The following is a 203,161-nucleotide window of genomic DNA, read 5'->3' as shown; positions in this document are numbered from 1 at the left end:
GGGAGTACGTGTACAAGGGTGGGTCTGGGGCCAAGAGGCAAAGAGCAGGTTTAGCTTTGTAGAGTCTAGACAAGCGTTACGTTACCTCAGGATGTTTTATAGGTGAGTCAAGCGTTGATGTGATGCAATCTGTAACAAAAAAGACAAGGACGTCTGGCAAAGTCTGGGGCTGCTTAATGTTTGTCTGTGAGCGTAGCTTCTCTCCTTTAAAGGCTCCCTGAAGCAGACGGGGCGCTTCACTGCGATTCAATCCGCGTGTTCCAAGGCGCGGTGGGACACCGCTGCGCTTTGCGGGGACGGTCTCTTCCCTAAATCACCTCCCAACCCCAGTAGGAGCCGCAGCACGGGGAGGGAAAAAGAAGCCGGGGGGGGGGGGGGACAAAATCCGCGGCCGTTCCCAGCTCTGGCAGGTCACCCCTCAGCGGCCAGGGCCGGGACCCGCTGGAGGGCGCCAGCTCCGCGGGCTGCCGAGCTCTGCGGCCCCGGCCCGGGGTCCGGCCCCGTCCGGGCCCGCCGCTAACGGGGGGGCGCTGGGAGCCGCAGCCCCGGGGCGGGCGGGCGGCCGGGAGGGGCGGGGGGAACACCGAGGGGGGCGGGGGGGGGGGACAGCTCTCCCGCAGGGGGCCGGGCAGGGCGGCGGGGGTGGGCTCTGCTGGGCGTGATCCCCCCCCTCCCCTTCCCGGGGGGGGCCGCTCCCGGAGCATCCCCCCTTCCCCGGCTCCCCCCCCCCCCCCCGCTTCCTCCGTTTAAAGACCGGCTCCCGGCGGGGCGAGCGGAGGAGCAGCGGCCGCTCCGCAGCCCCAGTGCCGCGGCGGGGCGCGCAGCGCACGGGGCGGGCGCTGGATGCGGCGCCGGGGGCGGGCGGGCGGCAGCCGAGCGGGTCCGGTCCGGTCCCCGGTCCCCCCCCCCCCCCGAGCGGGTCCCCCCGGAGCGGGTCCTCCCCGCGCAGCGGCGCGGAGCCGGGCGCGATGAGCGCGGCCGGAGGAGCCGGCACCGCGGCGGGCACCGCCACCTCCGCCCTCTGCCTGCTCCTCTCGCTCACCGCCGTGGCCGTCTGCCTGCTGCTGGGCGCCAAGACGGCGGAGCTGCAGGGCCGCCTGGCCGCCCTGGAGGAGCGCGGAGCCGCCGGCCCCGGGCCGCTGCTGGACGCGCTGCAGCCCCGCCTGGAGCAGCTCCTCCGAGAGGTGAGTGAGGGGCGGCCGGGACACCAACCCCCCCCCCCCCAGGGCTCCGCGTGTCGGTGCCGGCTTCGTCGTTCCCTTTGGAAAAGTTTTCTTCTTCTTTTTCCCCTTCCCTCCTGCCGAACGTTGCCCCCTGTTATGTCCCGGCCCGTTAGTCGGAGCGCGGGGGGAGGCGTGACGTGGGGTGGCCCCTCTGGTTGCCCAGAGAAAACGCCCTAGGGGCCGTGTTTGAGACCGTCCCGCTTTCCCCCTCGTTCCACTCAATGGCAAAGGTAATCCGAGTGCTTACATGCTATTTATCCCCGGGCGCAATGGACTATAATTTCCTCGTTAGCAATGCATGCAGATGATCCCTGTTGTCTGTCGCAGAGGATCGAGTGGTCCAGCAGCGCTGAGCTGATTTCTGGTGGGTAGAGAAGAGCAGCGACGGGTCCCTTCACTTTCAGCCCCAAAGTTTTCTGAAATTACTCACTAAAGATTTCTGTGCTGAAAGACCTCTACTTAGCAAACAGTTGTCTACACCGATGTCCTTCTCTGTTACTAAGCCAAGCCCCCAGGAGAAGTCACACTTGATCCCAGCACTATATTTTTCCACAGACTGGGGTGTTTTGGCGCTTAGGTTTGGGGCTTTGCACAGGCGGGGGTGATGGGGAGGGCTCCCACCACTTGTGGGAACTGCTTGGAGATCCCACGGTCACTCTGCTGGGTCCATGTAAACAGGAGCTCGCAACGTGCGGTGAGATCCAGCACGGTTTGCTGCGGCAGGATGCTCCCGAGTGACCGGCTCTGACATCTGGGGAGGGTTTACGCTGGTATTTTTATTGCCGGCCTGACCAGGGTGCAAGGCACGGTGCCGCATTAGCATCATTGCAGCCACGAAGCCTCAGTCGTGCGAAAATGTATTCTCATGCAGCTCCCTCCGGCTGTGAGCAGCTCCGGGGAGCGAAAGTTGCACCGCGTGTGTGCGGGGGCTGCGTGGGGGGGCAGAGGCAGCGCTGGGGCGAGCAGGAGAAATTCTGCTGCTGCTGTGCCTTACGCTTGGAGCTGGGTACCGCCGGCACCGCTGGGCCATGCCCGAGCTCCTGGAAACTTGGTCGCATCGATGTGTCTTGATAAAGGGAAAGGCTAAAAACTATTTTCGTGAAAACCCTGAATACCAGAACAGAGGGGCGCTTGTGAGGCGTAATCAGAAAATCTAGTTAGCGTCTTTTCTGCAGGCAGGAATTAGCCTGCCAGTCGTGGCAGTGGTTCTGTTCCAATTACTCCAATAAATGTGCTTAGCAATGGGAATGGTTTCTGTGGCACTGCCTAAGATCATGTGCAACCTCTTGCTGAGATTTAGTTAAGTGTGGAAAGCTTGTTTTGTACTGGGAATGCTCAGATGGAGATTGTACAGGGGAAAATAAAGCAAAACCGCATAATTGGGTTTCTAATGCAAGAGTGAGCTTGTTGAAACGTTTTGTATGACCAAACTTTTGTCAATACGGAAAGCAAATTTTGGGAAGGGTAACAGAATTAAGGAATGCATGGTAGCCGTCGCGCTATCTATTAATCATCATTTTAAATGGGCTTATTCACTGACGTTAAGGTTTCAGAACGTGCCTGTTTCTTGAGCAAATTCCTCTTCGTTACATAAGACCTCTCGCTCGTCAGGCAACTTCTGTCCTTTCTGTGCTTGGGAGTTTCTGGGGAGCGAGAGAATATTTCCATCAACATGAACATCAACTGATGCCTGGGGTCAGTTTTTTTGTTAAACTCTGTTTTGGTCCTTCTTTGAAGTTTACCACAGTATTTCAGAAGTGAAACCAAAGCTCCATATGCTCTCTGTGCATGACCCCTGATACTTTGTTCTCTGTCACTACACAAAAAGCATGACTACATATACCAGTCTTGGGGTTTGTGAGCGTAATTTATGGAAGAGCTGCACATGAAGAGCTGCAAATGCAACACAAACATGCTGGTTTCCATTCCTCTTAGTGTTGTTTAAATGTTTGGCAAGTTAAAGAGGATAGGAAATAATAAAGGAAGGGTAAATGTGTAGTAAAGGCAATGAAAGCTGATTTGGACAACTGAAGTTTAGCTTTTGGCTCCATGACAGACGACCATCTAACTGTGGAGAAACTGCTGATTTAAGGATGCAGGAACTTAGTTTTCCCTCGGGTACTTCTTTAACTGAACTAGCTGCAGAGTCCTGGTTTGATGCCGTCTGAAACATTTCTAACACTGTGGTCCAAATGTGGTGGCATCTACCTCCACTTGCTCTGCGGCAAAAGCCCGAATTCGAAGCACATCATTTCCATACTGGAGTGAAAAAGTTAACATGAGGATTATAGGAGTATCCAGTTGTTGTAAACAAAGCTGGACCGTTTTGTTCACAAAGGATTTATTGTCCGCAGTAGGCAGAGAGTGTCCAGATTAATCAGCTTCATGACAAGAACAATTCAATGGGAGAACAGAAGACTCGTTCCAGGATTCAGGACGGGAAAAGATCTCCTCTGACTACAAAACTAAAAGGATGGAAGAGCTTCTTTCTTTTCTTCGAGCGCCTTCATCGTCCAAATAATTTAAAACAAACACAAAATTTGAGTGATGCTCTGTAAGATTCTGACTGTAAGTGGATGGCAGAAAAGTCTCTTCAGATAGCTTTTCCACTTTTTCTGAAGGAAAGTGTACGTGCTGCAGTAGGCAGCTGGGTCATTCTGCTGTTCGTGCTTCCCTTAGGACAATTTTTCTGTCAGTTTCTTTGTAACCGAGTTGATACTTTCAGGACCTCTTTGCATCAAGCAGCTAGAAAGGAATGCATAGGATTTCAACAACAGATAAAACTATTTAATCCCTGAAATAAAAGGACCAGAACCTAACTCACATGTAGCCTAATTCCTGAATAGTCCACAGCGGTCAAATATTTGAACACAGACTTGGTCATCAGCTGTATAAAATTCAAGCCTGAGCACCCTGAATCCAATAAGTACACTGAATTTTCTCTCTCTTAAATGTCTGGATGTGGACTCCAGTTGTCAGATAGCTGGTTTCTCTTGTGGTAAATACCTTGGGTGAGACGGGATTCCCGAAGGACTTAGTAACAATTATGAGCAAAGAGGAGTTGCTCCCACCCTTGCAGGGCTGTCCCAGCCACGAGGTGCTGTGCCTGAGCTAAGACAACTTCCGTGTCATCGGGGTTTACTAACTTGAGCTCGGCACTGTCCTAAATGCAGGCACGAACGTTTTGGTAGGCTTAGAGAGCAGGCAGAATGCGCTCACATCTGTCTACAATATGCCACATAGACATTGCTTTAGTTTGGGGAATTTTTACATTTTTAGTAGTCCCACCAATCAGCTTTTCACCTTAAAGATGGTAACACGTTGGGCTTCGGGTGGGCCTGGGGTGGGACAGCACCGCGGACTTGCTGGCACTGCCCCCCCCCACTGTCCTTCATCCCCTCACCCCTCTCCTAAAGAAAACTTTCATACTCCACGTAGCATGAATTTTAAGTTGAAAATCAGCAAAATCAGGTCACATCTGTTCTGTAAGTATCATCTTGCCACGTAACCCCCAGAGTTTGGAAGCAGCTTCGCATTTGATTACAGCGGGGCTTTTCCCCGGCATTTGCCTCCCGTTGTGTTCAGCCCATGGAGCAGCAGCACAAGGGGCTCTGCAGCACTGCTTCTGCCACCAAATACGCTGAGATGGTGCCAAAATCTGCACATGGGACTTAACGATATCTAACACAGGACCAGTATCTGCTCCATGAATGGGCATGAATCCAGTCCATGGGACTTGGCACAAGGGACTTCTGGGCTTTGCAGCAGGAGTCTCTACCTGCTCAGTATGAGGGCATAGACTAGCTGCTTGCTAAGAAACTTTTAATATTTTGTGTGCTGCTGTAGGTGTTACCAACAGAGGCTGAACACGGCAGGGTGAAACTGTTGCCTCACTCGAAGGAAGTGTGATGGATGCTTTGGCTGCTGGAATGCACGCGCAGCATGCATTTAGATATAATGTATTCTCTAAACGGCTACTTTTATTCCTCCTCCAAACAGAAACTGGGTGAAGGACTAGCTAAGCTGCGGACAGCGAGAGAGGCTCCGTCAGACTGCATGTGCCCCCCAGGTAGGTGCAAACTAATCGGCACAGCCAACGCCAGACTGCCCGGGAGCCGACGGCTTGCTGGACCGATGCTGCTGAACTCCTCTTCTGTTTTATGTATTCCCCCGTTTCAAGTAAAATGTGCTAAGAAGTGTTTTTCCAAGCTGAAGCACTCTCTTGTGTTTGAGACTATTAACTTCTTCCACTGCCTTGCTTTGGCCTGTTTACAGATAAAGGAGTTTGAGGTTTGGACAAAAGCGACATTTGGCTATAAGAATAAAAGAGTGAACAGCTTTACTCGGTTGTGAGCCCTGGGTGTTGGGCCAAAACAATTTAGAAGTAGTAACAAAATCACTGTGTCTTAATGCAAGTGTGATAATTAAAAGCTGCAGCCTCTCTCTCTGCCTTTTAGGAGGGTAGCAACTTCTCCAGTGCCTTGCTGTATGAAAGCTGTCACTGATTGTTTAAATTTCCTCCCAGAGTTTAATGAACTTCTTAAACTGTCAAAACTTCCTGTTCTGCTGTGGAAGTGCATGCTCCTTGGAAACAATAAACAGCTTAGATTAGTTTGTAAAGGAATCTCATTCTAGAAATACTCAGTAAGTGCTCTGCTGTCATACTGAACAGCATGAATGACTTCGGTCTGATGCACTTCAAACCTTTTGTGTTTTTTTTTTCAACAGAAGTAGCTAAAGATGGGAGAAAGATGTGCACTGCTTTGATGGTGGAAAATGCATGGGCCTGTTACAAAGCTTTGCAAGCAGCAGATAGTTCAATTCTAGTTTTAAAGAAAAAAATTTGAATGTTACATGTAGAAGCATTATAGGCAAATGAGCAGTCTCAGATTTTCCTGACATCCTGGATATGAATCATACCAGAATACACAGCATTAGTGCATGCTCACAGGACTAAACAAAAAAAGATGTTTGTTTGTTTGTTTTTGATTTAGTTTTTGTTCCCCCACCCCTGTAAAATTATGTGTGATAGCCTCAGAAATATTTCGGTAATGATTCTGTGCTGCTGCAGTTGCCCTAACTGGTTTTCAAGTGGAAGGCTGCTGCGGGCGTCCTGCATACCTCACTGCCTCGGAAACAAACCACGTCAGCCGAGACACGAATGATGCTTATTTCCATCTCTTTGGAGACCAGTGGTCATATTGGCTTTCTGCCCTCTGAAGCACAGACTGAACCAAGTCCCTTGGCCCTGTGGGCTGTATCTTGCTCCTGTCCATGCAACGGGGACGCTGCTGGCACGATTAAGTGGTCAAAGGGCTTTTCCTTTGCTCTGCAGAAAGCAATTGGGATTTAAGAGCTCCTTTGTTGCCAGGCACATCCCAATTCTGTTCTGGGTCACTGGGTTTGCTGGTTTCTGTGTTTAAAAGATGGGGGAAAGAGAGGAGGGGAAGGTTTTCCCACGTGCTGCTGAAATGCTCGTTACAGTCATTAGCAACAAATGTCTAGGTAATTTGTGAGCCAAAGGCACAAGTGCTTGTCCAGCGGACAGAAAGCGCTGCAGCAGCGGTGGCTGCTCCTGGCCACCTCTGCTCTGGAGCTGAGCGCTGCGCTGAGGCGAGGACACGCTGTGGAACTGTCGTGAAGCCTCCCAGCTCCTTTTTGGGTGAATCAAAGGACTCTTTACACACAATTCTATTTCTCACGCCAAGTAACCGACTAACAGTGAAGCCTCCATTCACGTGCCCCAAAATAGTGTCCAGAAACCCCATGAGTTGAAGCCGACTCCTCACAGCGGGCTCTAAGGCCAGGCTCTGTGAAGCCCATGGCGGCAGGGCCGTGCCCTCACGCCACAGCCAGGCCCCGCAGCTGGGCCTCTTCAGGGAGCAGCAGCACTCACAAAGTCCCTGCAGTAAGCTGTGTGCTTGGAGCTCGCCCTGCACTCTGGGTTTGTTTTGGAGAAGACACGTTTTGCCTCAAAGTGAGTCAGTTTGGGGTTTTGTTGCTTTCCGGGGGGGCGGCGGAGGGGCAGTGAGGAGGGCCGGGGGCTGGACAGGCGCTGAGGTGCCTGGGGCGGGTGGCCAGCAGAGGGGGCCCGGCCGTTTTGTCAGCACCGCGAAGAAATCTCGATCGTAAAATAAAATAACGATAATAAAGATTTTTTTAAAATGCTACTGTGCCTCTTACACTCGGGATGCTCCAAAAGGTGTCTTTGTGTTTGCCATCAACACCTGTGTTTGTTGGATATCATGGAAATGTGAACAGATTTGTTTTATTTTATTTATTCAACAAACGTGGTGTGGGTGGTGGTGTGTGGGGGGGAAGTTTTGTGTCATTTTTCACTTCTTTGCAGTTTGGGCATTTCTGTGGTACGGAATGGGAGGAAAACACTTGTGGGAGATGTCCAGAGGTGGCGGCGGTGGCCCCGCTGTGGTGAGGATTGGGGCAGTGTTGGCCCCACTGTGGTGAGGAGCAGGATGGTGGTGACCCCGCTGTGGTGAGGATTGGGGCAGTGGTGGTCCTGCTGTGGTGAGAAGCAGGACAGTGGTGACCCCACTGTGGTGAGGAGCGGGGCCTTTTGGCTTCAATGCCTCCAGCTATTTTGGGGTCTACAGCCATCGCGTGCTGCCGGTGCTGGCCAGACCGAGGACAGGCTGTCCCCGTATGTTGGCTCGCTGTGAAACAGCAGCTCAGTATTTTTATTATTGTTATCCTGAGCCGTGCGTGTGATACTTTGCAGAGAGCCTCTCTGTTGCCGTACATTCAGCCTCTTTCTCTGGATGGGATCCGCATACAGCCTTCCTCATAAGATACAGCTTAGCAGGTGCCGAACACTTGTTTACATGGCATTTAGGACAGCCTTCAACTGAGGAGCAAGTGGAAGTGGGTTAAAAACAAGACTAAAACTTTGTGCTTGCAGAAACTTTGTTCACAGTTGTGTGGCCTCTGACTGCTTTTATCTTTTTTTTTTTTTTTTGAAGAAGTCTTTCCCCTCCACCCCTTCTATTTTTTTAGCAGTCTTTTGAAACATGAGGTGTGAAAGGCTCTTGTTAAATAAAACTCTATGTGGTCTGTGAGGAAGTCTCTCAGGCTTGAGGTGCTGGATGTACCATACTGGAGCCTGAGAGCAAACTTCTCTTAAATCCAGTAGAAATAGATTTAAAAACAACAACAACAAACAAAAAACAGGACGAAGTCCTCAGAAAATGCCCTGCCCATCAGCTCATTCTTTCTATATTGCAGACTGAGGGTGTGAAAGTCTCCAGCTCCTTGCGTGGCTCTAGCACTGCGTCTTTCAGCATATGCCTGGTGTCTCCGCATGCTGTATCTCCACAGGCTTTGCACTCAGAGTTACTGAGAAGCCTTAACTCCGAATTTCCTGGCTGCTGGGTGATGCATATCCCTGTCTTCATCTCGAATTCATGCTGAGACAGTATCATATGCTTTTGAACGTGTGTATATATTACAAAGCAGCGTTAAATGTTCAGTGTAGTAATCTGATGTTCCAGTTAATATGTGACAAATATTTCCCAATAATGACTTGGCAACACAAAGAGGTGAGTGGTACTTCAGCCTGCAGGACGGCGCATCGCTCCATTTCTTGCCAATTCAAACCATGTGTGCTCAGGGAAGTCTATCACTTACAATCCTCTGTACCTCTTGCAAACTCTGGAGGCTCTCTTGGTGCATTTTATTTATTTTTATTTATATTTATATTCCTTTTTAAGTACATGGATGGACTTTTCCCATCTTGCTGGGAAAGTTTGGCACGAAATGTTCTGTGGTTCCCAGTGACTTGAAATGTCTGCCTAATTTTTTTTGGTGTAAATGTTGTCTTCAAGTGTCACTCGCTATCTGCCTTCTCCCCTCTTTGTCTCCCCAGGTAATTAGCACAACAGAATTTCCCTAATTGTTGGAGATCAAGGAGGAGAGGGTTCTGTTTGCTTTGTAGTCCTGACAAATGGCAGATGTTTTCCAGCAGGCCAAATGTGATACACTGAGCTCTGCTAACGCAGGCTCTTTGTTTCCCACTCATGCGTGATAGAAGCTCTCTGTTATTTCTCTGTTTCTGTGTCTTCGGTATATGGGTCTGTAATTCTGCATTTTCAAGTCATGATTCCTTCAGAATGCTTAAACAGATATAGAAAAATATCAAATGAAAGCAAGTATTTCTTTTTGAAATTACCAGTGATCTCTGCCTCTGTGAGTTGCTTTGCATCTACTGATCTTAAATGTCTGAAGTACTCCTTACTGTCACCTCAGGAGATGTTTTTCTACCCAATGACGTCATTAAGATTCAGTATTTTTTTTGTAATTTCTGTATTTTAGAATGAGACAAAGAGCTTTACAACATCTTCAAGATTTAAAATGTTTTCTAAACCCTGCTTACCTCAGCTTCTATGAGAAGCCCATCCCTTCCCGTACCCTGCCAGTCACTTTCTTTCATCAGGGTTTACTTCCTTGGTCTGGCTTTGCCCACAGGAGGCTAGGACACTATAATTACAGGATTTGCTTGCACTAAACAACAATCAGAATTCTTTCCTGTGTAGGAAAACCTGTGCCAGGATTTTTAAAGATTAGCCAGAAGCCAAGTGTTAAAGCACCCAAATGATGAAGAACAACGGTCTGGGAAGGACTTTTAACAAATTGTGCCATTTAAAGGCAGGAACTCACTTTCTTTTGCATGTGTTTGCAAATCTTACCCCTTCAAAACACGATCCAATTGCAGATCGTAGCAGCTTTTGGAAAAATGCCGCTCCGCGTCCCTTTGAGCATAAAAATTGCTGCCAGCTACATTCCGTCAGCTCCTTCCTGGCGACCATTCCCCGTCCCTTTTGGATATTCGTGGAAGGTCCCAAGGACATCTGGAGCTGTGTCTGCACGCCACATGTGCAGGGGCCGCCAGCTGGCTTCTCCCCGCAGCTACCTGGGATGGGCACTGATACCCTACGGCTTCTTGCAAGGAGCTCCTGGAAAGGAGCCGCTGCAGAGCGCCGGGGCTGCTGTTTCTCCCAAATCAACCAAAGCCACCCAACGGAGCGTGTGTCACCTGTGGCAGTGTGGTGGGGACAGTGCTTGAAGCCCGCCAGCGCGAGCCAGACTTGCTGAAATGTGTTGACTAAACTTAATAGCAGACTGATCTCATGTTGGAGCAGAGCTGAGCTGCGGTGTTTGGCTGGGCTCGGTCTCATCCCTGGGAGCCTTAAAGCTGCGCTTAAAGAGATGTTTTGCATCTTCAGGACTCTGCTGATAGAAATCTGTGAGTCAGGAGCTTGGTTTCTAGGAGCGGTTGCAATAAATGGAAACAAACAGAGGGGAAGGAGTCCTGCTTGGTCTGGCGTCTCCTTCCAGGCGTACAACTAGCGCGTGTGCTGTGTTCTGCGGGGAGCCAGCTTGCAAGGGGGAAGAGGCCCAAAGTCCCTCTTGAAAGTAGATTTGTGAGTGATTTACTCGCTGCTGTGTGTCTGGAGGGGTCTGCTGGTACTGCAGCAGCCGCCTGGTATGGCATGGCAGCGTCAGGCATACTTCTGCTGATGCTGGCTTGCTTTTCTCCCCTGCAAACACCGCTTCTGCCACCGCTCCGCACCCTTCCTGAGGGTGTTGTGCTGCCGGAGGGAGATGCAGGTGTCAGCCAGCCGTGCAGGGGAGGGCGGGATGAATGTGGGAGCTCGAGGGCTGCTCTCAAACCTGAGGTCCCCACCTCACCGGTGTGCAGGGGAAAAGTTGTCCTCCACTCTCAGAACCCATCGGAACAATACCCTCCCAGATCAGGCGCCGTGTCAGCCAGCAGAGACATGCAGTGCCCTCCTGAGGTGACATTAAATGCTGGATGAGGCCGGGACTTTCCGAGGCAGGAAATAGCGTGGTACCAGCGTTATTCCCAGAGCTGGCAGCGCCTCTGTCACGGAGTCACAGACACCAGTTAAAAGGCAGTCTGGCCTCCTCGCTGGCTCTCACAGAAGCCCTGGCACAGGCTGATGGGCCGGAGCCATCTCCCAGCGCGACCGCGGCGGTGTTTAATCTGGTGCTGTTTGGTGCGACCGCGGCGTTTGAGCGCTGGGGCCCGGAGCGGTACACCAGGAATTGGCCCTCTCACAGCAGCATTTGTTTTCAGACCACTTCAGCAAAAATTAATTAAAAATGGTGACATCAATGGGAGAAGGCTTTGAAAATTTATTTTTTCTAAGTCTGCCAAAGTTATTTTGAGTGTAATGAAAGCTACAAAAATAAACCTGATGACCATATCCTCTGCGAGAGGCTCTGTGTAACTTTATCTTTGTCTCGACATATGAAGTCATTTATCTAGGCACAGATATTTTTTGCTGCCAGCCCCTCCAGCGCTGCCTGTCCGGAGAGGAGGCGCTGAAGCAGGTTGGTTCGACGCTCGTGGACTGCCTCACCTGGGAGTTCTCCATCTGCTGCCACTTGGTTTCCTTCTCCTTCTTGATCGAATGATGGAAGAATGACACCCGTGTGGGCACCGATTTGGCTTTGCAGAAGTGATTACGGAAAGTAGCCTGCGCTTGGCGCGGTACCTGCTCTGTCCTGGTGCTGCCTCATCGAGCCGGCAGCGCTGCTGTTTTCCATCCATCCTGTTTGTATGGGGATGGGAGCGTGTTTCAAACCCAGCTGATCTTATCTTTCATGCACTGTTGATAGAAGCGAATTTTGGCACAGAAATCATTTTTGGACAGTCAGCTACCTTTGTTGTACTCCTGCAGTGAGAGGTGCCGTATTTTACTGGCACCGAGGAGCTCCAGGCTGATGGTTCATGACTTACATTGCATAAATGCACGCTGCACTGTAAGCACAGTCACCTGCACGGGTGGCTGGGGGCATGCAGATAACAGCCACCGAAGATCAAAGCAGAGCAGAGGAGCTGTACGACTGCTGCATCTCCTCTCCCTCCAGTGGGTGGGCTTTGTTTCAGCCCCATCTGCCCCGCCAGCCTCTGCCCTTCCCACCCGAGAAGCCCTGCACAACCCACAAACGTGGCGTGTTTCCTGTTCTGCCATTTTAGGACCAGAAATGTTGCCCTTACCACGGCGCAGCTTGCTTGGTTCTGTTTTACTGCTCTAAGATGCTGGCGTTTGTTTTTCTTTTTAGGGCTGCGGGGACAATAGGTGCAGTGCAGTTTAAAAACTCCAGATGTATCTTCAGCTCTCCTGTCGCTCTGATAAAGGCCTGTTGGGTCCTGGGGAATTAACCCCAAGGAAATAAATCTATCAGTAGCTTTTGGACTGTTTTACAGATTTCTGGGCAAGTGAGTCCATTTCAGTCCTTGTTAGAGTTTTCTAAAAGGAAAGTATTCCTCTGAACTCCAGCGCCTAAGTAGCAAGCCTTCGTGTCGCCAAATCTGCTCATGCTTTGACCATCCTGTGGGGAGGGAGGATTGTGACGTGGTGAGAGGGACCCAAAGCTGGCTACAGCTGAGAGTCCGTGGAGGATTTTAACCAAGTAATTATGTGGCAACAGTTGCTCGCTAAGGAGGGCTGCTTGCCTGGTTTACGTGGACATGGGTGTGAATCCAAACACCAGCCCCATGCCTGGGTCATTGCGCTTCTCTCTGCTACCAGCCCAAAACACAAGCCCAGCATTGATCATGCCGGCCGGGACCACACCGAAACTCCAGGTGTTATTTCAGATGCAGAACACAGAGTTCGGGGAACTTCTGTCTTATTTTCGCTTGGAAGATGCAAAGAGGTTAAAGGGGAAAACTGGTAAATATGATGAATAAATTCTAGTAACTCTTTGTAGTCACTGGAGGCAAAGAATCAGGGTGGATCACACCTCCAAAAAGTTTGCAAAAAACTATGGTTAGATCATGAAACATTTTTATAACCGAGATAGAAACACGGCTCAATTTCTGTTCAGCTTCTGCTCTGCCATGCTTGGTTTGACGGTTGTGCTCCCTCCTAATTGCATTTCTGATTCCGCAGAGCAGCCTCCTTTCGTCCCTAAATCAGCGGCGGCAGGTCTCCATCTGAATGCTCCCACCCCAGCTCCTCCTGGTGTGAGAAACAGACCCTGGGGTACTGGGGCTGCTCGTCTGTGCTGCATCCGGTGACACCCATCGGAGAACTCGCCTGGTTTACGACCGTCCCGTCCTTTTGCTTTCATTGACGAGACTCTTGGGAAGTCGGCTCGAGTGGTGCCAGCAGTGTGGAGCAATGAGGCAGGATTTTCTTTTGCCAAAGGGTTTCGTAACAGAAGCCGCATTAATCAAAGCGCATGGGAATTTTACAGCATGAAAATCATATTTTTGTCAGAGTCTTGAGTAGCTGCTGAGCTCGGTGCGTCCTCCTTAATCCTTGGCACCGAGCAGGGTTTACCTTTATTGCAGGTATTTCAGATCAGCAGTGAAGTTAGCAACTATCTGCTCATGGACCTCCTGCAGCCTGGGACGGGGGCTCCCGCTCCTCCGTTTCACACGAAGCCGCTCTGCCTGCAGGGAGTCACTGAGGAGCTGCTTTAGATGTGGCCAGTGCGGAGGATTTGGCTGCAGGTTTGACCACCCGTGGTTGTGAGGAGGTTGGAGGCAGTGCTGCTGCAGTCGTGTCCCTCTGGTCCCCTGGCCCTGGGGTGCCAGGACGGGTGGCTGGAGGCGGCTCGGGTTGGTGCTGGGCCGTGCAGGAGCCTACCACTGGAACGATCTCGCCACACGTGTGCACGGGGCACGCTGGTCTGAGTGACAGGTCCTCGTGGTGGCACGCTGCGCGGAGAAGCAGCACGAGGCAGATTCAGTTGCTGATCTTTTTTTATTTGCACCTGTCTTGCCGTGATAGCCTAGACAGTGAAAAGGATGGATTTCTTTCTGCTTTTCTAAATCGGACCCAAGAGGCAACAATTCTCATCATTTCCCAGCTGTGACCCCGTAGCAATCCCACGACTCGTACGCAGCATCCAGCCCCGGGGGAGGCGATTGTCTCCTCGGGCTGTGCTTTCCACCCCAAGGCCAAGCGTGGTGGGCGCGAGCATTTGCGTTAATGCAGCTTTGCAGGTTGCAATCACATGGCTTAGTGACCTAATTAAACCTCCACCTGCTCTGTGTTTGTCCCCGTCAGTCTTTGTTTTATCCTGCGGCAGGAGAGCTGCCGGTGCTGGGATACTCCCGGACACCAGGGCTCGGCAGCCTGCGCAAGCACAGTGCTTCTTCGGTTTCAGCCCCGCAGCAGATGGATTGAGCTCCCAGCCTCTGGTACGAGTGAGAGCTGCTGAAAACCAAGGGGGCGGCACCGTGGGGTCTGGCGTCTCCCCCCAGCCCACTCAGCATGCGCTCGTTCGCTTTTTTTATAGTGACATAGTGGGGCAAGGAGAAGGAACTGCACGTGTGGGATGGATTGGAGTGCAGCTACAGGACCCATGGAGGGGGCTTAGATCCTGTCACCGTTTTCAATGTTAATTTGATGCCAGAAGCCCACCTTGCTCTACAAATTGGAATGGGGGAGGTACTGGTGAAAGACCTCATATTCATCTTTTAGGACTTTCTGTGGCCATACGGAATCTCAGTTGGGGTAGGGATGTAGGGCCGCATTGGTTGTATTTACTTCATGTTTCTGGCACACTTTAAATCTGGACTATTTATTTATTTAAGATGTTAAGAGAGCTTGGCTTCTGCTGAACTACATCTGTCTTCACGGTTTAGTTTCAGAAAATGCCTGCAATCGTGACAGGACGTGGATGCCAAGAGGAACCAATCCGTACCTAGGGAAGGCCGTGTAACACAAGATACTTGTTACCCCCTGAGTTGCCCCCGGTGAGATCCCCCAAGCCAGAAGGTGGGCACGGGGCACAAAGCGGCAGAGGCCCATCGTGTGCGTGAGGGGGTGCTGGGGACACCACGGGCCCTCTCTGCCTCGTGGGAGGACCGTCGCAGCGATGACACCGGCGGTGCTGGCGGCTGCCCAGCCCCTGACCCCGACGGTACGGAGAGGCTCAGGCTGGCAGCTCTCAGCCTTTAACTGCTGCTGCTGAGTGGCACCTCCCCAAATCCCGCTTAGCTCCCCAGAAGGCTCCCGCTGGTGTGCGTTGTCTGCCTGGGACCATTTATGCCAAGACAACTCCTGGGGTGGGCTTGGCTCCAGACCCACGTGCAATATTTCTTGTGCACTTGCAAGAAATCCCACGTTTCTCCCTTTGCTTCTGGCCTTCCCATGGCACGGCCGTGCTCCTCAGCCCTGCGGGCTGCTCCTGGAGCCTCGTGGCCCCGGGTGGACCTCCTAAGGCCGTGCTGCCACCTACGTTTGTACCCCGGGTGCCCCAGGCTCTTGGGCGTTTTCCCAGCGAGTACGACATGGAGAGGGAATTGAATAGGTTCAGTGGAGTTCCCAGCCATCTGTACGCTTGTGGTCAGGCTTCTAAAAAAAAAAAGAGCAGACGAGGTCTATCAGTACCGTACATCTGGAAGTGTTTCTTTCTGGCTTGACTTTGTCTGGGTTTTCTCCCTGTTTGGTGCTGTCTCTGAGCAGCCCCTGTTCGTGCTACTCCGGCGCGAGGCACGCGGCGTGGAAGGAGCAGGCGGGTTTGTGCTGCTTCGCTGCTAAGAGAGATTGAAGAGCTTGGGCGAGATGTTGAACAGATTTTTCTTTTTCTTTCTTTTTTTTTTTTTTTTTTTTTTCCCCAGCAGATCTGTCTGGAAGATGAGAACAGTTGGTATTGATATGGTCTGCCTCGTGTTTTGGGAAGCTTTGGCAATAACTCCAAGCAAATAATGGTGCTGCCGGGTCCCTGTCGTGCAAACATGCAAATACGCTCAACTGTGTTGTGCAGAGTCCCTGTCAAGAGACTAAAGCACAATACCAATGGGACTCGAGGGCATGGCTGGTTGCAATAATGGGTCTTGATAGAGAGCTGTAAGGAATTCTTGTGCCATTTTTCGAGAGAGAGCCTGATTTTTGCCTACTGGCAGCTGGTGTTAGCTTGTCTGAGAACAACTGTTGCGGTTTGGTTTGCGTTGGTTTGTTTTTGGAAGGTCATCAGGTGTGAGACGTGCTGGTGGAAGTGGGCAACGCGCTGGCGGTGCGGGCAGTGCTGCTGCGATCCACGGCAGTTCTGTGCCACGGATGCCTTGTGTTCATTTGGTTCTTTAACGTTTTCTTCCTAAACTCTGCATCCTAAAACACGGCTTTTCCAGCTCAGTCCTGCAGGCTTGACTCAGGAATGGGGTGACTGCTGCTTGTGGGTCTGCCCCTGCCCTCCTCCCAGGCACGTGTCGATCCTGTGCTGGAACGTGGTGTGGAGGCAGAGGAGCCCTGGCCCTGGCCAGCAGCTGCATGTGCTTGTCTTTTCTCCTGCAGTTTCTTTATTTCTTTGTGGCTTTTTTGTTGTTGTGTTGTTTTGTTTGATTGATTTTTGTTTAGTTTGCTTTTGGTTTTGAGCTCTCCATTTTGTAGACCAGGGCTGTATACAAGTCTTATTTTAATTCCAAAGATATGGTTAGGTTCCCCAAGAAGAAATGTTCAGGTCCGGCTTGGGAGTTCACGCAGCCCACTTTGACATTAAGGATAAAAGCATTGCATTTTAGCTGCTGGGGAGTTGCTTTAATGTGAATTAAGCCAGACCTTAAGGAACTCTTTCATTTTCCAAGTGAAAAGATTCACAGTCTTTAAACAGTTTCTTCACACAGACGTGAGGTCAGGGTGCATCGATGCTCGCAGCGTCCCCAGGCGCTGCCGTGCCCTGGTGCTGGCAGCAGACGGCTGTGCTGGAGACAATCAGACACGCGAGGTTTGTAGTATCTGGAGGAGCAGCAGCACAATCACCCCCCTGGTTTGGCTCCCCTCGGTTGCAGTGACACAAAGACACATTCAGGCCTTTGATAAAAGCCAGGCTTCTCCGCTTGTATGCAAGGAAAAAAAAAAAAGAGGAGGGGAGACTGCGTTTTGTTAAAGTAGGCACTTGGGGGTTAGCAAGGGAAAAAAAAAACAGAACCCACTTTTTTGAGTTAATGAGGGGATCTGAAGTTGGAAGGACCCCGTCTCCATCCCGTCCATGGATGGTGTTCATACGGAAGAAGGCTTTTTTTTTTTTATAACTATACCTATATATGTGTGTATATAAATATATATCCACCATTACATATATAATTCTGTGTGCGTATATATATACTCATTAGTGCTTGTTAATGTTAAGCGGGCAAAACAAAATGCAATGAAAACAGAAGAGCAGGGAAAGATAAACACATTCCTTCTCCTTGGTGAATAAATGCCATCTTCCTTTACCGGGTTTTGTTCTGTTTTTTGCAGATTTTATCTCCTCTTTGCTCCAGATAGGCCCCACTAGGTGATTTTGTGCCAAGAGCTCATCCCAGGGGAATATCGTTGTGGGGAACGGGTGACTCTGGTTGGCTCCATCCTGATTTGGTTTGAGCTGGTAATTACGTGTGGTTTGAACACAACAGCTTTGTTGATCTGTGTTGCTTTAAAAATGATTTGATACCTAATTTTGGAAGCCTTGACTGCTGTCGTTGGGGATTCGCTATGGCTGTATCACGGCCGCATGTCTACGTGCCCTTGTTACCCTGAATTTCAGCCTCTTTACACAGTGAGCTCAGTGCCTCTGGCAGAAATCCCATGCAGAGTAACTGAATTGAGCCAGCAACGTCAAACCTGGCACTGGTTCCCCAAGGAGTTTGGCCTTTGCCACCAAATGTTGAAAATGTTTGCTTTTCCCTGGGTGTAAAACTGCATGCGCTCGGGGAGGGAAACACACGCATTGAAGCTGTGTCATTTGGGATCCAAAATCCCCTTTCAAAGCATCGTCACGTGAAGGAGCGTTTTATTCTTTAGCTGCTGCCCTGCAGCCTGATGTGCTGGCAGCCCCAGTGGGGAGTGCTGGACCTCTGAATGCCTCCCAGCATCCTTGTCAGGGCAAAATAATCAGAACCACGTGCTAAACTTTCAAACTTATTCATGCTGAAGCTCTTAATGCAATTTTTAAAAGTCCAAATGCACACTTTAAAAGGAATTTCTTGTCTCAGCTGTATAGCTCCGGATCCTTTCCACAGCGAAGAGGAGAGCAGTGCCGACCCCAGCCTGGGAGGCAGCGGGGCTGTGACACGGGAGGGACTGGTGAAGACACCCCTGCCCCACTCACGCATCACAATGCTGGTCCTGTATGGCCAGGTCCCTCCCTCACACACCCCTTCACACCCCCTCTGTCCCCAGGAGTGACCCCACTGCTGCTGCCTCCCTTCCCAGGAGGGATGCGAGGAGCGTCTGCTTCCTCTGAGTGTCTCAGGGAAGGGGGTGGAAAAGCAACAGAGCTGCTCCCCCCCTCCTGCAGAGGGGAGCACTGCTGCCCCGTTTGGGGCATTAACAAGCAGGGCTTCACCTGCTTCTACCACTAACTGTGTACAGCTGCTGCTCCCCGTGAACCACCTTCAGCCCAGGTGTATTTGAGGGCCTCTCCCTCCCCTTCTTGCAAAGCCCGAGCTCGCTGTGGTGCTGAGAGGTCTCACGTTCACCCGCTGAGCTCTCCTGGGGCTTTTCATCGATGGCTCGGATGGGGCTTGAGTCCGGAGGTCTCCAGGAGGTCAGGACGTGACTCTGTGGTGAGTCTTGTGGTGTTTACTATTTTTTGTTTCTTGGCAAGGTGGGCATCTGTAAGCGTGTTAATGTTTGCCGGGGATGTCTTTCAGCCTGGGAATGGGAGTTAAATACTTGAAAGTAGCTGGATTCCCTCTGCCCCTTTTAAAAGATGAGGTGGGGGACTGAGATGCACTGGAGTGGAACTCGTTGCAGCAGGAAGGAAAGCAGACGTGTGTATGTGTCTACCTGGAGTGGTTGGGCTCACGGAAGGTCTGGCCCGTGGGTAGCTGTGGCAGCAGCCTGCCTGGGTGCTGGCTTGGGAGGTCCTTTGTGTTCCTGCTGCTGGAGGAAGGTGCTGCGAGCCCTGTTTTTGCTGCAGGGGGTGGTGTGCTGCCCCAGGGGGCCTGTTGGTTGGACTGACTGCCCGAGTGTGCTGTTTTGAAGGCTGTTTCCATTCTTCCTCTGTGGAGCTCCCGATTTGCTTGCCGCAGGCCGTGCTGTACCAGCGGGTGTGAGAAGCACCTAACAAAAACGTGCACCTTAAGGAGAAATCCCTTGGGGCAGGGTCAAGAGGCCCAACTCCAAGATGTTAAGCCCCAAGACGCTTCTGAGGGGTCTCTACCTTCCCAGCTGTTAACCTTGCTAATGCTCTGCTCGTGTGAAGCACCGCTGTTACTCCAGTAAACTGGCGTGTGCTCCCCAGGCTCCTGAGCGAGCGGGTTCAGGGGGGCCGCAAGCCACGGCGGGTGGCCTGGCTGGTCCGTCTGTGAGGACGTGGTTGGGGAGTTTGGGAAACCTCGCTGAGATGGCTCCTGGAGAAACACAGCAAGAGGGGACTTGCACAAAACCGGCAGGCGGAGTGGTCCTTATTGCAGGAAGGTGGCTCCTGGAGGTGAAAAGGCTTCCTCTGCAAGGGGAAAAGTCAGCAACCAAGCTCGGCAGCTTTTCCCACTCAGCGCTGTGACTGCACTCCCGCCTGTATTTTCTTTTTTTTAATGCACGGAGCGTCGGTGCTGAGGCAGGACAAGCCTTTACGATGAAGGAAGCGTCGCCTGCAGAACGCGAAGGGGCAGGGGGGCAGACCCCGAGCTGGGAAGGGGCCGTGCTCTGTGCCGGGCGGTGACTGCTCGGGGTGCAGTCTGCAGCTCGCCGGCGCTGACAAAACACGAGCTGGGGCCGTGCCAGGCGGGCGGGGAGGCGGCCGCTGAGCGGTGCCAGCCGGCTGGTGCTCCGTGCCAAAGTGCTCTGGGACCCGACCCCGGTGCTGGGTAGAAATCCGCAATAGCCTGTCTTGGTGTAATTGGGGCCCTGGGTTGAAGCCGTTAATCTCTTCTGTTTGGGGTTGTACCCTTGCCAAGGAGTAGGGAATAGCCTAACGAGTGGGGCCAGCTGAAGCACAGCTCTCAGCAGATCGAGGCCGTTTGTTGAAGCTGTTTCCACTCAAATCAGGACAGAGTGAAAGGGCCTGTGGATGGTGCAGATCATCAGCACCTGAGACTCTGGCTAATATCGCATGCTGAAGGCAATTTGTCTTTACCTGATGGCTTTAAGTGCAAAAGCTGGAATGAGCAAGGTGAGGGGACCAAGTGGCTGAGATCAGCCTGGGGACGGAGGGTTTGATTTCCTTCTCCTGGCTGCCAGCGTTTTGAAGGGGAGCCAGGAATGCTGTGGGCTGTGAAATGTGTTCGTTTTGCTTCATTGGGTTTGTGCAGCCAAGTCCTCATCGGGGCTGTCACTCCCAGGGAGGGAAGATGCGAGGGTCGCGTTTTGAACCCCTCTGTGGGACTATTGCAAGGAAGGGGTCCTTTCCAAGTGTTTTAAGAGATGGATTTTTTTTATTAAAGTCAGGGAGGATTTTTTTTTTTTGAGCAGCACAAATGGATTTGCTGGTTGGAGCCATAAATGGTACAAATTGGGGCTGAACTGAAGCTTTCTGGTGCCAAGCATCTCACGCAGCTCCAATCAGCTGGGGAGCTGCAGCTGAAATCTGCATTTTTTTTCCAGCTCCTCTAGGTAAAAATACATCAAAGCTGCCTGGATCCTTATTTAGGGATTGGGCTAGATGTATAAACATCACTAATGTGTTATCATTTAAGTCTCTATTTTCTGTTCACATGCGACTCTTCTGCTCTCATCTATAAATAATGCATCTCAAGTTGTGCCTAGCGCGCTGAAGTTGTTTGTTTGCAGATATTTTTGGTTGGAGGAGCCCTCTTGGTTTGCTTGTCTTCCTTACCAGTTTATGTATCTTGACATGTCATTTCCTTCGTGGTCTTTCCACCCTTCCCACCCTCCCAAAATGGAGCTGCAAATGAATAATTAAAAACAAAAGGACACAAATCCCTATCGTGAATGTCTTTCACATTGGGTAAGACGTGGCTCTGGGGGGGGGGAGGGATGCTGGTGTAATCTATAGCTCAGACGCTGCAGACAAACCAACTCGTCACGGGAGCGAACCCGCTTTACAGCGTGAGCCTCTCGTCTTCTCCTGGTAGATGCTGTGCTGCGCTGCCTGCCCTTTCTTGAGCAAGTAGCTCGAGGACTGTGACTTGGTCAGCAAGCCCTCCTCTCCCGAAGCCTGCCGAGGGGCCCGCGCTCTCGCCGTAGCTGCGTGCCGTCGGGTTCATCCTGGGGCTCCCGTGTATGCAACGAGCCGGTTGTGGCTGAAAGTCAGCTCCCAGCTGAACGTAACTTCAAGTCCGCGGGTTGTGCCGAGTCCTGGTTCTAGCTGTTGTTGATAATTGGTCCTGGTTATCGTTACCAGGTCTGTTTAGTCTTTATTAGGATTGAAAGGTTTTTATTAGGACTTGAAGACTTTTATTAGGGTTGTGTGCGCGTTGATTTGTCCAATTGCTCGGTGTCTCTCTGGGAACAGCTCACCCAGACGAGTCTCCTACTTCCCCAGGCGGTCTAACTGTATGGTCCCTGACGTCGTGGTACCACCCTTCAAATAGCTCGACCTTCCAGTTCCAGTTCCGCGCTCTTCTGCCAAAATGATTTCCTACTTTTCTCTGGTTCCCGTTATCGAATCGTGAAGCCGTTAGTTCTCGTAAGGGCGCTGCTGCCCGGGGCTGGGCTCCGCTCAGACCTGCTCGTGGTTACTTGTGCAGCCCGGGGCAAAGTACAGGGAAACGGGGTACGGGGTTGAATAGCCCCGTCAAGGAGAAGTGATTTTTGTGTGTCGGATCGTGGCGATGTGCTGGGGAATTAGGGTGCTGTGCCTTCAATGAGGGCGATGGGGCAGGTTGGGGCCTCCTTAGGAAGAAGAGAGGTGCCGGCTGCTCCCCTGGGGGGCCTGGAGAGCGCCACTGGATATCTGCCCTGCGGGGATGCAGGCAGCACGGCCTTCTGACCCCTCCGGCTTTACAGGAGGGACTTCTGCCAAAGCACAATACATTTACTTCCTCAGAGAAACCTAATGCGAGGGGGCGGTGTCATCTATTTCTCAGAATTACTGTGTAAAACTTCTGTTGGGAAATCTGGGGTTATTTCAAGCGCTGACCAAAGGACAATTGTATTAAGCGTGAATTCATCAGTCCCCTAAACCCCTCTGAATATGAACAGACAGCAAAAACGAGCAAGCTGCCCTGTAGGAGCCCAGCTGGCCCTTGCCTTAGGGATCCTTCGGGGCTCTCAGGTCCCCAGGTTGCGTGAGCGAAGCCGGAGGCAGCGCTGGTCCTGGCACCCCAACCCTGCTCCTCTTCTGCAGCTCACGCCACAGCAGAAGAGCTGGTGGAAGAAACTGGGAACCTGCTGGGAACCCGACAGTTTGCGAATTTGTTCTCTTTGCTTGAGCGCATGATTTTGGTGCTGTTAGTCTGCTGTGAGCATCCTGCTTGAACGGGAAGCTGCCGTGCTGGGCAACCTTACCTCCTTTTGCACAGCCGCAGCTTGGCTCGAAAATAGTTGCTGCGACTTCCAGCGACAGCCTCAGCGACCGAAGCAGGCCTGCCTAACGCTGCTGCGTTCTGCCACCTCTGTCAGACCCTCACAACCCAGGCAGTTTGCACATAATCACCTTCTGAGCCTTAATTGGTAATGCAGGAGACCAAATGGTCTGTGTAGCGGAGTTGGTGATGGTGCTCGAGGCATTGCTGTGAGCGGGGTGGCTGGGGAAGGAGGGAGGAGTTTGGGGTGGGAAGGGGGCAAAGCACCAAGGAGTTTGAAGCTGGCTGGGTCCTGGCAATAGTACGTGAAATACTGGCTCACGCTGAATGAGGAGGTGGTCTTGGCATAATTCAGTGACGAATCTGACTCTTAAAAATGTGTGGCTTTTCTTTAGATTCCCTCTTAATACCCTAAATACTCTCTGGCTTTGACGTTTTAATTGTACAGCCCAGATGTAAAAACTTTCCACCAGATCCTGGCAGAAATCCCAGCAAACTGTTTCAAATAGAGAAGTTTTAAAGGGGGGGAAGTGTTTCTTGCACTTGTAAATCCTATTGTTTCAGAGTTTATCAGCTCATACCGAGCTCTCCAGGCTTTATAAGAAGCAGGATAAGTGTTGCAAGTCTCTGCAATAGAGTGGAGATGTGGTGGTGGCACTCTTTCCTGGAAGTAAATGGTGTATTTGGTGGGTAAGGAGAGGGAAGCTTTGGATGTTTGTTCGGCTTTTCGTGGCCAGAGGCGGGCACCTGGTCCCTGGTGTTCGGGACTGGATGTTACGGTTTTAGTGCTGCTGCCCGGAGTCTAATCCCCGGGTACCTTCTTGCAGGGGACAGGCTTCTCCATCTGCTTGGTGATCGTACTGGGCTTAATTCCTTCTGTATCCACCCTGGTGCCAGGAAAGATGGGAAGTATGCATAACATCTAGAGAATGCACGTCAAATCATTATGTAATTCTTAATTCTTTTGAGCCCCTTTGCTCTAACAAGCGAGCTCCTCGAGGGGAGGCATCCCAGCCCCGAGCTCCCACGTGTCGGGAGCGTGCCTGGGGAGGTGGGGAGCCCCTGCGGCTGTTCCCTCCCCCAGAGCAGCGTGCTGGCTGTGTGCGTGTCCTGGGCTCTCCCTTGTAGATCCCGCTGCTCTGGGGGATGAAAATGGAGTCTGAATACAACTCACGGATCGTCCTGTCCAGCTGCTGTGCTTTTGGTGTCACAGACTTTATGGGGCAGGGGCAGAGGAGGAGCCTCCGCCTGCATTGTGCTTGGCCGCACGTTTTCTTGTTTTTCACAGCTTTAAGACCGGCTGTCAGTAACGTGGTGAGGGCCGTAGGAACGGAGGGGAGCTGCTCTGTCCTTCTGTCCCTTCCTTTCTCTACTGGCACGGTGTTGGCTCGGCCCTGCTGCTCTGCAACTCCCGCGCGCAGCCACAGCGCCTGGGTGGCAGGATGGAAAGAATTGCCTTCTCCGGAGCCTGCCGCAATTCCCAGACTGGGTGTTAATAGAACGTCAGTTATGATTAAAGAAGCGTGGCGATGGTCATCCCTCTTGCTCGGTGGGATGCTAATATCGGGCTAACCAAAGCAAGGCTTTTGCACCCAGATTGCCTGGAGCACAGTGTCTCGAGTGTGGTGTCAGATCAGTTCAATAGCTTTGGGGGAATTGCGGGCTGTATCGGACAGAGCCTTTGTTGTCTGAATATCTCCCTTGTTCCAATGGAGACTGGAAAACCATCAAGGGAAGACAGGACACAGCAAGCCCTTGTAATTGGGCTGGTAAATCCGGAACACCCAAATGGGATTTAAACCCCAATCGTGCATCTTCCCAGTATCCTGCAGAATGTGAACCGATGAAGGCATTGAATCCAGGGAAGATGGATGGGTGGCAACAGAGGGGCTGTAAATGAAATTCCCACGTGGAACGTGGGGCTGGAATAAAGCAGGAAGAACTGGTCTGCAGGCACAGCCACGGCTGTCGGTGAGGGCATCTGGAGCTCGTGAGGGCTTGAGGGCTGGAGCAGAGAAGCGTTGCTGGGAGTTCAGTGCTGCTGTAGCGGTGGAGAGAGCAAGGGGATTAGAAAATGGGTTGCAAACCCCCAGTGGTATGGCCGAGCTGCCCGTGGTGGTTGGCGCTGTGGTTCTGGCACGTGGGAGTTCATCGTGTCCGCGCTGTGGGCACATGGAGCGAGGGAGACGGCAGCTCCAGCAGCGCTGCTCGGCTTGTCTGCTGCAGGCCACGCAGCTCTCCTCCGGTGCCATTAAATATTGACCAGGAGGAGTGGTGGTGGTGGGTTTTCTGTTCGTACGGCTGGGCATCAGTTCTGCAGGGGCTCTCCCAGAGAGCTCTGGTGTCTGACATCGCAGCGAGCCGTCCCTGGCGCTGTGCTGACATCTCAGGTTCCCATTAGCTTGGAATCGCTGTTAGCCTACTAATTGTTTCCCCCGCACCCTTTTGCCTGCAGGAAAACGTGTGTGTTTTTGCAAACCCTGTTTGCTATTTAGCTCTGGCTTCACAGGATGCCTGTGAAGATTGCTCTCCATGAGAATCGCTTGCAGACCGTTTTCATTGCGAACAGAATCCTGCAGTACATCCATGTGCAGCCGGGTCGGCTTCTCCTCGGAGCATGTGTAATGGTTTCTAGATGGAAAGGAAAGTCAGAGATGAAATAGATCATGACATGATATTTTCAAAGTTTATGAAACAATAAAACACAGTAATCATGGTTAAAATTTGATAAATATGTGGTGGTGTTTTTCTAGCACAGAATACAGTTCCGCAATAAACCCTAATTAATACAGTCTGTGTTAAACAGATTAATTCCTTTTAAATTCAGAAACTTTCCATGCCCTGAACTCAGACAAACTTGCGTTTTAGCAGCCAGCGTCTAACCCAAGGAGCGCAAATCTTTTTTGCTCTTTTGTTGTTTTTTAATGTATGCCCTGAGCAAGGACCAAAAAAGGCTCGGGCAGCGCTGGGTGGCATCGGGCTCTGGCTGCGTGCACGCAGCCTCCTTCCTTGCTGTGAAGCACGTACAGCCTAATATCTGTCCGCGTGGGGTGTGTGGATTTGTTTTTTGCATGTAGGCAATGTTTTCCCCGCCAGCCCTGATGCTTTTCCACCCATGGGCACAATTCCTTGCCCCCTTTCCCCCAGGCTGGAGCGTGTGGCTGTAGGGAGACACGACCATCCCTGGGAAGCGGTCCCAGTGAGGCGAGCTGCTGGAAGGGGTTAGAACTGAACTCGGGGCTGCCTGCAGCTGGGAAGGTGCATGCTATTTTCTTCCTGCTCAGAAATGTGGTTAGGAGCCATTTGGCTACTCAGCCTTCGGTAAACCAGAGTTCCGGAATATGGAAGCCATGGGACACCAGCATGTGGTGGAGACTGCGTTAGGGGACCTGTGTGTTGGCAGCGGGGAGACAGTCGTGTCCAGGGCTGAACTTCCAAGGCCGTTTGTGCATCAACACAAAACTCTTCCTGGGTGACATCTAAAATTTGTTGTATTGAGCCTTTAGTTTCTTGAAAGCTGGAAGGGTGCCTGGGTTTTTGTGTTGCTGAAATGGACTTCGTACTTGCTACGTACACCAAATGGATCTGCTCTGAAAACGCACCTTTTCACCTCTCTCCAGCTGTGGTTTTCCTAATGCGTGTGTTTGAAACAGACCGAACTGCCAAGGAAAACATGAACTCTTCCACGTGCTGGGAAGGGAGGATTAAGTTCTGCGTCCTGATGCGATGGTGGCTGGATTTCACGCAGGTAGTTCAGACCCAGTAAAATTCCATTCTGGGGGTTGGGGAGAGAAAAGTCTGCGTTGGCACTGATGTGGGGCTCGAGGGCTGTGTACGCTGGCTCTGGTCACGCAGATTTGGTTTCCCTGGAGCAGGGATGCCTGGCCTCATACCACCGGTGGAAGGAGCTCCTCGCACAGCTGCTGCTCTGCTGTAAAACTCCTCAGGTGCATGACTTACAGAAACGGTCCACTGAGGTGCATGAGAACTCGACAGAATTAGGTGGAGGCTACACTTATCAAAGCTCTGTGCTGGTGCAGCTTGCGCTGTGGCTGCTGGAAGAAGCAGTAGCGGTTGTATTGCCTCCGCCATCTGGCAGCGGTGCCCGGGGAGGCAGCGCAGTGGTGCAGCTGGGCTTGGTGGGGTCTCTCCTGGCGCAGCGAGGCTGGGGGGGGTCCAGAGAGCACTGGGCGAAACCAGGGCTGTGCGTGGCAGCAAAACCCTGCCCGTTGTCAGAAGGCCTCGCAGGCTGACAGGTGGCTGCTTGCTATGGGAAGCCAAAGGCAAGCTTCTCACCGGAGCAGGGCCTGGAAATAACAATTTAAGCAAATGTTTCTGTAAAATTCAGCTTACTGGTATTGCAGCCTGTGCTCAGGGCTGGCTCTGGGCTGCCTCCGCTCTGCGGATGTGATTAAGACCAACTGTCCCAAGAACGTCGGGTTTGCTGTAGGGAGTTCCAGGTAGCTGTATAAATCTTCACGTGCACAACTGTGAATTTGGGATGTATGACTCAAAACCTGATAACGTGCCACTGGACGTTTCCTGAGGGAATATATCAATGCCTTGTTTGTTTACTGAACTGATTGACTTTATCATGTCCACAGTGTTCACGGCTGTCGCTGGAATCCTTCAGGCAGGCACATTAATGTGTTTTCACATACCTAAAGTTTTAAAACCTAATTGTTTATTGAGTGTTTAGCCATAAAGAATTGTGCCAGACTGAGTTTTCACACTGATGTCTGTTTACACCATAAGCATTTCTGCCATGAGCGCCTTGTGTTAGGGCATTGCACGGCCTGGGCTGATCTCACTGCCTTCTCACCGCCCCTTACGCAGGAGAGGTCCGTGTGTAATGCTGGCGTGCCTCGCTGGGCAGGATTCAATCAGGTGGAGTATGAAATACCTACAGACCTGCTTCTTCTAAACTTTTCAAACTTGGGTGGATCGGATGTCCTCGAATACCTCCTAACAGTCAGCAGGCTGTCTCTGTGCTGGGCTCTGCGAGGGCGCAGCAGCCCTGGCTGCCAGGAGTGTGCTGTGCCATGTCCCGAACCCCCGAGGCAGCAGGCTGGCTGGTTACAAGGACTGCTGCAGAAATGCACTGAGGCTTTTAAGTCTAAATTAATTTAAAGAAGTTATCCCAAGAAGCAATAGGTAGTGAGAAACCCAGCGAGTGAATAATTTTCTCTGCTTAGGATGGTTTCCATTCTCTTTTTCCTCTGAGCACTAAAAGGCCTTCTACTAATTCTGACCTCTGAGTCGAGTGAATGCTCTAATTAATGTGTGTGTCTATTGCTTAACCACGAGGAAAATCACTTGGAAAAAAAGTTGGGGTTGTTTAGAAAACTAAATGGCTTGGATGGTTTCAGCCTGAAAACAGCCCTGTTGGCATCAACGCTCCCCTCCTTGCCCCAGCGCCCTGCTTCTGTAGGAAGTGCGGCAGTAAGAGAGGGAATCCAGTGACCTGTGAGATGGCTGACAGCATCCTTTACCCCTCGGGACAAAATATAATCCTGAATTTCTGCGCTCCTTGTGGGAAGGAGTGGTGGTGGTATTGAGAGACTTGAGTCTGTCCCAGTATACCCCTGCAAATGGGGGCAATGCCTGATGTTGCTTAGGATTTGCAGATAAGGTTGAAAACTGACATAACACAGCCAGAACTACTGTCAGGAAATTAACACCTCACTCCTGAGACCATGTTGGTGATCTCACATCTCCACCTGCTTTGCAGCTGAATTCATTTTTAGATGCATGAAGGTGCCTGTGATTGCTGGGAAGGCCTCACTGCAGCAAACATTCCTTCCTTTTTCCTTCCCCCAAAGGTCAGTAGCTGCAAATCTGCCGGGTGACTTACCCGGCCTTAACCAGGCTCCCTGTTAGTGGCGATACACCCCTGAAGGTATCTCGCGTGAGGTCGCGTTTTTTCCCTTGCTTATCTTTTGCTTCCTCTGGGAAAACAACTGTTATCATCCCGTGCTGTGGGAGAATCGAGAGCTGCCGGTTTTCCTCCTCTTCCCTTCGCATCGCTCTGGCTTTCACCTGATTTACCTCCTGCCTCTGAGTTTCTTCCTCATGGCGCACGGCCCCAGAGCCCCTGGGGTCTGTGGTGCCGGTCCCCTCGCTCCAAGGGGCCGGAGCTCAGCACCATGGCCCTGCCGAGTTACGTTTACACCAGGTTGCTTAACCAGCAGGCTTTTGGCTGTGAGCCTCTGAGCTCTGCCTGGCCCCTTGGGAGGGAGGCGCTGGGGCTGCTGTCAGTGCTGTGGGTCGGCGCTAGGTGGGCACGGGTTATTTAGGGAGCATGAATGTGTGTGAAGCCTGACCTCTGCCAGGCCCCTGACCTGCAAACGAGCACGCCTGGCACCTGTGAGCCCGGCTTCAGCCCCAAAGGGAACTTGGGAGAAAGGCAAAGAGCTGCGTTCTGCTATGAGGGGTGGAAAAACAGAGCTTGAAAAAGTAGAGAGGAAAAACCTGTCAGCATTGCACTCATCTATGCCGTGAGCTTTTGCCTTCTGAGCTGGAAGTTCGCAAGAGCCAGGCGATGGTCTCACCTGCGGGACGTCCTCGTGACTGAGGGCGGCGATCTGACTCTCCAGGTGGAGTCCTCTTTCTGCCTCTACACCTGCAATCAAGAGATGAATAACGAGGGTTTTATGCATGAGAAGGAACTACTCCTTTTGAGTAATCTTTCCTAGAGAGAAGATTAAGTAACCGTTTGTAGTGATTAGTTCTGAGTTTTTTGGATTGAATCAACAGCAGATGTTTCTTTTGCATGACCTGTATGAGAAGGGTATGTGTTTTCATGCTAGGCTGACTCTTCAGGGTACCCCGGAGGTAAATCAGATGTCTTTAAAAGCCCTAACCTGCCATGTGCCAGAATGCCGTGTGCCTGTGAAGTGAGTGACAGACAGCTCTGCTGGTCAAGGCAGCCTGGGATTTCCGTAAGTGATTTTATGCTCTTGCAGCCAGCAAACATCAGGATGTGGTTTTCATACGGGTTTTCATGCTAATTGAGTTATACGTGGAAAAAACCTAACGTGATACAAAATCACCTTCATTTTCAAAGACTGGTCAATTTTTTTTCCTCCAGTCAGAGGTTATCTTTGTGGTTCATTTCAGGAACTGTAGGCTAGAAAATAGGAAGACTTGTTTCTAACGCGTTACTTCATGTAGCTGGTTGTCTGCTGACTAAGTTTTATAGGTCGTCTTGGGCAGCTCAATTAGCAGGCGTCCCTGTGAGTGGAAAGATGAAATCTGTTTAGGTTAAAATGTAAAAATCTGTTCTTTGTCACAAGTATTTGACTCTGATTTGTGTGGTTATTCTTTACTTCTTTTTGTTCCTGACAAATGATGCCAATTTGGCTGTTCTGGAATCGGCGATCGTGATTATCTACAGCAGAAATACAGGACTGCAATGCTCAAGTTGGGTCAAACTGCCTTGCAAGAGCATGTTTGAACGTGGCTGATCAGAGAACAGGCATCTCAAACTGCTCCCACCTGGTGCACGAATACCTCGTGTCCTAGGGACTGGGGCGGGACAGAGCTCTGTGGGAGCCTGGGTTGCTGGCAGCAGGTACCGTGCTGGGGTCCTTGCTCCAGTGAGGTCTCCAATACGCCGCGCTTGTGCAGCAGAGCTGCTGGCAGCGACTTTCCTGTCACCCACAGAGCTCTGCCTCATGCTGAAGAAATGGAAGCTTCAGATTTCATCATGGTTTTTCTGAATTGGTTGCTAGACTTTGTTCTGACTTGCTTGCAAAACTTACCGCAGTTTCTCAGTAAGCTCTCTTGAATAATATAAAGATTCGGCTTAAATCCTTGCTTGTTTAACCTTTTTCTTCCATCTCTACCTCTCCTGGTGTACAAAAAGCTTTCAGGAACTGTAGCAGGGGAGATGTTTCCCGATCGGTATATTTTTTCTCTCGGGAAAATACCTGGATCACCTGTAAAACGTGTATGAAATCCCCAGAGGACCGTTTCCTCTGGAGTGACCCACTTTCTTGGTGAACGCTGAGCACGCTCCCGATAAGATACCAACTGGTTCCAATTTGCTGAGAGAATCCGTGCCTGTGCATGATGTATTTTCAGGGAGAAACTTGCCAGATGCGCTTTTCCTCAGCTGTTCAGTGTGGTGATGTGGGAGCGGTGTGCGGGGCTGGGAGGCACGGGGACGGCCCCGCCGTGCGTGGGGGGCACTCGCATGGCAATGCTCACCTGGGAGAGGGGAGGACCAAAAGAAGTGCCGTGAAGTCCTTTGCAAGTGTCCTGGTCTTAGCTTGGCAGACTGGGCTGCCGTGTACCGACACGCAGTGGTGTGCTCAGAGCCCAGCTGCACAAAGGGTGTCTCTGAATTAACTGAAAAACACAGACACTTGGTCATGCTGAAGGCTTTAGGAACAGTAGTTAAAGCGAATCATCTTCAAGCCTTGGAATCTACGCGGAGTGTGGGTGTGTTTTGGGGAGAGACAAGGTGTGCATTGTTTCTTCCCGCTTTTGTGTCAGTCTTGCACTCATGGTGCTGGTACGTGTAGCACCCAGAGAGCTCAGTTACGGAGCATGTGGTACGCATGCTGCAGACAGGCACCCGAGGGTTGTAATCCCTCTGTTACTGCAGCAGGGTTAAAAAAAAAAAAAAAGTAATCAAGGTAACTCTTTCTGACTTCGTTGTATCACACCAACAAGTTAAGAAAACGAAGTTGTTGCTGTGAACTTGTTTTCAACATCAGCTGCAGGAGGTAGTAATGAAACCGCCTGGATGCACGCAGGGATGTCTCGCTTCTGGCTGCCCAACTCTGTGTGGTTCAGCTCAGTGTAACCGTCTGAGCAACGAGCTCAAGTACGCTCTGAGAGGAATCTGGCCCTTCCTCTGGCGCTGGGTCAGTAGCACCGAGGGAACCGAACCCATCTGGCTCTCGGCTGGAAGCTGCGCGCTGCAGCACTCGGTGCCCCTCCGCTGCCGGCTGCATGGCACCGCCTGCTGCTGGCGTGCCTTTTCCCTCAGCACACGTTGTGCTTGTGATACCCAAATCCTTTTCTAAAAGCTCGGTTTTAGCCTGATGTCTGGAAGGAAATGTCACACGTGGGACAAGTGGAAAATGCGGTGAGTTCTGGTGTTTCAGTTGTGGTCCCTCTGTGTCCCTGCTGCTGGAAGCTGTGAGCCGTGAATAAAGTTTTCCTGTTCTGAATGTGAAATGTAGAAGTCGGCGGGAGATGCACAAAATACTTCATTGCTTACAAATATTTGCAGCTTGTAGAAAGGTTTTTCTCAAATCGCATTTTTCTTTGAGTGATCACAGCAGTGTGACCTCCATGTCTAATTGGGGTGACTTAATAAACTCCTGCCTCGTGACATAAGATCCACTTCACATGGTTTAAAATGGATGCAGGCGTTTTCCAGCAGCTTGGATTTCTTAAAGCAGAGCTTTCTTAGAAATGGATGAAATAAACAGGCATCCCTTTTTAAAGGCTCAAAGGTGAAAATTGCATCATTATGAAACGGCCACCGGGAGCTAGGCCGGAGCCCTCGGCTTCAGTGGTGTGGGGAAATGCGTCGGCTGTGCTTCACTGGGGACGTTTCTCAGGAACTGAGGTTGAACTTTGCAGACCTGTGTACTTTCTGGTGCTGGGTGCTTGATCCCACAAGACGAGCACTTGAAGCCTGCTTTCTCTTTCGCTGCAGCTGTAGCCAGCTCGCTGACAAGGCTCTGCGCCACGTTCAGTTATTAAGCACCCTGCTATGACATGTTTTATGTCTTGACCCGAAGACTTATGCCTGTAAAGTCTTTATTAATGATCCTCTGGTGTAGGGAAACCCGCTGTGTCTGTCTCTCCATCAGCGCATAGATTTTCTAAGCGATCTAAAACGATAATTGAAAAAGGTCCCACAGTTGTCATCGCCCTTGCGCCAGTCAGAGACGAAGGCAGACGATGCAGTCGCGTTGGGACTGTTCTCTGCCAGTTGTTGCCTTGTCCATGGGGGTTTATCTTTTCTCCTTGCCATTAAAGTGGGTTTCCCGCTGTCTGTGAGCGGCCTGGGTCCTGCAGGTCTGTGGTTTAATTGCACGTAAATCTAAAAGTGATTTAATGAAGGTCCAAGGCGTTGGTGTCTTCTCGTGCCTCTTACTCTTGCCTATGGCTTGCTTTGGCTCTGGGGCATCCCTGGCTCCGGGGTGCAGCTGCCTATTGCCCACGGGCAGCTCGGGAGAAGCTGGCTGCAGGGGGCAGCTTCCTCCCCGGGGAGGTGCCGCTGGGGTAAAAGCGTTGTGCTGTGCCTTGTCTGGTGCTTGGCGCTTCCTATGTGACTTTTAATCGTAGCATTTCCCTTCTGCATTCCGCTGTCCAAACATCTAATGTTACCCCAGTGCTTGTTTAGCGAGTTCTAAGGGCTGCAAACATTTCATAAATATTAAAACTCAGGACTGGTTAAGTTTCAGTACGAGAACGGCGCTTTAATTTTTGCAAACTATGTATTCCAGATCCTCTGGGGAGGATTTTATTTCTCCTAATGCTATGGTGTCAGCTTGGCAAAGAGGGGCATAAATGGATTTTTATTCTTTTTCTGGTTCATGTATCGTTAGCTGGGCTTTCCCTTCCTGTGGGGAGGACCTCACTTGGCTTCCAGACTTCGGAGAGACCCTGGGGGGCTGGAAGCTGGATAGTTTTTTTCCTTTATATGTGGCTGAAACTGAGTCAGGGCCCGCAGGTGTGACTTTACATAGCTGCTCTTCATCTGCGCTTCTGAAGTGGAGTGGTGACGGAGTTGTTTGTGAAACACTGATGCGAACAACTCATTTGGTCCAGCTCTAAGCAAGATGTACGGGCACAGAAATCCTCATGTTCTGTCTCGGTAAGGCCAGCACACAGGATAAGGTCTCCAAAATGAGCAAGACTAGATGATCCAGAGTGGGATTACAGCAGCATAAACTGGCGTGGTAGCAGTGGTACCATCTGCAGCCTCCTGTTCGGGCAGCGATGGACATCTCACGGTGCTCCGGGGGCGCTGTTTTACTGAGCCTCGCTGTGGAAGGTTGTGACGTTTAACTGGCTGCATTGTAAAACCTCTCATCTGCCTTTGGACATCCCCACATGCCAGCAGGAGAAAACGAGGTCTCTTGTTAGGTGCACACATCTGGCTGCCCCCATCCTAGGGGGCTTTTTCCCCCCTCCTGCATATGACGAGCTGCTGCAGCTCTCCAGGCCCTCGGAGCTACTGTTCCTTATGTTGTGATAAGCCACAGCGCTTTAATTCTCTTGTGAAAAGCATTGTTTGAGTGTGTTTAGGCTGGAGGAGCATTTATGACTTTTTGATGTGGTCTGATTATGAATATCATGTGTTGAAAACATAGATAACTTTTTTAAACACGCAGCACATGGGGTGGAAGGTGGAAAGCTTTTTTTTCTCCGGTCCCGCAGGGGAGGCACTCTGCCTGACACCAGCCGTGACTCTGGCGGTTCACTTTAGGTAACTGCTCGGAGGTTTCCTTCCCGCTGGCTTATGTTTGAAAGAGCCTTTAGGAAAAAACTGATCATGGCTTCATGGAACTGCACGCATAAACCATAAAAACAAAGCAAACGGGAGCTAAGTACCAGTTGTTTTCCTAAACTTGGGCTTTGAAGTGGGTCCCAAGTGCTGTATACAAGTCTGTGTTCTCCACGTTTTTTGCTGTATCTGCCCGTTTTTCTGTGTCGGTCTCTGCTTGCTTGCCCCCAGAAGTCATGCCTTGAGTACCTCGTGTGGGGCAGTGTGACGGTAACCACTCCTGTGTATTGTAAAATTCGGTATCTGGAAGTGCATTTGCAAAAGATCAGGTGAGACACCTTTGCCTGTTCCCTCAAGGTATTCAGCTCGTGAGGAGCCAGTGGCTGCCGTGGGTTGTCTTCAGCACGGCATTGCGAATAGAGAAGGGTAAATCCAGTGTGACCCCTCCAAGACGTGCGCGTTTGTGTGCCTATAACTGCTAGCAGAGCTGGATCTGCTCTGCTGAATCTAATACCTGCCTGAAGAACAGAAAAATTGCTCCTGTAAAGTTTTGCTACTGCCACGCTCGTTCTCTGTTTCTGTATGAACCTAAGTTGCTTTATCATGTACAGGAAAATCAGGCTAGGATTTCAGAATGTGAGATTTCCGTGAAGCCAAGACATCAGTAAATGCCACGGAAAAGTCAGGTAACTCAGTGCTGGCAATGCTTGTGGTTGCTGAAGCAACTTTAGATGTATAAAAACACTTTGATTAACGCAAGATAGCTGGAAAACAAAGCAGGACTTACACTGAGTAGGCACAGAATAGTATTCAGCGTAGAATAAGTCCCGCTTGACTTTCCAGCTCTTGTTTCAGAGCTCTCCAGTCTGGTAGAAATCTTTTCCATGCACAGCTGCTCGCGCACCGTGTTTGAGCTGTGGCTTCACTTTGAGCTCGCCAATGGCCCAGCTGAAGGTGCGTGCGATGGGGTGGGTCGGGCTGGGTACCAGGGAGGGGTTTTTTGGGACGGCTCTGCGGGGAAGTGGCTGTGACCCAGAGCCTCTCGCAGTTCAAGGAGCGTTTGGGCGATGCTCTCAGGCGTAGGGTTTGATTTTTTGGGTGGTCCTGTGCAGAGCCAGGAGCTGGACTCGATGATCCTCGTGGGTCCCTTCCGACTCGGGGCGTGCTGCGATAGCTTCGAAGGGGAGCGGGCTCCTGCGGGGAGCGGGCTCTGCCGTGCTGCCTGGGCGGGACAAGGGACGGGAGAAACGGCGATTCCCTGGAAAGCCTCTGTAAACTGGTGTGCTTGGGGTTTATTCTCGCTGAAACCCGAAGTGGTAACACCTGGTTTTAGTTGTTAAAGGAGCTTGTTGCCTCCACTACTCTATCAGGAGACCATGACATTTTCCATTACTTTAGGAAAGAGTTTGAGAAGTTTGTTTAACAGATGTACTACTGTGGACTTCTTCCAGTTTCTAAAAATACAAGCCCTGTTTTCTAGTCCGAAAGGATGTGTTTCCAGGCACTAACTGATTACACTACATTTTGCCTATAGTTCAGTAGTGTGTGTATACATTATTTTTTCCAAGGAAAACCCAGAACTTAAAAGTAGTTGGGAAGGAGTCACGGGTGTAAATTACTGCCACGCCACCGAATGTCACCACCCTGCGTGCACACGGTTATGTCCGCTTCTGTAATTGAGATCTGGTCCCAAAAATCTGGCTTACCCTATACATTACAGTTAATTGTACCTTTTTTTGCCTGTGAACATCTGATAGACTCCGCACATGATTTGGGAGAACTTGCTGAATGCCGAGACTTGATGCTGACAGCCGGAATCAATTATGAAACCTAATATGAGATTAAAAGGTTCCTGAGTATATTTGTAATTGAATTGTACAAAATGCCTGATTTGTGCACTGGACAGTGCACAGAGACCACAAGCACAAATGAAGCAAATTATAATTCAATTATATAAATGCTTCCAGAGCACTTCAAATCACATCTTTAAGGCCGCTTAAAGCGGAGAAAATGCTCTTGCTATTTTCTCTCAAGGTACAAAAATAAGCTCTTATCTGACGGATGTCCTCTGTACTGCTTCTGGAAGCAAAAGAGAAAGGAGAGAAAATAATCATTCATGGTGATGAAAGGCAGCCCACTTTGGAGCTAGCTTGCAAGCCCTGCTCCAGTTGTACTGGTTTCATGAGGTATCCGAGTTCAGTGCCCTGCAGAAGTTGTCACCAGCTAAGTCAAGGCTGACTTAAATTTAATTCAATCCAACTTGTTCCTAGCTTGGGATTTTTATTCCTCCTTTTGTTTGTAATTTGTTCATGTTGAACTTTTTTTTTTAAAAAAAAAAATATCAATGCATGCTTGGAAGTTTATCACAACATTGTAATATTTAATTACCCACCAGCTGTTTGGTTTAGCTTCATGAGAAATTTAGTCCTTATTAGAAACAAGTGCCTAAGCCCTAGGAGGGGGAGGAAATAATTCTGAACCCGAAACGAGAAACCGAAACATCAGAAGCATTTGCAATGTGAAGGCTGGAAATCGCTTTTCTCTTCCCAGAAGGTGATTTGTAGCCCAACGTCACCACCCACAGCAAACAAGCGAGGGTGTAGCTGTGTCCGTGGATCCGCGGAGCTGCAGAGAAGTGGGGGAGGAGATGTGGAGCCAGTTGGCCTGGAGACTTGCAGGAGCCCGGGCAGCCTAGCTGGGAGCGGGATGCTTGGCAAGTCACAGGAGGAATAAGAGGTCTTGCTTGACTTAGGTCTGAGGCTGATTCGTATTGTTTTTTAGCAGGCTACTGTAAAAGTCAATAAATTCTTCTGAAATAATTTATTTTCCTGGTGGGAGAGGTGAACGTAACGTGGCGTTATACTACCATGGAGCCAACAGCAGAAGACTGACAGTTGTGCTGGGCTTTCTTGGCCAGGCTTCCCAGCTCGCTGGGCACTGGTGGTCCCCTGTGTACCCAGTTAAAAAAAAAAAAAAAATATATAATGTGTGTGTGTGTGTGTGTGTATATATATATATATACATACATACATACATACATATGTATGTCCTGAAAAACGTGAGGGTTGGGAGGGGTACGACTGGGCAGGCTGTAGCCACTCAGTAGATACCACAGGAAATTGCTTAATGAGAGCAGATACAGGCGTATATCTGCCTCTAAAAAATGCTTGGCGTGCGTGCTCCCAGATAACGTGGGTTAGGCTGTGCTTCGGGAGGCCCACAGGGCAGAATTGGCACCGCTGCGCGGCGTGCCTTGGGAAATAACTGCTGCGCAGATAAGGGAGGGCAAGGTTGCCTATTAATTTTAGTTGTAAGTGGTGAACAGGCTTGCTGCTTGCTTCAGGGTATCCTAAGGAAAAGCCCCGTTCCTGCACTGCTGGTAACTCTCAGGCGGATCTGAGGGATGGTTTGTGCCTCGTCCCACCCCAGGAGCCTGCCTGGGGATGCTCCCGGCGCGGGGCCCCTCGCCCAGGAGGGCCAGCGTTGATCTGGGCGAAGGCCTCTGATGTGAGAGGTTTATTTCTAAGCATCGGATTGCTGCGTAAACAAATCAGGTTGAGAAACAAGCTGTCTGTTTAGATATTTAGCCCAAACCTTCAGTGTTATCCAGCAGAGTAATGATGAACGTCAGTGCTCGTGTTAACTCTTGTGCAAGTCCTGCATAGATGTGACTTACCCTGCAGCTTTAAACGACTGTCACCTGCACTCCATGAATATTTTAATTAAATCACCTTTTCCATGCCATTATGCACAGTTTTTAGATGTGATGATATAAATAGTATTTCACAGCTGTGCTTGGGACAGCGAGCCAGCCGTGCTCCCCCCGCGAGTCTCCGAGTCGGCGGAGCTGCAGCAGGAGGGGCTGAACGTGGTGCATTCGAGGCAAGCATCATGCGGCTGATAGCTCTGCTGGTTGTGGGAGGCATTCCCCAATGTTAAACATCTTGCTCCTTTCAGTTTCCTCTTTTGAAAGTCCTGAAGTTCGAGAGACCGTGTGATGAATTGCCAAAGTTCACGTTTTAAATTACATTCCTTCTGGGCCGTATAAGAAGTAAACGAGCATCATGCTGCTCTTGCATTTCTTGTTCGCTTTATTATGTTCTGGTTTCAAAAGAAGTGATTTTTTTTAAAAAACTTGTGAAATTAAATGCGTTCTTTCGCCAAACTAATGCACGTTCCGATGTAGTGGGGAGCGGGTGCTCGGGGGTGAGGTCTGCGCGCTGTGCGGCTCCGGGCTCCCAGCAGGACGGGCTCAGGGAGGTGCCGAACCCAAGTCACCCACGGGCACCGTTCCCCAACTGGAGGCCATGGTGCTGTGTAAGCTCTCTAGGGAGTGACTTAACACATGTGCGTGTGCTCCTGTAATTACCTCTTCTCTTAATTGCTTTCTGCCTTGATTCTCGTCCTTCAGCGCGAGCAGTTTGTTCTCCAGCAGTGCCTGCAGTTGTGCACTCGCCTTCTTTGTCTCCCTGGGGATGGCTGCGTGAACCCGGTGGCTTTTGTGAGTGCTCTGGCTCTCCTCTGGCCGCTCGTGCCTCATCCTCCTTTCTCTTGCTCTCCAGGTGGAAGAGCAGCAGGGCAGGTGTCCTCGGGTCTCTGGCCCTGGGGATTTGCTCAAAGGAGTTGCTTTGTGGTATTCTTGGATGTATTTTGACACTAACCCCCCCCCCCCCCCCGGGTGGGTCGCATCTCTCAGCAGTGTGTCTGCAGACTGCAGGACCCGGGCTGTGCAAGGGCTTGGCCTTCCTTCCACGCAGATATCCCAATGATGAAAACAAGATCTGTTGTTCTAAGTTTTTCTTCTTCCGTGAAGTCCTCATCTTCTGCGTGTGCTATGCTTTCGCTGGGCAACAGGCTGTGAACAAGACCCCTGAGAATTAAGAAGAATCTTGTGTGTGCTTGACTGGGAGTTGGGGCAGGGGCAGCCGAGGTGTATCGGTACCGTACTGGGTGGTGCTACTGGGTTTTGGGGAAAAATCTGTAATCTACCCTCAACTTGGGGGGAAGATGAAGGGTAGGGGCTCTTCCTAACCTTTAAGCCAAGTGTGAATTTGTTTGTTTGAAAAAAGCTCTTCAGACTTTCCAGAAATGCAGAAGCGTTCTGCCCAGCACAGAGTTTTACAAGAAAATAATTTAATTTCTTAAACTCTGGTGCTCTTTGGTCTGAGAACGTGGTTCCAGGACAGCTAAATGTACTGTCTGGGGGAAGTCTCCTGAAACAGTTTTGTTTCTCATCTGTTAAAAACTCCTCTCCCTTCCCTTTCCTACCTTAGTTAAACTGTGAGGGTAAGTACAAATTTATGACGTTTTTGTGCCCAGCTTGAATCTGTGCTTTTTATGAGCGATGTTATACATTTCCTCAGCTCTGCTGAACTGGATGTCTTCCTCTCCTGGAACCATCAGGAAAGCTCCAGCGCGGTATATCACAAATGTATGGTTTAGCTTCTCCTTGCAATAGTAACTTCATTTTTTATTGCCTTTTTAGCCTCAAATTAAGATGTTTGCTAGCTCCCATTCTTCAATGCTTAATTAAAAAAAAAAAAGGGGGGGGGGAAGACGGACAGCAAGAGAAATAATGAAACTATGAATGAGTTAATTTAGGAAATGGCCCTAAAATACCTTTTGGCAAACTTTTCCAGGAATGGGCAACGTGCCACAATGTCTCTTTGGAGTTGCAGGAAGTTTAATTCTCTAGAGCTGATCAAATTTGCGAAGCTTTGAGCTTGTAGTGGCTCGGTTTTGTGGTAAATCGCCGGGCTGAAGCAACCTGCGTCACCTCAGCCCTTCTGGGATAAAAGGGAGAAAACTCTCCCAGTGCAGGAGAAGTGCTGCTGCTCCTGGCTGCCCCAGCTGCGGGTTGTGGGGCTGTTTTATGCTTATTTCTTACAACGTGCACAGAGGCTTCGTGTCTTAGTCGGTTGGCGTGGTGCAGGCAGCAGAGGTTGAGCTGGGTGAGCAAGGGGCGCGATGCAGAGCTGCACAGCACCTTCCTGCACGGGGCGGATGCACCGTGTGTTGGGAATCGGCCCTCGCGGGGGCTTTGGGGCCTGGGGGAGGACCACAGGCTGGTTCGTGTTTGCTTCACAGCACACCCAACTGCGGTGTGCGGGCTGAGCAGGCACAGGGCTGGGGCTGAGGGCTCGGATGAGGAGCCGAGGCTGAACTCAGTGCAGCACGGTGTGGCTTGCTCCAGAGCCACTGCTGCGTGCATGAGTGGGGTTTTCCTTTAGAAGCATACAGAGCTTTAAATAAAAACCAGTTGTGATTGCTTAAATAAGTATGCAGTCCTGTAGAAATGCGAGTAATCACCTATGCCCTGTGCTGGCTGCCCTGACCTTCACCTGCTGCAGGTTCTGTCCTTGCAGGGCAGAAGGGCGGCGAGCGTGTGGTTGTGCCTTTGCTTTAGAGCAAGTGAAGAAGGCAGAAAAGTCATCACCTGCACTTCTGGGTGGGAAAGCTGCCTCCTTTCCTCTTTCCAGCAACAAATAAGCTAGAAAAGAAGGTGCTGTTGGATGCTGACTTGGCCATGAATGATTTTCACAAATAGCTTTTCCATTAAAGAAGGTAGGCTTTTTGCAGAGCAGCAATAGCTCTTCCCCGAGCCCCGTCTGTAGCAGGGCAAGAGGATGTGTAAGAAAATGAAGCAAACCAGACCCTGACCTGCTGCTTTTTATCTCGTTGCCGTCGACCCAACTGATCTTGATTGTTGACTTCTGCGTTCCTGCAGTTTACTTGTTTATCTGAGCACGGGCCAAATCAAACAGCCGCAAAATGTGCCTTTAATCTCCAGTGATAAAGAATACCTTGGAGAGGAAATTACATTGTAATGTTGGGAGCAGAGGAATAACTCCAGTGAAATGCATGCGAAAGCATTGCTCTGCTTTTCTTAAACTTTTTTCCCACCACATTTTTCTCACAGTTCGTCTGAAGGGGCTGGTTGGAGGGGGAAGGGGAGAGGCAGGTTCCCGCTTGCCGTTTTTGAAAGGAAATTGCAAATTATTAATTAGGAAGATAACTGCTCTTAATTCCCCTCAAAATTTTATCTCGGAACATTAGTTTCTTTCCTAAATGATGTGTTGACTTTGCAGTGATACAGCCTTTCTTTTTTTCCAGGAAGAATTTAACTTTGTTCATACTTGATGCAATATGCTTTAATTAGCTTTAAAAAAAAAACTTTCTTTCCCCATATTTCGAGCTATGAGCTGGGGGTGAGTTACTTTGACTTTCCGACCTATCTGGTTTTGGGATCTCAGGATTTAGCCCTCAGATTCAGGCCCTGAGGAGGGGATCGGGCTTCACTGCCTGGCCCATCTAGCCCAGCGGTCTCCCCTCTCCCAGCTGGAAGCGCTGATGCCCACGTGTTCAGAAATACTCTGCTTTTTAAGTAAAAATAATTGAATAAATTTTCCCATGGGATTTTCTCCTTCAGTCAGTGGGTTCTCTAAAACCTGGTTTGTGTTTTCTTATTTCCCTCTGCTTTTAACTCTGACCCTGCATTGCTCGAAGTTTTACGAGGAAAACTGCCTTCCGGCTCAGCTGATGCATGGAAAACTTCGGTCCTCTGCAAACTTGGTTTCATAAAGCTATTTGCAGCTGAAGAATGGGATTAAATTGGAAATGCCATCCAGTCCTAACGCTCCCTGCTGTAACCTATGCCCGCACACATACAATGCCTCATATCTGTACCATAACCTCTCGCCTTACCCGGTGGCTTATCTCGGCATGAAATTCCTGCTTAAATATTTTCACTGAGCAAGTTAAAATAAACCGAGGGGTAATTGCTTTCTATAGCTGCTTGTAGCGTTTGGCACTTGTAGGCTCTGCGGAGGTTTTATGAGGCATTTCAGCCTCATGCTTTAAATTGGTAACCCAAGGATAAAGCCGGTATAAGCTTAAGCAGAGTCAGTTTTAATGAAGCCACTTCTTTGACTGGGACTGAGGCGTGGCAGAAGGCGGATGCCCCGCCGGCACTTCGACTCTGCCCCTGCGAAGGCATCGTTGGGACGATCCTGAGCCTGCGGCCACCCAGCTGGCCTCAGGGCTCGTGTTTTGGGACAGGAGAGAGTGCCCGTGGCATTGAGAGCACTGCTTATGTGCCAGAAAAGGCTCCCCTGGGTTAGGTGACAGCAGCTGTGGGTTTCTTGCCTTTCACCAGCCCTGTGCCAGTGTTGGCAGCGTGAGTCCCGGTTTTGACTGTCGTTTTCCGTAGCTGCCATTTCTAGTCTCCATGTAGCGCTCGATGTTTTTGGTTTCAGTCTTGTAGAAGTCAATTGACGCATTAACCCGGTCTCTCAAGTTCATAAACAGCCTGGAAGTCAGAGGAAAGTAGCTGTTCCCTGAAGAAAATCCTCATATCGTGTTACTGCCTGTGCTCCGAACCAAAGCTGCTCTCAGAAATGCATTGTAAAACAGCTCTGGTGACCTGAATCCCTGCTTAGGATGGGGTTGGAAGCAGGTTTCCTGTTCTAAGGTGGGGAGCGCTTTCACCAGGGAGCTTATTTGATGTCTAAGAACAAAATTTGGTATTTTGAACCCAACCTGCTGACTTTTGCCTCTGATATTCTGCTTAGCCTGGGAGTTCAGGACATGGAGCCGGAGCTATGCGTCACAGCCCCAGTCTTCTACAGGGGTCTGGGAGAAAAATTTTATCCTCCCTGTGTTGCTTTTAAGTCATACATTCCCATGGTGACTTATGCATTTCATCTCCTCTGACTCTCCAAACAGAGTGAGCTGTTGTGCTCGGTGATATTCTGTAGCCAAGAAAGGGGAGGAATACACAGGTTCCTTAACTTGTTGCCATCAGTATTTTGAGTTTTTGCAGGTTTGGAAAAGTATATGCAGTTGTCCTCTTTAATCTAGATCTTAAGACACACAGCAGTTTAAATACTATGACTTGAAGCGTAATGTTGCCTGAACAGGACAGATGAAATCAATCAGCTTGCAGTACAGCCTTGCAGCGCACAAAGTGCCTGAGCAGTTACATTTGCACACATTGCTTGGACTCCTGCTTGAAAATGTTGCTTCTGTGCTCTGCTGGAGATGGAGGCAGTAGAAAGAAGGATGGACGAAGCCATGTGCAAGGCTTGCTCTCTTCTTTTTCTTGGCAGTAATAAGACCACAACTACTTTATAGGTAGCTCAGAGTGCACGTGGAAGAAGCGGATGCTGAGCAGGTAACGCCATTCGCCGTTGGTCTCCGAACTGGTGCTGTCAGCGAGGCTTCCACGATGCCTTCTGAGGCAGATGGAGAATTGCAGATAAAGCCTGGGCACTTGTGTTGTGTACTGAGAAAGAGGAATCGTGTATGTAACCTGAAAACACTAAACATTAGCTTCCTGGGATCAAGTTCGTGAAATACTACTGAGGAGTGAGTTATGAAACCACGTAGACCTTAAGGTGCCACGTCTCTTGGCCAGCCGGCTTAAAGGCGATTTACAAGTGTGTGGGTGCAAATGGCATCGTTCCTGCCTTGCTGCTGTGCGTTACAGTCTGTGGGAAGCTGCTCGGGTAACTCTAAAATAGGAGGTTACTGTCAAAACGCTGCACAGACCAGCGCAGTGATCTAAGTGCTGTTCTGACGATGACACTTCTGTATCTGCGAGTGCTGAGGATCCCTGAGTGTTGTCACCCACCTCGAGATATGTGACCTGAGCAGGGGTGTCACGAACTGCATCCTCCTCACGGGCAGCTTTTCTAGAGCTCTTGTGAGCACTTGTTTTGCTGGATTTTTCTTCTCATAAAGCCATCTTCTTTTGGTGGGCAGATTAAGTTGTAACAGGTCAGGGCAGCAAGGATTTGGAACTCGTGGACATCAGTGTTTTGTCCACATCCGAAACGACGTTTTACGACTTGACAAGCACAAGTGCGGCTGGGTTAAAATCACCGTGTCCCTCAACAGCTTAGTTCTGACAGTGTCACTTCGACCTAATGTTTTCTTCTATTTTGGGGATTAGTCATTGCTTCCTTCTGCTTTTAATCAACCTAATTTATATTAAAAAAAAAAAAAGCTCAGGCTTGCACCATTCAATTTGTTAATCATGACTGTGGTGCATGCTCTGACGTAGACACTAGCTGCTGTTGCTGGTTTTCTTCACTAGTGCTTTTGATGTTAAAATGTGCCACAGTTTTTTTAATTTGGCTGCAAGCACTTTGCAAGCCAACCCAAACCAGCGCTGTACCTTCTCTCCTCTGCCTGGTGGTGCTCGGGGCTCAACCAGATTTTCAGAGCTGAAGCAGGGTCAAACATCCTCCCCTCATCCATCTAGCTCCCTGGTGGGGGTGATCTGCTCTGTAATTAGTGCTGTAAAACTGATCGTTCCCTCACCTGGATGCTTGCCACGCAAATATTTTGGTGCGCTCTGTGCTGAATAGAGACAGTGGCCATTACCTTGGTGTCCTCAGGTACAGAGGCTCCAGGTCACTTTGGAGTTGCGAGCAGCGGGTTCTGCCTGTGCTTATGGGCTGGGTGCTCAGGGTTGGAGGTGTAAAACCGCTTTGGGTGACCAGAAGAGTGCAAGTCCCTAAGAGGGTCCCTGAGAAGGCTCTACCTGGCCAGCTCTGTCAGCTTGAATGCATGATACTTCATGTTCTTTGTTAGCAAGGCAGCCTAATTACTGCTTCGTGACAGCTCAGGTTTGCAAAAGGAAACAGCGGATGCCAAACCCACCCTGGACTGAGAGCCTCACCTGGCAAATTGCAGAGTGGCTCTGTCAGAAAAGAGGATAACGTGGGTAAAACCTACAGGTAGGCTTTTAAAGACCATGATGTCGAGAGTCCAGCTAGTGCCCTGACAGTCCTGATCAGGGCTTTTTAATAACAAATTAACTCCGTGGAGTTGATTAGCATTGGGCTTGTGGAGAATGTCCTGCTCCTGTCTTCGGGGGAGCAGCATGGTCCTGGTGGATTTCATGGATATGGGCTTGTTCAGTTGTGTACCAGCAAAGTGTCGGGCAGCTTTGTGTGTCTTGGGGAGAGGCAGTATCCCTTCAGCACCCTAGGAAGTATGCTCACAAAAGACAGATGTGCTTTTGAAGACACGAGAGTCTCAGTCCTGCCTCGCAGATCTGCTGACAGTCACCCCACGGCCGTGCTGCCGCGGGCACCCAGCCCTTAGCTTTGCTGGCTGAGTGTCCCGAGTCCTAAGTGATGTTCTTTGTGACCTTCTTTGTGACCTCCGTGTTTGTGGTGCTGAGCAGTCAGTGCCCCGGGTGGCTGTCCAGTGCCGTTTCTCTTTTGCCAGAGCAGTGCAGCAGCACGTCCCGGGAAGCTCCACGTGGAAGGTGCGATGCTTTTTGGAAATTCGGCTCTGCCAGCTGTAACGCTGCAGGAAAGAACTGGAGTGCTTCTGGATTCAGGTTAACAAAGAGCCGTCGAGCCAGTAGAGCAGCTGCATTTCTGGTGCTGGAAATTCCCCTTGCACGTCATCGAGTTGTCAGAAAAGGTATCAGGGCTGAGCAGATTTCCTAGGTGACGTGGGGGTGTAGTGAGGAAATTCTTGAAGAGAAGAAATATTGTGGAGTGGTGACTATGCAGCGAGGGCTATTTCTTATTCCTTTTAGAGGTTATAGCAAAAAAAAAAAAAAAAGAGCGTGGGTTTCAAAGTTACTCTATCTCTGCAGTGTGGTGTTCTGAGAAGGATACAACTGCTGCAGTAGCAGATGTGTTTTCAAGCAAAAAGATTCGTGTACCACGAACAACAAAGTGTGTGTGTGTTCTGTGGGCTGGGAAGCTCATTCAAACAAACCCATCAACACCAAAGCAAGAGGAACTCGAATCTTTCAGGATGCCGAGAGAAAAACAGGTTAGCGTGCTTCAGCGGCAAGGGAGGCAGATGCGAGCGGGGCAGGCCACTGAACTTTGTAAGCGGCGTGAGATGGGGAGAGGAGAACAACTGGCTACGGGGGAAGAATAAATCGCAGTTGTTTACAGCTCGTGTCTGAGTCAGCAGCGAGCTGAAAGGTCAGCTCTCCTCGGAGGAAGATGATGCTCACTGCTGGCATCTCCTCTCAGGCCTGAGAACAAGACAGCTGGCGGAAGGATGTTCAGGCCGTTTTTATTACTATTATTTTTAACTGAGTGTAGGTGGGTGACATGAGGTAGCTGTGGCCCTGTCACTGCTGCCCTCGCATGGCACTCGGCATCCCCAGAGGCTGGCTGCGTGGCTCAGGACAGCTGCGAGCAGACTTGATGATTTAGAGTAAACCATCCAAGAAATTAAAGACGGATAAATTCAGTGGCACACAATGTTCCCAAAGGGCGTAACTGAAGACATTTCTGAAAAGCCTCTTGCTCTGGGCCTTGAAGTACAAAGGGTTCAGAAACGTCAGGAAAATGTCGTCTGTGTTTTCAGGATCTCGGGAGCACGCTCCCGATTAAAAACTTGGCTTTGTGCTGCCTGGTTTGTGTGTGGAAGGCCTCTTGTGTTCGATATTTTCCTAACAACATCATGCACGTTGGCTTTCTTGGTTAAAATATAATCACAACCATTAAAGGTAGAGCATTCAGAAATAATACAGCGCTCTGTATTAGCGGGCTGGGACAAGCACGAGGCTACCAGTCCCGCAGGGAAAGTTGTTCCAGTGTTTATATCCTCTGTAGGAAGTGGAAGTGAAGTATTACTTTAACTGAAGAGTTTCTAAGTATTCCAATAAAAAGATGAAATATCACCATGTGTAACGGGCCTTGCATTTAGATGCCTTCCTGCCTGTCCCGGCTCAGAGAAGCACAGCTCGGCAGATGCTCGCTGCCCCTTTCCCTTTCTGTGGCACCCCCGGGGATGTGGCGTCGGGTTAATGCGGGCTGACACGGTTGGTTGGTGGTAGCACCTGAGATGGAGGGCGTTGGACTTGGGTTTTGTCTGCTTGGTGCTGAGCAGCTGGGTCGCCCCGGGAGGCTGTCGGTCCCTTTCGTCATTGTGCTCTTTTGGGTTGGTGTGCCCCTTAGTGCTGTGAGCAACAGGGGAACGCGGGGAAGGAGTTTGCTGCTCCCACGTCATGGAAGAGCAAAATGGTGTTGGGAAAGTTTCCCTCGCGTACCCAGACAGCGGCTGGCAAAATATCTCCAAGTGACTGGAGTCCTAAAATGATCCGTTCTTGCCCTTGAATATTTTTCCGAAAGAGTGGAGAAAAGATTAGCAGTGCTGAGTAGTTGAGCAAGGACAGAGGTGCGCACGGGAGTGTTTGCTCTTTGTCTCTGCCTTGGCAGCCGCTGATCCTTCAGCCCCTTACAGCCGTGTGCGCGACCTGACTTGGTAGTGCTTGTAATTGCGAGGTACTGCTGGGCTGCGTTGCCTTGTGGAGTGTACGGGGGGATTTCAGGAGTCAGACCGGTCATTTGTCAGCTTTATTTATTTAAACTGGAAAGGTCTCGCTCTGAAATACCACGCTGAAGCGCTCGGGCTTTCCTGGAAGTTCGCGGTGCTCCGACAAACTCTGGAGGCCGCCTCACGGCAGAGCTCTGAGGTGGGCAGAGCGCCTACGCTGGGCCTTTGCTGAACGCTTGCTCAGGCTGGGGATGGAGCAGAGACAAATGCTGGCTCTGAACAGCACAGCCCTGGTGGCACGAGGCTGGGGCTGGCTGCAGGTGGTTGTAAAATGGGGCGCCTGTCCTCGCTTCTGCCTGCAGCAGGCTACTGCAGCTCAAAACCACTGCTCTGTAAAGCACGCTCGGAGGCTTCACCGAGACTTGTAGCCTTTCCTCTCCAGCCCCAGAGCGCACGTGGAGCATCCCGCTCACATCTTGGTGTGCGAGCCTTCCAAGAAGACCAGCTCTGAGCCGTCTGCCAGACCCGAGCTCAGTCTATTTATTTTTCTGCAGATGTGTTTACACACGCGGACGCATGTGTGCAGCTGCGCGGTGTTGCGTGTGGAGGCGGCGCGGAATGACCCAACCTGGAGGCCTGCTCCAGCAGATCCGTCCTCAGCTGGCTGCCACCACGCGGCGTGCCGTCCCGCCGTCCCTGGCGGCGTGCTCAGCCCCAGGGCGAGCCTAGTGCTGATTCCTCTCCAGGTCCCGTGGCAGGGAGAGGGCAGCTTTTGAAAGTCCTGCTGTTGTCTCGCATTGCACGTAAATGGATCTCTCTCCCTAACGTGTATTTTTTTGGGGGCAATGTAAACCAAATCCGCTCGTTCTGCCACCGGAAGAGCTGCTTCCATCCTCTGCTGGCTTTTGTCCCTGTACCATCTGCTCCCTGTTGCTGGCATAAGCTTTCAGGGACTCAACCCAACCCATTTTTCCCCATTTTTTCCCCCAATACCTCCGTACCGTGTCTATTCTGGCTCACCCCGCAGTGCTGCCGGCCAGGGGCCAGCACGGGGCGGGTTGGGGCTGGAGCTGGGAGGAGCAGCAAAGCCTCCGCTGGATTAAACCCTCCTGCGACGGCAGCAAGAGGCTACGCGATGTGTTGAAACATCCATGGGGAGAAGTCTGAAACTACTGCGAGTCCCAGCTCTTGTGCCTGGCACTCAGCTCCGCTCCTGATGAGCTGGATGCAGTTTCTGTCCACATCGTTACAGTGGAAATTGTAAATATTTATAACCTACGACTTGGGAAAGCATGTTTGCCAGCACAATGTGCAATTTAAGACTTGATTAATCAGATTGGGATGGATTTAACCCAAAGCGCGGTTACTGGGGGGTTTTTCTCCTCGAGTTTGTGTACATTAGGCTGAGATTCTGGGAAGCGGGCCTCCGCGCGCGGCGAGGGTGACAGGATGCTAGGAAAATACTGGCAAGTCGCATCTGCTTGTGACCTGGTCCCCTGCCTGTCGAATTGGTGGAAGATGTCCCAATTACTTGTAAAGCTTATCTCCTGGAGTTGCTTTTCCTCTGCTCTTTAAATTGTTGGGTCTCTGCCAGACCCAGCTGGGGCAAGCGCAGGACATGTCCCGCTTCCCCCGGCCCCGCAGCCACCGAAGGGCGCCGTGCGTGCTGAGGCTGCGGGAGCCGCTCTGCACGGCTGGGGGGGGGGGGGCAGTGCTGGGCCCCCGCGTGTCCCCCTCCCTGTCCTGCTAGGGCAGGGCCTTCTCCTGTCCTCGCTGATTTGCCTGCCAAATAAGAGGTCGCTTTGGTTTTTGGCGCTGGGGCTCCGGAGCGGGTGGTACCCGCCGGTTCTGCCAAACCGGGTGCTCGGCTGCTGGGGCCGTGCGAGGGCTCGGGACCTTCTGGTGCTGGGTGCTTGTGTCCCTGTGCGTGTCACGGCACTTCTCCACCCAGCTCTTCATCTGCAAGCGTTCCCTATGGGACCTGTGCAGGAGGCACCGTGCTGGTGGGCAGGTGGGGCTGGAGGGCGATAGGATGAGAGCAGAACACAAACGGGGCTGTGCCCCGCGGACACGAGGCGCGGGGCTGTGCTAGCACCCCTTGTTTCTGGCTGGAGAGGACTGGGGCTCCCTCACAGCTCTGTTCTGGGTCTTCAGAGCCATGGGAGCTCTGCTGGCTTTTGGTTTTGTTGTTGTTTTCCTACTCGGTTGTATGAAGATCCCTCTGTCTTATTCATATTGCAGTGAAAACAAATCACAAACTTCCCATGTGCCAAATACACTTTCAGCCCCCTCTGGCTTATCTGAGGAAGCCTGTGTTTGGGCAGAGCTCTGCGGAGGCAAGCAGCTCCCTGCCTTGTGAAGTCTGCATTTAAAGAGTGCGGGTGCCATTTGGTCACCAGCTGACTAGCTCAAAAACCGAAGGCCCTCTTTGACTTCATGTGCTTTCAACTCATGTGTGGCACCTACAGAGACGACTTAGCAAAGAAGTTTTCCAGTAATAATAATTTCATTATAAGGATAAAAATAAGCGCATGAGTCACATAGTAGGATTAAACACATGGGGAGAATGTCAGCTTCTCGACTACGTGGGTTATTTGGAAGCTGATGGATGGCTTTTTCATAACATTCGTGTTCTCTTGCAGGTTAAAGAAGTGGAAAGCTATTGTCCTGTTGATTAAAAAAAATACCAGTCATCTCCTGCATTGAACTCGAATTTAATTCATTTTCACTTAGTTGCCCTTCCTTTAAAATGTCAGCGAGCAACTTAATGCAAAGCTTACTTTCAGAAAAGATGGTGGGTTGTCGCCAGCGCACTGAAGTCAGAGTTGAGGCATGAGGGATTAAAGAAAGAGACGGGTTATATTTGCTAGGGATGAATCCCCTGGACTTGTATTTCGGTTTGCCATTACTTGCCCTTATCAAATTAAACTTGCAATTGCTGCAAAACCTTGCAAAACATTATGGCAACGCTTTGCTGGAGTGTTGAGTCTGTCCTAATGCTGATCAGTAGCAGGTCAGCTTACCTGAAGTGTTTCGTAACAAAGCATTTGGTGTTTCACACCTCAGGAACCAGAGCTGACCTGCTCCCATGCGGGGAACTGAGCCTGCGTGGCCTGTGCTATGGACAAAAGAGTTAAAATCTCTTTCACCTATTTGTTTCCTACCCGGTCAGCTTCTCAGGGCCCCATGTGGGGATAACGGGGGTCCTCCCCTCCCAGATCCCGGCTGGAGGAGCCGGTGCCCTCGGGGCAGGCTGCGGTCGCTCAGTGCGGCGGCGGCCGCGGGCCCCGAGCAGCCCCCGTGTCGGGGGAGAGGCGAGCGCTCGGGCTCTGGTTTGTGTTTGCCAAACACCGATACCTGGGGTTCTTGTGAAGGAATTCCTACCTTCCAGTTGATGTTTTTTAATGCCGATTCCTTACGTATTTTTGTCAACTGGGAGACATCAAAGCTGCTCTGCCCAGGAAAAACAAGAGATAGGGAATGGCAATTGTTTCAAATTAGATCTTAATGGGGTGCAGATGTTGAGCTATGCTTGCTAGAAGTTCTTTGAAACTGCAGATGGTCTTGTAGTTCGGGGGTAAGGAAAGGGCTGGGAGGTTTTTTGGTTTCGTTTTCCCTCCTGTGCATTTGCATGACATGTTAGATTAGGGCTGAATGTAAATGAAGAGGTAATAGCCTGCCTGGGTCCCTGGTCTCGCGAAAGCAGTGCTCGTGAGGTTGTTAGCGGAGCAGGGTTTTTTGAGTAACTTGGGCTTAAGCACGGTGCATCTCGATGTCTTCCCTTTGCATTTAATATTGCTTTGGGTTGGAGGTGAGCGGAGGGGGCTGCGAAGGATGTGGAGGTATCCAACTGTCTAGATGGACCTTGGACTCTGCGCTCAGAAGCGGCTGATTCCATTTTAATGGAGCTGGCACAAACTGTCATATTTAAAATGCACGTGGCTTTCTCCGCTTTGTTCAACTTGGTAAAACGTACAGTCTGCCGTCTCCCACTACTTCATGCGTTTTACTGCTCTCTGGGGTGAATCTCAATAAATAACTGGGAACAAGATCAAAGGCCCCTCTCCAAAGGACTGACTGTTCTTAGATGCTCGTGTTCTCTAGGAGAGATGGCTGTGCACATTGGAGGACAGGGTTTGCTCTGAGCTCAATGTGTGTGACGTATGTAACGGCTGCTTTAAAATACACAATGTTTTGGTGGCTTTTCCCCATCCTAAAGGTGCCGAGCCCTGGTGAACTCAGCAGGGGTTTTGGCACACTTGCGAACCACCCCGTCCCCTCTCAGCAGCAAGCCCCAAAGAGGGCTTTTAAGCTGCTTCAACACCTTGACGGGAGGGGTGTAGCTGCCTGTGCCCACGCTCTGTCCTGCTGGGTATGTCCTGCTCCAGCAGATTTGGCTCCTCTGGTCACAACGCTGAACCCCAGAGCTCCCCGTGCCCCCTGTGAAAGAGGGGATCCCCTGGAAAAAGGGGAGCAGCAGCCCCGGTGCCACAATGCCTTGTGCGGCCCCTTATCTCCGGGGTGAATTTTGCTGGTGCTGTTTGCACGCTCAGCATTAGCCCTCCCGCTAACGAATGCGAAGCAAAGTCCTCATGGTCCCTTTGTGGTCTTCTGCCCGTCTCCCCCCTTTGTGTGTAGGGTTAAGCCTTTTAAATCTAGATAGATAAAATCCCCTATCAGGCTCTCGATGCACTAGCGTAATTAAACCTTCAGTAACAAGGTTGCACTTTGTCGGCTCACGATTAGAAGAGCTGTAACATCAGGGCAAGCAGCGTCTCAACAGGCTTCAGCATCTCGAAGCCCTTTCCCCTTTTCAGTAGGGGCTGAGGGAGATGTGAGTCGGGTCCTGTGCTGCCCAGAGCCTCGCCGCGATGGATGCGAGGAGGGAGCTGCAAAGGACGCTTCCGATAACGGGTCAGGGCCGCTGGGTGTGGAGGTGGGGATGCTGCAAGCACGCCCTGTTGTGTTCCTGCAGGAAAGCTCTTGGTACAGGTGGCGTCTGAGCTTCGTGACGGGATGAAAGGCTCAGAAGATCTGCAAAGAATGGTGAATTGCAGGGAGGAAAGAAGTAATTTGGAAACACTCGTAATGAGAAGCATTGGCTCTTTTAATTAAGACTGAACACTTCAAGATATTTTAATGAGATGTTAATTCAAAGTGAAGCTTTTATTTTGTGATGACATCCAGTTTACAGCGCTGTTATGACAGCAGTTTGCATCCAAGTGTCAATCTGCAGTTAAATCTTTCATTTCAAATGAGTATTTAGATGAGGGCATTCAGCCCACAAAGGGGAAGAAGATTCCTAACCAGCTGGGGGACAGTTTCTGTAATCGGCGCTGGCTTTGGATCAATATCTGATCTCTGAATACATGGTGTCATCTTCAAGGTGTCCTTGGGGTGTTTGGGGGGGGGGGGAGTGTGCATTGCGCAGAGTTTTTGGGTGCAAGGAGTCCCTGCCTCCCAGCAGGTGCTCTGGGAGCTGGCGATCCCTTTGAAGCCGCCTGAGGCATTTGGGCGCACAGCGTGACACCCGGCACGGGGGCGGGGGCAGCACCCTTAGTTTCAAGTGACGAGCTGGGCAAATTTGGGTATTTGGGTGAATCTCAGGGAAGTGTTTTCATGTTTATCCTGAGAGGTGTTAATTGCAATTTGTCCCTTTGGAAAGGGTTTCTCATCGCTGCTCAGGAGAGGTCTGGCTGGATTTTGGAAGGGAAAAGGCTCTCGATGTGCAGCACTTTAGGGTGGCCATCTGTAGATCAGCAAGTCAGTAGTTATTAAACTCTTTATATTTATCTTTATTTCCTTTGAGATAAGCCTTGTGAGATTTCGTGTAGGTTTGTGTGACTGCGTAGGAGCGACACGGTTTGTAATCCTAGCTCTGGGTAGCAGTTGCCTGACACCCCCAGATTACAGATCAGACTTTTAAGGCCAGAAAGAATTACTAGGGTCATGAAGTCTGCGTTTGATACCCTGACTGCAGGATTTCTCCCAGAAACCAGATTAAAACCTCTCGTTTTAGAAAGGTATCTAATCTCCCCTGTAAGGCTCCAAGCAGAGGCAAGTCATCCATCACAGGCTGCGATGGGCAAGCTGCAGAGATCTCAGCCTTGGGTTTGGAGCAGCACCCAGGCTTCGCATTCTTGCTCAGAGCTTATCTGGCAAGCTCAGACCACTGGAGCCTGGTGGATTGAGCACAAGAGCTAATGTGGGCAGGCTTCTTCCTCGTGTGGCTGTGCAGAAGCTGCTTTGCTGATCTTTGAGCGTGGAGGCAGTGTGAGCAGCGTACCTGGGCTTTGGGGGAAGATTGAGCTCAAGCGCTGGTGTTTTACACCGGGTGTCAAAGCTCTGCTTCACTCCTCCCTTCCCCATGCACGCGTCCTGCGTGGACAGGAATAACTACCGAAGCTTGGTGCTGAACACAACGCGCCCGAGAGCATCTTTGTCCACTTGCTTTAGTTTAACCTGTGCCGGGGGTACGTGGCTTTAAATTTGCTCGCTTTGTTCTTTAATCTGCCTGGTCCTCTACCCAGAGGACGTGCTGGGGAAGCAGCTCGTCCCGAACCGGGGCGCTGCCTGTCCTGCTCTCAGCGGCCGCTTCTGAATTTCATGAGCAAAAAGTGAGAAACTGCAGGGACCAAAACAACCTGTCACCGCCAGCAATGTCACCGTGCCTATGGGAGAGAAGTGCGGCAAGGGTGGAGGATTGAAAATGAGAAAAAAGCACAAAATGAAGTCACAGTCCTTGGTGAAAGCTTGATCTGCCCTTGGAGCAACGACGCTCAAAGGGGAAAGAATAGCTTTTACTTGTTTATTGACAGATAAGCTGCATCTGTGTCGCCTGGTTTTGTAATACAAGATGGCTTATGGGTATTTGAAGTGTATCTCATCATAAATGATAAGCCTCGGCCTCAAGTCGGACCTAAGTGGCTGTTAATCGAGGGCTGGGGGGACTTAAATGGCCTTGAACTTTATTGAGAAGGTGGGGACGCTGATGGGCAGGTTATGGAGGCAGCACTGGTGGAAGTTTCGATGTCTACTGACAAGGCTGGGTAAGCAAGCTTAAAAAAATCAGGTGGCGGTAAAATACAAGCATTATGTAGACGTTAACTGTTAATGAGGTGTTTTCTGACTGGTGAAAAGCTGCTGAGGTTTAGTGACACGGGGATCTTTCTTCTCTGCCCTGCACAAAGCTTTCTTTGTAGGAATTCCTGTCATTAAGAGCTGAGTTAAGGTGGAGTTTTTTTTACTTGTGTATAGTTCTCTGAACCTTTGTAAGTGGCTACTAGTGAATTAACTTTTTTTTGCTTTGCTTTTGTTGAAATTCTCCACTGCAGCAGCCTTTAGAGGCTTTTCCTGGTCTTGCTGGCTGCCAGCAGCCCTGTGCCTTTAGGTTTCTCCTTGCTTTGTTTCAGGCATTGGCATGTTGGCGTTGAAAGTGGACAAGCTTATTGAAAAATACTAAAATCGTGATTATCTAGTATGGTGGTGAGGCAAAAAGATTAAAGACATGAGCACCTTCAGGCCTTTGCTATCACGCAGAGAACTGCTCCTCCCGAAAGGGTGGCCTGAGACTCACGTGGCCATCTGGGGAGCTCAGCTCTTGGGTGGGAGCGTTCGTGGTGCGAGCCTGGGCAGTGCACTGAGCTCCCTGGGCTCTCATTTTCATTTTTGGTGGGGCTGCAGCTGAGCGAGTGCCTCTGGGCTGGGGACCACCGAGCGGCGTTCACTTCTCAGTGCAGCGCGACTGGGGAGGGCTGTGCTGGCTGCCCACAGACCGGGGGCAGGAGCGCCAACAGGACCCGCTGCATTGTTCTCTCTCCACGACTGCTTTGTTCTAGTCTGAGAAGAATCCCTGTCTTGGACTTGGGAAGCGACAAGTTCGCCACTGATAACCTAACCTTGCCTGTAGCCTGCGCTCGATGCCCTACAAAGAGGCAGACTGTCCTCAACACAGGCAAAGTGATGATTCAGCGCAGAAATCATCATGTAGTAGGGTTTGTTGTCGTCATACAGCAGTTGAATGGCATGGATTCATCTGGATGTTTCAGTGTTGCAGGCAAAAGACAGCAAACAGTAAAACTCAGCCAAGCCACGTGCCCAGTAAAGGCTTCACTCAGCGTTATCAGCTCTGGTGGATTTGCAAACTCTTCCTTGTTGTAATTGAATTTGTGATTAGCCCTTTCGGACAGAGTAAAAACACGTGGTTAATTTGGGGAGGATTAGACAAGGTGAAGTCCTGCAGAGTCGGAACTACAAGTGCCTCTCCTCGAGTCATCAGCATCAGGAGGCGATGTTCCTTGTCCCTGGTCACTGAATAACCTGCTGCCAGCCCATGAGCTGTGCACAGCTGGCTGGCAGCCCGGGGCTGGTGTGACGCCCCTGAGCTGTTCTTAACAACTCGAATCATTCATGCCTTGTTGCAAAAAGGAGGAGGAAAAAACCTAAACCTTAATGCCAGGGGTTGTTAAGATATCTTAAAGGAAAAAAGCTGAAATCTTAAGCAGGTTGGAGCTTTGCTCTGGTTTTGCACGTTGAACGTAACCCGGCTGCTTTGGGCTTTTTGAGCAGCACAAATGGTTCTGTCCTGGCTGTAAGCTCCCTGCCAGTGATGGCAAAACTGCTTTTCCTTCTCTTTGACTCAGATTCCTGTCTCTTCCTAAATCAGGGTGAATTTGGAAGCTTTATGGCATTTCCTCTTCTCTTTTGGATTTGGGAGTTAGACCAAATTGCATTACAGTTTCGGTATAGCCCACCTAACAACAATTGGGTCTGTGCAGTGTGCACGACTGCTCTGTGCAAAGGAAGTTCTTTATAGCCCTCGGTGGTGACTGTCCGTCTCCATCTGGAGGAGGTCGGTGCTTTCTGGTGTGTGTGTGAAGTCAGAAATTGCAGCTCCCAAAGGGACTCGTTAAGTTTAATCTCGTGGCCCGGGCCATTTCGCTCCATTGTTCAGCGTCGTCACTGGCTGCAGGGATGCACGGGGGGCATCCTGCGTTTGGCGGTGCTGCCATGCTAAGGAAATGCACTCTGCGTGCCCCTTCCTGAAGAAAAGGCTTAAAGGAAAAATAAAAAAAAAAAATCTGAATTTTTCAGGGCAGGGAAATAACAAAACAGGTAATCTGTTTGTAATATCTCCTGTCTTAACTGCAGCACCCCCATCAGGATCTCCCTTCCTGCTCTCCTGTGACACTTTCCCACCGTACCCCTTCCATGGCACCCCGCAGCACGAGGAGGTGTGAAGCTGTTTGCACCCTGGTGTAGCATCTACCAAAGCAGCTCTGTGGCTGGTCCCTCCAAAACCTGCTCTCGCCCAGCCACCCAAAAGCATCTCCTGCATCCCAGCACCCTCTCGGCCCCTCTTTTGGCTTGCTTTTGACTGGGTTGTGATACCCAGGAGCCCCTGGCTGCAGGGGAGAGTTAGAATTAGGTACGTGTTAAGTAAAGACTCCGTGTGCTTGTAATTTGCTTTTAGCTTGTCAAAGGAGCTTGATTTTTAGCAGTGGAGTTGCTAATCCCAAAATCTTAAATCCTGGCCTTTTCATCACGGTTCAAGTGTCTTTTAAACCTCGTCCAAGTTGGTCAGTGCCCCGTTGCATCCAGGTCCCCCTTTCCCCAGCCTTGCCGTTCAGCCCTGGGGACAGGGCATCCTCTGGGGCTGAGTGGGACTTTGCGCAGTGTCCAGCTTCCAGGAGCTGCTGGGGGAGGCTGCCCATTATCGCATGAGATTTGGAAAAACATTAGTAACGATTAATGTCATTAGTGTTAACGCTGTCTTACTTTTGCCTGGCCCTCACACCCCACCACCTATGGGGTGCTCCCCTCTTGCTGCCGACACCAGCACAGCAGCTGTGTGATGCTGCAAGGGGTGAGCACGGGGGATGACTTTTGCCGTGCTTTGTGCTTTTGGGGGGGGGGAAGTGAAGCAGTGTACTTCTACAGTATTTAAAGAACCCCTCTCTGGGGGCTGAGCTAGCCGGGATGCCTTGTGGCACCACAAATACCGGCGATAATAGGGATGTGTGTTTGCTTTTCTTAATCAGAGCGTGCCTGTGCCTTTCCCTGTCTGCAGGAGTCCTGCTCTGTAGAACTGCCTTTAGGAGACCTGTATTTGCAGTTGTACACGCTGGCTGAAACAGAAGGTATTTGAGTGGCTCCCTAATGAACGGGGAGTTGTGCGGCTGTCCTGTGCCTCTCTTTTGAAGGGGAGAGGGAGCAGCGCAAGGCTGTGCACAGCACCATGCCTTCATCAGCAAGTGGCCTTTCCTCGAGGATGGCGCGGCGCTCTCTCCCAAAGCGGAGCCGATTGCCAGTTGCAGTCGAAGGCTGATGCTGCCCCCCTGGGTTTTGCTGCTCCCCCTTCATTTCTGTGCAAGAACCAGCAGCCTAGGCTCAGAGATCCCTGGCAATTCGTCTCACTTTGAGTGACGCCGCTTCGCGGGGAGCCTGAGTGCATGCTGAGGCTTCTCAGGGCACGGCGAAGGAGCCACGGCTTTGGGAATCTTATTTTTTTCTCCCTCCTGCTGCTTTCTCAAGCCAGCTATCTCTGAAGTCGGGGCAGGAAATGAAGGGGCTGAGGGGTCAGGAGTGCCTGGGGAGCGCTAAGGACGAGCCCGCTGAAAGCGCCTGGTGGCTTCGGGCTCGTGCACAAAAACAGACTTCTTGCAAGTACTTAGAAGGGTTTCTAGCTTGGTTTTGCTCCTAGCCAAGCCAAAACCAAACCTGCAGCCCTTCCAAAAGGGGAATTCAACTGCGTGTTGTGGGTTGGAGCGCGCTGTTGTGTTGGGTTGGAGTGCTGCGGATGCTGTGGGGAGTAAAATGCATGGCTCGCTAGGAGCCCTGCAGGGATCACCTCTGTAGCTGTGCCCTTGCTGCTCTTGTTTGCCCATCAGCTGTCCCCAAAAGAAAATGCCAGACGCTGGCCAAAGCTCGAGTCTCAAGCTGGAAGTGTTCTCTTGTAGCATCCTGCTGGTATTCAGTGTGTAAGAGGATATTTTTAAACACTTTCCCAAAACTTTGGGTATAAATTTTCCGGAGTTGAGCAATCCAGCTCGCAGCATCACTGCAGAGGGCTTCGGAGCGGCTTCTTCTCAAAGGAGTCCCAGGTCCTTGTGGCACGAATGAAGGGAGTGGGAAGAGCCTGTCCTCAGCCTGAGGCCTTGTTTAAAATAGACCAGATTTAGGCGCTGTGCGGGGCAAGGGGTGCTCTGCCCAAGGAACAACCAGTTAAAGGCGCGCAGTGCCCAGGGCGGGACCTGGGCGTGTGGCTGGGAGCCGAAGGAGAGGAGCGGGGCTTTTCTAACTTTTTTTGTAATTTCTTGGGCTTTTGTAATTAACTTTATTTTACTCCTTCATGAATAATAGATTTGATATCTGCTGTGCAGGTCTTTCTCCTGGCTTGGTTTACTGAAGTTAGTTCTGTATGTTTTTCTCTTAAAACATCTCGAGTTCCCTCATTTTACAAGTAGCTTGTTCCTTTCTTCTTTCCTTCTGTTAAGATTCTTGTGTCCTTTAAAAAATGAGATAGGCTGCGTGTGTGCTCTTCTTTTTTGGCATTGCTAATAAGCAAACATTTGTAAAACATTAGTTTAAGAATTAATAACCATTTCAGCTATTCTATCAAATTGGATGTTCCTTTATCTTAGAACAAGATTTTCCAAGTCATAAGGGGACCGACTCCTTTTTGGAAGAACGTGATGCAGTTCTGCCCTGCGCGGTACTCTTACTAGGCTGTGACTTCTTGACCTCCTAAATTTATGTAGATGCAGCTATAAATGTATGGGATTTTTTTTATTGTGGAGTTCCAAAGGGGTGGTTAAAAATTCCTGATATTCTTCCAATATCCCTGAGGACAAATCGTTCTGTGGCCTTGAATGTTTTCTACAGCAGACTACGCATGTAAGCTTTCTGTGGCCTTAAAGAGCAGGAAAGGTGTCCTGCCCTAACTGTACGCTGGTGTCCCCAGCTCACCAAAACAAACCAGGTGGGCTGCTTATCACAACTTCATTTCTTCCTCTGTTTTTCTTTGGTTCACTTCCCAGCATGGTTGCTCCTGCTGTGTGCCAAGAAGCTCGCCCTTTGGGGCGGGAGGAGGCAGAGGTGTGCTGTAGGTGCCCTGCTGAAAGCCCTCTGTCTCCTTGGGGTCCTTGCCCAGCCTTGGTTGGTGCCAGGGGCCTGGCACAGGACCTTTCTCTGCTTCCACCATCCCAATACCCACGTGCCGCTCATTTGGGGCGACGAGGTGCCCTGTTCTCTTGCTGCCTGGGTCTGATGTTAGGGAGCTGCTTGCTTTGCCAGACTGGGCTACTTCCAGCTCTTGCTCGTTTACTTGCCAGAATTGTGAATGTGGAGCCTCTTAGTGCTGACGCTGCTCTTTTTGTCCTGCAGGTCTCCTGATCCAGCCAGAACAGATTCACGCATTAGGTTGTAACTGATTGTCAACATTTGCAAAAGCTTATTTCTGTTTGTATTTAGGAAGAAATATATGCTCGGTTTTCAGATGTGGGGTTGTAAAATCATCTCACAGAGTAAACATGCGTTCTGCATTACCTCAGTTAGTGTTGCAACTTTGTAGAAAAATAAGTGATCTTCGTCAAAAATAGCAGAGCTGGTGCCAGCTCTTCTGTTGCTCAATTCTTCCGACAAGCACCTTCATGCCTGGGAGGAGCTGCGTGTGTAGGCATCTGTAAAGCCATCTCGTCCTTCCCATCCTCATTCCCACTCATAAATCTCTCCGCAGCTATCGAGATTTGAAAAAGGCTTTGGCTGCTGGGACACTGGGAATGCTACTACGTTGATCAGGTTTTTTGTGGCCCTGTCTTGGTTTGGTTGAGCTGTTATCTTCCAAATTGAAGGCTTTGGTGGCAAGAGATTGCCTTTGCACCATATTTATGCAGTATTTGCCGTGGTTCTTGTGCATGACCAGGGTGGTGTAACTGAAATGCCAAAAAAAAAAACAAGCAGGGCTAATAAGGGTGAAATTTGCTTGGCAGGACTGTAGGCTGCTCGGTTCCCAGAAGGAGTTGACTGAATTTCCCTTACAGATGGCACTTGCGTGCTCGCTTCCCAAAGCAGTTGGACTGCTGTTCTCCAAAACCATTTTGCACTGAAAAATACACTAAAGCAGGTCTGTCCTCTCCTCCATGCTCTTTGTCTGGGTTTTGAAGGTGAGTAACGAGGAGCCAAGTGTCTAGCTGAAGAGAGAGTCACTGACACTGTGTGAGGGCTGTGACTGCTCAGGGGTGCCAGGGCAGAGCTGTGAATTCCCTCGCCACCGAAGCTGCTCTCCCCAGAGGACACCCATAGCTGAGGAGTGAGTAATCCTTCCCGCAGGGCCAGGAAGGAAGCTGTGTGTCTTCTCGGAGTCCAGTGGCACTTCCTTGTCATTAATGGATCTCCCCGTGCTGAACATCAGAAGGGCTGTTACAAGAAAGGAACAGGCACTCGGGGCTGGTCTTTGCTTTAGAAGATATTTTAAGTGTTTGAAATACAATCTGTGATTCATGCTCTCAGTAGTAGCTTGCCAGATCAGCTAAAAGTCAACGGAGGGGTGAATTACAGATGCATGGATAGGAGGAGATGGGAGAATAAAAAGAAAAATATTTCGAAGTTGCAATTAAAATAAACAAAGTGCTTGTCCTGGGCTCTGGGCTGGGTCTGATGGGCAGCGCGAGGCTTGCAGCTGTCATTCTCCAGCCTCTTGATATGACAGCTTCATAACCTGGGAGGTCTTTAAATACAAGTAGCAGATCAAAAGCAGGAGGAGGAATTCAAGCCCTGGGCTTGGTGCTCGCCCATTCTGTTACACTTGAATCTTTGAAGCGTCCAAGGGAATTGTGTGCTGCCGGCACTGCAGCTTCCCAACTTTCTGCAGTTTGCAGACAGAAATGCGACTTTTGGTGCTAACAATGCTAACTAAAAGGCTCCTGCTTTGATTTATGGCCTGATACGCATGGCACTGAAACAGGATCCCCAGCAGGAGCATGCTGGTATGAGCGCCATGTGAGAGGCGTCTGCCGAAGGGACAGGTGCTCACGTCGCTGGGGCTCCCCATCCCGGCATTGTGTGTGCTGGGTAGGGTGAAACGCGACGTTCAGCTGTTGGCCGCCTTTGATGGCTCTGTTTGTTTGCACAGGAAAACTGTCTGGCACTGCAAAGATGGGATAATTCTGCTCCTGCAGCTGCATTGGCACATTTCCTCTCTGTAGTCCGAACAAATTTTTTTTGGTGCAAGTTGCCACTGCAGCTATTTTTCCCCCGTGCACAATGTGAAGGGACGGGCGGCGCCTCTCTCCTAGTTACCCTTAGGCTTTCACACAATTCCCTTCTCTAAAAAGGGTTAATGAATTTTGTTACCAGTGCGCAGCAGAAATCTCAGTTGACTAGCGCCAGCAACCACCAAAACATTTCTATTCTGCAGCAAACTTCAAAGAGGGAGAGGCAGAAGAACAAGGCTTGAAAGAAGAAGATAAAAACAAACACGCTGACTATCCAGGATGCTGTAAAGCCTTTATTGCTTTTGCTTGGGAAGACCTTCATAATTCTACCAGACCTGATCTCGAGGCAATAAAATCTTTAAAGGAATCTGTACCGTCATATGTTCTCTCTATACTTGAATTTCATAAGCAGTGTAAACATGGAATTTTACCAGGCTCTAGTCCCAGAGGGAGGCTCTTACATACACAACTAAGAACGAGGACGTTATTAGTGCTTTTCCCAATCTCTTCCTCTTGCACTTTGTTTACCACTTGGATTTCATGGACTCGTATATTTTCCTGAGTATTATCCAAAGGGAAATCACAGTAATTAGTGAGGTTTTCGTATATACTAACATCCTAGTGTGCCTCCATAAAAGAGAAAATGATATGGCTTGGGCATTTGGGGGCCAAATGGTGCTGTAACCCCCTGCCTGACGGTCACCCCCTTGAAGCTGTCCTTCCTTGGCAGTGCCACAGTGGCAGACTGGGCAGAGAAGCTCAGATTTTGTCTCTGTGGCAAATGTTGCCAGGAAATCAGGGTACTGTTAGGTAGCTGATGGCTGGGCACTCTATGGATTTTTTTTTGAAAGGGGAAAAAGTAGAAACCTCTTGAAGTGTATTTTATTTTTTTAGGAGTGTTTCCAGTTGAGAACATGATTCAACTATATATATGGCTTAGTCTTTTGCAAGTGTTCAGGTGTTAGTGTTTGTAACAGGAATGTCTGTATTGATCTGAAGTGCACTTGCTTGTCTACAGTGAGATCTGAGGATTCACAAAAAGCAGGTTCTTGTTTTTATGATAAAATGTGAAAAGAGAAGGTTCCAGTACAGCGTTTGGCATAAGCCACTGTAATAGTGGTAGCGTACGGAGGAGAAGTTGTGTGGTACGGATGAAAGATGAGTGGCTTTTCTTGGAAAGGGGGAAAAAATGTCAAATTTGGGACTGTATTGGTCAGGTGTAATCCAGTTGTAGACTTCTAAGGAAGTCATATTATGAACTTGGTTTACCATGTTGTAAAATCACAACTCACTATTGAATTGTGTTCTTTGAGTTTTCCTTAGTTTCTAATGTATAAATGGATCTTTGACAGATGCAGAAGTGACCTGGTCAAAATCAAATAAGAATTCTTATGTCTATGCACCTAGAAGGTAAATTCTTTGTGTAGAGGTGGCACTTCTAGCAGTGCTCCCAAGTGGAAGTCTCTTATTTGTATGGCTTCTAAAGTATCTTTCTGAAACTCGTGGTTCTGATCCGTCCTTCTGTCCTAGGCTCTTCCTAACCAGCCTCTCCAACTTCCTAGGCTGTGGCTGTCACTGGAGCTCCAAGGTGTGGAGGGATGTTTGCCCGGGTGGTTCCCATAAAAGCAGGACCGAGCCTGGGGGATGCAGCTGTTAGAAGCTCTCCAGGGAGAGTGCCTTGAGGTCAAAGCTGAACATGTGTTGTGAGGAACTTGGGTGTGGTTGGGCTGGGGTTTGGGAGGTTGTTTTCTAATGACAAGATACATGTGTGTGTGTCTGCTGTAATTGCCCAGCAGCTGTTTGATCAGGCAATAAAATGACAAAATGTGGTGCAGATAAATAGACGTGCATGTGGGAGAGGAGTGAGTAATTATTGGGGAAGATGATGGAAATCTAGGCCTCACCTACCTCTTGAAGCCTGCCCCTCAAAAAGGAGACAAGGCCTCCAGCGTGTGCAGAGGAGGGTGAAAAGATGATGAAAGACGTGGGGCAGCGTGGGCACAAGGAGCAGTTACGTTGTTGGGACAAACTGCTCTAAGAGACAGCATAAAACGAAAAGTGTTGAGGTCTGAGAAACCAGGAACAGCACGAAGGTGAAGCTGGGAAGATTGATTACTGCTGAAGCAAAGGCAAGAGAGCATCAAATGACCTCGGCTGGGGGTAGGCCCGCAGCAAGCGGGAGGTGTTTTGGGTTTGTGCTGTGCACAGCTGAGCTGTGGAAACATTGCTGTAGGCTTCTAAATGCTGAAGTGCTTGATGTCTGAGTAGATTCACAGGAAAAACGGTCACCCAAGGCTTTAAATGCAGTGACACGACAGCTAGCTGAGGCATTGCCGGAGGATGGGAAAGCTGCTGGGGAAGCCCAGCGATGTGCTTCTCCCCAGGCACCAGCTGTGGGCACGACTTGCTTCCTTCTGTCGGAGGAGCCCAAAGCCCTGTCGTTTGCAACCAGTGACGTGTGGCCACGATGAACGATATGCTTTCCTTAAGATCCTGCAGACCCTGCCATCTGCAGTTTGAGTGCTGGTTATAACAAGAAGATGCCTTCAGTCCTTTCATGCGCTACATGAAATTTGCTAGTTAATGCTCTCCGGTTAAACAGGCGAGGCATGGGCGGATGCTGAACTGAATCAATCTGCCGAGCTGTGAGTGCTGTTGAATGGTGAAGTGCCCCAGTGCCTGCTCTGAGCCCACCAGGTCGCCCTGGTGAAGTCCGTGAGAGAAGGGGCTCTCCTGGGGACGACCGGCAGGGAGAGGAGAGGGGGCAGGTTGTGACCGTAGCGGGGTCTGGATGACCAGCTCTGAAGGCAACATCTACCTCGTAGGCAAGGCAGGTGAGAGAAATCGCACTCTCGAATCCTTATCAAACATGCTGGAATAATTTCGCTTTGGTTCAAGGCTTTCTCTCCCACCGCGGTGCCAAGAATAGTGAGCGATCTTCAATTTACTCAAGAATTTAGTTATTGTAACTTCTTTCAGATAGAAACATGTGAACACGTTTCATGATTTCCTTTACAATTGTGTGCATCCATCTATGCAAATATACAGGCTGCTTGAATTATTTAATGTTGGAGTGCTTTGAAAATGTAATGTGCTGTGTAAATGCAAAGTATCAACGATAGTCCCATGATTAATAAGGCCTTTTATTAAATAAATGCTGGTCCTGGCCAAAATTCCAGAGAGACTTGTGGTGGAGCATGTGTACTTAACAGGTCAGAATGTGAAAGTAATAACACACATTCTCAAATAAAAAACACATGTATTTGTTTTTAAACTTGGATATATTATTTTAAATTCTTAATACCCTCACCCTTCTTTGATTAAAGGGCCATAGACTAAGTGGGGTTTTGTAAGAGATTTTCTAACAGATGTTCACCACTGAGAACACTTCAAACTGAAGACAGAACAGATGAAATACTGTAGAGGAAAATATAATATTGATCTTCAGGCTTGGAAGACTTTGGGAAATAATGAGCGTAGCTTTCCCTCTTCAGTTTGTGCCTCGTACCGACCGGGAGGCTGCAGCACATTACGTGCAGCAGTAGCGAGGGGAGAAATGAACCCGTAAAAAGGGGAAAACTATGATCAGAATATTAAATAAGACTGAAACCAGAGATGTCAGGCTGGTTTTGCTTATCCCAATGAACACCGCTGAAGTGAGCGAGTATGGGAAGCTGTACAGAGGCTCAGGTCTCATGCCTGTCTCAGCTGCGTTGTCTGACGTGGAAGTGCTCAGATTGAGGGAGGTCTTGTTATCGAGCCTGATGGTAACGTTAGGTTCAGTTCTTGTTTATGTTTGACTTACTGATTCTTACTTTAAATAAATGAGAAGCAATAAAAGCTTTATTTGAGCAAAACTTGGGCTGAAAGTGTGAAGGTTTGGTCACAAATAACTTTGTTACAGGGAACCCTGGAATGATCGAATCAATGAAGTTGCATCAATGCTGGAAAGCTCGGGCTTGTGAGAAGGGATTCTTTGCTGATGGATAGCATGTGCTGAAGTAAATTAGTCAGTAGTAGTTTTGGGGTAGGAACATGGGGGGCTTCGGCTTCAGCGTGCTGAGGTACTTGTGATGCGGGGTTCCCAAGCAGGCTACCTGGCTACTTGCATCAAAGTGGGTGCTGTGATGATTGCAAAGGAATCTCAAATCAAAATCTGTAGCACAGCTCTCAATAACATCCATAAACAAACAGAATATCTACATTAAAAAAAAGAAATTAAAACCACACGAGCAGCACTGCTTTCTTCTGCAGAAACCTCTCAGGTGGCCTGCGTATTTCACTGTTTTGGCACAGTGGGATCCCAGCTTCAGCCTACAGCTTGCCTCTTATCAGTGAGGCACGTATCCAGATGGGGATGGGCTGGCACAGCTGGTCCGCGCGTACCCAGCTGCGGGCTCCCAGAGGGTGACTGCCGTGAGGAGCAGGGTTGCTAAACTGGGGGCTGGAGCAGCTTGGAAATCCACTGCTGATAACTGCTTGGGGGCAAATGGACAGCACCACTGGCAAGTCCTGTCAGTTTGGATAGGTGTGGGATAATCCGTTTTCCCCTTCGTCTTGTCTTGTGTTGCTGTGTGGGAGCTTGCGTGGAGCAGCTGGCAGCATGCGTCTCTTTTTTTTCCCTGTGGTAGGGCGCGAGGGCCTCGATACTGAGTTGTGGCAGCTTCTCACAAACCATGCTACACAAGTTAATTTCTCACATTAAACTGCTGAGTAGCTGCTAAAAATGGCTAGCACAGAACATTGCCATCCTTACTGTCACGTGCATCTGTTAGTAGCAGTTTGTGCCTGTGTTTAAGCTGCTCTTATTCCTCCTTTTGTTTATCTAGGGATTTAAGCAGTGACCCAAGCAGGTTAGGGCAGTTCAATCCCATTTCTGCTGTCAACCTCTCAACCTCTTATAACTTGCCAGTTATCTTCAGAATTATATTTGCAATACACTATAAAATAAAATCTAAAATGGGTTTCTGATTCTGGACGAGTTTGGCATATCTTCTAAAAACCTTTTTTTTGCTCTGCTTATTATCTCGAAGCTGTGATGTGGCTATATCTAATATCTCTTGTTTCTGTTTTTTCTATTTTTAAATATTAATAGACAATATGTTTGGAGAATGCTAATATGAAATAAAACTCGGCACAGAAGAGAAGCTATGTTGGAGCTCTCTGAGCACGTCAGGGACCAGCGCATGTACCCATGTTGAGATGGGGAGGGTCTGGTTTTTGTTTCTGTGGGACTTTGTTAAAGGCAAGAGGACCGTCTTTCACTTCATTCACTAAAGGAACATCTTTCACTGGAAATAGGAGAATGTAGGTTGGGGAGATAAACTGTCAGGGCTGGGATAGCAAAGGCTTTCTGCTTGGGAGGCAAACGGCCCTGCTGCTGAAGGCCGGTGCCATCGATCAATCCATCAAAGGCAGGGCAGTAAGGTAAACAGCGGCTGTAAACAGGGACATCTGGCTCCCATAAATTAACTGGCCATTTACACACTGAGGGCTGTTTGCATGTAAAAGAAGACTTTCCTGCTAATGCTGTCATACGATTTTGATTCTCCTGGTTCATCTGTGAATTAGGTTGGCTTATTTTAGTCAGCTGGACTTAATTTATTTTACTTTGTCACTCTTGAAATGAAGAGGAACTGGGCGGTCATGAATCATCTGACACCGACATTTTGTCTTTTGATCCTCTGGGGTCTTGCTTATATTTTCTCTTATAATAAGAAACCCAAGAAAAGGGGATGATGAGTCTGTCTGCACGAATGTGAGTTCAGACTCCTTCCCCTGAGAAATCTCTTCCCCCGCTGCCACCAGTGCTGCTGAGTATAATTGATGGTGCCATAGGCTAAAGAGATTTCCTTTTTGCTTGGAAATGCTCTGAAAAGTCCCTAAATGGGCGAGCAGTCTGGGTTCCCTGACCCAATGGTAGCAATGCCTCGTGAGTTTGCAGCCAGCCGTGATGAGCCCCGAGGCCTGAGCTTTCCTCGGGTGCAGCCCCGACGCCGTTGCTGAGCGGACCTCCGAACCCCGAGGGCGCGGAGACGCTGCTGCCAGGATGGACGGGGCTTTGGCCGGGCTCCAATGGAAAGACTAAAGCAAACTCAATCCAGTGTAAGGGGTGGATTTATGTTCCTGGGCCCAAGGCCAGGGCATGCTGAATGCGTCCCAGAAGTGTAGTACTACTTCGTTCACATGCCTTTTGCAGGGTTAAGAGAAGTTTGCCCTTCAGGGTTGCTCTCCTTGATTCATCCATTCAGTAGTGGGGTGGGCCGGGGGGGTGCTACTAACACCTTGCGTTAGCTGGGGCAAAGTAACCCTGCTGCCGCCTGTGGTGCTGAGGATTGGCATCCACCTTTGAGCCTTAAATAGAGACTACTTCTGTGCTTCATCCCAAGGAGAACAACGCATGGGCTCGCTTTTCCAGGAACGTGGCTGAGCGGGTGTGCTTTTCTACAGGCTCTGGCAGCGGTGCTGGGGGGCTCAGCCTGTGCCCGCGATGCTCCTTTGCCTCCCCAGCGTGCCCAGCCCTGAACTGGGGAGCAGGAGCAATGCTGGGAGCAATGCTGTGCTGGAAAGCAACGCTTTGAGCACTTCCACGTAGTCGTCTAAAACTGATGAAAGCTGCCCAAATATCTTCCTATTGCCAGCACTTGCTGCATATAATCCTGGTGGTCACTACTCAGCAGTTTTCGGGGTTATGTTGGGCTATCTTATCTCGCTGGCAGTGAATCAAGCACAAATGCTGTTAATTTGATGGATAAACTGATGGTGGCTTTGTGAACGGTACCAAAATATTTCTGAAGCTCTCCAAGAGATGTTAATGGGATTTGATTTGTTATTGATTTGATCCTTCTGGGTATAATTGCCAGGAAGTGTAATGTTGGGGAAAAAGAAATGAAAAAAGTATTTTAAGGGAGAGAAGTGGGGGGGGGGACATGTAAGCATGAAAATAAATGAGCAGCTTTACCTTCCTGTCCGTGTTTTAATGGTCCCTGTCCTTGGCTCCCGGCAGTGATCCCTTGCCCATGGGGACCTGGGTTCGGCCTGCAGCAGCCGGCTGTCCTGTGAGGGACAGCCTTGGGAGGGCCACAGGAATTCCTCCTGTCCCTGGTATTAGGTTATTAAGGCTTTGCAGGCTAAAATGCTGTCCCTGTAAGCCAGGTGTGTCTGTCAACAGTTAGGCTTGAGTTGTTTCTTTAATTTTTCTGCCCAGCAGATGTATTTGAGGGGGCAAGAAAGAATCAGTCCTGCTACATGAAGGCTTTATCTAAATACATGCTGGAGGGGAAGAAGTGCTGCTGGCATAGCTGAGACAAAATGCTGACCCTAGAGCCAATGGATTAGAGAACATGTGTTTTTCTGCAATTTTTTAAAAATTTGAGACTATGCAACGATTTCCCCCCGCCCCCCATTTGGCAATCTCTGCCACGAGGTATCGGGATTTTACTTTGCCAAGCATCTCGTCAACTGCATCCTGGCTTGGCCGGGCGAGCGGACCCGCCACGAACCCGTGAGCCCGTCTGGTGGATGTGGGCTTCAGGATCGGGCCCAGCTGGAGTGCAATGAAAAGAAACTTGCCATTGCATCCAACCAGGGGATCCAGCTCGTCTGGAGAACGCGCTATGGGATGATTATTGTTTGAGCCAGTCTGTGAGCCACTTGAGAGAATACTGAGTAAATACGTTCAGTTGGATCAGGCAGGCTTTGTAGTAAAGAGGAGATTTATTAGAAAGTATTCAGAGAATAATAAACATCACCGAATTCCTGGATTCCTGCCTGCAGATTTATGAGTTCATGCTTCAGCTGGGTAAATCTCTGCCTTAGTTTCCCCTAGAGGACGGGGTGTCATCCCCAGCCCTCATTCCCTGTTGTTACCTTGAAATCGGAAGATGCTGTAACCGAAACAAGATGTTAATCGCTCCTGTGAGCCTTCCATCATACGGGCTGGTCTGACGCGTGCTGAAAGTTGTGCTGATTGCTAAATGGTTGTTCCTGTCAGGGGGAGATTTAGGGAGATCCCTGTCGGGCCTGGGGTCTCGGGGAAGAGCTCCCCCGTGGTGACTTCTGCCTTCTGCTGGGCACGTTTCCCCGAGCCCCGAGTCCCCGCGCTCCCCTCCTCCTAACAGAGGAGGCGTTTTTCCAACGTGAGCACGTAAAACCGAATGAGTCTGAAAGCAAACACGCAATTTCATTGTCATCAGAGGTTATAGCCTGTTCTACGGCTCTGAGTTATCGTTTTCCGTGCTGGTGCTGGCACTTTCATTGCAGAATCACTGATTTTTGCTGGGACTGAGGGCTGCCCCAGGGAGGGGAGACGTAGCACTGCCCCAGCTCCTCCCGGGAGTATCCCGTCTGCTCTGAGGTGCCCTGGGGTCTGGAGAACCACCAGTGCTGCTGTAGGAAATGGAAGCACTTTGGGGAGAAGTTCTCCAACAAATGTTCTCGCTTCCTGCTGCCCAATGTGAGACCAAGTGTAGGTGAGGAAGACGGACGTGGCTCATAGTGTCCCGCACAGAGAGTTTGAGCTGTGGGGACCTGATACCCTGGGGCAAAACAAGAGCTGTCTCAGAGCATCTTACTAGGTGAGACTTGCTAGGAGGTAACATTCATGGTGGGAGCGCTGCTTGTTTTAGGTGAAGGAAAAGCTCAAATGGAGACAAACTTCTCTCCCCCCTTCCCTGCTGAGCAGAGTTTAGCAGTATCCATTGCCAGGCTTTGTGCTGTGATGGCTTTTGGAAGAGGGACATGATCGGAGTTGATGGGGAGCTCTGTGCTGCCTTCACTCGGTTCAGGGGAAGCGCTCCTCAGCGCGACGTCTCCAGGGTCTGACCGAGAAGCGGGCGGTGGGGCCCCGGGCACCTTCCAGCGGGGTCTGCCTGCCCCCTGCCCTCCCCTCTCCTGCCCCAGGAAGACAGCGCTTGGAAAAACTGCCGAGTTTCCGACCTGCCTGTTTTGCTGAGGCCTTCTGCTGTCAGGCCACCGAGATGGTAAATAGAGCAGCGTGTGACTTGGCGTGGCGTTGAAAGAAGCCTTCCTCTTGCTTCCTTCTGCCCACTCTGCTGACTTGTGGGTTTCCATTTTCTCAAGGCGGGCCACGTCGAATGCTCTTATCTCCTTTCCGGTGGATTATGGGGAAGTTGTTTGCGTGCACCCGAGCCACGTCTCTTGGGCTTCATCTGCTTTCCTTAAAACGAAGCCGGCTTTCAGAAGCTGCAAGGCATTGATGGCAAAACGTGAGAACTGTATTTGGGTTTTGATGGTAAAGATACAAGCAGCAGGTTTTGGGGGTTTGGGTTACTTCCGAAGCTCAGAGCAGGTAGGAGTTTGTGTTTGTGCTTCCAAAAGTTACTCCAGAAGGAACAATGTAGGTCTCTGTGTGGCTAAACATCGATTCCCCTAGTGCTGCTTCTCATGCTTCGTCAGTAACAAAAACATTCTAATAAATGTTTCTATAGTGGCGTTCAATAATGCGTCCTTATGAACAAGTTGAAATATATCCATAAACTCCAAGCAGACTTTGTTCGTCAGGGTTGGCTTCGTTATTTGAATCTCTGTCCAGTGCTGTAAAATGTAACAAGCTCTTTGGATGTATAGTCTTGGACTTCTGCTACTTAGTTACGGATGTCTTTTCTAGTACCCCAATTTAAATAATCAAATCGATACTGCTTGCTTTTCCAAGCAGAGAAATGGTTTTCTGTGGACAACGTGCTTTGATAAGAAGAGATTAAAGTAGCAAATACTTACTTTAATGATGTACTGAGATACAGCTTGCAGATATTCCTTATAATTCAGGATTTGATAAAAGTCTTCCTAGGTTTATAGCACATTCTTTGAGTCTCATTTCCCATTGTCTTGTTCTGGTATAGAGGCTATAGCTTATTAAATGAGGAGCTGGAGTTTAGTTTATTAGGGGTAACTCTCTTAAAACCTACTTTCCGGTACAGATGGGCTATACCACTTTTAAGTGACTGACGGACAGAATGAGCTATTTATTTTTGTTACTGCCTGATAGAGAAGACTTTCCCCAGGGATGCAGCGCTGCACAACTGACCCATTGCATTAAATAAATTCTCTGCTTTCCTTTGGAGCAAGCAAGCCAGCCTATTCCCAGAGCAATTACGGATGCGTGCCCCTTCCCCTTGCTGATTCATACCACATTGGTACGCAGGCTGTAAATAAACAGAGCTGAATCTTTACCTCACTGTTTTGCATGGGAATGAAGTGCATGGGGCTGGCTGAGGGCGGTGTGCTCCGTTTGAACTCTGCAAACTGCTCCCACTGCTGACAATTGCCTTGAGGCCTCCATCTCCTGGAACCAAGGCATCCTTCTCCTGGAAAAGGCTTGGAGGTGGGTGCTGCAGACACTGGGGTCTGCAAGATCAACCAGCCCACAGCTGCAGCCCAAGGGGTTATAAAGGCATAAAGCAGCAACCGTGGCACGATGGCTCCGATGGCCAGGCATGGTTACAGCTCCCAGGAGTCTCCATCTGCCCTCAGCAGGCACCTCGGGACGAGCAAAGCACCTTTTGGCGTCCCAGGGCACGGCACTGTGCAGCCCCTGGTACCCGGCAGGCCCAGGGGTGCAGGGCAGCGCTCGCTCCGCAGCGGAGACGATTAAAGCAGCTCTAACGCTGATTCTCAGCCCTGTTGCAGATTTCCTTTCTACATTTTACAAACTGCCGTTTGCAGGAGAGTCCGCTTTATCTTGCTCTCATCTGAGAGCTTGACATGAGCACAGATGTTGCGGACAGAAACCCCCAAGGAATTGGCACCAGCTCTGCTGCTGTGCCTCGTTCATTGTGCGCTGTTCCCCTAACAAGCAGGCCTGCTCAGGGGCTGAGCACAGCGGGCTGGCCTGCCTTCCTTAGCATACCTGCCACATCTGCTGCCTTCTTTCTTCACGCAGGGTTTTCCCCAAACATGACTTTGTTCTCATTGCTACGGTTTTACTTTGCTTTAATTCCCCTTGACTTCCCACCTTCTGATAAGCATTTAAACCAAGGAATTATGCAACAGGGAAAGGAACAACCTAAGCCCTGTTCCCAACATGTTTAATGAACAACAGAAAATGAGAAGGAAGTAACGCTACTGCCAAACCCTAATGTATGACATAAGTTCCAGCAAACATCACAAACTCATACACGCAGTCCGAGTCCTAACACTCGGCTTAGGGTTTTATGGGAAATTCTACCTCTGCAACAGCTTTCTTAATAAAAGATGCCGGGTGGTGGTCTAAAACGGTCAAGAAATCGTCCTCATTTTGCTTCAGATGTTGACAAATTTTCACTTAGTGTTGGACTTGGATCGGAGGCTCGATACAGCTACCATTAGTGCACACGTTCAGCCTCTGAAGTCTTGCCTCTGGTGAGGGAACTCTACAGGAAGAACTCTGGAAATCAATTTCTGTATTCCTTGGCTCTGATCGCAAATAAGAAAGGCGTTTTGTTGTCTTGCAGTTTCAGGTCTTGTTTCTACTGCACAGTAGCTGTACTTTTTAACTTCAAAATGTACCTGGTTGATGTGGCACGAGCACTTCGCTCATAAAAGGAATGCTTTCGCCTGTAAGCGCTGCTGTTCCCAGGGCGCGGGATGTCAGCCATTCCCAGGCGTACGAATTTCTATCTCTCGGAGTTGTAAAGCTGCATACAGAAGGCAAACCCTCTCCAACAGTACTCCTGGGTCTGCTCTGTCAAACGTGCTGCTCCTCGCTACCAGAGGTGTCCTCTGACAAAGTTTTGCACGGGGAGGTGTCGGTGGCTTTTGCAAGCGTCAGGGCGACCTTCCACAAAGTGCTAGGTTATGAAGGTGAAGGTTACCCCAGAAAACAAAGCAGCGTTGCTTTTTATTTGGTGTTTCGTCACTGTAGATAAGTATAAAGCCTGAAGTGCAATGTGACACACTCCCCCACCGGCCCTATAGTTTTGGGATGTTTTATTAGCTGCTACTGTTGTGTTGGGTTTTCTTGTTTGGTTCGTTGATATTGTTGATTTTAGCTGTTGAAAAGCCAATTCTCAAGTGGGTACCACACTATCCTGTCCCATGTAGTCTGGGAAAATCCCATCAGGCTCACCCTAACCTGCACTGAGGGCTGCTCGGCTTCCCTGGAGCCCAGCCCAGCTGTGGGATCTGGCTTCACGGGCAGGAACCCAGAATATCCCGTGGGCTTTAAACGATTAATGGCTGTCAGTCCAGGCTGTGTGCACTGACTCCATCTATTTTCTGTATCAGAAGCTGGTATTGTGATCAAACCGTCAGTTTTCTTCCTGTGAGAACATGATCTGCTTCGCTGGAGTATTAGAAGGACACTGAGTCATTTGTTGTGATTATTTTCAAAAAGAGTTCAGCGTTTGTTGTAGTAAAACATAACAGCTTGAAAGAAACTTGAGTCCTGCCCAGGAGTAGATGGGTCTTCCTCAGTTACACGTACAGCCTCGAGCTTGTGTGTGATTACAGCTAATAGGAGATCTGAGGAGTAAATGAGCTCCGTCCCTCATGCCTTTATGCTTCCATTATTAGCAGCAGCGTTTCATTAAGAACCACGGAGCCCGAGGTAGCCTAACGCAGACTGCAGGAAGGGATGCTTTGTCCTGGACAAACGGTAACAAGTGACAAACACCTCAAGAGGCGAAGGCAGAGAAAAATGACTTATGGCACTGTAACCTCGGGCAAGTCGTTACCTGAGGGCAGCAGCGACTAAACCGAGACATCCTGGGGCACGGCCTTGCATTTCGACCCCTGGATTGGATCTCCTGAATTTTCGTCTTTATCCCAAGCTGCCCTGCTACTCCTGCTAGGAGTCACTGCAGAGGTTTTCCATTCACTGCCCCTTTCTGATGGCTTCTTGGCATGTACCAGTGTCTTGCTGAGGATGCCGTGCACAGCAGCTCTGGTTGCAGCAGAGTTTTGGGGAGCCGGGGCTGTCACCATCACTAGCGCGTAGCTGTCAGCTGGAGGAGCTGCCCCTGTCGAGCAACTGCTTGCCACTTTAGATGCCTCTTGAAACTTCCCCCCCCCCCTTCTCTTTGGAGTTCTGATTTTACTGAGTTTCTCCTTGTGTATGTTGTTTTATGGTGATAACTGTGCCTTGCCGATGCACCTTAAAACTGTACAGGAGTTGCTTAATCTGAGCCCTGGAGTGGTGCTGTTGACAAAAGATGTGCACGTGTTTCCATATTTTGATCAGTATAGAAACACTCGTAGTTGTTAATGGCTGTTTCTTCTAATAAAAGGCTTTATTTTAAGAGATGTCAAGTACCTCTTGGAGCCAAAGAGTGGCTTGTTCTGAGTCAACCGTAAAAGATCTGAAATACTAGTAGGAGATTTTTCCAATGAGATTTGTAGACCGTACGTGAAGGTAGTGTGTTAAAGTGGGGCTTTTTGAAACGTGTCATCTTCTGGATTATGGTAACTGTACATAGAGAAAAACTTAAGCTAGTGGAAAAATAAACTTGCTCTTTGATTGACATACTGACATGCAGAAACAATTAGATGGTTGTGCAAACATTCAGGTTCTCTCTGAATTCAAGTGACAGAGGCTCCAAGCACAATAGGCTTCTAAGGTGCATGTTTTCAGGACAAAAACATTGGTTTGCTACCTGTTTTTCTTCTTATCCATAGGGAATGTACAATTTAGGGAATTGCGAGGGTCTTGTTAGAAGTTATGCCAATGAAGGACCTTGATGTTGTTTCTGGCAGCCAACCAGGGAAGGATTCTGAAGGCCCTGTTCCTACGGCGTCCATGCGGACCAAGGTCGGGATGTAGGTGACCCAGTATGGCTGGATACAAAGACCATTTTGTATCTCGAACTCTGCCCATTTTAGCGTGCTAATCTTGTTGTGTAGTCGAGCTCTGCTAACTGTGCCCCAGCACCTGCACAGGAGAGATAGCCCTGGTGTGGGTGGGTGGGAGGGGGCGCAGAAGTCCTTGACGCTGCCTTTAAGGAAGAAAGCGGTGGTGCACCTCGTGTCTCTGGGAGATTGCTGGGGAAAGTAAACATTGATTATTTTTTGTAACTTGTGTCTTAGATGAGATTCTGAATTAAGGGAGGAACGTTCTGGTTGAAGACTTAATTGAAGTCAAGATTGGTTGGTGTAAATCCATTGCTTATTTCTTCCTTGTACGTGTAACTCGTGGGCACAAAGCCCCTCGGGGAGCACTGCTCCTCACCAGCCAGCGAGGGGAGCTGGGGCAGCAGCAGCGAATCCCAAGGGAGGAGGATGGATGGGAGGATGGATGCCTGGAGGTTTAGCACTTCCTATCCCTCTAGTTGCCTGAAGTCTAATCCTACAAATGTGAATGGGGAGCGAGGGGCAGGCTTCTGTGGAAGGGAAGGAGCCCTGTAGTGGGCTTGCGGGGCTCATCAGCAAGAGCTCCTGGTGGGAGATCACCCAGTCTTCGAGCCCACTCTCACCGAGGGCTGGTGGAAGTGGTTTTCCTCTTTCTTGCCACAAAAGGAAGGAGAGAATACACTCTGCTGTAGCTTTGAATTTGTGGGTAAAGTATCAAGTTACTAACTTTGTCAGTCAGAAAAGGTTTTGATCGATTATCACCCCCTCCATTATCACCCCCTTCCCAAGTATAATATCGAGTCCCGCAACTGTAAAGTCTGTTGCAAAACTGATGAGATGCCACTGCAAAGTTCTTGCCTATATGTGGTTCTGTGCACATAATGCGTGCAACTGGTGCTGTATGTGCAGTTGCAAGGATAGATAGATGTATAATGTGGATGTGTAAGCAAGTTGGAAATGTGTAAGCAAGGTGGAGTGCAGTGGTAGGTGGGGGAGCGCCTGCTCCATCATGCGAGGAAACCTCGCTGCAGCTGGGGATGCTCTGTGCATGCACCACGCTCGCGTGATTGCAGCCCGTGTTTCATGTTTGGGACGACCGTAAATTTTGTAACAGGACAAATGTTTTTTTGAAAAAACTCTTCCATGGAATATTGTGCTGCTTAAACGCTGAAGTCATTTTGATTTACTACATAATGAAGTTATACGTGGCTTTGAAATATTATGTGCGTAGTTTACCAAGAGGGCCTTCCAAACTCTTTAAATCTCACCACAGAGTATCATGACTGCGGAATGGCTTGTATTTGGTCTGTGGTTTTGCAAACAGTCTCCGAGACTGGAGTTTAGAAAAAACAACAACAACAAAAACCTCAGAACTTCGAAACATATCCCCAGCTCTATTTTAAGATTGAGAGCTACAAAGGAGTTGGAAGAAGTGGGAGCCAAGGTCTGCTCTTGGTTACCCTACTGAAGTAGGGAGTTATTTCAAGCTGTCGTCCAACCGATGCTTCTCTTAGCGGCAACGCCAACATAAGTAGCATCTGCCTTTCCACGTGGTGAAATGGGCTGGGAACCAGCTCAGCGATCAAAAGTAACGTGTGGAAGGGGCTCTTCTGAGTCAGGGCTGCTGTCCCGATCCCGTACCAGTGGCACTGGCACCCAAGGAAATGCTTCTTGTGTTGTGCACTTGGGTAAGAGCGGCGATGCTCTTGCTGTGTGGAGTAGCTGAGGCTTTCTGTGGCCAGCTGCTCACTTTCTAGACAAAAAACCAGCTGAAAATCTCAAACCTGCTGCTGTAAGAGGAGAGCAAGGGGATGCACTGGCCAGGTAATGAGCTGTAGGGGAAAGGGCTGGCTGGGGCGGCTTCCTCTCACCCAGCCCTGCTCACGGACGTAGGTGCTTGGTGCTGCCGCGGTGCTCAGCCGTGCTGAAGTGGCTGAGGGTTTTGTACTTGCTTTCCCCAGCAGAGATCAGCTGAGAAGCAACATCTGGTTTTCAGCTTGCTTGTACCTGGAGTTTTCAGCTGTGTTGACAAAGACCCAGGGAAGCTCACAGCAGTCTGTCCCGGGCCATGTGGTGAATCAATGGCTTATTTCAGTTATAAAATGATCACCAGCCCGTCTCGCTTGTAGTCCTGGTAGTCATTGCTGAAGCTGTATGACTTTATTAAAATACACAGATGTCCTTCACCTTAATACGCCAATAATTCCCATATTGCTTGGAAATGCAGAGACATGAATCCAGCCGAATTGAAATGTTGCTGGAATATTGCATTCCTAATTATTAAATTTGATCTCCTTCAAGCACAATGTGTTCATGTTTCATGTGGTTCGTGAAATATCACCTGGACTGTGCAACCCCAGGAGCTGAGAGATGAACTGTTCTTTACCTTCTGTATCTGAAGAGTTTTATCTCTGAAATAGCAGTTGAATGCAGAGTTGAGTCTTGCATGGGCAACTTGGGAGCTGCTCACTCTTTGCTGAAAGCTAGGTTAGCACAGGGGCGTCCTGTGCTGAGCCACTTGTTTGTGGTTTTCCTTTTGAATACGCTTCCACCTTAGCTGACAGCACAGACGTGCTGCTGTCCTGTTGAGCCTCTCATGCTCAAGCTAATGTTGAATTTCTGCCCCCAGCTGGAGCAGGGCATTTGGATCACCCACGGGCTCAGTCAGGGGCATGCAGCACATCCCAAAAACAAAGCTCAGAAAGGGGGCGGGCGGTAGCAGGGAAAGGCAGCCACCGTGTTCCTAACACCATTTTATGTGAGACCTGCTGCTGATGTACAGACTGGAGATTTAAACAAAATTTGGGTGGATTGCAAGCCTTGCCTCTGTCCCCAGTGATCATGAGGCCCCGGGGATGATGGGGGATGCTGGACCCGTAACACCAAACAGAACTGGAACCAAACCTCCTTTTGTCATGAAGTTTTGGGTCTAAAAGTCTAAAATATATATACGCTCACAGATGTTCGTGCTGCACTTTCCCGTAGCAGCTGGCAGCTGGTGTCCCGTGGGCACAGCCTCGTGCCCGCAGCTCGGGGCTGTTGGCTGCTGCGTGCCAGAGGCGGAGCAGAGCCGTGCTGCGAGTCTCCCCGACTTTCCCTAGCTCAGATCAGCTGCACATGGGTGTTTAGGTTGCTCTGCAGTTGGTTTATTGCTTTCGCATGCTGCTTTCATTATACCTTACAGCCTTCTCTTTTTTTTTTTTTTTTTTTTTTTTTCAATTTAGGGGAGGGAATAAAGAGAGAGGAACAAATCCAAAACTAAAATTAGTCATTTGAGAAATCCGTGTTTGTTTTTCATTTGTTTGCAGTTAGGATGGGCTTGGGCTGGGGGAGGTTTCCTAGGGAGGGGGCTGCCAAGATGAGCTGTGGGGCTGGAGCATTGATGCTGCTTCTCCCTCCCTGCCCCTCAGTCCTCCTGCAGCCACACCTGTGCTAGTGTAACATCAGCTCTTGATGTTTTATTAGGATTTTGCTCCTGGCTGTCCTCACCGGTAGCATTTATGTGGCAGAGACCAGTCATGGCCCGGCCACCCTCCTTGGCACTCAGGAGCGCCTCGGCGACCTCGGGGCTCCTGCTGTCCTGGTGCTGCTCCGTGCCGGAGTGCCTGGTGGGACGGTTCTGAGCACAATTTGTCGTGCTCTGGGTGCCATCCCCCATCACCTCCCCAGGGCTGGGGTGCTTTGGTGGCTATTTCTGATATTTACGAAGGGTCTGTCAGTTAGCGCTCAGAAATTTGTAGTGTGTCGTCACGGGTTGCTCGCTTTGAACAAATTACAGCTTTTCAGATGCTCGCTATTGAGGCTTTTTTCTTCTCAGTCTTTCTCAGCCGAGCTTATCTCAGCTCGAGAGGGTTCAGAAGGCTCTCTGTCCTGCCCCGTGGTTAGCAAACCTGCTGCTGGAGTATTGTAAAGCTGAAATGAGGTGAATCCCCTCGATCCCCCTAATCCCTCCTTGCTCCTGGCTTCCCCTGTGCAGGATCGCGCTCTCCCAGAGAGCCGCTAGGATGGCTTTAAAAGCAGCACGGTACTGCTTCGTGCCGGGGGATCGTGCGTCTTCCTGATGGGGCGCTTCTCCCAGCTGCCAGTCTGGACTTCATTTTCTCTGTTTTCCTCGGGGTCAGGTGGCAGCACGCACCACGTCAGGGCTGCCCTCTGTCCGTGCCACCTCTGCTCGGCCAAGTCACTGCAGGCTCAGCCGTGGCCGCCTCGTCCCTTTTGGCCGCGCGCAGGCAGCGCTGTGCTTGCAGCAGAACTGGGGAGTGACCCGGTGCCAGCCTGGGCTCTGGGGGGAGCAGAGCAAAAACGAGAGCTTTCTTCCTCATTTGCGGCCTCGTTATGCTGTGATCTCTTATCTAATATATAGATCGTTTTTGTTCACATTTTTCTTGCGGAATTACGGCTTCTCAGTTCTCTTCCTCCCTTTGAAGGAGCTGCTGGGAATGACCTTTCCTAGCAATAACCGTGGCAGAGGGCTACGATGCGTTAACTTGCACCCTGTTGCTGATCAAAACGTACCCTGGTGCCTTTTTACAGTGCATCAGTTCAGGCATCAGCTACATTTGTATTCTCTTTTAAATGTTGATAAATCCCCTTGTATAAAATTTAATTTGAGATTTATAAGGAGAGATTTGAAACAGGAAAGACATCTGAGTAGAAACTGGAAAAAAATCCTATTAACGACGTGTTATTGACTTTGACGTCAGTCAAACAGCCATAAAACATGCTCCAGTAAAAGTACGCTGAGAGCAAAATTGCCCGCTACCTTTCGGCTCCGCTGATTTAGTTCTTCGATGTGAACGTAACTTCCTAATGCTGATTTTGGACATATTTTTATGGATTTTTTTTTTTTTTTTACATACAAGCCGCGGAGCATCTCCTAAGATCCCTAGTGATCACTTTTAACCCCTTCAGTAACGCTCCTAATAGAAGCCTCAGAAGAGCAGCCCGTTGCATTTGCTGTGAATAATTTCTGACGATGTTTCGTCAAGACACAGAACACATGGCTCGGAGCTGCGCGAGTGCCCTTTGGGTGGAAACAGGCTGCGCTCCGAGTTTACAAAAATTGATCGTGCCTGGGCGCAGGGAGGAGGGAGAAAATGCACTACATATCCTCCTTCCTCCCACCCCCTTTCCTCTCTGGCATCAAATAAAACGATGTCTCATATGGTAGAGCGCGCGGTTCCTGATGAGCTTACTGTCTCCGTACCACCCAGGATGGGTCTGGTTCTTATTGTGCGTGCTTGCACACACAGGGCGGAAAGCCAGACCCCTTTGCCGAAAAACAAAGGTTCTGAAGCACAGATAATTAACAATTATATACCTATTACCCCCAGGGGAGAAGCCTGCAGGATGGATGTTGTTCTCTTCAGGTGGCATACGTGCACGTACGTGCAGCTTGGGATGGGGAAGGAGAAGGTGCCCTTGTACTTAGCCTCTCCAGCCTGAACTGTCCGGCTCTGACTTCTGGCTTTGTGGGCGCGCCACATCTCTCCTGCTCTTGATATTTACTGTACAGAATTAACCTGTGGATTTAGCTTTTGCTGCTAACGTCCTAATGTTTGGAATAAATACAAGCATAAATGCCAGCAGAGCCGCGTTACCCACCAGGGAAAGGAAGGGTGCTGCGGTGAGGGGCTCTGGGCTGGAGGAGCTGAGAGCTCTTGGGTTTTGTTTCCTTCTCGAGCACAGTGTGAACAGCAGCAAACTGTTGTCACTTTTTTCTCCCGTCTACAAAGCGCAGAAATTGCCTCCCTGAAGTGCCTGGGGCTCCGTGGCTCTGATCTGACTGAACTGGCCTCCTTAAAAGCAGGGGAAGACGCTTTGGGCTAAATGTCTTCATGGAGTGAGAAATACAGTGCTTCATCCTCGGCCATCAGCCCTCCTTCGGTGGCAAAGCAGAGGAGTTGGACTTACTTCTGGCAAAGTGGAAATTGTATTTTAGTGTTTTGTCCAGGTTCAGAAGCCTCACAATGAAAACTTGGGACAACGTTGGCTTGGGCTCAGCCTGAAGGCGCTGCCTGGGGTCCGGCAGCTCCTCACCTCCCCAAGAGCGAGGAGGACGGCTGCATGGGGGAGCCTCCCAGCTGCGGGCTCGCTTGGAAGAATTTTCTTGAAATCACCTCAAGTAAATTCTGTTTAAAAATTGAAAAAGGAAACTTCTTTCCCACGCATTTCGGGATGACAGGTTTATGACTCCAGGGACGCAGAGCATGTCTGCGATGCACTGGGCAGCTTGTTTAGAGCTTTTATCTGCTTTTGAATCCAAAGTGTTGCAATGCTAAAGAATCAAAGCCCACCATGAATGATTGGGATAAGAGGATAGGTAGAATTTGTCTGAGCTTTTTCTTCTGAAGAAACTTCAGATTTTGCCTTGCGGTGGATGTAGGAATATGGTCCTGTCACTACAGGTTACTACAGCAGTGTTAGTAAACTCCTGGGAGCTTGGGCTCTAGAAGCTATTCCAGGGAAGGCTAAAGTCATCCTAGAGACGTAAGCACATCCAGTGAGAATTCCTGTAGATACGCATGGCTTGGTATGAGAATGAACTGCATCAGGTATTTGTTTTTTTTTACAGGGATCTGTCACAAAATGTTTTACCAAGGGGCTGCTGCTGGTTCTGGGTCTGGGCTTGGCACCACCCTGGTGGGAAAGTCTCACCTTGAGACTCGCAATGTTCAGATAAAACGTGAAGCCCACGTTGGGTGTTTTTCTGATAAATTGAAGATTGTTGTGGCATGCTCCCAGAAGATAGGGGAGCACCCCTATGTCATGTTTTCATGTTGGGAAACCCTCACGAAACATGCCCTGAGCTGCAGGGCTGGAGGCGAGCCCTCGTGGAGCACATAATAGCTGCTCTGTCTGCCCCCGCCGGCACGGGGAGCCGGAGCTGGCACCGCTCGCCTGCTAGGGAAAGCACAACTGTGCAGAACAAAACAGCCTGACAGCCCGCAGAAATCTTGGAGACGCCAATACACTTCATCAGCCAGTGTTTTTGTGAGGATTAGGTGAGGTATTTTGATAAAGACGCACGGGGCGCATACAGGAACCATTGTGCGTTTTCGGCTGGTGCACCGGGGCAAATTTGCATTAGCACCGATGTGCGAACGTGCACTGAAAGGCAGCCGAAAGGACTCTTCACATGGCCCAGGAGGCTGCTGACAAGTGTGCTCACTCAGGCCCCTCCAATAAAGCCGCTCGCGGGCCGCAGCGATCCCTCCGCAGGCAGCGCTGTCGGAGGGGGCCGCGGCCGGTGGGAGCCCTACGAGGGCTCCAGCAGAGAGCCGAGAAGGAATCGGAGAGACGGGCAGAAACAGTTAGATAAACAGAGATTATACTGAAGATATTTTGCTTTCATTTTGATTTATGACAGCTGCGCAGCCAAATCTAAATAAATTAATCTTGCCTAATACAAACAGAGTCATTTATCCCGCGGGAGGAGGCAGTGCTGGGGGAGGGATGGGATGTGACAGCAGCTTGTAGCACGGGGACTCCAGGCTGGGAGTTCTCCTTGGTTTTGCTGAATTTACTGTTTTCGTTGGGGTGCTTGCTCATGCTGGAGATGTTTGTGGTAAATAAGTTGACTGCTGGAAGCACGGGAGCAGTGTCTTAGGTACACAGCACTGTCTTGGAAAGGAGGAAAGGGACTGGCAGAAGCCGTGTGCTCCCCGCTGCTGCTCAGTGTGTTGGCTATGGCCTGAGGGGCTCAGTGTCTGTTTGTGTGGCCCAGGAGACACCGTCCTCATGGGTCTTGACATCTGTTCTTGACCGCATATGGGCATTTGTAGGCATGTCCAAGAAGAGAGGAAAAAATAATTTTTCCATCTTGCAGATTCAGACAAAAAAAAACTTTGATTTTGCTCGGACCGAACCTCCTGAGTTTTAGCAACGTGTTTCTTTTTGATATGAAATGCTGAGCTCCTTCCTCTCAGGCTGAGCGGAGTAAATCCAGACTGACATCTACAAGCAGGTCTCCCAGGGTTGTCCTTCCTCAGCCAGGTGTTTTTGGTGTAGCGGAAATGAGGAGCTGGAGCATTGGGAAGCAGCTGTAGGAATTAGCTCTCCAGGGCAGTAAATCCATAGGGCTGCAGCTCCCAGTGCTGCGGGGGGGATTTTCACTCTGCTTCGAGCCCCTGTAATTGTGCTTGTGAGGGAAGTCGAGTTTAGCAGCTCCCCTCCTCTGTGGTTTGAACTCCAAAAAAGAAAAAATAGCTTGTTTTTAAGTTTGGGTTTCAGTGCTACTCTTAACGTGCCCTTTCCAAGAACTGAAATCTGCCGCCTTTGAAAATGACACTGGGGTCTTGCACCCGCTACCCAAACACAATAACAAATTCCTTGTTCAGGTCTCCACCGTAAGACCCTGGGCTGTTGTGTTCTCCTCATCCCAGTGCCGCAGATATCTGTGTGCTCCACCGTGGCGTGTCCACTTACAAGCTTTAATGGTGCCTCTTGGAGAAATGCAGAATGGTATTTGGGTTGGGTTTTGTGTTGTAATGAAGTTTAAACTCAAACAGCCAAATTATTTGGTGTGCAATAACAAAGGGATAATACTAACAGAGATTTTGGTCGCTCTTTAGATGGAATAGGGAAGGTGCTAAGAAAATGCTGCCGATCCATGATCTCTGGAAACTGCTTTGATGGTGCGAAGCCTCGGTACTACGAAACTGCTCATGCATACACCCATATTCCTGAACCCCCATCACTCCAAGTGCAGAGGCAGCTGAGCAGTGAGACCCGTGCTCTGACAAGCATCGCGGAACTGAGAAATCAGACTGAAAACGTGCCTCCGGAGGTGGCGTGCTGAGGTCTAGGCAGCACAGCACACGCGGTTTCTGGGCTCTGTGCTAAATACCAAAGAGCACCCTCCAGAAAGAAAATAATACGTGAGGGATGCTCGGATAGGTTTTAAAGTATCAGTCGCGATGAGAAAAGGAGCAACTTCCCGTTTGCATTGGCAGTACTTTATCGCAAAGTGGAAGTGCTGTGTTGACAGCAAATAAAATTATCTGTTAAGATTACTTTTTATCTGACTCTTCTGATCTCTTCAGTGTTCTTTTTAAAGCAAACAGAGATGTTGCAAGCTCCAAATTGTTCTTTTATAGGATTCTTTACTCTAATGTGCGGTTTCATTGGGCTTGGAAAGTTTTCCTCTTTAAACTCGGTAGGAGGAGGAAACAGGAGTTTCTGAGAAGAAAGGACTGTTGGCTCCCTGATAACGGGGGGTTGCTGCCTGTAACTTGCTGGTTCAGAGCTCTCTTGACCTGGGCAGTAATTGGACTTCTGTCGTCCCATCTGGGAAGGCAGGCAGGTCATTCCCACAGATGCGTGCACGCTCCGATTTGGGCATAATCTCTTTGACGTGACCAACAGGGAATTTCCTATGTTTCTGTTTAACAGCAATTAACTGGCCTCTCATTCCTTTGGAAATGGATTTCGGGAGGTGCGTGGCAGTGCGGTGGGGTAGGGAAAAATGGTGTGGTCTGGGGGATGGGGCACGGAGCTCGGCGTTGGAAGAGCTGGGTTTGGGTCTGGCTGTGCACATCGGTGTGGATTACATACCTGTCTGTGAATCTGGTGCTGTGCTGAGGGTGAAAATCACGTAAAGGCCGTGCTGCTGTGAGGTTTCCAGTTCCAGAAAACCCCTGTGAGAATCGTCGCTTGTGTCCTGAATAGTAACTGGCTCTTACATTCACCAATTCCTTGCAGTGGCAATTGCCTCCTAATGCTGCAAGTAAGTTTTCCCTGGTTTTAAGCAACCTGTGCCATAAAGCCTAAACCGGAAGGTACCAAAGTAGCCACAATTCACAATCTGCTCTCAATCGTAATTAACCTAATTCCTTGTTTGTTTTTATGTAGAAACAATTGAAACTGCTAAACTTTGCTGGCCCTAAAATAAAGAAACAAGCAAGGGTTAATAACTAGGTTAAGTAAAATGTCATGCAAAGGCAGCTCGTTTCTGCGGTGTCACTTGAGCTTCAGAAATGTGTATTCTTCTTGGAACAAAAAGCTCTTCAAACTGACAGCTGAAAACCCAAAGGAAAACATAATTCTGCGGTGACTTATTCCCATCAGAGCACTCAGATATTTAGTGTCTGACCTACACAGCATTTTAAAGACAACTGGATATCAGCCACAATCAGCGTGTAACACCGGACAGAAGGGTGGTAAAAGGCCAGCGGCTTGGTGCTTCCTCTCCACTTTTGAAGACTCACACTGGAATATTGTCATAGATGCCCAAGAAAATGTATTCTCTTGTATGAATTCTCCTATACGGTTTGGGAGTCAAAAAGTATCTTAAGGTATGAAACGTCAAAAGCTGGTGGTCAGGGGCAGGATGTTAGAGTAAGCGCCGTACGGACATTTTTAAAGCCTCCGTGACCTCAAAGCCCAGATACGGGTGTTGGGCACAGAGGGTCACTTCCTGCACGAGTCACTAAGAAACCCTTTAGGGAAATCCATGGTTTAGAAATTCACGGTGCAGTGCCAGAAGTTTAATATGCATAGGGCTATCCTTGTTGGGTTTCTTTTCCTTATAAAAATACTTTGCGAAGTGAAATTGCTGCTTTTCAGAATCCGACTCTCTCTCGAGTTTTTGCAGCCCCAGTAGTACCTTGCAAGTCTTCTTTCCTTCATGCAGAGAGGTTGGGTTTGCTTATTGTCGTGCCTTTGAAATGTTTCCTATCTTCAATTGAATCTTTTGCATTTATTTCTTAGCTCACTGCTTGTTGCGGTGTCTGCGTAGACGTGGCCAGTGCTGGGACGTGGCAGGAGAGAAAGAAGGGCAGAGGCAGGCAGTTGTTCTTCATTTGTCCTACCAGTCGTACCAATGTTACAGACCCTGCCACGTGGCAAAGACCAGAAATGGGTATTGTGTCCCACATCTTTTTACCAACTTGCCTTCTGCTCTCTGGACTGGGGACAGCCTGGTCATTGCCTGTATGGGGCCACTGTTGCTACAGAGAATATTCCCTGTTTTATTATCGCTTGAACAGCAGCGGCTATTTGAATTCCCAGCCTAGCAGTGAATAAAACAGAACCAGTTCTTACTGAGAAAACTGTGGGTGTTTAGAGCAATAAAACCAGGCCTGTTGTTTAAGGGCTCGGCGTAGAGCAACTGTTGTTTACGACTGTACAGACAACAGGATTGCTTGTTGAGGGTGCTTATTTTAGGCTAACATTTTTGTGCAGATAAATTGTCTTTGTCCTTTCTGCCCCCACTTAGATGATTGCTGATACTGTAATTTCAGTAACTGGGATGCCGTGGCATGGCTTGCGAGCTTAAGCAGTGCTGCGAAATTGCATGGGCTTAGTTTGCACTGGTTTGGGTAGACGTATGGGAAGTACTCATGCTTGTATTTCTTGTGGTACCTGTATTTAGGAACTGTGCAAAAGCAACTTGAAATAAACTGTCGCTGGGGGAAAAGAATGGGATGAGAAGAATCAGACTTTTCTTGAAAATTTCCTGGGTTTGCCAGCTGCTGGGTTTGTTTCATGAACTATACGTAAACCTGATGGAATTCCTCTTAGAAATCTCAGTTTTGACTGCACTTGTGCAGCTTCCCAGGAATTGTCGTGTTGGCAGACTCTGCTCTGAGAGTCATCCAGATTCAAGCTAGACCATGCTCCCAGGAGGGTGTATTTTTCTTTCCCAAGACCTGTGCAAGCAGGTTTGGAGTTGGTTTGAATATATATATATATATATATATATATATATGTATCTATATATATCTCCCATGTTCCTGGAAAGGGGAGGAATATAAACTTTGTCAGTAGCTTCATTATTTGGTGTTTTTGTGCTTCCCGGCAGCCCAATTTGGACCAGCAAGTTCTTTATGGAGCAAACAGATCGTGATGTGAGGTTGGTTAAGTGTCTTGCAGCTCTCTGGGGCAGCTGCTGAAATGGATCAAACAGGATCTGAGTTCACCTGAGCAGGGAAATTGGCTGTCATCTGCTGTTTCCCCATTACGGCGGGTTAGAACAGTAGGATCGTAGGACATCCTGAGGTGATGGCACCTTCCACGGGGTCCATCAGGGGTGGCCCTGTGGGATCCAGCCTTTCCCTTCGAAGGCTGGTGAGGTCGCTCTGTAACCCTGATCACCTAAATGTTTGCTTTCTGTCCTCTGTCTGAGCATATCCAGACGCTGTGGCAGCGCAGCTCAGGTCTGCGTAAGATCAGAGCCAATTCCCTGTGTGGCCTGAGCTTGGTTGCCCTGCAGTCTGCGAGAGGATCTGCCTCATGTGGATTTCTTTGAACTGGAACTCAGTTGCAGTGCGTGGGGTTTTTGAACTTCTTTCTAAATTTAAGAATGGCTTTAGAGCATGCACTGTTTCAGTAGCTGTATGACAAATCAAGCTTTTGGCAAATAAGGCAAACCCTTGTGTGCAGCGTGGGCTCTGTTCTGTCCTAAAGAGGCCAGTTGAAGTCATGCTGATGTGATAGCAATAGCTCGGAGATTGATGGGAAATCTCGCTCTGACAGCGCGTATCGGAAGCAGCTAGAATTTTACATACAGTGTAAACAAAAGGATGATCATCAACCATAATTAGATTTTTATGGGTTTGTGAGCTGACTCATGGCCCTTGGAGCTTCTGCGCAGCAAGCTAAAGACATGCCAAGGTTTAGAAGAGCATGATTGCTCTTTGGCTTGTAAAAATATCAAGTTTGGATATCCAGCTGTTGTGTGTTCCCTAATAATAATAAGACAAAAATGTTGTAACCTTTACTCATCCCTTCTTCCAGCAAACTTTCCATGGGGTTGGGTAAGAGCTTCAGGATGTAGTTTGTGGACACTGGCTGTTAACGGTGGACTGGAAAGCCAGCAGCAAAAATAGTCGAAGGCTGATGTTCCTTCAGTTTTGGGGGGTGCCAAAGAGAGCAGGCTTCTGAGTGGGCAGCAAATCTCAGCCCAAGCTTTGAAGTGATGAAAATTATCAACCAGAAGAGACAGCCCTGGCCTCTCAGGAGATCTGACTGTGGTACCTTGCGGCTGAGGGGCAGGCAGTTGTGTAGGGCACTCCTGAAGATCTTGAAACAGCTGGGGAGAAGTTCCCTTTGAAGCTCTGAAGGTGACTGGCTCCTAAGCATGTCCCACAGGTCCGTGTGCCCACAAGGCATTTAGAGCTTCTCACAACTGTTCCTTGACACACAGCATACTGGAGTAGCGAATTTTTCTTTTGATCTGCAAATCTGTCAACATTAATTTTGACTTGAAAAACTGTTCACAAAATATACTTTCTCGAAATGCAGCTTGCCACTTCTGTGGTCCCTGAAGCAATCGGCGGTCGCTGTAGCTCCTCTGGCTCTCTCGAGATCCAAGGCTCAGTTCTGGCACCCAGAGATCTCCGGGGGAACTTGCTGGGTAGGGCCTGGGGACAGCAGTGGTGTCCCTTCTCCGTAGGGCTGCCCTGCACAGCCTGTGGTATTCTCCGTGAGTGCACCTCCATCAGCACTGGTGCTGCAGGTGCGCCCTTCCCTGGGCTCCGGTGCTCCAGGCACCAGCTGTGTGGGCTGGTGGCTTTGCACGGCTTTCCCTCGCCCGTGACTGTTCCTGATACCTTGCCCTGGAAAACTGCTCGGGTTATACATCTGCAGCAAAAGCAGGTACAAAGGCAGGAGGTTTACTAGCACCTAACTACAAGTTTGTTGTCGTGATTCAGAAAATGCCAGTAATTATTTGCATCCAGCTTCTTGTCTCTGTCTATTGGATTGAATCGCACGTGTAAGGGACAGGAAAGCCCTCTTTCTGGGTGACAAAATAACGGCGTCATTTCTCTGAACAAAAAGAGAACTGATAAATATGGAACTGCTGTCCCTATGGTTCTCTCCCAGGTTATTTAACGTGTTGAGGAGATTGTCTGCATAGTAAAGAGATGCTGGGATGGTTTACGTGAGGATGCCTGTGCTCAAAGGACTTTTATTAACTCTAGTGGTGCTGCTGCTGCTAACTTTAAACTGGGCAAAGCACCTGATGAGTGTGTGGGCAGGAAACCGTCCTGTAGTACTTGGGGTGGGAAAAAAAAAAATGGACAAGAAAACTGAGTAACATTTGTATACTTCTAAAATGAGGAATTGTGAAAACCCCTAATCAGAAACAGCAGCTTCGAGCAGTTCAGGGTCTGAATTCTCCGTCGCTTACTCTTCCTTCCTCGCCTCTCTGCCCAGTTACTGCTGGGCGATGCTGAAGGTCGGTAGCCAGCTGACTGGGAGAGGCTTGTGGCTGTTTGCAAGTTCCCTCCTGACTCCAGGAGTGGCTGCTGTGTTACCTCTGCGGAGATCTCAGACATCTGTTGTGCATTTGTCTATGGCAAGAATTACAATCCCCAAAGGAATTGTTGGCTGATGTATAGATGATGCCAGATGAGGAAAAGCACCGTTTGGCACATTCCAAATTAAGCAGCTCTCCGTGTATGACACCGTCATTTGGAGATGATTTACACGGCCACTCTTGCCATCAGGATGTCATCTGCCCTCTCCGCGCTGTCGAGCTTCAAGGCTTGGATGCAGCCTGACTACTTAAACACACTGCAGTGATTGGAAACACACTGGGGAAAACAAATGCATGCGTTTGCCTTTTGTTGCAAACTGTTTTATTTCAATGGAAAGCAGAAGCGGTGGAGTCATTCTCCCCCTCCTTTCCCTGATGTTGATGTCAGGGTTTCAAGGCTGACTGCCTGAATGACGAGGACAGTGGTATTTCCATAGGACAGGGTCCTCATCAGGCTTCAATGTGTTCCCACTAACGCGGAGGGAGAAAGCTTTAGTCTCCTTCCCATCTCTGCCAGATGTTTCCATGCATTAGCGTTGGTATCTCGTATGCTCTTCCAGCTGCATTTTGTCCATAGGGGATTATTTTGTTTTCCAGCCCTTCTCCATCTCGCACAGAGTAAAAATAACTGTGGGCAACTCACGTTGATCTGCGCTTCTCTCCAGATCAAGTCCGGATATTCCACTGGCGTCAGCGCAGCTCTGGTGACTTCTGCAGGACGACCGGGTCTGGTCCCCGGGCCGCTTCTTGCCCGTGTACATGGCCGTAGAGGGGGCTGTCGGCCCCTGTAGTGTCTGGTCCAGCGGCTCCGCTTCTCTTCAGCCCTCAGCCAAGATGCTCACAGAGGGGTTCCCCACTTCAGGTGGCCATGAGCGTCGTCAGGTTATAAGTAGCAAAATTGCTAACATTAAATCTTAAACAGTGCAAGAGGATCCCAAAGATCTTGCGCCCCTCACAGCCTCCCGTCCTTTAGGAAGTCTGTGTGTAGACAGAACCATCCCAACCGCAGGAGTTGACTTGTGCCCCTGAGCTCTACCTGTGGCAGTTCCTTACTTACGGGTATACACCGAGTGCGTTACAACTCTGGCATGTCCAGAGACAAAGATTTTATTCTGTACTCAACTCTGATGGTCTTTGAGACCGTGGAATTGCTTAATCTGCAATCCTTGGCCACAAATGCTGTCTTTCCCCATGAAAGGCTTCCAACTTGAGGTGGGTCCAGTTCTGCAAGCCTTTGAGTAGAGTCACAGTTCTCCCAGTGTACGTCTGCCTTTGCTGGCTTAATGCAGCGTGTGCTGGAGTAAAACCCATGGCTCCGAGGGGATGGCGGTGGTGGCTTCTCCCCTGCGTGTGACGACGACACAGGCAAATGCAAGTCAAGCTTCAAACCACAGCTTTTGTTCTTCTAGATAGCGTAATGGTTTCAAGGTGAATTTAGGACAATTTAGACAATTGTCTTACTTCCTGCTTTTGGTTTGTGGAAGCTAAACTTGCTATTTTCAAATGAATAAGAGCAAAAATGACTTTCCATTCTGTCCTTGGCACTGTATCAACCCTTAAGTAGCAATGTGAAAGTTTTAAACTGTAAAAGAAATAATCGTCTGCTCTAATCAACGTTTTAGAGGGAAGGCTTATTAAAGCACTGATACATTATCTGAAACTTTTGAGTACTGTTCCTTCCATTTACAAGAACTTGAACTTTCCGTAGCTGCTCCGATAAACTTTTCAACGGGGTTCAAAAAGTAACAAATGATCCCATTACACCATACATTAAAAATCTATTCGTCTTACGCTAATGAGTTCATAGACAAACATAAAATACAAATATCTGTTCCTTTTACATTGTTTAAATTGCTACTGTCAGGTACTTCAGCTCCAAATGATAATGTGTGTTTAGAAAAACAAATACATTAATGTTTCATGTTATTTTAAAATGTCTGTTTGACTCTTTTTCAAATGATTCATGTTGTGTTTGTGATCCGAGCCTGAAAGTATGCTAAAAGGACTGGGGAGAGAAAACTTGCTTAAAACCCAGAGGATTTCCAATACTATTGCCACAAATCAGTGAAATAATGATATATTAAGAAATTGGAACACATTGCTGTTTTTTATCTTTAGCAAGTTTATTTAAAATACAGTAACTGATAAAACGCCAAATCCATTTAGTGATGAGACCTATAAAGTGGAATGCCTGGGTAGTTATCCTTCTGGGTTACACTTCATTTGCTTCCCCTCGTGGTTTGTTTTTGAGACAGGCAGCTGTAATGTCCTAGAAAAAGCACTTGTGTATTATGAGGGTCTTTCTCCTCAAACATTGGCTGGTCTTTAAGGTTGATATTCACCTCTGATATCAAATTCTAATCCAGAAAGAGCAATGACTTTTGACATCCTTTGTGGGCACGTGTGCTAAATGGAAAGGGCTGTGGGTTTAAAGAAGTAATAAAAATGCCCTGTTTGGCTTAGTCTATAGAAGAGAGAGCTAGTAGCTCCTATAGATATCTGGTGAGGAAAACGTTGGGCAGTATCTCTCCCATACAGCTTCTGCCTTACCCGTCTCGTGCTGTGAAGACACGCCGTCAGCATCCTCCGGCTGCAGTAGCGGCGCGTTGATGTATGCTGGTTGCCTTCAGTGCTCTGATGCAAGCAGGGCTGGGGAGCGCTCGAATAGCTGGTGTCAACTAGCATTTAAATAAGAGAGCCAGCGCAAGCCGTCATTGATCAGACAGGCAGTTCCTGTGCTGAAACTGTAACACATGTGAAGTGCAATTACGGCGAGGAGTCGGGGGCTGTAGCAGCTGACGCAGTTCAGCTCTGGTGGCTGTGGACTATCAAGTTGTCCAACGCGCCCTGCGGGGAGCGCCGTGCTTCGGCTCCCTCTGACTCGGTCAGAGATGCTCCAGGGAGCTGGAGGCAGCACGGGGATGATCCGTCTGCTCAGCCCGCTTCCCAGCAAGTAATCACATTTGTTTAAACTTCAAATCAGCAAAGCACCTTCTTGAAACCACCCTTTTCTGTCCACGCTCCTCTGGAAGCTGTTCCAGATCTATTGGATGAAAACTCGTAATTTTCAACATCAGCTTTTTGTGGTCAGTTTATTATATTGATGCCAACGCTGTTCTGAGGCTTAAACAGTCTTAAAAACTGAACAGGACATCCTTCCCTCCTGGGCTTGTAGTCTCTATTCTTCTAGGCTACGCATGGCTCGGTCCCTTGGCCAAGGCTGCACCTCCGGTGCCCTGCACCTCTCTGGCCACGCTGCTTGGGGAACAGAAGCAGGAATAAAAGTGCTTCAGCTAAAAGCCACCTTCCAAAGGCAACACCAAGCCAGGCTTCTCTGGAGTTTAATTCCTTTACGTTTATTATATTTCCTGACGGCAATTCAAAAAACGTGTGTGAGAAGTGCGAGAACTCTTCTGCGGATCAAAGGGACCCTCCTTTAAAGCGAAGCGGGTGTGTTTGCCATGTCCAGACATCGGTGAAAATGCCACAGTGGTGTTTTGAGTCCTAAGGCAGCGATTGTGTTGACATCAATTCATAGGGAACAAAAGTAAAATCAGATGTGGGTTTATTGCTTTAGCACTCTGCATATTGAGCATTGTCTCGCGTTTGAATAACTCAAGTTTGAGTTAGTTTTTGACTACCCTTACACTTGGCAAACCCAACAGGTGTTTTTAAAACAAAAGGAAAGATAATTCTTAATTTGGTTGATTTCTTAATTTGGTTGGATTCATGGGGGTGGGTCACTAATGTGAAGCCACCTGTTGTAAACCTGCTTTTTCTAGAAAGCGTCCAGGCCCGTGACATTGACAACAGTGCTCGCGTCCTTCTGAAAACACCTGGATGCGAAATGGGACCAGCCAAGTCAAGTCACGTTCAGCACATGAAGTGGTTTCGCAGAGCTTTTTTCTGTCACAGCGGTAGAAATGCTGCTTATGTATTAAAATTATTTTTGAGCTATGCGGCTGAAAAAGAGCCGATCATAAAAGCACTGTCCTGAAAAACCAGCTGTGTAAATACTTCAGTACATTTTTCCCTCCTGACTTGTTATTCTTTCCCCCCTCCTTTGCAATAGCAGATTATTCGCTTTTCCTTAGCAAAAGGATCTTTGCAGTTTGAAGTCTCCCGGCTGTAACTCCCGGGGGACCTCTGCTCTCCTGCAGCCCTCTGCAGCAGCATGTCGAGCCCTCACCATGCCATCAGTCAGAACGAGATCTCAAGGGCCCTGGGTGTTTCCTCGCCGAATAACCAGATGTCACACACGGTGACAAGGACTGGGTGGCGAGTTTGTTGTCTGGCTGCCCAGATCTATGGCTGTATCATTCCTCATTTTGGAAACGAGCATGGGATTCCACCTGTAGGTCTTGCAGATGGAGTTGTCTGAACCTGGGCTTTTAGTCTCTGATCTGCTTTGTAATTAACAGTATCACTATCTATTGTTCAATCTGCTGGAATAATCTGCAGGAAATCAGTGTGACTTCTCAACCGAGATAAGCAGACTTTGCTTTCCTGTTTTCACAAGGGCTCTAGCTCAGCAAGTTGAAAAATCCACTGCTTTTTCTTTTTTAAGCTCCTAATAAACTCTTTGTGCCTGCATGTAAGCTTCAGGCAGGGAAGCAGCGCTGCCCAGAGAGCAGAGCACTGCCAGCTCCCGCTCCAGGGACCCGGGCAGACCCGCACAGGACCCGTGGCTGTGCCTCACGAGGCTTTGCATGCCCTGTGATTTGGGTGCAGCGCTTGTGGTCGCTACCACCCGGTGCATCTGCTCACAAAATGCTGCTGGGGCCATGGGTTGCAGGCCTGTAAATAGCGGGGCTGTGCCGGTGTGAGGTGGCCAGTGCCAGCTGCAAGGCACCGCAGCTGAGACCTCCGGTCTCATTGTTGCTATAAGCTCAGCCCCAGTTTCTCCTTTATTAACACCTGATATATGCGAATATCGAAAAGCAGAATGAGAAGCAGAATCTTCGGTTTGAAACACCAGTGCCAGGCTGGGGGACTGCTGGTGGCGTCTCCAGCCCCTGGCACTTAAACGCAGCCTGGCAGCTGCTGCTCAGGACCCGCATGGGCACGAGGGGCAGTGTGACTGGGGCAGCGCCATTGGCACGTGCTCAGGACCCATCCTTTTCTTTTTCACGCTTTTACAGTTTCATCCTCAGAGCTAGAGGTCGCTTATAAGTCAAAGTGAGCTATTTTAAAACTTCATAGGCTTCAGTTGTGGCATACACGCTTGTCATTAAACCGCAGTCGGTGTATGAACTTGAGAAAGGGAATCTGCCTGGAAATAGTACAGCTGACGGTGTGCTCCCAGCGGTGCTGCCCCTGCCCAAAGCGCGCCGCAGGCTGCACGTGAGCCCTGTGAAAATCATTTGTTTGCTGCTGAAATGCAGCTTGGGCCTTCTCACATCTGTGCTGAGCTGAAACAGAAAACAAACACAAAAACGGCGTCCAGCCGAGGCTGCAGGGGACTCTAAGTGGCTGGAGGCAATTTCTCTGGCCGATTTGGTGCAGCCATTCCCGACTGCACCTGTGAGTCTTTCCTGGCTGCATCCTGCAGGAGTTGCACCATCCGTGTATTGCTCACAAATTCATCGCTGTACTTGAGGCGGGAGGGGATCGGACCTCCAGGCTTGTGGCCAGAGACAGGATTTGTGCGCTGTACACGCTGTTCCAGAGGTGACCCAGGAGTTGTTTATGCTTCTTATCACAAAGGAGCCGAGCAAAGTGGCCATGCCAAGCTCCTCGTGCAGGACCCAAATCACCCTGCGCATGTCTGCACGGCACAAATCGCTGCGGGTGCTATGGTGGCCAGCCAAAAATAGTCTTATTTGGGACAGGCGTGGATTTCTTTCATCTGAAGTGGGTTTGGACACTGCTTTTCCATCACTACGTTTGTATTTATTTATTTTTAGTGGTCATTAAAAGTCTTAGTGGGAAAAAGCTTTCCCTCGATAGAGCACGTAGAGATGGTGGTCAGAATATTCTGTGTGCTCTTCAGGTTCTGCCTCCAAGGAGGGGCTGGAGCTGTTAGCCCTTAACCTCCCCTCTGCTTTAGAGATGTCAAGCCTGTGTTTGAACTGGCACTTTGTGTATGCTGTATCCCTAAATTGAGGGACAGAATTCCCTGTTTGGTTTTTTTTTTTTTAGTAATTTGAGTAAAACTTGAGGAACATTTTTTAGAATGGCGCAAACTTCTACGATCACAAAAGAAAAAAAGGCTGTAACCACCATAATTCTCTAAGCATAATTTACAAAAAATACTTACAACCTACTAAGTAAATGTGATCTGAATAAGAAAATGATTTTGAAAGACTGTTTTAGCTTAGCTAGACCAAATTACTGTCAGTCTGGTTAGTGCTTGATAATAAACATGCCTCTGATTTCTGAAGTCACTACTGTATAATCTGATTACAGCTGATGCGCTTGGCCCAGCTCCAGCCGTCGCCTCCTTCCCCGCGGGAATGTGCCAGGAACAAAACCTCGCTTTGAAGCAGAGCTCAGGAGGCTGGCGCGGGGCACATGGGCTCGTGTCCCAGCCCCGGCTCCTCGGCTGCCTTCCCTCAAGGTGACTCCTCGGCTTTAGGGGCATTCCTAGCTGCAAGCGGGACGGCAGCTGAGATGGCAGCGCCACGTGGCCCCTGGCTGGGTGGGTGTCGTTGTAGGGCTAGGTGTTTTTTCCCCAAATTAAAGGTGGATTTTCAGAGGTTCTGCCTCTCCCGAGGCTGTGTTATCTGAAAGCTGTGAATGGAGCGGTTTCTGGAGGGGGTTTTATCAGATGTCACCTGAAGTGCTGCTTCTGCTTGCCTCCCAGCTGAGCACCCTGGCATCAACGTCGGGCGCTGCTCAGACCCAGAAACTTTGCCCACAAACCTAGCTGTTCCTGGAATTTGTCTTGTATTGAGCTGTAGGGCTTGGTGATTTATTTTCTTTTCTGCTGATGGCCTTTTCAACAGCATGCTCCTCTTGTACGTGTGCTGCAAGGGAATGCTGTCGTCTTCTGCTCTGAATGAAGCAGTCACTGCGGCGATGAAGGGCTGGAACTTCACACAGCCTCACTGGAGTGGGATTTTTTCTGGCGATAAGCACTTAATGAAGAGTTTTATTCTTATAAAAGTAACTTGGAAAATTATTTTATGCTTTTGCCTGCTTTACGGGGGAACTCTAAAAAGCGAGCTGGTTATCACAAGAGTGGTTTCTTGGGCAAGTCAAATGCAAAGCTTCTTCTCTTCTAGATATGTATTAGTTCATTTCTTGGCAGCTGGGTTGGTGTTAGTGGCTGAACATCTTCAAAGACTATAAAAGTGGAGACTTGTTATTCTTATATCAGTGATTTTGTCCAAGATACTGCTCCCCGGATGCTGTTTATGTACAGGGTCTGTTTCTTATAATTCCAAAGTTGCTGGCATTAAGGCTGATGTAGGAAATCAGAAACAGTGTCTTCTGAAATGGAAAAAAAAATAGAAAATCCTTTGCCTGAAGGTAGCCAGTGATGAGTAAAAGCATCTAAAAGAAAAAAATATATAGTTAAATCTTTCTATGTTGCTAGTAAAATGGGAGAACTGTGGTGGTTTTCGTGATAGCGAGCTATTCCTCGACTGGCAACTTCTCCAACCCTTGTGGAAAAGCTCACGAGGTGCAGGATGGACCGAGCTCACACGCAGGGAGATATTGCTGGGGGGTGGCCCAAAAGCTAGAGCAAAGCTTCTGAAATGGCAGGGTTTTCTTTGTCGGTTTTCTTGGTTTTGGTTTATTTTTGTGGATTTTTTTTTTTTTTACTTTTCCTCCTCTAGTAAGGTTTTGGATAACGTGGTCACAGAGGCTTGCTGTTGGTCCGGGCTCTAAATTCTTTGAAGCTGGTGATCCGAGTCTTATCTGCGAAGCAACCAGGCCTTTGAAAGATAGTAGCGATGGTCAAGGCCGGCTCTGCGGAAGGGCTTATTGGCTTAAATGTGGGATGTGTTTGGCCATTGACCTTGAAGTCTGCTCACATACCGGTGCTGAAGAACCCCTTGCTCCTGCTAGGTTGCTGTGGCGGGGCGCCGCAGCCAACACATGTGCAGGGTGAAGCAGTGGTGTTGGGAAAGCACGTGGTGGGATGAGGGGCCGCACACACGACCTTGTCCCCAGGGGCAGGAAGGCAGTGACCCGTTTGGGACGGACGTCCCTGAGGCTTCTGAAGTCCTTGGATCAAGACCGAGGCACTGCTGGCACCAAAAGGGCCGGTTGCTCTGCGTCGCTCGTTCCCCTGTGAATTGTGAAAGTGGCCTCCAGTCAGCTGCGTGTGTGCAGGGAGGTGAACTCCGTGTCTATATTTTATAAACTATAGCCTCAGCTAATAGGAAACAGGACCGGGCTCTGTTTGCATAATGCTTAGTCATTACGCTAAAACAGATTAAATTTTTATATTCCAGCTGAAAAGAATTAGATATAGAAGATTGACACGCAGAATAAGAGAAGATTGGGACGAAAAGGAAAATGTTAACTTGAAGGAAAAAAATAGCTCTGAAATTGCATTTAATGTTGTTTAATGGATTGCTAAGAAAAGCACCTGGAACAAGACATAATTTCACATAAACTACAGCTCGTTAGTGGGTTCTTAATGATGGAGACTGAATAGGAGCCTGAAAGAATTCAGGAAAACAAATCAAGCTGCAGATGTGATATAAAACGTGGTACCTCGCTTCCTTGTGAGCTTCATCTCTAAACTTTCCAAATGGTTTGTGTTCTCTGAAGTGCTTCAGATACCGATATCTGGGGAGTGCTCTGGTATTCTGATAAGTTGAAACAAAATATAAGGAGTCTTTCTGCAGCTCGAGAGAAGCATTGAAAGTCTGTATTTGTGGAGAATGCAATCTGCACCAAAGGGGTCTGGGTTGTTGAGATATTAACTATTTCTTTGCCAAGATGAGGAAATTTGCCACAAAATTTAAGGGAAAGCATCTGTTTAGCCGTTCTCTGCTTTCCACAAGACATGAGAATGAAAACTTGTGGCCCAAGCTTTTTAGTTTTCAAAACAAACTTGCTCAGGCTCCCGAACTGGATTGCTGACTGGAGGAGATGCACAGGCTCGTGAAAACTATGAACTGGTGCAGAGGTTGCATTTATTTTGTAAAAGCACGTCTAATGTTCCAGTAAATTCTTTCTGTAGAAATATATGCTTTCCTAAGAGGAAAATGGGCCATTAGAAAAGTTCCCCTGTTTCATTGTCTTGCATTTTACGTGTTTCCGCAAAGGTTTGAGAGACTTAGAGCTCAGACCTTTACTGAGACTGTAAATCATGGAGTTTCATTGGGTTTCTTCTTTTTTGTTGTGTTTTTTTTTTTTTTCTATAAATATCTATCATTGCCAAGGCAGACAAACAGCTTCAGGGTTAATAAAGACAGAGGAGATGCAGGTTCTTCCGCAGCCATGAATGTTTTTAGTTTATTTGTTGCTATTGAATTGGAATACGCTTTTCAATAAAAGTGGAAAGGAAATGCTATTATTTTCCCACAAAATTGTGCCAGGAAATGAATTTGCTGTGATTCAGTTTCATCTTGGAAGCAGTGGCCAGAGCACTTATTGAAAGCTTTCAATTATTGCAGCCGTGGTTGTCCTACACATGGCTCCAAACTGGGAATCCCGGTCCCTGGGGGTTGCTCGGAGGTGGGACTCAGAGTCCTTCGTGGTCCCTTTTCTCACCTCTGCCTTCAGGTCTCACGTCAGCCTGCACTTCCCTGCTCCCCCCGAAGCTGCTGCTGGGCCTCGTTTATTGCTCGCTGGGTTTTATGGCACGGATGACGCAGGAACAGGCAGGAACCAGCATATCCACTTAGCACCTCTCTGCTTTTATAGAGCTGTAAGTCCCGTTTCGGGGTGTGGTGTGCGGAGCCGTGGGCACCACTGGTGTGCAAGCGTCCGTGCGATGGATCCTCACCACCCCAAACCATGAGAGTTGTAGCGGGACGGGGTGAGGCTCTGCTCATTATCTAGGCATCGTTGTGCCTTCGTGGTAATTACTGTGTGACTAATGAGTTGAAAAGAGTTTAAAACGGTTACATGGAAACTTTGTTCCTGGGGACTGAGTTGTTGTGGCTGCAGATCCTAGCTGGAATCAAGGGTAGAACATCTTGCACCAAAACATCTTTGTGTGGGGCGTTGGTATAGAACTTGTTTTAATAAAAACATGCTCTTTTCCTGATTTTCTTTCATTACTTTCCCAGCATGCCCGGTCTCTGCAGCACTGCTTCCTGCACCTCAGCTGTGCTGGATCAATACAAAAGATAACAGATTTTATCAGACCTTTCTCTGTGAAAGCAGCGCTGAGGGACGCAGTTGTAGTGCAAATGGAGTTGCAGGCTCCTGTTGCTTTTCGAAAACACACGGCTCAGCTGCAAAGCCGGAGGCTCTCCAGATGGAAGCAGAGGGGGTCCTTGCTCAGGAGGTACCAGCAATTCCCCTGCCTCCTCCCGCTCCTCCGTCAGGGAGCTCCACACACCTGCACCAAGCAGAATTCCTAAATTTGGCCTGAAAGTGATGAAAACAGCTTCATCAGCTCCCGGTCCTTCCCCAGGGTCTCCGTTCTGTGCTCTGCCTGCTTTCTCCTTGTTCGCTAGCATAACGAAGTTGCAGGTAGAGTTTCTCTGCTCGCTGGGGAGGGATTTCTCTGCATAGGTGCTGTGCAAAAACCAAGGCTGAGCCTAGCCTTCCTCCTGCTCCACCCCAGCATGGTTCGGCTCTTATTTTGCAAATATTTGGCTGCAATGACTTGAGAAATCGTGGCAATTTGGTTAATGTTATCTACCCTGCTTTCGCTCGCCTCTGATGCTGGGGAAGAGGAGACCTCCCTGCTGCAGTTAATCCCCAGGGTGAGACCACCCTTTCTCTTTTGTTTAAAATCTTCGAGTTGGTAGATTAATGTGGTGGCATCTGCAGCTCCTCACTTTCTGGCCAGGCTCCCCGGGGGAGGCGCAGCAGATGTCGGGACCTGCCGCGGCAACTGCAGCAGGAACCTCGGCCAAGTGGAGCTGCTGGAAGAGCTCTGCCCCACAACGGCAGTCCCACAGCGCTGGCAGCTCCCTGCAGAAATGATCCAATCTCACTCAGTCCTGGCGAGAATTGCTGTGCCCTTGGAACGGGGCAGGAAGGTGTCGGGGACGAGGCCGCTCACCCCTCTTTGCATAAGTTACGTGTGAATAAAAGAGCCGTAAAGCTTCAGGGACATGGGGTCCTACAGCACCAGTTGAACTGAGGCTCAGAGCTGTGGCTGCTGCTCTTGGGATGCACCTATCTAAAAATAAATAAATAAATTTGCCATTCCTGTGCTCCTGGAGCTGAGAGGTTTTGTGGCCTTGTGCATTTTTCTCATGTTGAAGGTGACCGCGGACATCCCTGCCTGCTCACCCGTTGCTGTTCCTTCATGGCACGTGAGCGCAAAGGGGTCTTTGTGCTGGTCCCCTTGACTGGAGGTTTTCCACCAGGATGTTGTTTTTTTTTTTTTTTTTTAAGCCAGCTGTTCCTGGAGCGGTTGCTTGGGGGGCTTGGTGTGCGTGTCTGCGTGTTTTGGAACTGCAGAGGGGTTTGGGTTCTGCTTTTTAGCAGACTCATAAAATTCTACCAGGGTCTTTAACGCGGTGCGTACTCCTAGCACTGCTGCTCCGCAGCTGTATGCTTATTGAAATGTTTTATTATTTCAATAACATTTTGAAAGGGATGTTTCCCTCCCAGCTCGAGGGAAGAAAATTGAATCCCCTTTCTGTTGTCTCGTGGCCACGGGACTAAAACTGGTGTGCTCGGACCTCGCTTGGAAAGGCTGCGTTGCCTGTGCCCATGGCTAGTGGTGCGGGAGAGGACGAGGCACGTGTCTCACAGGAGAGAGCCTTTGCAAAGACCAACTTGTCCGTGTATTTTGCTTAACACGAGAGGTTGTTCGTGAGCATAAAGACTTTTTCCCAAGAAATCCGAAGAAATGCCTGTTTCTGTGCTGCCATGTGCTCTGGCAAGGAGCAGCAGATAATACATACTATAAAATGTCAAAAAATAGTTTTTTATAGAGATCCGCTAGATTATATGATGATTATCATGAGATTATAAAGTAGAGATGAATTCACGGCCATTGATGAAAAGAGCAGTGAGTCTCTCTGCTCTGTACTGACGATGTGGCTGTGCACAAAATCCCTCATTTTCCCTTATCTTCACGTGTCAGGCCCTGATGCTGCCCCCTTGGTGTGCCCGTCCCGCACGATGCGCGCCTGGCACTGCGTCCCCACCAGGGCTTCCCAGCCTCCCTACTCCCAGCCTGGGTCAGTTGGGGAGCTTTGAGTCATCGGGACGTTGGTTGGGCCCTGCCCGTGTCGTGCAAGGAGGGGTTTACTTCGAATTTGCTCCTGGCATGGGTTCTGCTGAGCAAACGTGTGGCGGGACCTTGTTTTATTGCTGTCCTTCTGTGTTGTGTTAGTTCATTCCTGGCTCGGTGTGTCAGAGCAGTGGCTGATGGCTGACATTAAGACCAGGTTTTTGCGTGCAACGTTCCCTGTTCAGATGGAATGGGTGATGTTATGTGAACACACAATCACTTTTCAGTTTCATCCATTTTTTGTCCTTTCTTCTGAAGGGATGAATTCCTACATGTATAAGAGAAACTCGCACGTTTCTAGGTTGTCTTTTTGGGGAAGATTGGATAAGGGGGACTGATTACCCGGAGATTAGGAAGAGAAGTTATGTTGATCCCGTGCTGAAGTTGGGTGCTCTGCTTAAACATGTTCCCAAAGGTGACGTGCATAACCAGTTTAATCCTTATTTAAGAGGTAAGGAGCAATGGGGCTGAGCTGGGGGCCAGAGCAAAATAGTGTCGGAGTGCTGAGCCTGGACCCAAGACCTGTGCTCTCCAGGTCTGTCCTTGTGTTCTTGAAGGGTGCTGAAAGAAAACAGGTGTTAAACGTGTTTGAATTTTGCACTCTTTGTACAAAAAGAGTTTGCATTTAAAAGAAAAAAAGAGGGGACTCCACTGTGTGGATCTCCAGCGAAGCAAGCAGGGAGGGATGAGCCGGTGAGTTTTGCTGGGGGGAAATAGGCATGCTGCTGGTGAGGATGGGGCTGCGCTTTTGAAGGATGGAGGGAATAAGAATGTTTGGTCTGACGTGCTAACTTAGAACCTAACCAAAGTATAAAAGCTCAAAACCAGCAGAAGGGCCCTGCTGACAAATCCTGCTGGCTGGAAAGCTCCAAAGGAGCGCTCGCTCCTGGCCGGCTCGGTGCTGGCAGGGGAGCGCTCCCTTTCGCAAGGCCGGGTTGTATGGTGAGCACATGTACACGTTAATATCTTATATTCGTGTTCATATGAGCATTTTTATTACTATTTAATGTTAAGCAGTTGTCATTTGCACTACTTTCATGCCTCCAAGCTCCAGCTAAGTGGACACTGTTGTCCTCAGCTCAACAGAAGAAGCTGCCAAGAAGTTGGCGCTGGTGGGCTCAGCACGGGAAAGGCACAGAGCAAAACCAAGGTGAAGCCCTAGCTGTAGAACAGCACCAAAACTGCCAAAATTTGCAGTTATCTAAGTACACGGAGTGGCTGAATGTCTGAGGTGGTTCTGGAAAAATTTCCTTGTTGTTTAATTGTAGATCGTTTCTTGGAATGTCTTCCAAGACTGATGATTAAAGAAAGTCACAAATTTAATAGCGTGTTATTTGCTCCCAAGAACCAAAAAGGAAGGGAAAAAAAAACTTCAACTTGATTGCTGGGGAAGCACAGCAGGAAAGTAGGACTGAAGGCCTGTTTAGGCTGACTTTTAGATCTTCACTTGCTTGATTTCTTTCCTCACCCCACCATCCCCAGCAACACACGCGAAAATGAAACGCACAAGGTGTGGGCCTGACGACAAGGCAGGTCGCTTTGTTTGGTGCTGAGCACAGGGTTCTGTAAGCAAGCCAAAGGATTAATGGAATAAGTTCCTATAGTCACAATGAAGGATGGCCTGATTGCCAAGAAACTGTCGTCCTAATGAACTTGGATAGTCTGTCTGTTGGAGACACCAGAAAATGGAAATGGGCTTGCGTAGCTTTATTATTTTCAAAAATAGACTTTAACTAGAACATTCTGTATTCTTTCCTGTTTGAGTAAAAGCAGGGGCTGGTAGAGGTTGAAAGCAGCAGATAAGCTGATGTGGAGACACATGTGGCTTGAAGCTCGGGTTTAAACAGCAAAGAGACCATAATCAACTGAAGGTAAAAAAGAAAAATGTTCATAGTAAAGACTCCTGTTCTCAAGGCATCATTGCGCATTGGTATGAAGACAAGTTTCGATTAACTCCAGATAAATTCTTTTTTTAATGTGCACCTCATGCAGAGTGGAGGTTTGTCACTGTCCGTCTTTGTTACTAGGGTGAAAAAATGTGGAAGCGTGTTGCTGCTCAAGCATTTGGGGCCGTAATGTTAGAAATCAATTCAATGTGGTCATCGTATGAAAATGCACTGAACAGCCCAGGTGCTGCTCCGACTTTCGGTTGGAAAGGATTAATTTCCTTCTTAATGGGTAGTATAAGATAGGACTCTGAAAGCTCAGTTTTGTCTCCAAAGATTGTTTTTTCCAGGGCTGTTCTTTGCACCCGGAAGGTGGCGTTTCAGTAAAGTACCGTGGGTTTTCAGGAAGACCTGTGGCGGAGTGGGAGAGGGGACCTGTCCCGACTGGCGTGAGGCATGGCCAAGCGTGAGGACCTGGCTGGGTCTCCCTCGGCGGAAAGCTGGACCGTGGTCGCTTGTGCCTTGCATCTCTCTGGGGTACCTGGAGTGTTGTTTGCATTTGATGGGATCTTTTGCGTCCCCCTTGTGAAGTCACTTGAGAAGGGTGTCTGTATAAAAATGTTTTGTGCCCCAGACACCAAGAAAAAAGGGAAAACTATTTTTACAATTATTTTTCTACGGTAGAAGTGCAACGTAGAGCCTAGTGCTGGTCTTTCATAGAAGCTCTGAATATCAGAAGTGACATCGTGATTTTGGTAAAGCAGCTGAATGGTATGGGATTATTTCATGCAGACAAGAATTAAACATAAGAAGACTGCATGTTTGCCTTGAAGTGTTGCCCTTAGTTTTCAGCAGTAAGATTAGAGTGTAAGAAATGAAGGTTAGCTACAGAAATTAAACCCCGAGAGAGGGATTTGCTTGCTTTCATTGTGTTGTGTCTAAAATGTAATGGGTGGGAAAGATATAAATGGTTTTTAAAATTAGTCAGTGGTGGAGGATGTAAATGGGCAAGTGCAGCGGTACGGGTGCTCTGGCTGGTAGCCAGGAGGTCTCTGCCTCTTGAACTGGAAACCAGGAAACTTGACCTTAGCCCTGTCCATAATTGTTGTTAGTGGGGTAAACGTCTCAAACATCTCTGTGGAGCTGTTCTCTATCTGTAAAGCCTGAATAACCATCTTGTATACATGCTCTTTGAGCTCTTCCAATGAGAAGCTCCCTGGAAAATCCCAGAATTCAATATTAAATGCTGACTTTAACATTTGTTGAAAATTGAGACTGTTATTTACAAATTCCTTTTAAGTAAAACATTTCGTAAAATTAATGTTTTTACTGTAGCAAAATACAAATGGCTGATAAAGTAAGTTCTATAGAAGCAGTGTTTAAACAACAATTTAATGTTTGCATCTACAGGATGTTCAGAGGGCAATTAAACCTGCCATAATACAATGACTAATATAGTAATATGGGCTTGAATTATCCGAGGTAACTCTAAGGCAAGGATCCCGGCTTGTGGCTGGATAGCACTGGAAGAGCTGCTTGTCACGAGGTGTGAGAGGAGCTGAAACGGCACTGAAGACAAACGGGGAATTGGCTGGTTATTGCTGGTTTAACGAGCGTGAAATGTAAGTCGAGGAGGGCTCCACAATTCAGGTTTGGGCTCCTAAGTGTCTCATTTGAGCTGCTGTGCAGTGGCTCCTTGATTTCCACACCATCAGTTTTCTCCTTAGGAACTGCAAACTGAAGGCAATGGCTTTCATCATAACAGCAATGAAAAAAACATTTACCTGTTTGAAATGTTCAGCAGGGAAATGCTCAAGAACGATGCCTTGTGCTCCAGGCAATTCATCCAGTTTGATGAAATTCTCAATTTTTCCTTATGACTGCGTGTGTACAGATGTGCCACAAAGCTCTGAGCGCTCTATCCATTTCTGAGCATGATTAATTCGTGTCCATACCAGGCAGCTTGTTGTGAATTAAACTTCGCCAGCTAACAGATAATTTTTCTAGCCTTTAAACCAATTTACGATCTAGCTGACGTGCTCTTTGTTTTACTAAACCTGGCCAGTCAGCACCGTCTCTGCCACCAAGCAGGAAATTAATCTGTGCAGAGATTTGACTCTATCAGCTTTTGTACCTGCTGCGTGTAATTGTGGAGGAGTTTGGCAAACTTTGGGTAAGAACTGCATCCTTAAATTGTGTTTGCAACAGCTCCCAGCAATATTCCCCTCCCTGCTGGGCCACCTCCCCAGGGCACCATCTTCCCTCCCGCCCAGCTGGGTGCACCCGAAGCACCCAAAGCCCCGGGGAAGGGTTTGGCTGCATCCTTTGGACAACCCAGGAGAGGGAGTCTTGGAGACTGCACAGCTCACAAATAGACAGCAAATGTAGCACGGGGGTGATCTGAAGACTCTTTTTTGGTCTTGTACCAGTGGCTGGGAGCTCAGCCACCATGAGGACCTTGCAGGGTACCAGCCTAGCTCCTTGGTTGAGGATACAAGCAGTGGCGCAATTGGGCTGAAACTTCAGTGGGGTAAAGAGAAATTGCAAAGGAACTGTTCACTAAATTCTGCATTTTTATTTGTGTGTTCATATGAATGCTTTACAAAAAGAAGGAATTTCCTTATCAGGTGTTGATTGTACTCTGGAGTTGCAACTGGGGAGCTCTTCACAGGTGAAAAAACAAATCGTACAGGGCCATTTGCACAGTGAAGACGACTCCCAGCTTGTGTGCAGCCCGGTGGCAGTGGGGCTGGGAGGTGCTGCTCGGCCGCAGCTGAGCCACATACCTGGGTGTGGGATGGCGCTCGCGCTGAACACGAGACACTATTAGGGCTAGTGTTGGTTTCATTCCTGCCCTTCGCTCACGGATGAAAGCTTGAGAATGCAAGCAATTGGGCTTACTGTTTGCATGACTAGGAAGAAGCAGTTGCATTTATTTCCCTGAATTTTCAGGGGTTGCGGAGACAAAACTGTCGTGCATCTCACTGGCCGCTGTGAATCTCTCTGCATCAAAAAGATGCAACAAGATAAACTTCAAGCAATCTGAAACTAATTCAGAGATCCCAAGGAGATCCCACTAAGTGACCAGTGTTTTGCTGAAGTGCCAGCAAATTTTTCTTCCCAATTTTGTTTTTTCTCTGAGCCATATCTAATGCCTTTGAAGTAGCTTAGTTCAGACCAAAATTTGTGAATGCTGGGAAACCAGCAGTTCTGAGCGAGGAAAAGCCTTTGTAGTCTTTTCAGACACAGAAATGGACTAGGCGGTGTTTTTTTATTATTTTATTTCCAGGCCTCCAGCATTTGGCCCTTAGCTTCAGCCTGGTCGCATTAAATACATGCTGCAACCCTACAGGGCGGTCGGCAGCCGAGCTGGGAGCTTCCTCGACGGGGAGCCCTGGTGGGGAGAGCATCTCCTGTGCTCCGTGTGGCCAGGTTTTGGGGTAACACGTCAGGGGCTGAAACTTGACTGGCTCTGAGACGCAAAATGGTGCCTCTCCTGGGCACTTGCATGGGTTAATTAAGCCTGTGATTAATGCCAGGAAATCTAACTTTGGTTAAAATGTATGTGTTGCTTCAGCTGACAGACCTGGAGGTCAACGACTAGGAATTGTGCCATTTCTGGTTTATATTTGGTTCACGGTTGGGTATCCAGCCTCTTGTCCTCAATTCTTAAACTGGAAACTTGTTTGGAAATGATGTATACAATTCCTGTTACCATCTGATTTCCAGCCTGGCACTGGGAGAAGCACCAAATATTCTGACAAGTTGGAAAATGAAGATAAAAACAGTATCGTATCCCACACTTAGGTGCTCCCTGAGCTGAGCAACACAAGTCCATATCTTGCAGCACGAATCTTGCTGTGTCGGTAATGCCCGTGCAAGTGGAAGCTGAAACTAATGTTATTTCTATCGGGGATTTAGGGTTTTTGTATTTTCCTGTAAAACTGTGTTCCTTTCAATCTATTTCAAAAGAAAAAAACTACAGAAATTCAAATACAAAACAGTCTGGATGTCATCTGGAAATTATTTGACCTCTTACATTGGCTCTAAAAGAAATCATAAACAAATAAACAAATCTTCTTTTCTAAGATTAAAAAAAAAAAAAAAGACACTTCATTTAATAACTAGATTGAAAAACAATTTGAAACTTAGTGGGGGGTTTTGTGTGTGGCACAAGAAAGGAAGGAGCCCATTTCATTTTAACGGCGAGAGGCGATGCTGCCAGTCCGTTTGGCATTAACCCCTTGTTGGGGTGGATGGAAATTCCCATCATGCTGAGCACCCTGTGGTGCACAGCCCTGTGCCTCCTGAAGCTGGTGGATTTGGGGTCTTGATTTGGGGGATTTAGATGTTGCGGGAAGGGATGTGTTATTGTATCCTAGAGGGAGTGAAATCTGACATCTAGTATTTGGAAAGAGTCTGAATAGATGGCCAGAGCACTCCCCAGTTGCTCTAAATCTACACGAAGATCACCAGCCTTTTTTCTTGTAGAATTTAATAGACCAGTTTTCTCTACCTTTCAAAAACTTTTAGATCTAAACACTCAGTTTGGAGTGTGGGGACGTCCCTACTTTTTTTCATGAGACGTGGTCTCATCTCTCTCCCTATCTACTCCAACAACATGAGGCACCACTGTACGTCTCTTGGATGAAACATGTTAGTAGACACAAAACGAAAAAGTATTTGTCTATTCTGCTGTGGACAGCTCTTTAGGGTGCTGTGGAAGTCCAATGCTCAGGAGTTCTGCAGATGTTTATTTTATGTGAGTTTGTTGGAAACCAACCTTGTTAGGCATGGAGCATTTCTGTGCGTCCCTCTGAAGACAGTCAGGCTCTCTTCCTTCAGCATCTTTGTCTGAGGAGACGAAAGGAGGGACACAGGAGCAGTTGTGTTTGGTCAAACAGGGACTTGTTCAGCCTCAGACTACCAAGAATCTTCTGGGCATGAACTTAGGATGCTCAGTGAGTCCACGGCCCAACTGAGCTTGAAAATCCCTTTCCTCCCTTCTTCTAGAAATAGAACTTTTTAGTGACCTGCAAGGAAGGGCTGGACCAGTTTGAGAAAAATAGGTCTTTTTTATGCAGGAAAACTGTTGTGGGTGGTCTGTGTTTTCAGTCAGGTTGAAAGGACTGGTTTGGTGGGGTTAATGTGCACGTCTCCAACGCACCCCAAGCGTACGGGCTCCCCAGGGTTTGGGCAAAGCAAGTTTCTCCCTGGCGGCGGGGATGTGCATGCACTCACACTCGAGTACTTACCATGTTTCTATTAAGATAATTCAGCCAACAAAACATATAGCCAAGGGTGATAGAAATTGAGGAATGCAGACTCGTTCTTGGCAGCTTGCATCTGGCTTGGAAGCGTTTCAGGGGTTGGATTAGATCTCGCTGCTCCGTGGGTCAGGCCTGGGGTAATTGCAGAGGCAGAGGTGGAGCACGGCTGAACCGGGGATTAGCGCAGGGCGGCGCTGAGTCGGGGGCTGCCATCGATGAAGGTGACAATGACAACGCACCAGGAATGTCTCATCCTAGGCATTTCCACGCTGGCTGTAGTATTTCCAGGAGTATTGAGCCTGTGGGGTGGGAAGAGATGGCAAAGAGATGGCAAAGCTGCTCTGTGTTCGAGGCGGGTTTCTGCCTGGGGCGAGGAGGGAACGTGAAAGCGCTCCGGGCTTGTCTGGTTCTGCTTGGTTTGCTCCGGGGCTGGGGGGGGGGGGGGCAAATACCTGAAGTCCCATGGTGATAATTTGAATTTTTGCCCTACTGTTGTTTGCTCTGAGGAATTATTCCTGTTGTCATTAGTTCGCCTGGTTTTGTGCAATATGTGCATTGTATGCAAATAAGTATGGCAAAAACAATGTCAAACAGGCTTGCGTTTGAGAAAAGTTAATATTTCTCTTGGCAGTTCTTTGTTCCCTATGTGCTGAATTAATTTCTTCTGCAGGCTCTTGCTCCATGCGTGTCACGATAGGGCCTGAGTGACTTGCTGAGAGGGCTCCGCTTTCCACCTAGGTGGAAATTCCTTTTTACAAATTGCAGAAATGTGGCCATTTCTGAATGTCTTCTAGAGCAAAGACATCATCAGACCAAAAGATAAAATTAAACAGCTTGATCCGAAGCTACCACAAGCAAAACAGAACTGACCTCGGCCTCGTGCTTGGGTTTCTGCAGCTCGCTGGGCTGCCTGCGCCAGGAGGCTCTGGGCTGGGATGCGCGGTGGGTCCGGAGCCGTGGCTCGGTGCTCGTGGCCCTCTTGCTATGTGCCCTGGTAAAGGATATGTAGCTAAACATTTGGATTTCGTTCACTGTCAGGAGGGGCTGAGAACAGAAGTCGGTGCTGGTCTACGCTGCACTCAGTGGGCACGAATTGCCCATGCGGTGGCTGGGCAGGAGGTGCTGCTGATGGGGTAGCACAGCGTCAAGGCTGGGGCGTTTCCCAGCCACTCCTCTGGTTGTCGGAGTGGGTCTGCTTAAATAGCCGGGGAGGCAGATTTGGGTTTGTTTGCCAGGTTTGACCATATCCCTCTGGTTTCGCACACGTTGGCTGAGCGGTGGCCGTGTGAGCCATGTCAGTGGTATTGTGGCTTTCGTGAAAGGAGCAAATCCACCTGTGCCCTCGGTTCCACTGCACAGAAACGGCGAAGTGGCGCTGATTTTGCAGTTGCTCGAAATTGAGAGTTGTGTGGAGTTAGGAGTGCTTCTAACTTCCATTGTGCAGTCTGGGCAGCAAACCTCCTCCTGTCCCCATGGGCTTCCCTTGCTCCTGGGCTCCAACCCTGCTCTAACAGAGGGAAACGAACAAGTTCTCTGGATTTCAAGGTTTCGGTTGCTTAAACGAAGACGCTGACATGTCCCAGACCACGTCCTGGTGAAGCCCCGTGGGCAGGAGCAGTGAGGTGGAGCGGGACAGGGGCCTGGGGCAGCCAGCTCGGCGGTGCCAGAGGAGGACGGACGGTTCTGGGGACGCACACGAAGGTCTTGTGCTGAACCCATCCGTTATTCTTGTGTTTATTTCTCATTCTGTCAACTTCAGTTCTGTTTCTGGCAACTGTTTGTTTGCTTTGGGCAGTGATAGTTATATTAGAGTAAATATTTTCTAGTGATTGTCAAGTGTCCAGTTTACTTTAGTTTCTTGCAATTTCCTGCTATAATTAAAGGGAAAACAAAACACCTGCAGAAAACTGAGCTTTTTCAGGCAAAACTCATACCTCTGAAATTTAAAAAGGGATTTTCAGGATTTGAGAAGTGGAAAGAGAAGCACCGTCTACAAGGTCGAAGTGAGCTCTCCTCTGTGGCTGTGAAATGGCACCATAAAACCTGCGTGAGTCACTGCTGCCAGAGTTAAGTGGCCATGGGAAACGGATGGTCATTCCCTCGTTCTTGTTTATCCTTTCCTTCCTTCCATCCGTTTCCTATTGAAACCCATTTTTGTTGTTGTTTGTGTAGATGAAGGAGCAGCGGCTTTGGAGCGGGAGTCTTGTGTGTGTGTAAAACATGCAATGGCTGCGTATGCAAAACATGCCATAGTCTGCCGGTTGCTATAACAGTAACAGCACAATAAATCCTCGGAGCTGAACCATGCTGGCTATGTGTAAGCTGGGACATATTTCCATTGCTCAGTTTCTCTTCTTAAATGTTTTCTGCAGTTCCCCATTCACTCCCATTCCCTGCACAGGCGGGCGCAGACACCGTGAGCCGGCTCATGCACCGGGCTGGCCCTGGGATGCCCTACTTTTGCAAAATTCCTTTTTCTTGCAGCAATATGATTGCGGGCTGGATCTTATTTATTTTATCAAAGCCACTTTTCAATATGAGAACAATTAATAAATGATTATGGAGAAGAAATACAGCGTTTGTTCCCCAATCCCTATAAATAAGGTAATTGCCTTCTCCAGTGGGAGCGGAGTTGGCAAGAGTTTCACAGGGAACTGTTGAAGTGCAGTGTTTGTTTGACATGTTTCAAATGGTTTACCAAGCAAAATCAGACACAAAAGGAAACCGGGTTGTCAGTCAGCCGCCCTGCCTCGGTCTGTTCATGTCCCCCCGTCAATCAGAGCAATAGCAGCTTTCCTGTGTGGCTGAGGAGCTTGTGATAATTTCGGTTTTTAGACTTGTGATTTTTTTTGTACATCCGACACAGGCTTTTTGGAGGATCTGATTTATTATATGGATTTAGGCAGAGCGTTTGCAAGATTTACTCTGCTTTGTGGTATTACGGCAAATGTAAACACACAATTCAACAGCGCCAGAAGAAAATGAAGGTGGAAAATAGCCTTTATCAGCAGCAGGAGGATTTTAGAGCTGTGAAAAGGGGTAGAGACAGCATTGTAACCGATGGTCCTTCTCGTGGAGGTGAAAAATAATATGCTGTCACTTTGAAGGGCTGTGGAGCGATGTTGGGGGAGCCTTGTGCCCTGGATGGTGCCCACATTGTCCTGGCCGTGGTGCAGGTGCCGCTCGGGGTCTCTGTGCCTCGGACACGGAGGAGCGCGGGGCCTGTCAGAGCTGTGCAGCCGGCTGCTTTGCTCAGATGGATCTTGTTTGAGCTCCGACGCAAGCAAAAAGATAAGAAACAGAAACATCGGCCAGAGAGAGGTTTGACAGCCAAGTTTTGCAGAAACCAGATGGCATTCCTCATTTTTCTTTCACCCAAGTAACGTGGGTTATCCCACCTATCTGCCTGTGGGTAGGGAAACGCCTCCCTCTCACACAAAAGCCTGGTTTTCACCAGATTTTTGGCTGTGGTTGCAGTGAGCTCCCTGGTTACAGTTCGGGCAGGTCTGTGCAACCATTCCTGAGCTTGTGGCCGTGATCTGCAAAGGTAACCGGTGACTTCTGGGGTCCTTGCTGCATCGGCAGGTGCTCTGCTCTTGGCACCTTGGCACCTTTAAATGTTTTCCAAGACCTGCAAGTGGAAATGTTCGGGTTTGGATTTCTCTTTTGGGCTGGGCATCATTGTAAAGTATTCCTTGAATCCCTCCAAGATTCCTTGAATCCCTTCTGTCCTGCAACACTACGTGGCTGTGAGCTATGCGGCTGTGGAGGCAGTAAATGCCGGAGGGCTGGTCGTGAATAATGACTAATAATCAAATGACACCAACCCGGTTCTTGGAGGAATGAGTCAGATGTGCTAGAAAATCTTCATCTCGGGGGGGGGGATAAGGGCTGAAGCAGTGGTTTGAAAATGTTACGATCCCGTAGGCTGCTATCAGCATGCAGGACGTCTACGGGGTGCAGATGTATGGACCTGAAGATGTTGTGAGTTGAGCTAATGAAAGCCAGACCAGCCTACAGCCCTTCGCTGTGGCCTCACGGGTCATGGTTTGGAGAGCAGAAGCGGGAAACCGGAATCTAGATTTTTTTTTTCCCCGTGTGCAGTGCTAATTTCCAGCCATTACACTTTTATACGTGGTTAACTGGCCTTCTAAAGGCTTCATTTATCTCCATTTCAGAATGCAGCAGTATATCTATATTCGTGAAGGACTCTCAGGGTTTCTGCTTTAAGTACTTTTAGATCCTCAGGTGAAATTAGATCCAGTATATCAATAGTTTAAAAGCGTATCCTGGAACCTAGAAAACAAAATTGAAAGCAGGATTCAGCTTATTGTGTTGTCTTAAACCCAGGTCTGATTTTAGTTAAAAACTTGGCAAGATGTGGTGATAGGCATGGTATAAAAATGACTGGGAGATGAAGGCCTACCCCGCTGCCCCACTTTGGGGAGGGACTGGCCTTTTTCAAGATCTTTTGAGAATGAATTGGATTTGGAGAGTTTAAAAAAAAAAAAAAAAAAAAAAAAAAACTATGGTAGAATATGACTGGGAAAATAATGGCTCATAGAAAGAGCTAATCGAGCCTCAAACTGATGTATTTGGGGAGTGAAGTTTCATGTGTTGATCATGTTGTGCAAATCTCTTGTCCAAATCTCTTGTCCCTCACCACCATCTCGCCCGTGCTCCTGCGCCAGCAGCTCCAGCCCATGCTATCCCACTGCTCATCCCCAACACCAGCCCAAGAGCCTGGATGCTCTGAGCCTTTCCCTGCCTTCTTTCTCTGGCCTTGTTTCCTGTTTCCGCCATGTCTCGCACCATTTTCTCAAACTTGGCTGCTTTAAAATACAAGTGGAAACCGATGGTGGTGTCCAAACTTAGTAACATATTGGATAGCTTTGCTCTCAATAATTGCCTCTTTCTTTTCATCTTATCTCAGTGTTTAAAGAACAACAATACCTCATCTCTGTAAAACTTTGAACCTCTTTCCTGGATGTTGTTTGGTAAATCAGGCTGGCGATCCAGCAGTTGTTTAGCTGATCTCTGAAATCTGCAGATGATCCACACTGAAGTGTCTGGAGCTAAAAGGTTGCACCTTTGGTATTGTCAGAAATAATTTAAATTTCCTGTTTGATCTCTGAGATGCTCTTTGCTATTAAGGAAAAACATGTACATCTCCCCTAACATCTCCCCCGCTGCCTTTCTGTCCTATCAATCCTGCCTTTTTTTTTTTTTCCACTTTAAAATGGGGAAAGAGAATGCATTTAGCTGTCATGTCAAAAGATTTATAAACCTACTGCTTTACAGACAACTGAAATTTTGGAGCTGAAAATAGTCTGAGTACCCTTGAAAGGATGCGTTTGGCTGTTTGGGAATGAATTTAGCATCTGGAAGAGGCAGCTGAGCAAAGTCAGTCACTTCATTATGACTTTCGGAGCTGTTTGCAAGACTAGTGATCCTAAAGCAGCCAAATAAAACAAACTATTCATCAAATAAGATGCATCAAGTAAGCAAATGAACACGGTTAAACAAATCGTGGTGGTAATTTTGGTAATTTGTAAATTTAATGTGCACTTGCAGAGCGCCACAAAATATGTTGCATTTTGGAAAGGCGTTTGCTGAGCCGTGCGTTTGGAAGCAGTTCGATGCAACGCGCTGGCCCAGGAGAAGACTTCAGTCTACAATGAAGTTGTTACTGAAACGTTCCCCAGATGCGTGAGCAATATATCATTCCCTCTTTGCATTGAAATAAAAACAATCATTGCCACTGAATCCTGGGCTAGAGCAGGCCCAAAACATGGCAGAAATGGGCTATAACAAAGTTTGTCTTAGCAACTTTTGTGAGCATTGGCTTGTGCCATCTCATTAATTGTGCCTGTTCCCCACCTTGTGCCAACCACCTCCAAGGCATGGTGTGTGCCAAAGAAATGTCAGCACGCTTTCTGATATCTCAACTATGTTTTTACACGTGCCAATATACCTATTCTTTTCTTCTGGTCTTCCTACAGCTGTTTTGTGCTCGCTCTCATTGCTGCCTCTGCTCAGCATCCGCGTTCCCAGCCTGCAGCAAGCTCTCCTGCGCCCCGACTGTGGTCTCTGCAGCTCCTTCACTGGGGCTGGCCATGAGCAAGAGGCTGTGTGTCTCTGTGGCTACGTATCCTAGAGTTATGTCTTCTCATGGCAGCTGTAATTAATCTCTGTTGTGTGCATTAAAATATTTCTTTATTATGGGGATGCCCAGAGGCACGTGCAATTGGTGCCAGCATCCTGCCTGGAAGTGCTGCTGCTCTTTGGTTTTCCTTATCAATGCCTTTGCAGTGTGCTCCTGCTCATTAGCTGCATTCAGGCTTGACGTGGATTAGTATTAAAGCTGGAAGTTTAATCCTGTAGGTGGAGGCAGTGGCAGATACAAGTGTTGCTCTTAATTTAGTCATAAATTGCTCTTATTTAGCAGAGTTCTTAAGTGTGCCATTGAGACCCCGGCTAGCGGTCTGAACTGCAACTGCCTCGGCGTGTTTCCACTGGAAGTGGTGCAGTACAGGTCAGGAACACGGCAGTAAAAGAGCTGATATTGTTTGGATCATTCACACTTGCTACAGGAAACGCCGTATTCTCCTCAAGAAGTGAATATGGCCATAGCACGTGTTGGTTGTCTATATAATGGAAACTATTTTCCATAAAGTTTCCTATATTCCTTTGCTGGAAGGCTCTCAGATGGGTGGGAAAGCAAGCTGTTTACACACAGCAAGTCTGGTGTCTGCCCAGGGTCATCACAGAAAAGACAACGGTACCTTCAATTCCACAGTCAGAACGAGGAGACACTTGATCACATCTTCAGCGTGGTGAAAACTCGAGGTCTGGGTATTGCATTTCAATGCAACAAATTCAAAGCCTTTAAAAAGAAATATTTTTTCACCCTTTACATCTCTCTGTAAAAATTTTTCATCACTGATTTCATTGCATTATCAGGACTAAAATGAGAAACATTGCTTACGAGCAAATATAGCATTTGAATGGGAGCCAGGAATTCCTTTTACAGTATAAGCTTTTGTGTGAAATAAAAGCCAAACAGCTGCTCACAACTTAAGTCGGAGTAAGTGATCTAATGCTATTGCTCTGGTCTCAAATTTGAGGCTAAATTGTTTCTTTGCCAAAGACCTCGTGCCAACCTACCTGGTCCCAATTTGTGAGAACAAAGTACATTGTTTCTGCTGCTCCAGGAGTGAAATCTCTTTATTTGACGTTTTTTCCATCATAATTTCACCCCTGATGTAGGAAGCCTCTACAAGGTTGAGACTCTTCTCGCCTCTGAGTTATGTCTCAAGTGGGAAAATTTCTCTGTGCCAGGCTAGTCCAGTGGGATGGTTTTATTTTAATATATTTGGAGACTCTTGGCCATTAATGCATTTGGCATTTAATATATTTTGTTCTTTTCTCCTTGGTTCTCATTCTTTCTGCTGGTACTTCAGCAGTGCCCTTCATCGGCTGCTCTCCAAGCTTTCCCTGGGACCCCCTCCAACATGGAAACCTCCTACCAGGAGCCAGCCCTGAAACCTGCCCTGCAGACCCCTCCAGAGCTGAGCACTGGTGGAGCACTGAGCCTCTTGTCCTCAGGGGAGAGCTTAATTTGGGTCAAGGCAGGTATTAATATACCCAAGTGACTTAATGAAGGGTACCTGTGAACTTCGGAAGCTCCTAAATCCAGGAGGTAACCAGGGACTGGTGCATGCGGAGTGGTTGCTTTCCAGTTGTCTAATTCCTCCTCCATGCAACCCCACTTGGATGTCATTGGGAAGATGGAGGGAATGCTTAAAATAAAAACCGTGGCTCGGTGGTGTTTAAACTTAAACCAATGGTTTGCATGCTTTAGGGGGGAAGAAAAAAAGGTTAAATTACCGAGGAGAAAACTCTCCCCGCAATGCAAAAGGCAGAATATTTCCCTCCATGCTTGTTAGACACGGGCTGTGTCTGTCAGATACACCGTTACGTACTTGCCTGCTCACAAAAGGTTTTAATTTCCATAGAACCTAAAGAGAAATTACTTCATACTCGCTGAGTTGTGCTGGGAGCGTACCGTTAGAGCTTAAGTTCTTGTAAGATTTATTGTGAATATATCTGCAGAAGGGGGGAAAAACCCTGTGGCCAAGAAATGCCATGGCCTTTCCCATGATGGCGGTGGCCTTAGCTGGTATGGGTAAAACCTCCGAGCAACTCCAGCCTTGTTCATCGCAGGGCAAACCAGAGGACTTACGTGCTTGTCTGGATTATGTTTATTTTAATAGAAGCTAAAAATGGGGAAATTTGAAGCATTGTATGTGTTGTATTTAGAAGCTTGTATTGTTTATTGAGCATTTTTCTCTCAAAAACTAACTGCAATTTTTAAGAGTTTGGGTGGTGTGATGTGCACAGTATAAAAATTTACGTGCAGAGAAAAGGGGAAAAAATCCCCAAACTCACCTGGTCTGCCTCTGATGCATTAAATCAGCCACCTGATTCACGTGGGGCTTTTACCTGTGCTGCGTCTGGCTCCTTTCCGTCCCACCAGCTGCTGGTTAGAAGGCGTTTTCCTGGCAGCGAGCAGCATCATTTCGTGCCTGCTGCCCCTCTCCTCAGACACATCTCTAGCTCCCCAAGGTCACAATGGCGTTAATAATAGCTCTGCCCTGTGTGCCGAGCGGCATTTTAACAGCATTGCTCAGGGTACCTCTCCCAGAGCTGTTCAGTGACACATTTACTGGTAGAGCGGAGTTCCTGATGGCTGAATCATGTTTCCTTTAAATGACGCTGCCCAAAAGATCACCCGTCTCGTGCGCCGTGCCTGGCACAAGCGGTGAATCGAACCGCACGCGGTCAGCGATCGTCTCGTGCACTGCTCTGTGCTGCAGCGCAGTTCGCCACGCTGTCCCCTCCTGCAGCTCTCCGCCGTGGTTCCCTGGCTTCAGGGGTTTGCTGGTGGCAAACGACGCGCCACAAACCTTGGAGTTTTTCCACGGGGATGCAAGTAGTGGGTGTACCTGCAGTGCCTTCGTTTATACCTGCGTGTGTTTGTGCCCCAAGTTCTGAGATGGTGCCAGGTGCTGGGTGAGACCGGTCCCAAAGCCCTGCGCCTCATCCCTGTTCCAGGAGCCCCTCAAACAGCCATGCCAAGGGAAGAGTCGCTCTATCTGTGTGCAGGAGAGGACTTCATTTTCCTCTTTTCCCTGCCGTCAGTAACTGGCTGCTTGCAGATGGTCTGCTTTCTTAGAGGGACTTGTGGGATTAAAAAAGGGCAATGTGAATCCACACCCATCCCGTGTTGGTGCTCAGGCACGTTGGGAGAAGGATCATCTGTGTCCATCTTGTAGCACTTTGCAGGACAGATGCCTTCTTATGAAGTCACTGTGGTAGTTACGCTGAATGCTTTACATTGAGAACAATTATTTTGAAACAGCCAACATTGTTCATGTCCATAGCTTAACGAGATTTATTTGTGTAACCCTGCTGTCAGTGTGATAAAACATGATTAATTTATTTTCTGTGTAGTACAATCTTTACTTAAATTTCACAAGGGCTTCATCAACACCAGCTTGTTGCTCATCACCTGGCTGGCTTGCTGGAGACTGCAGGCTTTTTTGGGAGCCAAACTGATGTAATACCATTAGGTTTTCAAAATCAGTCATCAGCGTTTGATCCTGGCCAAGTTCAGCGTAAAAATAGAAACTCCAAATGGTGGCTGCAGTCAGGTCAGAGCAAAACTTAAGTCCCCAGCGGTGTATTCTTCAGCTTCCCCTTATCTGAAACATCTGCTGGAACATGCGTGCGCTGGTGGGGTCTTGCTTGCACCACCACACAGAAGAAACTATTCCTAGCCACGAACCTTCCTCCTCACGTGTGTTCTGCGTGGAAGGAATTTGGCTGTGCGGTTTTGATGTGGCTTGTTTCACTGAGATGCGCTTTTGCTTTGTTGTTTGAAGCATGCAACAACGTGGAGCCTTGGCCCGGGGTTAACGCAAATAATGAAAATAGAAACAGCTCCCTGAGCTGGCCGTGGAAGTCTTTGATGGGCTATTCTTGGCCCTGACTCTTCGTTACGATGATGCTTGTGAGGAAGCGTGTAGAAAACGAGGCAGAGGAGGAGGAAGTGCTTTCTGCATGCTGAAAACTTGCTGGGGGGGAGGAGAGAGGGTTTGCAACAGAAGCGAACTGCTGCTTTTGAAGATCCCAGGAGGAAGAATTTAAGAGCTCTTTTAAAGACGCTGAAATTGAGACTTGTAATAATGCAGCATGGGATGAGCTTTGAAACAGGAAAACTTTGATTTTTATGTTAAAGTTTATTGGTAACATGGAAGCTAAATCTGTTGGTGATACTACTGTGATCGTTGTAAACATGCTCCTAGGACCCGCTTGGCCCTATCCATCTCTTGCTTTATGGTTTGCACGTGGCAGATTGAGCTCTTGGTTTGGGGAAGCTGAGAAACGAAGGGTGGGGAATCCTGCCCCAATGGGCACCAACCAGAGACCGCATCCTCAGATGTGCTCCCATAAAAATAACATTTAAATGCAAAGTATAAGCTTCTTTGCTTGAAGTCCATCGTGTATTTACTCCTGTGCAGTTACTGGGACCTTTTCTAGGTCTACGAGGAGCGGGGTTATTCAGCTGCTCTCCAAGTCCTGTCTTGCCAGTTTCTCTTCTGCAGTTTGTGCGTATTGAGTAATATGCAAAATGATAGAGACTATTTTACATTTTGCTGTGGGATCCTGGATCTGGAACAGCTAATTCTGATTGTAGATAATAAGCATTAGTTTTGAGTACTTCCGCGCTCCAAAAATGCAATTCATCAAAACCCAAGTACTTTGTGTCAGATCTGAATGTTGCACTAGAGATTTTGTAATCCAACATGTCAAACTTGTTTAAATGTGAGCTCGTAACTGAAAACCAAAGGAAGCAATAAGTGCTTCATTATCTTGCTTACCTTATAGAAGTGTCTTACAGTTTTTTGGGGAAAAGAGAAAACGAACGCATTGCTGCAAGCAAAATGCACGACCGTTTCTTGGGCTGTAGAGGTGCTCCCAGCGCATTGCATGAGTTTTTTGGGTTTGCAGGCATGCTGGTATCTTGTAGGGTAAGTTTACTGACTGGCGCAGAGCAGTGCTCCACCCCACCTGCTGAAGAGCTGGGCATCTTGGTCCCTGGGGACTTCTTGCCTCTTCCAGGAGGTGGCTTTGTGCTAGCAAGTACTTCAGCAGAGAAGAGCCTACTTGCACGTGCCTTCTGAAAGAGCTGTCCTTGGGGGTATCTGCTCGTTTGTTCCAGGCAATGATTTGCTTAGGATTTTTTAAACTTTACGAGGTATTTTGAGCGTGCAGAAGCATATAGGTATGATGAACAGAGGTGGTCACTGTTCTCATAAAGAAATGCAAAAGCCTGTGTGCCTATGTGTAGGCACCTGCCTTCTGAAGGGCTTTCAAAGCTACCGTCTCTGCCCAGGATTTGCACTGAAGCAGCTGCCTCAGCGCAGATGTATAAAGCTGAAATCTGCTATGTAAACCTTCCCACCTTGCATATGGCAGCCCGCACAGCTGCCAAAATGTGCATCCTCTTGGTTTAAAAAGAAGGCGGGGAGCACTCTGTACATCTGCTCCTGCCCTGTGCCAGCGCATTATCTGAAAGTAGCCTGAGCAAGAGCAGCCATAACAAAAGGCAAATAGCCCGTGTTTGATGTGAGTGCAGTTGTGGCTTTATTCCAGTCACTTCTTAATTTATATTTCAAATTCAGTTTATCTTCGTGCCCTGGTGACTAAACAAAAGAGCTGTACGCACTTGACTGTTTGAAGAAACTGTCTCTGGGTGTGGGGAAAAAGGGAAAAAATGATTTAAGGGGGTGTGTGTAGGGGGGAATCCAGAGTACTGGGCGAGCAGCACAACCTCACTTGCCTTAAATGTAGCGTGATCGGCACTTTGGTTTGTTTCAACATGTGCCTATATATCATTTCACTCTTTGAATGATCTTGAATATTATTTTTCCCTTTGTAAAAAGCATCCACCCAAGGGAAGAGGAGCCTTTGTTGGCTACAGCTAGGAAAAACACTGAAACAGCCCAAATTTGCCTCTGGTCTTGAGTTGTGCCATCCCAGGCTAATGTATCTCTCGTGTGGGTTTTGTTGCTGGTGGTGAAGGTTACGTTTGGGACACGGACTTGCCCTGTCACCTCGTGTAGGGATGGTTTAAGGCTGTTTCCCCCAGCTCTGCACCCCATCTCATCTCACCGGGAGCCCCTCGTTGTAGCTCAGCTGTAGTTAAAGGAGAGTTTGTGGCGTAAACCTTTGGTGCCCAGGTGCTCTAGCCAAACCACACCACCTCGAATGCTGCCCAGTTGTTCCAGCTTGGGTCCTGGAGCAGCCTTCTTCCCCAGGAGACTGAGCACAGCTCCCCAGCATGTGGTGAGGAGGATGCTTGTGTGCATCCTTGCTCAGGCAGGCTGCGTGGGGGCATATGAAGGGAAATAATTCCTTGCTTGTTCTGTATCTTGAAAGCAACTGGATCACATATGGAGCTGCAAGGAGCTTTCCTCCACTAACAACCAGAGCTTGCTTTCTGGGTGGCTTTTCTACTAACATAAACCGTAGCCCGGGACTTCAGAGTTTTTAGGGCTCTTGGACCAAATTTGAAATGAATCTTGAATTTTTTATTTTATTTTTTTTAATTTGGAAAACCTCTGTAGACTGTAGGTGCTGCATGTTTCCAATCTGTGTCTGGTATTTGCTTTGAATCTTTGGGTCCGTTGGAATCCGGAGCCAAGAAGGTTCATGCAAAACGTTGTGACCCAAAACTGTTTAATCTTCAATCTGTGGTCTCAGAGTCTGCAGTCTGGCCTGAATACCTGATGAGTATCAGCTGAGCAAGCATCGCAGAATCTGACTTCTGTCTATGAACCATAAACCTTTTCCCCAGGGAACAAGAAAGTAAATTGGCCTTTGTGCAGGAACAGCCAGCTAGAGCGGGGCTGCAGCTTCCTAGTGTTCAGCACCAGGCCCTGCGGTACGCTGCAAAGGTCTCCTTCCTTCTAAGTAAAGCCATATGGGAGAAAAAAAAAAAAGGCTTTTCTGAGAGTGGCCGAACCAACCAATTTGTTCAAGCTATTCTTCTGGTTGACTCATTTTTAACCAGAGGAGAAAAACCAAAAAGGGAAGATTGAAGAGAATTTGAAAAATGCCAAAAGGGAAGAATGGGAAACAATGTAAACCACTTCAAGCTCACAAAAATGAAAATTAGAAGAAATGCCAATTGCGTGAGTGGGCAGGCCCTCCAAAATGGTGTAAAACTTGATCTTTTTTTGCTGGCATTTAACACCCACCTTAATTTTGGTAAACACCAATTTACCTTCTGCCCATCAGCAAGGCAGGTGGTCATAATGTTCATAAACTCGTGCAGTTGAAGTAACAGGGCCCAGCAATGCAGCTTCCCAAGTTTGAGAATGTCAGATTTAATTTAATTTTGAGGGGCAAAATAGTGTTTGGTACGCGTGGTGCAACAGACCTGCTTGCCCTGGTACTGATGGATTACTGAATTTATAGGGCGACCCAGTTTGCAGTTACTCAATTTGCAACGGGCAAATTAGTTCAAACAGGGATAATTTACTGCCCTGTGGAGAACTGTGTTATTTGGGCTCTTGACAATATTCTGCGAGCTACAGAACCAATGTTGACTTTAATTTTTCATTTGCTTGCCCGCAGTAGATGACGTGTGGCCACTACCCAGCAGAGCAGCTGAGCCAACCCCGTCCATTTGCTGTGAACTTTTAACCTTGTTTCTGCAGCTATTCCTTAGATGCACCTATCACCTCTTCCTCGTAACGGCTCCAAATAGCAATGTATTTCGTGCTCTTCCTTTGTCTTTGTGTTATTAAATCTGTCATCTCGCTGGAAGGCTCGTGGCGTTGTCAGGGATCGCGCGTTGTGCTCCGCGCTCAGGCTGTTTAGCTTGAACGTGACACGTTGTTTAAAAACAGACCGCTCCATGCTCTGTGTTCGTTCTCCTCTCCAAGCTGTCTTTCATAAAAATGTAAATAAAGAACTCCCAGTACTGATACAGCGGAGCTGGGATGGGTAGGAGAAAAGGCCCAGCGATTGCCCAATTGACATTAATGCAACATAAATCTTAATTATATTGAACAAGCATCAGGCTGCAGGATCTGAGCAGTCGGAGTCGTTAGGGAACAGTTTACAGTTAGCATTTATCTTCAAACAAATTCCCAGGCCTCCTTAATTTCCATCGTAGCCTCCTAATGGGGTTTGAAACTAGACACGTAACTTGGATTTAATGTTTAATGGTATCTGGATCAGGCAGAGATTTTTCTTCCATCGTACGAGCACCGGTCCACCTGAATGAGCCCTGGTGGTGTTCAGGTGCAGCTGCGGCACCTGCGGGTATCTGGCACCTGCTGCCACGTACCTCATCTCATCCCCAGTCTGGTGGCAGCAGCTCTGCTTGCGAAGCTCCTGCAGATATCTCCCACCACGACTTCTGTTGTGCAGACTGGGCTTGGCCACACGTGCGCGGGTCCACGGCCCGGGGCTGCGGCTCGCTGCCGAGTGCCCCAACCGCCCGCTGGAGGTGGCGGTGTCCCTCCTGGTCCCTGCTCAAGTTCTCTCAGCGGAGACTTTTCCAAATTCGGCTGTTGAATGGCAGCAGGATTCCATATGCTCGGTCCAAGTTGTTTTTCCTGCTTTTCCAGTTCGATTTCTTTGACCGATGCTTTTTTTTCAGACAAATACAGCAAGGGGAATGGAAGAGAACGAATTTTATTTTCTCTCTCATCTTTGGTTTGTCTCAATGGTTGCTGCGAGCGTGCTGTACTCATAGGTCCAGGTGTTATTTCTTTTCTTACGAATTCCCTTCTGGAAAAGATAGACTGTAAAGAATTACACGATGTAGGCAATAGTCAATTTTTACCTTATGGTGTGAAGTAGTAAGAAATCCCTTTAAGTTTACTACCGATTTTTGTAGTTGTTTAAACAGAACGTTTGGTTTCTCACACTCGCAATCCTCGGGGCCCAACCTGAGCTTTATGGGAGCTCGGCACGCTCTTGCCCTCTAGCACCAGCCCTCCTCTAACCGAGTTAAAAGCATCGCTACCAACTCATTAGTCCCTCGTTTCAAAACCCAGCCTCTCCTCCAGCTTCATTGGCACATTCCCTGCTCCCAAGAAACGCTGTGCTCCCCCCCTGCCTCTAGCAGCAGAGAAGTAAAACTGTTACGGAGCCGCTCGAGGTGAAGCGCGTCGCGGGACTGCGAGGGATTAAGCCAGCCCCGCGTTTCGAGCAGCCCCCGCAGCGGGTGCAGGGGGAGGCTGGAGGCTGCTGCGGAGGCATTTCGTAATGACAGGGGAAAAGGAGAGGACGGGCACCAACTCCCAGCAGTCGCACAGGGCCTGAGCTGGGCACCGGCACGCTCGGGGTTGGCCCGTTCCCGTGGCTGGCATGGAAAGGGGCTTTTCTGCCCCCCAGGAACCTGCCAGCCAGCTGCTCGAGGAGCTCCCATGGATGTTTTCGACCGACCCCTTGCAGGGTGTGCCCTGGGCTTGTACCTGCAAATTGTCACCTCCGTAGGGAGAGCGGGGACCGGCGTCCTGCCTGCGGTGCCTGCTCAGGGTGTGCTGAGGGACAGAGGGACAGACGGACAGGCGGCTGGTGGGTTTACCCCGACGTTAGAGAGAAGAGCCCCAGGCAGCACCTGGAGGTCCAGTCACACGTTTGGGCACAGAAATGTTTATGCGGAAGGGGAAATCTTGATAGGAGTGCAGGAATATCTAGGGATCTTTGTTTATTGTCCTTTGCACCTAAACGCTAACAAAGCAGCAGAAGGCAGAGGGAGCAGGGTTGTTTCACATATAAAAAGTGAGCTCTTGTTTTTGTTAACGTTGCTGACACCCGGTAAACGCTCCCCAGCGCTGGCTGACTTCCTGCAGAAGGCTACCAGAAGTGGCTTTTTGTCCCCATCCGGCCACGTGTGTATTGAGGGCGCATGGAAGCTGCCAGCTCCCAGCCATGGGAGCCTGCTTCCATCAAAGATTGCAAAACCTTCGCCCGCAGCACAAAGGATGCGATGTTACAGCTGCGTCGGGACCTGGGTGCTCAGTTTGGGCTGCAGCGGCGTTCTGTGTTCTCGTCTACTGCTTACGTGCCTTTTGTCCTTGATTTAAGGACGTGCTGCCCCTTGCAGCTTTTTATTGACCACTTAGCTATTGCTGCCCAGCTGGGTAGGAGAAGAAGCAAATGTTTTATATCTGAAATAGCAGGTGTATGATGGGGTCTAGGCTGCTTCGGCAGTCAACGTGGGAACTTCTGACTTGGATAATGGTTAGGAAGAAAAGATTTCTGTTCCTCACTTTGATCGCTGTTGTGACTTGCAAGATTGCAATTGAGTCCTGGAGCACTTAAGACCCAGTTCCCTTTGCTACCTGGGCAGTGACAATTTCAAAAGCTGCTTCCTAGCTTACCTAGAAGCCTTGCCCCTGTTTTTTCACTAGAGCAATGTATTTTGCCCAGAAGTGTTTGGGATGGTTTGCAGCCTGCTGTTTGTGGTGGCCGGGGAGCTGGGGAGGGCAGGCGGTGGTTTTGGATGTAAAGGGAAGGGTTCGTGGCTGCCCTCTGTGCCCTCTGCCCATCGCTAACCCTCTGCTCTGTTTCCACAGGCCCTCCGGGGAGGCGAGGGAAGCCTGGACGGCGCGGAGAGCCCGGTGAGCATCGCGGTCACCCCACCGCTGTCACGGGGCAGGGCACAAACCTCCCGGTACCGATACCATCACCTCTATCTGACGGGCTGGCTCCTGGTTAAACCGCAGACTGGCCTCATTGGGGAGTCAGATTTTTGCTAAATGCTGGTTTATATTAATACTCCTTTGTCACTTTGATATCTGGTGGGTTTTCTTCTGTCTCGTGGCCTGGGAAAGCACCGATGTTGTGTCAGCTGGGGAGCAGCGCTGCTCGCGTTCTGATTTTAGGTTGGAGAGGGGAGAGATGTGGTTGGCACTGCGCTGTCTAAGGAAAACAGTGACCCCAGTACAGGAATGTACCTAGAAAGCTGCAGGTAGTTTGCAACTACCTCTACTTATCAGAAAACAGATAAAATTTTACACACATTTTCTCTTAAGCCGTTGAATTTTGAGTGAATTAATGGGGACCAGGGAGATTTTTACTTAGCCGGGAGGCTGCTCTGTGCTGCTCGTTGGCTACAGCAAATACCCAGCTGGGTTTTCCAAACACAGAACTTTCTGGCCATCAATTTTTACTTTCCTCTCTGGGGAGAGGGAATCAGGGTTTTGTTTTGCAAGCTATGAGCTGATCTCTGTGGAAGACAGACAGGCATTTCCCTTCTCCTCCATCAATGCTATTTCATGGTGTTTTCTGAGGCATTTTTGCTCCTGAAGTATCGGGAATTACTCGCAGCCAAAAGATGGAAACTGCACTCGCAGGGACAATGAGGGATCCCAGTTCTCTTCATTAAACCCCATTTTCCCAACAGTTGTGCTGTAGGAATAACCACCAGCTGGCTTTGATTTTTGTCATGTTTTTTTGAAACATAACTGTGCTCCTTAAAGCCCTTATTAGAGTACAACATTCAGCCGTGGTGAGGACTGCCGATGAATCTGGAGTATTTATACACAGGTATTTATGTAAACGTTTTCCGAGGTGTCTTCCTTGTCCACAGAAAAATCTGGGAGGCAGCTCTGTTGCTCACAGCGCTGAGCTCAAGCGTGCAGCCTCCTTCTCCCTGCTTCACACGACAGCTTCTGAAGGGCCACTCTCGTCACGCTGCAGCACACCCATAAGTGCTACCCGAGTAGCTCGGTACAGACGCCAGCCACCTCCACGACGGGTGATACACTGGCTCCTGCGTGCCCACACACCCTCAGCGCTGGCTGTGGTGGTACGCCCTTGAAAAACTCCAAGCAAATGCAGAAGGCAGAGCAATTCATACCAGATCAATGCTGTCATTGGGTCGTGGCATCTCGGAAGGCTCGCTGTCGTGTACTGTCACCTGGGAGGTCTGATGTCGCATTGCAGCTGTCTGAGCATCCGTCTGAAGAAGCAGAAGGCTGCCAGGGAGTCAGTGCAGGACCAGCAGGAAAACAAGTCATGAAATAAAGATGCACAAGTTGTTAATAATTGATATTTTTCTGATTTTTTTTTTTTTTTTACGATTGCAAAGGAAAATCAAGGAGAGCGGGATATCACTGGGAAAGGGAGAGCCACAGGGCACATGGCAGCAGCGGCCATTTGAACTGATTTCTTCTGAAGTATTTGGCTGGCAGCAGCAAACACCGCTGTGCATCGCAAGCCACACACATGTGCACAAACACTCGGTGGGGCAAAGCAGCTAAACCCAACTGGTGCGATGCAGCCCCTGCAGACTGCTCTGCTCTGCTCTGCTGTGGATAGAGATGCAGAGAGCAGGCTTCCCTCTGCATATTGGTTTTGGCTGAGCTGCCAGATGTTTGTTTTCATAGAAAGCCTGAATATATATTTCTATATTTGTTGGAGAACCTGACCACACATAAACCAGGTCCTTGTTCCTGTGCTACAGCTGATAAAAGTGAATAAAACTTTGTTTGCCTAGAATGATAGCATCCACCCCCAGGGACCCGACGTGGTTATGGTCTTACAGCCTCCAGACAAACGCTATTGAAGAGCCAGAAGGCTCAGTGCTGATTTCAGCCCTGCCAAAGGGAGCATTTCTTTTTTCTGACAGTTGTTGAAATGGTAACATTGAAAACCTTTTTCTGACTCACATTGAAACTTTCATTTTATATCTTTTATAAACAAGTAGAGAAACTATTAAGAGATCATCCTGTCCCTTTTCAGTCGCACTCTCCTGTTGATTTAAAACAATTCTCAATTCTACTTTTCCTCTACTCTGATGGATTCAGATCATAAAGGAAATTAATCCAACAGCTCTACATTTCTCTAAGCTAGGAATTTGTCATCTTGAAAGCACACCGAGTCAACCATTCTCTACTACAGAAAGAAACAATACCATTAAAGACTCATTTTAAGCTAATTCTATATAAAACTGAACTAGTTGGACTGTTTTGAAATGGGGCAGCGTGGTTGCACAGGCTTCAGAAAGGACTGAAAACCTGAGCGTCCTGTGGCGGCACGGTCGTCCCCGCTGTCATCTCCTCGCTGACCGTAAACACGAAGCCCAGATATGTCGGGGAGCGTTCCTGCGGCTGTCAGTCCAGCTAAACAAAGCCCGGAGTTATGGAGTCGGGCGGTGCTATCTGACCCGCTTTATTTACTCTAGCAGCTGGCTGGCCCTGGGAATCTCTCCTGAGGCTCCAGCAGGGGACCAGCCGGTGCCATGGGGCTCTTGGAGCAGGTCACTCGTGCCCCTGGCAGTACCTGCTCTGCTCCAACACGTCCCCAGCTCCATCAAAATGTGTCAGCACACGCCAGTTCCCCCACCAGCCCTTGAAAGCTTTTAGCTAAGCAGGATTCTCTTCTTTTTGTAAAGGTTGGTCCATGCTGGGGTATGGCTGAAGGATGGATGAATCGTATCCAGGATATGGGAATTTAATCTGGTTACGCGTCCAGGTCTCCATGTAACTGGACTGTGGGCTGGCAGCTTGATCCAGAACTCAGAATCCCTTCAGAACAACCAGGAAGAAAATACATCTGAAATGGGATGTCTCTGACTACATCTTTACTCCCAGCACGTGAAGCAAGATCTGGTTCTGGACGTAAACCTCCCGTCCTGACGGCGTGGTGAGGGCAGTTGGCTCTTTCAGGCACAGAAATTGCCTATATGGGTAGGCCTGGAAGGGTTATCGTTATTTGACAAAGTATTTCTTCACTGGAAAGTGTTGACTTAGCAAAACTTCTGTCTCTGGCAGCGAGTTTTGTTTACAGAAATTTTCTGTTTCAGAAACACTTGTAGGGAAAAGGTTTTGAAATTTTGAAATGGGATAAAACGTCCTTCTCCCCCCCACCCCAACTCTGTTTCCAAATTTACATTACACTGCAGTTGTTTCTTCAGCTTGAACTTCTAGAAAAAAAAAGTTTTGGTACCAAGTAATTTTTTTATTATTCTGCTACATCTCTTCTGTTTACAGAAATATCCCAGTTTGGAACAGGGGAGACTCTAAAGCTCTTTTTAAGGAACGAGAGCAAAGCAGTTTCTGTGCAGAGAAACATGACTTCTCTCCCAGCCCTACACGTACTTAAGCCCCATATTTTACCCATTAAGACTCTTCCAAGCCTTTTGGCCATGCGATTGTACAACCGTAAACGTCCAGTTGTTCTTATTCAGTCAGCGCATGTGTGCGTGCGAGTAAATTGTAGAGGGGCTTTCTATTTATTTGGGAATTTCCAGTGCTCCTTGCGCTTTTGCCATGATTGTTCTTGTGCATATGCCACCGTAGATGGAGGAGTGCTTTGGCTTCTACCGAGCGTTAGGAAAAATCTCATCTGTCCTACATTTGCTCTCAACAGCAAGCCTCTTTGCTAGAACGTGCACCCGCGCTGAGGCACGGACAGGAATTACTGAGGCCAGCAGACAGGGACAGCCGCTTCTTCCCAGTGGTGCAAAGCTGATCCGTGACTTCTGCGTGCTGCAGCTGTCCCCTTCCTCCTTGTCCATGACTTAGTTGCTCCCCTCGCAGCATCCTAGCTCAGTAGCTGTGTGTATAAACACGCAGCACGTGTTTTTGCGGAGATATTTGTGTGGGCATTTGTGAGTTTTGGGTATACAGAGTAACGTTAATGGTAGTCAGTCAGGAAATCTGGGTCACTTAGTTGTAAAAGTTTCTATTTTCCCCTCCCTCTGGCACAACTGTTCAGATTCCTAAGGAATCTTTTGGTGTATCCAAGCATCTCCGTGCCCTGGCAGTTTCGGAGCCTAGCTGGTCCCCGAGCACAGCAGTAACGTGCTGCGCGTAATGGAAAAGTGTGGCAAATTTCCCTCGCTACAGCAAACCAATCATAGACCAAATTTTATGCATTGCAACTTACTTTGTCTGCCCTCCTTTTCCTTCTGAACTAAGCCCCCAGGTTTACTTGTTATCAAATTTCAGATGTACAAAAGCTATTTCTAACTCTTATAATAATTTCTAACTGGTTTCATTCTTTAGGGCTTTAAAAATATTTGATCTACTCAAAATTATTAGCAGGGAATTCTGGCGAATTTCTCTGAAAAGAGCACGTGTCCTGTGCCGTGTGCCTGCACCTAGGAGGTGGCCAGGTCGGGGACAGCCCCTTGGCATGCAGTGAACTTCTGTTTGCTGCTGCCTTGCAAAACGCTTGACTTGCTTCCACAGGAGACAGCTGTCTTGGGGCTGAGCTTTTAGAAAACACGTTCTGCAAGCCAGCACATGATGTTGTTCTTAGAGGGGAAACAAGTTTGGTTCAATAGGTTTCACTTTAAGCCTTAGTGAAGATTTACTGGCCGTGACTGCCGCTGAAGAGGAGCCTAACTCCCCAGGTGTCCCTGGGGAGCATCCTTCGTGGCATCTACAGAGAGCCCTCAGCTTTGAGCCTTGCATTTTAAAGGAGCACTTGCCTGCATGCGCTGGGAGAAAACGGTAGCTGGAAAAAGGAAAAAGGCAGCAAATTCCAAGGAGATTATAATTGGTAGCTGATTGAAATCCCATATTAAAATAATTTCCTGGCCGATTCTTATTTGAGACTTAGTTTTTACTTTTCTACAAAAGGGCTTTTGTGGGTAGCTTGGCATATAAGGGAGTTAATAAATCAGGTTTATGATTCTCAGTTAATAAATTGGCCGAGATCCATTGACTTCTGTATTCACAAGAAATTAAACCAAAGAAAGCACGCTAATAGCCCGTGTGAATTTTAGCACTGAAACTTGGCTGGCCCTGGGTAGGGGGCAGATCTGGAGGTTGTTGCCTCCTCTCTGTGCCCCCCATGCTCTTGGCTGCATGCAGAGCTGGCCACGTTAAGCTGAGAAACACGGGTTACTGGGCTGATTTTTGGCAGCAGGCTCTGCCCGTTGTTCCCTGGTCCCAGTCTTAATTCTCAGGCTTTCAGGGGTTTTCTTATTTAGCTTTTCAACATACGATTTTTTTAAACAAGCTTTAAAAACATTGAATATGTGTTAGCCTGAAACACACTTCTCGTTGTATGTTATAGAATAATACGCGACGAAGAAAGCTGTTTTTTCCTCCGTTTTAATTTTTCCCACATTTTTTTCTTTTTTAATTGTGATTTGTTTCTGGTTTGGATCAGACAGGAAATGGAGCATGAAGGAGCCCAAATCGGAGAGCTTTAGGATGCCTCACAAACGGGAGTGAAACATGGCTTGCATTAGGCCGGGGGCTCAGCGTTCACCTCCGGGTAGCGCCGAGCAGGGCGAACGCTGGGGAAGCTGCAGGAATCAGTCTGGCACGTGGCAGGGACCCCTGCCCTGCAGGGGAACGCAAATTTTTGTTATTTATTACTGTTTATTAACTGCTGCTAACCACAGCTTCAGGCTGTGATACTGGTACACGCAAACCTACTGTAGGAGGTGTTTTTTTCCCCCTGGATTTAACGCATTGTGCATCGGCCGCTCCGCTGGCTCTGAGCACGGCAAAGCCCCCAGGCAGGATGCACAGAGCATCCTGCACATGCAGGAGCTTGGTGTTGTGACATGCTTTGAGGTCGGGGGCCTGAATGACAGTGACATTTGGGATCTGTGCATCACTCTGGACTCGAGGGCAGCCGTAGCAACATCCTCACCAGGTGCTCTGTGGTTGCACGTGGCGCTCTGGGTGCTGAATGCAAGCAATGCCTCATGAAGTGCCCAAGGCCTCGCACGGGGCAGAGAAGGGAGTCACACTGGGAAAAGGGTGTAGGAACGGGGTCTTACGGCTGCTGTAAGTGCTGCCCTGCCACCAGTGGGTGAGACGGTCCCGCACGGGAGCGGGCGGGTGGCGTTGAGTGCGTCCAGAAAGTCATCGCGTTGGGACTGAACCGAGAAGTACTGCGACTTCCTGATTTTTCCCCTATTATGTGCTTTTGTTGTAGATTATACTTCATAATTAAGTGACTCTTTTCTTTGTTTTTCTTTTTGTTTTCCAGGACCTGCAGTAAGTATCGTGGATTTTACTGTTGGATCAACAAAGTTAAGGCTGCCCCTTCCCCCTCCCCTTCCTTTCTGTGTCGTTGCAAAAGCACAGCATTTTTTGGTAGAGGTGTGTCTAGCAGCACAATTGGTACCAGATGCTGCTGTATTTTTTTCACAATTGTAGACAAATGGTGTGGGGGGAGTTTTTAAATGTTTAACTTGCTGCCCTCAGGGACTTCCAGTAATTTTAAACCAAGCAAATATTCAGTAAAGAGTTTTCCCTGTAAAGCGTCTTTACTCAGCTTCCATTTAGCTGAACGAGTGCTGTACTAATATTTTAACGTTTTGGTGGGATTTTTAGTCCTAAAGCTCTGTCTCGCTTTTCTTATCTGTTGCGTTTCCATCGCTTAGTATGGGTTTGGTAGGGTCGCAAAGGGAGCTGGAGGGAAAGACGTAGCTCGCTTGCTTCTCTTTGAAGTCTTGGGGAGAGTAACGAGCATTCCTCCCAGTGCGACCAGAAAATTTATGGGGAATTTGTTGTTTGAAGGGGTAATAGTTGAAAATGTGTCAACTCCTCTTTCCAAATGTTCAGACGTGCCTTGCGCTGTGCCACCACCACATCCAAATCTGATGTTCTCCCGCTGCTTTTGGAGTGAGAATACAGCGTTTCGCTTGGGCCCTCTGAGCTTCTGAGGGATTTTTGAAGAGAATTTATGGGCGTTAGGTGCTTCTGTTTTCCTTCTACCTTTCTTCCCCCAAAGCCGGAGAAGGAGGAGAGGGTGCAGGCTGTTGGCAGCCGCGTGTTCCCTTGTTCACCGTTGCATTAACAGAGATGTTTCTTCACGTCACTCTTCTTATAGAGCCTCACTGGGTTAAAACAGGATTGTTTCAGGAAAAAAAAAAAGTTTTCTAAGTATTCCTGGGCTAATTAATTTCCAGCTCTGTACATCTGTTTAGAGGCCAAAAGCTGACAGGGAAATGCATGTGGAGCACAGGGGCTGTCACAGCGCCATGGCTGTGCTTCTCCTGGGATGGACGCCGCCACCGGTGGGGTTAGTTCATGGCTGTTAGCTCTTGGAAATTTTGCTTCTATTTCAAGTTTATTTTTTTTTGTCCAAAGAGGGAGTTGAGTTAAATTATTATTTGGCCAGGTTTTGAAGAAGCAAATCAGGGAAATTTAAGACTTAATGGCTTGGACTTGACCGTTCTTTGAGATCTGAACACATTTGCACTAAAAGTTGTGCCCAGCACTAGCAATAAATCCAAGATACTGACTGGCTCGAGAAACGCAAACAAACGAATTTTCCCTGTTAGTTTGTGTTCCAAAACTTAGTCTGTCAATGAATTAATTTTCCTGTAAATATTCCGTAATTAAAAACTGCAACAGAGCCTTTCTACCCACACAATAAAAATGACTCCGTGGGTTTGTGAAATGTTGGTTCTGGGGGCATTCACGGGGCGAGCACCATCCGAAGGGGAATGGGGTAAAGTCCTGCAGCCGCGTGCTGCTGGGGGGCATTTCGGGTGTTGGGGCCGGGCCCTGCGCTGCTTCTGCAGGGTGGTGGTGTCATTCCTCTCTGCAGCTCATGCAATTCGACTTAATTTGAAAAGTATTTTTAATTTCTTGCTCAGTGGCAGGTTACAAATGAAGAGGATATAGGCTATTCAACTCTCCGTATATATACATATATATATATATGTCTTTGAAGGGACTTCCCATAAATTACTTTGGCTATTTAAAATGGGTTTATTTAACCATTTCAGCTCTGCTCCTGCTGTTATCAGGGGCTGTTATCAGCCCACACACGGCTAACTGTGTTACGCTTCTTCACGTGTGCTCTGCTCACTTCTGGTGTATGCGGCATAGGCAACATATGGCGCACTCCTAATTTTTCTTTGTCTCTCCTTGGTTTCGTTTCCTGGTTCCCACGGCACGATTGAATTGCAAAGGGAGCGCAGGGGAGATTTAACACAAACAAGACATTTTTCTCTCCCCTTGCCCTTCTTTAAGAGACAACTCCTGTTTTAGTTCATTTACAAAAATAATAATAATCCTGCATTTTTAGTTTAAGTAGCATTTGCCAGGGACTTCTTTAAACATAATATATAATAAAAGTCCTAGAACCCACAGAACCACAATATTATTTTATTTCAACAGTACTGCATTTGACTCTATTAGTTTCTTCTGTTTCTTGATTTTGTCCATAAGGAGTTGATTACATCTTACATGTACGGCATCACACGCTGCTAAAACTGTATCCTTAATTCCGTTGTTCCCTGGTAGCAGTTGTTCTGGTATTTCATTTTGGCTGTCATAAGCTAGCTGTGTATATGAAATTATTAGAATTTGTGGTGCAGGATTTGTGGCTGTTGGATGATTGATCATCCTGTCTGTGAGTGAGGGGTATTCTGCTGCGATGTGCTATAAAACCTCTGTTTCAGAGGGTATTAAAATCACATGCTGGGTTTCAATTTCTACAATTGAAGGATAGACTTACCACATAGTGTAATTAAACATTTACAGTCCCAGATATTAACAGACACTTTATGTATTAGCATACTGACTGGGGAGCTCACCAGCGAGAGAGTTACAAGTGTTTCCTATTTGTGTGTGTGCTCCAGTGCCATACGTCTCCATAAAAATCTCGCTGTATGTTTTATCCCAAGACTGTAATTTGTTAAATAGGTGGTTGTTGAAGTCAGTGTTGTTTCTGGATGAATCAATAATGCTGCAGGAGGCATTCAGAGCTTCGGGGCACTTAGCAAGAAGCGAGAACCACCGTACCGCGTAGGAGCCAGCTGCCAGAGCTGCTCATGCCATAAGAAATGGATGAATCTCCCTGCGTATCTGCAGCATGCTGACATAACCTATGTTTATAGTAGCATATGACACTGCTGTACCAGACGCAAGCTTTACTGCCTACTTGTGTACCAGCTAATGCTTAACAGCTCCTTCCCGGATATCTGCCTTACGTCTGGCTTGCAGCAGGCTCTCTGCAGCCCCGTGCAGTGCCGCCAGCATAGCTCCTGGTGTGTTTACAGCAGCTCGAGCTGTAAATGCCTTTGGGAACCCTCTGAGGGGAGAAGAAAAGGCGAAATACCCTGGGTGGGTTGTATTTTTCTCTGCTGATCTTGCAGGTGTTGTTAATGACTTACGGTCTCTCCCCGGAGCATCCTCTTCTTTCTGCTTCATTGCAAACAGAAGTGAGGTTTAGCTGGGAGAGCCTCATCCTCGAGGAAATGAATCGGTCTGAGAGGGGGAAACCTGCACTGGACCAGGTGCTGCAGCAGGAGTTTAACACTCAGCAGTCAGCAGTGAAACCTCTCCTCAGCATGTGGGATGGAGCTATGGGTGCACTGCCAGGATCTGGCCGATTGCTGGGGCAGCGGGGTTGGGTGCGAGTTGGCAAAACCCTCGGTAAGTAGCCAAAGTGAAGCACAAGGTCAAAGTCTGGGGAAATGGGCTGTAGGCGTGACCTTTTTGAGAGGAAAACTGCCCTGAGAGGTTCCTCTGGAGGGAGTTCATCCCTGGGGCCAGCTGGGGAGCTGATGACCCCGATCCTACCTGCTGCAATGTGCTGTTGTGCTGCTACAGGTGCATTGACTGACTTGTTATCTTGCTTGTTCCCCACCACAGGGGCAGTCAGGACGCGATGGTTATCCGGTAACTCTGCTATTCCTTTTATTTTTATTCTCTTTTAATCTGCACTCTGTGATCCTATCTGACTTTTCCATGACACTTGATTTTCTTTGCGTGTCTTGATCTTTTTTTTGCCTTCTTTCCTCCCTTTTCATCGGTGATAGCCTTTTGAGAAGTTCAGCCCTAAAACTCGGGAACCTATGCAATATTCTCCAGTAATGGTTACACGGATGAAAGGCTTGAACTCTTTCATGGTATTTCATGTTTTTTCAGTGGCGATGAATTTCACAGTAGGTTGGGGCCCCACCGACTGTTTGTGAGAGAAGCAGCTTGGTGTAAGGGGCTGGAGGAGAAGCCATGTGGAGGTCAGGAAGGGGGGGGACACGGGGCTCTGTCTCCCCCAGCAGCACCAGCCTGCACCAGGGGGCTCACCATGCCCGTGGGGCCTTGGCAGAGCAAGGAGGGCTCAAAAACGCACAAGCAGCTTGCTGGGAGCTGAGTTTAAGGGGGGAGACCTTGCTTCAATCGGCCCATTTAATAGCAGTTTTAGGGTGGCTTCCTGCTCTTGCAGGATGTGGCTAGCCACTGATGGATGAGCAGTGCTCTTGACCGGAGGTAGGTTTGCCCCCTTCTTCTCTGTGTTGGTGATATTCCAGCAAAGCTTGTGCCTGTGGTTGGGTCGTGGAGCTCTGAAAATCAGAAATGCTGAGATGAAATAGCGATTTTTCCCTAGGACAGAGCATGCGCCCCAGCCTGTCCTGGTGGGTGGCCCCAGCTCTGTGCTGAGTCCAGGTCCCGGTGAGGGATTGTGCTGCTGCTCCAGCTCTCCTGGATGGTGCTGAGGGCTGACAGTGACCTCCAGCTCTGCCGCCACACGTGCACTAGGAAAACAGCTTTAACATTGCTAAAAGATTTGTTCATTCACCCCCTCTCTCCTTGCTCCCTGGGACCTGCAGTCCAGACAAGCTCAGATGCTGGTTTTATTCCTGGCTGTGCAGAACTGTGTGAGCCCAGCCCAGCAAACAGTGAGTTACTGCACCTACGTGCCTGTGGCTGCACTAAGTAGCTTTATCTAATAAGGAGGTGATAATAATTGCATTTCCAAAGCAATACATATACCTGAATGGCAAAACTCAGCATAAAGCAGACTTCAGAGTCTAATTCAGCAAAAGCATATGGAGAGACTTTATTACATCCAGTTGCTTAGTCAAACTGATTTAATTAGTTCCCTTCAGGCTGATCAAATAAACTCTGAGCAGGTAAAAATTCAGCAGATGGATTTGGTCCTCATCCCAGCTGTGGTTGCCTCCATTAAAGAGTTCAGGGCTGGCGGAGGGGGGTGAGCAGGGCTCCAAAGCTCAGCCTGCGCTGCAGGGGTGATGCTCTGGATGTCCTCTTGGGAGAGCACTGCGTGTGGGTGGGCGCTGCCTGGGGTGGAGCTGGGCACTGGCACGTCTGGAGGTGTCTCTAATGTGGCAAACCTCAACCCAGTCCTGTGAGCGGATGCAGGGATGTTGTGCGTTGTTGCACGCATTTCCTGATCGTTCCTAAAATTTCCCTCCTTCCGTGCTTTCTGCAGTTCCTTACCAAAATTGCGTAAAACTTGAACTGTGAGCAAATGCAGAAGTAAAGTGGAAATTAAATGGTGTTTGGGATCAGAGATGGATGTGGTAACGCTTCCACCTCCTGGGTAGCAGCGCTTTGATTTTCTTTGTGAGCTGCTGGTGTTTAAGCGAGTTGAAAATAATTGAAGCTTTACTTGGATGAAGTGAATCAGAGCTCTAGAGACAGGCCCGAAGACAAAATAGCATTCATAAGATGCTTTTAATCTTTTGATAGTTAACATCGTAAGGGGAGGGGTATGGGCCCTAAAATTAAACTTTACTGCAGAAACAATTTCTACTTTATGAGCTCTGTAGGTTCGTTATTGTTTTATAAACCCCAGAGAACTGGTTTCTATTTTTAGGGTTACGGCATGCCCTACTATTACTGCAGTAGCAGACCTGGGTTTGTTGATTTTTTCCAGTCTTGTTCATCTCAGTTTTGAAATCCTGTTGAACGTGGATCACAACATGTCTAGTGTAGCTTTGTATGGACCGAGGGATGCACAGGTCTGTCTTCTCCCTTTCTCCCCCCAGTTTCAGCCAAATTTGACAGGAGACTGTGGGGGTTAGTTTACTGTGAACTTCTGATATTGGGGCAGGTTAAGGGAAAGTGAGCATTTTTGATGACTGGTGACAAGGCATGAACTTGCGCTGCTGTACGTGTGCCTCTGCTCTACCAAATGCTTAGAGGGTGCTGCGGATTGCGCTGGGAGTCTTTCTGTTTCTTTTCTGAAAGTTGTGATTCTGCCTTCTGTCAGCTCCCTTCCCCGCTCAGGTCTGCAGGGTTCAGAGCATCGACGTGTGAAGCCCAGAAGGTGCTCAGCTACCACAGCAACAGGGAGAGCAGGTAGGCTCTTAGATGGTTTGAGCAGGTCTTTTAATCCAGCTGGGCTTTTAGACTTATGTTCAACAGTTAAGCATGTGCCAACAATAACGAGTCTTGCTCTAAATCCCTTCTGGTTTCGAGTATCAGGATCAAGTGAACGAAGTGGAAATAGAGCAGGAGCCCTCTGCAGTTACGGGCTTTAAGTGCAGCAGCTCAGGTTGTTTCTCCCAGTGAGCTGGGGCTCGTTGGCCAGGCACGACCCTGGTCAGGACAAGCCTTTGAGCTGTGTTAGTGCAGCTGCATGGAGGGCACGGGAGCTCTTTTGTCTCTCTGGCCCCGGTGTTCAGTTCCCATCTTGCTCTCCTGTGCTGGATGTCATCGTCACCTGCAGCCACGTATGGGACATTGCTGGGGCTGGAGCAGGTGACCGCCTGCTGCCGCACAGTCCCTGCTTCCAGGCCTTTCTGGGACGTTCACCTGCAAATTTTGGATCAAGAGGGACAGGAATGTCATTCTTAACAACTTGGATAACTAATATATTTCTTCTCTAAACTCCTGTGACAAAGTCCGCTCTGGGCTGCACAACACAGTGGAGGCTGCACCGTCCCACCACTGGTATGTTCGCAGGGAAGGCAGCAAGGAGAGAACCTATCGTGTTTTGGATAAAAGATGGCACGGCGAGGATGACGTCTCAACCATCTCTGTTCAGAAGGTCCAGAGCGCACACGGGGAAGCTGTGGCTTCTCCAAAATGTAGCCAGTGACTGCAGCACGGGGGGCATTTGTGTACGTGAGAACCCAATGAGCCATTTTCTATCAAGGCTTTAAGAAATGCAGGACCAAGGCAGTGCCACTGCTGCCCTGCCAAGAAATACACAGCGTTTTGTGTGCAGGTTGGCCCCAAGCAGGCAGAGTGCTGCGAGGACTGGGTTAGGAGGTGCAGCGGGTGCGGGAATGCACAGTGAGCTGCCCGGTCTCACCGTGGGGGACAGTGGATGGGCCAGCACCATTTTATGAACAGGGCATCGCTGTGTCCATGAGCACCCTGCTCAGGGACCTCCCATCAGCTGTGGGGACAGTGCTGGGGCTCTGGTTGTCCCCGCTGTGCGTGCTGTGAGCGGGCACAAGTGGGTGCTGTGTTTTCCCTGCTGCCCTGGAAGCATTGCTGAGCATGGCCGTGGGCAAGACACCAGCTACTGCTGCTCAAACTTCATTGTTTCACTCTGGTGCTCCCCTCGCCAGTATTCTGAAGAGATGACAGCAGCCTTTGGATCAGATTGATGAGCAAAATTTGGCTGACGCTCCCGGTGTTTGCCAAAAGAGTGCCCAGCCCCGAACCGAAGTGCAGCCCCAGAGTTGGATTCAGAGTTTTTGCACAGCTGTGCTGGAGCAGAAGAAAAGCAGATGTGCAGCCGAGATGACGACCAAAATGTGTTTCTTGCTGGGCAGAACGAGGCGCTGGGGCTGTTCCTGGGACTTGCCCCGAGCTGCACTTTCCGGGATGAGGATCCCCCTGAAGCAGCGGTGCGGGTGAGCGGGAGGGTGGCAGCATCAGAGCCGGTGTTGTCCCCACACTGCCCGTGATTTAGTGGCTGAGAGGGAACCCACGTGGCCGAGCAGCTCACCTCGCCGTGCTGTGTGCTCGGCGCGATGGGGACACTGCTCCTCAGGGCTGCGGAGGAGCAGAGGGGCTGGCTTTGCAGAGGGCTGGCACAGGGGTGCTCTCGGCTGCTTACGTTAGCGGCGCGGACAGCCGCATCTGGGGAGGATGGAAAACAGAAAAATGAGGACCAGATGGAAGAGCTGTACTGGAAGGAGGCTTTCCAGCTGACCTTTCGGTGCAGGCGGATCTTCCTATTATGTAGCCGCTTGCTGGAACCAAATAATCCATGGAGGTAAAATGCAGTGGCTGGGTGGTGCCTTTAGCTGCCTGCCCTCGTCCCGTTCCCCTGCCCCACGTGGGGATGGTTTTCTCCTTGCCTTCAAACTACTCAGCTGTCCTCCTGCACAGTATTTCTCCTCTTCCCTAGTGAGCTGTTGCATTTGCTGCTCACCAGGAACCGTTTCCTTCCCTCTTCCCATCCACCAGAGAGGCCTTCTGGAGCCCAAGTCTCTGAAGAGTTTCATCTGCCTCTAACTCATCTCTCCCAAAGTCAGTCTCCACTCCGGCATCCAAACGTGACATCCCGAGTGGAGAGTTGTCACTTCAAGTGGGAAGAAACCAAAGGAACGAAGTTGATTAATGAGGCAAATTACTTCATGTGCATGTCTTCATTAATAAAAAGCAGAGCTGGGAATAGACTTTGCAGAAAAATTGTGATATGAAACAGAGTTGTCTCCTACTTTATATGTTTTCCTTGGAATATTATCATCTATTTTTAGTTGAGCAGAGTGTTATTCATTTGGTTCATCTAGTATATGTTTGCCTTTGAATTTTGTAAATCATTTGTGTTGCCTGAAAGAGCCTCAGCGTTGTTCTGCCCATCTCTTGCAAAGGTGGGAGCTCTTCAGGGAGGCAGGGAAGGAAAATGCCTCAAGTTCTGCATGCTTAGAAGTAAGGCAGCTTCTTACTCAAAATAATTCAGTATTGAGTAACAACATCCTTTTCTAATGACCAATAACTACGCCATGATGAGTCAGTGGAGTTCTGGTAAAGGAGAGCATCTCGTTTTCTGTTTTTTAACGATGTGTTTTGTGATAGGGGCCCTTTGAACCCTCGTTGCATGCTGGCACTGTGCTGGATGGTCTCTGAAAACAACACACTTTGCACTGGTGCACCTTGCAAGGAATAATTGCTCAGTCACGACTGAAATATTCTTGCACAGGGTATTCTCACGTATTTATGGTCTACCTCAGGCTAAGGAGCTGGTGGAGCTAAGTAGCTCAGCATCTTCAGGAACTATTTTGGGAGCTCTGTGCAGTGAGCTAAATGCTCAGCTGTTGTGCTTAGAGCTGGAAATCAACTTGTAAGGATGATAAACTCTGGTTTTAATTAATTTTCAAGACAAAAAGTGAAGCCAAATGTTATTTCTGAGCTGATGTCTGAGAGAAGGAGTTGGGGGAGCACACGCAGGAGGGAAGCTGGTTCCTCCACTTGCAAGACCCCAGCGCAGCAGAGCAGCACGGCCCTGGCTTTGGTGGCATCTCCATTCCTGGGCTTCAATCAAATGAGTTTTGGGGTTTCTTCCCTGAGCAATTAAAAACCTCAATTAACAGATAACTCAGTAAGGGAAAGTCCATGTAAGCTGTTTGCGTGACCCATAAATATGCTGTGAACGCAGGCTGGTGTGCAGGAAATGAGGAACACGTGCCAAAGCCAGCTCTTCATGGGAGTTTCTCCATCTTGTTGTGGTCACTTGGAGTTTACCAAAAAGCTCCAAGAGATGGGTTTAGTTGGGTGTGTTGGGAACAGCAGCTTAACCCTTCAGGAGGACTGCCAGGAGCGGGAGACCGTGCTATGTAGGGCAGAGCATGTGGATCTCAGACTTCTCTTGGCTTTTGCAGTAGGCAGATGCTTTCTAGACCATGGGTGGTAGCTCATGTACAGACACAGAGTGCCTGTATGTTGCATGGGTGTTTCGGTTTGTTGTGCATGCACACATTCTAAAAAATAAATAAATAATATCTGACATCATTAGATATGTTCAAAAACTGCATCATGTAATTTGTATCCATCTCCAAAATGGTTGCCATTGTGAAGCTCAGTTTTCTTAGTTTTCTTATGACCTTCATCAAGGTCATAACTGTTGAACTACAATTATTGCCCTTCATTACAGGGTTCAGTCCTGTGTTTATTCTTGCGAGTGTCTTTATTCATACATATTCAGACTTCAAGGATACTTCTCCCAGTAGGACCCCAAAAGACGGAAGTAACAAACATTCATTTTACAAGGCAAACTTTTTTAGTTTCAGTTTTTTCATTTCATTTTAATATCAGTTTTGTGGCCAATTCACATAACTATTTGCCTAGCGGGGATAAATTCTTTAAGCAGGGAAAGCACATCCAGTGTGTTCTCCTGTTAGGTCTGTTTACTGGCTCTCTTCTGCGGAGACAACAATGATTTTGTAAAGAACAGCTCTTAAGGCAGCTGTTTATTTTTCTATTGATTTAGAGGTAACTCTTGCACAGGGGAAAGAAAAAAAAAAAGTTGCCTTATATCCCACAGAGAAGAGGAATTGCAGATGCATTTAGTTATCTTCTGGGCTTCCCATTTCTCTTCCAGCACTTCTGGTCAAGCAGAGGAGAGAACCTCGCTAGGCACCAATGACATCTGCAAGGAGGATTTTTCTGCTCCAGTTGCATGGGTGGATTTTTGACACTAAGCACAAGTGGCAATTTGGGGATGACTCAAGGTGGCCGCCTGGGCCCCACCTGGTTGGTGCAGGAGGAGGCTTGGTGAGGAACTGGCTGCAAGGACGGGTGGTGGAAGACGTCCTTCGCCACCCGAGTGCCTGGTGGAAGCAGGGCTTTGGTTTCTGGCTTCCTGCACTGTTTTCTCTGGTTCACCACTTTGGGTACGAGTGCATCTGTGTCTGTCTCTGGTATGTTTGGACACAGCCACCTGGTACCGAGGTTTGGCTTGTAGGCAGAAGAAAACTGAGAAAACCCAAGAAGTTTGCTCATCAACCACAAGGGAGAAGTAATCCCAGTACAGCTGGAGAGCTGGGATGGCACTGGCAGGGTAAGAATACGAAGACAGTAAGAGGCTGAAGTGTTTGCTTCAAATGTCAGTATTCCTCCAAAACAATTGCTTCCCAACGTCAAAATTTCATTCCCACCACAGAGGCTGTCTGCTCTCTTAGCTGGACATTGAATGCAAATTAAATGCAAAGTATCCCCAAAACCAATTGGGCACCGAGCGCTTGCAAGAAGCAGTCGCACGGTACACATGGAACTCATTTAAACCTCAGAAATTTGGGGGAAGTCAGGGGACTCTTTCTTCCATAAAAGCACTTTGTTGTTTTGGAAGAGAACCGGTGCCATGTGATGCACAGATGAGCGAGCGCTCGCTTGTGAGCTGGCGCTCAGCGCAGATGCGGTGATCTGGCGTGCCTGAGCGCGGGGGAGCAGGAGCTGGCCCTGAGTCGAGGCGCTCGGTCACGGTGGCTCCTTGGTGCCCTGTGTGCTGGGAGGAGGGGATGAGCCCTGGCTCTGCTCTGGCTTTGCTGTGTGTTTGGTCCGAGCAGGCTCACTCGCAAATTGGAGCGAGCGGCCCCAGTGCAGCGGTTTCTCTCCACCCCTTTGGACTGGTCGGCGTTAGTTTTGCTCCCAGGCATTTTTCTTGGGCGTCTTTGAGAAGATGTCTAGCAAAACAATGGGGGAGTTCTGTGAACAGATGGAAGGAGGCTAGTTTTGTGTTTGAGGCAGATACTAAAGGGGAGAAGTCCCTTATCTCCATAACGAACCCCTAATGAACGTTGTTGGCATCTGGGAAGAGAGTTGGGAGCTGTCGTGCTCCAGGAAGCCTACGCTGCTGATGCAACGGAGGGGCTGAGTGGTGGACAGGGTCCGGCTGCCTCCAAAACACCCTCAGAATAGGGTCTGGGATTGTTTTTATCTTGTTTTCTATTTTTGAAGCATTTCAGAAACCCTCCCAAGCATCGGTGTCCTGTGTGAGGGCGCTGGGATCTCCTTGCAGAGGATGGCTGTGCGGCGGGTGGCTCGCGGCCACCGGGTGCCCTGCGTGGCCCAGCCCAGCCTCCGAGGTGGTGGCTCTCTTGTAGAGCCCCACGGTCTGGTTTGCATTATGGGTGAAGTTTTTTAGCAAATTACTGCTCGTTTCTGCTTGCTTTCTATCAAAGAATGGACAGAAGGCTGCCCAGCAGTCTGAGGACAGATTTTATTTTTTGTTTTTTTGGAATAGAGCACAGATTTTGAGGGGTTGGTTTGTTAATACACGCCTGGCCCTTATCAAGCTTGTATCCCTCATGGCGCAGCAGGTCTCCTCCTAAAAAAGTAGTTTTTAAGGTTTGCGTGCAGTTGTGAACCGGAGGAGAATTTCTATTGGACTATACTGAAGTGGCTTTATTTCATATTAACAAACAGAGTAAATTATTAAGCAAAGATTGTTAATAAGTATGTTCACATTGACAGAATTTATATATATGATATCTAATATAATATTGTAAAATGTTATATTACGTACAGTAATATATACTCTGTTACTGTGTGAGCACACAGCTATAGACACAAGTGTAGGGCAGTTCCCCCGGCAGCGATCCCATCCCCGTCAGACCATCCCCACCCCGTAATTAACATGAACGCCCCCCTGCCTTTAAGGGTCTCAGTGCCTGACTCAGGCAGGCAGCAGCAGGGGCGCTGCCCTGGGCTCAGGCCGGCCTCTTCTGGGGACCCCAAAAAGCCCCCGAGGGACCTGGGCTCACGGCTGTCACCTGCCATCGGTGTGTGCACCAGGTAAGTTCTTCATATATGCTGTCGGTAGGGTGTCAGCCACCTCTGTGCTTGCATTTAAATGCTGTTGTTTGGGAGGGTAAAGGATTCTCGTGGTGGTGCTGGCAGATGGAGTAGAAACGTGGGTTTGGTCCTGTACTGAGGCTTTGGGGAAGGAGGAGAGGCAGCAGTGACGGGGGCGAGGGACGAGGTGACATCCGGCAGCGCCCCTCTCTTGTACTCGGTTCACCTGCAGTTGGTGCCAGTGCTTCTCAGGTGCTGTTAGAGGACCCGGGTTTCGTTGCTCAGTCCCTCTTCTCATTGCTCAGTCCCTCTTCTCCCCTCTTCCTGCAGTTGTGAAGCTGGAGGAGCCTGGCTGGCTTTCTTTGCTTTCCTCGTGACGTTTGGTGTGGTTTTGCTCTGAGTAATGGCCGGCACAAACCCATGACCCACAGCACAGACATCACAGAGCGGGGTGGGATGCGACCTCTCCAGATCTGCCCCATTTATCCCAATAACCTCAAAGGTTTCTTGGTCCTGGACAAACCAACGCAATACCAAAGCTCTCTTTGGCCAGCACAGCCGGGGCTGGACGGGTGTGCTCATCCACAGCCTTTGCCAGAGCTCTCTTCTAATGCAAAAATGTGCCGAGGAACCGTATTGCCAGCGGACACCATCCCTCTCGCGAAGATTGATGGTGCAGCCTATAGGATTTATGGTGCAGGCTATAGGAAGGGACGGTCCCCACTCCCCGGCTGTGCCGCGCTGCAAGCCACGGCATTCACAACGCCCAGCGACCCCGGGCCCTTCATGGCAATGCTAAAATATTGCCATGTCCTTTTGTTCTGACACTTTCCTCCTTTTCAAATTTAAGATTTTACGATTTTTCAAAACCACAGAGACAGAGATTGAAGGCAGCCCTTTGAATCTGCTAAAATTTGACTGCAGGGTTCCTTCCGACCCCTGTGCTAATTTTTAGCAGAGCAGGAAACATTAAAAATAACCATGAGAGAAGATTTCCTAACTCAGAAGGATTGTCCTCTTAATCTCTGGCTGCATTTTCACTCGATGTTTTCCTCCTAACATTCCTGCACTGTTGCTGGAGCGAGTCCATCCCCACCAGCAGCAGGGATGGCACTGGAGGAGGAAGGCAGAGGGCTGGCCAGCCTGGCTGGCACCCGGCCTTTCCCTGGGCAGGGTGAGGGATAGAGCAGGGAAATGTTTACTTACTGCAAGAGCTTTTGCTTGTGAATCAGAGCTGCTTGCAAGCTCCATGTCTTCCCTCTTTGGTGAACGTAAAATTGTTCCCAAGCCTTCAGGCACTCAGCATTGGGTGAAATCACCTGTCGCTGCAAAAATTTCGGTGCTACATCTTGACCCTCCTGAGCTTTTGCTGTGAAATGAGCACACGCCCCAAAAAAAGGCTCTTTAGGCTCTTCTTTCTTTTTTTTTTTTTAATTGTAAAGGAGCACATCCCCTTCCTCTGAAGCTGAAATGGGAGCAAAAGGCTTGTAGTAGAGCATGGGCAAGGGCACGAGTGAAACTTATCCCTGGGCAAAAATCCCAGCGCGAAACTGCTGCAATGCCTCCTCTCGCTCAGGGTATATGGAGAGCTCACCCTCTCCTTAAGCTTTGTGCTGGTCATTTAAGTGGAAGCGCTTTTTGTTCCTCCAGAATGAAAACTTACATAGAGGTGGCTTTTGAGGGGGGAATAGGGAATTGCTGATTTTCTGTTCCTTAGTTATCAAACAAACTAAAGATGGCTTCCTGTTCAATTAAAACGGCAGAATTCAAGGGAGAGATGATGATGGTCTCGACACATGGGTGCTCCTGAAAATTGCATTAAACGAGCCCAGGTTTCCGATGCTGTCCCCTCACCTCCCCATGCACTTTCCTGGCTGCTCTGCGACGCGGTGCCTTGGCTCCCGCAGCCCTGTGGTGGGGCACGGCCGTCGGGTCCCCGGCCCAGGCTGACCAAAGGTTTCCGAGCCTGGGTCCCAGCGTTGTCCGCTCAGCGGAGCGGCTGGCCCGGAGCCGCTTTGAAAGCCCCATGAATATTGTTCCTCTCAAGCATTAAATGCTTTCCCTCAAACAAACATCCTTTGAATAGGCCATTGTTTTTCCTTCTGGATGTTCCTTTGTGGACTGATACAAGAATAGCTAGAAGCTGATGAATTGCTATTGTAATTTTTTAATATTTTTTTTTATGCGTGGGACTTTTACTTCTTGGAGAACTCGGACGTCCTGTGAGTTCCTTGCTCTGGTCCCAGTTTTTTCCTCTGGAGATCACCAATGGCTGTTTCAGGTGAATCATCTCCAGCAGCCTTAGTTTCAGGAAAAAAACTTGGTGGACCCGATGCCTTGCCCAAGTGTTACGATGTAAAGAAACATGGTAAGATGAAGTATGGAGGGGTGTTTGTTGGGGCAGGAGTAGTTTGGCTCAGCTGTGTATTTGTACATAAAGCCTTTGTGTTGACGGATATGACTGCATTCACTTGTAACTTTCATTAATGCTACGTAGCAGTTGTTCACTGGTAGTCCCTCTTAAGAAATAATACACATCATGTAAATAATATAATCTATGTTTGGTAAATTCAGAAATGTTGTGCATATAGGGAGCCCCATTATTTTCAGGTGAACGTCTTTCATCCAGCTCCCCTGTCCTTGCAGAGCAGGTACTGATGCCCAGGACTCAGTCCTCTGGCTTTGCCTCTCTCCCGACCAAGCTGTGCACATTCCAGGGTTTATATTCCAAGCCCAGCCACACGGTTGCTGCAGACTGATTTATTCCTTACCGATGGCTGGAGCTGGGAGCTGGAAGGATGCTATTTTAAAGCAGCCCCTAGGGTCCTCTTGCCAACATCTTTTTTTTCCTCTTTTTTCTCCATTTCAGCATCATAGATTTAAGCTAAATTAAAAGAAGGTTCACCCTAAACAGTTCCCTAAGACTTACAGAAGACAAGTCCTCTATGCGGGAGGAGATGTGAGCCCAGCACGTTTGTAGAGCAAGCCGTGAAGATGCCCACGCGTGTGCAGGTGTGGGATGTGCTAACCTCCAGGCTCCCTTTCACAAGCACAGCCCTCGTGCTTGCAGTAGGCAGAGAGGACAGCGACGCTGGGCTGGTGTTTGGGATGGCAGAAGGCTGAGCCGTGCCGCTGGGCCGGGCTGTGCTGCCCAGAGGTTTGGCACAGCCCCTCGGCTCCCTCTTGAGCGTGTCCTCACCCAGCCACACACATCAGCCTGGGCTGGAAATTTGGGGTGGAAGCAGGAGGCCCAGTGCTGTGTGGACTCAGCCATTGGGCCATATCTCTTTGGGAAACATTTGCAGGGCTGAGTCCTCTCTGGATTTAAATGAGGAATGGGTTTAAGTTCCTAGGCTGCAGGCAGTGGATTGGGAAATACCATTCTCCTGGGATCTACCACAGCTTTTGTGCTGCTTCTCCTCATCCCCGCCTGGCTCTGCGCAGCCCCAGCTGGCGGCAGGGTAGCTGCGTCTGTTTGTCCGCGGGCATTAGAGCACCTGCTCTTCCTCTCCCCACATCCATCCTTTCTCACGAGAAGGCTTCCTACAACACGAGACATTCAGCAGCTTTGTGTTAATCGAGGACCATGTGCCTGGAACAACGGGGCAATAGTCTCTTACCACGGGGATTTACCACACGCTCCTGCAGCTACCCTAAAAAAGGGAGACCTGGAGGAGAGCTGGGGTAGCTCAGTGCTCGGCCCCACAAATACAGGCGTGTTTCCAGCCTTGTGTCGCTGCAGATGAGCAAAGCACGTAGGTATCGGTCTGTGGGATAGATGCACCCTTCCTTCCTCTCCAGCGAGACATCCCATCCCCTCAGTGAGACTTACCAGTGTGGTTTGAGGGCGATAGCTGCTGCCCACGGAGTGCAGCAGGGTTTTAGCAAGTCCTTTTCAGAAACCAACCAGTTCAGCTCCGAGGCAGCTACGAATTGCTCCCAGCCACCCCTCACTTTAACCAAACCAGGTGTGTGTACTCTCAGTCCTTACAGTCCTGAGGCAGTCCCAAGTGCTGTGCCAGAGCAGCGTCCCTGTCCCTGTCACTAACCCTGTCGCTTCCTTTCACGCCTCTTCGTGCTCTGCACATTGTTGCCTCTTACTCGGCTTCTGACAACCTTCTTGCTGGACCGCATGCATGAAGGATTAGGTATACAAGTAACATAGCCAAAGATTGTACTGTATGCATCTAGAGCCTCTTTCAGAGCACGACTGATATTGCTGTGTTTGTAAATTGTTGGTCTTTAATTTCATTTTTTTATAATGCTGTCTTTTCCTTGCCTTTTCAGGGGCCCCTTGGCTTGGATGGCAAACCAGTAAGTAGCACCAAGTGCCAAATCTGTCGTGTCTTTATTCGCACTGCTCTGCAATGGCTGGGCAGAACCTCAAATATGATCCAAATCTAAATATTTTCTATACGTATAACTGTTTATTGGAAAGACTGCATTTAGAAAAATTAGTCTGTGGTCTGAAACTTGTGCAAGTTTAAACCCTGAGCAGGGGTGGAACCACAGGGTGGCAATCCCGGTGCTGAAGGTGAAGTGGAGTTGGGATTCTACAAGTTTGAGTGTCTTTTGTCTAAAGAGCAGATTTGGAAATCTGCAAGTTTGAGTCTTTTTTGAGCACTGGTGGCTGGGGGTCACAGGCTGAAGTAGGCTTGGCCGCGGATCTCCTGTGCTCTGCTGGAGCCAGAGGTAGGACGAGCTTCACGGCTCCTCTTGGCTGTGGCTCGTCCTGCTGTGGGCCACGCACCGAGTGTGGGAAACAGACTGCCCTAGCTACTTGGAAGAAGCAAACCAGTGACGTTGGTCACGGGCTGCTGGCAGCACACAGTGGTGTCATGGCAAGAATCATTTCCAAGCTGCCTTTATTCAGCCCCAAAGGAGCGCGGGCAGGCAGCACTCAAGTGAGGGGCGAGCTTCCCTGGCACTGTGTGATCCAGTGCTTTCTGGAGCATCCTGGGCTTCGTTTCCTGAGCTGTTTTCTTGACTTGTTTGTTGCTCGGAAGCCCTTTGGACACTCAGGTGCTCCTTTCTTTTCTCGCTGCTTTCACAGAAACAGCCTTGTTGACTTTCATTGGCAGAACGCTGGCCAGCGCTGAATCCTTCAGGCAGATCGTTGCTGCGGGAGCTCGTGGCTACCTCTGGTGTTTTGTTTCCCAGTCCCACTTTATTCCACGTTCACTAGAGGGCACCATTTGAAATCTTTTCAAGCTTTGGTCCTCAACTACTCGTGTTGTTTGTTGTTGTTGTTGTTTTGTTTGTTTGTTTTTCCAAAGTGGGCAGAAGTCAGTCTTTGCAATTGAAAAGTTATTCCAGATACTTATTTTTAGCCAGCTAGAGAGCATTTTGTTATAGCTGTACGTTGTTTTGTAATAGCAGAGGTTGCTTTTTATCCTGTTTTTTATCCTATACTTGAAGATGGTAAATGCGAATGAAAAGAAAAATGTAAAAAAAAGGCACTAGCAGGGAGGGGAGAGACTGAAAGGGCAGCTCCCACCACTGCACCCACGGCTTGGCTTTGAATTAGCAGAACCCCGTACTGGCCGTGATGCAAGCCTCAGCACCGTGCTCTTGCACCAACAAGGATGCAAATGGCTGAAGTCGTGCACGTTGGGCCAGGAGCAAGACCCCTGGGTGAGAAACAAGGAGAATCTGAATGTAAAAGCAAACTTATCAAACATCTAAACTCAAACCAGACTGCTTGTGATCTCTTCCATGAGAGCAAGGGGCCAGCAGGCTTGCTCAGAGCCAAATTGCCAGCAGGAGGGATGCTGTGCAGGGCTGCAGATGCTGCTGACCTGCCTCCTTCCCATGCCGCGTTGCACTGCTCCTGCTTTGGTGAGCACCATGGACTGGCCTGAACCGAGACTCGACGTTTTTGTGCCTGAAGGACGCAGAGCAGGCACATCAAAGCCTGGCCCCATGGCTTCTCTTTGGGACTGCAGCGTGTCTCTGTCTGCCTGTCGTACAGAAAGCTATTTGGAGGGAATATGACTTATGTCTTCAGCAAACAGGCCAAAGAAAGCAGCCTATCCTCCTTGTTTATTTCAAACAGATGTATAATTGTTGTAATGATATGCTGAGCATGTGTTTTTCCAGAAGTGATTTAATACTTCAAGAAATGTCTCGCATCTCTTCAGCATCACGTGTTCACAAGCGGCTGTCACACTGCCTGCTCTGCCCCTGTCCTCCTCTGGTCCCTGGTCCTGGCACGAGCAGGCACAGCCTCCTCGCTGCTTCCCAGCAGTGTATGACTTAGAGTAATAGTAACATGGCTCAGGGTGGTGAATTCTTGTAGTCTCCTTGGTTTTGATGTTGGGCTAAGAGCATATGTATTGCTGATTCTGCTGGTCCTTAATTATCACACCTTCTTATGTTTTTCCAGGGACCTCCAGGACCAAAAGGGGAAAAGGTAAAGACTGCATTAGCATGTGGTTGTTCAGAAACCAGCTGTATGCCCTTATTCTCCTGCGATTCTCTGAGTTCGGGTTGCCCCAATATGCCGGCATGGCATCGCCGCTGCGTTTGGTTGGGACGTGGAGCCGTGACAGCAGGTTCCTGGGTTGCTTTCAGAAGAGCCCCAGGAAGGGGAGGGCAGAAGGAGCTGCAGAGATCTAGGAGGAAGAAACATGGCCTTAAAGCTTGTCCAAGCTGCAGGGTTTGCGGTTAACTGCTCAAGGGGTAGGGGAGTGGCATACAGCTCTCCTCTTGCTTTCCCTCCAAGAGCAAGGGAGCTGAAAGGCTGCGGGCTCCATCGCTCTGTTTGCATGACATCCTCCCGTGAAATTTGAGCAGCCAGAGAAGCTCATTGCTGTACTGAAAGTGATGTTAGTCCCTGCATATGTAGGACATAAGCAGTTGCTAGGGGAGCCTTGGAGTTGGAAGCAATCTGCTATTTCAGATTTATTATCTGTTTCATCGCCTGCCAGGGCAGAATCTTTCCCTATTGTGTTGTCTCGAAGCCTTCTCCTCCCTGGTTTTGAATATGTTAAGCAATAGGACTCTTCCCACTTCCCTTGTGTGCTGCTCCCTCGTCCAGCTGCCCCTGCGTTTGGTCCTTCGCATTTGAAATTTGAACTCTAATGGCTGACCCTTGCTGTTTTGCCTGACGTGCAGGGTGAAGCAGGGGACATCGGCCCAAGGGTAAGTAGTGACACGGCATGTTGTTTTACTCTAAAATGTGCTTGGGCTTGGTCACCACACACATCAAGGCTTCATGCTACTTTGTCCCTGCAAACTGGGGAATGGTAACAGTTCTGGAAATGTTTTACTTTGCCATCGGAGCTCTTTGCTTTGGTGGTTTTTCTAACTGCGAACATGGGAAAACAAGAGTTGAAGATCTTCAGGTACCTCTTTATCGGTTTCAAGGTTACTGGGCTTTCCTACCCCTTACTCCTTCTTCCAGTGTCAGAGACAAACTCCTTGCTTCTCTTGAAACTGTGCTCCTTTTCTGTGGGCATTGGAGTGCCAACGTGGTGCAGTAAGAACAGCGTCCCAAGGCAGGGCCCGCACAGTGCTGTGCAGGACGGAGGTTTGTCCTCTCCGGCTGACAGCGCGGTGAACGCAGACAACGTCTTGTCTGCCTTTGAAAATACAGGTTTTTAAGTGACTAGGTGATGAGGGAAAACTGTTCTGTCTATAACAATGACATTAACGGAGCTTTGTGCAAATGGCTCTCATGGGGATGCATGAAGCTGAGATTTACCCAACACAGCAGAGTGGGTCCCTGCGAGGTGTGTGGGGGATGCGTCTGTCCCGCAGCCCTCTCTGTGACACCGTTGCTGCTGGCGATGGCAGCGTTAGCACCAGGTGTCCCACGTTGGGATGAGACAGGAGCTTTTGGCACACAGCCCTGGGGGTCCCGAGGCGGTGCTGGTGGTGTGCCTGGGTTCGGGCTGAGCCAGTGCTCCTGTACCCACAGAAACCCACAGGGGAGAAATGCCCTGAATGCTGAGGAAAACCCCAGTGCTCAAACTCTTCAGCATATAGCATGTCCCTCCTACGGTACGATTGCCTCAAACAGAGGCATGAAAGTGATCTGTTAATTCATGCACTGTGTGCAAGGAGATCCTAATCTGCACATGGGAAGTGGATGAATAAATCCCAGCCACCATCATCACACCAAAACTGGACCTGAGTCAGGCTCCCAAGGCACAGGAGAGGATTAGGGCCACCCTGTCCAGCCCCAGGATGGGACTTGTCTGATGGACATGTCTCGTGCCCCTGGTGAACGACTGCCTTTGCCCAGGCTGAGCAGCCGTGGGACCTGTTGAGGAAGGCAGAACGATCAGGCCCCTTCCCGTGCTGTGATTTGCTGTGATTTGGGAAGAACAAATAACGATTGTCAGTGGGCTGTTTTGCTTTGTTTTCGTTTCATCATTTGGGGGATCTGTTGGACACTGGGAAGGCTGAACACTGGGGGCGTATGCCAATGTGCATTTCAGTGAGCAGTGGTGGCCTGTGCAGTGTAGGACGTGATCACTTCTTAGATACTGCTGGTCTATGCTTAAAAGGCAAGAAACTTCAGATAATTTAGTCCCCTGCACACCGAGGTGCTCTGGTGCCCAGGTTCTGCTGGAGCTGGAGGCACCCAAGACCTGGCTGGTGGCTTTCAACGGCATTGTCAGAAATGCAGCCAGGACCTCAGTGGTTAATGGCCAGAAATGCCTCAGAGTCATTTCTCATTTTCCCCTAGAGGCTGTTAAGTGACTTTTTGAAGTTTGCCATTTTCTGAAGCAGCTCCTTGGGTGCATCTGGAACTGTCACCCTCGGGCTTTGAGAGCCCCTAAAATTCCTCGGACAGATTTATTCCCCGCCTGGCTGCGGAGGGGCTCAGTGTATGGTCTCAGCCTTGCAAGTGCCCACCCACGTACTCAGAAAAGGCTTTAAGAGGTGATTCAGCTGCGCAAGGGCGTGAGTTTTTACTCCTTGGCCGGAGCTGTGGATAACTTCTGTGGGAGAGGGCACCATGCAGGGCTGGTGATTTGCATGGTGCCGGAGGAGATGCTCGCCAGGCTTCAAAGCTCCCACGGTTCGTGCTGCCGGGTGACTTGGGAGCTCACCTCCTGCCCGCAGCTCCCAGCCCTGCTGCAGGAGGTGTCAGGGGAGAGGCTCGGTCTGGACCTGCAGACATACAGGTATCGGCTCCCAAGGTAACGTTTGTCCTGCTTTTTAATCTACCGATAAAAATATGTGCTTTTTTCTCCTGATCTGCATTTGTCCAGATTGTGTTTTACTTTTGTTTTACTTTTTTTTATGTGTTCGTGCCTCTTTGCACAAGAATAATAAAAAGTCTCACAAACAACTTGGGAGGAAAAGAGGAGAAACAAGCCTGGCAGAGCCCCGAACGAGTAGGTCTAACAAACAGCGCCTGGCTGTGAAAACAGCTTCCTTTATGTCTCCAGACATTCCGGGTTGGATTGGATATGAAACTTCTCAATACCATCTGGCCCAGATTATTTTTTATTTCTTAATTTAATCTATCTTCTTCCTCAAGTTTCGGTGGTAGCTTTGTTTAGCTGATTTTGAAAGATGTCACAGCAAGTCATCAAATCAACGGGAAGATAAATAACTGTGAATACATCCAGTGCTGCCTCGCTCCTAAATGTGCATGGCTAGGGGAGATGGAGTCAGGATAGCGTGTGTCAGTGAGCACAAATATTATCATTAGGAATGATAGATTAACGAATAGCACTTGGCGTGTTTTCAGAGGGACCACAGGCAATGGAAGTGAGATGAGGGCAATTAGGAATTAGCTGCTGAATATGTTGGTGTCTGCACTGCCTCTGTTTCTGTCCCTAATTAACACCTGCCACCAGCAGGGGCAAAACCCATAATTATTGCACACGTGAGTGTGCCTCATGCAGATGTTGGAGGGTGATTTTGGGAGACCTGAGGAAGCAGTTCGCATTGGGCTGTCTTAGGTACTGTACATTTCTGGGCTTGCAGAGGGTCCTGTGAGGCTGCTGCATGGCCACAGCTGACCAGGGTGGAAAGTGAACATGTGAGTGTACCCAACACGCTGGCACAATGCCCATGGGTGCATTTACAGGGAGAAACCAAGAGCAGATGTCCTCTCTGCTCTGGGGAGGAAAGGGGGAACCAAAGCAAGGACGCTGCTGAGGCTGGGACTGCTGTGCCCTGCTATTCAGGCTGGTATTTTGCTCTTAAAATGAAACATATCCTTACACATCTAAAAGGACAGTTTTTATAATCCAGACTCATTCCCTGAGCTGGCTTCGGGGTGACCACTCTGGATTTATTACCCTAATTTGGTTAATGCTGCTCTTACCAACAATTCAGGTATTTAGACAAAGGATGAGACTGATGAACGTTTGCACATCTGGGCTAGTGGATGTGCAGTGCGTGTGGTAGCAGCATCAAATTCAATCTCTCGAGAGGGGAAAGGGGCTTCCACTTGTCCTTGTCCTTGCATGTTTTGAAGGAACCCAGGTATGTCTTCTGGCAGCAGAGGAAACACCATGGTGGGAGTTGCTGGAGGAGGTCAGGTTAAGAAAAAGTTAAGGGAAGCCTCATGAGCTTTGCCAAAAACATCTCGGGCACTTTCCTGCTGGGAGGTAGCAGCTGGGCTGGTGGTGGCTTGGGTGACAGTGGCTTGGCTCGCAGTTCAGCTGCTCTGCATTTGACCTGGTGGCCAAAGTGGTCAGAGCCTGTTGGTTCTCCAGCTTTTGTTCCCTGTGCCTCCACAGCTGCTGGCCACAGAGAAAAGCTCTCATCTCCAGCAGCCCATGTGGTGCTCTCCCACTCAGTGGCCAGGGCCACCAGTAACATACCAGTAACATCAGCCTCTATGCTGAGCTGCTGCAGGGTTAAACGCTGGCTGGCCACATGGCTGGAGTGGCTGTACAGCTGGGGGCTGGTGTCAGGCTGCAGGTGGAAAGTGGAAAAGTAGCTTTTTCTCTTTGTACAAAAGTAAAGGTGCTTGCTGAGCTCAGGCTGCAGATGAGAGCTCAGCAGGTAAAGCATCCTGTAGAGTTCACCACGACAGTCAATGCAGAAACGTACGGATGCGGTCAGAGTACCCGTGTGTACTTGCTGCAAAGCTGTCCTGAGGCTGGGCAGGAGGTGGGCTTGCCTACAGGGTGCTGAGCCCCTGATTGCATTTGTTATTTTAAACATCTAGCCAAAAGGTCAAATCTCCTGGCAATTTGGACAAGGGTTCCTTTCCTTATAAACCTTCCAAAATGTTCCTGGAGGACCTGTTCTCTGCTCCGAGGTGGCTTCGCTCCATCCCTTGGGCTTTCCTCTTGCAAGTCCTTCTGTGGATGCACGTGGGGACGGTTGGAGGGAAGGGAGCAAGCAAGAAACATCCTGAGAAAGGAATCGTCCTACTGCTCCTCTCTCGATAGATAAGTGGGAAGGCTAAAAGACAATAGCAATGACTACTGACGTGGTCTGAATACATTGTTTTTGCATCATATAAATCTGAGAGATTTATCTGTGCTTTGCAGGCTGGGGAATACATCAGTATTCGTTTTAGCCTTGGAAAAAAAATATAATATTTGGTCTCAGGAGAAATGCTGTGATATATCCCCTGTGGGTTTTACTGGAAAAATGCTCTGCATTCTGCAGAAAATCCCTGCGGTGGGGAATCCTCCGTACCCCAGCAGCCTTGAATGTCCTATTGTGCCGTAAAATCATGAAAAGATATTTGTTTCCCTATGCCTTCTTGCTGCCTACTGAGCCTCCAGGGTATCCAGAAGGTTAAAACCACCAGGGTCGTCCACCTAGATCTCTTCCTCCTTGCATATCAATTAATTACCAAAGAGAAATTGTTATGTATTTTTATGGCCTTTCAAACTCACTCTTTCTGCTGTGCTTGCATCTTAAATTCTTGCTCTTTCCTCTTCTGCCTTCCACTTCGCTGGGCTAGATGGTTTTTCCCCGCCTCAATCACGGATTTCTGGCTAACGATCAGCTTGTCTTTAGCCGGCGAGTGCTCAAGGTACACGTATTGAATCTGCCCCCTCTGGTTTGCTGTGGTTCTTTGAGCTGCTTTTATTCCTTCTTGCTGGCTGATCGTGCACTCTTGCTATTTCACATTGTCACTGCCATGAGCTACACTCAGGTTCTTGTTAGGAGTACCCTCGGTGAACCCTGTTAGAACTTATGGGGAGTTCTGGCAAAGCAAGGAGATGTAAAAGCCATGGGTTTTCAGCATTTGGCCCTTTGTGGGAAGTGGGGATCAAGCAACAAGTCCCATGAATGTTCATGGGACAAAGAGCAATGCTGGTATTATAAAACACGTTAAAATGTACTTGTCTAAATCCTCATATTCTAAATGTGACTTTTTAATTAGGCAAAATTCAGTGGGAGACTCTTTGAGTTGACATAATTGGATGCAGTTTTCAGGATTTGCAATAGGATTTTTTAAAAATTATGTAAGCGATTTAGGAGCATGGATCTTGTTGAAAGGCAGTGGGATTTGTGCTGTTAAGTCACTTAAGGACTTCTGAAAATCCCACACTTGTCCCTGATTTGAGGGCGGACCACATATTAAATGCAGTCCTGTTGCTGCCTCGGTGGTAACCCATCCAGATGTTGCTAAAAGATTTACGAGACGGCCTTTTCGTGAGGATTTGCATTGTGTAGCCACATGTTGGATGTGCCCGGCCCCAGCTCTGGGGCTGGGCTGTGGCAGCCGGCGGTGGGTCGGGAGCCAATAACCGGGCAGCAAAGCCCCTCATGGTGCTCCCATCCCGCACGGCACGTAGCAAGCCCCTGCAATCACCAGGAGATGACTGCTGCTTTTTTTCTTTGCATCCCAGTAGGGTGTGAGCTAAGCTGGATGTTAATGTATGACCACAGCTGTATTTAAAGTATACTAAGTGCTGCTTTTTTGTATGTGGCTTTTTTTTTGGTGTGGTCCACTAAGCTATGGATGTGTGTGCATGCTCCATGCCAGCATGTCCTTGGGTTTGGATTATTTCTGGGTACGTTGAATTGGTGGTTTCCATGCAGATGGTCGCTGGGCCAGGGCTTAATGAGATAAAACCCTGTTAGAAGGCGTTGAGCAAAATCCTGGTTAAGGAACCAAGCACTAAGGGCTCGAAGCAGCTGCAAGCTTGCTCCCAGCCTCCTGAATTGGCAGCTTAACCCCCGAGATGGTGGAGGCCAGGAGAGTGCCCATGGCCCAGGGATGCAGTGCATGTGTTGAGGGCACCCCACGCCAATGTCAAGCTGCCGGGCTTGTTCACGCCACTTCGTCTCACCATGTCTGTGTGAACTTCTTCCAGGGCGATCAAGGTCGAGAAGGAGCCACTGGCCCCCCTGGTCCGCCAGGACCCCCAGGTGCCCGGGGGCCTCCTGGTGACACAGGAAAGGATGGCCCAAGAGGACCTCCAGGCCCCCCTGTAAGGACCAGAGATGTGCAGTGTGCACATACTGGGTGGTCCCCACCCCAGTGAGGGAGAGGATGGTGACGGAGCATCCCCTTCCCTGGTGCTGCCATCCCACCTGCTGTCTGGCTCTGGTGGCTGCTCACACCGTGAAGCTTTGGGGCATGGGGTGAGGGAGCAGGAGGGGTTTCCATCTTCAGCTTCAGAGCAGTGGGTTGGAGCTGGAGTGTGTGTCTGTGGCCACTGGCTGTAACTCAGAGAGCCCAGAGGGGATCTCTTCCCTTTGGAAAACCTATTGCGAATCTCCAGATCACTGGCAATTCATTTAATAAAGAAATAGGCTGAAACGCAATGCTGTTGAACATCCTAATTATCACTGGGCATTTTGGAGAATGAGGCATGATGGTTTCAATGTCATCTTTTTTGTTTTTTGCAGGGTTTTAAAGGCGACCCGGGAGAGGATGGCCTCATGGTTAGTATTGCCCAGAAGCGTTCGCGTTGCACTGCCCAGAGCAGTTGGGCGAGCCCAGTGTACGTGCCCTTCGCCCCGCATGCTGTGCCTCAGCCTTTAGCTCCCTGCAGTAATCAGTTATGTGCCATTGCTTATTGATGCCAAAATTATTATACATAGAGTGCACATGTAAGAAAATATTTATTACTGCTGGGAGCACAAAGAACTTACAGCTGTATTTATATAAGGGAAGATGGGAAATCGGCATCTGTGTCATTTTTTTCATGGGGATTAAAATACTCTTGGAAATGTTTTTATCCTGTCTTTCCCTATTGTCAAATAAGTATAACCAACCCCTTCTACATTCAACAGGGCGCCAGGGGACCCCCAGGGCCAAAGGTGGGTAGTAAGCTATCTGTCTGATTTTAACAAGAATTCTTGAAATATTTCAGCATGGTGGGGAGGGAATGAACATATGTATTTCACACTGGAATTGCTCTCATCCATATCGACCAGATACAGAATTTCTGAGGTATCGAACTAGCCATTGCCTTGGAGCTGCAGATGTCTGTATCAACGTGTCACCTACACAAAAAGCACAGTCACTGCCCGTGTTAAAATCTTGAAATGAGGGGGGCTGGAAGGAGCTGGGGGCGTTGGAAGTCAGCATGCTGTAGCAATGTGCTTTCTTGTGTTTTGGAGGGGTAACACAGATTGACACAAGCCAAGTATTTTAACTTTACAATTAGCTTTGAGTATCAGTACGATTGGTCTTTTATTCTGTTATTTCCCTAATCGTCTTTCTTTTCTCTGTTCCTGTTGAAGGGTGAGCCTGGCATGCAAGGGAAGAAGGTAAAACAGTAATTTTTCTTTGCTTTGTTCAGCGCTAGCCTGGGGAAACCACTTCCAGAGGCCAAAGGGGAAGCCGTAGTCCCGGCTGCCTGTAAAGGCCCAGTGCTGGCATTCCCTAGGGTTTCTCGCACGTGCTCCACAAAGAGCTACGACTCCATGACCCCAAAGCACAGATGCTCTTGTGCCTTCAGCATGGCTTTCAGTATGACAAACAGGCCAGAAGCTGCAATCACGTCTGCCCAATAGACAAAGAATGAAATAGCAAATGCCAAACAAAGCAGTAGGTCTGAACCCTTTCACTCAAATAATTCAAGCTCAACTGAGAAGCTTTTGGAGGACATTACCTCCCAAAAGGCCCTGTGGTGGCTGAGTTTCCTGGGAGGGCCCATGGTGAGGCATGGCCGCACACAATCTCGGTGTGGTCGCTACTCATGGGCAGGAGAGGGATTTCCCACGCTCTGAAGGATAGATGCTTTGTGTGGCTGGGGTGTTGAACGCACGTGGCCAAGCTGTCCACGTTTTCTGCTGTTGGCACCATCGAGAAGTGAATAAATCATTGCCTTCAGCAGAAACCAAAGTGCTGACAGGGCCCAGCCCTTCCCTCTCTCTGCCTTGTCCCAAAACAGACATGGCCATATGTGTTTTGCAGACCAGAATTTCCTTAACATTTTTGATATCTGTCCAGCAAAATTAATCTCTTGAGCACCTACGGGGCAGTTTTATTTCAGGGAAACAATGAAATATGACACATGAAACCCAGAAAATCTCCTCCCAGTATGCTGGTGCTCGCAGTGAAGTTGTGAGGATGGGTGGTAGCTTGCAGGAGGCCTTTAGGAGGTCAATGAGGCTCCCCCAAACCCTAAATGGATTAAATACTGAACTCCTATTAAAGGTTTGAGAACACCTTCCCCAGGGGCACTGTAAGCAGCGCAGTGCCCCATGGCCGTGCCTCATCCTGAGGAGCAGAGGAGGCAGGGGCAGAGCTGGGAGGGAGCAGAAGACCACATTGCAGCCTCCCAGGCTCTGTGCTGCTGCCTTCCTCTGGCCTTCTGCAAACCCGAGTGGGTCTCAGGTCTGCCCAAGGCTCGATGGGGGTGAATGAAGTGTTGGATCCTGATGGTATGCGTACGAGCTCTTTGCGTTTCACTTTATATGCTTTGTCTCATCAGGGTGATGATGGCATCCCAGGGGAACCAGGACTTACGGGCTCTAAGGTAGGTTTCTGCTTGTCTATCTAATGTACATGCTTGGCAGCATCTTTTGCTCTCCAGTTTTCTTGTTGGCACAGCATCATGGTTGGGGCAGGCTGAGAAGTGCAATTCCGCCTGAACGTGGAAAAAGAATAAAAAGCTCAAAAAGAAATGTATAATCCCTCCCTCTGCCTTGGTAGCTCAGCCCAGAAAGCCTTGAGTTTGCAACTTGTTGGCTGTTGCAGAGAATCGCCATGGAGAGCCGCCTCTTGCAGAAATAATTCAAACAGCGTTGCTGGTGGTGGCCCAGAGCTGGTGTTCAGGCTGGGAGGAGCCTCCTGACACTGCAGTTTTGGGGCTAACTTTGCAGCTCAACGTACCACCTGCAGCCAAACTGCTAAGGCTGAAAGCTTCATTTTGTCTTGAAAATCCCCCTTTTGGCACATAGGTAACGTGACACATTTTAGGCTAAAAGCAGAACTTTGCTCACTCATGCATGTAAAAGTAAACACAAAGCAAGAACGCTACAACCTGGAGAAATCTGTTCTCCACCCCACCCCTATACCATTCACCTAAATTGTCTTCCTTTCAGGGGGAAAAAGGAAGCACAGGTCCGAAGGGAGAGAATGGCACGGACGGCGCGCCAGGACCCAAGGTAAATAAATACCAGTCCATCGGGGAAGCTGGGCGCAGCGTTTTTGAGGCAGCACATTTCAGCTGAGTAGGTGTTATAAGCCTTTACTTTCTAAAAGCCTCATAAAATGCCAAAAATGAAACAAACCAGGGGGATTTTGAGCAGTATTTTACCTTCTCCTGGCGGCTTAATGAAAGCTGGACATGGATATGAGAGTTTTTAAAACTCATCTCCCTGAATGTTTTCCGTTGAGTGGCCTCTCTTTCCCAAGACAGCTAAATCTCTGATTGCATTTTGATCTTCGTGTATTGATTGTTGTGGTATCGCTTCAAAGTTGAGAGTGCTTATGTGCCTTACTGTTCTACTTATCTCCGTAGCTGCAAACAAATGAACTAAGACAGTCTTGATATGTTAAGTGGTGATGATATAACATGGACAGCGTTCATGAGCCACTATCCCCCCCCAGCTGCTTCTTATTTAGTCAGATCTATACCCAGTTGTGCTTTCTGTATCAAAGAGCCATGGCTCCTTGTTAAGCACGAGACCATATAGGATGAAGAAATGCAGGCTTGGATGACCCTTAGCCATTTTTTTCTAAAAAACGTAGTACCGGTGCTTGTTTGTTCCCCCTAGGATCCACCAAAATGATTTTTTCCTATGAAGAATCTTTGTGTTTATACACTTTGTTTTTATTTTTTACTTTTTTGAGGACTTTAATTTGACCAATGTATAGATTTCCATGGGTATGGCAAACAGTGCCTTTCTGAATGCATTTCAGCTTTACAAAACCTCCCAACTTTCAAAAAAAAAATTGGCACAGATTTTTTCCTTAAACTTGCCCTCAGAAATGGTTTAAATGTGTCAGCTGAAGCTTTCCACACACAAAATTCAGCCTAAAGCAACAGAAACTGCAGCAGAAAGAGCCAGAGCTTGGCCCGCTGGAAGCAGAAAGCGGGGCTGTGCGATGGCACGGCACATCGCAGCCGCGGGGCACTCGGCTCCCTGCACCTTGAGATGTGTTCCTACTGTCAGCTAGCTCACACTAAGGTTGTTTTACAAAATATATTTGCTCTGAAGTCAAATCTGTTTTTAGTTTCTTTGTTGTGCTTTTTTTTAATTTTCCTGGGAGCAGCAGTTCCTTGTTGGTGTTGTACTTTTTTTTTTCCTTTTTTAATCTAAAACACATATTGGCATCTCATGCAGTTACAGTAATTTTGAGATAAATATTCCATATTTTCTTTGGTGTCTCTGAACCAAAAATATGATTTTGATTTTCAGGGTGAACCTGGCGAGAAGGGTGGAATTGGCTCCATCGGACCACGGGTATGGATGTTCAGGATTTTTTTTTTCTGTTCTGCATTGTGTATTTGCCTTAACCCAAGCTCTTCCCCACCTCCTCTTTCTATTGAACACGTTGGATAATGTAAGGATCGATTCTGTGTTAGAAAATACAGATGGTGCATATTTAAACAAATCATTATGTAGATACCAAATACTGCCACTGAAGATGGCACTGAAAAATACAGTAAAGTCCCATTTTCTTATCAGTGCGACCATCCTGTGACTTTTTGGAAGATGGAAGCTGTGAATAGGGGTACTCAAATAATAATGTTGATGCACTTCTCAGCTACGTACATTTATAGGCTGTTGAGGCTCGGTTGGATGACGGTTACAGCTGTCAGTCTAGGAACTGATTAAATTGGTGTCTGTAAGGTGATAATCCCCCAGGCACCTACGTTTGGGGTCCTTGCTGTCATGCTGCCTGCTTCTCAGGTGCTGCAAAAACTAAACAGGGTTCATCCCTCATTGCAGGGTCCCCCTGGCCTGAAGGGGGAACAGGGTGACACCGTTGTGATCGACTATGATGGCCGGATCCTGGATGCACTCAAGGTGAGCACCGCAGCAGGGCGTGCTGATTCCTGCAGGGTAATGGGAAGGGAAGGGGCTGAAAGGCTGCTGAGCACTGCCTGTCCCTGTGCTACTTCTCCTTCCTGAGGTCTCGACACAGAGCCAACCAGGAAGGAAGAGTTTATTCCACCCTGCATGTGGTTTTCACTGCAAATCACCTCAATTCGGCTTTCTCTGAAGGCAATGGGAGGATGGGGAGCGGTGCCCAGGCATTAACCTGCCCCTGCATCCACAGGCAAGCAGCACCAAGCCTCACGCTGCCGCTCGCATTAGGATTAGAAGGCAAATAGAATAAATATTTAATTACAGACACATTTGAGAACCATCCTAATTGTTTTATAACAGGCTGCAGGGATACACAAAGTGATGGTAATTACTGTTTGCCAGATGTCTGCATGGGTTGCTCTGACAGGAGCGTGGCATGTAGCTCTGTGAGTGGAGGTTGTGGATGAAAATCCTTGGAGAGGCTCCCCCAAATGTCTGCAGATCCCCTCTGCTGGAGATCTCTCGTGTGCTGCATGTGGACATTGCTGGGGACACGCCACAGAGCACAGCTAACTTTGCCGTTGCAGTTTTCCTGCTTGCTCCCTGTTTCCAGTGTTTGCACACTTACCGTACCTGGGTACAGAGCTTTGAAAAGTGATTGCTTTATGCAACTTGCAGTGTGATCAAGTGTAATAGTGTTTGAATATGTAGTCAAGGAAAAAAGGTTCTTGGGGGTGTGATACAGGGTTGTTTTTCAGCTGAGAAGCCATGAGGTTGCTCTTTGAGGTAACTTGAAGTCACAAAATATTTGTTCATCCCAAGGCGTTTCGTGCTCCCCATACCCAGCAGAGCAGAGGAAGAACAACGTGCTCAGGGGTGCAAGACTTTCCTGCTGCCTTTCCCCTGTTTAAATGCACCTCTCCAGCCAGTTATCACCGTTTCCAGCATGGTGCTCCTCCAAGCCCAGCTGGCTGGAGAGGGCAGAATGCAAACAAGTAAAATAAAAATTGAAAAGCCTAAAGTTGTGAGCACACCTACAACCCAAAGCATTTTGCCTGCTGCATGTTACCCCTGGCTGGCTCGGGGTGTTTTCCTTTGCACAAACATCCTCAGGGCTTGGGACCTTCAGGTCTGCCTTTGTGCAGCCCCGTGTCTCAGGGACGGCCACTGTCACCCACTGCCAGAGCTGCTCCGGCACCGAGGTGACCGTGTGCCATGTTAAGGACGATGCAGTCGTGCTCATGCCTGTTTTGTTTGCTGTTTCAGGGTTCGCCGGGTCCCCCGGGGCCGCCAGGCCCGCAAGGCGCTCCAGGCCCTAAGGTTAGACCGACCTCTGCTGCGCAGGCTGTGCCTCCGAGCATGTTCGTTAGCGGCTGTCGTGTAACGAGGCACACACTGCATGTGGGTCTCCAAAAACAGGGCAGGCGATGCTGGCTGTGGGATTTGGGACTGTGTGCAGTGAAGGAAATGTTCCTCAGTGCTTCCTCTGGCTGAAAAAGCAGGTTTCCACACTGCAGCCAAGCTGCGCCTACCCTTCTCTGATCCTTGGCCTCCTCCGGAGGCAGGTGCCAGAGGAAGGGATCCACTCCCAGTCCTATGCCCGAGGGGTGAAATCCCAGCCCCTCTGGGACTTGTCACCGTGTGGGAGGCAGAAGGAAATGGGGAAGATGCCTGAGGTGGGGCTGGGGGTGCCTTAGGCCCTGCTGAGCCCCCCTCCTGCCTCATGCCTATGTGCTGCATGACAGGCCTGTGCCCTGTCACCATGTCCCTGGAGCGCTGCCACTGATTGCCGATAGCCTATAGTCAGTTATAGCTTCCTTAAAAGAAAGTTTGATCTGTGGAAAAGCATGTGTCAGCAGTTGGGACAGGGCAGGATTTTGGTGCTACTCAACCCAATCCCAGGTCCCACTGGGCTGGTGAAGCTGGTGTCACCAAACCCTGCCTGTGGCCCTCGCTGCGGCTCCTCAGCCTCGCGACACTCAACTGATAACCACAGCAGTTGATGCAAGTGACCAACTCATGTCCTTTCAAAATGCTTTCCTGGGATCATTTCCTGATTTAATTTACTGTTGGCTCTGCTTCCTTTGTGTTGCTTCAGGGGGAGCTGGGCCTGCCGGGTCCACCTGGGCTAGATGGCGAAAAGGTAGGTGGGCACGGCTGGATCGGGCAAAACGGTGTGGGAGAGCACTGGGAGCTGAGTTAGAAGCTAACTGCGTGTCCATGGTGGCCGTCCCTGTGGAAAGCCAACCTCAGCCTGCCCCAGGAGCAGGCGCTCTGCCCCACGCTGTCCAGCTGCACCTCCAGGAATTAAATGCCCCCAGCCCTGAGCACACAGATGCTGCTCATGTCCACGTCTGCCAAGTTAAATGGGCTACTTCTGTGAGCTGTTCATGAGACACTGTTTCAAATTCCAGCATAAACCTTCCAAACCCTAAACTGCTGCATTCCTTGCTTATGGCCAAGTGAAATTCTGCTGTGTCTGCAAAATCAGTATATGCTAGTTTTAATGTTAAAGCATGTTTTCGTGAGTTGGTGCTGTATGAAAAACAGCAGAAAGGCAGAAATGGGTTGCTTGCTTCTGTTTTGAAGACCCATGTTTACAGTTTTCTCCAAATTGTTGTTTTCTGTAAAATTCTAGGGTCCCAAAGGAGCTAAGGGTGACCAAGGCAGCGCAGGGATCGTGGGACAGAAAGGAGAGACGGGAGAAATGGGCTTATCGGGTCCACCGGTACGTCTGCTACTTGCTGCATTAATGCACTGATTTCTGCAAATGCTTGGCGTGTGCCTGGGTTTTGCTGAGTTGAGCAATGGCTTGTCCACACCACAGCGGAGCTGGAGGATGCGAGAGCTCTGAGCTTTCCTACCTAACGATGCTGATAGTGGCTGATTTCAGAGGGCACGAGGTGGTAGCATTGCTCCCCAGGAATAAACCAGAGCTTTGCTTGAGCAAGGGATGGAGTTTGGGGGAAGATAAATGCATTTTTCTCTTCTTGTTTTTTTTTGGAAGATGCAACGCCATCACTGCCAAATTCTTATCTTTTAGGGAGCAGATGGGCCAAAAGGAGACAAAGGAGACACTGGATCGCCATGTTTGCAGAATAACCATGTAAGACACTGGCACCACAAAGCCTCTTCCAGGACAGGGGCAGGTGAAGGTGGCAGGCAGGCAGTCCGTTGGTGTGGTGGAGAGGAGCAGAAAACAGCCGTTCTCCATGAGAGCTTCGAGATGCCTATAAATGGGGCTTATTTATTAAGCAAGATCAGGGAATTTTTTTGGCACTGCAAAGTTGCTTTAGATTTGCTTTGATGGTTGAGATACTGAATGCCATTGTTATGTTTTGCTCTCAAAGCATGCTGAGCTTTGTGCCGTTTTATAGGCCTTCTGCACTGTTCATTTTTCACGCCTTTTGCTTAAAAGTTGGTGGGTTTTGATCATTTTTTATTAATGACATGAGAATGCTAGTTCTCTTCTGTGTTTTTTAATCAAAAAGGCTGTTTCCTTGTGTCTGTGTGGAAAATAGCCTCTTTATCCATTTCACAGCTAACAAATGCACTGAGTACCGTGGCTGACGCCTCTAATTTCAGAGGCCAGTCTGATTCTCGTGCTTATTAAGATCCATTTATTCATAAATTCTACAGGCATTTCTTTGATTAGCAGATATCTGGATTGCCTCTATTAAATCAGAGGGCAGGCTACAGCGATCCTGGGCCATGTGAGCTTTTCCTTCCCCAACTGCCTGCCTTCTCTCTGCGACCACGTGCCCAGCCCCGTTAACGTGCTGTTTAATTCCTCTGTGCAGATCATCCCGGAGCCAGGACCCCCCGGATTGCCCGGCCCCATGGTAGGACTCGGGGACACGGAGTGTGCGATAGAGCAGAGCTGCAGCTTCCTTACCCCATGCACTTAGTGAAGGAGGCTGAGGGTGCTTTGCTCTGTTTAGCCACAGTGGGCTGCTGTGAATTTAGGGATTAAAAAATAAATAAAAAATCAGGGAATAACTACAGCGTGGCTGCCATCTTTGGAGAGACAGAAGCACCTGGTTTAGGAGAGCACATCAGCCTCTAGCAAGGTTGTGCTTCACAGCCACGCAGCTTTCTCACAGTCCTGAACCAATGTACCAGAGCTCTGATAACCTCCAGAGCTGATTCTTCGGGGTCTTATTGCTGCATGTTATGCAATTTAGCCCTTTTCAGTTTTTTCCCACCAATCTGACACAAGAGAACCAAATAAACTACCACCTGTCTTGAAAAGGAAATATTTGGCCATTGTCAGCCCGTAACTTTAGTGAGAAATGGTTTGGGAAGAGAACTTTGGGGGTTTGTGTTTAAATTCTGCTTTTCAAATGCACCATTGTCTTTCCTGCAGGGTCCTCCAGGAATCCAGGGGCCTAAAGTAAGTCAATAAATTAAATGTCACCCACTGTTTCCAGGCTGCCAGTGCATTATTTGCAGGATCACAAAAGACTGTCAGCTCTGGGGACTGATTTTTTTTTTTGTCGCTGTTTGTGACAACACATCCCTCGGTTGTGTTGTTCAGCAGTTGGTGTTTTTGAAAATAAGCCATTTTTCCTTCCAAATAGGTTTATGATATTAAATGCTTTCCTTTATGGAGTCCTGATGGCCTGCAGCACATTTAAGTCTGGGTTTCCAAACCCACAGGCTGAAACCCTTAGTTTCAACTGCTTCTCTTAGGGTTTGGTCAAGAGGAAAACATTAACAGCAGCGAGGGTGTGAGCTGATGGAGATGTCCTTGTCCTTGGCTGTCCTCGTCTCAACTGCATTTTGGGCTGGTGCTGTGGCTTTTTTATGCTTCCACTGGTCTGCCTTAGGGCGCTTTCCTGACCTTTAGCACCAGCTTCTCCCCTGAGGGCATTTCTGAGGCCTGGTTGTTGCTTGGCTGATGCCAGTGTTTCATTTCTGCAGGGCTTGGATGGTGCCAAGGGAGAAAAGGGGGATAGCGGCGAGAAGGGGGAGCACGGCGACCCGGGACCGGCTGTGAGTTGTCTTCCCATATCTGACTTCTGTCAATACAAACCTACCTTACAGCAACTTTCCTAATGCTGGTTTTATTTCCCTTTTTTTAAGGGTCTCCCTGGTGCCCCCGGGCTCATCGGCTTACCCGGTACCAAAGGAGAGAAGGTAATCACTGCTGTGGGATGGGAGAGGTGGAATTGTGTTGCAATCCTAAAACAGGGGCTGTAAAACCCCTGTCACAGTGGGTCCTGCCAGCACAGCAAGGCCAGGGGTTACGGGTGCCATCCTGAACCTGCGGGGCTGCTCTGTGCACTCGGTCCAGCATGTCTTCTTTTTGTTTTTACAACTGCAGGGAAAGCCTGGGGAGCCAGGACTAGATGTGAGTATGGAGACCATTAATTGTGATATGCAGAAATGTGTACACGCATGTAAATGCCATGAAATTGTTTGACGTTCTCGCAAAAATATATAGCTAACGTGGTATGGGCTACTGTCCCTTTGTCCATGGAACAATGTCAGTAGGAAAAGGCTTAATTCAGACCAGATGCTGGGCGGCGGCTTCCACCGCACAGCGGTAACCCCACCACACCGTGGTACATCTCTGCTGAACTAGAGGTGCTACGGGAGTTCCCCTTCCCCATCGAGAATATTTGTATTGGATTCAGGAAAATAAAAATGTCTTGTGGATGAAGTATTATTAGGCTATGTTAAAGCACTAGCTTTCCCAAGAAATCGATGAGATCCAAAGTCAGGACAAACGTGTCGTATCCTTTGCCGACGGGAGGGCAGGTTGGTTGCAAGGGGCTGCTTCTGTTAACTGAGACGCTGGGATGTGCACAAAGCAAACTTACAAACCTCTTCTTTTCCCACCTACAAATTGTTGTAATAGGGTTTCCCAGGACTCAGAGGAGAGAAAGGAGAGAAGAGTGAAAGAGGGGAGAAGGTGAGTGGGTTATGGCTGTAAGGATGTTTGTGGGGATGAGCTGTCCAGAGGAAGGACTGGCTGCTCCTCTCAGGGGGCCGTGGTGGCAGCTCCTGCAACCCTGGGGTCCCCTTCAGCCCGGCAGCATTTCTTGGTTTATTGCTGTGGGGCCTTTTCTGTGACAGAAGTGTTTGTCTGCAAGCCTGTCCCCCCACCGCAGCCTGCAAACACTGGAGGAGCTGGAGCTGCCTGACAGCTCTGGGTTGTGAAGAATTGCTAGTTTTGGTTTATAGACCTTGAAACTGGATCTAAGTTAGAGGTTTTGTAATAGGGATCCTTAACTAAAAGGGTGCCCGGCTGGTGGCAGCAGCTGCGAGCTGGTGCTCCAGCCGAGCTGGCAGGGGCTGCCCCAAAGCCCTCGCTGCCAGCTACCAACCTGGTTTCTAGCGGAAACCGGTCATTTGCTCAGTTTGTTATAAAATTATCTATTAAAATATTTCTACCCAGCTTCAATTGAAGATTTTCACTCATTTAATTGCTCAATTGAGGTTGCACCAGTGCAGACATCCCTACTCTGCGTGAGACTTGGGACTCCGCAGCTGCTGTGCAAGTGAAACCGAGGTGTGTTTTCCCTGCCAGTCACCCTTCCTGTTCCTGATTCTATTTTCCTGTTGCAACAGGGTGAGCGAGGAATCCCAGGGAGAAAAGGAGCCAAAGGGCAGAAGGGGGAGCCTGGCCCTCCCGGACTGGATCAGCCCTGCCCCGTGGTACGTCTTTTATTCTGCTCATCCCTGGTGTGCGTGGCAGGGACTGTGAGTGGCTGTGGCTTTGCAGCCAGGGAAAGCGAGGGAGGATTTGGTAGATCTTTATTTCGCAGTAAATCAGAGCAGATGGTTATTGTTTTCTCACTTTTCTTAATGGTTTGTTTTATCTGCGCTGCTGGAAGTTCACTGCTCACTGTAAGGGCTCCTCACTGGCCAGATGGGAACAAGCCACAGCAGTAAAAATAATCTTTGTGCAGAGACCTTCTTATTGTAGTCGGGAACAATGGGCTTCAGTAATGCTCTTCAGGAGATAGCGTGCCCTGGTGAAGCTGCCTGCCTAGATTTGAGTACGTTTGCAGCTGGGGAGTAACTTGAGGCACGGGACGGGAGGCGATTCGAAAGCAAGGTCGGCTCTTCATCCCGTCGGCTCCCACACCGAGCAAGGATGAAGCTGGCTCTAGCTCTCCCGCGTGGGGAAGCGGGTTGGTGTTGATAGCATCTTAATACTGCCAAAGAGATGTGATGTATGAGCTCCTGAGGCTGCCAAAAAGTGCCTCTGGGAGCAGAGACCTCCCGTGTTTCTCAGCCCGAGATAGCAGCTCGTGGCTCAGATCTGTCCTTTCTCAGACACATCCTGGGCCAGCATCACACAGCATGCAGGCAAAAAGGCGTTCCAGAAACCTTCCTCCAGGTCTGCATAAGGTGGATTGCTCCACAATGTCTCAAACCTTTGATGTGGCCCAGAATAAAATCTGCACTGATTATTTGGCCTGGTACAATCTACCTCCTTTTCATTACTGCTCTTCATTTAATTGACTAAAACCAGAGAGATCCATCCCCTAAAATGCTTTGAGCTTGCAGGATGAAAGAGTAGTTTGTATCAACTATCGAACTGAAACTACTCACGCTTAACTCAGCTGCAGCTAACTCGTAGTGCCAGGTACCTGCTTAAACACGCTCCAGAACAAAAAATCCTGTATTAAGTGCGTGGCGTTCCTCTCACCCCGGCAGCACAGCCGTGGCAATCGAAGCTGCCGTGCAGCTCCTGTACCAGCAGCAATGTCCCTCACTCAACATACTTAATTTTGCTTGGAGACTGAATGTGAACACAATTATTTTGTTTCTGACGGATCACCTTTCTTCTCTTAACATGCTGGATGACTTAACCCTCATCTTTTTCACTGTGCTGTTCAAATGCGAACCTCTGGTCTGCGTACAGGAGATATTTCCCAGATGAGACTGTGTGTGTCTGCGAGCTCCCCACCGCACAGCGCCTCTGTTGACTTGCTGTGTCATCAGAAAAGGATGTGCGAAGCTCTGACAATGTGCTTTCCTTTCTGCTCACACGCTGATGTCTGTTCAATAACTCCGGTGTCGTTCTCAACGAGCAGTTTTGTCTGTTTCTGAACAGGGAGATCGTAGCATTTCGGGCAGCCAAGGGGAGCCAGGCTTGCCAGGCCTGGCCGGGGTGAGCGTGCCCTGCCCGTTGGTACAGTACCTGCTCTTTGCCTTTCTCGCATGGCTTGTGTGTGCTCCTGCTGTGCCTGAGCCCTGTCCTGGGGAGTGAACCCTCCAGGGAGAGAAAGCAACGCAAGGCAGCAGAGCTGAACATGCTGCTTTGCTTTGGCACTCGAAGGACACCAATGCGTTGTGCCTTCTTCCCACGGTTAAAATGCCTTCAGACAAGGATCGAGGGCAATGGCCATCGCCAGGGGTGTCAACCCTTCCCAATAGCACGTACTGAAATTCGGTTCTCGTTTCTCTCTACCTATGGCCCAGCCTGGCTCTCCTCGTGCCTGTGCTTCTGCAGCCCTGCACGTCAGGCTCCCGGGTGGGTTTTGAAAGGCTCTCCCTATGCGTGCTGCAAACCTGCGGAGCAGGGCTGCAGTTCACTGGCACTTGAGGCATCAAAAAGGTGTTTGCTGTGGTGTTTGCTGTGTCAGCTCTGTGCTGCAGAGCTCGGGTTGAAGTCCACCGATTATGCAGAGGTTCACGCTCTGCTCTCTGATCCAGAGGGTTCTGCATGACTAGCTAAAAGAGGTCATTGTTTTATTTTCATTTTTTTAACCATAGAAAATGCTGCATGCTAGATGATTTGCAGTTGTCTTCAGAGAAACAAAAGGGCAGTAAGCTGTCTCTCTTTCAAAAAGTTAAATTACTTTCATATGTGTCTAAGAAACCAATTATTAGCAGCAGGCCTGCTCCAGCTCTTCGTATTTACTCCCCGGAGATGTTATATTTACTAAGCATGTCCCGTCTGAACTACAGAGAACACGAGACCCACCTATGCTGCCGGTGCAGAAGGTGGCTTCTCCTGCAGGCGACTGCAGTGACCGGTTAACGTGGCACGTGCACGTGTCCCACCTCGCGTGTACTGCGGGCTGCCTGCGTGTCGGCTTCATCCTCGGTGCGGCCGGGGGCTGCTGGCTTCTCGGCGACTGCTTTCGGTCCAAGAGCGCGAGCGTGAGCCTCGCACGTGGTTTGGGAAGCGCTCTGTGAGCCGACAAGTCCTTTTGGGATCACTCGAGTGAAACGTGGTAGAAACGTGCAGAGTCTGATGGCCAAAAGAGTATTTGCAGTGCGTGGGAGGGAGAAAAGGCCGAGGGCAGCGATCGGCCCTGTGAGGGTCGGTGTGCTGGGGGGAGCTCTAACAGCAGCCCGGGGCTTCCCTGGGGGCAACAACTGCTCTGTGTGTTGTCCCCATTAGCCTTCACCCCAACAAATCTGATAAACACACGTGTTGCACGTTTTTTGTCTCTTTTTATCATCATGGACCAAAATATTGACTGGTGTCAGCAGAAATCTGTGTGTGCTTCCAAGTCTGTAATCTACAGGAAAGCGCGTGCAAATAACCCGACCTGTCACGCTGTGAGCAGCTGCAGAGGGTCACCTTGCTTCACTGCATCTGTTTTATTGGGCATAGGCTATTTTACATATAAAATCAATACAGAATACAAAAAATGTGATGACTGACATTTACAGTAAAAAATGTAAAAATGCATTTTGACCTCTATTTGCACTAGCAGTTCTCTCTGCTGCAGACACGTCCTCGTGGCTTCCAGCCCCTGCTTAGTTTGGAGATGGTTCTGAGGGAGGGGTCAGTGCCTGGGTGCTCTCTGTAGCTCTACAGGCACAAATTGATGCAATCAGAGATCCAAGAGCCTTAAAAAATCCAGCATCAGAAAAGGCAGCTGAAGTCAGCTGTTTTCTTCAAAAGTATCTTGAAGGAGTCGGTCACACACAGTCCTCCGTTCCTCTTCTAAGGGGCTCCCTCCTTTTCAGTGTTTTCCTCCTGGTAAGCAAGCTCTTTAGGCTGAGTTCTGTATGTTTCTTATATCTCCATCAGAAAAAGACAAATATTTTCACTCCCTTTGCATTGTCCACAACTCATCCTATTTCAATCAGTTCAGCAACTCAAGATTTCTCAAAGAAACTAAGTACTGCAGAATCGAATTTAACACAATCAGGTTATCATCAAAAAAATCTACCAACCCGAAAAGCGTGTATTAACAGAAGATACATTTCCACATCGTGCTTTCCATGTATAGGTCTGATCACAAAAAACAGAAACAGCAGATTATAAAGTTAATTAACTGAGGTTCCAGATCTTTATATTTGTTCACATTTCCCCTTTTGTTTAAAGGAAAAGAATGTGTGGATTTTTATTTTTTTTTTTAACCCTGGGATGTACTCAGCATCATGTTGTGTGTGACACTGCATAACTATTTCTGTGGACATACAGTGTGTAGATTTTGCATGGTAATTAACCTTACTGCTGAACCTCCCATCGCTGTTGTGAGGATTGAGCGTTGGGTTTCTGGGTCTGACACTGAAATCACTGTCAGCAGAAATTTAAGTCTGTAAATTCAATTTTGCAGGGACCAGATGGACTGCCAGTAGCGGGATGTTGGCATAAGGTACAGTAATAATAATAATAATAATAACAGATCCTTGAGTAGGCCCTGGGTAGCCGGTTTGGTGCACGGTGATTGTACGACTGCGTTTCCTTTAAGCAGCAGGCTCTGCACCTGGCAGGCAGCGTCACGCCTTGTGGGAGCAGGATTTAACCTCATTTCATGTCGTGGTCCCCTCAGCAGCAGACTGGTATCTGCACAAGTGCTAGGAGCACCACTCCAAAAACTTGCTAAGCCTGAAAAATCGTTCTCGTAAATGTTGTCAGTAACAACGCGTTCTGTCAGGCTCGCTCAGACGAGGCCTTTGTTATGGCCCCAGCAGCTTTGGAGCCACTCGGGCAAAAACTCCACGGTCCTGCAAAATGCGCCTGGGTAACGCACTGCGTCCTGGCTGAGACTGGAGATGGGGTTACCTTTTGTCACAGTTACAAAACGTCTATTTCCAAACTGAGGTTTTTTTGCCACTGCAATTATAAATCACAACGACTGCGCTGCAGCAGTGCCTGACCAACACATCTGGGTGCACGGGGTCAGGTAATTCCTGACGGCTCGTGCACCTCGAACAGCCAGGGGGTGTACGGGACGGGTGGCCAGTGCCAAAGGCAGCCCGGGAGAACGAGGAGAGACGTCTCCCCCCAGACAAGCATCTGAGCCAGACTTACATGAGGGTGCTGAAAGCTTGTCCTCCAGCAAGGCTGTGACGCTGAAGCTGAGCGGGATTACTAACCCGGTTTCAAATGTGGTACGCGGACACACATCAATTAATAGCAGGCATGTCACTAACTGGCTGCAAACCCTGTTAGAATGTAAGCACGCTCTTAGCATATAACAGCTTTTAATTTTGTGGTAAGTTGTTTGGATGTACTGTTAATGTTCAGAGAAATCTGACCATCAACCCTTACATTAACAGGAAGATTAGTAGTGGAGTGTTTCTCTTGATCAAAATGTCTGTCTGTGTTCTTTTTCAGTGATCTCTAAGCATGAAACACAGTGTGTAAATAATGTGATATATTTTGATCTTTTTAATTTTTGTATAAAAAAAGGAAAAAAAAAACCTTCAACAGTAATATATTGACCTTTTTTTATACTGGATTCTGCCATTTATGGACTTTGAAAATACTGTAAAGCTCCCAAACCCATCAGATACGCATGGTAACACCGAGATGTGATAAAGGTACCGATGACCCTGGCTGGGAGTGAGCAGTGCTCACCGCTAACGCTGCTGCGTGAACTAACAGCACGGAGAAGGCGTGTTGCCTCGTGTGCCTTACCGCACGATGCAGGGACAAGTCCCTGCCCTAATCTGGCTCTCAACTCTGTATTTGCATTGTACGTGCGCACTACAAGAGTGAAAAAAGCTGGCTGAAAACAAAAAAGAAAAAAAGGACGCAGCCCTAGGTATGGAAGCAGCTGCTGTATGCCATCTGGTCAAACAAAAAGACTTCAAACTGGCAGAGGAAACAAAGCCAAGCTCCCTTCGTCGCTACCTGCCCTTGTGATGGAACTAGCGAGCCTCTGGCGAAATGCAACAAGCTGGACTGCCTGCGGATCTCTGTTCCTATCAAGGAAAGCTTTTATCTCAAGAGGGAACGCCTCTGGGTCCTGCTCTGTGGCTGAAGACGTGCAAGCACTTTGCTACTGTAGATCCCACCGTGGAAACCTCCACTGCAAAATTTCCAACAGAGCAACACGCTAAAACTGCCAGTCCAGAGCTGCGCCACAGGGAGGGCTCTGGTGAGGTCTTTTCTTCAGCAACAGAGCCCAGACTGTTGCTACTGGGCTTCCCAAATCTCGGAGTTTGGGGCATTTGTCTTGGTTTGTAGGGTTCATTTGCATTTGATTTTCTTGGGTTTATGTGGTTTGATTGTGAACTCTGTAGCTCTGCGCATCCTTCACCCTCCTTTCATTCCCCTTTTCTGGTCTCTTTCTTCTAATTATCTTATCTCAGGCACATCCCATGCAGAGCAAGGTAATGAATAAAATGATGGTTATGATTTTTCTCTGCATATTGCCTTAGTGACAGAAATTTTTTTAAAAATTGCCAACATCTTTACCAGTTATGTTTTTAAAGATTTGGGGGAAAAAAGCAAGGATTATGCAGTAGAGAGCCATAAAAAATATTTCAGGGAGGAAGAAAATGGCTTACAGACAAGTCTGTTCAGCTTACAATGGAGATTGAGGCAATCGGATTCCTTTAGAGGGAGGAGATACTTTATAGAAACAAGTTCATCCCATGGCTGGAAGCTGAAGCTACGTAAAATCACATAAAATAGGCCATGGCTTTTTAATGGTGAGGCTGGCTAATCCTAACCAGCCCAGTGATGGAATCCCCATCACTTTAATGCCTTTTTAAATTCACAGATCGTTTCTGGAGGAAATACTTGAGCCCACTACAAGTCGCTAGCCTGTGTGTAGGAGTCTGAGGTGAAATTAAGAGCCTGACTGTGATCAAACCAGATGATACAAGGGCTCTTTGTGGCCTTGAATTTAAGAGAACAGAAGGGAATCATTTTTGGTGTATTGAGTAGATCTGTACCCTGTCACATCCTTGTTCCGCTGCATCTCTGAGGGCAGCGGTGCCAGAGGGGACTCACGGGAGGGGATGCGGTTATCGGCCCCAGGGGAACCTGCCAGCTTGGTAGATGTGGACACACAAGATTTACGTTTGTAGGCATTAAACTGCTGTTACCTAGCTTTGATTGATTGCTGCTTAGGGTCTACGCCTAGGTGTTGCTTGCTTTGTGGCTACACTTCACGTCTTCACCAGTTACTGACCGTACTCTTGGTGCTGTATAGACTAGATCTGTAAATTCAGATCATCTAACAAATCAAAAAACAAGAATTATTTAACTCAAAACAGCAATGAAAATGCATTTTATTTACTTCCATTTCATGATGTTAGCTATCACTTTTGGTGCGGGGGGTTTTAAAGGCATACGGAGCAGTTGAACGAGCTCCCGTTGGCTTTTAATTCTTTTGAAAAACCCCTTTCCTGTCCCAATTTAAAGCTAATTCTTCTGTGGAAGGTTGAAGGCAAATCTCTCATTGATGTCAGTGGGAAGAAGATCTGTAATTGTTCCCTTACTGTACAGTTGCTTTTCCCGTCTCCCCCAGTCATCTCCAAACTAAAACAATGAACTACTCCAAACCATGCTGTGGGCTGCTACGCTTGATATCCTGCAGATGTCCTGTTCGTGGAACCTCTATTGGTATCAATGAGAGCTCAGTCCCCAGAATGACTGCAGAAAGCACAAGAATCTGGAAGTGTCCACAAACAATCTACAATGCAGATAGAAAAGTCTTGTTTTACATACGCTGGCAAAAACTAAACAGCTTTCTATCTAGCTCCTACTTGAAGAAGTTTGATATCACTGAAGCTACGAGACAAGCTAACCTCCAAAGCTTATGAAATTATATTAAAATTTATATTTTCTCTGAGGAAATACCCCGAAGTCCTATTATCTTCAGGTAAACAAGTCAGTATTCCGTCTTCAACTTGTGGAATATCCAGTGCTTGTAGGCATCAACTGTGACCACTGCCAGGCCTGCAAAACATCGATACAGAATACCAAACAGTGCTTTACCCGCTGCTCTGACCGCTCTGCATGGCAGCCTTCCCCCTCCCAACACAGAGCCTCTGGCGCCACAGAACCCCAGACATTTCCTTGTAACAGAGGAAGAGAGCTCTTTTTTCGTCACCTAAACTTCTTAACCGGGGTTTTTCTTCCCCGTCCCCACGGCACGTTCTGGACCACTCGTGGTGCTTCCTTGACCGTCCGGGAGGAAGGCTACGATCATCCTCCTGCCACCCTGGCTACCAAATGTTTTAGAGGTAATTTGTGATAATTCCCAGGTAAAGGCCTTCTGCAGGGGGGTTTATGCTGCTGAACGTGGCTTGTCCAGCACCCAGAAAAGATCCCTTCGTGCACTTCCACAGCCGGGTGCTGGGGATGCCGCAGCTTTGCTGCCCTCGCACAGACCCGTAGCCTGCGTGAAGCAGCTGCTCTGGGCGGCTGCTTCCGTTTCCATTACAAGTGGCGGCAGGCACAACAGGCCTTGCAGAACGCGGCACCCGCTGTCACCAGCTATGGGGAGCTAACCAGTACCTCTTCGAGGGGTGCTGGTCACAAGCCTGGTCTGGCAGGCAGCTGAAACCTGCAGAAAGCAGAGCTCCAGGAACGGATGTGGCACAGCTCCCCAGGCACAAATATTGCGAGAGGTGCGGTTGTGATCTGCATTTTGAGTCCTCCCTGGTCCTCCACCGTGATCGGTGCGGGTAGCCTGTGTGTTTTGAGCTGTCCCCCTTGTGTGTCATACAATGCAAATCAGAAACTGTGCTAGAGCAACTGTTCCTTAGTACGGTCTAAGGAAATCTATTCAGACTTCCACGCGCCTTCCACACACGGATTTAGAAGAGTAGGTTGTTAAATGATAAATTGGTTCAGAGCAGTCATGATCTTATGAGGAAGACTTAAAAAAAAGATGTGCTTTGCTCAGCAAATTCATGCCAGAGCAGTTGATTATTTTCTCCTTCCATATGAAAATGTGTGGTTTTTTTAATACTTTGAATTTGCAAATAGCTCATGACGATAAATTTTACTTTTAGGTAGCATTGGCAGTCCCAGTCAAAACTCGGTAATTATCTCAGCCTCTCACACAGCGCAGTGCGTTTTTTCCTCAGGAAACCTCTTTTCTTCTGGCTTGAGAGAACGTAAGATTGTTTTATGGGAATTCAGAAATGCAGCTAAATGTTACCACTAGATGTCAGTAGCAATAAAGATGATTGACACGCTAAAGATGATTGAGGCTGCTAACGCTCGTGAAATGTAGGTCACTTTGTGACCGAGCAATTGATTTATCTCGATCGCTGAAATAGGTAACGTGTTAGCTTTGTGGATTCATCAGTGAACAAACACTTGGGTTAAAACACTCGAGTTACTTGTCTTGGGGAATCTAAAGCCCAGTCAACTCACGTTTATCTTTGTTTTCTAGTTTACAAAATGTATTGGTACAGTTTAACTGACTATACAAGCACGGTGATTTCCATTCTGCTCAGATAGCCACGTCTCTGCTGCCCGGGAGCACAGGACAAGCAGCTTTCTGTAAGATTTGTTCTATATCAAATTTAAATTACTGACCATCTGCCAGAGTTCGGCTGTGAATGTATTTTGGGGGGGGTGACCACAGGCAAACATCCCCCGTGTCTGTGGCTTTGGTGCCCAAAGCGTGCTGGAGGCTCCAGGGGCCCCTTGCCAGAGGGAGCCCGATGACTTGGCCTGAGCCGATGGGGGCAGGTGAGATTAATTAGCTGTGCAGCTGACCTAATTGCGGACTTGGCCAGCTAGTTGAGGAGTATTTCTCTGGGTTGTGAAACGGGTGGCAGATAAAACCTGCGCTGACTCCAAACTGAACCCATTTCAAAGCCTTAATGCGCTGGGACTTTAGTTTAGAAGAAACAACAAGGATGTTGCTCTATGCTTTGTTTTACTCTCCAGGGGAACTCTTCTTTCACTTATACGCTGCTTCTAACGCTCGCTGTATGTATGTCATGGTAATGAATTTATTTCCCTATGGATTTTTCTCCTGTGTATTGAAATACGAATTTTCTTGTAATACCAGACTTTCTGATGTGTGGTTTTTTTTTAGGGAACCAAAAGATAAAATATTTGTGAGCTTTTTATCTTTGCATTTGAAATTCTTAAGCAAACCAGTAAAATGCACGTGAGGTTTCAGCAGTTCAAGACATCCTATGTAATGACAGAGTGTGTTCCGCAGGGAATGACACCGCTCATTCCCCAGGTTTTTAAGGTTGTTATAGCTGTTGTCCCGGAAGCGCATTTGTTTATGACCACAGCTTTCGTGCAGGAAAGCCTGTTTTCTTGTTTGGTTTTCTTCCCTTTCCCCGGCTCAGCGTCCCATTTCTGCTGGTGGCCCTGACTGCAGCCAGCACGAAGCTGAAGCAGTCCGTACCTGCAGAGCCCCCAGGCTGCAGTGCTTACCGTCTGCCCAGCCCACAGCTCAGAATGAATCTGTGAATTTTTGTACATGTGGCACTTGATTTTCTAATCAATACCGTGAACTCTTGGGCCAGAATGAAAGATCTCACCCACTTGTAACAGGCACCTTAGTTAAAATACTTATGATGCTGGAAATTCCCAGATTTACTGTAATGGTACACAGCCACCCTTGGTCGATAACTGCGTCCTGTTAGCCTGTAAATTCTCTACGTACTACCAAGTAATACTGGGTCGTGGTGTTTGGATTATTGAATGCTGATTTAATGCTGCCCTCTAGAGGCCATCTTTCTTTAAATGAAGAAACAAATGTGGTGCCACGAGGGGAAAACACTCCCCTCCTGCCCCCAACAACAGTGCCCCTAATTGACAGCATACATAGGGATGGGCACGTCTTTTGTGTGGCTCTAAGGTTTGAATAGATCATTGTGGAACAGAAGCGCATACACATAGACTTTAAATTTTTTCCAAATCTTTCTTGGGAAATACCATCATATTCTCATGTCATTTTTTTTAATCCAATTGTTGCCCAGACAATTAATTAAAGGTGTTATGCAAATAGAACTAGGTTACCAGCCAAGTTTCCATCTTAAAATGTTAGAGTGGAGGCTTTGAGTTATTTTCCTTACATACAACAGGTTTGTTTTACAAAAATACTAATAACAATAAATGATAGAAATGTAAAACTAAAGTGTTCGCAAACCACTTATCTTGGACAAATTACAGATCTGTCTGAACTCCACTCAGTGAGTTTGGTTCCAAGTCACCAGGGTAGGAGCGGATCCAGTCCCACAGACCTCAGTAGGTGGCCAAGGGTGGAACAAAACCTCTGTGCCACTTGACCTCGTTTCAGGCCCCTAAGTTCTGCCTGGTAAGTATTTGTTGATGAGGTTAGTAGCTCAGCCAGGCTTTCCCATTGTTCAACCAGGAAGATTTTAAAGCGAGAGATGAAGTATTTTGATAGATTTCAAGAGGCCCAAGATACTTTAGCTTTGCGACACAATCAGTGTAGCATATACTGACCTGGGCAACCTTCCAGCACAACATTTATGTAAGAGCATTTCTTGGACCTGTTTGCAACGGTTTAAAAAAAGGTCTAGCAAATAAGGGAGAAAAGAACATGCCCCTCCCGTCAAGTCTCGCTGTCAGTTACTGGAGTCGCCCATGTTTTCGTGGTGTCCCCGGCACTGCGGTGAACTGCCAGCAATGTGGCACAGTTTTTGCAGCTCCGTTCTGGGGCACCTATTGCAGACTGAAGCTAAGCAGTGAGTACACGGCCTGGATCTGTAAACTTAACAATTCCTTTTGTTGTTTTCATGTTCCTAAGTGAACCACTGCAACTTTCCCATATGCTTTTGTCATTAGATAGATGGTGCAACAAAAGGGATGTCTGACTGTTGTGTAATCTGCAGCTAAAGTAAGTGCTGAAAACCTGACACTTCGAAATGAATGGGAGGAGGACTTAATAGACTGGAGGACGCTATACTACCCTAGAGAGCCGGGGGGCGGGAAACCACAGGGAGGCTGGGAAACATGAATTTTCAATGCATAAGAAGTGGCGTTATTGACAGCAGAGTGCAATAACAAATACATTAGCATTTGCGGTTTTCCTATGTCTTAGGACAACAATCAATCCCTGTTCGCTAAGTTCTGGTACAAGTTGCCTCATAGCTGCTCAGTTTCATGGAACAGTCAGCTAACTTGTATGTCTGTGTGTGGCTTCTTATATAATGCAGACAGTAACGGTTAATGTTAAAGTGGAGATGTCCCAAATACCTGCAATACGTTTCTGTGTAAATGATGCTAAGTGCACTTAGGTTTTTTGTACTGTTAAACACTGAATTGTATGCTTAGCTTTTAGAAGTGCATTTTACGTCACTTTCTGAAGTAGGTGAATATCAAATCTGCTTTTTTGCTATTAAATAAAAAAGTTAGGACCTCACTGAATTACTCAACGAATTTCCAAACCAGGTGGAAGAGATAGTAAATTGCTATTAGCCAGAATGAGGGTTGCAGTCCTGCTGCATTTGCTGGGTAGTTTCGTAGATGGAATACCATTTTATAGACAATTCCATAGCATAGCAGCTTCTTGCATTACTATCTGGAGTTCTTTTTTTACTCAACGTGATGAATGTTCAGCACAAAATAGCAGTCAAAACTGAAAGTCATCAGCTCTAATGCATTAAGTTACTTTGGGCACATAGGTCTTTTCAAACTGGCAAGTACCCTGGCATTTAGGTGCTATTTCTGAAACATGTAATTTGAGAAATTTAATTGCTGGTATTTAAAATCTAAATGAAAATCTGACTTATTTATATGCATCTTAGAAAAAAATACATGCAGTATGTGCTTTACCTGTCCTTATTTGTTTGAAATTATGCTGATAAGGCTTAATCCTCTACCACGTTATGCAAATACCCCTTATATATGGCGAGTGGGTGCGTCACTTCAGTGAAGCTGTTCAGAAGAGTTAAGGCTATTTGCACGTGTGTGCAGTTAGGAAACGGTGAAAAGTAGTTTTGTTTGAATGTACTTACATGGTATTTTATACAAAGCTGACTACATCTCTGTAAAATGTATCACCTTTAAAAGTATAATTATATAGAGATATTAAAAATACAAAAAAAAATACTTAACATCTCTATTTGCAAAATTTTGCAATTTTTAATCACGTATGTGCCACAAAGTGTTCTATTTACTCACTTCTTTGGGGAACAGCTGCTTTTAAAATGAAGGCATCAATAACAGTATTCCTTATCCATTGTTTTAACGTGTTAAAATGGCATTAATTAGTACTGCATTGTGTATTTCTAGTTTAAAGCTGTAATGGACAGTAAATTAGCTTGAAACCTCCAAAAACATTTTTTGTGCTTTTTGTAATAAAAGCACAGACTAGATTTTCAAAGACGGTCTCTCTGTACAGGTTACTTTGACAGTTGTGTGAATATGTATGATGAACTCTGCATTTGTAACCAAAAATAAACCTTCCAAATTGTAAATGTTCAGGATGTTACTATAAATAGCTACAAAGTATCTTAACCAGACAAGAGTTCAAATAAAGATTACCGCCATTAATAACACTTCCTCTGCTGTCTTTTGTTACTTAAAAACTGACCTATGCAACAACTGTTTTACTTCCTAAATTCAACCTAATTTTAAGCACACAGCCATTTGGTTCTGGATACTCCGTATTAACAAAAAGCTTAAATTGCTCGTATGTTTATCATATATACTTGCAACTAGAAATGTTTGGTGGCTACATTTAGCAAGTTGATCAAAATTAAAAATTTTCTGGAGTCCTCTTAGCAGATGTCTTCACTTTAAAACGAATGCAAATGAAATCTGGCATCTTTTAGAACAAAGTTCATGAACGCAGTCTGGGATACAACACCTGCGGTAGCAGAGGCCTGGACCCATCCCAGGACAGGACACCCCTTCTGGTTCTTTACCTTTGTATTTTTAAGAAATTCCAAACCAAATTGAACAGAGGACCATCGTTTTCCTTTTTAATCCTAACCCATTGCACACCCTAGGATGGGCTCTTCCACAGTCAGTCAGGACTGCTCATCTGGCACTGACCGAGCGCAGGGCTACAACACTACACGGGTTTATTTTCACTTTCGCTTAGAGTATGCAGTTAATTCAGTTGGAACACCTACGCTACAGCCCCAAATTATTTTGGAATGTAAAACAACTTCCTCGCTGTGCAAGCCCCTCAAAGGCAAGGGTGCTATGACAGCTCTAAGGCGCCTGAAGGGCCCTCAGAAACATTTTATTGCTTGCGAGGTGCCTGGTAACTAAACGGGCTCGGGTGCTGTATACTGGCACCAGTTTGCACTCCGGCCCCACACGGGCTGACAGCAGCCTTGCAGGATCCCGGCGGAGACAGCCTCTCCCCTGGCCGTGCTACGGGACCTCCTGGTTGAAGCCACCGCAAGAGAGGAGCCCAGCCTGGCAGGTGGAAGAGTCCGAAGGCGCTGGTGAGTTACTTCCCTACCCTTCGTGAAAGCGGATAGCTAACGGCACCTTTTAGCTGGGGTTCAGGAGTGGGCGGGAGGCCAGGGGCTGCGCTCCCTCATGGCAGGCTCAGTTACGGTGCCGTGACAGCAGCGCTGCTCCCACCGAATGCCCTGCTCCAGTACGATGTGGCAAGGAGCAGCACGCTGCCGACACATCCACCAGGCACCCGAGCGCAGCGCTGCCGGCTCCTCGACCCGCAGGGGGAGCGGCCGGGGCCGGGCTCCTTCCGGCCGGGGCCGCCCTGCGTGGGCAGCAGCAGCGGCACCGCCCCGGCAGCGAGGCGAGGCGAGCGGCCTCATGAGGGGAGAGCGGCCATGAGGCCGGCGCAGCGCTCCCGCCACGAGACCCTGGCTCTGCGGCAGCAGCTCATCGGGTAAGTGCTGCGGGAGAGCGGGTGGGCAGGCGCTGCTGCTCCCTGCCCGGGCCCCCTGCGCACTCCCCGGGCTGCCTGACGTGGCTGCTTGGGGCTGCCTGACGTGGGCCTGGGCCTGCTCCGCCCTGGCTGGGAGCGGGGCAGTGAGCGTGGCACCGGGCGCTCGTGGCACCGGGCGCTCGTCCCTGCACACGGCTGCAGCCGGGCGAGTTGAGCTGACCCCAAACGCTCAGATACTCCGACTGCTCGCTGGCCAGGCAACGATTTGTGCTTCACCAGTGCTTTAGGTTTAAGCGAGCAACACCGAGGGGGTAAAGTCGGTGCTGATAGCCTCCAAAGCCTGGGTTTTACTCGGGTTATTAGCCGTAATTACTGTTTCTCAAGGAAGAGAGGAGGTTATGAAACTAAAGCATAAAGTTCCCTTAAAACATGTCTGACACTGCATGCCTGGAACTGCTTATAAAGCAGAACTGTCCGTTTGGCCGAGAGCACTCCTGGCTCTAACCAAGGAAAGTGCTGGAGGCTCGGGATGGTGCTGGACCAGCGCCGTGCCCGTCCCTGGACCCAGAGGGGGCTCTGCGGGGCCCGGCACCTCGTCCTTAAAAGCTCATCGGTCAGGAATCTTAGACACAAAAAAACCTGAGAGAATCAGCATACGTCTGCTCAACTTAATTCTAGTAAGTAGAAGACTCGCTTCCAGACTCCCAGTTACTTGCTTTGTTTCAAATGACTTTACGTTCTTAGTTTTGTAGAAAGCTACCAGCCATAGCAGCAAAACTATTTGGTTTTGACCACAGGAATTGCCCCTTGCGTATTCAATAATCAAGGCTGCCTTAATCAGTAATGTTTTGTGACAATAAGAGGCAGGCTGGAAGTGTAAATGCTGAACTTGTATTCGAATTGAGAATTGTGCTAGTTGCATCAACCTGAAGAACGCCATTTGTGTTTTTGTAGGCAATTTGCCCTGTTACTGGGAACAAAGACCCAGCCTCTCCAAATGCCTCTTTAGCACATGTTGAACTGTCAGGGTAACTTCACAAAAAAAAAAAACTTGTTTTATCAACCTACTACCAGTTCACACAGAAACTACAGGATTCCTGTAGGGACACTGAATTATTTTCTTATTTTAGCATTGTCTTTTTTCATTTGTTTGATAATTTTTAAAAAAACATATTTATCATCAAATTATTTCCCTTTTCTTTTTGTTTAAGCAATCTTCACTAAACAAAGCAGTTGCCATTAGCCTTCAGTGCCAATTATATCCCTGTGACTCTATTTGGGTAGATGCATTTCAATTTTAATTGTCAAATGCGTATCAGTGAAACAAAACAAGCTCACTTAATCAGGCCCAGCCTTATAGATAAAATCAAATCACTCAAGAACCACCTGCACCATACCATCTGGACAATCAGTACCTTTAGCAAGAACCAAGAACATAGTAAAAATGGTAATAAGGTAAGACAGGCACCAAAGTTTCAAGAACAGGAAGGGCAGACAGCGTAGATGAGATGTAACTTCACAGGCAATTCCTGTGTGCTGTGCTTGGGAAGTCCTAGGGAAGGGGTTTCTGTTCTACGGTGTTTTTTCCTCCACAAGCCTAACAAAATTTGACTACTGTGTCAGAGCACAAAGGCTGTTCTCTTCCTATCCCCAGCTTTGTTTGGGGGGCCAGAAGTAAGATGACAGCATCTGCTGCTGCACTGGCGAAACGTCTTTCTCTTGATTAACTGCACTGAAAATATTACTAGCGGAATAAACTGTGACTTGGGGAATATCACTAATGCTTATTTTGCTTTCTGATGCTCCACCACAGCTCTTCTTGCAAGCTGTTTTTTTCTCATGATCCAGTGAAGATTGTGAAGGCCAAAGGCCAGTACATGTATGACGAGAACGGAAGACAATACCTTGACTGCATAAACAACGTTGCTCATGGTAAGTTCAAGTCCTGTTATTTGACACCATATTTTCCTAAGCAGAACAAGAAACCATCAGTGCTTTTTACCTCTGTTCCTTTGTGTTAGGGTGAGAGGTTATTTAACCGAACAAGCAGAAGCAGCCCTTCTTGAGCCTATAGCCTGGGCAATTACTGTTCACATTTGAATGTGTGCATGAACACGATGCTTTCCAGACTTGCATGCTGTTCTGTTTTCACAGAAAGTTACTTATTTAAAGCGTACAGAGCTTTGTACCTGAAAATGCGAGTCAAGCATCTAACTGTAAAACTCACAACTGATAGTTTGCTGTACTTGTAGAAGTTACTAAGGGGACTATCACAGGACCGCTGCTCAGTGAGGTGTATTATTTGCATTTTATGAAGCAGCTGTTTTTCTTACAGTACTTTTAAATTGTTTTAAAACGGTCAGTGCTGCCAGTAATATCCTAGTAGGGCTATAATATAATTCCTTGATGGTAAAGTTTATCTGCATATATGCAAACTACTAAGCTATTCAAATGCCTATATTCAAAATAGCAAATTGAACGCTGTTCCATTATATATTATTTTCAGTATTCAACTACCAACCATGAAATGTAATAACAGGCAATTTAAAATTTTCTGAACCAAGAAAAAGAGTTTTTAATGAAGGCTTTCAAGGTGTACCAACGTTATCTTATGCTGATAATACCATTAACGTCCCACAGCTTAAATATGAACATCAGTGGCAATAGTTCTGTACTGTTACAGGACGTAAGCATGAAGTCAGTTATGTGCTTGTTAACGATCACTGTGCATAACGCGGCAGAATCCTAAAACCCCTCTCCCCTCTCTTGCAGTTGGACATTGTCACCCTGATGTTGTAAAAGCAGCCCACGAGCAAAATCAACTGCTAAATACAAATTCTCGTTATCTTCACGACAACTTGGTTGATTATGCAAAGAGGCTCTCAGAAACACTACCCGAAAAGTTGTGCACCTTCTATTTCTTGAATTCTGGGTAAGTCAGCTGTGTCAGACCTTATACCGTTTTCACACTAGTTACATACACACAAGTGTAACACTTATCAAAAGCCAACTGCATGATCTGGAGTAGATGACTATAATATATATGTATTTTTAAAAGTGGCTTGAATTTTTTCTGTTTTGAAGAAACTGGTCACTTTTAGAACTTCTGTGCCTCCGAAGTTCACATTCACCAAGCCTCTGCATCAGGTAACTGAACAAGTGCTTTATCTCAGACGGGTTTTATTCTGTTTATAAGGCCTTGCACTACAAACAATTAATGTAAGGATTTACTGTATTAGTTTCCGGTCTGACTTGTTTTCTGAACTTGAAATTTTTTCTATCATCAGAATTCAATCTAATGATGCATATATCTTGGCTTGTGGGAGTTCCTGTATTCCCAAGCAACTTACAGTTTAAAATAAAATGAACTGTTTGCAAAGTCATTTCTGTAATTCTGCTTTTTAAGACGGATTCTACTCTGTTGAGCAGACCTACCTACGGAGTGCAAAGCACTACGGATTACTAAGGGTGTGTCAGTACTTCGCATCTAGTTCTGTGTGTTCTCTGTAAGGGCAGTCAGAATTTTAAAATTCAACTATCCACAATGAAACATTTATCAATTTTTTCAATTGTAGATCTGAAGCTAATGATCTTGCTCTAAGAATGGCACGGCAGTATACAAAACATGAAGATGTTATAGTTTTAGACCAGTAAGTATGTTTTATTTACTGCAGGGTACAAGGCACAGTTCTCAGTTCTGCGCTGTGGTCAGAGCATTACTGTTGCAGTAGGAAGGCTGCAGCTGGGAAGTTGGGAGAAGTAATGTCTCCCTGCTCAGTAGTTGTGAGACCACCTGTGAAGTAGTTAATGTTCAGGTAGGACTTCTCCAGCACAAGGCAGACATCGCCATACTGAAGCAAGGCCAGCAGCGGCCTGCCACAGGGTAAGGAAGCTATAGACTTAAATGTTTAGAAAAATTGGGTTTGTTCTGCCTCAGGAGGAAGCTAGCAGGAGATCTTACTGCGATCTAAAACTACCTCCTGGGAAGGCACAAAAATGTGAAGCCAGGTCTGAAGCTTCCTGGTGACAGGAAGAGACAAGGGCCATAAGCTGAATTCTGATGGGACATAGGAAAAAACTTTCCTGCTATGAGGGTGGTCAAATATTAGAACAGAATGGCCAGAGAGAGACTGAAAACTCCATCCTTGGAGGATATTCAGAAGCAGGCCAGGCATGTCCACCCCTGCAACTCTCTTAATACTGCTTGTGACTTAGACTGTTGTGATTCTAGTCACTGGCCCCAGAAGACCAACAACATGGAATACTGTCCCCCTGCATCCCTTATGTTCAACTACCCGTAAGCCGACTGACAGGGATCTCAGAGCAGGTCTCAGCTAAATGACTGTATTTGCACTAGGTGACACAGCCCATCTACTTCGTTTTAGCTGTCAGTAATGTTAATCCTAAAGAATTATTGATACTGAGGAAATTACTGCTTAGTTCTCCTGATTGTTTTTAAGTGCTTACCATGGACACCTGACATCCCTGATTGACATAAGCCCATATAAATTCCGAAATCTAGAAGGACAAAAGGAATGGGTCCATGTGGTATGTACCTATAGCTACTGGCTACTTGTAAATTAAATCATCTTATTTATGATATACTAAATGTAGAATAATTTGATCTATTAAATATAGAATACACTGTTCCTTTGCTTAGGCTCCTGTTCCAGACACCTACAGAGGACTGTACAGAGAGGACCATGAAGATTCGGTAACAGCCTATGCTAATGAAGTGGAAAATATTATTGAGCAAGCACATAAGAAAGGCAGAAAGGTAAGTGTGGTTTCCTTAACCATTTGTCTTGCCTTGGAAATGAGCGCAGGTGACGGTCAGTGCCATTCGACATTACTGAGCTAAGTGATACGGACTTATCGAAAAGAAAATCATGTAACAATAACCCAGTGACCATCTAATAATGCTAAGCTTGCTGTTAACTTGATTTCCACAAACTCCTCTATCGTGTGTTCAAACATTACATGGTACATATGTTTCAGATTGCTGCATTTTTTGCTGAATCCCTGCCAAGCGTTGGTGGTCAAATCATTCCACCAGCAGGCTATTTTCAGAAGGTTGCAGAGTAAGTGGCTGTTCATTATCTTCACTTTTAAAATTTAAAATGCATCCTCTATAGAGGAATTTATCTGTCTCCTGTAGCGTACAGCTTTACAAATAGAAAAAGGTGAACACTTATGCTAGAATGTAAGTTTTGCCTGGCACAGGCCTCTTTTTAAGCACATGGTACAGACTTTAGACCTGCCCAAGTTTGCTTCCAAGAAGTTTGCAAAGCACTGCCTTCTGCATGTTCTAAAGCAGTAATTATTATGTTCAGTCTCCCCTTAGAATATAATAAAAGCTGTTATATGTTACAGGCATGTGCGCAAGGCAGGCGGTGTATTTATTGCTGATGAAATTCAAGTCGGCTTTGGCAGGGTTGGCAAGCACTTTTGGGCATTCCAGCTTCAGGGAGAAGACTTTATACCTGATATCATCACTATGGGGAAACCCATAGGAAATGGGCACCCACTTGCCTGTGTAGCAACAACAAAACAAATTGCAGAAGCATTTGCAGCCACAGGAGTGGAGTATTTTAACACAGTAAGTAAAAAGTTGACCAAACTCTCCTTTTCAAGATGAGCCCGACTAGTAGAATGAGATATTAATGCAACATTTTTTTTATATATCTTCATTACCCTATGCCATTACTGTTAATATTAATGACATCTTTCTAGTATATAACTTTTATTTACTGGCTCCATCAAATATCTATATATCAGTATGCTCATTCTATCACTGAGGCTGCACCTTCAGTGACAAGATTGCATCTTCCTTCCCTTTCACCTGCTACATGTTCCTTTCCTGAATTCAGTTTGGAGGAAACCCTGTTTCGTGTGCCATCGGATTAGCTGTTTTAGATGTGATAGAGAAGGAACACCTCCAGGCTCATGCCACAGAAGTAGGCAACTTCTTGATGAAGCTATTCAAGGAGCTGAAAACCAAGCATCCCATCATTGGTGATGTCAGGTATCTGTGCCTTATTTACAGCTTTCGCTGCTTTTTGTTGGATTGAATTGTTCATGATAAACCAAACTCATACAGTTTTTAAGAGACTCATCATATCTTTGCTTTTAGCAAAAATCAAGAGCCTACTGTGTATTAGATTAAATCAAACTTGTGCTAAGCAACAGTCCAATATACTTGACCACTCCAGGCCAGTATTGCTTTATGGATTTCCATGCTAAAATAGCTCACTCTCCTGTTTAAACTTTTAAGTGCACAAAGAAAAATCAGTAAGTTGGATAAGAAATATATTCATCATGTATCTGCTCAGAAGGGTAGCACATGACTAGTCTGTACTGTAATACTATACTTCTGCAAAACAGCAATACCATTTCTATCACTAGCCAACAGCCAGCCTGCAGTTTGCGTGCCATTAAGGTTTGGTCTCACAAAAACCCTTCTCGATCCTTTGGTTCACTTGCAGTTCCTTCTTATTACATAGATTCACCCTTTATTGACTATTTCTATTTCTTTCAAAGGGGTTCTGGCTTATTCATCGGAGTGGACTTGATTAAAGATCAAGCAGAAAGGACCCCAGCCACAGCAGAAGCAGAGTATCTAATAACAAGGTACCTGGGACAACCATGCGGTTCCTCACCGTGCTAGGCAAGCACAACATTTAAAAGGAGCCTGGCACTCTGCAGTTGCTAAAGTATAGCCAACTGGAAGAAAAAGACACCAGTCAGTGCAGACAAGCATTGTCTGGGCAGCCAGCGTATCAATGCTTTTGAGTTTTTCTGAACTACATGCAAAGGTGAACGTAATTATTTGTTATTCCTCTTTCCAGGCTTAAGGAAGAATATATTCTACTGAGTACAGATGGGCCAGGAAGAAATGTACTTAAATTCAAGCCCCCGATGTGCTTCAATATGGAAGATGCAAAACTTGTTGTGGACACAATTGACAGGCTACTGACAGGTACTACAGACCAGAAAACTGCCTTATAGTGGTTGCTGTTGGACTGAGCAGCTCAGCCTGCTTTCCAAAAGTCCTGAAACAAAGCCAAGGTGGTGTAGGCACCGAACACATAGGAAAGCAGTCACTCAAAGTTTAGTCTTCACTTCCAAATTACTCCATTTTAAAGTTCCCCAAGAAAACTGTTTACTCCACAAATGCATATGCCACCTTTTAAGAGAGTTTTGCCCTGGTACAGGTTAGTGTTTACTCATCTGAGCAAGGGGAATTGTCAAAGTTAAATTTCATTCTTGAAAGCCATCATATTGATGCATTTGACACTCAGCTTTTTGTACAACTTGTGTGCATTCATTGTTAACTCAGACAAAAACTTGTCTCAGCCACGAGTTGAAGTTCTTGCTTTTTGTCCCTCTAGATATGGAAGAGCAACGTCTGAACCAGGACAAAACAGCCACTTGTTCTACCTAAGCAGGTACTTACTTATATTCACTCCTTACACTATTATTTAAAAGCTAAGGGTTCTAAGGTTAGCTTCACAGGCACTGCCACTGGCAGTAGATCAGGACTAAGTATTCTCAGACATGCTTTTACTTGAAATTAGTTTCCAGATATTTTTGGCAGTCTGGAGGCATGGACTAGACTGGGATATATCTGGCATTCACAGCTACCTTCTATTAGTCTGACACCTCTGGAAAACACTGTGTATTCACTTGTTTTCAAACTAGGTCCAACAAGTCTCAGAAATGCCTACCCCGAGCACAGCTCTTATGACAGTTGCTCGGTGCCTTTTGCCTCCAGGCAGAAGCTGGCACAGCTTCATACAGCGTGCAGTTACAGTCAGATGGATAACCACTTCTCAGCAAGCCTTCCGTAGCTGCCCTTAAGAAGGTGTGCTGCAGCACTGTATGCTCTACATGCCACCATTAGGGATCCTCCACTTAAGCCAACAGTTTTATGAAGAGCTATAAGCAGTACTTTTACAGCCATAGCTCCCACTTCACGTAACATTTGATTTTAAAATACTGCCTTTGGTTTTCTTGAGCATTTTTCTTTTAACTACACAGAATCATTTCAGGTTTGTGGCTGATGTATCACAATTAAGCATCAACTTCACCCCATACCCAGAGGTTTGTAGGCATCAATAAGACAAAACCCTGTTCAGCTTTTCAAACCTTGCAGGTCCTGGTATCTGTTGTGGCCCTTTTACAGTTTGCTTACAGAGAACATCCAGCTGCTACTCATTTTATCACACCCTCATGAGCAGTGAACACTTAGTTAACACCTTGGTAACACCATTTTGTTAACACCACTTTGGTACACCTGGCACTTCCTTAGCCTACTCCAACCAAAAGACAACATGTGTTTTTAACCAAGTACCCAATGAAGCTCTAGGTACCTGGGTATGAATGTAATCTGTGTGATGAGTGCTGGTCTCAAGCACCATACCAGTCACACTGCTATGGCCCTACATGCTAAGGAAGAGGATGCAGTTCAGTGCAATAGCATAGCAGGCACAAGAAAAATGTGTTAGTATTTTATTTAGCAAATTAATGGAAAGACATACAGCTGTTAGTACTATGTATTCTTGAGAACAGAAAGATTACTCACAGTACCAGTTTAACTTAGAAGCCTAACAACTTAGCGTGCTTGTCCACAATCTAAACTAAGCAAGAAAAGTGTTTTTCTACAAGAAGCCAAGAACGGAAAAAGCCTCTTACTAAGTACCAGTATTACACTTACATACAATGTAAGTGGAAATGAGGCAATGAAATAATTTTTTAATGATGCATTTACAAGGAAACATTTTTCCCCCCACAGGTTTCAAACATTGTTCAAGATCTACTACTAAGAAGTATTATTCTACCATGAAAATGCATGTTTAATCTTCATCCTAGCATGTCTTAGACCAGATAAGTTAACCTTAAATTTTTTTGTTATCTTGCTATTAAGTAAAAGCTTTAGGAGAAATAAATTTTATAAGAGCTTGTTTCAACTGTGGCAGTTGTGTGGAATCAGCTTTTATTTAACAAAATATCTAAAACTGCTTACGGTAGCTACTAGGAATATATTCCTTTATAAACTGTTTTCAAAACTCATGCTCTTTTAGGTTTATGCCTGTTTAAAAACTAAGATGAGCCAATTGGTTATTTTTGTTATCTACAGCTACCTATAGAAACACCATTCTAGCTGCCTTTGCCAGGCACCTCTGACCAGTTTCAGCAGGCAGCTCCATGCTAATGAGGTCCTCCTAGTATATACTCAACAAGAGGTCTCAATGAGCAGATTAAGCCAAGAACTCAAGAAATCCCCAAACTCTTAACACCAAATGCATGAGGAACAGACAGCTGAGGGTCACAGCTCTCAGGGCTGTTCTTAAGAAATACTTTGTCCTCAAGAACTATCTGAGTAGGATTAGTAAATCAGCAGTATGTTACAGCCATAAGAAACAGCCTTGCGTACAAGCCCTTGCTTTCACCAGGCAGTTAGCTATTCTTTGCATCACACACTTTTCATGCAAAGGGAAAGCCAGCTCTTCATTTAAGTGCTAGTATCCCCAGTTTGTGCTTAAGGCCACATCACCTGTAAAGGAAGCATTACTTGAGGACCTACTTCCAAACAGCACCAATGTAACAGCCAGCTGACAAGCTACTGCTAACACACTAGCCAGAAACACTGCAGCAGTACATCCTGGCACAACACTATGAAAATCCCCCTCTAGAGGGCAAACCATCTGCTAGGAAAAAATTCTGCTAACCCTTCAAAAAGAAAACAAGTAGAAGGATGGAACAGAGTAAAGCACTTCATTTTTCCATCTTCAAGAGTAATACTTCTGAATACTGTACTCATTTAATTGTCTGTAGTTTTATATTTTATAGCTGGGCATTGTTACATACTCCAATAACATAGCTATCATGCCCACTATATGATTTTAAATCTGCTTCAATTTTCTTTATACTCAAGATTTCTCCTTAACCCCAGCCAAAAAAGTCTTAGAGACTTAACTTCAGTTTGTTTCCAGAGACAACCAGCAGGGAGCAGCATATTATAGTCCCTGCAGGAATAGCTGCTTGCCTTATGAAAAAAAGTGAACATATCACTAACATTTGTTTTTCTCTTTCCTTAGTTACTTGATTTGGTTGCACTTCTGGTTTGTTTGTTCAAATCATACAATAAAAAATTATCAGCTTTAGAAGTAATATCAAACCAGTTACTGCAACAAAGATTAGAAGTTTACTCTGCACAGCAGCACTTACAATTTGGATTATTTTTAAATTTAAGATTGTGACTCCTCTGCAACAAGACAGGCAAATCAGTTATGTAGAAGTAGTGATAAAATACTCAAAAAAAGGAAAGCATCTCTCAAATCGGTCATTTGTCTAGAAATAGGGCTGCATCACTAGCAGCAGCTTTGTTGTTTTTCCTCCCACAGCACAGCTTCAGTAGAAGTTCTAAAAAACTGTGTTTTTTTGGGGGTACACAGTAAGACTGCAAAACTCAGACTCTGCATTGATAATTTAATGTCCATCTAGCCTGTCCTTCATGACAGGTATACATATTATTGAGAACTTGTAGGAATCTCTCAGACTCAAGACACTGAAACATGAAGGAAGTACAGCTAGCTTCTTGCATAGCTCTTGTGCCTCCTCCTGCAAAGCTGCCTAGACTGCCAAGCCCTACCTGAAACCTATGCCTCTGGCTCCTCCCACAGAGCCTGACAACGCAGGCATTACTAGTTATGCTGAGCCTCTCTGCTTGCCTAGACCATGAGCCAACAGCACAGCCTCCCCAGCAGCTGGGGAATTCCACCCAAGTTCTCTTCCATAACCTCCAGGCAGAAGTGACTGCAGTGTAGCTGCCACTTAACTGCAAGCAAACACAGCTACCTACCAATAAAACCCTCTAGTTCCGAGATTAAAAGCATTAAGCCCAGCTCTTCATCTACCAAAGTACTGCCATGAACTAAGTTCTGAAACAACACACCTCTGTTTTACTAATACATGAGCTGAAGAATGGCACAAGACACTAGATTACGCCTTTTTTATTTCAAAAGCTAGGATAGCTTCAATATCCATGTCATGGTGAATCAGAACACATGTAAAATACCTTACAATACATTAGATTCCAAAAAGGTACCAAAAAGTACAGTAAAATTAACACTTCCGTTACAGGAAATGTATGACACAAAAACAATACAAAATAAAAAGGTGGAAAGTGACACTGGTTCCCTAAGATGCATCTCTTTCTGTACAACTGGAGTAATGCAGAGTCCATAGTTAACTCCAAGAGGCAGTCCCTAGATGCAGAGCTGCAGCTTTAAGCAGACCCTCAAAATCAGTTTCAGTTTAACCTATTAATAAAATCATTAATTAATATCTTCAGCAAAGCTGAAATTTACACACCACACTGTCTAGACAACTAGTTATCTGTAAGTATTAAACATGTAAAACATTTGCAGGGAGCTCTTCCAAGTAAGATGCACATTTAACAGGCCATAGAAATTTATTGTAAAGTTAAATTTGGTACAGAACTGAAATCTCCATCTACAGCATTGTATACAAAACCTATGCAGTCATTTTCCAAAAGAGACCATGCCACTGCATACCTGAATAAGTTTGATCAATATGGCTTGTAGTTATTCTGATGGCCACCACGCCTTGGTGTCTTCCCATAATTTGCACTGCCTTGACCTATGAACAAGACAACAAATGCATTAAACTGCTAATTAGTTACGCTTGCTTATACCCAATACAGTTCTCTTTACTTACTGTAATCATAGCCTGGTCCATATCCATAATACCCATATCCTGAATAATCATAGCCTCCATAGCCACCATAACCTTGCTGATAGCCGTATCCTTGATTCCCATAACCCTGGTTCCAGTAATTGCCATAACCTTGATTCCAATTTTGACTTTGAGCTATAGAAGGGAAAACCATCCACAAAATCCCATTTTAGTACACACAACTTATTTTGAATGTGTCCATACTAAAGCAGTGCGTGTAGTACTTACCACCGCCTCTTCCACCTCTGCCTCTTCCTCCATAGCTACCTCTTCCTCCACCACTACTGAACTGCTGCTGCTGGTATACTTCTTTTGGCTGTGCTACCTTTATCTCGCACTGAAAACGAAGAACAAGGAGGAGTGTGTAGATCGTCTTAGAGCAGCGCTGCCCAAACCTAGCCACCCAGGGAAGCCAGCGGTTACCCTAGAGGCTAAGGACATGTATGTGCTGTGCTCCCTGTCACACGACCAAGACAACTGCATATCCAGGAGCATCTGATTTATCGCACCGCCTGGGCAAAGGTAAGCCACTATCAGCAATTCAAAGCAGGCCACTGCTTTCAGAGTACTTCATGCCGCCCGTATCCCACCATCAGCTTCCCCACAGAAGAGGTGGGGAGGTCACCTGAGCACAGCCACTACCGCTCCTGCAGTGGCCACAAGGCTGCCCTGCATCCTGCAGGACCTCAGGCTAAGGTGCTCTGCTGGCCTGCTTCACCTGAGCTGCACTGACTGAGGAGCTACCAAGAGGGCTGAGAAATAAGCCAGAGTGAGTTCCCCTGGCAGCCTTCATACACCCTACAGACAGGGTCTGTGTTGGGCTGTAAAGTACACTTAACTCTTAAAATCACCTATCGAATTATAAGATTAGGTGAAAACCAGAATTGCCATGTCCAGGACTGGTTCCCAAGCTCCAGCTCAAGCTGTCAGCCAGCTTCTACTTCCTGAATCTGCGCATGGTGAGACATGAAAACTCCTGCTCCTGGGAAAGGAACTATTCCCTGCAATGGTACCTGAGTAAACCCAGCTTGGAGTTCTTCACACAGGATCTTGCTTTAAGGTAACGTGCTGTTTTTATTATTACTATGACAAAACAAGCCATAGTTGCAAGATACACAAATATGATTTCTCTGCTCCTTGCGCACATGACCCTTCCCCTCTCCTGACAAACTTTATTGCTCACTACAGTGTCTGGCAAACAATGAACAGGTAGGTGCTTATCAAAAGTTTACCCTGTACTGTGTGTTAAGTCCAGTCTTAAACTAAGAGCAACCCAAGTCACTGCATGAAGCAGTGTAAAAGATTCAACAGGGCAGGCTTTGAAGTTACTATATGGTTGGCACTGGACACAGCAAAGAGGGACACCTGCCAGCCAGCAAACATCCTTTGCCTCCAGTCCTTCTCACTAGCTTCACACCTGAAGCTGCATTAGCTCCTGCCACAGATGAGCACCGTCAGCTGCTCAGAGCATCTCACACCACTGTTAGAGCAGGTCACACAACCAGCAGGCCAGGTTTGAGGGTCAGCATACATCTGCTCTCTGGTTCCTGCAGCAGTACCAGTAAGCCCTGCATTTATGCAGTTACTCTACGCAGAAAGAAAAGTACTGGTCTGCTCAAATGGCTTGTATCACCATACTGATATATAAACAAGCCAGTTTTTCTGTGTTTAAGTAACACAATTAGATCCTTCGCCTATAAAAGCCCCTACAACACAGCAAGCGTTAAAGCCACAAATACTGGCAAAGAACCTTGGTAGGCTCTGTGACTGAACATATGCCAAAAAAGTTATGGTAAATTGCACGCTGGCCTTATTGTACTTTGGGTACTCTGAAATCAGAGATCTACAATATCATTTTCAGAGTAAGGGTGTAGTGGTATTATGCTTAAGAACTTGGTCAAAAAATTTACAAATCCAAAGTTTTTACCTTGCTTCCACTGACGTTATGGAATTTCTTCTCCAAGACCTTCTTCACTGGATCTTCTTCCTTGAAAGTGATGAACACAAACCCCCTCCTTTTGTTGGTCTTTGGATCCATTGGAAGTTCAATTGCTTCAATCTGAAGACATGAAATACCGTTTTTAGACTTGTATTTTAGCAGAAGAGTTGAGTACATTGCATTGGGGACAGTTAGGCTGAAAGTAAGTTTTGTATCTATGCATATTGTGCAACAAAGTTGCACGAATCTTCCTATAGGAAGATTAGCTTTCAAACCAGAGGCTTTGACTCTACAAATCTTAAAAGGCACTTTTAAGATAAATATTATGGTTTGTTACAGGTAAACTTTCTAATTAGCCATGTAAGCAACTAGTGCAATATGTGCATTCCTTGCTTTCAAGATGGGTAACCTCTGGATCAAATTGTAAAAGCCTTGATTACTTCTAAAGTTAACATTTTGCAACTTGCAAATTATTAGTCAACCAAACAGCAACCATAGACTATGCTGTGTTCCACTGTTTAGTAAGATAACATTACACACCTCTCCAAACTCTCCAAAGTATTCCCTGATTTTCTCTTCTGTGGCTTCAGGGTTAAGTCCCCCAACAAAGATTTTCTTCACTGGATCCTTTTTCATTGCCATGGCCTTCTTGGGGTCAATTAGTCGTCCATCTAGCCTGTGTTCTTTCTGTTCCAGAACCTGAAACATAGTTTGATAAGATTAACTCAAGCTGAAAAGTTTCCCTATAAGGTCAGAATCTAAAAAAAAAAAAATGAAGCTTAAATTCACCTTTTCAACACTGCCAGGTTCTTTGAAGAGAATAAATCCAAAGCCTCTGGATCTTCCTGTGTTGGGGTCCATCTTTATCGTGCAGTCGGTTACCTCACCAAACTTGGTGAAGTAATCTTTCAAGTCTTTTTTGCTTGTATCCCAACTGAGGCCGCCAACGAACATTTTCCTGAAATTTCAAAAAGAGCTATTTAGACTCAGGAAGTACTACAGAAAAGCACATGCAGCAAGATGCTCAGGCTGGTGCACAACTCAGCAGCATTGTCAGAAACAGGGCCAAGTGCTTAAGATTAAACACTTCTGCATCTTGTCAAAACCTGACTAATACTACAGGAGTGCACAACATGGTTTTTCTTCCCTCCTCTTTGAAGGAGTTACACAGTGCACCCTAAAGTTTATGACATGCCATAAGAAACAGTAAAGGTGGCCTAATGTGTTCCTTAAGAGTGACTTACATTCCTCCAGCATGATTCTGCTATTTGCAACAAAGCAGTATTGATTACTAATTACTGCCAGTTCAGTTTTTGGAAAGAAACTGGGGTCGTTTCTAGTGCTTTGAAAGCACTCAGGCTAGAAAAGGGCATCAAAAGCAAAATACTTAAGACCTCTTATGATTTGGATAAATGGCTGTAAAAATGTTAGTCCTAAGAACAGCCCCCAGAATTTAACCAGACAACTACAACCCCTAAGAACAGCCTCCTACAGCAGATGGGACTTTGGACCTGCCTCAACAAGTACGCTGTGCACTTCTTCCTGTTTAGGTCCTGAATCTAGTCCTACCTCACCAGTACTACACCACTCAACTAGCCTTCCCCTTCCTGAAAGGCCACGATACAGCACTTCTCTACCCACTTGCCCACACAGAACAGCTCCAAAGCATCACAAAACTAGAAACAAATGAAGTCCAATGCAGAACTGAAGCTAACAAGCAAAACTAAGATCTGTCAATAAGGTACTTATCAAATGCCTCACTTCCAACGAAAACATTAATAATGTGACTGTATTTTCTATTTTCAGAGTTTCCAAGGTAACAAACTAAGCTTTTGAAAGCATTTGAGCCTTTTTACTTAACTATAGACTAAAGCAGTTTAAGTTGTCATTGCTCTGTTTACAGGCAACCCAGATCTAGCACTAGAAGCCAGCAACACTTTAGAAACTAGACTACGACTACATAAAATTGGCTTTTGGTGTTAAAGTAACTGTGACTTGCTGAAGCCAGCATCCATTGATGCTCAAAAGGCAACATAATTAAAAAACCTTTAAGTGCTCTGTTTTCTAGGTTCTTTGCCTTGAACTGGATGGAACCATAACCTTTGTAGGCTCAGTCATTGTTCAAATCAAGCCCTGCTCTCTCAAGTGCAGCATGGTACAGAAGACCCAAGCAAAGTCCGTGTGCTTCTCACAGCCATTAAAAAATAGGCCCTAAAGAAAAAGCCCTACAAATTTTACTAAGCCTTTCAGTAACAGGTAAAAGTTAACTTCATGGCTTCATTCACATCAGAATAGCTGACCATGCAGGACTCCTATAATCTGCAGACCTTTTTGATAGCATACCCTGGAACCATTAAACACACAGAATGGATCCAGAGAAATTCAAAGTTTGGGAGGACAACAGCAATTTGTCCACAGGAAGCTTTAGCTGCTTTATGCCCAACAGACAGGGCTATGGTAGACAGGCAGACATTGCCACGTGCTAAACTCATCTTTTACCACAGGAGTAGATATTACACTTTGTGATTTACAATCCTTTGTTTTTAAGTTATCATGATCAACACCTACATGTATATAAATACCACAGTGTAGAGTCTTTGAAATTAAGACCAATTTCCTAGTATTTAGTTTCCCCTTCAGAGGCCACACAAGCCAGAAAATTGCGCTCTTAAGGTATAGTTATTTTCTTCCTCCCTCCTCAGCATATCAACACAGATAAATCAAAGCACGTTTCAGCTGTTAACAAAACAGCATCAGTGTCCTGAACTCTGCCTTGGACCAGTCCGCAGGTTTAAATTTTCACATAGTTCAATCCCTGACAATAACTGCTTTTCTTAGGGGTTTTAGTTCACATCGATTTGGGGTTGAAAACTTGTTAACTCCTGCGCAACAAAGGAGAAGACAAGACACTAACACCCACCATGAGAGCAGAATACTAAAGATATATAAAGAAAACACACATTGTGGATGTGGTTCTTAATCTTTCAACAGTGGAGAAGGCACATCCAGCCCTAGGTAATGGGAAACTTGTGTAAGTCTTACTCCTTCCCTTAGAGCCTAAATCTATTATGCTACAGTGGCTTCAGCTCGCTGTTAGCCTCAGGGAGCTGACCCCTCTGATCAGGCCCAGTGACAACAAAGGAAGTTCCAATGAAATACACGGGCAGAGAGGATCACAAAGACCCTCTTCGGAAACAGACTGCAGTTTTCAAGTTGAGCATGGATATTCATAAAAATAAGAAACTGACAAACTACAACGGTAAATAAATTAATCTTAAAGCTGAAATCCAACAAAGCCACCAAGACTCCTCCACAAATCGCTCCTGAGTGATGAGCAGTTTTCTGACAATGCTGCCAAGTAGTACACCAAAACCGCTCTTTCTTCCCCAAACGCATCACACATCACCTCGGTCACGCCGTTTTTCCCTCAGCCCCTCCAAAAATACTTAAGACTACCACGGCTACCTCCCAAGCGCGAGTTATTATTTTTGGAGGCGTTACACAAAGCGTGCTCGTGTTTACACCAACGGCGAGGCTCATCCATGCGGCCCCCGGCAAGTTGGAAGCAGCCCACACCCCTCCGCCAAAACCCAACTCCCCCCGTCCTCTCCTTCCCTTAAAAAGGCCCGAGGAGGAGAGGAAAACGCGGGCCGGGAGGCGAGCCGAGCTCAATCCCCTTCCATTTTCCAGCGGGAGCAGGCGAGCAGCGCGCTCCCCGCCCCTCCCCCAGCCACCACATGGCGCCAACAAAAGGCAGCTCCAGAACAAAGGAAGCGCTGCTGCTGCTGCGAGTGCTGCTGCTGCTGCTAGCGCTGCTCGTGCTGCTGGCGCTGCTGCAGGGCCGCGGCTCGCCCCAGCGCTCCGCACCGGGGCCTCCCCCCCCCCCCCCATCCCCCCAGCCGGGCACCGCCGAGCCCCGCAGCGGGCCCGGCTCCCGCCCGCCTCCCGGGGCCCTGCCGGCGCCTCCTTACCCCGCGTCCTCCTCGTTCTTGCTGGCGTTGATCTGGTCGCCTTCGGCCCCGTTCTGGCTGGCGGCCGCCCCCGCCGTTCCCGCCGCCGCTCCGGCTGCCGCCGCCGTTGTGGTCGCCGCCGCCGCCGCCGTTGCTGCCGCCGCCGAGCCCGCTGCTGCTGCCGCTGCCGGGGCCCCGCCGGTGTCGGGCTGCTGCTGCTGCTGCTGCTCCCCCCCGGCGCTCTCGGCCGCTTCGTGCCCGTTCTGGGTGGCGCCGGCGGCGGCCGCCAACTGCTGCTCCGTTTCGGACATGCTGCCCCGGCCGCTGAGGCGAGAGGCGCCTGCAAGAGACGGGCGGAGCGGGCGGGCGGTCAGCGGGCGGCTCCCCACGGCCTGCCCCCCCCCCCCCCCCCCCCCCGCCGGGCCCGGCCGGTCTGATCCGGTCCTTGCCCCTCCCCCCCCGCCCCACAGGCCCATACTCACTTTAAAACCCGCTCGCGATAAAATCCGGGCCGGCCGGAATCGGATTAAAATCCCCCCTAGCCCGCCGAGAGCCGCCCTGCTGCGCTCCGCCGTCCCCTCCCCGCGGCGCTCCGCTGCTCCGCGCCGCCGCCTCCTTCCCCCCGCGACACGTCCCCACCGGCCCGCAGCCCCAACGCGTGGCCGCCTTTATAGCGCCGGAGCCCCGGGCACATCGCAACAAGGCGCCTCGTCGTTGGCCTCCGCCGCTCGTCACTCGCGGGAGGCTGCGGGTTCTGATTGGCTTGGCGGCGCGCGGCGGGCGGGGAGGGAAGCGGTTGGCGAATGGCCGCCCGCGGCACTGGGCTGAGGGGGGAAGGCGCGCGAGGGGCCTCGCGCCTCGGCTGCCCCCTGAGGGGGCTGTGAGGTGCCCGCCGCCTTCCCGCTGCCTCAGGGGCTCGCTCGGGGTTTTCCCCTCGGCCGGTTCCGCTGCTGCTGGCCGGGCTCTCGGCTGTGGCGTGGCACAACCGGGGCTCTCAGCTCTCAGCCCAGGCCTCGGCGCTTTGGCCCAGGCAGGGCTGGGTGAGGGGGGCAGCGCTCCGTGCGGGTCCGCCGCAGGTTGCTGCGCGGTGTGGGGTCCTGGTGGCTCTCGTCACAGGGGCAGAGCTCGGGGTTGGGATAGACAGGCACAGCTTGCAGCCACGTCTTTAAAAGGGAAAAATTATGCCCTTTGCTTGAGGGCTAGAAGTAACAATTATTTCCTAACTCTCTGTAGTAATGAATGCGTGTGCTATAAGGGTGCTCTGCCCTCTCAAGTATCTCCCCTGGCTCTACTTGGGTACTTGCACCCGCTATTACAAGGCAGAAAAAACGCATGTAGCTAAGTGAATATAGCAAGGCATTATATTGTTAGGCAGCCTAGTCTAGGATGCAGGCTGTCCTTCAGCAAACTGCTTTCAGAGCATCTTTTATCCTCTACAAGATTTGTTTTCTAAAGTAACAATTTGGTAAAGTTAGCATAGTCTATGCTGTGTGTGATTTTATAACCTTTGTAGCTGTA

General features: G+C 48.2%; 3 protein-coding genes across 12 annotated transcripts; 2 read left to right on the top strand and 1 right to left on the bottom strand.

Annotated features, from left to right (window-relative positions):
* Positions 1–814: 814 nt before the first annotated feature.
* Positions 815–175,619, top strand: COL23A1 (collagen type XXIII alpha 1 chain). 3 transcript variants are annotated; one of them, XM_040573776.1, is made up of 29 exons: positions 815–1,184; positions 5,223–5,292; positions 125,781–125,825; positions 132,166–132,173; positions 135,789–135,815; positions 148,923–148,949; positions 151,021–151,047; positions 151,752–151,778; positions 157,892–158,008; positions 158,430–158,465; positions 158,817–158,843; positions 159,270–159,296; positions 160,466–160,510; positions 161,079–161,141; positions 162,399–162,443; positions 162,933–163,010; positions 164,280–164,333; positions 165,112–165,156; positions 165,652–165,741; positions 166,057–166,119; positions 166,814–166,855; positions 167,380–167,406; positions 167,937–168,008; positions 168,099–168,152; positions 168,340–168,366; positions 168,877–168,930; positions 169,590–169,676; positions 173,552–173,590; positions 174,935–175,619. In XM_040573776.1, exons 1-29 carry the CDS (start codon positions 969–971, stop codon positions 174,983–174,985), a joined length of 1,590 nt encoding a protein of 529 aa, XP_040429710.1. In that variant the 5' UTR covers positions 815–968; the 3' UTR covers positions 174,986–175,619. The 3 variants fall into 3 exon arrangements, with proteins under 3 accessions (XP_040429710.1, XP_040429711.1, XP_040429712.1); XM_040573777.1 differs by lacking the exon at positions 135,789–135,815 and having other exon boundaries at positions 816–1,184; XM_040573778.1 differs by lacking the exons at positions 815–1,184; positions 5,223–5,292; positions 157,892–158,008 and adding an exon at positions 44,177–45,550 and having other exon boundaries at positions 174,556–174,955.
* HNRNPAB (heterogeneous nuclear ribonucleoprotein A/B) lies at positions 172,569–202,315 on the bottom strand. Of its 8 annotated transcripts, none has more exons than XM_040573784.1 (9): positions 202,126–202,315; positions 201,665–201,983; positions 198,483–198,651; positions 198,234–198,392; positions 197,682–197,813; positions 195,983–196,091; positions 195,737–195,889; positions 195,574–195,658; positions 172,569–173,010 (listed from the first exon to the last, which is right to left on the bottom strand). In XM_040573784.1, exons 2-8 carry the CDS (start codon positions 201,952–201,954, stop codon positions 195,588–195,590), a joined length of 1,083 nt encoding a protein of 360 aa, XP_040429718.1. In that variant the 5' UTR covers positions 201,955–201,983; positions 202,126–202,315; the 3' UTR covers positions 172,569–173,010; positions 195,574–195,587. The 8 variants fall into 8 exon arrangements, with proteins under 8 accessions (XP_040429718.1, XP_040429721.1, XP_040429715.1 ...); XM_040573781.1 differs by lacking the exon at positions 172,569–173,010 and adding an exon at positions 176,438–177,132; XM_040573783.1 differs by lacking the exon at positions 172,569–173,010 and adding an exon at positions 176,438–176,866.
* Positions 183,840–192,968, top strand: LOC121078058 (5-phosphohydroxy-L-lysine phospho-lyase-like). Its single transcript, XM_040573779.1, has 13 exons — positions 183,840–183,994; positions 185,808–185,926; positions 186,767–186,926; positions 187,570–187,644; positions 188,455–188,542; positions 188,655–188,771; positions 188,993–189,075; positions 189,368–189,593; positions 189,865–190,019; positions 190,535–190,624; positions 190,843–190,973; positions 191,386–191,442; positions 192,789–192,968. Exons 1-12 carry the CDS (start codon positions 183,936–183,938, stop codon positions 191,436–191,438), a joined length of 1,356 nt encoding a protein of 451 aa, XP_040429713.1. The 5' UTR covers positions 183,840–183,935; the 3' UTR covers positions 191,439–191,442; positions 192,789–192,968.
* Positions 202,316–203,161: the final 846 nt, after the last annotated feature.

This window comes from Cygnus olor, chromosome 14 (assembly GCF_009769625.2).
Source record: "Cygnus olor isolate bCygOlo1 chromosome 14, bCygOlo1.pri.v2, whole genome shotgun sequence".
NCBI classification, from domain to species: Eukaryota; Metazoa; Chordata; class Aves; order Anseriformes; family Anatidae; genus Cygnus; species Cygnus olor.
Note: the sequence above shows the minus strand (reverse complement) of the source record. Positions and strands in the feature narration are given on the sequence as shown.

What these genes read in the sequence shown, in the direction of transcription:
- COL23A1 (XM_040573776.1), top strand. Translation starts at nt 969, where the DNA reads ATGAGCGCGGCCGGAGGAGCCGGCACCGCGGCGGGCACCGCCACCTCC. An exon ending in CAGGGGACATCGGCCCAAGG is followed by an intron (nt 151,779 to 157,891) that starts GTAAGTAGTGAC and finishes AACTTCTTCCAG; the next exon opens with GGCGATCAAGGTCGAGAAGG. An exon ending in ACGGCGCGCCAGGACCCAAG is followed by an intron (nt 161,142 to 162,398) that starts GTAAATAAATAC and finishes TTTGATTTTCAG; the next exon opens with GGTGAACCTGGCGAGAAGGG.
- LOC121078058 (XM_040573779.1), top strand. Translation starts at nt 183,936, where the DNA reads ATGAGGCCGGCGCAGCGCTCCCGCCACGAGACCCTGGCTCTGCGGCAG. An exon ending in CACATAAGAAAGGCAGAAAG is followed by an intron (nt 188,772 to 188,992) that starts GTAAGTGTGGTT and finishes CATATGTTTCAG; the next exon opens with ATTGCTGCATTTTTTGCTGA. An exon ending in AATTGACAGGCTACTGACAG is followed by an intron (nt 190,974 to 191,385) that starts GTACTACAGACC and finishes TTGTCCCTCTAG; the next exon opens with ATATGGAAGAGCAACGTCTG.
- HNRNPAB (XM_040573784.1), bottom strand. Translation starts at nt 201,954, where the DNA reads ATGTCCGAAACGGAGCAGCAGTTGGCGGCCGCCGCCGGCGCCACCCAG. An exon ending in AACCTGGCAGTGTTGAAAAG is followed by an intron (nt 198,393 to 198,482) that starts GTGAATTTAAGC and finishes ACTATGTTTCAG; the next exon opens with GTTCTGGAACAGAAAGAACA. An exon ending in ATAACGTCAGTGGAAGCAAG is followed by an intron (nt 196,092 to 197,681) that starts GTAAAAACTTTG and finishes CTTCGTTTTCAG; the next exon opens with TGCGAGATAAAGGTAGCACA.